Below are 252,378 nucleotides of genomic sequence, written 5' to 3' on the forward strand. Positions count from 1 at the left end.
TCCTTATCTCTCAAATTCTTAGTACTGGTAATATAAGTAGGTCTATATTTTGTTTTGAGCCATGTAAGTTTATTTTTAAATGGAAAATATTCTATGTTAGGAATTATATTTCAAATGGAAAGTTATATCTATGTAAGAATATTTTCAAATGGAAAATATTCATCTATCACAGTTAATGGAGAAGGTATGGGCTTCTTTTATTTTGCTAAATTCTATTGGTTAGTAAAAATGTATATAACAGTATTGGGCATAATGCAAAAGTATAAAGATTGAGGCAAGTTTTATCTCCCCATTTCTGCCTGTATCATCAAACCCACTAAATGTGATAGTTCCTTAAGTGATTTGCTATTCCAACATTCTATGTAAGTATGGAGTTATTTTGCCTTCCAGTTGTTTTTTTTTTTTTTTAACTGATCTAAGTGATTGTGATATATTTATCTGCTTTCTTTTTCTTTTTGTTCATAGGAAAGATTAACTTCTTGTTTCTTTTTTCTTAGTAGGAATTCCATTTTGACTGAAACATAGACTTTCCGAACAAGCTTGAATCTAAAGCTTTCTTAGATTCTTATCTAAAACTTAATTTTCAGATGAGAGCCAAATGGATGAAATGACGTTTCAAAATCTCTTGATGTCCTTCCAATTCCTTTCCCTCTACTGTACTCTGCCATCACAACATGCTGCTTTACCCAGTAACATTTTTTTCACATCCACATCATTAGCTTGAGGACTCAGAATTTTATGATTTCATTGGTCATACATTGTTTTATGATAGTTCTTAGGTATTTTTTCATTTAATCTTATGAAGTAGGAATTTTAAAAGGGAAATGTTCAGTATTTCTGGGGCAACAAAAGAGAGTGGTTGTTCTCACAATGGATTTCCACCATATGCATTTTTAAACTGTGGTTGCTAGGAGTGACATGTGCTCACGCGTGTGCTGATGACACATTTAGATAACATTTGTATTGTTTAAATGATTCTTCATTCACTGATTCCTGTTTTTAAAAAAATGTGCTTAATTACATTGATTAATGCTGACTACCAGGTCAATATAGTAAGTGTGCAATGAATGCCTGAGCCTAATAGGGTTTCCAAGCGGGAATTCTCACCCGTTCTCAGGAATTTTTTTCACTTTCCTGTTCGCGAATCCCGAGAAAAGTTGGTTGGGAAATTGGGAAAATCGGCTCCTTGAACCCAGGTGGTTGGTAATATCAGCCGTCACTTTCTGGAAATGATTCATCGTGGAGAACAGAAAACAGTTTATATCTCGGGATTCTGGAATGGGAAAGCAAAAAAAAAAATCCTGAGAACAGGCGGGAATTCCCACCTGGAAACCCTACTAAATATGAAAGTAAATCCAAAATAATAGGCAGATACAAACCCAACAATCTGAAAAGATGTAGATAAATAACTTTAGAGGAGAAGTTTCATAACAAATTTTAATTTTTTTAGTTCAGTTGCTGTTTTCAAGCTATTGAACGAGGTAACCAGAAACATTGGGGGGAAAAATGAATAACTGAGTAACTTAAGGAATTAAGAAGAGGAAACTGAAACTGCTCTTTTTACTGTTTGGCCAACATGGCACATAGATTTGCTTATTAGACTCCTTTGAGTATTTGGTGCTGCTTTAGCTCTCTAGCTTCTAACCATATTCAAACCATTTCATTTATATGTGTAGTTTAATAATGTTTAGAAAATTGAAGAGAGCTGAGAAATGTGCCATAGTTTTTACCAGCATGAATTTCAGAGAAAATTCTTAGGGACTGGAAATGGTTTGAATTGTTTTCAGTGACTGGGTAATATTTTGCTTGTTTCTTTCTAGACGGGAAAAAAAAAATTCTATTTAGTTGATCGTGGCAGCTTACTTAGAGAAGTTTGAGGGGATTAAATAATATTCATTTTTAATTGAGGCGATATTTAAGAAAAGAGTGACATAGAATTTGTATAATAAATTTATTTTCTTGTACTTATTACATCAGAGATTAATTCAAACTGATTTTGAAAAATTCTTTTAAAGTTGACCTTTTCCTGATTTTCATGTATACGTATTTATTAAACTTTTACTTAGGCACTTAAGAAAATCCTTTTGTTCTGACATTGAGAGAGTGATAAGCCTGAGATCATTGGTGTTGTGATGAAATATTTTGCAACTTTATGAATGACCACAGTCAGTAATCAGAAATGCAAGTCAAACATGATATTTAAATGATTATTCTCATTAGAGGAAAGAGCAATGACAGCAAAATTTCTTAGTAGACTGCCTAAGAAATTTGTTCTCAGGAGGAAATAATGTTTCATTTCTCATAATTCCACCTTTATCTTTAAATGAGAGAATATAATTCTAATGAGAACTTAGACTTCATTATTTCTACTACATAGAATCTCTGAGTCGATTATATCCCATGGTATGCATTTTTCCAATTGTGTCATCAATTATAGATAAGGTTTTTCCTTCAAATACGATGTTACCATCTCTTGGTTGACAGCCAACTGACATCTGTTACATGTATAATAGTGCAATTATTTTTAAAAGGGAAGGGACAAAAGGGGGAAGATACTTTCCTTACTCCATGAGAATCATCAAGAGATACAGACAAGTAGATCTTTAAAAACGTTAATCCCTTATAAATCATGTTTGGACTATTTTTAGACATACTTTTAACTTACATTTTTCTGTTTTTCCAAGCGTTAGATTATTGGAAGTCGGGTGGGGGTAAATTTCATTAATATTTGTTTTTTGAAACACTTGGGTCACTACTACCTATGAAGTGACTCGTTTATTTCTTTAAAATAACTCCAACATTTTCTTGAAAAATGATGTTCACAAAATGGACATAAATGTGAAAGTCAACTTTTATTGAGCCTGAGAAGTGAAACACTTTTTTTAGCCAATGGAACTAAATATTTATGACAACAAACACCAAGATCTCATAGGACGTCCCTCTTACCAGCACACTGTGAGGGACAGGTTAGGGATTCAGCAAACTATTCCACAACATCATTTTTATTGTCACTGAATCTTCTGGGAAGAGTCATCCACACTCACTGTCTTAGATTCCTAATCCTAATCACTGACCAAACCACTGACCCCCAACGTCAGACTCCACGGCCACCCAAACTGCCTTGCTAGCTAATTCCTACTCACTCTTCAAGATTCAGGTCAGTAGCCAATTTGAGGAATCTTTCTTTGTCTCCTCGGCTGAGCTAAGAACTGCTCTCTGAGCTCAAGGCAATTTACGCATACCTCTATCCTTGCACTTAACATAGTAATGAAAAATATCTGTTTACATCTGTCTTTCCTACTAGGTATAAATTTCTAAAGGTGAGAGACTATTTTTATTGTTTTTTATATATCCAACATCTGACAAAGTGCCTTGGACATAAAAGAGATTCAGTAAATCTTGTTGAGCCAACCTGACCGAATATCAATGAATTCACACTTTAGTGGGAGAGTCAAGTTGCCAACAAACAATTGAAATATAATGAGATCAGTGCTATATAAGACGTGTGTGCAAGGGATTATAGGAGGTTCAAGAAGTACCACACCTCATCTTCATGCTGTCAAAAACTTAACTGGGAGGAAGTGGGTCTTAAGGTCTGAGTGATAAGGTCTGGTTCTACACCCAGGAGAGAATAGAATCAAAAAGGGATTTAGAGAAAGTTGAACCTTATACTACACTTATTATTAATGATTTGCAAAACCGTATACCCTGGCTGATCATGTTCTTTGTCTCAAGCAAGATCTTACCAGTTGCCCTGGAAACAGAGATCTCTGATACCCACCACTTCTAGGAGATACTCAGTTTGTTATCTTATATAGTCTATTTGTCCTACTGCCCATTCGCACCAGTGCTCTGTGGGAACCAGTGCTTGGCCTCTTTGAATTGAAAATGACCCTTCTCTTGTTAGGTAGCACAGACCATCTGGTGTCTGATAAGATGAGGGCCCTTTGTCTTCGCAGAGAGCATATCTTCCCTTAGAATCAGTGATTATTGAGAGTCTTTTCTTGTTTAATCCAGATAGTCTGCATCTTAAACCTTTAATGGGCACAAAGATGTTTGCAAAGGAAGAATAAGCAGCTAGGTTAGTAAGGAAGATCTGGTACAAAATACCGTGGCTGACGTCCTACTCCTGAAGGAGCAGTCCTTTGGGGTTAGGAATCAATAATTAGTGCCTACAAAACACCCTGCCATTTTGCTTAAACATATGCCCTGTTCTCGAGGAAGAGAAAGATGTGCACTGGGAGCCAAAAAGACCAAAAATGAGAATGTGAACACAGTCATGGGAAAGTACTGTGAAGATTAGGGGGAAAGAAGAGAGGAAAGCTGGAAGAAGACTAGGAAAACGTCTCTCGCTAGAAGGAATTATATTGCCTTTTGCAAACGTTTGTCCAGTATCTTGTATTCACTATGAGGAATATGCAAATCCTGCATTTAAGAAGTTTACATTCAAACTGGGGAGACAGCTTTGTGCACCAAGGCCTGTCAATATGAGGCAGAATGGGACAAATGGACACCTGAAGAGAAAGAAAAAAGATTTTCCCCTTAGAGATGCTTATCGCTGAAAGACGCTGGGAAGAATGCAAGGGAAACTAAAGATTATCTTTAAAAAAAAAATAAAATTATCTGGGAACTCCAGGGAACTAGGATCCAACTGTTATCTGTGGAACCATGCAGTCACTGAGGGTGGCCCCAATTAAAGGAAGGCTTCAGTGTTTTACATCTTTCATAGGTTTCTTGGGATTCATTAAATACAAATATCAAAAGTAGATTTAATGACATTTAAGAAAAAATTAAAAAGTATCGTGCAAACGTATCCTATTGCCAACAAACATGGCGCCAGGGAAGTCCCTGCAGTCTCTTGACCCAGGGGAAAAGTTGCTCATTAAAGGCGCTTCTAGCCCAGGCGTCAAGGGGAACACATGCATTTGAGCAAATCTGGTGGAAAGCCTGAGACGCCCCCTTCTGAGAAGCTGTGAAGTAAGCAGACAATGAGTTCTGGCCAGTGCTTTTAAACCTAGCGCACGGAAGGACTCCACTGCTCCTCTAAGAAGAGAGGCCACAGCTGCCCTGTGTGCAAGATCTCTAATATCTGCAACTTCCCTTTAGAAAGCATCTTCATTTTGACATCATCCATGCCTACTTTTTTAATATGTATATGTTTAAATAATAAACAGGAGAAACCCATTCCTGTGTCTCAAATAAGGCAAAAATAAGTGAGGAGTGGCTATGGCTATGGACCACCATTTCTGACACAGGCTGATAAATAAAAGGGGTCAGACCACAGCCTCACCATCACCGCCATCCCGCTTTGCTGAAACCATTCCCTGGCTGCCTATGTAGAGGCTGGGCTGTGGAATGCTGGCAAAACTACAGGAGTGTTTGCTCTACTGAGTAATCTATTGACAGCAGAAAGCAGTAAAGGAATATTTGAATGTTGATTGACAATGCCTTTGGGGAGGATAAAGGAGTGAGGGGAACGTTGTAACCAGTTTCCATCTCTTGGTGTCTTGCAGTTTTCATCTTCCTATAGAATCAAACTGTGATGTAACTCAGAGGAAAAGCATTTCTTATTTTGGCTGATCTGCTGTACTGCTTCTGCTTATTCAGATTAAAAACCACTATTTTTGACAAAATATGAAGTGCAGGAGTGAAAACTATTTTAAAGCAAACAATTTTAAGATGGAATACTCATTTAAAAGTATTTTAATTTTATGAATATTATGTTCCAACTCAAAAAAATATTGCACAGTGCTTTTATATCACAACTGTTATTTTTCTCACTGGTGAGATTTTGATGAAGTTGACTTTGGAAATAACACAGAGAATGTCTTAATTTGTTAAATAATTTCAATAACCTGTGATGAACTGAAAGCAGGATATTACATTCATATAAAAGACAAGTACATATCCATAAATTCACTTGGCTGTAGTGAAAAATAAACTTCTCATGTACTTAATAAAACTTAAAGGAGAGAAAAATTGAGAATGCTGTGAAAATAGAATGTAACTCCAAAATTTGTCAATGTACTCTTGTGCTTTTGAAAATCCATTAAATCTGCAAGACTTCTAAGAATATCTGATCACAATTTAAGTCTTTGATATTGGAGAAGCTAACATCTGATATTTTTAAAACAATCTAGATTAAATAAATACAAATTTGCACTGTTAAAAATAACAATTTATGAATGGTAAGGAAAAATTACCCAAATAACATAAACCAAAAAAACCCACCAGAAAAAAAAAATGTATCATGTCATGGCATCTATAAACATTTCTACTCAAATGTATGAATCTGCAGCATTTTCCCTATGTAACAAACACGGTAGTCATCATATCATTATGGAGTAAATGCTGAAAGATTTGGAGTAAATGCTGAAAGAACAAAATATTAGTGGTCACTAAACAAAGTTAATTCCATGAAACTCTCCCAATTCTTGAATTTATTACAATTTTTTTTCATCTTTGCCCTCTAATTAGTATTTTTAGCAGAGACGTAGCACTGGAGATCCAGAGGGGTATATACCCCTCAGGTGCCAGTTGTTTTTTTTAAACTTCCATTATGCATTTTTGTTATTTTTAGAACCATTGCTCATCAAATTCATGAACACACCCTACTTTTGCTCTATTTTTTATTCATTTCCAGGAAAATTCAACCATATCATAAAGACAAAGGACACAAACATAGTACATTGTCTCATGTAACACTCTTGCTCTGCCATTGATTTTTAGAAGCTGTGATTATTTCAGTAGTGTTGGTGTCTCTGTTAATGTTTAATCTAGATATTCCACCCATGATGTTTCTTTTTTATGATTGTCCTAAGATACAATTAATTCTTCACATTTTGTGAACGTTCCAGACATCTAACATCTGGAATGTTTACCCACTATTTTCATCAAACCGTAATATTTTATGAAATACTTGGAAAAAAAAATCTCTGTAGAAGATACCCTCAAAAAACACTATCAAAAAGAAAAGGGTAAAATAATGGATTAGTTTAATGTTGTGCCGTAAACTGGAAACACTGATTATGATTATACTTCAAAAAATATAATTATTCCATTCAAAACTGATTCTCGTTCATATTGATGATTGGAGATTTACTTACAATGAAAGATACAGAAATTATTTGAGCCTAGAATGGTGCCAGGTTTGCATGTGGGGGCAATTTTTTCGATTGGATGTAGATATTGGTATATGACTACTTATGATCTTGTTTGTTTATTCATCAGATAAGGATATAACTCTGGTGTTTCTATTTGCTGTTTTTAATATTCTATTTTATTTGAAAACAATTTTTAATTAATTTTTACTAATTTTACTCATCTATCACTCTGACTCCATTTGGATTTAAACAGAGGACTTTGCATGGGCAGAGAAAAGCTCAGTGTCCAGCTAAATGATTCTGACTGCACCATCATCCTCACTCTGCATTGCAAGTACCAAAGTTCATTATAAATTCAGGAGAAATGAAAACTCGGACCCAAATATATGTAAATTACTTCTAATATTTTAAATTAAAGTCAAGAAGTTTTTAAAGTCTTCTTCTCTAGCCTTTTCACTATTAGTGTAATAAAACTCCCACAAGTTGAACAAAAGTTATTTGCTTCAAATGCTAATCTGTGACATATCAGAATATTTTTGCCATCAGAAGTATAAACACTGGCAAATAGAGAACTTCACTGTGAGTGAAAAAACATAACAACACTAAATAAAACCCTTCTCTAATTGAAAACATCATTACAGTTCAGAAACGTTTGCAGAAAACAAAATCCATAACAATTTTTTTAATCTTCAAACATATACACTCTAGTTTTCTTAATCAGTAATCAAAAGCCCTGCAGGTTATGTGATGCGTTCACAATCATTCAAGCTAGGACAAGCCTACTGTAGCATTTCTTTTACTTACAAAAATCAAAACTAATTTTGCATAAAATATAATTATTTAATTTATAATACCTACTGAATAAGATTTGCTAATTCCATAAGGTATACCTTAAAACCTTATAAAGTTACATAGAGGAGAAATCCAACATAAAGTTTTCTATTCCAGAGACTCAGTGTGGACTCGCCTCTATGGGCTTATAAACCTGGGTACAACCTGTGGAGCTGGAGAAATGGGCCAACAGTATTACTTGTGTGGTTTTTATTATAGTTATCCTCGTGACATTCAGAAACATACTTTCATCTCAGATGAGATACATGATATAAAATTTCTGCGTTCAGAAATCAATGTGTCAAATCTTCATTTATCTTTAAAGAACTTACTGAAAACATGTCCACATTAACAAGGTCTTTTAAAAATACTTATATTATTAGGGTTTCAAGTATACTTTAGATGCACATTTTCACATAAACCTAAATTCAACAGCAGCTCTGACACTGAGCTTTGAGCAATGCATGTGCTTCTTACCTTTGAAGAATATATTCTCCAACCTATATGTGGTTCTGAAAATCTGTCCAAGTCCTATCTATCAAAAAAAAAAGTTATCTGTCTTGAGATTTCTCTTACCATCTTTAAAAAGGATGCTGATACTATTATCTAGTTCAGTTTTTATTTTCAGGCTTTCATTTAGGTAGATTGTGAGAAATAATCTTGATCTCCTGTTGTAAATCCTGTACATATAAGTAAATAATGAAAACAAATATAATTGAAGTGTAAGTTGAAACTGTTCCTATAATTCTTACAAATTAAACTCATACATCTCCTTTTGTTAATTTGTCCCACATGAAATCAATTCACCCAGAGTTCTTGGCACAGAACCAGAAAGAGCAACTTTAGAAACTGGCTTTAAGTATTTACAATTGAACTTTCAATCAGAGCTTTATTTGTTAGTGTTGACCCACGATCAGAACCACAGCATGGTACAAGCAATAATAAAATCTCTTCCAGAATCTCCTGCTTCTGTTCTATATCTTGAATTTACCCCAGGAAATACAGAGAGTGTTGTACTTTCTTTTCTTCAGAAATACCAAATTGATAAAATAATTAGAGGTTACTGCTTTGAATGCACCAATACCAATGTTTTGAAGAACTGACCATGGAGTCTACAGATACATGTGCCATAGACTATGAAAAAGGAAACACTTTAGGAAAAAAGAAATCACATTACAAAGTGTATTATAAAAATAAGTTACATAGCATGTGCCCATGGACCTGAAAGCTTTGCAAAAGGAAATTTCTTTTGACACAAAGATTGAATTGCTCTTGCTACCTATTTTCATATTATCAGCGACTCCATTTTCAGCTTTTACGTTACATCCTCAAAACAATTCCACTGTAAGTAGGAAACTATTTCCAGTAGTGATCAGTAGCATAGAGAACCTTAGTGATGATGGAGGGCTGCAGAAATATTATCCATTCAACAGGGTTCAGAGGAAGTACACACACCCAGTATGTGCTTGGTTTACCATTTCATCTGGAGTTCATACGTAACTGGTGAATGATGATGCTTTCTACAAAGAGAAGAAAGATACAGCATTTTCAATTAAACTGAAACTCAAATCAGTAGTTTATGTGAGGATCAATACCACATAATAGATGTTAAACAACAAAACAAACAAAAACAGGTACATGAGCCCAATAGCTTCTCCTGCAGTTCTCTACTATTCTTGCGTAACTTCTTTATATTAACATATGTGCTTTACCTCCCAAATTCTTAAAACTTTTTAGAAACCATGTCTAATAGTCTAATAATATTAGATTGATTTTACTCGAGGAAAGAACTGAACACAAACACCGTAATTATAATACTATATACAAGCCCCATAGTGGGAAACCAGATTATTTCCTAGAAGTACTGTAACTCTCCCAGTCATACTGTTCTGAACAATATTCACATACTTTTAATGGGTGTGAATTTCAGTTTTAATAAGGAAATATTATCCTTAAGAAGTCAATAGATACAAATGACCCACTTTTGTCTCTGACTGCTTCTTTTTTGCATCATTCTGTATATGATTTTAAATCAAAATTCATTCTTATAAAAATGAATTTATTTATTTATTTACTTTTACTTATAAAAGTAAATAAAAAATAGATTGAGGTTGTATTTAGAACAGTACCAGCCACGTATGGGTGTGTAATATTTATACTTATCAATTAATTTCACTTTTATCTTAATCTTTATGCCGTTATAAACATGTATCACTTTTCTCATTCTGTCAAGGTTTATTTATTGAGGCTCAACCACGTGCCTATCACTGTGCTAGGCATGGAAATACGTCAGTGGGCAAAATGAAACAGTCCTGCCATTGCTGAGATTATAAACGGCAGAGGAAAGAAATAACGAAGCCTCAAATAGTTTTTCTGTCTGGGAAATGTATTACCTCCCTGTCAACATATGGCAATGTTCTAAGTGTAAAAAATAACATCAAGGTTTATCAATAGCATAAGGAAATTTCCACCTATTATTTTCACTTTAACTTAAAGTACTATTTACGCTTCTTTTTACTTAGGTAATTAAAATCTAAATAAATATTAATTAAAGCATATTATGCCATAGACCTATAGATTCGTGCTAATTATGTACATTGAGTGATCGATCCTCTATCAAAAACAAAATGTTTCTTAATTTGGTTTCATTAACTTTACTTTATGCTGACCACTAGGTGGAGATATTTCCATTCCTTCCTTCAACTTTTCAAGTTGAATTTGGGAAAAAACAGGTACGAAAGCAAAGTAAAATGAAATATATAAATGTTTTATACATTTAATAATATTTAGCTATGAAGCTTTTAAGACATACATACGATTTTTTTATCTCTCTTTTTTTTTAATGGGAAAATTGGTCTGGCTTCATATTTTTTCAATGCCTAAAAACACAACAAAATCTTCAGGCAAAAATTAAAAACACGAATTAAAATATTGTGTAGTTAAAAATCATGGTCTAAAATAAAAATGCTATTTCCCACTCAAATTTTTTCTTTTTAAAAATTTCTGTAATTTTCAAAAAGTGAAAACACATAGGTCTCAAATTTAGCTAATAGAATTAAAGCAGCTTCTCTGTTTTCCTCCCTTAAGAAAGCATAGAAAACATAAATTTAAAAGAGTGAAATCCAGAAATGTCCTTATTGTAGATGTAATTCAAAATGCTTGTGCCTTTGTTTCCTCACAACAAAATGAGAGCATTAGAGATCATCTTTAACGTCCCTTGTGGGGCTAATATTTTGTTTTACTACAATACCTTCTCTCACCTTGAGTGTGCAGACCTCTAAATTCCTAGAGTTACCTTCTCTTAATCCTAGCATTTTGTAATCCCCATAATAATAATAGTTTTTCAGAATTATCATTTGGTAAAAATATATATGGCAAAAGGGTCCATACATAGAAGAAACAATGTCTTGGTTGGACCATTACATTTCATTATTATATTTAAATTAGCAAACTGATAATCCACGCGTCGTATACATACTAATGATATTAATCAGATTATGTTATTAAAAAGTGTCTCAAAAATACTTGACAATGTCAAATAGAATTTATTCTACTTTAATAATAAATGATGGTGTTTATTTTATAAACTTTATTTAAAGGAATACAATTGGGTGGGAGATGAGGGTAAGGGGGATCAAATATATGGTGATAGAAGGAGAACTGACTCCGGGTGGTGAACACACAATGTTATTTATAGATGATGTAATACAGAATTGTACACCTGAAATCTATGTAATTTTACTAACAATTGTCACCCCAATAAATTTAAAAAAAAAAAAGAATGTCCCATGCAATATTTGGGACATATTTGTAATAAAAAAATTATTAAAAAAAAAACTTTATTTAAAGGAATACAATTAAGCTCAAGTTATTTTGTTTTATACATGAAGGCATATTTCATCTTGTTTCTAGAGATATTGAGAAAATATCTATATGATAGTGGCCCTATTAATTGAAATTTATTAATCATATTTATTAAATCTGTTTGCTTATTACCTGTTTTCCCCAAATCTATAAACAATACACAAAATTGCGAGAAATGAAAATAAAATGTTGTTTTAAGTCATTAAATTTTGTGATGACTCATTACACAGCAAAACCATCTGATGCATATGGAATCAGCAAAGAAAAATTATTTAGGGATTAATGCCATTATTTGTATTTTTTTTTAAAGGCAGAATTCCCAAGTCTCTCTCTTTTTTTCATGATTTAGTACAATAAAACGTCATAAATTTTATTGAAGTTACAAAGTCAGTGAGCAAATCTTATCCCATCTCCTATTCTGTCTTCACTTCATCTCAGACTAAGACCCAATTATAGGTCAGTTGAGGCCTCTAAAGAGACCTAAGTAAAATGAGGTATAATTCTGTAATAATTTTTCTGATATTAGTAATTTGTACAATAAATATCAGGCAGATTGAGACCAAATGCCATAGTTAAATACCACCTCTATTAGCAAATTCAAAATAGCAAGGCACTTAAACTTGGGGCCTTCTGATGTGCAGACATTTAATAGTATAGTTTCCTTTTTGTCTATTTGGAAGAAGCAAAATTACCTCTAAGCCTGAATCAACATATATTCATGGGGACATTGAATTTTTATATATTTTTAACATTAAAAGTTTACCAAAAGCACTTAATGACATTTTCTTCTATATGTTTCTCTCAAGTGTTATCTTGATGTTTTTTCCTTAAGAAGTTTCAGGTAACCTATTAAATACATTATTTGTTATTATGATATATTACAAAATGATGTGGCTTATCAATTCATTCTTTTGTTACACTAGCTATTAGATAACTTCCATAGATAGGAAGTTTAACATAGTATCTATTCCTAATTACACTTTTACACTTGACTTTGGAACTCACTAACTGTTCACCCTCCTTGGGTGGTATACCAAAACCACTGGCCAGCCAGATGACTTGAGATCCACAAGACAGGATCTGAGGAGAAATTTGCATGAGACTGTCTCCTGAGCGCTAGAGTGGGGCAACCTGGCAACAAATTGGAATTCTGATTCCCCTCAGGAGAGCTCCTTGGCTGTGGAGTAGGAAAGATGTACTGCTTGGAAAGCCAATGCCTTCCTCCCAAGCAATGCATATGTTTATGCTCTGCCAAACTCTCTGCAAGGGAACACTTGAGCTCTGAATTTTAAAAATCTACTCTAGTAAATGAGACCAGATCACTTTAATAGATAGCCTCTACGTTCACACACCAAAGAAAAAACATAGCAGAAGTTCAATGTATAGCAGGACTTTGCACCAGCAAAGGAGGGCTGCTTCATCCACAAGAAACACCAAGTTACAGAAAACATTTCCTCTTGGATTTTGCATGAATTTGGCTGACTTGTGGCCTGCTTCCTATGTCCCATGGCTCTCTACTCTCCAGGGGCTCTGTCTGGAGAGTACGGCACCAGCTTCGGGCTGTGCTGTTCTTCCTGTCGACCAGCTATGAAACCCAGCTTTGAATTTGCTGCCCGTAGAGTAATTTATCCACCTGCAAAAATGTGCTACATTCTATATACCTTTTAGATGTCAGAGCACCTAGATAATGTTTACTTTTGGGGTTCTCATTTTAATAAACTGCTTCAGCATTTAGTCCTGTTATTATCACATTCAGAAGTTAATGAGAGCTCTGATAAAACATCTGTTTTAAATAGGAAGTCCAATAAACTTCCTCTGTTGACTTGGACTTGTATTCCTTCTTTTGGATTTAGTTCAGCTAATTAAAACTACTTCCGCTAATCAGTTCTGTCATTTGTTTCAGGAAACTTTTGAACCAGATGATATAAATTCTCTTGGGATTTCTCAACCACCTAAAAGTTTATTTGCTTCCTTCCAAAACATTTCCCACTCCATCATCAGCCCAAATCATCCCCTTACCTCCCCAGATTGCAGGAGTTAATAACCACAGTTATGACTAGTCATTTCCTTTTCAGGCAAACTAATTCTTTCTCTCACATAGATTACTATTTCCCATATAAAAGCAAGTTGGAACTAGTTCTTTCACGTATAACATTATATATATATATATATATACACATATATACTATATACTATATTTTATGTTATATATATATATATATATACACACACACACACACACACAAACACACTTTATTTTTAAAAAGCTAAATAGTGGAAAAAATAGGTAAGTAATTGAGTCAAGCACGCTCAGGTTCTACTTTTCTGAACACAGATGCTAAATGCCTAGGTTGATCTAAGTCTATGACTGGTCCCAAAATAGCATGGGAAATAACATTATGTGTGAAAATTGAGAAGAACATTGCGCTTTTTAGTAAGAACAGCAATATTCATCAAAGTATTGTTAGAACTTTGACACATAGTTTCTATGTAGATACATCAACATCTCAAAATCCTTTGACAATATTATTTTGGCCCAATGAACATGGGTGTTGTAGTCTATGTATGAATACACACTTTGCTCATTTGAAGTAGTTTCATATGAAATAGTGAATAATGTACTGGGAGAAACTGAAGACCTGGCTTCATCATTAACGAGATGGTTAGACATCTTTAAGCCTTGAGGTTTTTCTTGTTTTGTTTTTGTTTTCATCTTTAATAATAGAGATAATTATCTTCTAAAGTCTGGTTCATCTCTAACCAGTCCTTGACTTTGCAATGCTGTCCATCACACATTAGCACAAACAGAGAGGCCAAAACTACTTTTACCAGAAAAGCTCCTTTTACCATTAGCTCTTAGGAAAAGCACTGTGGCAGAATCCTTTAAGTTGTTTGTAAACAATAGTGAAACATATCATATTATGACATAAGAAGGAATGCCAGAATCATAAAAGATTATATAGAACTAAATGCTAAACCAAACCAAGGTAGGATGATTTGCCAAAGGTTACACAGCCTTACTCAGATCTCCTGGTTTTCAGTCCTATCTCAGGTATCTAGTCCATTGTTCAGCAATCCACCTTGTCTGGATGTTCACCTTGATATCTATTCTAAATCTTAAATTCTGTTTATTGGTGTAGTTGGGCTCTTTAAAATGAAAGTCTCTGTGACCTATTTTAGAGGGTCCTTCATGAACCCGAAGACCAGGACAAATCACCCAAAACTTTCTCTTTCCTGAAGTATCATCCATGCTCCTCGGGGAAAGTCAGAGAGGGTGAGGAAAGAGTCATTCATAATTCATTCAAGTATGTTTATACTTCACAGAAACCTCTCGGGCCCCCTTAGTTCTCCACATGTGTGAGGTCTTCAGAGGTGAAAACTCCTGAGTCCCGGACTCCTGGCTATTTTGCATCCATTACCTGCCATGTTGCCTCTGGAAGGAAGTAGAAGTAATTTACACTATCCAGAATGGCAGTATTTGGATTTCTTCTAATTCCACAATCTCTTTATCTCCATGTTCTCACACATGATTTATCAGTACACTCCACATCATTCTCACAGGCTTGCATTGCAGACAAAGGGAAGAAGCAAGAACACCTCTTTCTTCCCCAACTTCCAGCCATCCTTCAACTGCTGGTACCAAGTTTTTTTTTTTACAGCAATGGACAAGCTTATATTCCAGGATAGGTTCTGAAATAATGGTTTGTGTTCCTAGTGGCAACAATGTTTTTAAAAGAGACTTTGAAGGGAAGGACACAACCATCAGAAGCAAAAGTAGGAGAAAGGGCAATCCAGGGAGAAGGAACAAGTTGATCAAGTCAAGGAAAGGTGGCCTGGTCTGCTATGCAAATTCTTCTGTGCTCCTGGTACAGGGGGTGGGGGGGTGGGGGGGGGTTGTAGGAGTCCAGATGAGGGAAAGGGAAGGATGCTCAGAAAAAAGGAGGGGTAGAGAGCCAGATCACAGAGAGCCTTGAGTGCCATACCAAGGAGTTGGCATTGTACTCTGTAGGTAATGAGGAACCTCTCAAGGGTTTTCAAATAGAAGAGTGGTATGATCAACTTGCACTTTGGAAAACAAAATGAAAAATGAATCAGAGGGTTTTAAGGCTGGACGTTATGAGATCAGTTAGGAGTGTACCAGAGAAATCCAGATGAGAAGTAATTAAAACCTCAACTCAGGCAGTGGTAGAAGAAACAGAGATGTCAGTTCAGCTGCTAAAGGTGTTAGAGGGTTATGAGAATAGTTGAATGCGTCTACTTGACGGGTGAGGGAGAAAGGGGAGCCTAAAATGGCTACCAAATTTCTAGTTCAAGTGGTTTGGGTAGATCAAGACAATCCTGTAAAGGTGGAGAATAATAAAAGAAGAAGCCTTAGAAGAGGGATGGAGAAGGTGCTGAGAATGGCTTTTAGACAAAGTAAGTTGGAGACAGCAGTTTGGTAGTCACCAGCATATGGGTGATAACTAAAACCATGGGAGTGCAAAAAATAACCAGAATGAGCCCGTAGTGTTGAAAAATAGCTTTTGATAGAATGAGGTGATAGAACACTTAAGATGTAGGCATAAAATAAGGAGCCAGCAAGGGAAATAGGCAGAGCTGTCAGAGAAGCCAAAGGAAAACCAAAGGAAATTAGAAGATTTAGTCACAGAGTGAGAAAAGCGCAACCTCACTCTACTTTTACTCTTATCAGAGATTAGATTTGAAGTTCATTTTCTGAAAAAAACTGACCTAAGAAGTTCTGGGACTAAGCACAAGAATGGGCACATAGACTGAATACAGAGGAGTGAAAAGTTGACACGCTGAACTGTAAGATTCTCCATCTCACTCCCCCTGATCTATTCCCGAAATACAGACAGCTTGCGTCAGGGAGGTTACTGAAGGATTTTCCTCTGCAGAACGTACTGGAAGATACACTTCCAGATGATAGATTGATAGATAGATAGATAGATAGATAGATAGATAGATAGATAGATAGATAGATAGATAGATAAAGACAGACTGTTAAGCAAAAGAAGTAGAGATTAAAAAAAACAAATCCAGGAAACCAAGGATTCAACATAGGCAAATAGAGAACAGGATAACAACTGTGCAGCAGGCCTAGAAGACAAGTGGTCCAGACTCAGTAGGGAAGCATAGGGCTGAACTAAGAAGGCCTCTGAGGAAAAACATGAAACTGATGTGTTTTTAAGTATTTGGAAAAATTACTGGTAGGTGTTTGGCAGATCTATTGGAGCATATGGAAAAAATAAAGATAGATACATAGAAAACCAAGCAGATAAAAAATTGAAGCAATTATTCTTTAGAAGGGGAAAAGAGGTAATAAGAAGGCAACAAAATCACAGTACACCACTTTCCTCAGCCGGGAACAATATACATGATAAACATAAATATATAACCATGCAAATGCTGACAGCTGATTTACACACACAAAAATATGTGTGATGTAATCATGTTGGAAGGATGGGGAAAAGGAAAGAGGGGACTTGTGAAAGGACTAAATCCTCAACCATCAAAACAATAATGGGAAGACAAAAAAATCATATCTAAAATTGATAAATAAAAAGTCAGAGTACAAGTACATTATTTAGAAATATGAAGATAAATACCAGAAGAAACAGTTAAAAGTCAGAAATTATTTTCTCCAGGCAGCTAACTTGAGGGAAAAGGGGAGTGAGGTACGGAACAGATGTTTTCGTTGTCTTTTAGCACTGGCTTTTATTTTAACTATGTATACAAATTACTTTAACAAGAACAAAAGGTAGTTAAAGAATAAATGGAAAGTATGGAAGTGGAGGCAGAAAAGTTTGAGTGTTCTGTCAATGGTTTAACTGGACAGGAAGAAGATGGGGCAGTACCTAAAGAGGACTGCACAGTTGAAGGAAGAATTGTACTAAAATGGAAGAGGCCAGAGGATATGTATATCCTGTGTGGAGGTAACAGGTGAAAAGAAGTTGAAAGAGCAGAGGACGAGGAGAAAAGCAATGAGGAGACCTGGGTGAGGAGGTAGGAGGTAAACACTAAACCTCATCTGGGTTGGGAAAATTTTGGAACCATACATTCCCGTTTACTAGGAAACACTCTCTGTGTTCATCTTGTTACCTCTCTCTCTCTCTCTGCCTTGCAACCTCCCATATAAATGTGTTCTTTCTATCTGATATCCCTGGGATTTTCCCAATCAGGAAAGTCTCATTCTTTCCCCAGTATTCTGATTCTATGAGAGAATGAGAAATCCCAAACTCTGTACATTTTACATTCGTGGGCATGTTTTCATTTCCCTGAAATTATACTCTTCCCACAGTACACATCAAAGCTATTTCTTCACTCTCTTCTTGAAGATATTCAAGTAAGACATCTGGTAACACTGTACCCTCAATGAATATACTAAAATCTCTAGAGAGCCAAATTGTCACCCATTAACTTGTCCTCACTAAAAATCTGATAAAAATGCCAGTAGAAACTGAATGACACTGTTTAAGCAGGTGACCTAGACAGGAGGGTCATTTATTTTCAAGAAATGATAAATACCTGTAGGGCCATGTCCCATACAGGATCGTTTCTGGTAACATGCGTGCTGCATGGCCACCATCATAGTGTGCTGAAATGGTAGGCACACGGAAATTATTCTCAAGAGGGGAAGACAAGGGCATCCTCTGCAGTTGTGCAGACTGTGCCCTGCACGTCACATCCCCTGCGAGTGCCATGACATCGAAATTGGTGGAAATGGCAACCCCCTTTGCTCCCCAGGGTGGGATCTGAGCAGCAGGTATACGCAGGAGCTCTGGTAAGACCCTTTTTATTTTACGACACAATACTATGTTTCAAGACAGGGAAAAGACTGATCTTTTAATCCCATTCACTCTTATAAAAGCACATTAAACTGCGTCTTAAAAACATCATACTCACAAATGGAAGCTGGAATTGAGGTGGATTTAATCCCCCCACCTCTTATTCCCAGTGGATTTCATTTCTAATACGTACTTTAGAAAAAAGCTATCCAATAAATGTAGAGTTCGTTCTAAAATTACAAAGAAAAACGGCCATGGTGGTTGCTCTTTATCATTTCTGTAAAGTGAATATGTGTTGTTCTGCCAAGTTTTCTTAGCAGTTGTACTTTGTAGGTGGCTCTGTTCCAAGACAGATGTATAAACATCCTGTACATGTAGTTAAGCCATTCGGAGCACTCTCCCTGCGGATGGTATGGATTTCCAGGCAGAAATGACGTAAGCATGGTGTGAGCAGGTAAAAGTAAAAGCAGCAACAGTGACAATGAGATTATGACAGAAGTCACTGAAAAATGGCAGGTGAAATCAAAAGGAATGCACTGTGTCATACTTTTGACACCCTCATTTACTTAAATCCAGTATGCTATGGTACAGTAACACCCAAATGCCAGAGATTATCCTTGTTTTTGAAAGGGATGGATGTCCACTTTACAAAAGGAGGATAATTTCCTTAAGGAAATAAAAAAATACAAGCCAGTATTAGAAATCACAAGATCTCTCGTTTAAACTTGTTCAAAATCGTATTTCATAAAATCTTTATTCTCAGTCTCTCTCTTATTCTACCTTGAAATCCTATTAGTATGGCATGTCTACCATGCTTGCTCAACATTTTTTAATACATATTCTGAGAACTGATGAGCTGTAGGCAACAGAGATCTGTGAGGCATCTACCCCCATCATGTCCAATTCAAGTCCAAGTTCTCAAGGGATCGGAAATCCAGTGTAGAAAGAAACTAGAAGAGTCTCTTTATCATGAAGCATGCTGAGTCATGGGCTAAAAACTAATCCTACACAGTTTTCTTTAAATCTACTTTTTCCCAAATCTCAAGAGCAGGGACTATACAAATAATTTTGGAACCCTCATAATTCAGAAGTGGAAAAATAACCTGCAATTTTGTAGTTATTTTATTTTTGTAAAGTTCACCAAAACTGATTCAAAAATTTTGACAAAGGTGCTGCCTCCATAAGACCTCATATGCTAAGCTACAGGTTATCAGCCTTGAGCTCATCTGCTGTTATTTGACTATGAAGCAGGGTCCACTTGAACATGGTTAATCTTCACAAAGACACCTGGCATTCTGCACTCACACAGTTTCATGCCGATTAAAACATGCTGAAAATTAATGAAAATGATACAAACACAAGTAAAACTAACAGGAATGATACTCCACATCGCGCGCGCACACACACGCGAAATCATGAACCGGTTTTATATTTGCAAGTAAAGTCGACAGCTAACTGAGGAAAATATTTGAATTCAATTAAACTATGCATGATGTCATTTTCTTTCTTGGCATTAAGGTATCAGAATTTACTTTCTGCTCTTTCCTATCCATTATAACCTCTGTTGAGCTATCAAGAGACATTTGGCAGCTCTATTCAAATTGTTCCACAATTTAAATCAATGGCATATAGAGCATGAGTCTGACATTAATGGTTCTAAAATTATTGTCTATGAAATCCTGGGAATGTTTTGGAAATGGCCAAAACCTCTACAATACACACAGACACACACAAATAAGTAAAACTCTGTTTTTAGGATTCGATATTTCATTTCCATTTTATTTCACATTCACATTATTTCCTGAAATCATCTCAGAGGCTTTTGTTTTTGTAAAACTTTAGAGGTCCAGGCCCGATCATAGGTAGGAGATGTTTCTTCCAGTACATAAAGCAAATTCGGGATTTGAAAGAAGCAAATGACAGTAGTTAAACTATTTCCTATTTCATAATAGAATTTTTGAAAAATCAATTATTGTGGAACAAGGCCTAGTAAATTTGATTTACAATTAGGAAATAGGAGAGCCGGCTTTGGAGAGGATGTGATCCAGCTCTTCTATCTTATTGACAAAGAAACTGAGGTTCAGATGAGTTAACTGATGGGTCCACTTTCTAGAAGCCAAACTGAGACTGGAAGTCGGCTACCTCAAGCCCAGCACCCTCAACCAAGCACACAGCAAAAAGTAGCTTTGCTAGTCAGTTCTGTTCCCCCACATCAAAACAAATTCACAAAATAGGAAAGACACATGGCTATTAGTACATTACTTTATAAACAAGATACTTAAAACTTCAATTAGTACAGGTAAAGAGTTGGCACGAAAAAACGAAGGTTTGTTCTCACTAGAGCAGTAGCATCTGCACAACATACCCCCTCAGCCACTGCCCTTAGCCCTTCCCCCCTCCAAGAGAGGTAGCGCTGCCGGCTGCAGATTTCTTCAGCTCTATTTTCATAGACTGAGTCTCAGCTCGAGGCTCGAGTTTGGTCAGATTTCCTGCTCCTGGGGCTGCCACTACTGGCTTTCCTGCTTTCATACCTTTTGACATAGGAATGCGGGTGGGTGTAGGCCGCTGGGATGACCCATCTTGTCCTGACTGTAAGAGAAAAATACAGAAACACGAGGGAAATGGTGGTGAGTTTCCGCCTGGATATGCCACCGATCTGAGAGTTAAGACTTTTGCCACACAGGAGCAGCCACAGGCGACCCCTCCCCAGATAAAATTACTATTAGAAACTTGAAGTCTTTTTGGTGCTGCTCCATTCTAAATGCTTCCCCTTCTCCTCTCCTGAAACACCTATTCCAAACTGCCCTCTCTTCTCAAGCCCCGAATCTACCTCCTCCTCTACCCTTCCTGAACATGACCTTACCTCCTATTTCACAGACAAAATACAAGCCACCTCGCATAAACTCAGGCACTTGTATTGTACCCCAAATTCTCTCTACTTCCTTTATATGAAGCCGCTCTCCTTCCACATCCTAAGGATGCCAGTCTCTTCTCATTGTTTTCATTGTCACTGATGACCACAGCCTCCTTGAAATGCTCCTCAAACTCTCTTGCTGGGATTTCTTACTTGAGTCTCACCCATTCACATCCCGTCTCTGATGACTCCTTTTCAATCTCTTACCGGCTTCTTGTTCTAGCTTGCTTGCCTTCTAAATGAGGGTAATCCCATATTCCATTCTCAGCCCTCTTTTGATTTTTCTCTTTCACCCTGAGAATCACCTCAGTGATCACCCCATGTGTTGATGAGTCACGGGACCTCAAATCTTCAATGCTCTCCTTAAATATAGATCCTGATTTCCAACTACTTGCTAGACATTTCCAGTGTCCCTCAGGCATCTCAAATATAACATCCCCAAAACATTACTTATCTTCACCCCCAAACAGTAGTCCCCCTATATTTTTCATCCTATCCATCCTTACAGCCAAGCCAGAAACCTGAGAGCCACCCTCCATACTCAATTTGTCATGAAATCTTTGATTCTGTCTTCAGTATACCTCTGCCCTCATTTCCCTACACCATCTCTAGCCTAGAAAAATGCAACAGTATCCCTGTCCTCAGCCTTTGTCGCCTCCAATGTACCCTTTAAACTGTTTTATAGACATATCTTTCTAAAACATAAATAATGTAATGTTTTTTAAATCATTACCCTTTTGATGGCTCCCTTTGGATACTCTGTGAGGTTAAATGTCAATATCACAATAAGACATGTGTCTCTTTTCAATACCTGCCCCCCAGTTTGCCTCTCCATTTTGTCTCCATGCCGAGCTGCTGCAGCACAGAGAGACTGCTTGCCCTTCCCCAAATGTACCAACCTCCTTCACATGGCCATATCTTTGCACATGCTGCTCTCTCTACATACTCCTTCCCCTTTCCTTCTCAAAACTCTCTCATTATCTGGGAAAACCTCCTCCTCTGTGAAGACTTCTCTGGTGGTTCGTCTATACATACCTCTACCACGCAACCACTAAGTAGGTTCCAATCCTGAGTCTCCTACTTAGCTGAGAACTTCTAACTGTCTTCTTTGCAGTCATCACCTAACCCAGTGCCTAAAGAGTAGCTAACACTCAATAAATGTTGAACGAATAAATGCGCAAAATGAACTAGCCTCACTATTCGATCCCAAACTTTTTGTTGCCCTAGATTTTATGGGATTTGATATACGTGATGTAGGTGGGGCATGATTCAGACCTTAAAAATCTTAGCTGTTTTGAAATCCTGTTTGTGTGTGGGGTTTAATCAGTAGTCAAAACTGTTTCGACAGAAGGTAAAGCTATCTTGATCTGACCCTTACAATGGTAATTAGATGTTCCAACAAAAAAAGCCACTCTAAATTACAATGACTTATACCTCCTCTGTCTTTTTATAGAAATTGAAGCTTTTGCTCTCTGTTGCCTAAAAAGCAATATTGAACCATTTGAGAAGGGTGAGCAATGCTGAGTGCTATTTGGCTCTCAGAGAGCCAATAATGAAAAGTTTTACTAGCAAAGCTGTTAGTAATTCACACTTTTTGAGTCTATACTTGTACTCAGAGAAATAAAAGTAAATTATATTGAAGATATGGGAAAATAAGCCATAGGCTCTATACTTATATAATAAGCTTCCTGTCTCTCTTAAGAGATTCCAATATATGCTGCAGAATTTGTTCAGAGTCTAGGAATCATAATTTCTAGTCTATTAGTTAAAATTAATACCTAAATAGTACATGCTTTTCTATAATTTCAATTACTAATCTGTCTTCAATAACTGACGACAATCACTGGAAGTGTTTCGAAAAATAGAATTTATTTTTAAGCTCTGGATTTTATACTTGGGACAGCTTTTTTACAATCATTCATTTAGCCTTCCACCTGGTTACCAAATATTTATCAAGCACCTGCTCTCTGCAAGATACTATTAATAAAAGATAATGTTTAGACATATAAACTACTTTCTTGTTACTTTTAAAACAGTTTTTAATATTAAAATCCTTTAATTTCATTTTTGGAAAAAGTATGGCTATGGCCACACATGATCACATATTGAATATTTTAGGTTATAGAAATATAACCCAGGGACAGTTTTACTTTATATTGCATATTGACCATTTCCCCCCACTCTCCATTTTAAAAAGTATTTTAAACATAAAAATCAAATTTTAAACATTATCACTACATGCTGACATTACAAAGAGGCCATCTTTGCAAGTATTTTTGGGGTCTTCATAACTTACATGACAAAAATTTTCCCTGAAAATTAGTTCAATTTATTAAAACATTAGGCCACTTTTTGTTTTCATTTCTTGGTGTAACTAATCCTCTAAGAAACTTCTGCTAGTGGGTTCACGTAGAGCAAGAGGCATGTGCTTTTTGTTTTATTTTGGGTATTGTGTTATTCTCACTACTCACTTCTTCCTCCCTCTGTCAGCCTGCACTTTGGAACATCTACTCACCACTGACTGGGTTCCTCGAGTAGATGAGGTTGTGACTGGTGTTATGGTGATAGTGCTTGTCACTTTGTTTGCACCAGGCCGTGACGAGAGGTGGTTCCTGGGAGAGCGAAGGACTGTGCCCGTGGAAACCTCCTTTTCAGCTGTCACGTTGACAGGTCGGACAGTAATAACTGGACTTGCTCCTTCAGCTGAAGTCCCAGGGGATCGTTTAAACTGAGAACCTAAGTGAATGTGAATTTTATTGTCTTCTGTGGTTATGATATTGGCATTGGAGTTGTATTTCCGTACTGGAGTTGGAACAGTCTGTTTTTCTGGGGTGACTTTCAGGACAGTCCTTCCCATGGGCATTTCCTGGGACTCGGGAGAGACTGCAATCTCAGCCGGGGCTGCTGATGTAGACACTGTCATTATCTGAATGGGGGACGTGGGCCTGTCTGCAAATGTACCTCTGCCACTTTCTGGGGTCTTCTCTCTGGAATAGGTGGTAATTGTGACTGGGGACATGGCTCGTTCTGTACAGAGAGTACTATCTCCACTTTTTGGTTTTTGAGACATAACGTTTGGTGATGGAATAATGGTTATCCTTGGTTTCTGATTCCCTAATGTAGGAATGACCGTGGTACTGGAAAAAAATTCTTCAGATGTTGGGCTTGTTATCTCCAGAGTCGCAGTACTGTTCTCATGGTCTGGTGTCACTCGAATATGCAGGGGCTGGCCCTGTTTTGGTGAAAGAACCAGCTCTCCTGGGTGCCCTGGACTGGAATTTGTTCGAGGCCCTTTCTCTTGAGTGATTGAGGGCCCATTTTCCCTTTTTCTCATCCATGGAATCCAAGACTTTCTCATAGTGAGCTCATTTGCTGCTGGAGGATACCTGTCTAGAACAGAGGATCGTTCCATAGGCTTTTTCAATCCTACCTGTCGAAGATTACTCATGATATGATTCTCTTCTTGAAAGGATTTCCGTATAAATACTGCTGGTGTTTCTTCCTCTGCTGCCTCATTACTGACAGCATCAGTTTGTACTCCAGTCGACATCACTGGTATATCTACCATTCTTCTTCCATTCATACTGGGTCTTAGAGCTCGGCTATAGCGCTTAGAAAGCTCCAACTCTTTGGTCAGATTGAGGACCTCCTGTCCCATGTTTTTGTTCTTATTTTCTTCTTCCATAAATCTTTGTTGAAGGACAGAATAATCCACTTGGAGCTGAGAGAGCTGATCTTCTTTGTTCATTAATTCATGAATCTTCTCTTTAAGAGCTTGAACTTCAGCTTTTAAGTCTCGACTTTTAGCCTCTTCCAACCGAAATCTGTGTCTCAACTCAGCTTCCTGGCTCACAGCCTCACCTTTCTCTATGGCTTTATTCTTGGCGATTTGGTGCTTTATCTCCTCCAGTTGTTGAGAGAGAAAGTTAGCCTTATCCTGCTCAGTTCTAAATTTCTGCTCCAGTTGGTCATACTCATCCTCTGTCTTCATCAAATCTCCTTCGACCACCTCCAGTTGCTGGAGGCGTTTCTTCAGTCTCTCAATTTCAAGTGTTAGTTCCTTAATCTTGTTATCTTCTGGGCAGGAGAGCTCAGGCCCTTTTCGAGACCTTCCTCTTGTTATTTCTCTTTCCACTTCCTCTATTCCATCAAGTCTCTTCTTTAATAAGTCAACATTGCAACTTAATTCAGACGATTTTTCTTCTTCACTTTTCAATTTGCCTATTAACTCATCTCTCTCTTTTGTCAAATTGTATACTTTTTCCTCCATTTCAGATTTCAGCTTTAAAAGCTTCTTACTTTCTTCGATTAGCTTTTCAGTTACATCCATAACTTTTCCTTGTTCCACCTTAAAATTTTTATTAAGTCCATCCACTTTTCTCTCTTCTTGCTTTATTTTTTCCATCATATTTTTCCTTTCATCAACTAGCATCACAGTAAATGACTTCAACTTTGTAAGATCATCTTTTAGGCTTAATTCAGCCTTTTCCAGTCTATTTTCGGAACATTCCAGTTCTTTAACTCGACTCTTGACCACCTCCAATTCATTTAGCAGATCTTTGGTTAAGTTCTTCTCTCTCTCCAAATTTAAATGTAGCTGGGTGCATTCAGATTTACTTTTGCTAAATGCCTCTTCCAATTTCTCCAGCTCTGACATTCTCTTCTGTAACTTCTCAACTTCAAGTCTGAGCTCCCTGCTATGATGTTCTTCCTCTTGCAACTTCTTCCTCAATTCCCTGCACTGGGATTCTGTTTTCGTGATCTCCTCATCTTTACCCTCCATTTCAAGCACTCGCTTCCGGAGATTTTCGACTTCTGCCATAAGGCTGGAGTTGCCACATTCCCCTTTGGCAATTTTGTCTCTTAATTCCTGAAGTTCTTCCTCTGCCTTTTGGAGATTTTTGTTGGTCTCCTCTAGCTCCTCAATTCTCTGAGTTAAGCCCACCAGCTTGAGTCGAAGTTGCCTGTTGTGAGATTCTTGATTAGCCAACTTAGCGTTCATCTCTTCATGCTCTTGGGAAAACCTCGAAGCTTTGTGTTCAAAATCCACTTCTAACTTGAGCAATTTCTGCCTGTCTTCTTTGGATTTGGCAGTAATGGATTTGAGCTTTTCTTCTTCTTCCCTCAGTTTCTGAGTAAGATCCTGTACTTTCTGGCTTTGCAGGCCAAGTTGCTCAATATGCATTTGTCGTTCATCCACCAGCATGAGTGCAAAGGACTTGAGTTTTACAAGCTCGTCTCTTAGTTTATTGAGCCGCTTAGCATTTTCCTTTTCTTTGCGGGCTTGGTAAGCCTTTTCTTGTTCAAGGAGCTTTTTCAACCTATAAAACCAAATACATTAAAGTATTATATCTTGTTGTCATATTATATGTTATACTATATATATTCTATTTATATGCAATACATTTATTATTATAAATATTAAAAGATTAATCAGCAAGTAGGTTTGTCTTAGATATTAAATCAAAATAAAATGCCATTACAATAAATCCCTTACCAATTGCTGCAATATCAAGTTTGAACAAATAGTCATTAATGAAATTAATCAGAAGTCAGGATGTTGGTCACCCTTAGAGAGGGGTAGTGGCAAGAAGGGGACATGAAGAGGGCTTTTAAGGTACCAGTTTCATGATTTATGTGCAGGTTACACAGGATTGTTCAGCTTATAAAATTTCAGTAAGCTGAATACTTACGATAGTTCTTTTCTGCACATATATTATACTTCAATAACAAGGCCATTGAATAAAACTTAGGTTGTATAAAAATGATGACTATTTATATAGTGCTTTCAGTATTCTAGGCACTAGAAATATCTTATCCTCATGGCAATCCTATGCAAGTGTCATCCCCATGAGGAAAATGAGACACAGAACCTGCTACAGTTCTCACAGTCAGCAAGTGGCAGTGCTTAGATTCAAACTCAGGCCGTCAGGCTAGAGAATCCTCGTCTTCGCCTCTGCCTCATATAACTTCAAAAGAGAAATTGACTTTAAATGAAAGAGAAGGCCCAGAAAAAAAGAACCTTTGGAGTTTTTTATTTCGTATGCAGCTATCACTGGGACAAGGTAAGACGAGCTTTGTGATAGAAAGCTGATCTACATAAACTGATTTTAGTTAACACCAGAACTGGCACAGGATTTTCTCTCAGTTTTCTGATTTAAACATTTTTTTTTAAATAAAGAGCTAGGTTAGGGAGGAAATCTGAATTACTATTAATACAAAATAGTTGCAGCCACAGGAATTACTATGTTTCACATGTGTGAAATGCATTTTCTCTATTATGTTTATATAGAAATATAAGTAAGCAAGAGTAACTATTTACTATCCTTGTGTTGGTCAGTTAATTTGCACCAATTCTTAATAGTTATTTTCAATTACACATAAAAACAAAGTTAAAATAATAACCATATTCACCATATAAGTGTAAAAATATGTTTATAAGAGAAGCAAGTTATAAACAACCACTAACATGTATTTGTTTAATAATCACAGCTAAGACCTGAATGTACTTAATGTACATTAAAAATGTTCTTAAGCATGTATTTTTTTATTTCAATATATTTTGTAGCTTATTTATTCTGAATGATTTATTTCATATTTATGACTAGATCAGCTGTGAGTCAAGTAAATAGAAGTTAATAGTCTCACACTGCATTGTATAAGAAATGACTGGACATATGCATAAAAGCTCTTCATAATCAAATCCAGTGTCCGATTATTACTATAAAAATGGCTCTAATGATGTCATTAAGATTTCTTTTGCGGAATTAATTTTATAAAATATATCCGTGTGTCTAAACATCTATTAACTAAATGCATAACTTCCAAAACCCATTATGATTTTATTCCTAAAATGTTAGAAAAAGACTGTTTTCAAATTCTATAGACTTACATGAGCAGTACTGTAATAGCTTCACTAAATGTGGTTCTTACATATGTAAAAGGGCATTTGTTGATCATGTTCTCTTTTTATTTGGAGTCAAACAACTGAAATAATGTCACAGAACTATAGAATAGGAAAGATGTAAGGGGATTTTTCAAATTCCTTGACCTTAATTAGATTGTCGGAGACAAATTCACTGAAAACACCAACTCTAAGCTTTCCAACTCTAAGCTTAAAGGTGAAAACTTCTCAAGATACTTGTTTAAATATCCTATGCCTCTCTGCTATTAGAGGCAGTGGGTGGGAGTGGCTGAAACATAGGCTTTGGAGTCAGACATGGAGGAACCTGAATTCTGGTCCTGCCATTTTCTAACTGTGTAACCTCTGGCCAGTCACTGAAACTCTGACCTCAGTTTTCTCAGCTGTAAGGGAAGGAGTGAGGTATATACATTAATAGTCTGTCACAAGATGGTTCTGAAGACTGATCTAGCAGAAGTGACTGACACATAGACTGAATACATGGATGTGACAAAGTGCAAAAACAAATATAAGAACTAAAGTATGTTATTCTCTCCATCTGAAAAGTCTGTCTAATGCTTTTTTTGTGTTTAATCCGTAGGTCTTTTTAACTCATTATCATATCTTTGATAGTAAAACCTGGGATCCTGATGTTTCAGCCAGAGAAAACTAAAAGGCTTTCTGATCAGTAGGAAATCCTGTGAGCTAGAGCATGACCATAGAAGGAATTTGGCTTCTAGAAAACCACATTTTTCAAGTCTTAGCTGTGATTATTTCTCTTTTTCTAGCTCCATTAAGCTCTCTCTGTTTTCTTATTCTATCACATTTTAAACCATCCCATCTCTTAGTTACAGCAATACACGGCCCATTGTCTGCTTTCTCCCCACATCCAGTTTCCCAGTTGCTATAGCTGAGGGTTAGAGCTAGGACTATGGTAAATTGGGTGGTAAATAGTGTTCTGAGGAAATAGATCTGTATTCCAATTTCTACAGGCAGGGCATTGAGGATGGGAAGGATGAGATGAATTGTGAAGACTTTGCAAAAGGTAACTTGGCAGGGGTTTTGTGACTGCTCACTCACTGGGAAGAAGAGAAAGAGAGATAGAAAACAATTCTTTCAATGCTTTGGGTCTGAATTATTGAAAGTAATAATACCTCTAACAGGAATATGAAAAATAGGCAAGAAAGAGTATTGGTAGAAAATTGAGGCAACAGCAAGACAGTCAAGTTGAAAAGTGTACCAGGCAATCATTAATAATACTGTATTGTACATTTAAATTTTTGTTAAGAGGATAGGTCTCATGTTAAGTGTTCTTACCATGATAAAATTTTTAAAAAAACAATTTTTTTAAAGTATATCAAGCAGTTAGAAATGTAGTGCTTTGGAGATAAATCTCATAAATTTTACAGCCCATATACCCTAATGCCTCTCCACTGTTATTACTCTAGTGCAAGCCCTTCTCTTTGGCTGATAATTCTGCAACAGCCTCCTGAATGCTCTCCTCACAATGTCAGCACTGCTGCTTGTTACTTGTATGACCTTGCACAAGTTATGTAACCTATCTATATACTTCAATTTCCTCATTGATAAATTGGGCATCAAAATAGCACTTGATTCATAGGGTCTGTGTGAAGTGCATATCAGTTAATATACAGAAAGCACTTACAACAGAGCCAGACCACAATAAACGTAGTTTTAGCTACCTTTTATTATTATTATTATTATTATTATTATTATTATTATTATTTCACCCAAATGCAAATATGATCATGCCACTCCTTGGCTTTCCATGTCTTCCTATCGCTCTAAGAATAGAGGTATGAAATTCATAACATAGCCCAGCATGATTTAACACCTTGGCAGGTTCATCTCAAGTCAATCTCTCCCTTATTATCGAAGCTGCTAACGGTCCATACATATGCTGAGCCTTCTCTTAGTATTTTTTTCCTGCTCCTTTCACTCTGAACATACCTGGTTGATTTTTCAACCTTCAAGTCTCATTTAAATGTCACTTCCTCCAGGAAGCCTTCCCTAACCTACCTGATTAAGTGAGATCTTTTTATAGATTCTCATAATATCCTACAGCCTTCCTTTATAACATTTATCAACTTATAATTTTTTAATGTCTGCCTACCTCTGTTAATGCAAGTCCCATGTGGGTACCTGCTATGGGTCTGTCTTGTTTACCCCCATCACAATGCCTGACACATAAGAGATGCTCAAGAAATATGGACTGAATGGATAAATAAAAGAAAGAATAAATAAACAAGCTTGAGTTATAAATACAGCTCAAGTCACCTATACAGAGACGTGAGAACTGAAGTCCCTTACAATGCTGAGCTGAGTCTAAATTTTTGTTGAACGTATATTATGATTGTCACTAGGCCAGTAATTTGATATTAATAGTGGTTATTAGATGATGAATGTCTCTGATGTAGTAAGCAATGGCCTTTCTTTAAAAAATGTAGTTATTCTAGTCATCGGTCTCCTAGAGAAGAGTTGTAGCTCTGAAGTGGGAAACCTCAAATGAGAGAGGGAGTCCTCTCTATGCGGACTAGGAAGGTATCTCTTACTTTATGTTTTTAGTACTGCAAGATGAACAACCTCTAGATAATCTATAAAATGCTTATGTGAATATTAGAACCCTAAACATTTTGTAGACCAAGCTGAATTAAGGCTTTCTGTGTCTCTCTCATAAATTCTAGTGTTCTTTTTGTATGTTTCCTTTGTTTGTTTTAGTTCTTAAAAAAAAAAAGAAAACAAAGTTCTAACCCCTGCTACAGAGAAACAAGAGAAAGGACTTTATCCACAGTTGGACAAGAACTCTAACGTTGGTGTAGCACACATCTGGAGTCTAGTGGGAGGAAATAGTGGTGACTAAAGTGAGAGAAATCCCAAGAGGAAGGAAAGTCACAGGAGAACTTGGGGCTGTTTTGTCAGCCATCCTCCCCTATGTAGAAACTCTTACAGTGCTAAAAGCTTGGTAATTCTTGAGTTTTTATTTCAATAAGGGAAGTGATATTCCCTCATATACGGAAATAAATGTGATCTCCAAAAGAGAAACTACGGAGAAAGAGAAAAAGGAAAGGATGGAGAAAACAATTTTTTGGAAAGGCCCCAAAATAAGGGATAAAAAGAACGAAGAGGAGCTACTGAAGGCCTGACAAGACATATAAGAGCAGAGGTACAAGGAGAAAACTCACAGAGCAACACAGGAGCTCCAAAGAAAGAGGGTGCTGGTCTCCCTTTATTTATCTCCCCAATCAGTTTAGCATTCTACTTCAGGCAGCTTTTTTCTTCCATTTCTGGAAATCCTCATTAATATTAAACAAGCATTCAGAAGCATTATCATGTAACTGTTCAGAAAACATAATGACTATGGCGTATTATGTCTCTTTTTCAAATAATTTACTAACAGTTACATTTTTTTGTGCTTTAAGCAATTAATTTGCATTACTGGGCCCCATTTCCATGTAATTATGCTATTTAAGGAGCGAAATAAGAGGGCTTTGATGTTGCTTGTGCCAATTGGTCTTACCACGTCCTCTTCACTCTCCTATCTGCCCATATCACCATTCTTCAACCATGCCCTGATTCTAAACATATTAGCATAACAAGGAAACAGACCAGAAGACCAAAACTAAGAAGATAAATTAGTACCATGAGTCTCATCAGCAGTTACAGGCAGAGCCCTAAGTATCCTGAAATCAAATTTATTCTTGGCATTTTCTGCCAACATTTTATCTTATTTAAAGGCCAAAAGGAAGACAAGTAAATGGTATAATAGATTTTTCAGTTTGTCATTTATAAACAGGTTAAGAAACAAATTATTTTCAACTGAAAGACTTTAAAAGTGTAGGCCCAAATGTTCTGATGGTTTATGGCATATACATATGTCAAGATTCATTAAATTGTAAAATTAAAAGTGGTGAATTTCATCATATTTAAGTTCCTCAATAAAAAATATAATGAGAAAAATAATATTAAAAGTCCTAGAAAGTATCCTGAGATGTCAGATAAAGGGGAAAAATTATAAACAAATATTATAAAAGAATGACTTAAAATATTGTAGAAAACATAAAATAGATTATTAATCTTACGGCAGAAAGAAGCAAAAGCAGAAGTTGAAAAGATAAAGAGAAGAAGGCTAACATTTTCAGATAGGATTGGAGAGGCTGACAAGAAAACATGTTCTGGGGAAATAATGTTTCATTCAGGTACTAGAAAACCACTAGTCCTAATGTTATTTCCAGAGGCCCACCCCAAACTCCAATTTTTGCTAATGCCTAATTTTAAAAAGTAAATAAATGATAGAAATAGAGGTCTTTGAAAATAAAACATCGTATTTGCCAGCTACTTATTCCATCCTAGGCAACGTAAGTACTTTATTGTTTCATTTCATTTTCATAACAACCCTTTGAGCAAGGCATTACTATGCCATTTTATAAATAGGGAAGTTATTTGACTTAAGCAAGGGAACAGGACTAAGAAGGGGAAAGTTGAGATTTTGGACCAGATCTGTTTGACCACAATCAACGTGCTTTTAACAACAATGCTATTCCTCAAATAGATGTTGCTTGAACGGTAAAAATTTGCAAGACTTTGCATTTATTTAGGTTTACTTCATCTTGCTTGATTCAGTCTATCCTGGAACTCTGTCTTGTCACCCAACATACATCAACTTAGGTCAAGCATTGTGTCAATGGCAAAATGACCCCTATCATTAAAAAAAAGACAGGTCAGTGCACAGAGCCCTTCAAACACTCTCAAGATATCCCTCTTGCTGAGATCAATCCATTCAGTAGCAAGGACGTTGTCATTCAATTAGCTAGGAACCCACTGGGCTGTATTCCTTATCTCTTCTGAGCTCCTAGTCCTCTCCTAAGAACCTGTTCCAACCACACCTTCCTCATGTCAGTCAACTACAACCAAATTCTTCCAGATGGTTCTGCCCAAAATCTAGAATCCTACTTGAGTCCTCTCTTTCTCTCACATCCCCACATTCAATTCTTCAGCAAATCTTGTCAACTCTATCTTCAAAATATATCCCAAATGTAATTACTTCTCACCTCCTCCACTGCTATCACACCAGACCAAACTACCATCATCTCTTATCTGGATTATTGCAACAGCCACAGAATCTGACTTCAGCTTCCACTCTTGCTCACCCTCAGTCTATTTATTCTCTGCCAGAAGCCAGTAATCCTTAAAAAAGGGTAAATCAGATTATGTCAGTCTTGGGCTCCAAGTCTTCTCTAGCTTCCCATTTGGATCTCGGTGAAGCCAAATCATCACAATGTCCTCAGAGGTCCTACAGTGTCACCTTCCCCTTACCTCTCTGACTTCATCTCTGAAAACTCTTACTCTCACTCTTCAGATATTCTAAGAGATCACGCCCTCATTTCCTTCTGATCTTGGCACAAACGTCACTTTCTCATGAAGGGCTTCTTTGCCCTCCCTATTTTATCTTGTGCACTTCATGGTAAAACTTCCTATTTCCTTCTCCTTAGTACTTACTACCATCAAATACACTATACATTTTATTTATCCTTTTTTTAATTGACCGTCTTTCTTCTCTAAAATGGAACCACCATAAAAGGAGGAATTTTGTGTATTTTGTTCACTGCTGTGGCTCTAGCACCCAAACCATAGTCCATGGTGAGCTATTTACATATTTGTTGAAGACTATCACAAAAGGCCTTCTCAACAGTCTTGTTGAGATTCAAATGCACTTGGATAAATTCCTTTATCCTTTGTGCCTCAGCTTTCTCATCTACAAAATGGAGGAAGTGAAAGTACTCTCAAGGGGCTGTTGTGAAGACTAAATGAAATGACATACATAAAGAGATAAAGATATGCAGAGGATGGATATAGGAAAGACAACTAAGTTTTACCAGGGAAAGGGAGTGAGAGAGGCTTCCAGGAAGAGGTGACTCTTAACCTGAGCCTTAGTGCTCAGTCGTAGCTAGGTAAGTGGAAGAAGGCAAGGAAAGGGCACTCCAGATGCGGGGGTAGCAACCTATTTTCTGTGGGCCAAATCTAGATTAAGGCCAGTATTTGTACAGCCCTCTAGGTAAGAATGATTCTTAACATTTTTAAAGGGTTGTAAAACATAACAAAGACGAATATTTGGCAGACACTATGTGGCCTGCAAAGCCTAAAATAGGAGCCTAATGGAAACAGCACAGAAAAGCACAGAACTGGGAAATAGGACACATTTTCAAGGCACAGCAGGTAGCTCAACTGAAATGAAGGGTACCTATAGGGACAGAGGTGGGGAAATGAGGCTAGAAAGGAAGGACAAGCCTAACAAATCACCCTGTGGGCTAAGAGGATGAATCTGAACTTTCAATTCAGAATATGAGGAAATTCAACAGATGTACTGAGGATGGAAGAGTGTGTCCAGGAAGCCACACATTAGCTAGGAAGCTACAAAAGCAGAAAGTGAGAAATGTAATGGAGTCTGAACTAAAATCATGTCATTGAGAAAGGAGAAGGGGGCATGGGGTGGGGGTGGGGGACATGATGATTTTTATGAGACAGAAGTCATTGGGTTTGGTGACAGACTGAGGGAGGATGGAGGGAGAAAAATTTGGACAGAACCTCCAGCTTCTGGCCAGGAGAAATATTCAGCTATTTCCCAATCATAATACACCGTTCCATGCCTCTAACAAACCTATCTCTCAGCCAAAAGACAGCCTCCCTATTACTAGACCTGACCTGAATAGAATAGTTTGATGTCAGTGCTTATCACATGTAGGGTAATATAAGAGAAATACACTTGGAGGGGGAGATAATGAGGTTTCCAAAAGGCACGTTGACTGGAGGTTCCTGAGAACCTACAAGTAAAATTCCTATTGGTCAGCCTGGGGTTCAGGAGGTACCTAGTGGGAGTCTCCGGGAACCGAGGCAATCTAAAGCCATCGAGAGGAGGAGATAAGTAGGAAGTATGTAGACATAAGAGACGAAAAGGAGAAAGAGCAGAAAAAAAGATATGAGATGAGAAAACATAAAGAACTTAATGAGAGAAACTGAGCAAGGACAGCCTGGGAAATAAGAGGGAATCCAGGCAATGGTGCGTTCCCAGATGCCAAGAGGGCAGAGAGAAGCATAAGAAACAAGCCGTGTCCATGACGCCAAACACTCTGGAGAGATCAAGAGAGAGAACAGAAAAATGTCCGTTGTTTTCACTTAAATTCAAATTTTAAAAACTTTTTCCACTAAACATATCAATATGGATATCATCAGTACTTCATATGAGCAGTTTTAATGGAGTTGGGGAACAAAATACAGATTAGAGCTTAGCTGACAAAAAAAAAAAAAGAGAAAAACACTGGAGACAAATATCTGAGACTAATTATTTGAGATCTTAATTGTAAAAGGGAGGAGAAACAGGGAAGTGGACACAGTAAATAGGTAGGGCAGGATCAACATTTTAACCTTTTATATATTTTTGAGATTATATATTAATACATCGCCAGTCCAAACTTCGTGTGTGTGTGTGTGTGTCTGTGAGATTAGCATGTTCCCATTTAACTTTAAAGCTCTTTGTTTTTCTTTATAGATATAGTACAGTTAATAAATAATTATAGGATGTCATTATTAATAAATAAATACTGAATACACAATTTTGCAGTCCCCAATGAAATAGTACATATAGGCAATATCTCCCCAAAGAGAAACAGCCAGACATTGTATACATAGGTATACCACCCAAGAAATACTCTTACCAAAAAATTGAACATGAATCAGATCAAGTTCCTATAACTAATTACTAGTTTACAAGAAAGATAGGGGCAAGAAACATACTAAATGACATTGTGATGATGCAACCAAAAAACTCAAAATGCAGGGGATGACACAGGATAAAAAAACCTATTTCTTCAATAAATAAACTGTAAGAAGAAAAAAGAGTGGGGGAGGGGAACTATAGAGTAAAAGAAATCTAGAAGACATATGAACCAACTGTAATCTATTTGGATTCTTATCCAAATAACTTTTTAAATGAGACAATTGGACAAATAATATTATTAAATTTTAGGTATAATAAAAGATCTTGGTAGTATTTTTAAAAATAAACCTTACCTTTTAGAAATACATATTGAAATACTTATGAATAAAATGATATGTATGGAATTTATATCAAAATAATCCAGGGGAATGGGGAATGCATTGATTGGTTGTTGAAGCTAAGTGATGGGTATAAGGGTTCGTCATACTATTCTCTCTATTTTTATAAATGTTTTGAAATTTTCCATAATAATGTTTTGGAACTCCCTTGTGTAATCTTCAGCTTCCTCACCCCACCCCCACCCCCAAGTCTCAGCAGCTTTGCTGTCGGGTCATATTTTGACTTTCCTTACAGTGCCATGTGTCTCTCATATTTGTCTGTGATTGTGGGTGGTTCTTTCACTCCTTTCTATGTTTATAATATTAAGCTTGTTAGAGACTTACTTTTTCTTCCTCTTTGGGATCCATTTGATGCTTTGTCAAACTTATGCTAGAAAAAGCGTCCTCACTCTGTTCTGTTTCACAGAAATTTATCTTTCCTTGTAAAGTATATGGACAAAAAGGGGGGCGGGGGTAAGTGAGGGTTTTTTTTAACCTTATCCTGGTTACCACCCTTGAGATAACACTCCCATGGAAAAGCTGTCAATCTGTGCTCCTAAAGACTCAGGGCCACACCTAACTCTCTCCATTCTCATTTCTCTTCCTTGGAAAGTAAATCATGCAAGAGTCACAAGTTCTCTTCCCCAACTTTCTTGACACTCCCACTTCAATAATTTCTCCAAATTTATCATCATTAGCCCCAGAGCAGCAAATTTTTCTTTGCCTCCTTTAGATGTCGTCACTTGTCACCATCTTAGTCCATGAGGCCTCATTTCAAACCTTAATGTCATCTTAAAAGTCACCTAGGTTTGTGTCTCAGCCAGATCATGCTAATTTCTCTTCTCATTATTTCCGTTTCCTTTCACTATATTCTTCCTTAACTCTCCCTGTATGTATGCCTCTCTGTCTTTCAAGAGAAAAGGCAGGTGAAAACTAGCAAGGGCATGATAGTAATTAAAGATGAATGAACCTCAAAAGAGTCAAGCTTGCATGCAGTTAAAAGTATTTAATCACAATGCATTTTTTCCCAACTAGAGCATAGCACAGAGTTAAGTAGCTTGGTAACATGATAGGACATGGTTTTAACAAATGTCTCAGGAAGTGTTACTTTTTCATAAATCACCTCAGTTCCTGAAGAAGTGACTATTACAGTAATTATCCAGAATTAACCTCATGTTCTCAATATACTACACTGGGCTGGGATTAGTGTGCAGTGGGTAAGGCTGGGTCATGCTGCTGCAGGGTCAGATCCCGTCCTCATTTGAAATTTTGACATTTTGTTCATTATGGGTTTTCTGCATTAACTTTTATTTTTGAAAAATGCATTAAATTATTGTGTATCTTGATTACTGAGTTGTTGGCATCCCCTTAAATTTTGTGCCCAAGGTGAAACCTTCATTCGCCTCATCCTAGTCCAGCACTGAGCACTGAATACTGGATAATCATTTTTCATATATAAAGAAAGGGTGGATCCTTCACAATAGGACATAAACTTTTGAGCTTGTTTTTTGTTTTGTGTTTCTTAGTACTGGAGGTGAGTTTATAAAAGTCTTTGTACACTTTTTCCTTTCCCCTATTGTGAAGACCAGCCACATTATCGAGCATCTAATCTCAAACTTTTTGACCCTGGCCCAGTGTAGTGGAACAGAGGCCTCTTCATTTATTCTCACAATAAAAAAGAACTTGGCAGCAAAAAATTGAAAGAAGAGAAAATAAAATCAGGAAACTTTTGCTAGCAGCTTCCATAAACTGCTTTTATATCGTAAGAGAAGACCCTGACCTTACACATGATTTTCTATTATAAAACTACATCTTATAAATTGAAATATAATCTACTAATCTTATTACATTTACTTTGATAGTGTAATCCAAGTAATTCAAATAGTACAAACACACACACACACACACACACACACACACACCCCAGGCAAATGATCACAAATAAATTATTACTCCGCATCAGATTTTGAGGGGATTAGGTATAATTCTGCTTTAGAATAGGCAATTTGATGATGTGCCTTGATGTCCAGTTGTTGAAAATTGTAAACCAAGGATATTCATTATGGACCCTCTGCAGCTTAGTCCAACAACCCATAGCAAACTAAACGGATTATGAAGTTTAACCAATAGTAATTAATCTTTAAAAATCACAGATGGCACCAACTGAAAACCATGAAAAGCTCATGATGAATAACAGATTATTCTTCTTAGAGATTATGTTTACCTACTACCAGGTGAACATATGCTCAGTGTTTGTCAACATTTGGTAGTAGCCAGAATACTCTTTAAAACACCAAGTTAGTCTTTGAGAAAACCTAGTAACATGCTAATTTAAAATTACAAATGCTATATTTAAAAATAAATCACTAAGTATATTACTAGTAAATAGTTCTCAGTCATAGTAGAAATTAAAGTCTAGGGAATTGTTTGTCATTTGTTCACAAAAAACATAGCAACAATTATTAGTTTTTTTTTTTTTTTTTTTTTGCTGATAGCCTGTGCCCATCAGGAGACCCATATTTGAAAATCCCCCTTTGAAAAGGAGCTCTGTGATCACACACTCTAGTATGAAGTCCACTGACTCATAACAGAAATATAGCCATGATACATTAATTCACTCAATAATTCAATAAAAATGGGTTGAATACCCCACCATTGTCAGATTTTATATTAGATGTTCAGAATAAAAAAATAAATTGCAACGTTATGTAAAAAGTACCATTTATGTTTTCAATATAGGCAAGTGAGGGACAAACATGGGGATGTGGCTGGAGGAAGGAGTTGCTCAAAACTTTTGCAATTTTTGTTCCCAGTACTGTTTCCCTACTATCAGGAGTGCAGCCCACCTGGCTCCTTTGGGGAAAGTAGATAAGGGTCCCCCTCCTCTCTAAGGAACCGGTCCCATGCTGGGGTGCCTGGCTTGATATGTTGAATGAGAAATGGATTTCAGCTCCTACTCTCTCGTTGCCCAAGTGCCCCTGCAAGCTACAACGTGCACAACCATACAGAGTCCTATGAGCTCTTCTTTCTCATCCTTCGGGTTTCAGGATCACGTGTCTCCTCCCCAGAGAGGCATTCACTGACCAGCTTATTGAAAACAGTTTCCCTAGCCACTTTCCATCATATTACTCTATTTCTTTCTTTCATGGCACTTTGATTATCCGAAATCATCTGGTTCATTTATTTGTTTACTTAGATATTGTCTGTCTCCTAACCTCCCCATAGAGCAAAATCTCCATAAGAGCAGGGTCTATGGATGAACACCAGCCCCCTAATAAAGTGCCTCACATGCAGTGGGTGCTCAAACAATATTTGTCCAATGAATGAATAAACAAAGGTTATCCAGATAAAGAATAGGGGAAATGCTACACCTTGTAAAGGGAAATGAGCATGCAAACACAAGAAAACAGAACCTCTTTCAAAACAGCACAGTCACTGTCAGAACACAACAGGAGGAAGGAGAATGTCAAGAAATAAGATTCCAGTAGAAGGTGGAGGTCAGCTCATCAAGTGGTTTGATATCATCTTAGGAGTCCGGCTCCATCGGGAGGGTTACACAGAATTCTTGAAGGACTTTAAGAACAGTGATAATATCAAATTTGGATATTAGACTTTTCTGATGACAATGTGATTATATTGGATTACAGAAGGTTGAGACTAGTGGCAGGGAGACCAGTAACGAAAATATTGAAATTTTCCAAGAAAATAAAAAGACTAAACGAAGATCACAATTATAATACAAGGAGATGCTGGGAATAATTAGGATATAGAATTGTCTGGTTTTGGTGACTGATTGAACGTGAAGGTTAAGGTAGAAAGAATGATGCTCACATGAGGTTTTTCCTGCATCTTGACAAGAGCGACTGTGACTGATAGTGCCCTGACTGTACTGGCGCCGTTGGCACCGCGATCTAGCCAATTGATCTCAGTTGACCACGTGGGATCTGAGGGAGGTGGTTATGATATACCAATTGCCCATTTTTTTCTTAAGACTCTACTGACTCGATGAGAAGGCAAAACTGTCTTTTTGAAAAACTTGACTCAGCAGAGTCAGCAAGGGCAAGATAAATATCTAGGTCTTCTCTAGCATTCTGACTTTTTGAAATGTTCTCTTTTAGATCTCAATCTTACTCATCTTTGAAAAATAAGTATGGTTTTCTCTTATAAACTTGTGAGAGGAAGCAAATCACGACTGAACATCTTGGTAGAAAGTGCTTTTGAATAGGGACACCAATTCACTTGATGAAATCATTGTTACATATAGCTGCAGAAAAACATTGTTATTGAAGTCACTACATTACCAACCTGTTCATTTGTATATTATTTACTATCACAAAATTTGATACTTCTGGTCATTATCCTTTGTGTTAATATAATTTCCATCTATCTCTCCAATTACTCTCTCCACCATTCTCAATTCTGCTCTGTGCTCTGGGAGGCTGAACTTTACACATTGTATTAACCAGCTCCTTCTAGCTTCCAGTTTAGCTAGACAGGAGATATTGGAGGATGGGGTATTAATTCCCTCCTGAGCCTTGGATATTTGGCTTCATTCTTCTACTAAGGGCCATAGACGCTGTTAGGCAGCCCTTTCCTATAGATACAGTTTCTGAGGGTTCTGGTAACTACTCCCTTTCTCCAAGTTAACTCGCAGTAAGAAGTACACATGCCTAAGCCCCCACCCCTACACCAATTACTAGGGCTCTATAGAACTGCAATGTCCCATATTAGCTTCTCTCCACTCCACCCACACATCTATAACAATATCAAATTAGCCCATCTGACTCATCTGAGTTTTTGCTGTAACCCTGAACAGATCACACAGTATGTGAATTTCAGGGCTCAGAATCACTTCCCTTCTTTCCATCCAACACAGAACTTTGATATGCATCATGATTTCCCCTAAGCCAGCTTTGGAGATTGGGATAATAGGACAAATCCAAAAAGAGAGGAGACACAGATAGTAGTGGTTGAGAGAGGGTCAATGAAAAGTTGAGGAAAAATGAAGAATGAAAAGTTTATAGCCACATATACAAACTGCTACAGTGGGGAGCAGGAACAAGAACAAATGTGAAACTGGAGAAAGAAGAGAGGGAAGCAGAGTAGTGTTCTTCCTCTTCCTCAGACCAGACAAAGGGGTCTCATCGGTCCCTATCTTCAGGCTAGACAGGACGCAAGATCCTTGCCTTGGATCCCAGGACAACAATCCTGAAGCCTAGCTCCCTACCTTCTTCATTTTGCATTGTAGGTTCTTCAGAGCTAGAAAATTTCTGGTTGATAAAGGAGAAAGACCAATACTGAAAGCTGAGTGGGAATATTCAGGAGAGAAAAAAATGGATGACTACTGATAGAGGACCAAATATGAAATCATATCTAAAACTTGTGTAGAAAACTAATCTCTATGCAACTCAATCATGCCAATAATTTTCATTGGTAGAAAATATATGTATGTTTTTTGACACATGTGTTATTTCAAAGCTATCCCTCAGGGCTCAGTATGGTAGTTCAGAGTAAGTGCTCTAGAGCCAGACTATCTGATTTGACTCCCGTTCTGCCCCACTACTTACTTGGGCAAATTTCTTAATCTCTCTCTTCTTCAGTTTCCTGCTCTGTAAAAAAGGGATAATAATAAAATATCTATTCTCAGGGTCATTGTCAGAATCACATGAATTATTATATGTACAGAGCTAAGTATTCAATAAATGTTAGATACTAATATTAGTAATAATGCCAAATTAGAACTCATTTGCCAATTTGTATCTTTTCCCAACAAGGAGAATAAATTCTTCAGAGAAAATAGGCAGGGAAGTACATCTACTGATGCAATGAAAAATATCATTTCATTCTTAAAACTTGAAAATGTTGTTTATCTTGTGGGCATGGATGAGTAGTTTCTATCCACAATAAAATGTCTTTTCTGTGTTTTCATATTTCCTAAGTTGTTCAAAGTACTTTCCAAATACTCTCAGATTGAGCAGATGAAATATTTTTTAAACAATAGAAAGAAGATATTATTCTTTCTTTTTGACATTGTTTATAAAGAATCAACCAGGTGAATAAATTTACTTAATGATTTTCATGAAAAACAGGAACCAGAGAAATTTGTCACCTAAATGTGTGGCCTTGGGCATTTTCTTCCAAGTGTCCTCCTCACCTTCCCTCATTCTAACCCAAGGAGATCTTTCCTCTCCCATTCCCAACCAGATTCATCACACCTAATTATCAGAAGCTCCATCTAGTTAACACTTGTGTATTATCACAGGAAACTCTCTCCCTCAGAAAAAAAAACTAAATGAAGGGATTTCACTAGGGAAGCCAGAAAGCAGGGAGGATATTTTGAGGCAGGTGGGTTTTGAAGTCCCTGCACCACAGTGTGAGGTGTCCTTCCTCATGCGTAGGTAGGTATGTGGGCTGCATTTGTCACACAGAACACGAAGGGGAGGAGCTGGAAGCATGAATCAGATTTCCTGAGACTATTCAAGCAAGTTGAAGACAACCCACAAAAGTATTAATATGCCTCATTTTACTCAGTAAACATAGAGTGCTAGGCAAAAGTTATATTTTAAGCTTCTATTATATATTGTGGTTTTACGCTTAGACATTATGGGAGCTCACAATATAAAAAACTATGTCCTTTTTAAAAGACTTTTGTTAAGATACTATTAAGCTCATTTGTCCCTTGGGAAAATATGTTTCATAAATAAGATTTGTTTAAAATAATATTGACATGAAATAAGTAGCAAATTAGCTTAAGCACATAAATCGCTTTTATTTACTCAGAAAAATAAACTCTCCCTCTTTAAAATGACAATAGAATTTATTGCCATTGTGTCTAAAGGTCTTTAAAAAGCTTTAAACATAAGCATGCATGAAATTTCACTATATACTTTTACAATTGTTAACATTTATCTAATAATTATTTTATCCACTTTTGGAACAACTTTAAAGCGAATGCAAAAAATAAAAAGTCACAGCAATAAAAAAACGCCAAAACCCCAGACTTAATTTTGTATTGATCCTGACTGTTGTTAATCTAAAGAAAAAGAAATGTGCGCACCCTTCTGTTGTGGAAAGGACATTTGGTTTCACAAGTAAACAAAAGTTCATCCAGTCACATGGAGCTAAAAATCCAGAAAGATCAATATAGTCAACCCAAGATTTTTATCACAGTTGGAATTTAAGATTTTCGTCGTTTTATACAGAGACAAAACATTAACAATGAATGTTACACAAAATTAAATCTACACAGATGAGAACCATACCATCTGCCCTTTTGTTCAAATTTCTATAAAACGGGTCATGTGAATCTGCAATCACACTATAAAAAATTGGTTTTGGCCAAGTTAAGTTCTTTTGTGAAAGACTCACACTACCCTCCAGCCCTACTGAGCGCTAATGCAAGCTATTTATTTTGATACACTCTGCTGAACTCAGACAAGATTTTTAAGGCATTTTGAGAAATTACTAAAGTTAAACTTTTTACACAATTGTTTACCATAGTCCAAACTTTAATCCCATTCCCACTTTGAAATCCAACCTGCTATTTACTTTATTATTCCTGTTATCACTGCCCCCACTGACTGATTCAGAACAAACACAGCTTTCTTTGGATCTCTATGCATTCTAATTCATTGCCAAGGTTTAGAAGCCTTCTCTCTTTCTCAAAGAGTGATCTGCAAAAAATCCACATAACAACAACAAACTTTAAAAATAGTATTTTTTCCTCAAACTAGTTTTTGCTCATGAAGAAATCATAAAATAAAAGACACATTTATAGTACCTGGAAAGGCTGTTCTGTTCAAAACCTTCAAAACACATTACTAGGACTGACAGCAGCAAGATAAGACACTTTTCCGTTCCTATACAAACTCCCCAAGTTTCTGGAGGCTGAGATTCCTTTTCCCCTCCACAGAAAAACAGGAGCACGCCTCCTACCACAACCAGGTGCATCTTGGCCACTTCCAATCAAGGATTCTGAAGTACCAGGAAAGTCACAGTAAGCTGGTCATTTTCAAAGGTTGTCCCCGTCCACACTCAGTAAAACCTGCAGCCGAAAGCTGAAAGATTGTCGAGTTCTTACAGCCCTTGTCAGATTAGTCAAGGCTCTACAAATGTCCAAACCCAGCTTCCAAGATGCTCTTCGCAGTAACACTTAGAAATGAGTTGACTGCCAAGTAAGCCTATTAACAAATGAAATGAGCATGGACTAGAGAAACTAACATTGCTTAAATCAAAACAGATCTTGCCTTCCTTACCTTCATACTAGGAAGCATGGTAGCTTTTGTTTTTGTTTTTGTTTTTTATAAGGGGGTACTGAAGTTTGTTCAATAGCAGCAGGCCCTGCTCAGCCCCTACTCCACAGGGAATTAACCGTCACATCCCAGTCCTGTCATCAGAACAATGAAAGGTGAATGTTGTGCAAAACAGCTTGGGACCACTAACTGATGATGTCATTCCTCCCTTATATGGTTCATTATTGTGCAGATTTACTTTGGTCTGTGAAAAGGGGCGGAGCGGCACAGGGCTGGAAGGGAAGGCAGCTCTTATGCAAAGCAAATGAACAGGAATTATGCTCTATACTGAGGAAAATGCATTGGGGAGGGAGATGAGGGTGGGGAGGGAAAAGATACGCACCAAATGTCAAATGGGCTTCACTCCTGATTTTTCAAACAAGCTAAACTCTTTACAGTTGTATCAGCACACACTGGAATTTAAATAGGGAGCCTACTAGTGCCTATCTGTGATTCAGCCAATAGGAGACGATTCACGTTTCAGCCAAAGAGCTGGTTAATTTACGTGAACTAAATGAAAACACTACATTGTGGGTTAGAGAATGCCAAGTACCCTTTAGTTGAAGGATCATTGTGTCTTTTAAAAAAATGTTTTTACCTAAGTTTGTTTCTTTCCTAAAAGTGTTTTGAAATGACAAAAAAAGTGCCGTTCACGTAAACAAAGCGGGTGAGTACATTCAGCCAAATTTCAAGGAGTGTCTATAGCATCATTCACACAAATGTTCTCAAAAATCTTCTTTCACCTTCAAACTAGTTTTCTCCCTGTTTTTACTTGTTTCCTTCCTCCCTTCTTTTCTGAATGGGTCTGTGAGTGAGTGATAATTCAGTCAAAAAGCCACTAGGTAACTTAAAATTTCCAGTATAATTTTTGCTAACCCATATGCATATTACTTATGTTAAGAAATTCCATTTTAATTACAGAATAAAAGCATAATAAGTTAGTCAAATTAACTTTAAAGTTCACATAATTAAACATTTGGAGAGCATTCTTAAGTCCCCAGATATCTTTCATATTGTATAAATACAAGCCATTATGTTACGGCAGCGAAGAAAATATGAAGGAACAATAAGCTAGAGATAATTGTTTTCCTACATACATCCCTAACGTTCAGTCATGGTTTTTTGCTTTCAGAACATGTCTATCTTCTTAATAGCATGAACTTAGTATAACGATTAGTGCATGTTTCAAGGTTGCAATTCTGAATAAAAGTGTTTTGACTGAGTTATGTTGATAAAAATTACATTTAAGCAACATTCACAGTTAAGGTAAAATTACAGATACTGAACCAATTAGTTGTTGGTTTTGGTTTCTTGGGTTTTTGGGGGTTTTTTTGTCAGCTATTTTCTATGGATGGGAGAACTGAAATTCAAGAAGAAACTGCTGCCACCACGTGATGTGTGCACAGCCGCACTAGTGTGGCGGAAAGGGGCTTCCTGGCCCCCCGATAGACCCAAGGTAAAATCTTGGCTTGGCATCTACTGGGTAGATGACCCAGAGGATATTTTATAATTCCTTTGGCTTCACTTTACTTAGCTATATATGGATTTTAACTTGCACTGTTATGAAAATTAAATAAGATAGTATGAGTTAAGGTCACAAACTCTAACACATACCGTAGTGGGGACACAATAAATAATTATTATGCACAATTCTTTCATTTTGATGATGATAGGCACTTGGCAACAATACACATCTGTGGTCTAATTTTGACAGAGAATATAAACTCATGCTAAAAAAGAGAATGTTGAGGGGCAGTCAGGATTGATTGTATAGTCAGGTGTCATCTTGCATGCAATCTGCTTCTGGTGATTCACACTTCAGTTATAGTCCCACAGAGGCACTGATTATGTTCAAAACCATCTCAAATCAATATTTAAAGACAAATGATAATACCAAGGGGAAATGTTTTATCACCTTTGAAACATCTTTAAAACAAATACCATAAATGTTCATCACAAATGTGTTTTTCCTTCCCTGCGTAAGACCACTAAACAGTTACATTCCAAATGTATTTAAGCCCTACTATTAAGACTCACTTAAAAATAGCTGTAAGCATAATTAATTAAGATTCCTTGGCTAACTGACATTAATTTTTTGGAGACTCTTGAAACCTAGAGAAGATGTTAAAATGAGTGAGAACCCTCCTTAGAGTCACAGTAACTAGAAATGTCCCACTATTAGGCCCTGAAGGGCAGAGACCACATCTTTGTGTCTTTCTGTCTTCAGGAAGTATCTTCTATTCATTCTTTATATTTTTTTAATTTCAGCCTTTCTGAAGTATAATTGACAAATAAAGTTGTAAGACATTTAAAGTGTACACTATGGTGAATTTGATACGCATTGTGAAAGCATTCCCCCCATCTAGTAAATTAACACATCTATCATCTCACGTATTTTTTCAGTGAGAACATTTAAGTTCTACTCCCTCAGTATATTTCAATTATACGATAGTTTTGTCAATTATAGTCACCATGTTTAACATGATATCCTCAGACCTTACTCATCTTATAGCTAAAAGTTTGTATCCTTTTATCAACTGCTCCCTATTTCCCCCACTCCCCAGCCCCTGGCAACAACTTTTCTGCTCTCTGTTTCTAGTAGTTTGACCTTTTTTTTTTTTGATACCATGCAGTATTTGCCTTTTTCTGTCTGGTTTATCTCACTTAGCGTAATGCCCTCAAGGTCCATCCATGCTGTCACAAATTAGAAATTCCCTTCTTTCTCATGGCTGAATAACATCCCATAGTATATATATACCACAACTTTTTTATCCATGAATGGACACTTAGATTGTTTCTATCTCTTGGCTATTGTGAATAATGCTGTAATGAACATGAGAGTGCAGTTCTCTCTTTGATATCCTGTTTTCATTTCCTTGAATATATTCCAAGAAATGGGTTTGATGAATCATATGGTAATACTATTTTTAACTTTTTGAGAGCCTCCATACTGTTTTCCATAGAGGCTGAACCAATTTACATTCCCACCAATAATGCACAAGTGTTCCCTTTACTCCACATCACTGCCAACAATTATTATCTCTTGTCATTTTTTTACTATAACCATTCTAACAGGTGTGAGGTGATATCTCACTGTAGTTTTGATTTGCATTTCCCTGATTATTATTGTATTCACTCATTCTTAACTGGCTCCCACCAAGGACCAGACACTGTATTAGGCCCTGGGGATATGGTGTGAACAAGACAGAAGGACAAGGTCCTTATCCTGGTGGAACTCACATTGTAGTGATAAGTGCCCCGATTAATAGTAAGTAACAAGGATGTTTTTCAAAGAAGATGACTGAGGACAGGGGACCTGTTCTATAAAGGCTTTCCCTAAGGCGATAACATCTGAATGTGAAGGATCAGAGAAATCAACCATGTAAAGAGCAGAGGCAGGGGCAGCAAGTGCAAAGGCCCTGAAACGGGAATATGTTTGGGAGGTTCCATGCACAAAAAAATCAGTGTGACCAAAGCATGGAGAGCAAAAGAAGGAAGGTACAAGGTCCACTGGAATAACTCGTAGGGGTAGTTAGTTCACATTGGACGTGTCCTTATCAGGAGTAGATGCTCTGACAAAATACAAGGACTTCAATGCGTACCAGAAGGTTTTCTAATTAGCGTAAGGAATATTAGAAATCATTTTTTTATTGGTGAAATGAGTGATTCAAGACATGTGGCACCTCTATCCGTGTATAAATGAGATGTAAGAACCTGGTGAGCCCCGCAGCCCGTTGTCCTGAGGAGTGTTGCTCTAGACCCAACCCTCCATTTGGTTCTTTGTCCCCCAAATTTAGCAGAGAATTCTATCACTCAGTTTAACCAGAAAATCAGCTGATCCTGCAGCTAGAATGTTGCCGTGTATGCCTGATTGAACTTTTCATGCTGGGAACTCGTCAACATATCTAAAGGACAGGAGACTGAAACCTCACCAAGCTTACAAGTACTGCTTACTAACAACTATATGTGTGCAAAATTCAGTTGGAGACTTGTTTTCATCATGACATACGATTTGTCATGTGTTCTCAATATCTTCCAATAAGGTCTGGCAATTGGAAGAAAAACAAGTTGACTTGACCCAATTTGCCACACCGTTGTAAAGAGTTGTATTTTATTCTGAAGACTCTGATTACATGATTTAATGTTTAGAGAATATACTTGGGAGCAGGGAGGAGAAGAGTGGAAACAAGCTGACTAAAGAAAGCTTTTATCGTAGCCCGGACAAGCAATGTGATGGTAGCTTGGATAAGACTTTATCTTGGCCTAGGGCAGTGGTAATGGTGCTGGAGAAAAATGGACATACGCCAGACATAATTTGGAAGCAGAATCAATACCACTTATTGGTGGCTACATTTGGAAGGTTGAGAGAAAGAGAAGGATCAAGGATGATTGCTAGCCTTTTAGTTTGAGTAATTAGATGGGAATAATGTCAATTGAGATAAGCACAACTGGAAGGAACAGATTTGCAAGAAGTAACCAAGAGTTCTGTTTTGGAAACACTCATTTGAGAAACCTATGAAACATCCAAACAGTCTAGTCAAGTATGGACTTTTATTCAATTACCACTTACTCAATGAATTAAATAAACATTTTCATTTAAAAGTATCAGTAATTTTCTTTTCTATGAATGACATGCAACCAAATGGAGGCTCTCCTCTCATACTTTTTAGCACATGTTAACTGAAATGTTTACTCCAATGTAACATAATGCACGTGGAAAGTATTATTGTGATGACAGGTCACCAGGCCAAGTCCTAAGTCCATTGTGGGTGGGGATCTTCTAAGACAATCATAACTTCTTACAGCGTTGGATCCTAGAGACAGGCTGTCGTCATCCTAAAAACATCTGGTTGCCACTGAGCCTCATGACCTGAACAAGTGGCTCTTAAAATCAAGTCTTCTCACAACTGCCCCTAATTCAAATTGATCAGGAAAAGAAGAGATAAAGAGGACATGTTTCCTGAACATTTCTGAGAAAGATCTAGTTTAGCATATGGCAAGTGGGAAGTTTCTCAATGTGTGGGCGATCGCTGGTCTTGCCAATTCAATGTGCTTTCATCTCAGGAGACATTTTTTGCAGCAGAGGAGTTTTGTACTCTAACGCTGTGAGAAGTGGATGCACTAGCAGGATTGGGGGGAGTTGGAGAGGGCAGGCAAGAAGAAGAAAGTCATAGAAAATGCTAAAAACATTGCATTTGCGTTTCTTACGTGGGGCAGAAGAATGTTCTTCTAGGATCTTTCCCTGGAGGTTTGGTAATGGTGGATTAAGTCTGGGCAGTAGTTCTTCACACAATTATGCCTCCTTCCTTGGGAGACATAGACTCCAAAACTTCTTCTCAAATGTTACAGATTCCAGAAGTCAGACAAATCTGTAACCATTGGAAAGCTGAGCAAATCAGAAAGTATTGGAGGGAAGGATGGTGGGTGTAGATAAGTGGACAAATTAAGAACAATTCCATGATTAGAATACAAGATTTGGTGACATTTTAATAAATGACAAATAGAGGTAAATGACAAAACACTCCTCTCTTCTAATAGTACACTGGATGTGGAACAGTCATAGCCCACCAGTTTCCAGTTTCCTTCACACTTCAGATCATACACATGTACTTCCTTAAGCATTTAAGAATAAAATAAATAAAAGTAATTCTCAGTAAACTCCTATAGGATATCAGGAGCTACACAAAAAATATAAAGAAAATCCTTAAGGCACAGCATTTCTGAATTTAAGAGGAATGAGTTAAGATTAAATAAAGTTGACCTCTAGTTTGTTTACAGTTGAAGCTCACATTTCAGCCCCTGAATATTATTTGAATAGTTTCTTGGCTAAGAATTCACATCCAAGAGCTGAATATGTTATGCATTGAGCATGAAAGACCCAACCTTTGATTAATCTTTTCTGTTCAAACTTTTCACCACCATGAAGTACTTTCCAAACACAAGCATTCTTGGAAAAAGAGTGCATATTCAGTCAAGGAGCCAGAAAGGAGCAACCTCCAAACACTGAAAACACCACTTTCCCAAGTTCCAACTCCCTCTCTGGAGTCCAGAATTTGTAATGCTAATATGAGTACCTTCTTCCATCCTGAAAAAAAAAAAAAAAAAAAATCAAAGTAATGGAGTTATTCTCTGTGGTGCTCAGAGACACATTTTCCCAGCATTTTCTTTTCTTAACTGTTTCTTGGTTTAGGAATTTGTGCAAAAACAACATTTGCCTGGTATTTATTGTGATGACAAATGGCTGCAAATTTAGGGTAGCATCTCCAAGCTTTTTCATTTCAGAAAAATAATCTCACTTACTAATTTTCAATACCTGATTTTGTTCTTGATGCTGAAACAAAACATCAGCTCAATTAAAAACTTAATTCAACGAGTTGGAATTTGGAAACCAAAAAATCCCAATTATTAATAGTTGTTGGAAATTTTCACTTTTAATCCATTGCCTTTGCAACCTGAACTCAGTTGTTTTCTCCGGAACTTATACATCTCACTAATGCTTCAATTAATTTTTTTAAAAATCTATAGGAGACTTTGGTTTTATATTTTCTGACATACAGAATGCCTGTCAGAATTACCAATTGTCTGGCATTACAATTGCCTGGATCGTGACTGATAGTATCAGTGTATTGATAGATCAGAAAGAATAAAAAAATAATTTGTCCCTATAAAGTACTAGTTATTCACTGTATTCCACTTGGGTAGACACTGAAGCCATTGACTGAAAATTGCCTGTTAAAGTACCATTATAGCTGGACTGTTTGTTATTTCCTAATGATTTTCATTGTGTGTTTCTTAAAACATCCCATCTGTTCTAGTTCCTGAGGGCTGTCTGATTAACAGTAAAACTAAGCATACATTTGTATTTGCTATATATGCTGTATCAATCACAACCAACTTTTTTATCTAAAAAGTATAAGGCAAATCTGCACTAGACTTTCTAAATAAGTGAATTTGTATCTGGAGTCCACTTAATAACACACAATTTCTGTGGAAAAATACATGCATTTAAACCCCTCAGATGATCCTCTGAAGGTCACAACGCATTTGTAAGCACATTATCAGCACTCTGGAACCAGTCGCAAAAACACATTGTGTCTCCTTAGCATACATATGGATTATTTTACCAATGTGTGCAAGAAATACAAATATGTTCCTTTTTCTGTATCTTTTATAATTTCCATTATGGGCTCCCCATTCCACTTTATCTTAGTTAATTCTGAGTAATATCAGCCAAGTCAGGTTATCCTTAGTAAATTTAAAGACTCTTGAGTCAAGAGTGAGTCCCCCAAGTTAATTCTAGGGCTTCAGGACCCCAGTTCTAGAGTTGGGACTAAGTTCTGGGATCACCAGGAAGGTGGATGGGCGTTCACCGAGCCTTCACATCCTTTACACGGTATCCTCTGGGAGGCATGCTGCCATCTCTGGTCTCAGTTGTCAATATGCTCAGGTTACTGGTCCAAGTGGGTCACATTCCTGTCCTCATGTCCAGCCCTGTCTCATTTATTCCCATGGCCTTTCAGAGCCTGGGGTAAAGTCTAAATATCCTTTTAGGGTTGTAGGATACTGAAGTTTTATCAAGCTCTCTCCAAGCAGACATATCAGATACTCATCTTTACTCTATTTCTCCTGAATTATCAAAGGGAGAACCACAAGTTTTGCCATGCCTTTTGCTATGGACTGAATCGTGTCCTCCCCAAATTTATGTCAAAGCCCTAACCCCTAGTGTGATTGTATTTGGAGATACAGGTTTTAGGGGGTAATAAAGGTTAAATGAAGCCTTTATTTAGGAAGCTCCTTCCTTTATTAGGAAGCTCCTAATCCAATAGAGTTAGAGGCCTTATAAGAAGAGGACTTACAAAGTCTCTCTCTCTCTCTCTCTCTCTCTCTCTCTCTCTCTCTTGCACATGCACAGAGGAAAAGCCACGTAAGGACACAGCAAGAAGGTGGCCATCAACAAGCCAGGAAGAGAGGCCTCACCACAACCCAGTCCTGATCTTGGACTTTCAGCTTCCAGAACCTTGAGAAATAGATTGCTGTCCACCTAGTTATTTCTTTACTCTCAAATTCTCCATAGCACTTCTACCTGGGCTTCTATTGCTCTTTACCTTCCCTCTCCCCACCTCCCAACTCCCCAAATAGCTCAAAACAGAGGCTCTTGTTTTGCACTCCCTCCTCTCATGACATAGACCTCTCTTACTTTCTTGCTTCTCTCTCAGTGAAACGTCTAAGCAGGAAAGAAGATGGGTAATTACATATTCTTTCTAAAGCTATACCTAGATCCTTGTTTCTGAAATCCAAAAGACACGATATTGACTTATTTTCTCTCCTTCAGCTGTGACAACTTTTCCTTGAGGCAGTGGTTGCTCTTGGCTGGCTGCTCAAATAAAGATATGTCACAGAGCAAATGAAAATGTCAATATTTAATTATATAAGAATTCAATTACAGTGGAATTACTTAGTCTCTAAGGTGGTAAGGGACAGAGTCACCCAAGTGACCTAAGATAGGAGTGCTTAGAAAGAGTACCCCAGAGTAAATTAATGCGGAAAACTGTATTTCCAGCCACAGAGGCCCAGGGAGAACTGGGGTATTGTGCCTCATTGTATAGCATACACCTGCCGTTCTAGTTACCCAACAGCAATGTTCATAATCCAGTGTTTGTCATCCCCTCAGAAACAGGTGGTCCATTGAAACTCCAGTCTTGTGATGTAGTTATTCTTCACTCTTAGAATTTCTATGTCTCTTCTGGCTTTTTTCTTGGCTTCTGTTTTCTTTACTTCTTTCTATTTCATATGCCCCAAGAGAGTGTCTCTGTGTTAGTCAGTCACCATCGAACAGAGCACAGTGTTTGGCAGGGTCCTTACGCCAGGTTGCCTCACAGGCCTCAGACTAGGCTATCAAAGGTTGCAAACTAGTCACATTAGAGACTAAATAGCCAAGAGATGAGTTTTGTTCACTGCACATTGTTTGGTAAATTTGAGTCAGCATTGAAAAACTGGAAGATTTTACTAAAGTCAGAGTTCTGTCTTTTCCTGAAAAATCAGAATTGGCACCACTGGGCCCACAATCTAAAATTTTGTCCATCAACCTGAGCTGAATTGTGACTTTCGCTGGTAGTCACAGCTTGCTCCCTCTAGCCTAGCAATGTGTGCTAAACACCTGGACAGCTTCATTCATTTACTGTCAGGTTCTGGAAGCATTTGAGTTGAAGACCCCTGTGAACTTTGTCTAGGATAGTTGTCAACTTCTGGTCTAAATGGTTGTGATCAGCATTTACAGACTCATATGACGGAAAGAATGACAATTATGTGAAAGGAACTTTCTCTATTTCTCTCAGAAGATGCCTTTTCAGTGAATCAGATGCTAAGAGTTTTGGGAACTATCTGACAATTTTCTGAAACCTTTCTGAAAGAAAACAACTCAATGACTGGTTCAGATATGGAGAGACTGACAACCTGAGCACCTCCCAGTACTTGGTTCTCACTCTTTACCTCTCATATTTGAATTCCAAACACCATCCTCCATTCTCACCTCTCCTAGGACTTTTCCAGAATAAGTGGAATCAAATACCAAGACTGAAGCATTCTTACATATTAAAATTTTAAACAGTAAAGTATGTTTCTTGCCCATTGTCTCTCAAGCTCTCCTTTTTAATGCTTTTCCTTTCTTGTGGTCAGTTTTCTTTGATTATTACCCTCCACCCCCAATATTAGAGTCCTTCCTGGTTCAAGTTCTGTTGTGGTTGTTGTTGTTGTCCTTAAAGTCCGAATACATTGAATCTAATTAACCAAAACTCTCAGTTAGCCAGCTTAAGTCCTAAGATCTGGAAAACATCTTCACCATCCTTATCCACAATAAAATACAACCATAACTGACATTTAGATGTAAATATAATCTAATAGCCTCTGAGGTTGTACTGGTAGCAGGTAGCAGCACCACAAGATCCTGAATCAGCAAATATGACTTAACTGGATTTTGTGATATATTTAAAAAATTTTTAAGGAAAGTAGAATACATTTGAGGAAGAGTTTCCATAACAGTAAAAGTAAATTAATTCATATCATAACCTTTGATTAATCAGAAATTTTTATTGATCAGATAGCCTGTTGTCCTAGGCATTATCTTTTAAAGTTATATTACTAAGACCCTGAAGAGTCTTAGATCAGAGGCTGTTAATTCAATGACCTTGAGAATGAGGGCACTATGATACTTGGGGAAAAGATCACATCCACCCAAGACTCAGCATTTTTGTACTGGTGAAATGCACCTCAAGGCATTTTTTAATGGGCTCATTCACATTTAATCCACCGAATGACTAGTTAAGGGTGAGTGACATGTTCCTAGTTCTACAGTGATGATAGTAAATATATTAATATCCTGGGTCTTTTAAGAGGATCAATTCTCCTTTGACTCTGAATTTCCAACCCTGGGAAGCTGTCATTGAGCCACTGATTGCCTGATCCCTTTAAGTAAGATGTAACATCACTTTTTACATCAACTCCACCTACCCCCTCCCCCAGCACAAACATCCAAGCTGTGTGATGGGGTAACACCATCAACCCAGCCTCCTGCATTTCAATCACATTTTCCAGAAGGAAGTGGGATCTGTATACTGCAAGGGTGAGAGGATTTGGAAGATATAGGTTGATCCTACCGTTCTTACAGAAAATTAACTATAAAACACATTCCTTCTGTGACTGAATTTCTGAATTCAAATTCTTCTCCTTTCTTAAAAAGTTTATTCCCAGCAATTTTCTTGGTCCGTGAGATATTGATAGTAAGTGGCATATCTCATGACCAAGTTAAGGTCCATGAACTTGAATTCTGAACCTGCAAGAGAACAGATGTGCAGTCCAAGAAGTTGTGCAACTTTGCAAGTCATCCTTTCTTCCTCCATGCATTGGAGAAATGAGGCATTCATATTAATCAGAAGGTAAGAACTTGGAAGTAGAAAAGTTTATCTTTTTACTATGAGAAACTCAGTTCCAACATTGATTCTCTCAATTAACTGTTGGCGAGTGACCTTGATGGAAGGAACGTAACCTGTCCACTTTCTCTCCTCCTAAATAGGGATGGTAATTACGTATTTTATAGTTTTGTAAGTATTAAACAAGACGTCTATGTGTCCAGCATACTGAGGAAGTCAATAAAAGCTAACTGTTATTGAACAGCATCCAGCAGAGCACTAACACATAGAAAGTGCTCCATTGTTTTCTGCTGATATGCCCCACCTATTGATTACTTTCTGCTTGATAAGACTTGATCATTTACACATCAGCAGCAATCTTTCTCTACAAAGTGATTCTCCAACCTACCAGTGAGAAAAGTCAAATTTACTGCCATATTTTAGAGATAAGGCATCCAGATCCAAGAAACTTCAGGAAATTATGCCAGGGAACCAGATGTGAATCTTTTTCTATAAAGGGAGCCAAGAATATCTCTCAAGTTTCAAAAATTTGCTCTGACTCGTTGCTCCCCCACATAGGCACATGTAGTGATGCAGCCTGTCCCACAGGCCTCCAGGCCAATGCCCGATCCCCTCCACGTTGACCTCAATGAACAATACCAAAGTGGGGCTTGAAAGCTTCCCCTCCATTCAAGCTCCTGCTCCTGCATTTTCTGCTTCACAACTTCTGAGATTTCTCTTGAGATGCTGATTTGTACTTTAAAAAGAAAAAAAACTTATACTTGGAAGGCTTGCTGCAATATTATATGATGATGTAATTATTTATGCAATCCCAGCTGAGCCTATAGAATCCAAACGCTTTAAAATCTACATCTACAGTTATAGATTTAGACAGCACTCCCCCATATCATTTACACACACACACACACACACACACACACACACACACACACACCCCTCAAATATTTCCTTAAGTTCCAGACCATTTTCTGCTGTAACTGTGCTCTCTCTATTCTGACATTCTTGAAGCTTCCCTAGTGGAGTTTAAGATTAAAATCACAAGTCATGCAGTTCAGACAAGGAATAAAATATAAACTCTAAAGGTGATCTCATGTGCTTAGAATTATGCCTTTAAAGATCAAGTTGGCTTAAAATATGGACCAAATATGGGCAAAGGGAGTTTCCTTGACCCAATCTTAATACAATGATGGATATTTTCATTTTGATTATTAACAATGCCAGTTAAGCAGACGGCAATTTTTCATGCTATTTCCTCTTATTAATTTTGGGATATGACTATTTGTAAAAATAAATATGCAGTAAGTGATGGTAGTAAATCATGATCACAGTCTGTTGACTTAGAATAAAGGAAGCCCAGAACAACATATTGCCTATTTTAGGTACTTAATTTGTGGAATTTTTATACAAGATGAATTTAACAACTCCTGAAAAGTGAAAAACAATTTCTGTTTCTAGAGTTTTCACATTTGCATGGTCGAGGTCAGTGGCTACCATAAGGAGGTAGCTTGGAGGGGAGTTGTATTTAGCCCTCCCGTAACCATCAGCAGGCTCCCATCATAACCACCCCAAACAGAACGCAACGAAAGTAGAACACTGTAGGCTAGTCAAACTCAACTCCAAAACAAGTCCCCAGGCTGTTTCATCCACGGATGATGTTTTAAAGCTTCTCTTATCTTGACAATCTAGAGTCACTGGTCCTAATATCTCTGTGTTTATATCCTCACAATATCCACCATTATGCCTTTTAAGATTTTGTGTCATAGTTTGGACATAAGAGCATGGAGGTGCGGAGACACAGACACAGACACACACACACACACACACACACACAGAAACACACACAAAGGAAACCGAAAACAAGCCATTTTGCACAAGAGACTTATTTGCATAAAAGTGCTAGACCAGTGGCCTGCATTGTGATCTGAGTTGAGCTACATAATTTTTCTGGCCTCAATTTCTCTAACAGTAGAATGAGGGACTTGATAGAGCTGATCTCAGAAGTCCTTTGCAATGTTCAGAGCCTCAGATTTCTGGTTTCATCAAATATCTGAATCTCTGAATATCTGAATTGCTTATCAACACCTGCTGTTGATCTTGTATACCTGGGTTCTTTTTTGTTATCTTGAGTCATTTTTCTGGAGGAAGTGAGAAGCCCTTATAGAGCAGGCTAATTATAGAGAATAAAGCCTAGATGTTACTGGCTCTGAACCCCTCCCCCCATCATGTCACCACCAGCAGATGAACTGCTGTCTGGTGTGGAGACACCCTGTAGAGTCACACACCCAGTGGGAGAAGCTGAGTGATTATAAGAATCAAATCACTTAGGTTTATCTCAAGTCACTGTCTTCTTCCTTTCCTCAGGCTCACAGTAGAAACAAAGGTAAATGTTTCTGAAAGAAAAGTTCTTGGATCTCTCTCTCTCTCTCTCTCTCTCTCTCTCTCCCCCTCCCTTCCTCCCTCCCTCTCTTTCCTCACATGAGGGACTTTTCTGAAGAAGGGGACAGGAGTGTAAAACAAAGAAGCAAACGAAGGACTTGGTACAGCCTACACGAGATCTCCCACTAGTGCTGGGAAATGCTGGTGTTTTTATTAGCTTCAGCTCAGCGTCTCCTACAGGTGCTGCGGCCATGTGGCACCCAAGCAGGAACCCCTCAGAGCATCTGGGCCCTGGCTGAGCCCTGAAGGACTAGGTGTCAGGCCACAGTCTGAGGTCCTTATGGGGAGGGGCTACCCAGGGACTTGGCCCACAGGAAAGCAAGACTCGGGGTCAGCAAACTGCCACCCTGAGAAGTAGATCTAATTATGACCGCTTACTTCAAAGGGAGGATTTAACCCAAAGCAGATTTAAGAGGGCAGTTTCCAAAGGGCAGCAAGAATCCCAGAGCTGACCCTTGAGGAAATCCTCCAGGGTTCACTGCACCAGGAATGCTGCAGGCCAATCTCAATGGACGCCTCAGATCGCAGAGAAATTCAGAGATGCCAACTTAAGTTACCAAGTCCTAGTGGCAGTGTTTAATTTAGCATAACAAGTGTGTCAGGGTATGCCTTCAGTGGTGTGGGCCGTCAGGGGATTGATCTGGGAAAAAACATTGACAGTAAAATATATAAAGCACTAGAGTATAACCTGTTGAGTCAAAATACTATTTCAAAACCTTAAAGTGGTTTGATATTTAAGTGAGAGTCAAAGGTCTCTTAGTGAATTCTTATCTAAAACATGAAAGTTTGGTAATATATCCCAGTTGTGCTGGTCAAAGTACCAAAAGCATCTTGAGATAATTTTTTATTTGAATTTTACTTTGAGTTAAAAACCTTCTACATAGCACTTCACTTAGGAGATATGGTTGTTGTAGTTGTCTTAGTAAAATTAACTCCAAAAGGGGGCAAGGGATGGGAATTGTAGAGCTGAGCAACATGAAGTTAGTAAATAGATACATCTGGGATGGGCTCACTGAATAATTGATGTAAAGGTACTCTGTGAACTATAAAGCTCTCCATCGTGTGTTATCATTTCAATTACTCTACACAAAAACTAGGAAAACAGCCTGGCTAAGTACAATCTCCTTCCACACACTTCATTTAAACCAACACCTCTGTAAGTGAACTAGTGCCACCTCAGGCATTTAACTCAGGTGCTAAATCACAGAAAAGACAGACATATCTGCTTATACATGAAATAATTTACAGAGTGATCCGAAAACAAACACAGGTGTTCTTTCAAATTATTTGATTTCAGAGATTTTAAAAAGTCAATAATTAAACAGGTTGCTACTCTTTTACCTGACACCTTCCAGCACAGGACACCTAACTGGAGGTCTGTTGTAGAAATACATCATTTATAGTGTCATTAGGACTTTGTTTGCAATAATTGTGCTTGAGGTTGGAAAGTTCCCAGAGGTTGAGGAAGTGGAGTTTATTATCAACGGTTATCAAAAATGTCAAGTTAGACCATCTATTTATTCAAACGTGAAGCTGATAAACCTCAGCTTATAGAAGCAGGGTACACGTATAAAGAAACCATAAATTGAGGGTTTTATACATAACACTCCAGCCATTGTTCTCTTTTCCACTTCTGCTTCCTCAGGGATGTGCCAAGTCATATAAGTAAATGTTACCAAAAATTTTTAAAAATTTAACACAAACTTGTTCTGTTTCATGTTTTTATTTGCTCTCTTATTGTGATAGTCTTTTTCTGGTAAGTGAACTAAACGGTGAAAAGCAGATCTCTTTTTGGTAAATAAATAGATAATAAAGCTGGGATTGGGAAAGCTGTCCCTGAGTGGCTCTTAATGTGCAAGTTCCAAACACAGAAGCAGACATGCTTTGTTACTCAAAGCATCAGGACTCAATGTCATTGGTTTCAAAGACTGTGACATTCACAGACATAACCATTCAGCTGAGGGAAGGGAAAGGAGAGAATAAGCAAAAAAGAGATGCTGGAAAAAACTGCATAGTATAGAAGAGTTAATTACAGAGCTTATCAATTTGGAGTCTCTGCTTCAAACGTGGTGATCATTGGTCTGAGAAAACCGCCTAAAAGGATAGCTAAGCAACGCTCAACACACTGAGGTTTTGTTTTGTTTTGGTTTTGGTTTCTGACACTGAGTCTTAAGAGTTTGCATCCCTTAGAAAGTTAACCAGGTAGTTCTAGTCATTAATATTCAGATTTTAAATATTATTAGTATTAAGATTTTCTATACTAGTATTAAGAATGAATAGGATTCATTTAAAATTGTTAAGCTTAAGAATTTGCTGTCCTGGATTTCAATCCCAAAGAGAACAAGCAGATTATCCGAAATAGAACGCAATTAGTAGAGAGGCTTTTCAAATATAGGTGCTTCATTGATCAAGTTCATATATAAGCTCCCTGGGTTTCTTTCCAGCTTTATAGTTTTATGGCTTTCAACATCCTAGGGAGAATGTGGAGTCCTACTTATATACACCTCCCCAAACGTTCACAGGAATAATTCCAATAAAAGTCTGTCTCACTCTCTATGGTCACACACCATTCAGAAGCTGGAATTAGACTCTGGACACCATCTGTGTATTATTGGAACAAGCCTGACCCCTGATAGGGGGCCAGAGGTGAGGGCTGCTGGCCTCCTGATGTGACGGGTGGCGTGTGTGCACATTACCTCTCCCGTTCCTGCTCCAGCAGGTTGGTGAAGTCGTCACTCTTGTTCATGTAGTCAGTGTGTTTGTGCTTCTCGTTCTCCAACTCGTACACAGTGCGCCTGTGACACTTCTCCGCCAGCAGCAGTTGCTCTAGCATGCGCCGGTAGGTTTCTTTCTGTTTCTCCTCAAGTCTGTCCAGCTGAGTAAGCAAATATGGGAAAGAGCTTAATGTTTTATTTTATTTGCATATGACTCTAAATAATTTGTTTACATTGGTCTATGTGATTTATTCCCTGAAGGGGAGAACATCAAGTGTGGTATTCTATGCCATTTCCCCATTCCATCATTTTCTCTAGGCCACTTTTCTCTAGGCTTTATAAACTAGCCAAGAACAAGGCTACAGTAATGTCTGGCCTTCTGGCCCCTTTTCTGTGAACATAGTATGGCTTCTAAACTTTCAGGAGAACAAACTCTTTCACTGTTTTCATGAGATGACACAAAGCCCTCTACTCAGAAAGAAAGAGGATAACATTCCTCTTCATCTTAGAACAACTGAGAGCTCAGCATGTACGTGCTCCAAACTCCTCCCCTAGGAAGTAATTATCATCATCACAAGTTTTTTTAATGTTTGCAGTTAAATGTATTTCTAGGAAAAGTATACAAAGGACCCATAGTCCTCTTTTTCAAGAGATGCTAAATATAGGGAGAATTTCAAAACTAGTAGAGAGCACATATCTCAGTTTAAAAGAGGTCTCATCAAATTACTGCAGGGCTTTGTGCCTATTTTCTGGCCAGGCTATGTGATCGTGAAGGGGTCATGCCTTAATCATCTTTTTAGTCCCCAGGACCCAGCACAGTGCCTGGATCAAAGTAAATGTTCATTAAACGCTTGTTAAATTGGATCAAATTTCACAATATTAATAGTTCCCTTTCCTACTTTCCTTTTCAAACTCTAGTACAGGGTTTCTCAACTCAGCACTACTGATATTTATGCCAAATAGTTCTTTATTTGGGGGGGGGGGCTGTCCTGTGCACTGGAGGATATTTAGCAGCATCCCTGGCCTCTGCCCCCAGTAGTACCACCACTAGCTGTAGCAAAACAATCCCCAGACATTGACAAAAGTCCACTACTGGGAAAAACTGCTGACCCTCCCCGAGTTGAGAAGCACTGCTCTAAACATGTTGAAACAGGCGTGTTTAAGATCCATTCTCAATCCCACAACCAACTCCCTAAAACCCAATGGAGTAGCGCCACAGGGTATAAGCCTCAGAGCTGCTTCCCCTGGATTTTCCATGTTCGTCTTTCAATCATAAGAAGAATCCAAGATTCCCTCCACAGTTGCATAGTTTCATTGTGAATGGGTCATTTCTGGGGCCCAAAATAAAAGAGGTACTGCCCCCATATTTCTCAGTTCTTCTGCCTGCATTTCCACTTTCTTTGCCTAAGGGCAGGTGACCAGATAGACTGGTGGAGAAGCCCAGGTGGCTGATAATATCTGAGATCATCAGAGACTGGAAATTATACTTTTATGGGTTCTGGTAAATTTCTGTCACCTTAAAAGGACAGTCTACACAAGAGATTTTCTCATTGGTATAGCTACGTATTACAAAATATTCTCCCCCAAGAACTCTCCCATCCTCCTACAAATGTGATTTTCACCATATTTTATAGAATTTGCCAGGCATCACTGAAATGCCATCATCCTCATCATCCTGCTTCTCATGATGAGAAATGTAGAAGGAACAACTCTTTCCCCTTTTTGATCTTTTATGATGAAGGAGTACTCTCCGTCCTTTTCAAAATATTTGGAAGAGCAGCTTCTGCCTGCTTCTTCATAATCTCCCCCATTCCTCCCTAAGAAAAAAGGGTGACTTATTTGAAGGGATAAGGAACTGGCAATAAGCAGTTCAACCTTTTCATTTCTTATTTTTTACTCTGCCTGCCGTAATATGGTACATTGTGCTCTGTAGGCCCAAACCCTCTCTCAAGTGCGTTCTCCAAAGTCTAGGAGGGAAAGTATAGAAAAGCCTGGTGAGGTCATTTATCTACTTATACCAATAATAAAGTTAATATTTTAAGTCATCTGTTAGATTCCTGCAGTATCCCTCAATCCATTCAAAGAACTCTGGAGGGGGAGATGGGAGTATTATTCATTGGATGGTTGACTGAGATATACAGTGAGATAGACACTGCAGGGGCATCTGGAAAAAAAAAAAACAGCATGCATTGACATTAAGTGTTCTGAGGCAGCCTGGGTAGGAAGTAGGCCTTTGCCTTCACACATTCTGTCCATGTGCCTCTGACATTGGTTGTTTACTGCAGCTACACTCCTGGGGCTTGGCTACTTCAGTAGTTGCTGGGGTCTCTGTGGGCAGTGTTCACCTCACCTGCACTAACCACTTGACCCCAGCACTGATTACATAATCAGGAAAACAGTCTTTTGGTCTCTAACCCATAGGAAGGATGCTGAGAACTTGGTGTGTGCACTGCGTTTTTCGCACAGAACAACAGACCCAGACTTTAAACTGCAGAGATAGTAAATTCCTCTTTAGCAGTATAGCATTACTATAGTGTATGAGGATCTAGCTTTGAATTTTAAACTCTGGATGTAAGAACTAACATACGTAGCAATAGATCAGCTGTGCCAGACCCTGTTTCTCATTATTTTGTTTGGAACGGCATTGAACTCCTAGGAGAGAACTAACGTGGACTAACCTCTTGGATCTACGTGGCTTGTCTACAATGAAGACCACCTCTCATAACTATGGGCTGTGTAGATTCTTCAACCACATACGCTATGTCCATGGCTTTTGGTTTTCAGGATATAAAGTGTGGCTCAACCATAGAGGAATAGTAGCTTTGACTAATGAGTAGTGAAAGTGAAATGGGCACTTATTACTTTGGAAATATAGCTCCTACTTGGATGGAGGTGGAAATAAAATTGAATGAGGTCATCATAGTGCCAAAGGCCAAAATTTACTATGAAAAAAGTGTACCTGGAAGTCTTATTCTAGTGAATCAAATTGGTGAAGAAGTTCAAGGACTTTTGGTGGGGAGAAATTTCAGTATGTTTTAGACAAAATGATCATAGTTCAGTAAATGATTTTCACTCTGTTATCAGCAGAAAGCTCGCTGGAGAAGTATGAAGGAATTTAGTAAGAGAGAAATCTGCTTAAAAAGAAACATGAGGTCTTAAAGACCAAACTAGGTTTACACAAAAGGGAAATGTATCTAAGTGCTCTTAAAGACAGAGCTGTAAAAAGAGAGAAAATTTAGTCATTGTTGAATCAAAATGAGGGAACAGACAGGAGGGCACAGAAAACAGAGCAATGCGACTTTCCCCACAAAGAGGGTGTTGGGATCCAGGAAATGTTTGAGGAGCGTGCTTAAAACTGCAGATAGCCCTTCCATGAGATCAATTGAGGCCCTTCTTTTGAAGACTGCAGCAGTATGCAAAGTGGTTACATAACATATAGACAGATTTAAAAATTAAAATGTGAGAAGATTAGGGTAGAATATTTGAAGTATTATTAGGTGCGTTTTCAATGTCAGCTATTTAGATGGGCCCTGAGTAAACATGCTCAAGAAACTTGGAGATGTCAAGTTTAGAGGAAAGATGAGACAAAAGGGGATTCAGTCAGAACAGCAGCAGCTACAGTCCAAACATGGATGTGGTATGATGGGAAAAGACTCCTTAGTAAAGATTATCCAACTCAAGGACATTAAAGGAGGTAAGGTTTGTGTTGAACAAAGGATCCTCTTGGCAGGCTCATAATTCCTTGATTTTGCTTCTCTCGTTGAGGAAGCCCACACAATATAGAATATGGAAGGTAATATAAGGAAAACAAATACCTGGGTCTGAAAGTATAGGAGAAATAGAAGCAAACAAATCAAAAAACTTTACGACCTATAAAATACTGATAAAGAAAGAAGGGAGCACTTCAAGAAACTGGTCAAAATGTTAAAAAAAAGAAATTTCAGCTGTGCCTTCTTACTGAAGAAAAGGTTGTGACAAAAGAAAATACTTTGTTGCTTTGCGTAGGACAAATTACTCAAGTATTAGAAAGCTCAAACATGAGGAAGGCTAAATTCTGAGAACCAGCAGCAATGGGGTAAGGTATGTTCGTCAGTAGGTCCCAAGGCAACAGGCTTCAGAAGGGTTGCCTGGGAGAGGGGTGATTCTCCAGATGAAACAAGGGAACAATAAGGGAAACCACTGGTAAGAAATGGGTTTTCCAGGCCTGGGCATTGGGTCTGAAAAAATAGAAAGATTAAAAAGGTTTTAAATATGCAGTTGGAAAACTAGAGCACCTAACATAAGACCTAGACACAGAGACTGTCACAATCGCAAATCCCAAAACGTCACAAAAAGATCCATGAGTATTTCAAATGCGGCTCACTGAGGACAAGGATTGAACACTCAGCGAGATTCCTCCACAGAACACAGGGTTTGCCATTTCCCATAATTATTAACCTTTTGATGGTAACAGGCTCTGTCTCACGTGGACAATCACCCCAAACTGAATGGAATCCTCTTGTAGCTGAAGATTTTCTCTATCTACCCTCGTTCCTTTAGAGCAGGGGTGTCCAAACTTTTTTCAACGTTTTTCACCAAGGGCGGTAAAATACACAAACAGCCGGGCCACTCACTTGAGGTGAAGTGCGTATTGCCTCACCTGGTTTATTTAAGTAAACTAAATATATTTTTGGAATTTGCTGCGGGCCAATTAACAGTGGATCATGGGCCGCAGTTGGCCTGTGGGCCGCAGTTTGGACACTCCTGCTTTAGAGAGCCCTTAAGTCTCGCTTTGGTTTTGGTAAGATGAGTAACGGGTCTGCACAGAGTCCTAGGTTCAAGGAATATCATTTCACCTGAGAGAAGCTGACCTTGGAGCTCGGAGTTTTCTTTCATTGTTTTAAACTTATAAATGTGAGATTGGTACTATGACAATTGCATGTGTCCTAATAATTCTTTGGATTCTGAAAAGAAAAAAAAAAGTCGACTAGAGGGATTTCAAGATGTGTTAATTCAACTTTGAAAATGTTTAAGAGTCCACAGGCTAAGGCTAAGCAGAGTAAGAATTTAGGAAGGAAAGAAACTGAAACCTTAATTTCTTTGAAATTTTGCATAAGAACTATGAATTTCGATATCCCAGACTTTAATTTACAAGGAAGCTCAGGAGGATTTAAGATTTGCTGCTTAATTTCTCCCCAGATGGCAAGTGAGGCTTCACTTCACTGCTGAATCTCTGGTGAGTTCCTTTAAGTAGCCTCGCTGGGCCTAATTTGGTATGAATATTTGAATGAACAATAATTGTTTTGGCTTAAGGTATAGCATGGCTTCTCGGAACAAGATCTAGACTATCTACTCATGATCCCGGGAGGCCAATGCAACCGTGATGTTTAGGGATTTTTGCCTCATGAAATTGGAAGCAGGACTCCTGATCCTGTATAACATGAACTTCATTGTTAAGCCCAAAGTGTTGAGAGACCAAAAATCTATAGATGGTGGAAAATAAATCTTTTCTCCTTCTAGCATTCTATTTCTTCCACAAAGCAGGACTTCACCAGTTTGGCAGTATTGGGAAAAGCAGCTTCTGTCCTTTTCTCGACCTCCTCACTCACTCCTCCCCAACAGAAGAATAACTCTTCAGATCGTTGAGGGGAGAAAGGTACCAAGAAGGATGCCCCTTAGCCAGTTCCCAAAGGGCAACCCACACGGTGGGTGTTTTCTGTTCTGCTCCTCCGTCCATGAGGCAGGAGCATTTGGTTTAGGTCTACTTTCTGAAGGTAGGTCAGAAACTGCTTTATTTGTGTACTGTCCATATAACTAGGCGGGCTAGAGGCAGAGATTCTGGGTGTGTGTGCTCTGCAGACCAACCTCTCCCTTGAGGGGTCATTCCAAGGTCTAACTTGGGAGAAAACATTAGGAAGCCAAATGATATATCATTTATCTAAGCTGAGTTCTCCAATCCATGTGGTTATAATAATAACATAAAACTGATATTTTGACCTCTATATGTCTTTTACTTTTCAAATCCATCCAAGTTTGGAACTAATTAAGGGGGTAAGCAATTACCAACCTCAGATCCCAGCAGATACCAATAGCTAATATTTGTTAATTAGCGTGTACCAGACACTATGCTAAGAGCTCACAAGCATTGTTTTATTTAATTCTCACAACAATTCTATGAGATTCGCATTGTCATTTCTTCTACCTGACAGATAAGGAAATTGAGGCTAAAAGAGCTGAAGTGACCTGACCAAAGCCACATGCAACTCGTAACCGTGGATCTCAGACAAGTGGATCCAGCCTGTTGAGTGCATCCTATCACATAATCATCTCTGAACATTTTTGGAAAAGATGAGAACAGAGCTCCAGTTTATCCTTGTTGCAGACAATATAAAATTATGGGACCATCAATCTGTTGTGAATATTGTCTAAAGCAGATCTTGTCTGATATCTTTCAAACTAAGCTGTGCAAAATCTTGACTAAGTTAAAAGTTAAATTAAAATAAATTGCTTCAGACTCTTAATTTCTGTGTTCTTTTTTCATTTATGATACTAATTTCACATCTGTGAAATTTTTTACATGAATTATGAAGAGTCAATATGGTTAGATCATTAACTAGTTCCCTAATTCAACATTGAACTTCTACTATTAATACATTGTGACAGTATTTTCAACACATAGCATCAAGGGTAATTAATAACAATAGCCAATAGTTCCTAATACAATCTTATATAAAAATGATTAAAGATAGCCCTATTAGATTTCATCTTAAACAAACTGCCCTAAGCATTTAATTGGGATTTTGCCTCCACCATTGTATTTTAGCTACTTATATGAGACCATTTTAATTATGAGTCTATAAGATACCCAACACCGTAGATTTACAACCATAAAAATCAATAATGAAATCAATGTAATGTTAGGTTACCAGTTCGATAATAATCCTGACAACTCAATACTAAAACTGATGAGCACTTCAAATTTTTACACACATAATCTCTTAGAGAAATGAAAGAATAATAGACTGCAAGAGCATGTAGCTATCATAATCACATGAGAAATATATTTTTGGCTTTAAGTGCATTCAAGAAAATGCTTCTAAAATTTTTAGCATTGAAATGTATCTACTATAATTCATGAATTATTTAATTATACTTTAATTCTATATTAGTATATCATAAAAATGTTGCCTTTGAAAGAAAATGTTAAAGCATGTGAAATGGAAGAATGTGAAGATATCACTCTGAGGCTCCCTTCTGGGGGGATTACTGGTGTTGTATTTTTACCTCTGAAATTGGTTTCTCATAGACATCTTCTCCTATGGATTTCTCCTGGGCTAGGATGGCATCTCGGTGCAAAACCCGCAGCACTTTCTCTGGCTCCGCACACCCGTAATGAGCCTCCAGAACCTCAGGCTTGGTTTTCTCCGTCTTCAGCATGTGGATCACATCTTCTCTGGCCTGTGATAAAAAGGGCAGCAAGGTTAGATGGTCAACAACGTAAATCTCATGCCAGGCTCACAAAATCAGCACGGAGCTTATTGAATACATCCCCCACCTCTTCAGGGCTATCAGCAAATTCACTGGGTCTTCTGTTATTTTTTACCAAAAACAGATTGGCAAGCAGATACTCTGCTTCAGGTTGCTAGGAAGCAGGCAGGCAGAAAAGGATTTGTGCTAATATTAACTACATAAAAATTGCTTTTTCTAAGTAGCGATGATTCTGAGAGGGAGCAAGACTGCTCCTGAGATACTTACTTCCTCTCAGTGCACAATTTAATGTTTTAATGTTAATGACAATGTAACATCTTCTAGTTTTCTATTTATGCTCAGTGTAGTGTTCAAATCTGGTTTCAGATAAAACCCTGCTCTCCCCATTCTAGTTATGGCTCCAAGTGTAATTAACCAAAACAGCCTTTATTGGTAATTTCCTGTTTCCCATCAAGTGATTTATTTTGCATAGAAACACATGGCTGGGAACTCACATGGTGCTCGGCTGGGCTTTTCAATCTGATGTATTCACACTGACAGTGGAAATTTAACCCCTTTAACATATAGACTGCCAGTCAGATGAGTCAGTTTGGCGGGGTCTGAGATGTTCTTTTGGTTTCTTAGCAAAACTTTAGCATCTTGTTGAAGCTCTTGATAAAACCACATAATTATAGGTTTTATATCATATTGACTATGATCCCCACCACATAATGCAAATACATCTGGATGTATTTTCTACTGGTTAGTAATAATTATCTTTTTAGTTATAAGAAGCTGTCATTTGCTAACTGTACTCCCATCTAGTCATGTAACTTGTTTCTCCAGTAATGATGGGGGGTATGAAGTATCCTGACTTCATTCCAACTTGTACTAAAGAATAAACTGGTTGGCAACAGAGTTTCAGTCTGTGACAATGGAATAGAGTTTCCCCCTGTGTTATGCTAACTATGGCTTTGAAATTATAAACCAAGTTCATTATCACAGTATTGTAAACACGAGAGCTAACTAGCTAGCCCTAATTTAGGACCATTATAAAATTTGTTTTTCTTGAAGTTTCTCACTTTTATTGCTTTTTCATAATTAATTCATCTAATTCCAGATGGCTAAAGACTAATTTATTATAGAAACATCAGTGGACCGAAATTTGCAGATTTTGTCATGTTGTTTCTGCTACATATAATATGCTCATTTCAATACAAAAATGGAAAATGTTAATTTTGAAGAACCTTGTGTTTTGGAATTAGCAAGAAAGTTACAATCAGAAAATAGTTTAATGGAAATTCAAGGAGTCTCCATGCAGGCTGAAAGGACATAGACAGAGATGCAATGTCAGACTAGCCTTGTACAAGTTTTTAAAAGGTACCAGGAGATATACCATTGAGTCCGAGTGCAGCTTTCCTAGTGAGCCAAGAGTGCACTGTATTTGCCCACTTTCACCACTTTTATCAACATAGTTCTGGAAGTTCTAGCCACAGCAATCAGACAAAAAAAGAAATAAAAGGCATCCAAATTGGAAAGGAGGAAGTAAAATTGTCATTATATTCAGACATGATACTATATAGAGAAAATCCCAAAGACTCCACCAAAAAAACTATTAGAACTGATAAATGAATTTAGTAAAGTAGCAGGATACAAAATTAATATCCAGAAATCAATTGCATTTGTATACACCAATAACAAACTATCAGAAGGAGAAAATAAGAAAATAATCCCATTTACAATTGCTTCCAAAACAATAAAATACTTAGGAATAAATTTAACCAAAGAAGTAAAAGACCTTTACTCAGAAAATTATAAGACATTGAAGAGAGAAATTAAAGAAGATACAAATAAATGGAAACGTATACAATGCTCATGGATAGGAAGAATTAATTTAGTTAAAATGTCCATACTACCTCAGGCAATATATAGATTCAATGCAATCCCTATCAAATAACCAATGACATTTTTCACAGAACTAAAACATATAATCCTAAAATTTATATGGAACCATAAAAGACCCCAACTAGCCACAGCAATCTTGAGAAATAAGAACAAAGTGGGAGGTATCACGCTACCTGACATCAAATCATACTGCAAAGCCATAGTAATCAAAACAGCATGGTATTGTCATAAAAACAGAAACATAGATCAATGGAACAAAATAGAGAGCCCAGAAATAGATCCATGCCTATGGATTTAATGACCATGCCTATAGTCATTTAATCTATTATGATAATGAAAGCAAGAATTTATGTTGGGTTAAAGACAATCTATTTAATAAATGGTGTTGGGAAAATGAGACAGACACATGTAAGAAAATGAAGTTGGACCACCTTCTTATGCCATATACAAGAATAAATTCAAAATGAATCAAAGACTTAAATGTAAGACCTGAAACCATAAAACTCCTAGAAGAAAATATAGGAAGTAAATTTGCACACGTTACCCTCAGTAATATTTTTACTGATATATACCCTCAGGCAAGGGAAGCAAAAGGAAAAATAAATATGTGGGATTACATCAAACTAAAAAGTTTTTTCACAACAAAGGAAACCATCAACAAAACAAAAAGGCATCCTACTGAATGGGAGAAGATATTTGTCAGCGATACATCTGATAAGGAGTTAATATCCAAAATTTATAAAAACATACAACTCAGCACCGAAAAAACAAACAACCCAATTAAAAAATGGGCAGAGAACATGAAGAGACATTTCTCTAAAGAGGACATACAGATGGCCAACAGACATATGAAAAAATGTGCAACGTCACTAATCATCAGAGAAACGCAAATAAAAACCGCAATGAGATACCACTTCACCCTGGTCAGAATAGCTATCATCAATAAATCAACAAACAACAAGTGCTGGCGAAGATATAAAGAAAAGGGAACTCTTGTGCACTCTCGGTGGGATTGCAGATTGGTGCAGCCACTATGGAAAACTGTATGGAGGTACCTCAAAAAATTGAAAATGGAACTACCTCATGACCTAGCAATTCCACTCCTGGGTATCTATCCAAAGAAATCCAAAACTAATTTGAAAAAAATATATGCACCCCTATATTTATTGCAGCACTATTCACAATAGCCAAGATATGGAAATAATCAAAATGCCCATCGATAGACAATTGGATAAAGAAACTGTGGTATTTATACAGTGCAGTGTTACTCGGCCATAAATAAGAATGAAATCTTACCATTTGCAACAACATGAATGGATCCAGAGAATATTATGCTAAGTGAAATAAGTCAGACGGAAGAAGACAAATACCATATGATCTCACTTACATTCGGAATCTAAAGAACAGAATAAATGAACAAACAAAACAGAAATAGACTCAGAGATATAGGAAAAAAACAACACCTGAGGGTTGCTAGATGGAAGGGTGGTGGAGATGGGGAGAAGGTAAAGGGATTAGAAAGCACAAATTAGTAGTCCCAATATTGTCATGGGGATGTGAAAGACAGCTTGGGGAATGTAATCAATAATGTTATAAAGATTTTGTTGGGTGTCAAATGGGCACTTGTCTTATTAGGGAGACCACTTCATGGACTGTGTAGATGTCTGACCACTGTGCTGTATACCTGAAGCTAGAACTGAATAATATTGTATGTCACCTGTAATTAAATAAATATATTTAATATATATATTTAATACATACATATTTAATATAATATATATAATTTAATATATATATATAGTCATGGGATGTGGAGTACAGCATAGAGAATAGAGTCAATGGAAATGTAACAGCTATACATGATGTCAGAGGGGCAGTAGATTGGGGTAGAGAGGTTATCACTTTGTGAGGGGTGTAAATGTCTAACTATCACATTGTTTCGTACAACTGAAACTAATTTAAAATACAAAAAGACTGGGCTATATTTCAGCTCCTATCAATCCCCTCAGCCAGGCACCCTTGTGGAAGGCACAACTCCATCTCTGTATGCAGTAGCTCTGGACTAAAGGAGCCTAAGGTATGTCGATGATTTTTGGTCTCAGGCAGGAAATGCTCCCTAACTTCATCTCACACAGGTGACTATATAGAGCATCTTCTAAAAAAATGTTTCTCAAACCTGACTGCATCGGAATCACCTCGGGAACTTCCAAAAACCCCGATGCCCAGGCCATCCCAGACCAATTACATTCAAACCTTTAGTACTTTTTAAAGCTCTTCAGGTGGTTTCAGAGTTGAGAATACTGTTCCACACTAAGCAGTTAAGAGACCTAGCAACCATACTAAATACAAATCCTTGGCATTATCCAATCTAAACTTCCCCATTTCAGTGTATTTATCATCTTCAAGTGCATTTCCTTTTACTGTTCATAGACAGGTGTCATCACCTTACTTCTAAATTTAAGTCAACCTCACACCTGAGGTCAACCTTTTGTTTGGGCCAAAACTGAAGGGAAAAAAAGTTGTCTTAAAAGAAGAAATACAGGGATATGAATTTAGTGACTTATGGAACGATAGAAGGAAATATTTAGAATTATATTTGGAAGTGAAAAAAATGGCAAGAATGGAAGACTATCTCAATAACAAACTACTTTTTTTTCCATCCTTAAATCAGGTAAAGTAAAGGCTGTTTTCTAAAGTCACATTTTAACATGTGAAATACAAAGATTTATAGGGCAGACACAGAATGTACTGTATTTTGTATAATAAACTGAGATGCAGATTGATCACAAAATCTAAATATTTCAAATCATCTGCTCCCTTGCTCTCTGAAACAGATTATAGTAGATGTTTAAGAAAGGAATAGAATAAAAGCAGAATTCATAATCTTCAGAAAGAAAATCATTACAGAAGCTTAGAAAATAGACTCGAGCATATAGCACTTGGGTAATTTAGAAAAAAAATTGAAAGAGCAAAAGAAAATGGCTTAGAAGATGCTATTTTTATTCTCTCTGTCTCTTTTGCTTATATATATTTTCTAAATTTTCTACAGTGAACATGCAATTAATTTTATAAAGAGAGACAAAGTTATGCTTTCTAAAGAATGAAGAACTACTTCATCATTCTGATTTCACACAAATGAAACAAAGGCAAATAATATAATAGAAAGCTCTCTTTTTTTCATGTACCCAATGCTGAGAAAGCTGTCTTCATTCTAGTTATAGACAAGCCTATAGATAGTGTCTCTGGAATTTAGAACAAAGGAAGCTATAAAACAAAAATTGCCCAAATGATTATTGTATATTCTGTTTTTTGACATTGTTTTGATTCCTTTTATAATTATTTCAAACTCAGCGGTGAAGCCATAGATACAACAACACTGAGCTGGGTAAGCGTATGGAAAACAAAGCAGTGTAAAATTATAGCTTTTCCCATCTAATATTTATTCTGATTAGTCACATTCTGACTGTTCAGCTGAGCAAATCATAGCAGAACTATTTCCATATGGCATTTCCAGAAATGACACTTCTGAAAAAAATGTTTGTCTCTAATTGTGGATTAAGGTAATCAGAGAGTGGCTCTCAAATGTAAACTAAATCAAATAATCCTGAGTGCATAAATTGCACTGCTAGTTAGCATAAGTTTCCATGATTTGAGCATAAAGGAAATGAAATAAATCTTAAAGCTATCAGGCAAATAAAAATTTGAATTAACATGGAAATAAAATTCACAGCATGGAATAATAAAAGGAGCCCAGCTTTGAAAACACTCAGAATTCATCTCCAATCCCAGGTATGCTGTGTGATTTGTACAAGTTGCTAACATTGCTTTGAGCGAATTTTATTGTCTGTGAAAAAGGATTTTAATAACTTTCTTAAACAATTGTTGTTAGGATGAAATTCGCTATCGGTGTATAAAGCACCTAGTATAGAACTTGGCACACAGTAGGTGCCAGTAACATTTACTTTAGTTTCTATTAGGTCTCCATCATTAAATACCTTTTTGCTACATGGGTAGAAAAGGAATTTTATAAGACATTTTTTGTAACATTTAAGACTGATAAAGTTCAACAGACTAGACAGTGCACAATTTGCCCTTAAGAAGATTTTTTTCAAAAAGGAATTTTTAAATCAGAATAGCCCCTTTCCAAAAGTTATTTAATCTCCCTGACTCAATTTTCTTGTCTGTAAAGTGAGAATACCAACCCCTCTATGTCACAGGAACCTTCAAGGCTCTAACAAGATGATGCAAATAAAAAGCTTTTAAAACTGTACATAGGTAGCAATTTCAATTTAAAAGTTTAAGCTATTCGGTTTAAAATATGTAAATATTGTTGGTATTTTTCTTCTTGACCAAATCTTTCTATTCTCTTAGGAGAAAACAGCTTCTTTCTTTCTAACTAATATGAAACATCTATTTGTTCTTTCCCTAAAAATGTGCTTATGCTCGAACTGTATTAATTGTGATATGCTACATATACCATACATTTCATTCTTAGCTTAATTACCCTAGACACTAGTTACCAAAAATAAAAGAAGCTACGGTTATGTAACACTGTGTATTACAGTATACATTTAGAACTACACTAGAATTTACTTTAGTAACTTCATCATGAACTTACTAAAAGCTTTTTAATTTCTATACTAATAATCAGGGATGAAATATAAATGTTGCCTATAAATTATTGCTAATTAAAATAGTTTAATAGTAAATCAATCTTTAATATTGTGATATCTATTTAATTAATGGGTTAATGAAGATGACTATGTGATCACAACAAATGTTTTCACTACTTTAAACATGATTCAACTTATATAAGTAAGATCTTACGTTTTGAGGATAAAACCACTTTACATCTTCATTTTGAGAACCTTCTTGATTTTGTGTAAGAGAATTAAATTAAAAATGTGAGAAAGTTCCTTGAACACTACTATTTTCACACAGAAGTTTTATTGTAAGTGGTTCAACTTCTGGTTTCCCAGGTTGCTGCTAAGTAGATCACTGCTTGTCGATATATGTAAAAAGACCCAAAGGGAAGAATACTTTGACAATACTCTACAAAAGCGACAGAAGGGGGTGGGAGGTACGAGGAGGAAAAGATTTACTAAAAATGTTCAATTTATTTAGTCCTAATGATGGAGGAGAATAAATACGAGATTGGGGTACAGAAACAGCCACAGAGGGGTCACGTCCTTCTCATCCATTCTATGTGGTTTCTTTTTGTGCCAAGGGCGGGATATGGAGGCCAAGAGCAAGGATTTCCCCGCAGAACTGAAACTGCACCAGGTAGAACAAGGAGTTATCTCAACGGGCTGCATAAGAAGCTGATTCAAAACATGTGGGGGCAGCAAAGAGCTACTCTGCAAAGCCCAGGGGCCAACAGGTGAGTGTGTGGTTCATTTTATAAAATCAAAGGAGGGTATCTGGGCTTTGCTGGGAGATCAGGGATGGGGGAGGGGGAAGGATAGGTAAGACACAGTACACGGGAGCCCAGACAGGTGGCATAGTTGAAAAGAGGGCTAAATCCAATCATTCATTTGAAAAATACTTGTGCACATTTACTTTGTGCAATGCATTGCATTCAGTATTAGAGATACATACTCGTATAATTGCATTCTCAGAGAGTCAAGTCTACAGGAACATAGACAAACAATTGAAAGATATTTACAATACAACATGATAAGCCTTAGGATGGAGGAGATACAATAGGCTAAGAACTTCATTTAGAACAGTTGACTTGAATCCACCTAATGAAGAAAGCTTCCTGGAGGAAGTAACCAAAAATCTCACAAGTACTTGAGTCAAAGAAATAGGAAGGTAGTTAGGATGAGAATGTTCCTGACCAAGAGAAGACTGTAGGCAAAGGCCACACAGATTTAGATGCATGGGCTGGGGCACGATGAGGCTGGAGTGATAACCAATGGGCAACTCATGAAAAGCCTTGTAAAACTGGCAGTGAGTTGGCATTTTATCACAGAACAGCAAGAAGCCTTGGAATTTTTAAGCAGCATCTGTTGGCACACCTCAGGAAATTCAATTTAAAATATCTCTGTAGGTGATTCTAAAGCACAGCTGCACTTAGAAACCATTGCTTTAGGACTAATAGACCAATTCAGCAACAAAAGCACTTAAAATGTTTGCTGTGTTAGCTCAAGGTTCCCAGCAAGGTTGTCTGATTCCCAGGGACTTGCTTGCCCCAGAGGGTTCTCATGTTCTCACTGTTTGATCAGTTCCACTGATCTTTGTTCTGCAAGGAATCATGGTACTTCAGACCAGTAGCCTAAATCAGGAGGGTCCCTGTAAACTGTTGGAAGTGTTTGCCAGTTCTGGACAAACAAGGGTGACCAATTTGTCCAGTTTGCTTGGGACTATGAGCAGGGTCCCACAAAGTGGGACTTTTGAAAATCAGGACAGTCCCAGGCAAACTGGGACACAGTGGTCATCCTCGGGCAAACACAAGTGGACAGAAGACTGGATATTCTAAAATGACTCTGCATCTAGCAGGGCAGCCATAGTGGACTTACGATACTCAGGAACTGAATTTCATTGGCAGCGTTTCCAAAACTTAGCTTTCTTAAAAGGAAAAATGCCATTATTGATAATTATTCCTGGTGACAATTTTAACTGTTTTTTTAAACTTGTGTGATTTTGTAATTTGGGGGAAAAACCTATAATAAGTAGGAAAGACTGTTTAGTTCTTATACCTGTGGATGGAAAAGGGGCCACATATTTAACAAGTTCAGGAGACTGAAAATAACCACATAAAATGGCATGAGCGTAAAAAAATTTTCATAAGTAAATTGGTCATGGCAGGAAGTCACATCTATAGCCAAAAGCTTCCTTCATAAAGTTAATCTGTGTCATTAAGTGGGCCTGTCTATTGTCTTTTTGCACCTAAGATGACATCCTTGGAATGTCAGTAATCCTTTTTCCGGACCAGAGCTGGAAACTACAAAATATCTCATTATTATCATCTGATTACCATGTCTATGTTCTGTAAAAAGCAAACTATTAGCTATCCAGCACCCCACCTATGTAAAAGAAGTACCTGTCTCTCCAATTTACTTTTATCCCATCCCAGAGATTTCCCTGCTTTGCTTTCTCCGACCCCTTTAATCTACCACCAATGGATTTCATGTAACCCCTCCTCTTTTGATTCTATGTATAAAATAAGCTGCAAACCACCATTTTGTGGACCATTCTCTCAACCTGTTGAGATTTTGCTTCCCGGCAATTATCGTCAGTTTGGTTCAAATAAATTCTTATAAGCTTTCTGGATGTGTTTCGTCAACATACCCATGTGGCATAGCTTTTTCTACACTTCTAAAATGGGTATGTGTATAACTCTGGGAGGACAGGGTGGAATCAAATGAGCCTTGGAGCCTTGAGTCCAACAGGGTGCATCTCCTGAAGCACTAAAATTACTTCAAGACTTGGAGTGGGTGGTAAATAATTAAAAAACCTTTCAAAACACTGATAAAATTTTCATATTTACTTGAATGTTTAGGGAAAAACTCTAGACAAAAAACACTTGCTTGAGGTGGATAGCTTGGGATAAATTCTTAGACAATGCCGCCATGATCACCAATATGGTGTTCTACTCACCCAGGTTGAGAGGGAACATATCGAGGTGGGAAGTTTGAGAAGCCTGCTCCTGCTTTCTGTCACTGCACATCTCGAACAAGGCAATTCCCTGCCGATAGCTGCTGACTTTTAAGTGGTGGAAGCATTTTGAGGAAAGAATAAATCTATTTCTCTGCTCATGAAGAACCATAATGTCACAGTTCCTAAATACTATCACTTTTCGTATTATTTAGTTAGCTACCTAAATAAGGTCTTATTGCTACCATGAGGCGCCGTAAAAAAGATGATTCTGGAAGACCAAGGCATACCGATTCCGTGAAAGCTTTCCCATTCTGGGAACTCAACTCAATGTTCTGTATCTATTTAAATAAAGTGATTTATTAGTTTACTTGTCTATTTCTTTATTCGGCTGTGAGCTGCTTTGACGACAGGGACTGTGTCTACAGTCAGCCCACATGACAGGCACTCAGTAAATATTTATTGAAATAAAGAAAAGTAAAATAAGTGATGTGAAGTCAGAGAGACATAAACTGGCACCAAAAATCTCCGAACAACCTTAACTACTTAGCCTTGTTTAAAAAATCTAAACAATTACATTTTGTCAACTTCTACTCTTTCATCTGACAGACTTGTCTACAATTTAGGAGTCTCTTTGTTCTTAAATTTATTCCAAAAGAAAATTATGTAAACTGAATAAGGAAACAGTACATTCCACCAGAATGTTGCAACAGGAAATGGACTATCTTGAACTCTCATACAAATTGAATTATACTATTTACCCAAGTTAGGTAAGTAGGAATATTATAAATGTATTACAAGAAAAAAGCTATGTAATTATGATGGTATTAGCTATTACTGAAGAAATCAAATGCATTTTTTCTCCTGAATTTTAGAAAGCAAAGTTAACATGATTAGTAATACAGCATATAAGGAGAAGATTCAGACATGGTTAGTTTACAGAGCCACTGAAACTAAAAATGCGTCTTTTGGTTTCTCTGGAGAAATCTCTCTCCATAACTATATGGTCAATTGTAGCCTAATAGGCTATAAAGTTATTCATTAAAGATACTCCTTTCTAGTACTTCAGACTGATAATCATCCAAAAGGTATCTTTTATTAAAATATCACAAGCAGATGCTATTTTCATGTTAAAACTTGCTTTAATTATCACCCATAATAGCTTGAATTTTTAAAAGTATAATTCCTCAAAATCACACTGATTTTTTTTTTCATTTTTTGCAGAAATAGAAAAATCCGTCCTAAAATGCATATGGAATTTCAAGGGACCCCAAAGAGCAAAAACAATCGTGAAAAAAGAACAAAGTTAGAAGGTTCACACTTTCTAATATCAAAATTTACTATAAAGCTATAGTAATTAAAACATTGTTGTACTGGCATAAATACAGATGTATAGACCAGTGGAATAGATTAGAGAGCCCACAAATAAACCCTTGCATATATGGTCAAATAATTTTCAATAAAGATACCAAGACCATTTCAACAAATGATGGGAAAACTAGAATCCACATGTAAAAGACTGAAGTCGGACCCTTACATTATACCTTATACACAAATAACTCAAAACGAATCAAAGACCTATGTGGAAGAGCTGAAATTCTTATAAAAAAACATAGGGGAAAAACTCTGAATTTGGCAATGATTTCTTGGATTTGACACGAAAAGCACAGGCAACAAAAGAAAAAATAGATAAACTGAACTACACCAAAATTTGAAACTTCTGTGTATCAAAGAACACAATCAATAGAGTGAAAAGCAAACCACAGAATGGGAGAAAATATTTGCAAATCATTAAGTCTGGTAAGGGATGTATATAGAGACTATATAAAGAACTCCTACAACTCAGCAACAACAAAAGGACCTGATTAAAAAGTAGGGGGAAATAAAAGAAAGTGTATATTAAGCAAAGGGCTTAAATAGACATTTCTGTAAAGATATACAAATGGCCAACAAACACATGAAAAGATGCTCAACATCACTAATCATTAGGAAAATCAAAAAAGTACAGTAAGATACCATTTCAATACTCTGTTTTCTCTTCAGGCTGTATAACTCTTTTTCCTGTTACTAAAGATTTCTGTGGAGAAAAACAACTCTGAGTCTTAACCCAATTAAAAAAAAAAAAAAGGATACAACTTCATATGCATTAGGATGGCTATCATCCATAAAACAGAAAATAAGTATTGGCAAGGATGTGGAGAAATTGGAACACTTTTGCACTGCTGGTGAAAATGTAAAATGGTTTTGTCACTATGGAAAACAGTATGGTAGTTCCGCAAAATATTAAAAATGTATTAATACATTAAAAATGTATTATTGAATACCAAATGAATGAGCAATTCCACTTCTGGGTATAAACCCAAAAGAGTTGAAAGCAGGGACACTCATGTTCATAGTAGCATTATTGACACTAGCCAAAAGGTGGAAACAACCCAAATATCCATTGGCAGACGAATGGATAAACAAAATGTGGCATATACATACAATGCAACATTATTCAGACTTAAAAAGGAAGGAAATTCTGACACGTGCTACAACAGGAATGAACCTTGAAGGTACGATGCTAAATGACATAAGCCAGTCACAAAAGCACAAATACTATACAGCTCCACTTATATGTGGTAATTAGAATAGTTAAATTTATAGAGACAGAAAGAATAGTGGTTGTCAGGGACAACGGGCACAGGCGGGGAGAGTTGTTGTTTGATGCGTACAGAATTCCAGGTCTGGAAAATGAAAAAATGCCTTGAGTTGGATGGGTGGTGATGTTGCACAAACTGAATGCATTTAATGCCAATGAATGGTACACTTAAAAATGGCAAAAATGGTAAATCTTATGTATATTTTACCACAGTTTAAAAAAAATTAAAAGTACCTTGTACATCCCCAAAAAAATTTGAATAAGGAAAGTGAATAAAAATCATCCCCAATCCTTCGTCTAGAGGTTCCCACTTTTAAAAAAGGTAAAATTCCATGTGATACATTATAAACGTGCTATCATATTTTTTTTGATTAGTTAGTTGAATGTTACAGTCATCTCTGGACTTAAACACATTTTCATTACTTATGTGGTTTTCTTCTTTCTTCTTTTTTACACACATCGGGATATTAATAGTGTGACAGCTGCTGTGTCTCGGATTCGAAATTAGATAAGGTCACAGGCTGCCCCTTGCAGTGCTGTGATACTACAGTGTATAATTTCTTGAATTCCAAGACTAGAGCCTTTTTGTTCTGTGCTCATCAAGACCTTGAGCAGATCCCTTAAACTGCTCACCCCTATGTGTAATCAGGTCCAGCAGATAAAGTCCAGCTTTCTGTAAACCAGTTGAGAAGCTAAATTCCTTAAAACAAGAGAGTAGTCATCGCTAAGGCACAACTAGATGATTATTTTCTCGCTGGGGTTGTTTATCCAGCTCTGTAAATTTAATCCCCTCAATGTAAACCAACTAGATAAGATCCAGGACAGATAAAGCATCTGTACCAGATCTGGTACTAGACATCTCTGTAGAGATAACTCTGGTACATACGACTCTGCTTATTAGGTTAAATTTTCTTCACCTCCTTCCTTTTTCCTATTTGTCTCCTTTTCAGATGGTCTCTAGAAGTTATTTTTCAAGCTTGAGCCAAGTCCTTCAGTGTGATCCTGTCTGGAGGATTGACTGGCAGAGTGGCCTTGCCATAGGGCTATTTGCATGAGGAACCAAGGCTCTTCTGGGAAACAACTGATCCCACGGGAGGAAGGGAACCATTTTGGTTGAAGGACAACGGAGCAAGGTCAGAGGGGAAGGGTGAGTTTGAGTGCAGCACAGTGTCTGTCCCTCAGACTCCCCTCCAGCCCAGCCCCCGCCACTCATGCCTGAGTCCCAGTGTGAGGGCCTGCCATAAAAGACCCAAATAATCAGTAGAGGAATTGGTAAATTAGAATTCAAGGCATTGAGCTTCTATAGTAAGGGGGAAGGCAGGAAGGGGCAGCCCTCTGTATCTTGCATCATGCTCTCAGGGTAGACATCAGCCTGAACAGCCTCCAAGTAGACATCAACTGATATAAACAGAAGAGAAAGACTTTGGGGCACAAAGAGCAGCACTGGCTGGGCTTCCAGCAGGCTCTCACAGGGGCGGCTATCATTACCACAGTGGGTTGGAGCAGGAAAAAGGACAAAATGGCAACGGCCAAATGGTAGCCCTGAGGACTGGGTGGAACATTTGGGGGTCATCCTGTGAGGACTTCCATTCCAGCCTTTCCCACAGAGCAGGTGAGCAGAGGTAGAAGGGGGAAAACTGGCTTAGTGGCTTTGGTTTTATCCTGGTGAGGGCTGAAAACTACGGGTAATACTTTTTCAAATGGGAAAAAACTTCAATTAGACACGGTAAGACTACATCATCAAGGTAGAATTTATACATGTGGTTTATTTCAATCACATAACATTGAGTTCCTTTGGATTTATGGCGTTTTTTGATGTATTCATTGCAGCCTCTGACCTAAATAAATTCTACAGTTATGACATATATTTGACCAACTTAGAACAATTAGAGTTTAATTTTTTGAACAAAAATACAAGCAAATCTCAGCCATTAGGAACCTATGGGGAATGTCACACTTACATTTACTTTATAACTAATTGAGAGTGAGTACTTTATATACTAACGCTTTTTCATTTTAAGGGTTTGGGAATATGGACATCCTGTAATCAATTAGAAAGTCCCCCCCCTCTTAAAAATTACAATGTACATAAGTAAATACCTTTTTGAGAACTCATAGTGGTCATCTAAGTATCAATTGTCCTTGTGTGCTCAAGATGTATATTGTTATGTGGTTCCTTGATCCACTGGCTTTTTGTCTTTTTCTTTAACCAAGTTCCTGATGTAAACTTAGAGCTAGTTTTTTTTGTTTGTTTGTTTGCTTTTTGCTTATTTTTATACCTACTCAAGAGAAGCAGTGTGGTAGAAAGCTCATGCCCTTGGGAATCTCGAGTTAGAAACACGCATCAGCACTACTGCAAATGTGACCTTGAATGGGTGAGTTAGCTTAGCTTCTCTAAACTTAGTGTCTTTATCTGTAAAATGGGTATAGCAGTAGCTACCTCACAGGTTTTACATGGGCTAATATATAAAGATACCAAATGTTACCCTTTGGGAGTCAAACAGACAAATAATGGCTCCATGACCTTCAACCAGTTAACTCTGAACTTCAGTTTCCTTACCTGTATGACAATGAAATATATATGAAGTGACTAATAATAACGTCCGGAATGCTGTATATGCCCAATAAAAGGCAATTTCCTCTTTTCTTTTCTCGTAAGAGTGAATTGGCTGATGCAGAACAGCTGGACTACTGGGCAACATAACCAAAAGCCTTTCCACAAACTGAATCAATAAATCAAAGGCTAAGTTTTCTCTCATCCCTGTTGCTCTCAATATCCTGTGACTGCCCAAACCACTCATAACAACATCAGAGATTCCTATGCCACAAACCTAACAGATAACCAGCAACCCCATGGTGGCTTATCCTGTGCTTCTGAGTTTCCTGCACTATTTGTTGATGTGATTTGAAGGAGCACTTCCCTCCCTAATTCGAGAATTTGGATTACACTGTTTGCTCGAGAGTCTCAGTTCGTTCATCACCACTGTCAAAAGATTATATTGCAGCAGAAAGGACTTAACATTTTTTCTAAACTTTTCTGAGTATTCTATTTAAAACCTGGCATTAGTAAGAAACAATGTTAAATAGCACATCTTGTGCTAGCTCTCATGCTGAAAGCAGGCATTGCTTATAAATGAAGGTGCAACACAAGCCAAGGCCTCTGATTTAAGACAATAAAAATAACTACAAATAAACAGAGCTGTTAATTTTTTGAAATTGCATCTTTGATGTTTAATAAAATTCCTATACAGTGTTCCTACTTGGAATGTTGTTTTTGAAAGACATCAGATCTCTGAAAATGCTGCAAAATTTCTATACTATTTGTTATTTGCCAACTGCTTTTCATGGGTAATATTTGGCCTTCAAATATTCAAATCTACCCTTTCAAAGAGAAAATTTAGTTAATTACATTGGCTCCTACAATTATCTTTCTTTTTCACTATATTGGACCAGAGATGGGGCACATGCAAAAAATGTTTAAATAAGAAAAGCTCATGTGTATTGTTATCTAAGTGCTAGTGTTTAGGAGCTACATGATGCTCTGTGATTTGCGAATGGGCATAAAATTTGAAGAACTGACACTTCTGATGCCTGATACTTCCCTAAGGACTATACTCACCAGTTTGTAATTCTCATGGCTCTCTTTTGTGTCCCTAGCCCCTAGCACAGAGATCGCAACAAGTAGGTGCTCAATAAACATTTGTCAAATGTATGAATGATATGTAGGTGTGTGTGTATGATTCTACTTATCCAACAACAATTTCCTGTGTTTCCCCTTTTCTAAGTGTTTACATTTTCTCATTTGAGGACAGAACAGCTTTTTAAAAATCTATCTTTTACCTTTCACGAAAGAAAGCTTAGATTCCAAAAGATATTGGCTTATTACTTTCAATAATGTTCATGAAATTCCTGACAAATCTCCCCATGATTCAGGTTCCTTATTGTATATGAGTAACAAATAGAAATGAAATGCAGTTGATTCTCATTATCTGCAGTAGTTATTTTCTGTAAAGTTACCACAAACATTAATTAGAGAATACTGAATATTGTTCCTGGGGGAAATAGAGTTTAGCTCCCACACTCCTCTCATACAACATTTTCAACTAATTAATACATAATCTCATTTTATGTGTTTTTCTGTTTAAAGACAAATGAATGGATGAATGAATATACATGGGTAGTTATCTGACTTCTGCGTGAGGGAAAGACTACCTGAAATGATGAAGAAAATGATTAGAAATGATTCTACATGTAAAAAAAAAATCATAGTCAATTAAATGGCAAAAAAAAGATAAATGTTTCCAACAATTTTGACAGATAGAGAGTAACTATCCTCAATTATAAAGAGTTTATGTATATCAGTGAGAAAAATCCTAAAGCTCAATAGAAAAATATACAAAAGAAATAGACAAAACACAGATATATAAAATGTTCATTAGGAAATAGTTCAACTTAATTAACAACCAAATAAATGTAAATTAAAGCTATAACGAGATACCATTGCTCACCCTTAAATCAGGACACATTTTAGAACTATAATAGCTATTACAAGTGAGAATTTGATTAATGGGCATTCTCATAATTTGGGGGGAAGTCATCCGGATTCTGGAAAACAATTTGGCAATAGATGCACATAAGAGATGAAAATATTCATACCTTTTAATGGAGAAGTTTAACAAGAAGTTTAACAAGAAGGACAAAGATTGGTGCACAAATATGTTCATTACAATATGCTAATTTATAACAACGAAAAAATGGAAAAATCTAAATACTCAGTAATAAGGATATATTTGAGTAAAATATAATGCTTGCATAAGACAAAATATTTTACAGACTTTAAAAATTCTATTTCAAAAAATGTTGAATGATGTAGGAAATGCTTATGACAAATACATATATCCAATCTTGTATGTGCACTGTGCTTGCAATTGTGTAGAAAAGAAAAATGTGAATAAAATACTCACCAAAATATTCACAATTGTTTTTAAGGCTGGTAGAATTATGCAAGATTGATATTTTTTAGTAACTTTTTTAATATTTCTAAATCAGTGTTTTTTAAACTTTTTTCAATTTCATTCTCCTAAGGAAACTTTTTAGATATTTTTTCCTAATCGCCTTCCTTTTGAAATTTTAATACCCCAGATATACTGTGTATCTGTTTATGCATAGTAGTGTTTTTGAGGGTCACAAACCATTGTGACATCTAAAATTTCTTTACCCCTCTAAGAACCAGTTTTTACCTTATTGGGAAGAATAACACTCTCATTGATAATCCATGTTCTAAATGATCTATATTAAAATTGTTTTACTTTGAAAATCAGAAAAAAATACTTTGTAAAAGAAAGTTCTGAAATGGGTAGTTTCAACTCAGAGTAATAAATCTCTAATAGTAGAATTTCTGGTCCTCTTATACCAGAAATATTGAAATATAGATCTTTGTATCATGCCTAAAATTGCTTGTGTAGGTGTACATCTATTCCAACTAATATGTCCTGCTCTATATGTGCAATATGAAACTAACACACAGAGGGTACCAAAATAATATATATACACTTTAAGAAAGGAAAATTGTATTAAAATTGTAATATTCAATGTATACTGATAACAAAAGATTAATACAAGTCACGTTTGACTTCTGCAATTATGAGAGATGCTCAAAGTGGTTACGAACAGCATAATTTTAATACAGGTTTTTCTTTTCTTAAAATTTGCATACAATTTTTTGGTACCCTCTGTATTTTGCTGAGAAGGACAGAGTTGAATTTAATAACAACCAATACTTACACTGAACCCTAGTGTGAACGAATTTCTTTTCAGGGTATTTAATTTATTTTTCTTAACGTCATTCTACACATGAAAAAAATGAGGCTCAATGAAATTAAATAGCTTTCCCAAGGTCACATGATTCGTAAGAAACAGTGTTATTTGACTTCAAAATATTTATTCTTTCCATTACCACTTGCTGCGGAGGTCAGTAAAAGCTTTCTGTGAAAATATGATAAAAGCACAAAGCAAGGGAAAGCCCTAGAATGAAATTCGCTGGGTAATGTTTCCTGTACTAACATTCACCCACAATGGTACGGCGACCATCTGGTCCAATTTCCCCACACTACATAACCTGATTGGCTTGCCATGATCTTGCCAACATTTTTTGAGCAGTGTCATCTCTTTAGTAACTTCCCTAAAAATGCCATGCTTCTATCTTCAGGCCAGAGAATGTGAGATGGTGAACCCAAACCTGTAAACTTACTTCTCTGACTCTCCAAGACCCCTTGCCAAGCCACTGCTGCTGGAAGACAGCCCTAGAGCATGACTTCTTGCAATGCACTTTGAAGTAGATAAAATATTGCACTCATGGACATCTGTCTGTTATTTCCTGCACTCACAGCTTTGTTCTTCTTTATTGCCAGAGAAGTCTATGGATGATGTCACTTTTCTCTGAAGAGAACAGGCCATCAGAGCTTTTCACTGACATAATTAATTATCTGTAACTTGATTCTCGGCCAGAAAATTCTCAAAGCACAGCCCCCAAAAGAATTAACTCTACTGTGCTTGCTATTCTTAAACTTTTAAAGAGACAGGGTACCATATCTTTTTTTTTTTTCTCAGAACACTGATAATGGTAGTTTTGTTCAGTGATATCAAGTAACAGAAAGTGAACTGGGGCACTATTCTATGATTTCACAAGGAAGACCTCCGCTTCAATGCGCAGCAAACTCTAAAGGTCATTACAGATCAAGTATACAAAGCAAAGCTTTTAGGGCTTAGTCTTAAATGCTACAGGAATGCATCACAATTACTGAATAGGCTCTTTGGAGGATCTTGTGAATCTGCAGCCAGAAAAATGAGATCTCAGCCAAAGCTACCATGTTGAATTATCTACAAGGTGAAAAGCTTTAGTCTACCAGCCACAAAAGGCTAAAACATGACTATTTTTAAACTTAACAAGATATAAGAAATGATCAGAATGGTGATCATAAATTTTGAGAGTTTTTCACCTGTGTCTTTATATAAATCTAAAGCAAATTAGCCAGATCAATTTTTTAATATGTATTTAAATGCCACTGGGCACACTTGAAGGAATCCTGGCATGCTATAAAATTAATGCCCTAAAAAAGTAATTGACATTTCACTGAAATTTGACTGTGTATTCAAACACATTATTTGTCCATTAGCAATAGGAATGTGGTTACTGAGCTCAAAATATTTGATTCAATATTTTTACCTTAATTTTCAGGTTAATGCATATGTAGAGCATTATTTATTATTTATAGCATGATTTTTTTCCCATATGCAGTTCCTACAGTCAACCAGTTTTTTGTTTTGTTTTTTATAGTCTTGAGGGAAATGTGGGAAAAACTTGATTTTGTTATAAGCTTATCAACAACTACTGCCAATAACCAGTCATCATTCAACGTGGGATTCACTCTGGTTAAGCATGTTACAGATCATGGTCCTGTTACTTGCAGACCCTTAAGAATTTTGTTTTTCATGATAGCCTAAGCCTGAGCTTTATCAGAGAGCATGACATCGATTCTGATGTTTAAAAACCTCTGCCTTACTAGCTTGTATAATGTTCCCAACTTTTTCACTATAAATGACTAAGAACCACTGGCCAAGATTCATATTCATAGCTGGGAACTTTCAGGGAAAGAACATTCTTGATTACAATAGAGTCAATAAAATGGCTCATGGTCCCCCCAGTTTACTTCAAACTCCTGCTGTTTATTTGTAGTCACCAAGTTGCCAAATATTTCGGCTTCAGACAATTGATATGTGTCGACCTCTACTGAGTTTTTGTGGTTAGGAACCTTATCTGAGCTGTCATTATCTTGCTTCCATCATCCACAAGCCAATGGTCAGATGAAAGCCTGGGGAAGATGACTAAATAGAAGAGGCAGGTGGATGAGATCAGACAACCAGTGTTGCCAGATTTCTCAATGCTGAACTCACCATTTTATATTCAACAGTGGCCAGTCTTGAATAATATTAGGGGAATATCCCTAGATTTCCTTCCAATTTCTCTATGACCTTCAAGACTAACAAACATGCAGTCTCAATGCCCTCTTTCCGCAGCCACTCTTAACACATGCTTAATCCCAAGAGCTAATTTAGCAAGACGCCATGGAGCTACAGTAATAGGGGCTCACTCTTTCCAACTGAAGTTCTAGTGGCCATCTCACAGATGGTGTCGTATTCATGGGGATCTTTTCTGAAGGCTCACATCCCAGGATGACTTCACCACAGCAAAATATGTGAAGCATCTCTTCCTGACATGTCTGGCATTGCTTTTCTAGCCACAGTTCCTAAGGACTCACCAAAGCCATAAAGAAAGCATACAATTGTGAACTGCTGGGATACTGCAACTGCTAAAGCAGAGGCACTTGGTGCTTTAGGTACCAAAGTAAAAAACCCAGAGAAAGCTTCACCTTCCAGACTCGGACCTGCATTTGGTCCCACCATCATCTTTTCTAATCCCCTATCTCACCCATACCCATCTCCTGAAACTCACTGTGCTCTTTGAAACTCACATTCAAGTGTAAGCCGCTTCTTCTAAGTTCACAAACTCTTCCCTTCTCCTCCTTGCACGAAGGCAGTGATTTTCAAATTTGGCTGCACATTGGAATCATGTGAAACATTAAAAAAAAAATACTGATGCTTGCTTCCTGCTTCCAGAGGTTGTTGTTTAATTGGTCTGTGGTGTGACCAGGCATCTGCAGAAAACTACGAGAAGCACTTCCCTAAGGGAATCCTGATTCTCTCCTGAGAACAGTGTTTCACCAAGAGCCCTCAGAAGTGAATAGTTTCTCTCCCACTTTCCTTATACCAGCGGACCTGGAGGTGGGGTGGATTTCTACCTTGCTCCATATCACTGCTTACAGATCATTCTTTCCCCTTTTGCCTAAAATGTCCTAGCTTTAAAATCTCATGACAATATCAGTTTGTATCCTATCTTTTTGTGTCAGGTGCTATTCACACTCCCGGGTCATTCACTCCCCTTCCTTTCTTGAAGATTTTAACTCCTGGATGGCTATCACTATCTCTAACACTACTTCTGTCAAATTTCTTGGTGATTTCAATATTCCTTTAGATGATTATTCTGATATCCTGACCTCCCAGTTCCCTGAACTTCTTTCTTCTAATAATTCTGTCCTTCATACTACTTTGGCCTCTCAACTTCTATGGTCATACTCTAGTCCTTTTCATACCAAAATTGCAACCAATGAAAATTTCAACTCTCAACCACCATCTCCTATATTTCCAGCTCATTCACTCTAGAACTCCAACTCTAACAACCCCTCGATGGCAGCAGAATCTACAATCCACTGATTTTACCATGTTTTCATTGGCCTTCACCCTCTCTCCTCCCGTGTGCTCATTTTCCTTCTCTTCCAGCTTGTTTCCATTGCATACACCCTCAATTTCATGCCCCTTCTCTCACTTGATTATACTCTCTTGGTCAAATCACAGCCTTGGTTAAATCCAACTCTTGGTTAAATCCCATCTCTACTGCTTGTACCCATAGGTAGAGAAAACACATTATGTCACCTGATCTCACTTTAAATTCATGATCACTAACCTTAATAGGTCTGTAATGCTACCAAGAAATCACACTATATTCCTCTAGTCCACTCCTATTTACTACTATTTTATAACTTCTCTGTTTTTTATAACTTCTCAAATATTTCATACAACTTCCCTCTTGCTACCCAGCTCCCCAAGAAAACTGAAAGAATTATAGAAGAACTTCCACAATCTTCCACCACCTCTACATACCCACTGCATCTTTGTCCATATGTGTAACCTCTTGTGTTACTAGAAGTGAACTATTTGTGCTTCTAATGATCACCAACTTTTCAACACATCCATTAGATCCCATCCTCTCTTTACTACTTAGGACATTTCTTCAGTCTTTTGACTATCATCAATGTTTCCCTCCATACGAGCTCATTCTCAACAGCGTGTAAACATACTGTTATTTCTACCATCATAACAAAACCCTCTCTCGACTCCTAGAGAGTCCACCACTTTTTTTCTCCTTCCCTCTACAACAAAACTCATTGAAAGAGTTGCCTATATTTACTGCCTCTGATATTCTCTCCTCCCAAATGAGTGGGACTCACTTGAGCCCAATCCAATCAGATTTCTGCTCCTATCACTCCACTGAAACCTCTCTTATGAAGGCAAACCATGTCCTCCTCCCTGTTGCTACATCCAATGGTCAATTCTCATTCTTCATTTTCCCAGATCCATCAGCAGCATCTGACACTTTTGCCCTCTCTCTCGACCTTGAAAAGTTCTTCATTTTGACTCCAGAAACCCTACTTTGCTAATTTTACTCCTACCTCTCTAGCTGCTCACTCTCATTCTCCTTTGCTGATTCCTCCTCATCTTCCTGACATCTCAATACTAGAATTCCCCAGGGCTCAGTCCTTGGACGTCTTGTCTATCAAAATTTACTTTCTTCATGATTTCATCCAGTTTCATGGCATTAAATACCAGCTACATACAGGTGACTCCCAAATTGATAACTCCAGCCCACGCCTTTCCCCTGAACTCCACTCATATCCAAATACCTATTGGATATCTCTCTGTAGTTGAATGTCTAACAGCATCTCAAACATAACATATGCAAAACTACATTTCTGGTCTCCACTTTCTACTCTGCTCCACCTGGAATGTTCCCCATCACAGTAAATGGCAATACATGCTTTCCATTACCTAGGTCAAACAACATTGGACCCAGCCTTAGCCAATCTCTGTCTCACATATTCCATATTCAACCTGGCATTAAATACAAGCAGCTCTCCTATACAATTTTTACAGAATCTGGGCACTTTTCACCACCATTGTTAATCCAACCTACCATCATATCTTGTCTGGATTACACAAAGCCTCATAGTTGGGTCCCTGTTTCTGTTGGTTTACATTAACTCAGAAGCAAGGAAATATAAAGAAATGCTGACAAGGAAAAGATCTCTGTACTTTCTCTATATACTCTATCACTGTCAATATATTGAATTAAAACTGGTTGAGGTTCACAGGAATGGAATAAAAAAAGATGTAATGACATTTAAAATTTTTAGGTAGTTATTCTGCAGATATTTTTAAGTACATAATAACTGAGGTTCTGATTACTAGGAACAATGAAACATATCCAAAAGAAAACAAATATGATTTTTTTTAATAAAGGGGGTTCTGATTTCTAAATTACTTTAAAAATCTTTTGAGTCTTAAGTCATCTCTTTTAAAAGTAAACAAGAATAGCTGGGAACTTAAGAAAAAGTGTAATGAGAAAGAACTGGCCTTTTCACATATGGAAACATATTATAGTGCTATAATGATTAAGACAGCGTGCTACTACAGCATGAAACAGAGAAATCTGTGGCGTAAACTATAATTCAGAAATAGATTTAATTCTTATATGATATGATTAAAGTGACATTTCAAATCATAGGGAAATTTTGCTGTTCAATTAATAGTTATTTAATTATTATCTCTCAGTTGTAAAACCATTTATCGTTGTTCTATCCTGGGATACTGAGTCTAGAACTCTGCAAACTGCCCTCTCAGACTTCTGTGCTTGCTGCTTCCTGTTGGGTTCTGCAAGAGCAGTCATTAGAGGGATATTAAAAGTTAGGAAGGGGAGAAAGGGGAGTTCCCTTCTGTTTTGTCCTGTTTCTGACAATGTTTCTCCAACACTAGCAGTGAGCTCCAGCTTCTTCAGACCTTCCAGAATCAGCCTCATCAAGCTCCTTTAGAAGTACCAGCAGAAGCTGGACAGTGAGCCCTCCTCAGAGATGTCGCTCTTCTGAACTCCTGTGTTCTAGTAATTTCACCTCTTCCCTTTGTTTCACCAGCTATAGAGGCAGTAGCTGCTTTTTACAGTTACTATCTCTAGTTACCTCAGCATTCTCTTATCTTTCAGCTTTCTAACATCTGTGTAAACAAATCCCTTTATTAACTCCTTTTGGTTTGAAATATCTGAAGTATTAATAGTTTCTGTCTTCCTAACCAGACCCTGACTGATACAACAGCCATCTACAAAAAAATAAAGTGACTCACCTTAAACAGAGGTGAATTCCAGTTAGGCAAAATATTTAAATGGGAAAACGGGGCGGGGGGGGGAAGTACTAGAAGAAAATTTGAAAGAAAATTTTCATCATATAAGAGTAGGAAGGACTTCTAAGCTTGATTCAAATCAGAAACCATAAAAGAAAAGAAGGATGTCTGGCTAATAATAGTAATAATAAATTCTGCAGAGCAGGAAATGCCAAAAGCAAAGGCAAAATAAAGATAATGAAATGGAGAAACTATTTGATTTATAGCTTATATCACAAAGAACTAATTTCAAAAGACCAACAATCCAATGGAAAAACAGCCAAAGGATAGAAACAGACTAATCACCAAAAGCAAATACAAATACCTCTAAAAACATTTGAAAAGTTGCTCAACCTCACTCATAAGAGAAATGTAAATTAAACTACAAGGAGATGCCCATTGCACCAACTGAATTGGCAAAGTAATTAAAATATCAGGTTGGCAAAACAATTGATATACACCATGTTGGCAAGAGTGTGAAAACAGACCTATGAGGGCAACTTAGCAAAATCTACCACAAGTTTATACACCCTTTGACTAAGCAGTTTTAATGCCCCAGCACGAACTGACCAAGAGAAGTACTCTTACATGGGTGATAAAATGTATGTATCATGTACACATGCAGCATCGATTGTGATCACAAAAGGCTGAGCCAATCAACAGGGGACTGCACCACGGTACACCCAACCATCGTATACTCTGCAGCCACGGTGTCAGAGGGGTACTATTAGGTTGGTGCAAAAGTAATTGCAGGTTTTGCAATTATTGTTAACCTTTTAAACCGCAATTACTTTTGTACTATAATAGATTTATCAGTGTGATCACTTCATAGGTTACATAAATGTCTAGTCACTATGTTGTACACCTGAAATTAATATAATGTTGTATGTCAACTGTAATTGGAAAAAAAACAATTACTTTCTAAAAAAGAATGTAAAAATCTCTGTATAGTATAATAGGGAAAGATATCCAAGTCATATTTGATATCTGCAAAAGGCCAATTTCAGAACAGTGTATCTAATATGCTCCATTTATATAAAAAACAAAAAGAATACATGCACACTTGCATACACTATAACTTTTTCTAGCTTTTCAACCATATGTGTGAATTAGCCATTTAAATTTTTTAATAAAATATTTTTAAATTAACTAGACATTGTGATCATTTCATAATACATACAATTATTGAAGCATTATGTTGTATACCTGAAACTAATATAATGCTATATGTCAATTATACCTTAGTTTAAAAAACATAAAAGATAATGAAACTGTTTTAAATTACAAAAAAAATACCTTTAACATAGAATTTTAAAAATATATAAACTTTACCCCTAGAGTTATATTTGGACTCAGTTTAACTACTCAGCAAAAGCATGGCTCCAACCATACACTTGCCTTATCTTATAATTACAATACGATTCCTGAGCATGTAATTACAATAAGACTCCGCCTTCGAAGAGATACAGGAATGGTACTCTGTCGAAATATAGAAATCTCTGAACATTTGGACAGAACGGAAGTTCTCTCCCAGAAGTCCTTGAACAAACATGTGAGCAAGTTATAACAAATAATGGAAAAAGCTTTTAAGCACTAGCCTAACAGTAAGTGTTTCTATGTAGAATTGCCTTCCCTGCCTATGACCTTCACTGGATGTGGAAACAACACTAAAAATCAAGTAGGAAAAAAACCAACGAATGGAATCAGTGCATTGTTCCTGTCAGCCAACCTTGAACATGTGGAATATTAGTGCCTTTTTCTTTCAAATCATTTGTATAATACACAATGAAAGAAAATAGCTCCCAATAAGAAGAGGCTCTCAACACCATTTAAGACAGGAAATGTTCAAGGCAAGTCATATAACTGGACCACAGATTGCGGGGATAAAATGAAAGATGAGGCTAGCGTGGTGAGCAAGTGCCAGTCCATACAAGCCTCTCAGAGCAACAGCGAGCCTCTGAGTGTTTTAAGCAGAGAAAAGACTTGACCCATTTGTATTTTAAAAAGCTAACTCTTGTTGTGCTGTGGAGAGGTACAGGTGACAAGACAGCAGGAAAGGCATACCTGTTAGGATGCTATTGCAATAAACCATGTGAAAGGTTAGGTAAGGATGCCCGAAGTGAAGCAGTGTCAGTGGAGATCGCGTCTCTCCAGTTATTTGAGGTCAGGGATTCTGGGGCTGTCTAACCCCTTGCATTCAGTCCCACACTATTTAGCTGGCATTCCATAATTGCCTATCAATTATTCCCTTGTCAATTGAATCAACTATCTCATGGTGGTAGATAATCAATAGGGATGACCAGGTTGTTGATCCCCTCTCTGCTATGGGTAGACAGCAGCGTGATGTCTGTGAAGAGCATTGCGATGAGGCAGTGAGACTCAGGGGGAGAAGGGAACTTACAACCACCTGCACCTTGTCTTACTGGTAAACAAGGGGAAGCATAGATCCCTTCCTACTTAAGCAATTACAGCTCTGGAGAGAAAGAAAGGAAGTGAAATGTTCAGAGCTTCCTGTGCTCAACTCTTCAGTGACCATGGAAGTGTCTCTTGCTCAGGATGTGTAAGTTTCTTTTCAGGAGAGGTCTTTACCCAGGTATTTTGCAGTCAGCATACCTGGCACTTCAGGCTGACATGTTACGCCACAACCACCTATAAAACAAGTCTTGTCAGAAATTGCAAAGATACCAGATACACAGGGCTCACACTCTGTATGCAACTACGATCTTATCTTCACTCCAACAATTCTCCTTTGTAAACTGAAAGCCAGGAATTTACATTCCATTAAAAGGGGGGGGGGGGAAGCATGCATATTTCGATTGCTTCAGAACACAGTTCATCTTACACATTGTTTTCAGGTTTAAAAAATGTTTGCTGATTTGAGAAATTTATATGTATATAAGGATGTGTGTGTATATATTTTCATATGTTGTATATACATGCACATACACACATACATACACATATAACATATATAATTTTTTTCACTATTACAAGATGGCAAGGGCTATAATATACCACCTCAGGGCAGACCCATTTATGGTTCAAAAATAGTAACACACTGTTTAAGGGACAAACACTTTCATCAGTACAAGTGTTGCTTTTGAGCCCATGAGACCATTTCCTACATCTGCTTAGGAACATACAAACCCTTGGTTTATCACTGATTTACCTCATGAATTAGCTATTCCCCATGGAAGCATGGACTTGCAAATGCACTTTCATTATTACTACTTTAAAAAGGCAGGGGGAGAGCAGGGTCAGCTAAAATTTGTGCACATTGTTTCTTGTTTCCTTTCAGGCCCTTGATCAGGAAATGTTTAACATGGGACCAGGTATTGCTTGAGATTAATGGCTGCTGTTCAGAAAGGTCTGTAAAAGACCTTTCCTGCCAATACAAACATATACATTGTTGAAGCACAAGATCACATCCATAGATAGGATTACATGTTTGCTAAACAGACCCAAGTGACAATGCTCTTCTTGAATCAAAGTTTATATCCTTTCTTTCGATTATGCACTAATATCACAGCAAAATGATTTCAGCAATTTTCATCAGTGCCCTGCTTTCTCTTTTAAATACAGATGGTTTGAATAAAAATATTTCTCTGTTAACAACCATGTGACATGAGTCTCTGAGCTCTTCAAGTGTTTTGATGCTGGGCTATGACTGGTTGACGTGATGCTCATGAAGTCAGATTTCAAATCCCACCTGGACCAGTTATATTTGCAAAGAAAAATATTCCACACATTGTCTGCACTGTAACCCCATTTAACAAACCCAAGGATGCCACAGGTCACACAAAGTTCAGCATAAAGCCTCCATCACACTGTACCAGGAAAGGTCTCCTGAGGGTCACTGGGGCTGAAATGAGGGAAGCTCAAGAGGAAGGAAGTGCCTAAGAAAGGCCCATTTTTTTATCTACTAAGTCTTTGCCTAGTGACTTGCAGGAGTGTTCTTGAACTGTTCCAAAGAGAGAAGGGAGTAAAAAAGAGGTTAAAGGCTGGCCCAGGAATTTGTAGACAATGTCAAGTTGCTGGTAGTTGTAAGCAGTGCTGGCAGTGATAGTTCATCAATTTGAATACAATCAATTTAGATTCACCATGGTCTAGACATGCAGTTCTGTATTTTACTCTTAGAAACATTTAATAACTCTAAAAACATTTTGTATGAATTAATAGTGTGAACCAGAAAAATGCCCCTCACTTAGGTGAAGCCCAATCTCCCTCTCCTCTTCCTACTAGCTCTTCTATGGTCTTTATCAACAGCTTGTTGGGAGCCTGGAAACTTTCTACATAAAAGGAGCTGGATTGATCAAAGCTCCTGGGGTTCTTTAGACATGGAATTATTGTCATTAAGGCCTGTTCGCCAGGGAATCTGGACACGGAATATTTAGGGCCTTTTTTCCTAATCTTCTCCTGACGACATACGTGACTATTCTTCACCCTCTCTCCCTCCATCCTATTCAGGTATCTATATCCTCACATAGGTAAATTCATCTCTGCCATTTTCTACATTGTTCGACTATGTTTAACAAAATTTCTACTAGTCCATGTCTTTCTTTTTAAGAACTATTTTTAAACTCATAGACATAGACAACAGTTTAGGGTTATCAGAGGGGAGGAAGGAGGGGGATGGTAGAAGAGGGTAAGAAGGGGTCAAATATAAGGTGATGGAAGGAGACCTGACTCTGGGAGGTGAGCACACAATGGGATATATAGGTGATGTATTACAGAAATGCACACTTGAAACCTACATAATTTTACTAACCAGACACCCCAATAAATTTAATAGAGAAAAAACCCCAAACTATTTTCAATTACAAACTCCTAGAAGACAGACCCTGTCTATTAAGCACTCAATAGATGCTTTTTGAAAATTACTTCGTAGTTCCATTTGTTTAATATAAAGCTGTTTTTTAAAAATGTTTTTAAAGTGGATTACCATTTAAATTTTTGTAAAACAATTTTATGTTAAATCCAGAGATTGGCTTGAGCAGAACCTTCAGCATTGTGACCAATCAAGAGGAGTTTCCAAGGAAACATCAGGTGAGGGTAAACATTCCGGCTTCGTTTTCTACCTGTCACAGTACCTTACCCCTTATAACACTTTATGTATTTTCTCATTGGATGTGTTAGGCCAGTATTAGTGGCAGAGCTATCTTTCAACCGGGGACTAGATGATACTCCGCCCTGAAAACACTGTCATCATAATCTCCTTATTGCTGGGTGAAATGATAGCATGTCTGGAATTTCCTTTAAAATTATGTAGCCTCTCCTACACTTACTATTCCCTCAGATCCAGCCTGCTATGTTTCTCTAGCCACAAACTTCTCAAAAGTGAACTTTGGCTAAGCACTTCTGGACACCAGCAGTCAGATATCAACACTCACCATTCCTTTGAAACTGCACCTTTTAAATGTCAGCTCAATAAATGGCCTGTTCTCAGTTTTCATCCTCCAGCTTTGCAGCAGCAGTGAGAGCTGTAAATGTCTTCTTCCTGAAATTCTCTCCTCCCTTGCATCCATCACACATCACCGTTCCTATCTGTCTTCCTTTCTCTATAACTATGTCCTCTCTCTTTGGCTAGTTCTTTTCTCTTTCCCCACACTTCACCATAGGTGTTCTCTAAAGGTCTGTCTTTGGACTTGACTGTTTCATTTTCTTCTCTGTCCTTTGGCTTCAACTAAGATCTCTTCAGATGAGTGTCATGTCTATTTCTCTATATCTGTGCTGTTGATACAGTATTCACTAGCCACATGTGGCTATTTAAATTTAAATTATTTATCATTAAATATATTAAAATTCAGTTCCTCAGCCACATTAGCTATATTGCAAATGCTCACAAGTCACATGAGGTTAATGGCTACCATGCAGAACAGTACAGATATAGAATATTTCCTTCTTCATAGAAAATTTTTGTGGATACCATAGGCTGAGATCTTACGTCTCCACGTCCTTCTGGAATCACAAATGCACTATGCCCCAAATTCTACTCCATTTAATATACATTTCTCATAACAGTTATCTGTACAATCTCTTAATTTTACTTTTGAGTGTCTCCAGGTAACAAGAACACATACCCAAATAACATTTACACAGGTAAGTTGGAAATTTAGATATAGTTAAGTAATAGAGATCATTTCCACTAGAAAAATACAAGCTATAGCCATTTGGGGGGAAATCTCCATCTTTCACATATTACCTATATATAGTATTTTCCCATGTCCTGAATTTTATAAAATAATACACAGATTTATTTTATGGGGCATTTTCTTTATTAATATATGTTTTTACATTTCTCAATAAAACCAAGGTTTTCCCCTATGTTGCCAATGGGTACATTATTCTCACTGCAGAGAAGCCAACTTTCTGATTCTATTAGGAGCACTAAAAATCTTCTCCCTGAACAATGAAAATAAGACACTGAAACGCTTTGCCAAAATACTGACAATACTACTAGACACATGAGATTCTGAAGCATCGTATTCAACAAAGAATCCGATCTGGTCTTGATTTTAATCAAAAAGCAACCTGTCTCTTTGCTGCCTCCTAAACTTAGCAAAGACATACCATTCTCAGCATGCTGACCATTTTGGTGGTGTGAGGTTTCACTGGGCAGCCTCACTCAGGGTGACCTCAGCCCAAGATTCTAAAGATGGAGCACATTAAGTGCAGGTGAGTCATCGATTTAAAAAGCCATACAGAGTAACAAAAAGCTTCATTCTTCAGAGATTCCATGGGAAGCCTACCCATGTGATAAATAGAACTCAGGAAAAGAAAAGTCATTTCTAAAATAAAAGCGATAAATGACACCTCTGTAGTATGAGCCTACTGTGCTTAGTTGCACCAGGTAATTCCATCTGAACTGATTATCACCATCCCCAGTGGAGTTATGACATCGCTTGTTAAAGATGACAGAAAAGCAGAATCATAGTACTGTAATAGGAATGTCATTGTAAGTATTTGGGACCATTATTATTAATTCAATAGCACTATGTGTACTATGAAAATTTTACTTTATAGAGTTCAAAGTCTTCTGCAGACATTAAACAATTAATCTTCTGACTATTCATAGGGTGTATAAATATTAGGACATTCCAAGATTCATCAGCAGTTCCCAATAGACTAATAATGAAATGCCTACCCTTTCTCTAGGTACCATGAGGCATATGGAAGAAGCAGAAGACACAACTCCTTCTCTCAAGTTGTTTCAGGCAACAGACATAAGTAAGTACATAAAACACTTAGGGAATGTGTATTCATGGGATGCTATGGTTTACATTTATACCAAAACAATATAGGATTCCTGGACAAGAGAAAGACAAGTGTTGGGGAGCATATAATTAGAAAAGACTTCACATGGGAGAAGATATTTGCCAATGATCTATCTGATAAGGGGTTCATATCCAAAATTTATAAAAATCTCGTACAACTCATCACCAAAAAAGCAAACAATCCAATTAAGAAATGAACAGAGGACCTGAATAGACAATTTCTCCAAAGAGGACACACAGATGGCCAATAGACATATGGAAAGATGCTCAACGTCACTAATCATCTGAGAGTACAAATAAAAACCACAATGAGATGCCACCTCACTCCTGTCAGAATGGCTATTGTCAATAAGTCAACAAACAAGTGTTGGTGAGGATGTGGAGAAAAGGGAAGCCTCATGCACTGTTGGTAGGACTGCAAATTGGTGCAGCCACTATGGAAAACAGTATGGAGATTCCTCACAACATTATAAATAGAACTACCTTATGACCCAGCAATTCCATTCCTGGGTATTTACCCAGAGAAATCCGAAATACTAATTTGAAAAAAAATATATGCACCCCTCTGTTTATTGCAGCGTTATTCACAAGTGCCAAGATATGGAAATGACCTAAATGCCCATCGATAGACGACTGGATAAAGAAATTGCAGTATATTTATACAATGGAGTATTACTCTGCCACTAAAAAGAATGAAATCTTACCATTTGCAACAACATAGATGGACCTAGAAGATATTATGCTAGATGAAATAAGTCAGACTGAGAAAGACAAATACTATATGATCTCACTTGAATGTGAAATCTAAAGAGCAGAATAAGCAAACAAACAAAAACATAAATAGACTCATAGATACAGAGAACAAACTGATGGTTGCTGGATAGGAGGGGGGTTGGAAGAATGAATGAGAAAGGTGAAGGGATTATGAAGTACAAATGAGTCACAAAATAGTCACAGGGATGTGAAATACGTGGGGAATATAATATGTTGTAAAAATTAAGTATGGTTTCAGATGGGTACTAAACTTATTGAGGGGATTGCTTCATAAATTATATAAATGCCTAACCACAGCACTATACACCTGAAACTAATATAATATATATTAGTTTAATTATAATATATTAGTATAATATATATTACTAATATTATATATTATATAATATATTATATTAGTTTCAGGTGTATGTGCAGTGGTTATATTCAATATAACATAATATTGAATGTCCACTATAATTTTAAAAATATATATAAGCACGGGATGTAAAGTACAGCATAGGGAATATAGTCAATGGTATTATAATAGGTATACACGATGTCAGAGAGAGAGAGACTTGGTGGGGTTATCACTTTGTGAGGGGTATAAATGTCTACTCATTATTTTGTTTTGTACACCTAAAACTAACAATAATAAAAAGAAAGAAAAAGGAAAGACTTCAAAGAGGAGATAAACCTTCAGAGCTCCCTAAAAGAAATATTTTTTAGGGAGGGATAAATAGGCAGAGCACAGATTTTAAGGCAGTGAAAACGCTCTGTATGAGGCTACAATTATGGATACATGTCATTGTACACTTTCCAGATCCATAGAATATACAACACCAAGAGTGAACCCTAACATAAACTATAGACTCTGGATGATAATGAGGTGTCAGTGTAAGCTCCTAAATTGTAACAAATGTGCCACTCAGGTGGGGATGTTGACAACGGGGGACCTGTGCATGTGTGGGGCCAGAGGGTATATAGGAAATCTCTGTACCTTCCTCTCAAGTTTGCTGTGATCCTAAAACTGCTTTTAAAAACAAGTAATCTTTAATTTAAAAAAAAAAGAAAAAGAAAAAAAGAAATATTGACTAGTACATGAGGGGAGTATGACATAGACCAAGAACAAATACATGTCCTGCATTTTGCTAAAAAGCCCCAAAGCGTCTTGTAAGTACCCTCAAGTTGGAAGACACATAAGAAAAATAACACTGGGGTGGTGATAGTATTTGACATTGTGTATATGGGTGCCTGTGTCAGGGTTGGGGAAGAATGTAGAGACTGCCTGATTGGACAGAAATAGTCATGTTAGGGAACGCTAATGATGAGCTTTCATAGCTAATGGGGAGTCTGTCATTAATAAATAGCTTTTTTAGACCAGTCTGAGCAATTTAAATTTCAATCAGATAGAGTCTAGAGACTTCTTTTAAACTCCTCAGAACAGAATGACGTGATGAGAGAAACACTTCAGAAAAAGTAGTCCGGAAGCAGTTGATTGACCTAGTCCCTAACCCTCACATTTATTAAATGATACGGACTTGCTCTCCACTTCAAATCCATCATCCTAGGAGGTTTCAACATTCACGTGGGAGATTTAGCCAATATGCTAACTTTACCAATTTTTGACCTCATTAATTCTAATTGCTTTCCCTTCTACTCCCGGGACCGCACCCAAGAACGTGCATTAGTTAAAACTGTAGCACACAGAAAAGTTAAGTGCAAATAGCCCAACTTCAAGCCTTTCCAGCCCTGTCATGCTCGTCTTCCCACTGACCAACTCATTCCTTCCGATATCTCTTCCTTGTTGGGCACTGTCTCACCAACACTCCACTTTCTTTCATTTCTGTCCTTCCACTGCACCCACTTGGACAACTACAGATTCAGTGCTATACATATATCTCCCTTTGTATCCTCACACTTCTAAACAGACTGGTGCCACTGCAAACACATGGTCTCTCTGCTGGCTGAATCCTAAACTCTACTCATTTATGTTCCTATTTGTCCACAATCACCTTCCTCTAACATTCCCGCCAGCAGCAATACTTCATGTACATAATTATCCTTAAGACCACCTCTTGGCCTTGGGCTCCTCATTTTAAGCAGAACACAATTTTGTCTTTTCCTTGCAGAGAAAGCTGAGGCTTTAGGGAGATCTCCCTCAACTGCCCACCCATCTGCTACAAACGTTATTTTCATCTCCACGCATTCTTTCTCCTTTCCTCTGTCACAGAAGATGGTCTCCCTCCTTTTCAAGAGAAAACCCAAGGACCTTTTCAAGGTCAGCCCCAATACCATACCTTTGATTCCCTCCCTCCTGACTTCCCCAAGACTCTGCTTCATCAAAAATCTTTGCTCTTTTCTGTATCCTTCGTCCGCTCCTTTCTGGTCGTACTCCTCAACCCATTAACCCATAAACACAGTGAAGCATCTTTCATCATTAAAAGCCTCTTTCATGCCTTGACCTGCATTTCCCTCTAGCTACTCTCTTGTTTTTCTCTTCCTTTCTTATCCAACATTCTACAAACAACATCTGCATTGGCTAAGTATAGTAATCACTAAGTATAGTAAACCTATTATTACAGTAGTCCCCTCCTTATTCATAGGGATATGTTCCAAGACCCCCAGTGGATACCTAAAACTGCAGATATTACTGAATCCTATACCCTTTGTTTTTTCCTACACATACAAACCTATGATAAAGTTTAATTTATAAATTAAACTAAGGCTCAAAGTCAACAGTCATAAGGTCAACTACCCAATCTCTTGGGTTCTACACCATTTTCCCATAGAACTTGACATTCAAGACATACTGTTTTAGCCTTTTACTTTTTAAATAATCCCATGTTTCACTTAATGCCCCAAAGTAGAGGAAAGCAACATTGTGATTTCAAAGGAGGAGGTCAACAAATATGTAGTAAGGGCATACTCTGTTCCAGAAAAACACTTTATTACTATGCTAAAGAAAAGGGAACTTAGGGGTGGCCAGATGGCTCAGTTGGTTAGAGCGTGAGTTCTGAGCAACCGGGTTGCCAGTTCGATTCCCACATGGGCCAGTGAGCTGCGCTCTCCACAGCTAGATTGAAGACAATGAGCTGCTGCTGAGCTGTTGGTGGGGTGGCCGGATGGCTCAGTTGCTTAGAGTGCAAGCTCTCAACAACAAGGTTGCTGGTTCAATTCCCCCCTGGGATCGTGGGCTGTGCCCCCTGCAACTAACTAAAGATTGAAAACAGCGACAACTTGGAGCGGAGCTGTGCCCTCCACAACTAGATTGAAGGACAACGACTTGGAGCTGACGGGCCCTGGAGAAACACACTGTTCTCCAATATTCCCCAATAAAAATGTTTTTAAAAGAGAGGGAGGGAATTAGGCTATGTCAAAAACAAAACAAAACAAAAAAACCCAGAAAATCTCAATAACTCTTACAAAAATAAAAAGATGTTCTAAACTCCTGGATTTTGAACAGAACATGTTACTCTATTTCTTTAACTTCCCTTCACTTCTCAAACCACTAAAAATAGGCTTAATCTCACTGAAACTGCTCTCGCAAAGGTTCCCAATGACCTTCAGATTCACAAACCCAAAGAATACCCTTCAGTCATATGCAACTAAAACTTTCTGCTGCTTTGACTGACACAACCTCTCTCTTCTTAACAATCTTGACTCCCTTGACTTCTGGATCACTCCACTTCCCTGAGATGATCACACATTCTAATTGATGGTTTTCAGATGTCTCATTTATAGTCTCCAAGTGGAGGTATAGTTTTCCTTCCACCAAATACTTCTCCACTGAGGCAAGAGTATTCATTGATGAACATGACCCATACTCTCCCACCCACTCTGTGTTTGATTCTGCTCATGGTGGTCCCTACATTAATCTCTACCTGTTCCAAGTCTATCAATTCTTCAAGGTCCAATTCGTCAATGAAGCTTTCACTCATCTCTTGATATTTTCATAATCTTTCCCTCCTTTGTACTCCAATAATTTGTATTAAAATTACCCCACAGAATATTCATTCCTGTACATTCTCATCTACCCTATCAGGTCATAAACTCTTGCTTGCATCATGGCTGCTGTAATACCCAGTGCCCAAAACCATGCTTGGAACATAATAGGAGTTCATCAAATTTTAGCTGTGAGTATTATTATTATTATTATTAATCTTTGTATCCCTCAGACCTCTAGCACTGCAATGTTTCTTAAATATTGTAAGACCAACTTAGAAATAATTAATTAACTGATGCCTTAAGAATGAATGAACTCTTGTTGAGAAAGAAGAGCAGATGGAAAGCTCACATAGAGTAGGTGATGGAGAGGTAAAGAGAAATTATTTGATAATATGAAAAAAATGGCTAGGAAGCCCAGAAGGAGAGACTAGAGGAAACTTCAAACAATCCACAGCCATAATATCTGTTTCATAAATTATCTTTGAAATACAACGACTTCTTCTGCCAGTCATGCAGGATGAAGGTAGATTTCTCACTGTGTGGATGACTGTATCTCTGACTCAGCCTGGCAAAAACCAAAGCCAAATGGAATGGTGGTACATTACCTAGTTATGTTATCCAGTGTTTTTCTGAGTCTCCTTATGCACAGGTAGAAGACAACTAACTATAAGGACAAAGGGAAAAATGATGAAACCTAATTTGAAGTTTTTCTAAAATGTTTTCCAGTGGAATACATCAAAGGAATTTAGTACAAAAAATAGATAATTTTTTTTTTGCACCAAGAAAAAGAAGTATTGAGTATTCAGATTTTTAATAATTTTATAAGAATATCCTTCTGCCAAGCTTTCTGTATAATGACTTTTTGATATGAGTACCATTTCCTTTGAACTCTAGTCATTTTGAGTATAGCCAAATTGAATGACCTCTTTAAAGTGCTATTTTTGGACAAATAGGAGAAATTAATCATGGTGCCCAAATGATTGTCTGGATGTACTAGTCTATTATTTTCAGTTTAGTCTGAGAAACATGTAATCAGTTTTTCACCCAAAAAGGAAAAAAAAAAGTGTTCCAATGTACTAGAAAATACTTGTTATTGGAAGCAGTCATTGACAGAAATGTAATAATGAAAACCATCCCTGCTCCTTCTATGCAGGCAATGTTGGCCAGTCATTGGGCTGAAACGACAGGCTTACATCTGCTAAAGTATGGCTTGAAAAGTCTGGAAGATGTCCTTCTCCAAGACAAGGGTCATGACATCACCAGTTCTAGACAAGACTCCTTAGAATGCAAAGATCCCTGGGAAGGGCAACTCCATTTCTAATACACGTCCAGTAAAGGTGCACTTCAAGAATTCCTGGATATCTGGACTGGCAAACAAAACAGTAAATCTGCAAATTTAGCAAAGAGCCGATGCTAACAATAAAGGCCATGCTCTTTACACTGTTCATTCAACAAATTCCCGTGAATCACACAAGATTCTGAAAGTGGCCGACCACTAGTACCAGGAGATACACAGAACTGTCTCTAATGTCCAAAATCCTGGATGCAGAGTTAGAAAGAATAAGAGATCAACAAGGAGTCTGAGAAAGAGAAAATTAGCATAAAAAGTCTGAGTGAGCTTCCATCTCTTCCTTTCTCCTAAACCATTCCAGGGTACATCTCCTACAGGCCAACCTGATCTTGGGCTTCTCTTGCCTAGATTATAAGGGCTTCTCTTGCCTTTGCTTATAACTGCTCACCCTACTTCTTTTGATGAGCAGTTCCAGTCCCCTCCAGGCTAAGCTGTTGCGCAATTTTAGGGCACAACTCTCACAGAACAGTGACGACAAAGCCCGAGTTGTGTAGTGCGCAGCCCACAGCCCTGTGGCACCGCTGCTTCCCGCTGTTTTCTCACTATCCAAATCACATCACGGCTCACATCATATTCCACTGCCTTGACGTGAAAGATTTCTCTTGCCTCAATTTCTCTTACCTAAAAAAGTTTCGTGTTTCTACAAAATAGCTTTAGCCCCAAAGTTCACAATGTAAATCTCCTTGAGAGAAATTCTGGAGGCGAGGAGTAAATATAAAGGTCCTGGAACCCACCCTTGAACATCCCCAGAGTGTAAATGACATGGTGGGAGGCACATTGGACTGAAAGACAGGCAATGTGGGCCTAGAGCAAATGTAACTACATAGCTGCACAAAGTTGGCAAGTCACATAACTTGTCTGAGTGCCAGTTTCACATGTGCAGTATAAAGGAGGTAAATAAGACACCTCAGAGATGCCTGCCAATCCCAATATTTTACAGAACCTTGGAACACTACCTCCAGAGTAAGAGCATTTGAGTCACATACAACCATTCCACAAAGGGAGAGTAATAGATGACCTTTGAAGGTCTGGGAGACAGTTCACTAAATGCTCATATGTGTGTCTGCCGAATGGCATGTAGGCCTGAGTTGGGGGTAAATTACTTCACGTGGCATATCCCTACCTCTCCTCTCAATACAAGATCTTTAGACAGACTTTTTTTCTTATCTGTAGCCTGGCAAACCTGGCACAATGCTGTCACATTTTCACCAGCCCACTCATGGTTGCTAATGGCAACTGCCTCCCTCTCTTAGCTACAACATACATGCCACCTCATGTGACAATGCTACTGAAGGACAGGAGTCTGGTACAGAACTTACATACCTATATCTACACCTTTAAATGCAGGAACACTCTCACTTTTAACTAACCTAATATTGCAAAATCTACATTTACTAGTGTACGTACACATACACATGTATGTGTATACATGTAAGTATGGGGGATGGATTACTTGCTTGTCAAATGAATTCACCATGGAATTTCTTAAAATACCAGGTTTTTCATCTCTCTTTTTCTTCACTGCCTCCTCTACAAATATCTTACACTTTTTACTTATATATTGCTACTCGGAAATGTATCTATCGTGTGAGGTAAGGTATCCTGTATTTATAAATATTAATGGAAAGCAAAATGTATTTCTTTGTAGTCTCATAGGTAATTTCTTTGATGTCCTGGGTGTATGGGCTTATATTTTGAATGCCTAGGTTCTGGAATCATATCTCGCAATACCATGAGCATAAAAGCCACGTGAATCTTAAATATCTTCCAGAATCCACCATGACATAACAACAGCGTTCTATAGAAATTAGTATCTCAAGAGCCACAGGCTTCACACAGGCCACCATGCCTGGAAAGAAGTGATCGGATACCATTGTTCTGTGAGAATTTCCCAGACAACCACTGTAGCATCCACTTGGGTTAGTACTGTCAGATGGGGGCAACTTAAAAAGTTGGAGTAGTATAGTCTGCCTCCTTACACAATGAATGTCAATAGACAAAACATTAACCACATTTCTGGGAGTGCTGGAGCTATTTTTAGTAATGGTGTCATTCTGGAAAGTTTCTTCTTTTGCTGTGAAATACAAATGTGATTTTTATCCACATGGTGAGCTCAGTCACGTTTGTCTGTTTTTTTAAAATCTGAGTGTTGTTATGTTTTCTATTTCTCTTTACCCCAGGGGTTTCCTTATCTGTGTGCACATACAGATGAGAACAGGAACAGATCAGGCTAGTCCACTCTAGTTTAGGGTAGGTTGCAAATGATCTCTCTGATGATAACCGCACCAAACAAAGGCTTCATCTCACATAATCATTAGTATTCCCCTAAGAGGCTCATGCAAGCTAAGAACCGAATAAAAACAGAGAGGAAAACAGCAATCCACCCTTAACTCATCAACCCCCCAAAAGAAGTTATTGTTTCCCCACTTCCAGAAATATAATTGTATAGAGCTCAGGAACTCAGAAAAATCCCAACTCCCTCTGTTGGCTCCCTAAAAACATACACTGAATGGGGGACCTGACACAGGTAGCTACAGAAGCTTGGTCCAATGGAAAGAGCACTGGACCAAGAATCAGGAGGTCTAAGATGAGATCTGAACAAACCTTTAACTCTTCTGGGCCTCAGTTTCTTCATTATAAAATATAGACAATGATACCAATATCTTTATTGAGATTGAATGAGATAATAGACTTCAAAACGCTTTGTGAAAGTATTAGGTCTTCACAATACAATGCTCTGCTTATTTGTGTGCTTCTCAACTCCTATGAGGTTGTAGAAAATTAAAGCTGAAAGTTATGAAAAATGAGAAAAGTATAAAGCTGGTTTAAACAAAGACTTCTTTCTCTTTCCTTCACTTTCTCCCTCTTTCTTTCCCTCTATCTCTGTATCTCTCTTTTATTCTACCTTCTGGTAAAAAGTAACACTTGATCTTAACTCTACTTTCTAATAATTGTGATTTTTCTACAGTTTTCAACCATAGTGAAAGACTAAAGTAGAACAGCTCATTGATTACATACTACTAAGTACAGGGGCCTATGTTAAATTATTACCAAAATCATATTATGAAGAAACTTTCTGCTTCTAGAGAAGCTTGAAGTTGGAATCAACATCTATTCATTTATTCAACAAATATATATTCAGTGCAAACTGGTGCCAGGCATTAGGGATTTAGAAATGAATAAGAAAAACATAGGCCTTTTCCTCAGGAAGTTCATAACCCCGTGAGGGACATAGGTTCCTAGTCTCTTGTTTTATAGCTTGGGAACTAGAGAAACAATAGTTGAGAAAATTTGACTACCTGCAACTCCCCTTCCATTATGCTGAGTAGTTGGATGAGGTCTTCTTTGGATAACTCCAAGGATTTCTTATTCTTTCGTTCACTTTCTCCAGATGGTTTTAGGTGTCGTTTGACAGTTCCTGAGGCCATGACATCATCCTCCTTTCTGTTTGATTTGTTCTTCTTTTTTGCATCTTCTGAGAGACTTTTATCATCAGCATTGCTGATGATGGAGGATTTGGGGCAGGAGATATGCCCGTTGGATGAAGTTTCACCACCCTGGTTTCGGGATCTCATTCCCACCTACAACACAAGGAAAAAGATTAGATGTTTTTACCACCACTGAAATTATTTTTGTTTAATGATTAAAAACCAATAAAGAAGCTTTACAACACCACCAATAAAGAAAAACCAAAAAGATCAGTCCCAGTTAGCTTCCTGATATCTTCAATAAATATGTCATTAAAAACTTCAGGAAAATGCTTTGATGGTTTCATGAAAGAATGAAAATGTGATTCTAACCTTATAAACATCTCAAGTCAAATGATCAAAGTCCACATCAACAGTGCTAAGTCATGTTGATGGTATGTATCTTTGACAAGATGTGATAAGAATGGCACTTTACCATTGTGGTCCTCCTCTCTAAAATATTTTAAAAAATCAGAAAAATCACAATTTAGAGACACTTTATAAAATTCATGGCCAGTAATCTTTAAAACTATCGAGGTCATTGAAAACAAGGAAAATCTGAAAAACTGTCACAGCCAAGAGGGGCCTAAGGACACATGACAATTAAATATAATATGGCATCATAAATTGGATCCTGGAACAGAAAAAGAGACATTAGGGGAGAATTGAGGAAATATGAATAAAATATGGACTTTAGTCAATAACAAGGTATCAATATTGGTTCATTAATTATAATAACTATACCATACTAATCTAAGATGTTAATTATAGAGGAAACTGTGTATGGGTATTTGGGAAACCCCCAAATTATCTTTGCAACAGTCTGTGAATCTAAAGTTGTTTAAAATAAAAAGTTTATTTTTAAAACAGTGATTCTAAATTAAGTTTATCAGAAAATTCAAAACTCAAATCCTGCCAGGAATCAGATGGAAGTAACAATGTGCAGAAAAATCCATATAGGGTAGAGGGAGGAAAAGGGAAAAGCAAAGGGAAGAGGTTAGTATAGTTTTTAGTGATATGGAATTCTATCTTTCCATAGCCTCTTTTTTCAAAATCGGGTCTTTTTATGTCAGTCATTTACAATAATAACAGCACAAAGAATTGGGAGAAAACAGATCAATTTCAAATTCAAAATTTTTAAAAATATATATTTTGAAGTAAAATAAAGAAAAAAGACAAAGCAGCAGCTAACTTGTCCCATGAGAAGCACCTTGGAGTCATCCCATGATTTATGCTTTACAGATTCTCTGTCAATCTCTGAGCAAAAGAACTTGATCAACAGGTATGTTACAAACCTACCGAACTCGAAAGCTAGGACTCAGAGTGCTCTGAAGAGAGCTCTGATATCCTGGGGGCTATACCACAAAATTTGCCTAAACCCTTAAATATAGCAGCTTAGCACACAGTCCTGTTTAAAACTCACAGCATAAATACCAGTAGTCCTTTCCCTGAACAGCTATGCAGCAAGATTTTCATTACTCATTCCAGATAAAATACAGGGACTTTGTTTCCTGAAAGTAAATTTCCTTAATGAACCCAGCCATACTTAAGAAACTAAGGAAAGCTTTTCAAAACACTAGGTTTATAATAGAAAAATAAATACAGTGTGGTGTTTCCTTTCAGATAGCGAATAGCCAATTCTTCCAACAAATCTTGAAATCTACATTCATGCTCCTTTTTTGATCTGAAGTCTTGTATTGTGTGTGTGTGAACTTTCTACAGCACTCTCACTATGAACAACATAAATAGAAGAGGTGGTCCTTAATATTGGCACCCAGTTTTCTGGTTAACTTAGTCATTTATTCTTGGAATTTTAGAGCATCCTTTGTGCTTCTCTGGTGAACAAAGAATACATGTTTCTTTGTGATGGAAGCCAGAGCACTTCAGAGCAGACCTACTGTATTTCATCACAGTTTGTTTGTGAACAGAGTAGGCTGACTTGATCCTCAAGCCAAAAAAAAAAAGGTGATGAATGATGAATAGAAAGTTTCAAATTTAAATCTTGGCCTGTTACACATCACAACTAAGACACATGGGCTTCCTAAATTGAATTGTGACTCCCTACAACTCCACACCACATGTGAATTCCTTTTATCTGAAATAACTTTCTCTATCGGATCTTAAGGCTCTTTGGAATGGTACATCAAATAATGATTTGACAACCTCAACTTAGATCCTTCATTAATAGAAATTCCAGGCAATGGTTCCCAAAGCACAGAAAGTGAGGGGTGATGTTTTAAATTTAATTATAATCATACACAGCATTTGCATTTGACTATAGCCTATGTTTATATCTTATTTCCCTGGATTTTCTATATCTTTTATAGCATCTACAGCATTAGGATATTCCTAAAATAGGACAAATGCACAATTATCTATGTTACATGTATTTACTCAATTGTATTTGCAAACATCCAGAAAGTGGCATTTACTTAGTACCAACTCACATTATATTTAGTTCTTTCTAAAAATTTCTGATATTATCATTTTTAAATAAACTTTATTATAGCAATAATAGCATTTACACAATTCACAGAATTATATTAATTAATACACATTAATTATAGAATTAATTTATTACAGACTTAATCACTTACAGAAAAAAAACACATTTTATTTATTTATTTTTTATTTTTTTTAATCTATTGGGGTGACAATTGTCAGTAAAATTACATAGATTTCAGGTGTGCAATTCTGTATCACATCATCCATAAATCACACTGTGTGTTCACCACCCAGAGTCAGTTCTCCTTCCATCACCATATATTTGATCCCCCTCACCCTCATCTCCCACCCCCCAACCCCCTTACCCTCTGGTAACCACCAAATTACGTTCCCCAGATTAATTTTCAAACCCGTGGCCATCCTGTGGTCACCAACTGCCAAAAAACACATTTTAAAATTATCTAATTATATCACTTAATCAGGTTGAAAACGTGAGTTCCCTATTCTCTTCCACCTCAACTCACTCTGGCTGATGGAAAATCTCATGTGCTAGACCAATGATGTTAATTCTGTCTTAGTAAATATTTTTCTCTGTGACACTGAAATTTCACATTAAAAATTTTTCTGACACGTGCACATGGGCTTTAGTCCTTTTCCTCTGACATGTGCACATGGGCTTTAGTCCTTTCTTGGTAAGCCATATAGGGTCTACTATCTTTATTTCCACAACAAAGTCAGAAATCAGCACCTGCTCTAAGTCAGGAATGCAAAAGTACTCAAGAGATAACGAACCAGACAAAACATGTTTTAGGAAGGAGTTGGACAACACGTAAGAGGGAGAAAAATATAATTTCTCAATAGCGTAACTAAGTCTGCCATCAATAATGTCCACTTTAAATCATTTTATTCTATTTTGTAAGGAGAAAATGTCCACACAATAATGAATTTCCATTATCACATTTAGTAACATTCATACTCTTCCTTATTATGCTAGCTCTCACTTACTGTTTCTTAAGTGCTACATACACAGTGTGCTAAGTATTTCACATATAACATCTCATTTAAATTAATATTCATATCAAAGCGATGAAGCAGGTGCTAGTATTCTCAGTTTTATAAATGAGGCCACTAAAGTTTAAAGAGATTAAATACATTTTTCTGGATTACACAGACACTCTTAGTGAATAGAAGAACTAGGATTTGAACCCTGGTCTGACTCCAAACACATATTCATTACAGAGCTTTCCTCTAAGTTCTTAAACACAAGCAAATTGGAAGGGGAGAAAACACCCTGTAAATCAGATGATCCAGAAAAATTTACAAATGCCTACTAAGGTAATGTTTTTTTCACTTCATACTCAAAGAGAGAGAAATCCATGTCTTTCTCCCTAAAACACTCTGCAAAATTCACACAGCAATTGAAATTAGGTTGCTAAGTAACAATACTGTTTCTAAAATCATTAACCTGTTGCAGAACTTGTAAAATGATGAATCACTTAAAAATCTTCTTGAAAAGGAATCTGGTCAATTATTAAGGATACAGGTTATAAGAACAGGATGGAAAATCTGAACAGGGACCATCACAGATTTATTGTGTAAAAAGCCGAGGAGCTGAACAATAGTAAACACTTAATCAGAGTTAGCCAAATCCTGTCCATTGTGCTTAGACAAGTAGACAAGCAGATAACAGAAAGGCATCTGGCATTCTATAGGCTTCTTAAAAGTTGATTGCACATCTGATATGTTGGGACACGTAGATAATAAACTTTCTGAAAGAAGCCAGGAATGCCTTTTGCTTCATCCTAGTGTATAGCCTTCAAGAAAGTTCTCAAGAAAAGGAAACGAATAAACTGATGATTCGCATCACACTTGTAATCTTTTTTTTTTAATCAATCAATTTGGGGCACAGATTCTTCTCTTTAATAATCAAATTATCTTAACATAGTTCATAAAATACACTTACTTTTCCTTTTGTAGGAATTAGCAATACTTTGCATGGAATTTGCTGACTAGGGTGTGAAGAAAAGAAAGACCCAATGTTATTCCAAAACCCCCTCTTTCATCTGTAGTCATCTCTCCTCTGTTCCCTGGCACTCCCTGCCCCATATATTGGGCAATAACTAGAGCATACGGTCAGATGAATAATATCCTAGGAATCAGAAAATGTTTATAAAGACATTGAATCATTTATGAATAACAAGCATTTCTAGAGCATTTGAACAAGTGAAAAGAAAAGCATAAAGAAAAAGTCTACAGCAATTCCATAGTTCCCATCTTCGTTAGTTCCAGCCAATCTTGACCTTGCATTTTCCCTAGAACTTGCACTACTGCCCTTGCCTCCTTTCAGATTTGTCTTTTTATGTTATGATTCAACATTGGTCACAATACTCTCCATTCCTACCACCAACAAAAACTTCTTTTCTGCATAAATTAGGTGTGGACAGCTTTCTTATGCTTTTCAAGTATCCAAACCCTGTCTGTTCCTGGTATAAGTTTATCTATATACTTTTCAAGAACATACCTAGTGACTAGGGTAAGATGTCACAATAATTTTCTTCATATAATTTCTATTTTTGAATTACTTTATAAAATTATAAGGGAAAATTATAGTACACAGTAAAAAGAAAACACTAATTACAGAAAAGTCTACTTTTTACAGTGTGGCCTGGCAAAGGAAGGGCCTGCTGCACGTGGGGCTTCCAGAACATTAGCATGGAACTGTCCGGGTTCTTTCTTTTAGACATAAATGACAGGACCCAAAGCACCCAAAACTAAAGGAAAAGGAAAACATCTGTTTTAGTTTTATGTGAATTTTAAGATGCAAGAGACCAATCAAATCTACTGGTTCATTCTCTATCAATGCCAGATTATTCCCTCTGTATATTTTGTTTACTTGGGCAAGTCTAGTTATAAATATCCCAAGTCATGAAATGTTCAAATATTTCTCATGAGATTATTATTCATTCTAACAGCAAAGACTGTTCATAAATGTTACTAGGTTTGCCCTTAAATTTTCTTTATAATTTTTTTTTAACTTTCTTCAGCCTATTTATGGAATAAGCCATGTAAAGTAAATGTTTGATTCTCATTATCTATAATCATAAAATCCTCAAAAATAACCAAGGTTTTTGTTTATTTAAGTCATTTTCAATCTATTTGGACAGATCTATCCAGACCAACTGAAAATTCTAAATAATTTCACGCATGTTAAAATTCAAGAAAGGGGATTCTCTTGGAGTCACTGCAGTGCTGTTGTCATCAAAAGTTCAAGGAAAATATTATAACTGTGGTAAAATAAAAATATAGTATTCTACCCCAGCCTAAAACTATGGTGAAATATTTTATGAAATTCTCTTTTATATCCTTCAACAAAGATAACAGCAGACTTAGAAAAGATTTCCAGAAAAAAAGAGAGAGAGAGAGAAAATACATCAAGGAACTGCCATGAAATAAATCTTTTAAAATTAAGTACCTGAGTCTGAATGAATATACAATTTGAGAGTTTTAAAACTTTGAATGTAAAATAGGGTGACCTCTGTTACCAACATTTTGATAAAAAGGGGAATCAGCTTACCACTTTATACTCATTTTTATAACATGGTTTTGGGGGTGATTTTTTTTTTTCTTTTTTTACTTCCTTCACAGAAATAGAGCTACTGTCAATTGTATAAAAAAGAAAAACATTTAACCATCTAGCAATATAAAGTAATGACATAACATTTTTCCTGGCATTTTCAATGTCAATAACCCATCCTTTAACCCAATATGTTTTAAGTATTTTTATATTTATGTTTATAATACTTTACTATTATAATTCTGATGTCACTATTCTACTAGACACTGTGTATAATCTTCAAGCATTGATTACATAAAAAGAGTAAGGCCCTCAAATTGAAGTTTTCTGATAAATTTTACCTATATTCTTTCTACTTGAATATAGGTTTTATAAGTTTTAAAACTTATAGGTCTATAAGTTTTTCAGACATTTTAATAATGTACCTGTGGCCTTCAAAGTACCTGCGGCCTTTGAAGAATATCATCATGCAATTTAATTTAAATTGTTAAATATTTGTTTTATCATCTGACAAAGAGAACATCTCTGGAAAATTACTAGTTTCCTGGTTAGGCAGGACTAGATTTCCTTCCTGTATTTCATCACTTCTAAAAAGGCCAAGCCCCAGAATTGTATAAGAACCAGTCATTTCCCTTCCACTAACAAAAGAGACCTATCTGTACTAACAGAAAGACAAATATTTTAGACTTTATCTCAGCAGTCTACATTTGATCAATTAGTCTTACATATTACCTTTATTCATAATATTAGCATTTTTGAAATGCTATTAAAGAGCTTATTATGCTCTGAGCACTGGATTAAGTATAAAAATATATAGCATTATCTCATGAAATCCTGATAATAATCCATTAAGCAGATATTATAATTATTCTTCTTATAAAGATAAAGCAATTGAGGCTTAGAGAGAGACATTTGCCCGAAATAATATGCCCGGTACCTGGAAAGCCTGAACTAGAATGTTTGAATTTTCCATGTGCAAGGAGAAATCTGAATGGAGCTTTTATCACCATATCGGAACTACTGCGATACAAATGAATTCACCGCCACCTTTTCATGGGCTAAAATAAGTTTAGTCACAAAGCATCCACCACATTGTCTCAAACAACAAAAATTATATAGAATCCTACTATTCCCATAGATTTTTTTCTCGAACTTCTCCTTGTGTAATACCTTATTCTTCTAAGACTACATTCTCTTCCCCACTTCTCCCCTCACACTGCCTTTCTCCTCAGTACTTGAGGTTTTCAAAGAAGCTGAAAAGTAATTTTGCCTTTGCAGTTCTGACTTCTGACTTTTCTGGAACTGGTAGTCACTAAGACTCCAGCAACATAACAACTGTTATACTACTGGATATAGATTGAACTGATTTTTTAAAATTAGGTGAATTAAGAAAAATTCTAGTTTGCGCAGAAGCTGATTATTCTGGTAAGGCAACTCCACAAACTTTCCTGTTAGAAAAAAATGTTTGTCTTTATATATCAAATATTCTCAAATAATTGTATTGCATTTCCAAGACATGTGAGACAAATCACAATTGCTGGTCAATGTTAACAAGACGGGTTAACCCCCATGAGGAGAAAGACATGCAGTGGTTTGGCTGATATCACTGCTTCATGCTGACAGGGGGAAAAGTGAAATACTGCACATATCTGTGTGCTGACTATGACTTCATGCATTCTAGTTGCCTGTACATATGCCAACTGTATTCAGGTGTCCTTTAAATGCCTTTCTTTTAAATCTCTAGACCATTTCTTAACATAAAAGAATGACTTAAAATTAGTTGTAATGTACGGAGTCATGAGTTGTGTCTGTTTTGAACTCCTGCTGACTTCTGACTCTTCTAACTGTCCCTGAGCATCCCTTGGATTAGATCAGAGTATAGGGAACCTAAATTAAAAACAGAGCATAGCTGCTTTATAACCCAGCAAGGAGAAAAGGAAAAATTACTCCTATTGAAACACATTCTATGAAAGCAACTGAAGCCACATGATCTTTCAGAGTGTTTACCTGATGTGCACAGGTGCTTGTCACTCTGATACTGTATGAAGAGGCTGCGAATTATATTAATATATCAACCAACGCATCTTCACAAACTTAGTTGCTATGAACACAAAGGTTGGCAAGAACAATAAAGAGGAGAACTTTATGATTAGCTAATTGTGGTGCATTAGGAATTTAATTTAGGTAAAATGTCATGCTGCCACAATGCCTAAGTTTTGGATTCAGTGTGTGGGTAGGAATTATGAAAGAAAATGAGTCACCATCTTTTGGAATAATTTTTTCAAACACATAATGGCCACTAGCTACCTCTCTCCTCCACCCTTTTGTTGCCCTACCTCAGCATACCACCCAAGCCACAGAACACCGTAAGGTGGCCCACAATCTCACACATCAAAATGCGTAGCATTGTTTTCCTAACGTGCTGAATCCTCCTGGCACTGTGTGCCGTTCACTCCAAGGAATCAAGAGAGAGCTGTGCCTTCATCCCTCACCCCACACTCACTTATTTTGTAATCCTGGACAAGTTACTTAACCTCTCCAACCCACAGTTTTCTCATTTATAAAATGAAGATAATAATGCCTGTTCTACCCACTATGTGCATGTGAAATCATAAAGCCTGTCCTACTCTCTGGATGAATGTGAAAGTATTGACTAGCAGTAGTAATGCAGGATACATTGATCAGTGGCAGATCAACTATGGGATCATTAAACACCTCTCAAGACCTCAGTATAAGTATCACCAGAGACAAAGACACTTTATTTTCAACTATGATTGTCTAGCACAGGGGTCGGCAAGCTTTTTCTGTAAAGGGATAAATATTAAATATTTTGGGCTTTGCAGGTCATGTGGTCTCTGTTATATCCACTCCACTCTGCTGTTGTGGCATGAAAGCAGCCATAGATAATACAGAAACCAATGGGTGTGGCTAGATTTGACCCCCAGCCCTTAGTTTGCCACACTGATTTAGACTATGTGACAAACATGATTCATGGGTACATTGAAACTGGGAAAGAAGGAAATGATTTCTGTCACTCCCTCCCAAGTTTATAGTAATTAGAAAAATGGCTGAAAATGAGAAGGAAAAAAATGAGAAAAAAGGTAATGTAGTAAAAATGCCATCTGCTCACCTATCCTCGTTTTCTCTTCCAGATGAGTTGAGGGAGGATATAAATATAAATGGTTCCTTCACAAAGTTTGAGGAATCTAAGGTGGAAGAACCTGAAATGCTAGAATTTGAGAGAACTCCCGCCGGCGTTAGTCATGCCATGGGTTATGCAGACATACGACAGAGATTTAGCAGCATGTGTTTGTACAAAGCGGGTGATGGAGACTGATGCCCACTAAGTATATGAAGGAGACATAGGAATGGCCATGTGGCCTTCAGGGTGGAAGGTAGCTAGGAGAGACAACTCGTACATGAGTAAAAGAGTCACCATGGCAGAAGGCTTCAAAGCAGACCACCTAAACTGGGGATGAAATGGTAGGCACAGCTACACTTCAGGGAATCTGCAGTACCTGTGAGAATTATGGTAGGGCTCTAAGACAGCAGGAGAGACAGGGCACTTTCCCAAAAAGAGCTATGGCCATTACTTTCACCAGGAGCCAGGCTGGGAGATGACAACAGAGGAAAGTAGGTACATAAGACCAGCTTCCTAGGCGTTGTGACCTGTGAAGTCACAGAGGGCCTCATGCTTGGTATAATGCTCTGTTGTCATTGTCTTCAAATTCTTAATTATTTCTGACCTAGAAACCCCACATTTCCCTTATGCACGGGGCCCCCTGAATTATGTGGTCAGTCCTGACAGCAGCGGGGCAGTCAATCTGAATCAGGTACTGGAAGTTCTCCCACCCTGTTACTTCCAACAAGCTAGCCATGCTAGCAAACTTCCCTCCCCACTCCCCCACCCACAGATGAAGCACAGTTTTTGTGTGACACCCTTGAAATGAAGAGGATAGCTTGGGAGGAAGGAAAGACTGAAATGGAATTCTGATTTGTTCTAGGCCTGATCTATATGTATTGAATTTAACTGGGGAAAAAAACACAAAAATTGTCAAATAAAATTGAATTTACCAGAAAATATACAGGTTAAGTTCTCTACCACAGGTAGGGGTTGAAGCGAAGTAGTATGGGAGAAGTAACTAAAGCGGAAGTTGAATTCAGTCATAAAGAAATAAAGTATTAGAATTATGTCCTTGAATTTTATGAGATGTTGTAACTGAAATATAACACTGGTTACAATTTTATAAATCATAAAGTACTATGGGACTTTCAGGCAACAGATGTAAAGCAGTTTTCTTCTAAATTGCCCCTGCGCTAGATTTGAAAAAGGAAAGCAAGAAATAAGGCTCATCCCTGGGGCTGGAAACAACCAGAGCTCAGGGACTTTCCAATAATGAAATTATTGCCCGGTACTTCGTAGAGAGGGCTGATGGGAAGCTTTTGAAAAGAGGGAGCGATAAAAGGGAGCCCTGCCCCAAAACTACCCATTGTCTTTGTCTGGCCCTCTTTTAGGCACCTTTCTTGTTTTCCCATCTGCGTTCCTCACCTATGCCTTTCACTGAAATTAGGAAAATGAAACCCCAGTGATCTCATTCTGCTCCAAGGCTTCCCAGCCCAGACTTGCCTAGAGTTTGTTCCAAGACTAAACATGACCCCTCACCCATCTATTGATCTTTCACTCTTCCAGAATGTCAGAATGGTGTGAAGAAATCAACATGGCTAAATCTAAATCGCATAGGTAGTAGCGTCACTACCCTAACCCCGTATTTCTCAGTCTTTATTAACCAGAGTGAGTTTTGGATTAGAATTAAAACAGAACTAGCCATTTTTAAGAGGCTAGGTTTGAAGGTATGGCAAGGACAATATTTCTTTAAATCATACCAGCAGGCTATTCTCCTGTGTAAAATAAGCCATGGCAGAGGGAGGGCAAGAAGGAATCTGGGCCTTTCAGGTCAGGCCCTTGGGAAAGTTGGCTGCGACTCGGGGGGCTGTGGTGGGGGAATGTGGATGGTGACAAGCCGAAACTGAGCAAAAAGTGGTATAATCGATCATTCCAGGGTGTTCTGCCATGTTTATGCAAGCTGCTGTAAGGCCTGTGAGGGGGTCCTTGTGCCAAACCTCCTGGACCCAGTAGGAGCAGAGGAAGCTGCGGCTGTGTCAACTCGCTCCTTTCATAGTGCTTCACAAGGACAAGCTACTTTTTAATAAAAGAAGTAAGCTAAAGCAGCACCTGAAAACTGAGAAGAAGATAGCAGAGAAGGAGCTCAGTGAGAAACAACTAAGTCCGGCCAATGCTGCTGCCACATCACTGGCAATGATGTGGGTGCCAATGAGGAGAGCCTGGACCCAAACCAATATTACAAGGTGGGCAGCCAAGCAGTCCACCAACCAAAGGTCGATTGGGAAGACCCGTATCCTCACAAGTTCCATGTAGACATCTCACTCACTTCATCCAAGAATAGTCACCTGCAGCCTGGGAACCATCTGAGAGGCATCACCTTAAAGGTGACAGGTAGGATTCATGCCGAAAGAGCTTCTGGGGGAGAGCTCATGTTCTATGACCTTTGAAGAAAGGGGGTCAAGTTGCAAGTCATGAGCAATTCCAGGAATCATAAATCAGAAAAAGAATTTATTTGTACCAATAAAAAACTGCATCAGAGAGACATAATTGGAGTTCAGGAGAATCCTGGGAAAACCAAGAAGGGTGAGCTGAGCATCACTGCCTATGAGATCACACTGCTGTCTCCTTGCTTACATATGTTAGTTCATCCGCACTTTGGCCTGAAAAACAAGGAAACGATACCGTCAGAGACACTTGGACTTGATCTGGAATGATTTCATGAGGCAGAAATTTATCATCCTCTCTAAGATCATCACATATATAAGAAGTTTCTTGGATGAGTTGGGATTCCTAGAGATTGAAACTGTAGCAACTGCTGATACATTGGAAAGCACAACTAGAAAATAATAATTACAAGTCACATAACTCAGGCATCTTTGCATTTCTGCAGAAGGTCAAGGACTGCAAGGTAATTCTTAAATGTTGCTATCCATGTGACTCTCACAGTTCAGTCACCAGAAGAGAGAAAAGGAATTACAAATTCCTTTTTTACTCCTTTTACCAAATAAACCATTTGTTGTTTGTGTTTTTTTTAAAGAAGAAGAGGGTGACCGGATGGCTCAGTTGGTTAGAGCGCGAGCTCTGAACAACAGGGTTGCCGGTTCCATTCCCACATGGGCCAGTGAGCTGCGCCCTCCACAACTAGACTGAAGGACAATGACTTGGAGCTGATGAGACCTGGAGAAGCACACTGTCCCACAATATTCCCCAATAAAAAATTTTAAAAAACAAACAAAAAGGGTGTTCCCTTAAAAAAAACAAAGAAGAAGAAAGAGGAGGAGGAGGAGGACGAGGAAGAGTAGGAGGAGGAAGGAGAGGGGCAGGAGGAGGAACAGGAGGAAGAGAAAGAGGAGGAGAAGCAGGGGGAGGAGGAAGAGGAGGAAGGGCAGGAGGAGAAACAGGAGGAAGAAGCGGGAGAGGAGGAGGAGGAAGAGGAGGAATCTGGGAAAATATTTTTTTCTCCTCTCCCCTCTCAAATTGCTTAATTCCCAAATCTCCTTCTTCCCCACTACTAAGTGACGACATCCTCATTTGCGTGGTAATCCAATATTTCTTTTTTGGAGAGCGAATCTGAACTCAGGGTTTACCTAACAGACATATCTTGTTTCCTAAAACCTAGTTTTGAGGGTAGGGAACAGGAAGACCAGTTGTGGGGACAGAGCCCCAAAAAGCAGTTTCCAGGCTCTTGGCCTCACATAGAAAGGTGCTGGCTCAGGTAGTAAATGGCCGTGGACTGTGTTCAAATGGCCATCAGCTCTGGCTAGTTGGCCGTCAGCTGTAACCAGTGAGCCATTGGGCACTAATATAACTGCTGTGGCTAGGCTAGCAGAAAATGGGGGCTAGCAAGGAGATGGTGGCTGAGCCTGCAAGCGGCGCAGTGAGGGTTGAGAATTGTGTGGCTCCTGCTTCCTGTGTCTCCAACCCAGCCTCCAGCGAGAGTATAGTGGTATGACTCCCCTACCTATGGCTCCGTGGGTGTTCCTTTTTGGCCTCACCATGTCCTGCGTTCTTGTGTGGGGAGCGGGACCAGAGACCCCACTCCCGGTACCACCCCGCACGACACCAGTGTTATACCGGCCTGCCAGGGCTCTAGGAATATATTACTGGTAGAGAAGCTCCTCTGAGGACCTAGGGCAGTAGTTCTCAAACTTCAGAGGATATCAGAATCACTTGGAGGGCTTATAAGCACACAGACCATTGGGCCCCACCCCAAGAGTTTCTGATTCTGTGGGCCTGGGGTGGGACCTAAGAGTTTGCATTTCCAACAAGTTCCCAGATGATGCTAATGCTGTTGGTCCCAGGACCACACTTTGAGAACCAACACTGTAAGCAAGGTAGGACTAAGATAGGGCCAGAAAATTGCCGAGAAGCCTCAACGTATTTACCTATTTTAACTAGAAACTCGCTGCTTTTCCCATAACTTAAACTAGAAATACTTTACTTAAAAAAAAGAAATAATATTAATTGTAACTGTTTACATGCCTAATTATCATTCATCCTCCAGCTGGGCTCCTGTTGGAGAGTATAGACTTGTGGGTTACAAAATGATTCCCTACAGGCCAAAACTTCTTTGCAGATATGGGGTGCTTGTGTGCGTGTGTGTGCGTGTGTGTATGTGTGTGTGTGTGTGTGTGTGTGTGTGTGTAGTAGACTTTTTTATCAGAAGATTTCACAAAATAACCTAGAGATTTTTCAGATTTTTATTGGGAACAAAATCAGAAGATCTGGTACTGCTGAGCCCATCTTCCCACGTAGCTGTATTTAGCTTGAGTTGAGTCATGGCTGACCCAGTTAAATGGAGCATTTACTCACTAGTTCACAACTCATTCTTACCACCCTCTATTATCTTCCTGAACACTTGAATCCCAAAGTCAATTGGCATATATTTATTAATGCATTTGAACTACTATGCTTTTCTACCAGTAGAGAAATTCTTCTCTGTACCCGATGAGAAAAACAAAAGCTACACCAAGAGTTTTGTGTTTCAAGGAAAAAAGGAGAGAATTACTTAGTAATGACTACCACTATGTGTTCGACAGGCAAACACTCTGCCAGCTTCACGGCTTATTACTCACGTGTCTTCTAGAACCATTTTAGTTTGGGGCCAGTCTGGACAAGCCTGGCTGGCAGACAGAAATGCATGGGGGAGGGAGTAGAGGCAAGAGTCAGACTCTGTATGCCACGTGGTCAAAGAAACCTCCTAGAAAGGAATTGTCCAAAAGAAAGAAGCTGCAATCTGTCACAAATTTGATCCAAGGACAATGTCACTTTTCAAGGGAGAGGGAATGTTGTGCTTAGCAGGGAATGTGTTCCCGGTGATGCCTCCACAGACATGCAGCCAAAGCCGAGGCTGACAGAGAGCTGCATAAAGGCATAAATGGAAATAAAGCAGTGCACCAGGAAAGGTTCTCTAGGGAGCCTGGGCCTTTCTTTGAGAACTGGCCATGCAGGAGGCCAGGGGAGGATTTTGGGAACTTCTTCATGGTCACTGTTGAAACCAGCAGAGATGGCAGAGGCATCAATAGATCTTCAAGCCAGCTCAGGGGCAGAACAGTGTTTGGAGGGCCTGACCGACTGGGGGCCACCTCTTAAATTAACCTGAGGAAGATGGAGAGGAAGTTCGGTAATTGTTTAGGTGGAAACAAAGATAAGAAAATACCACACTGATCTGTTACTATTAATCCCCTGGCATTCTGAGCTTGAGAACTATGGGTTTTATTTCATTCCACAAACTTTTCTGTGCACCACTATACCAAATAGCAAGCACACAAGAACCATACTGGGTGCAAGGAATCACAAAATAATAATAATAATAAAAACATGTTCTTCTCCCAAAAATGTCATAGTCCAAGAGTAGATGGGATCAAGATAATGGAGTAGACAGATTCTGAACATCCTTCCACAAACACATCAAAATTACAACTAAATATAGAACTACTATTGTTGAGAACCACCTGAAGACTAGCTGAACAGACTTCCTATAACTAAGGATCTAGAGAAGCCATGTGAAGGTAGGTGGAGGGGCAGGACAGGGATGAAGTCTGTCTGGTTAGGGCCCACACCCACAGTGTGGGGACTCATACACAGGAGGGGTATCTGAGCTGCAATGCTCCCCTTTGAGGAGCAAGTGGTCCAAGCCCCACACCTGACTTCCCAGTCCAGGGCACCTGTGCCCAGAAGAATCTTTATAATACCTGGTTTTGTAAACCAGCTGGGGTTACATCCAAGAGAGACAAAGGGCGGTGGGAGACCAAAACACTTTTCATAAAGGGCTCATGCTCAAACTCACTTGTTCCAAACTCCAGTGTGGAAGCAGCAGCTCCAGAAGCACATGGGTCATACCAGGAAGAATTAAATTAACTAACTTTAGGGCGAGGGCCAAAGGGCAGGGAATATTGGGACCTCTCTCTGGGGATGGAAGCACTGGTAGATGCAACTGTTCTTTTGTTTCTTTTGTTGTGTTCTTCTTCGACTTGGCTGGCTTGGCACAGGTGGGTGCCACATCTGTCACTATCCATTAACCTGGCTAACACTGAGATTCCTGCCCTGCCCAACCCACTGGACCCTGCTAGAGCCTCTTCTAAGCAATTCCAGACCCTCCACAAAAGTGGTAGTCCGCCTCGGCTTGCATTACAGTCTTTCCCAAACACCCTCAAGCCCAGTGCAAGTGATGGCTGGCCTCGGCTTGCATCCCAGGTTTTTCCAAATGTTTCCAAGCCCAGCACAGGTGGCAGCTGGCCTCGGCTTGCATCACAACTTTTCAGAAGAATCCCCAAGCACAGCACAAGGGGCAATTGACCTTTCCTCTCTTTGTAACCTCTCCCAAGTAGTCCCAAGCCCAACTAGAGTGGCAAATTGCCTCAGCCTGTACCAGAGCTCCACCCAAGCAGCTCTCCAATCAACACACCCAATGGGCAGCCATGGCAGGCATCAGAACCCGGCAAAGAAGATTCCTGCTCCATGGGTCCAGCCCCCGCATATCACATTACCCATAATAGTCATGGTTGGTCTTCAAAGCCAGTCAGCCTGAGGATCAACCCCACCCGCCAGTGCACCCACAGCAATCATCACCCAACTACAGCAGGAGGACACATGCAACCTACACAGGGGACATCCATGGATGTTCTGGCTCTGGTGACCAGGGGTCATTGGGCCACTGGGTCCCACAGGACATCTACTACATAATGCCACTCTTTCAAGATCAGGAGACATAGCAGATCTACCTAATATATACAAATACAGAGAGACAGTCAAAATGAGGAGACAGAGGAATATGTTCTACATTAAAAAAAAAGGACAAAACCTCAGAAAAAGAACTAAATGAAACAGAGACAAGCAATTAACCACATAAAGAGTTCAAAACAATGGCTATAAAGGTTTACAACAAACTTAGAAGAGGAATAGATTAACTGAATGAGAGCTTCAACAAAGAGAAAGAAAATAAAAAAGAACCAATCAAAACTGAAGAACACAATAACTAAAATGAAAAATATACTAGAGGAAATAAACAGAAGATAAGATGATGCAATCAGCAATCTGGAAGACTACGTAGTGGAAATCACTCAATTGGAAGAGCAAAAAGAAAAAAATGAGTTAAAAAAATTGAGGATAGTTTAAGAGACCCCCTGGGAAGACATTAAGCATACCAACATTTGTATCACAGGAATACCAGAAGGAGAATAAAGAAAGAAAAGGACAGAAGACCTATTTGAAGAAATAAAGATGGAAAATTTTCCTAACCTGGTGAAGGAAACAGACATCCGAGTCCAGGAAGCAGAGAGTCTCAAACAAATGAATGCAAAGAGGCCCAACACCAAAACACATCATAATTAAAATTCCTAAAATTAAGGAGAGAATCTTAAAGGGCAGCAAGAGAAAACCAGCTAGTTACCTACAAGGGGTCTCCCCTATGACTATCAGGTGACTTTTTTAGTAAAAACTTTGCAGGCTAAAAGGGAATGGCATAATATATTCAAAGTAATGAAAGGGGAAAACTTACACTAAGCACGATTGTCATCCAGAATTGAAGGAGAGACAGAGTTTTCCAGACAAGCAAAAGCTAAAGGAGTTCATCACCACTGAACCAGCACTGTAAAAACTGTTAAAGGGACTATTTTAAATGGAAAATAAAAGGCCAAAACTAAAAACAAAACAATATAGAAGAGAAAAATCTCACTGATAAAGGCAAACATTTAATAAAAGTAGTGAATCAACCAATTATAAAGCTAGTATGAAAGTTAAAAGACAAAGGTTGTAAGCTCACCAATAAATTAAGGGATACACACACACGCACACACACACAAGCAAATGTAAAATATGATGTCACTAACATAAAAGTGGAGTGATGAGTAAAAAATGAAGTGCTTTTGGAATCCATTTGAACTTAAGCAACCATCAACTTAAGTAGACTGCTATAAACAAACTTGTTATATATGAATCTCATGGTAATCACAAACCAAACACCTGTAATAAATATACAGAAAACAAAGAGAAAGGAATCCAAACAAATCATGAAAAAAATGTCATCAATGTACAAGAGAAGAGAGCAGGAGAAGAAAAAAGAAACAGAACTACAAAAGCAACCAGAAAACAATTAATAAAATGGTAATAACTACATACCTATCATACCTATCATAATTATCTTAATGTAAATGGACTAAATGCCCCAATCAAAAGACATAGGGAGGCAGCTGCATGGCTCAGTTGGTTAGAGCATGAGCTCTGAACAACAGGGTTGCTGGTTCGATTCCCACAGGGGCCAGTGAGCTGTGCCCTCCACAACTAGATTGAAGACAATGAGCTGCCGCTGAGCTTCCAGAGGGGAGCCTGGAAGGCTCAGTTGGTTAGAGTGCGAGTTCTCAACAACAAGGTTGCCGGTTCAATTCCCACATGGGATGGTGAGCTGCGCCCCCTGCAACTAAAGATTGAAAATGGCAACTGGACTTGGAGCTGAGTTGTGCCCTCCACAACTAGATTGAAGAACTACTTGGAGCTAATGGGCCCTGGAGAAACACACTGTACCCCAATATTCCCCAATAAAATTTATAACACACACACACACACAAAAGAGAGGGTGGTTGAATGGATTAAAATATAAAAAATAAAAAAGCCATGCATATGCTGCTTATATACTCACTACAAACAGAAAGACACAGAGATTGAAAGTGAAGGGGTGGAAAGAGATACTTCATGCAAATGGAAACAAACAAACAAAAAAAGCTGGGGTAGCAATACTTGGACAAAATAGACTACAAAACACACACGTCAACAAGAGACAAAGAAAGGCATTATGTAATGACAAAGGAATCAATCCAAAAAGAGAATATACTTATAAACATCTATGTACCTAACAGAGGAGCACCTAAACACATTTAGTAAATGTTAATGGACATGAAGGGAGAGATCAACAATATTACAATAACAGTTACAGACTTTAACATCCCATTTATATTAATGGTTAGATCATCCAGATAGACTGACTATCCACAAGGAAACAATGGATAACACATTAAATAACACATTAGACCAGATAGACTTAATAGATCTTTACAGAGCATTCCACCCCCAAACAGCAGAATACACATTATTTTAGAGTGCACATGGAACATTTTCCAGGATAGACATGTCACATGTTAGTCCATGAAACAGTCTCAATTATTTTAAAAAGACTGAAATCATATCAGGCATCTTCTCTTATCACAATGGTATGAAGCTAGAAATCAATTATAAGAAGAAAACTGAAAAACACACAAACACATAGAGGCTAAACAATATGCTACTAAACAAGCAATGAACAATGAACAAATCAAGGAGGAAATCAAAAAATATCTAAGACAAAATGAAAATGAAAACACAAAGATCAAAATATCTATGGGACATAGCAAAATCAGCTCTAAAAGAGAAATTCCTAGGGCCGGCCCGATGGCTCAGGCGGTTAGAGCTCCATGCTCCTAACTCCGAAGGCTGCCGGTTCGATTCCCACATGGGCCAGTAGGCTCTCAACCACAAGGTTGCCGGTTCAACTCCTGCAAGGGATGGTGGGCTGTGCCCCCTGCAACTAGCAAAGGCAACTGGACCTGGAGCTGAGCTGCGCCCGACACAACTAAGACTGAAAGGACAACAACTTGAAGCTAAACGGCACCCTCCACAACTAAGATTGAAAGGACAACAACTTGACTTGGAAAACAGGCCTAGAAGTACACACTGTTCCCCAATAAAGTCCTGTTCCCCTTCCCCAATAAAATCTTAAAAAAAAAAAATAAAAAATAAAATAAAAGAGAAATTCCTAGTGACACAAGCCTACCTCAAGAAACAAGAAAAATATTAAATAAACAATCTAACCTTATACCTAAAGGAACTAGAAAACAAAGAACAAACAAAACCAAAAGTAAGTAGAGGGAAGGAAATAATAAACATCAGAGCAGAAATAAATGAAATAGAAACCCCCCGAAACAAACAAACAAACAAACAAACAAACAAAACCAATAGACAAGATCAATGAAATTAAGAGCTGTTCTTAGAAAAGATAAACAACATTGATAAACCTTTAGCTAGACTCATCAAGAAAAAGAGAGAAGGGCCCAAATAAGTATAATTAGAAATGAAAGAGAAGTGATTAATGACACCACAGATATACGAAGAATCATAAGAGAATACTATGAACAATTACATGATAACAAATTGGACAACATAGAAGAAATGGATAAATTACTAGAAACATACAATCTGCCAAGACTGAATCAGGAAGAAATAGAAAATCTGAACAGACTGATTACTAGTACTGTGTTTCCCCGAAAATGAGACTTAGCCGGACAATCAGCACTAATGCATCTTTTGGAATAAAAATATAAGACCTGGACTTATTTTACTATAATATAAGACCAGGTCTTATATAATATAACATAAACATCCGTTTATGATTAAAATCACTCCACAAGTGGGTATAGAAGGAACATACCTCAGCATAACAAAGGCCATGTATGTCAAACCCATAGCTAATATTATACACAACTGTGAAAAGCTGAAAGCTTTTTCTCTAAAATCAGAAACAAAACAAGGACCCCCATTCTCAGCAATCTAATTCAATATAGTATTGTAAGTCCTAGCCACAGCAATCAGACAAGAAAAAGAAATAAAAGGTATCCAAATCAGAAAGGAAGAAGTAAAATTGTCACTATTTGCAGATGACATAATACTGTATGTAGAAAATCCTAAAATTTCCAACAAAAAAACGATTGCTATTAATAAATGAATTCAGTAAAGTAGAAGGATAAAAAGTAAATATTCAGAAATCTGTTGCATTTACACACCAATAACGAACTATCAGAAGGAGAAATTAAGAAAACAATCCCATTTGTGATCACATTAAAAAAAAGAAAGAAGGGCTAGCCCGGTGGCTCAGGTGGTTGGAGCACCATGCTCCTAACACCGAGGTCGTCAGTCACTGGTTCCATTCCCACATGGGTCAGTGAACTGTGCCCTCTACAGCTAAGACTGTGAATAGCAGCTCTCTCTGGAGCTGGGCTGCCATGAGTAGCCTCGGGCTGCTGTGTGCTGCCATGGGCTACCATGTGCTGCAGCGAGTGGCCAGCAGCCAGCGTGAGTGGCCAGCAGCCAGCGAGAGCTGTGAGCTGCTGACTGCTGACTGGCAACCCACTGCCTCAGCAGGGGAGGGGGAGGGGAGGCTCACAATCCCAGCATGGGCCAGGGAGCTGTGTCGTACACAACTAGACTGAGAAACAAGGGCTTGAACCGGAGTGGGGGGGGAGGGGAGGCAGAAGAAAGGAGGAAAAAAGAAAGAAAGAAAACACCTCCAAGGAATAAATTTAACGGAAGAAGTAAAAAAAGAAAAAAAGAAACTTGCACTCTGAAAGCTATAAGATATTGAAGAAAGAAAGTAAAAAGACACAAAACAATGTAAGTATAAACCATGCTTATGGATTGGAAGAATTAAGATTGTTAAAATGTCCATACTATCCAAAGCGATCTACAAATTCAATGCAGTCCCTATCAAAATACCAATGGCATTTTTCACAGTACGTGAATAATCCTAAAATTTACACGGAATCAGAAAACACCCAAATAGCCAAAGCAATTGTGAGTAAAAAGTAAAAAGAGCACAGTCGGAGATACCACGTTACCTGATTTCAAACTAGACTACAAAGCTATAGTAATCAAAACTATCATACTGGCACATAAATAGACATATAGAGCAACAGAAAAGAATAGAGAGCCCAGAAATAAACCCACACTTATATGGTCAGTTAATCTACAACGAAGGAAGCAAGGATATACAATGATGTCGCCACGCAACAGCTTAACCGTTTGTTTCCTTGTACCTGCCCCCAAAGAAAGGAGAGTCTGTAAGACAGATCCTTTCAGGGACTTTGCTAAACCTTTGTGTTTGCACCTTATGCCTCCCTGTTTGGTCCCAGAAAGATGACTGGACAGTCAATGACGAGTAAGATTCCTCACGGAAGGAACAACTCAAGCCAGACGCAGTCACATGGGGATCAACAGGGGAACCCACGGGGTTCACAGAGGTGGGCACAGCCCCCCACTTTCCTCAGGCTAAGGAAAGCCTCAGCCTCTGTGACTGCATTCCTTCCCAAAACCTGCAAGGGAAGTGATTCAATGAGGTGCTCTCCATCTATTCACATGCACATAGGTTTTTGTCCCTTGGGGAAGTTGAGACTTACGGTCCAGCTGCCTGCAGGCAAGGGTGATTGACTTGAATCGGTTTCCTATGATGATGTATAGAATTCACAGATTTTGAGATTGACAAGCTTTATGTCCTTTACTTCCCCACCGAACTAATAAAAGCTGATGCGAGCCCCGATTCCGGGCTTCCAGTCCTTGAGACTGGGCGTCCTTTGGCCTCCGCACTTAAACTCTGTTCATGACTACTGTCTTTTCTTAACCCTGCGCCACCCTCCTTGCTCCCCACAACTCTCAAAGCGTGGGACGCAACACAATGAGTTAAAGACAGTCTATTCATAAAATGGTGTTGGGAAAACTGGACAGATACATGCAAAAAAAATTAAAGTTGACAACTTTATTACACCATATACAAAAATAAACTCAAAATTGATTAGAGTTAAATGTAAGACATAAAACTCCTAGAAGAAAACACAGTCAGTAAACTTTGACATCAGCCCTAGCAATATGCTTTTTAGATATAGCTACTAAAGTAAAGGCAACAAACCTAAAATAAACCAATGAGACTACATCAAACCAAAAAGCATTTGCACCATGAAGATGCAACAACAAAATGAAACAGCAACCTACTGAATGGAAGAAGCTATTTGCAAATGATATATCCAAAACATATAAAGAACTCATACAACTTAACATCAAAAAAATAAACAATTTGATTAAAAACTGGGCAGAGGATCTGAACAGGTGTTTCTTCAACAAAGATATACAGATGGCTAACCGACACATGAAAGATGCTCAACATCACTAATCATCAGGGAAATGCAAATCAAAACCACAATGAGATACTGCTTCACACCTGTCAGAATGGCTATTAACAAAACAAAGGAAATAACAAGTGTTGGTGAGGATGTGGTATAAAGGAACCCTTATGCACTGTTGGTAGGTATATAATCTGGTGCATCCACCATGAAAAACTGTATGAAGATCCCTTAAAAAATTAATAATAAAACTACCATATGACCCAGCAATCCCACTTCTGGGTATTTGTCCAAAGAAATTGAATACACTAATTTGAAATGATATATGTACCCTTATGTTCATTGTAGTATTACTTACAATAGCCAAGATATGGAAGCAACCTAGGTGCCCATCAATACATGGATATATATATATATATGTATATATTCTAATATATATTAGAATATTATTCAGTCCTAAAAAAAGAATAAAATATTGACATTTGTGACAACATGGATGAACCCAGAGGGTATTGTGCTCAGTGAAATAAGTCAGACAGAGACAGACAAATACCATATGATTTCACCTATATGTGGAATCTAAAAGCAACAAACAAATGAAGAAACAAAACAAATCAGAAAAAAACTCATAGATACAGAAAATAAACTGGTGGTTGACAGATGGCAGGAGCATAGGTAATGCAAGGGAAAGGTGAAGGGATTAAGAAATACAAACTGGCAGTTATAGAATAAGTTATGGGGACGTAATATACAGCACAGGGAATAGTCAATAATATGGTAATACTTATGTATGGTGACAGATGGTTACTAGACTTACCATGGTGATAATTTTTTTCTTTTTAGATCTAAAATAAAAGCTTTTCTTTAAATTAAAGTTTACTGGGGTAACAATGGTTAGTAAAGTTATATAGATTTCAAGTGTACCATTCTGTAATATACCATCTATATACCACATTGTGTGTTCACCACCCAGAGTCAGTTCTCCTTCCATCACCATATATTTGATCCCCCTTACCCTCATCTATTATCCCCAATCCCCTTACCCTCTGGTAACCACTAAACTATAAACTATTGTCTGTGTCTATGAGTTTTTGTTTCTTTGTTTGTCTTGTTCCTTTGCTGCTTTAGTTTTACATCCTACATATCAGTGAAATCATATGGTTCTCGACTTTCTGTGTAACTTACTTCGCTTAGCACAATAATCTCAAGATCCATCCATGTTGTTGCAAATGACACTATTTCATCTTTTCTTATGGCAGAATAGTATTCCATTGTATATATATACGTGGTGATCAATTTTTAAGGTATATAAATGTCTAACCACTAAGGTGCTCACATGAAACTAATATAATATTGTATGTCAACAATAATTTTAAAATAATTTTTTTAAGTCATAGTCCAAGATAGCGGTCCCTAAATTTTTTTGGCAGTTCAATCAATAATTTAAAAATTTAATCGCTTAGAGGCATCCGCATGGCTCAGTTGGTTAGAGCGCAAGCTCTGAACAACAGGGTTGCTTGTTCAATTCCCACATGGGATGGTGGGCTGCACCCCCTGCAACTATAGATTGAAAACAGTGACTGGACTTGGAGCTGAGCTGCGCCCTCCACAACTAGATTGAAGGACAATGACTTGGAGTTGATGGGCCCTGGAGTTGATGGGCCCTGGAGAAACAATATTCCCCAATATTTCCCAATAAAAATTTTCTTTAAAAAGTAATCACTTATCCCAACATGTATGTATTTATTTATAAATTATGTGTTATGCTAATCTCCTAATGTATTAGGCAGATTGTAAATTATATTCAAAATAGAAAAAAACTAAATACTATAAACACTATAAATAAATACAATAGAAACTCACACCACAGTGATTTTTCATGTGACAATTGTTCTACAAAAACAGACATTTAAACAGGTTTGAAAAAATAAAAGGAAGCTTGGGAAATGCTTTAATAGTAGTCTTGGATCTGAGGATTAACTGGACCGGATCCTGAATAACTTGTGAGTTCATAAAAATTGGAAATATGCAGACAAATGGTTATAGATTAGGACAGAGTGGTATGCTTTGAGAACGGAGCATTTCTTAGATCATGGCACTCCAGCTGGGCCCTATGGAATGAGTAAGCTCTTTCCAGGCTGAGCAAAGAGTATAAACAAAAGTACATTGCTATTGAGTGATCTGATGTAGACTTAGAAGAAGTTCAAAATGGAGGACAAGTGCAGGAAAATAGTAATTATGTGTGAATCAGAACATAATGGATTAACTCAGGCAAGTTGCATTTTATAAGACTACACTCTTCAGTTGCATGTTCAGTCTTCAGTTTGTCCCTCACTGCTATTCTCTCACATCAGAGGGAAAAAAATTAGCGAAACTTGGTGATCCCCATAGTAACTAAATAGTGGGAGCAAGGGCAGAGGAAGGTCAAGGAATGTTCTATAACTACAAACGAAGAAAGTACAAAATGCAGGTTATTTTTAATTTTGGCTATGTTCCTATAATTTTAATGTCTAAAAGTTGAAATGTACATAAATAGTAAAGTCTGTTTCTCGTGTAGCCATGAGAAAAAATACTTTCCCAGTAATTCAATACTACCTTCTTATTTTGTTGACATTTCATTTTCATCAGCTGCCATTCAAACCACCAAAAATGCCCAAAGTGAGTATTTCCCAAATTTGTAACCAGGAAGGGTGTTCTTTACCCTTCTTCCCCTTGTTTTCTTTCTTGCTCTGTTCTTAGTTTACTAGCATGACTCACCATCCACAGAACACAAATTGAGAATTGCTTTTCTAGGAGCAGTGATGTGTTTGCTTTCAGTCATCCACATTTTCTCATCTGACACTTGTGGCCAAAGATAAAGATTTGCCAGGCAGCTGACAAACCAGAGTGAGGAAGTAGCATAGCTTGTGAACAAAGGGTTTCCCTCCACACCACACCCAGACAGCTGTCCTAGGCAGAGAGTGAGCCTGCATTATTGGGCTCCTGGCTAACTGAGGTAATAGGCCTAAACATCCCTCTGTTCTCTATATACCTCTGCTCTAAGGAAATGTGCCCCACAACCAGTGGGAGCATAAGAAATATAAAACAGGGAAACCAAAAAAAAAAAAAAACTCAGAGGAGAAGAACTTTTTAAAAATCTTTCACAACACGCTATGCAAAAGATATTGACATGTGAATTGTGTTAAAATAGAGTTTCACTTCTAAGGATTATAAGTAGCTGGATTTTGCTCAAACAGAAGTCCTAGCCAGAACCACAGAGTTAGAGGTTTTCTAATTCTCAACAGATTTCATTTAGATTATAAACCAATCATAACCTACATTTGGTAGGTTGTTTAGATTTTACCAGAACACTCCCACTGTTTTCATTAGTTTTGTCACTTATATATTTATAAATGCCATACCCTATATATGAATGTATCATTAAAGAGGAAATTTTAGAATAAACCATTCTTTATCACTTTCAAATTTATTGTTCAACACTAAATTTAAAGATAGAATTCATATAAAATTATTTTCAGGATCCCCTTTAAATTATTTTCACTCAATATATACTTATTAAGTGGTTTCAAAGTGCCAGGCACAGGGTAATTAAAATAATTCCAGGTGGTTTGTGTTATCATGGACTTCATAGTCTAGTAAAATTGTTCCAATTGAATAGATAAGTCATGGAGGAAGCTGGAGAAACTAGTAAGATCTTTTGCCTATGCTAGCCGATTGGCTGAATGAGTTATTTCCAGGTCAATTTTTAAAAATTTATGATAAAAAATTAGTTGATATTATCTCAAAGCCAATTCCGCACAAAAAATTACTGAGCACCTTCCCTATGCAAACTTTTATTCACAATGGCTTAAAGAGAGTGAATATTTAATGTGATCTTTTAAAAAATTGAAAAAGTACTCTGTAGCCTAGCAGTCAAATTTTCAAAGCCTTAAATTATATCATATGTGCAATGGTAACTCAGAAGCCCCTGTTTAGTGACCTGATGTAGACTTAGAAGAAATTCAAAATGGAGGACAGGGCAGCCAGTTGGCTCAGTTGGTTAGAGCATAATGCTCATAATACCAAGGTTGCCGGTTTGATTTCCATATGGGCCAGTGAGCTGTGTCCTCCACAACTAGAGTGAAAACAGCGACTTGACTTGAAGTTGAGCTGTGCCCTCCACAACCAGATTGAAAACGACTTGATTTGGAGCTGATGGATCCTGGAAAAATACACTGTTCACCAATAAAAAAATTTTTTTAAATGGAGGGCAAGTGCAGCAAAATACTAATTATGTGTGTATCAGAACATAATGGATTAACTCAGGCAAGTTACATTTTATAAGACTATGCTCTGTGTTTGCATGTTCAGCCTTCAGTTTGTCCCTCGCTGTTATCCTTTCACATCAGAAAATAAACAAATAAATAAAAATAGTCGCCACAGTAACTAAACAGTGGGAGCAAGGGCAGAGGAAGGTCAAGGTTCAATTTTCTTCAGAGTAGCATGTTAAATCACTGGAGACTTCTTTGACTTTTTTTTTTTTTTTTTGGTCTTGAAATATGAATGAATTGAAAAGTGACTGTTAGTGGCTTATCCAACAGTTAAGTTATATAGGGAAATCATGTCTGACTGAATTCAGATTCCACATTTTTGTGCCTTTGCTGTTTCACAGATTGAGAACTTCAAATCAGGTTCGCTGGAATAACAGTAACTTGGACTGTTGGCCTCTCCAACTCTGTTCCCACCTGTGACTGGGGACCTGCGGGTTCTCCTCAAAGACACTCACTCAGCTATTTCTAGATCCCCAAGAGGCAGGGGTCAATAACTGTGCTCCTCAAAACTGTCCTGAAAGCTACCAAGAGAATTTCTGATGTTTCCTTCTTTCTTGTTCTTGCTGCCAGTGGCCTCTCCTGTCATCATTGAAGCTGCTGAGCTTTCATCAAAGGCAAGAAAGAAGAGATCTCAGGAAGTACAGAAGCCTCCGGTGTTTATACCCCAATGCTCAGATACCACCCAAACTTCACACACAAGTGAAGGCAAGGGCAGAGCCCGAATCCCTGATGCTCTGGAAGTCCTTAGAATGACAAAAGCCACAAGAGTTACAGAAGCCACTGCCACAATTATCCTTCACTATGAACTGTGGATATACCAAAGGTAGAGCAGAAGTGGTTGCTGGGTTTCTACTGGGGAAAGGAGATCTAATAGTCTGGTTGAAAGTGGGAACAAGCAATCATAGATTATCTTGAAGCTGTGTTTGCTTAGAAAGTACACTTGTGTCATATACTGATACATATTTGGCCAAGCTTTAAAGGGTTGTTCATAGAGATTATAAAACAGATACAGCTCTAACTCTAGGCTATCTTTTGATGATGGCACAAGTGAAGAATTCATCTCTTTCTGACTCACTTTGGGTTGTCATCTTGTGCTCACTTTATGTCAGAGGTTTAGTGAAGTTTTCCTGGCCACTGGCAGATACCCTTTGGGTATAGATGAAGGACAAAGGGCAGTGATATACTGGTAAGCCAGCTCTCCAGAAGAAAAAAACATCCCTGACCGGTAGCATTTTCAGATTTCCACGGTGTAAATACCCCCATCATGGCCAATTTCAAGCTACCGACATGATGTCACTGAACGCGGAGTTGAGAAGACATGAGCACCATCAGCTCCCGCAAGCCATTGCCAGTTGGCTCCAGCACGCCACTGAGGAAGCGCCAAGTAACTGCTGCAGCCTCAACTCCCGCTCTTCCTTTTCCATGCAGACAGAATCATACTGGAGAAACTTCGCTATGTTCCTAAGTAAGATATTATGAAGGCATGAGTAGGGAAGACAGGTGTGTCAGATAAACCTAGCATCACTTGCTGCTTCCTACACTTCACCTTTTGCCTGACAAGGAGAAAGCACACTCTGACCAGCCAAGCTTCAGTCTACAGTATTGTGGTGTTTCTAAGAAAAGCAGGTAGAAAGAGGGACAAGTCAGAAGAATTCCTCTTCTTAGAGTATGAGACAATAAGCTAGGGAGAAAATATAAGAGTTTGTATGGACAAACTGAAAGCAAATGGCCTCTGTAAAGAAAACAAGCTGGAGTTTGAACTGAAGTCAATGTTTTGTTCTTGTTTTCTTTTCTTTTATTAGAAATCAAGCTTAGTTCCTAAGGTTATTGACTTTCTCATCTTCCTCACACTCCTCATTTCAGCAGTCCTCTTGGCCAGAGATGCCTCATGGGAGAGCCTGGGTCTGGGATATTTTGGTAACAGTTATACTGATATGTTGATACAGTCAGGGATCTCTCTGTGCTCACTATGAGGTAACTGCCTCGAGCACAGTCCAAAAAGATGATGTCAAAGATATATACAAACAAACAGTGACCTTGAATACTTTTAATGCATCTCTAATGGAACAAGCAAAGCGATGCTCACTGGTCACGAGCTTCATGATTTGCTGAGAACATATTTGAGCTGGGGAAGAACTGTTGTCAAGAATTAGTCATCAGTAATGTTTGTTAAGAGGCTAACTGGACATTCCAAAGAAATTAACTGCTCACTGGACATTTCAAAGAAATTAACTGCTTGCTTTGTGCCTCAGCTTCTCCACCTAAGGCAGGAGACCACTAACTGTTATCTTTTTCATAGAGGTAAACTATGAGGGTTCATGAATAAATTTATTGAAGAGAAAGATTTTTTTTTTAGAGACAAGGCCATTTATATGATGGCTGTCTTAGTCATGTTGCATTGTAACAATTTCTGCTTATCTCTGTTACATTCTATTATTGTGACACAGTGACAGCCCAAAGACAACCAGTTTTACTGTTATGAACTCAAGAATATGCTTCCTCCAGGTGTGCTTATTTGGATGTCTGCCAGTGGATCATTTGGGACAGAAAATATTAGCCAAAGAGGGGTTAATGCTTCATCATAGATTATGTATAAATAGTGAAGGTATAAATGGTATATTATTATAATTTTTGTCACTCATTGAACTATGGGATAAATCTAACATCTGGACTTCATACTCTGAAGCAAGACTATTCAGAGCACATGATGAATATATTCAGTCCAGGGACTTTGCTTTTCTCTTCTTACTTTCCTTTATTCCACAGAGCTTTGATTAGAAAGCTTTAGATAAATTTAGCCCAAGTAAGGGATAAAAATGGAAACAGAAATTATACTTATTTGTGTCTGCATATTACAGCTTTGTTGTATTTACCATTTCCTTCATCCCATAAGATTATAAACTGCTTGAAGGTTAAAACAGCCTAATTTACTTTTATAACCCCTACAGCAATTAGCCAGGGCTTACACATTATATCTTTGTGTAATCAGATTAAACTAAGAAGAAAAAAGGAGGGTGTGAGAAAATGCAATGAACACCAGCATATCATACTGATCTCCTGGAAAAGGTAGCCCATTCTGTCTCAAATAAACAGAAGGATGTGAAACAAACAAACAAAAAAAACGTAGACCAATCTCTCTAAAATCCTCAGAAATCTTAAGGACCCTCTAGAATGTTGCGTCTACTCATGAGCTCTTCATTAAGAAGATGGAGAATTTACATTATTTTCCAAATATTACAGAGAAATCAGGAAAGCCAAAAAGTGACTAAAAGTTTCAGAAACTAGATAAATTTTGAATGACTCTAATAGGAAAGTTCTGCCAAAGACGGGGGTTATAAACAGGCTGCTGACCAACTTGATAGGCCAATATCACATTCTCCCCAAATAACCTCTTATGAAATGCCTCCAGATCTCAGAATTCTCACCCTCAGCATGTTAACACAGAGCTTCTACATCATAGCAACTCCCTCAGCTTGTTGAGAGGAGGAAATCTAAGCTACTAAACCCTCTGAGAAAAGTTTAAAGGGATAGCAAGCCAATATAGTCATGACTGGAGAATGCAATCCCACATTTTCTGTTTCTTGAAGTATAGAACAATAGCAACAATGTGAAACATAATAGAAGTCCTTAACAGGTACAGGAGGGCAGACACAGGACAACAAAAGGTAAGTTACTCTTTTTTTCCTTTTTCTTTTCCAATTACAGTTGACATTCAAAAGTAAACTATTCTTAGTACTGTAGAACAAGTGGAATATTCAGTCCTTGGGATTAGTCAAGCAGCTCAGATTTGAAAAGGCTTTAGGTAAGTAAATGGATGATCAATTTATAATAAGATGCTAAAAGGAATTTAGAAAATATTTATGCATGAGACTAGCCTTTGAATATAATGTCCTAGAAAGTGAGCAACTACCATACTCTTCCAAAAAGGTCGCTGGGGACCTGCAATGAACTGAATGTTTGTGTTCGCCACAAATTCACATGTTGAAATCCTAAGGTCCAATGTGCTGGTATTAGGAGGTTGGGACCTTTGGGAGATGCTTAGATCATCAGGAGTGGAGCCCTCATGAATCGGATTAGTGCTCTTATAAAAGAAACTCAGCAGAGCTCCCTAACCTCTTCCACCAAATGAGGACACAGGGAGAAGTTGCCAGTCTGCAACCCAGAAGAGGGCCTTCCGTAGAACCTGACCATGCTGTCACCCTGATCTTGGACTCCCAGTCTCCAGAACTATGAGAAACGAATTTCTGTTATTTATAAGCTACCCAGTCTATGTTATGGCAGCTCAAACACAGCAAGACGGGACCCCTATCCAAAATAAAACTCTGAGTTAGAGGGAGCATGCATTAAACTAGTGCATGGTAAGTTCTTCCTAACACTGAAATATAAATTAGGCCCTTCTTAAGAGCTAATTCTCAATTAAAGAGGAAGATATGTCAGCAAATCCTTCTTATTAATACAGCATCCACCAAATATTTCTTGACAACCTACTGAATGCAAAGCACTATGGATATTTTATCTCCTGCCGGAGTCAATAAGAAAATATATGCATTTGTATGACCATATATTATTGCTATAATTGTTTGCTTTTCCTGTCAATATAGAAGCCAAGATTTTAGGAGTTTGAACTTGGTTAAAAAAAATAGTAATGCACACACACACACACACACACACACACACACCGGGGGGTGCAAAAATGTACACATTTTAAGAGATGTAATCTATGAATTACTTTTTTTTTTTTTAATTGGGGAAGGAGAACAGGACTTTGTTGGGGAACAGTGTGTACTTTCAGGCCTTTTTTTTTTTCCCAAGTCAAGTTGTTGTCCTTTCAATCTTAGTTGTGGAGGGTGCCGTTCAGCTTCAAGTTGTTGTCTTTACAGTCTTAGTTGTGGAGGGCGCAGCTCAGCTCCAGGTCCAGTTGCCTTTGCTAGTTGCAGGGGGCACAGCCCACCATACCTTGTGGGAGTCGAACTGGCAACCTTGTGGTTGAGAGGATGCACTCCAACCAACTGAGCCATCCGGGAGTTCAGCGGCAGCTCAACTCAAGGTGCCATGTTCAATCTTAGTTGCAGGGGGCGGAGCCCACCATCCCTTGCAGGACTCGAGGAGTTGAGCCGGCAACCTTGTGGTTGAGAGCCCACTGGCCCATGTGGGAATCGAACCGGCAGCCTTCGGAGTTAGGAGCATGGAGCTCTAACTGCCTGAACCACCGAGCCGGCCCCTCTATGAATTACTTTTTGAAGTTGAATTGAATCATGGTAGCAATGTGTAGTATGACATTTTCTCAAAAGATGGCATTAATCAAATGAACGCTAGCATCATTTATTGTATCACAATTTTAATAGTTTTTTTCCTTTTTTAAAATGTGTATACATTTTTTTTGCCATACACACACACACACACACACACACATATAATTGCACTGAGTAGATGACATAAATAAGATAGTAACTTCTGGGTTGTTGTTTTAAAGAAATTCATTTTGAAAATAGAGTGGGGTTCTTTTGACAAAATTTTTGTAAATCTAAAATTATTTCAAAATAAAAGTTAATTTGCTACAAAACAAAAGTTAATTTGCTACATTGTGGCAAATATGAAAATGAGATATGAGCACTATGAGATATAAGCTGATCTTTTAAAATGCCTGACTCCAAATCAATAAAATCCTAAGAACCTGGAAATTCAGAATTCCATCTGCCTTCCCAATCTTCATGGCAAGTCAGCTAGGTTTCCTGCCAGGCCTCTGATAGTATACAAGAAAGGAGAAATTGCAGATGACAAGAATTTTCACTATAGTTGTGCTTAGTGAAGATATTTAACATTTATACTATTAAAAATTATGCAATCAGCAACAGGGAAATGCTGTAATGGCAGGTAAGATCAGCTTCTTATGATCAAGAACCACATGACTCCACGAGACCACACAGGTGAGGGTTCACTGGGAAGCCCCCACAAATTTGTCTCTAGCCTTTGACTTCACTGACTTCTTTTAAGAAACGGGTGAGATAAAAGAGTGAAACTTCCCTTCTCCAACTCCATTTCTCTTACATTCCTTCCCAAAACACTCATCCACATAAATCCATGTTTGGACACACACAATGATATTACCCAATGATATTAGTGGAATAGCCACTCCCTGATTCCTTGACAACACAACTGATGAATAGAAGACCAAGGACATCCCACAAAAGCCATCTTTTTACCATTACAGAGGAAACAAAAAGGGAGAAAATGTTAAAAGTTAAGCTATAGAATGACCCTATAATCATTATAATCCACAATGAAAAGTCTTGAAGTGAAAGTAGAAAGTTTCTTCATTGTTTGAGAAGATGATTCCCTAACTCATTTTTCCAACTTTTAGATCAAACAAAAAATGAAGAATATTAGGAAATTTGTAGTTCGAATTAATTATGTTCCTGAAACATTCATTAAGCAAAAATTTAAAATCAACCCATAGATTTTCTTTTTTTCTTAGAAATTTTATACTCCAAATTATACTGTTTAAAACTCTTTATAAAATCATTAAACAAAAGCAGAGTAAGGAAAAAAACGCAAATATTTATAAATATTTATGCCAAAAGCATTAGCGTTACAAGTATCAATCATCAATAGAATATATCAAGGAAGTAAACAATTTTAAATAACATTTCAAAATTCTGTAGTAAATCTATCCTCAGTCACTCACGAGTTCATTTCCTCAGCCACACATTTCATATATTACACTACTTTATTAATAATGGAACTTACATGGGCCTGTTCCAGTGTATGATTGGCACCAATTTGCCCACACTCTAAAAAGACTCATTTTTAAATTAAATTTGACTTTCACATTCTGTTACTGTATGTGTATATTTGCAGAGAATCAAAATTTGTAAGTGCTAGCCCAATAATATTCTAAGTAAAAATGTTGAAGAAAAATCATATAATTTATACCCCTCTCAGAGTTTATTTTATTGGGATTTTTACCCATAATTGTGTGTTACATCCCCTCAAAACTTGCAACTCGTTAAAGAGAACCAGACAGCCATAGAGGGCATTCCACTGACTTTCAGTCCAGTGTAAGGTTGAAGCTGAGACAGACAGAAATGGGAGTGCCAGAGGGAGACTATGTAGTCTGACTTCTACCCCATATCTGGATCCCCTCTTCCCACCTCTGCAACAACCGCTGTAGCCCAAGTGTCAGCCCCTCCGACTCATATTCTGCAGAGCTCTCAGAAAAATATGTTTAACACAAAAGTGTCTTTGTGTCAATTCTCTGCTCAAAATTCTTAAGTCATTTGCTGTTACCCAAAAGTAAACTCTACAGACCTACGTGACTAGACCCTGTCAAGCTCTCTTACATGCTCTTCCCACTTCCCCTCAAAAAACCACGCCAACTAATCTCTGTTCTCTAAACACATCAACTTTTCTCCAGGTCTCTGGACTTCTCTCATTCTCCTCCCCCCAAGTCGTCTCACCATTCCTTTAAGTGTCAACTTAAGAGTGACTTTCTCTTCCCAGTTTCCTTTAGGAAAACTTAGCTGCTCCTTTCTTTACTCTCCCTGAATGTTGGTCACATATAACTATGGCAACTACCATGTTTATTTGCCTGTGTGTGAGCTTCTTGAAAGCAGGAACCAAGTTTTTAAATATTTTTATTCCTAGGACCTAATACAGTGTCTGGCATATTATAGGCAACGGGATATTTACTAAATACTGAATAAATGGCCCTGTTGAGTTCCCATAGCCTATATATTTGCAGATTCTATTTTGCAAAGTCAAAAGACTGGTTTTGTTACCACTACAACTAATTAACAGCATATTTTTGCACATCTTTCTTTTCAATACATTTTATTTTCTTCATTCTTTCTTTTGGGACAGTCCATCTGTTTGTGCTTAATACCTATTAACGATAAAAAACTATCTGATCCCTTCAATATGGTAAGATCATTAGTTTACTGAATCTTACAAATACTTGTATGAAACTTTCCAAGCATCCATAGTATATCTGTTATGAAATTTAGAGGATGATCATGCCACAGAGTATACATACTTTAAGAACTAATTTCAAAATATACAGTCAGACTGATTAGTTTACAAAGATAAAATTTAAATTAAGAGATTTTTTTACTTGTAATCACCCAGTTTTGAAAAATTACAAAATTTTCATGTTTTAAAGCTATTGTTACAGATTTTCATGAGACTAAGTCTCCACCTTGTTCCATTCACCATTTAAATCTTGCTTTTCACAGCTAATGGCATGTACTCTGCTAACTACTATGAAGAAGTAGTGTTTGCAGCTGCAATCATTTTAAAATGTAACAAACTCTTATACTTAACAAGCCAAAACCCAAAATGTCTACAGTGACATAACTGTTTCTTATTAATTGAATGCTGTGGATGTAACCACTACCTATCTTGGTGTAAATCTCCTTTTGTATATTTAGCCCAAAACTTAAATGAGCTAACCTACGTTTCACAGTCATTCACAGAGAAAAATGTGGTTGTATAGAATGACGTGTTCTCTGTGAATGGGACTATGCACCTCAGTGGTTTCAAATCCACAGTGGCTTCTTTAGTGGTAAACATTTAGTTTACCTGTGTTCACACCCCTTGACTTTCACTTGGAGAAACCTGAAAGCTCCAGCCAACTAGAACTGCCAACTTTTGCATAGTTTTCTACCCACAACCATCAATCTCTCCCTGGCAATAAAAGGAGACTAAACCTTGGTTTGCCCCAGTGTCACCTGGGAAGATGATGAATCTCTCATTGAATTCAAGCCAAGGATGACGTACCCCAGTGAAGTAAACCCGGTGTACAACGTTATACCAGTTCTATAATTTGGGGAGTCAGATTCTCTACACACGGTGTGGCACATTGTTTGGACTAGCTAATTGAGCCAGTTGCTGCTAAAATGCTGGTCCCAAGCATCTGCACAATGAATTAAAACACCTCTTTAGGGATTTTTTAATATTCAAGGTTCATTTCTTTGGGTAACACTGGTGTCATATCAAATGAAGTCATCAAACCTCAGTGAGGAGACAATTTGCCTCCAGAAAAAGTAGCATATTATTCAGAGGAGATGTTTTGCCAAAAGTGAAAAAGAATTGATTGAGGAACAAAGTTAGTATGAGCATAGCTAGTCTGCAAACTTGTGTTATATCTAGAACCTATGTATGTTTTTAGCTAAAACGAGGTTTCATTGCAAGTAGGGAGATAAGAGAGAAAATGACTATAAACATAAAAATAGATTTTTAGATTTCTTTAAAGAATTAGTTTTTCTCTGCAAAACAACATTGGTAATCAACTTAATTCCCTAAAAAAGCATTTGCAATTTATCTTCTTCCTTGGTTTTAATTAGCAGGAAGTATCTTCAATGAAAATTTAACTTCATCGTGCATGTTAGCTTCAGCCAAAAACTGATTTTTCAAATCTCAGAAGAACTTTGGATAAGGTCAGTGTTACCTAAGGGAAACTGTGCAGGGAGCTCTGGGGCTCCACCCACCACTTGAAGAGGAAAGAAAGGAGAGTAGTGCTTTCTATCACTGGGTTTGTAGACGAGATTTCCTCTACCAAGCTGAGATGATTTTAAATACTCATAGGACAGAATAATAGATGGAGGTTAGTTGTCTAAGGAATAATCAAGTATTGAATTTTGGAAGCTAATGATGAGTACTAAAAGGAGCTGAAGTTATTTTTGCTTTGCAGGTGTATGGGTTTCTGATCAAGGAAGCTTTGGAAAGACCTTTATTTTTCAACCATGGCTCGAGATATTTCTAGTGTGCCCTCAGCTAAACATCCAGGTGAGGTCACATGTACTAAATCTTCATCTTAAATGCAAACTCTATGTTATAACGTAGACAGACCCATATTTTGTCACAAATGTGATCAGGTCTATTTTCCTATTCTTTGAAGATTTAGCCCTTAAGGAAACCAAACCAGGTGTCAATACAGAAGGAAATTTCTTCAGGATCCTTCATCAACATTTTTCAAATAGAAAAAAAAAGATGATTGTAATATCAAACTATTTCCACAGAGAGCTTTTCTCTACAAATAGAGTAACACCTTCCAAAACAAATATGGAAAAATGTCTTTGTAATTTTACTTCAAAGATGGCATGCCAGACACTATATAAATTTGAAAATCTGTTTGCATTTGAGTTTTCAAATTAATTAAATTTACTTTAACGTGAGCTGGTAAATACACAGTATGAATTTTGTCACACCTTCCTCCCAGATCACTGATCGGTTATGGCATCCTTTGAACGCTGAGCCTGAGTACATTCTGAGAATCCTCACCACATCACCCAAACCACCTCTACTAATAGATCAGAGTTTCTAGTCACAAGGATATGGGTTTGGCATTTCTGCTCTTAATTGTTTTAAAATGAAATGTGATTAATTCTTATATGCTACTACTATATAAATGAGATAGTGAATAACTCCTTTTAAAAATAGATGCCTAAGTAGCCTGGCTAAACACAAAGCTGATCAAACCTTAACAAGAGTAGAACAGTGGAGAAAATAAATTCTAAAAGTAATGTTTATTGGGCCGGCCCAGTGGCTCAGGCGGTTAGAGCTCCATGCTCTTAACTCCGAAGGCTGCCAGTTTGATTCCCACCTGGGCCAGTGAGCTCTCAACCACAAGGTTGCCGGTTCAACTCCGCAAGAGATGGTGGGCTCCGCCCCCTGCAACTAAGATTGAACACGGGCACCTTGAGCTGAGCTGCCGCTGAGCTCCCGGATGGCTCAGTTGGTTGGAGTGCATCCTCTCAACCACAAGGTTGCCGGTTCGACTCCCGCATGGAATGGTGGGCTGTGCCCCCTGCAACTAGAAAACGGCAACTGGACCTGGAGCTGAGCTGCGCCCTCCACAACTAGCATTGAAAGGATAACAACTTGACTTGGAAAAAAGGCCTGGAAGTACACACTGTTCCCCAATAAAGTCCTGTTCCTTCCCCAATGAAATCTAAAAAACAAAAAAATTTTAAAAAGTAATGTTTATTTGATGCTGTGGCAAAAGTTCTAAGACACTTACTCCCAAAGACACTCCCCAAAATGAGTGGCTATATCTTCAACTCTCAGCTTACAGACTATAAAGTTAAGCATGTTTATGACCTATTCAAAATAATCACTGGAGTCCGAGGTTTGACTCAGCAATATGATAGCCAGTTAGAACCTTATTACTCTGGTTAAAATGCACATAATTCTGAGGCACAAAGTTGATGTATCTGATTATTCTAAAAGAAAATTCATTGGTGGGCTTATTAAACAATCACAAAATATTAATAGAACACCCCTTGAATTCAAGCATTAGTTGATGTAAGTAATGCAATCAATTTATACCACTTTGGAAATAATATAAGTCCAAATGCTAGTAGACTTTTTGTTCCATGTTGGGGCAGCAGGGATACAGTTGGGTGATAGGAAGTGTTCATTGTTTGTTTTTTAATAAGCCATTGACTTGCCGTGATATTTATGTTGGAATATTACTTTGAAATGTTGATATTGTATAAACATTATAACAAAATTCAAAAGCAAACTGCAAAATGAGAACACTATTTGCAAGTACTATGTACAAATATATCATTAATATACTGATTAATCATTAATAATCAAAATATCAATAATTAATGATAATAAAGAGCTCTCATACATTTATACAAAACACTAATATATTAAAAATGACAAAGTACATCAATAGATGATTCACAAAGAAGATAAATGAATTTCCACTCTAATATGAAAATATAAGTAACTTCATACATATACAAAAATACATTTAGAAAATTAGTGAAATATACAACAAAAGAAAAATGTCATTAACAAAGGTCAAGTTAGAAAATTAAATACTGGTGAGATGAGCACTCTTATATACAACTCATGAAAATGTAAATTGATATGAGGTAGTACATAAAACAAATTTTTCCTTTTCTTTCTGCAAAATAATTTGCAAAATTGTATAAAGAAACAAAGATAGTCATTCATTTGGATTCAATAATCCCAATTTCTGGAACTTTACCCTTAAGGTATAATTAGAGATGCAACCCAAAATTTATTGACAAGAATTTTTATCAAAGTTTTAATAATAGCATTAGATTCCAAATTCCAAAACATTAGAAACAACTTAGATGATCAATAGTGTGGAAACTATTAAACAAATTATGGTTTACTTATTTGATGGAAAATACAGATTAAATAAGAATTAGGTATAAAACTGTATCTTCAGTGTAATGTTAATTTTTTGAATATAGTATATAAGTTATTAAAAAAGACAAAACTTAGAAAATTCATCAACCTATTCAGCAATTATTTGTGGGTGGTTAAATTACGTATGATTTTTTCCTTTATACTTATTTTTTTCCAAGTAGTCTACAATGAATATATATTACTTTTGCATTAAAATTTATTTTTAAAAAGCACACTATGACACCATTCAACATGAAAATGTCATATCATTATAAGTGAAAGGGATATAAGAATGAAAGAACAAAGACTGTTGATAACTGAAACTGTAGTCACAGTGGTACCTAGGTATAATTTACTATAAAATGTGTATAGTAATTCCCAGCAAAGCATGTGCAAATGACACAGCAGTCTTTTTACCAGCTCAAGCCAAGACTAGTTCACACAATGGCTGGTCATCTTGGATTACTTTGTGTAGAGTTTGGGGAGGTCTCTCTTTTTCTCCTGTCCTTCCCCTTACGCTTTGTTTCCTTACGTCTTCTTACTTGGCCTACGTCTTCCAAGAAATCTCTCTCCACCTCAACACACTGCAACCTTCATTCCACCAGAAACCTAGAGTATGTATTGTCTATATCTCTCATTTGGCGGTTAAATTAGATTGTCCTGTCTTTTGGATTCTTTTTTACATTGAGATTTTGATGCCCCAACTGGATTTTTAAACTCCACCAGGGAAGGAATAATTAAAATTGTTTTAAAGCCCCATTCAGTCATTCAAGAAATATCTACTGAGCACATATTATGTTCCAGACACTGTTCGAGGTGCTAGGGATATATAGGTGAAATTTTTAAAACAAGAGCGAGAATAAGCCCTGCCCTCAACAACTTACTTACAATCTAGTGGGGGAGGCTGGGACTTGGTGCCATGTCATAAGCAATGACATATCACAACAGATTATGACAATGGTAGTGATAGTAATGAAGACAAGAACAATTTATGTGGTTTCTATTGCTGCCATGACAAATTACCATACATTTCATGGCTTAAAACAACATTCATTTATTAGCTCTCAGTTTCTGTGGGTCAGAAATTTGGGTACAGTGTAGTTCAACTGGGTCTTCTGTTTAGTCTCACATGATAAAATCAAGATGTCAGCAGGACTGCATTCCTTACTGGAGGCTCTAGAAAAGAATCTGCTTCCAAACTCATTCAGTTTGCTGGAAGAAATCAGTTCCTTGAAGTTGTAGGACTAGGGTCTGTCTTTCTTTGCTGAGTGTCAGCTGGAAGGCCCTTATCTCCTAAAAGCTTCTCTTTGATTCTTATACGTGGCTCTCTACATCTCAGTATCAGCAACAGTGTACTGAATCCTTCTCATACTTAGAATCTCCCTAACTTCTTTTGCTGCTTCTTTCTTGCCTTCAGCTTGAGAAAATTCTCTGCTTTTAAAAATACATGGGATTAGGTTAGGTCCACCTGAATGATCCAGGATAATCTCCCCATTTTACGGTCCATCACCTTAATTACATCTGCAGTCTCTTTTGCCATGGAACATAACATATTCATAGGAGCCAGGAATTAAGGTGTAGACATCTTTAGGAGGCCATTCTGTCTACCACAAATAGTAATAACAAACAACTACTGTATGAAATACTCCAGACTAAAATTATGGATTCAACTCAAGAAATTTCATTGGAATCCATAAACCCCAATGTTTTTTCTTATGACGATAATTTCTACCATAATTCTGATCTCCTAATGACCAGATCTAGAACACACTGACAATCTTTTGCTTGTCGATGTTTTAAATTGGCAGAAACCATTTTTAGCCATAGTAGAGGTGTCTCCTAATTACCCCCATTCCATTTTTGTTGGTTCAACTAATTTAGTCTCATCTTTGTCTTAATATCAGTCAGACATTGAGAAACCCAAGGAACAAGAGAAGTTTGTTTTGAGGGTTAGGGGGAGAAAACACTGAGCTGTGAATTACCTCCTGACACTCAATTATGCAGCTTCTCCACAAGACAAGATCAGATCCTGCAGTAAATAGAAAGCGCACCTGGAAGGTGGGGATATTATAAAGAAAGCTGTCTGGCCTCCTTTGGAGTGGAAAGAACAGAGTAGTCAGAAACTAATCCTGTGGTACCACAAACAGACCTTCAAGAGATTGTGGAGGGGACAATGCCAAATTCATATGACAGTCAGCTCTTTTAATGCTTGTACAGTGCCACTTATTCATCTGAGTAGACATAAGGAAATGTTTTCAACCCTGATCCCAGACACAGAGAGAAGCCCAGGTTTAGGCCACTCCCTGTCGAGGACAGAGTACCACTCAACTTCATCTTTGCCCACGAGGTGAACCAGCTGTCCAGGACCGCTGACATCACAACTTAAGGGATGAAGAAAATATATTCAAATGTATATAAATGTATTCAAAGCCCATTTACACTGCAGTGTCCAAACACCAGTGCTAGTTAGAAAGAAAAATAATTAAAGAAAAGAAAATTATGTCGTTAATATTGAATTTGGGGGCAATCAAATTTTAGGCAAAGGTATTTTGTAAATATGAAGCAAAAAGATATTTTTAAGGCTGGTTGCTATTAACTACTCTCAATTCCAACTCCTTTATCCAACTCCTTCAGCAATGGAAAAAGTCACTCCAGAACAGCTTGATTTTTCTCAAGATCATATCATTCCCTTGCTCACAAAATTTTCAAGGGCAGTCCATTTCCCACCGGAAAAGGTTTAAATCACTTAGACTTTTATTTGAGGCCTTTCTGATGTTTATATGGATTACCTTTCAAATGAAATTGCCAACTAATTACTCAACAGCTACTAAGGTTAAGACAGTTTTCAGCACTATGGGTATAGGCAAAGTTACAAAATATGTTCTGTTCTATCTTAAATACATTCTATTTCCCACAGGAATAATAACTACAATGAAACTCATCTGCCTACAGTGCTCCAAGTTTAGCCTCGATGTTTCCACCTTGGCTTCTCCTCCATGTCATCTCCTTTAGTGGAGGCCTCCCCCCACTAACAGGATTCCTACCCAAATGAATAATCATCCAAGAGCTGACAAAAAAACGACAGCATTATCCTCCCAACGCTAATAGCCGTCACCACCCTACTCAACCTATACTTCTATATACGACTAACGTACACTACATCCCTAACAATATTCCCATCCACCAACAACATAAAAATCAAATGACAGTTCGAAAGCACAAAGTGGACATAGCATTCCCAAGTATGAACCACATAAGCTTCTGACTCTTACCCCCCTCCTTCCTACTTCTATTGGCCTCATCTATGGTCGAAGCTGGCGCTGGAACCGGCTGAACTGTCTACCCCCCTCTAGCAGGAAATCTAGTCCACGCAGGAGCTTCTGTAAACCTAGCCATCTTCTCCCTCCACTTAACAGGAGTCTCCTCTATCTTAGGCACAATTAACTTCGTTACTACAATTATCAACATTGTCCTCTCCCCCCTGCTCTTCACCATCATTACCTCTTTCTTTCAAAATCCTACCCATCCTCCCAGGCCCTACTCAAATCTATCTCTTTCAGAAATATCCCCACACTCTACTAGACCAGTGGTTCTCAACTAGGGCGATTTTCCTCCCCAGGAACATTTGGCCATGTCTGGAAATATTTTTGATTGTCACAAAGATGCTGCCAAACATCCTACAATGTATAAGACAGTCCCCCACAACAAAGACTTCTACAGCCCCAAATGTTACTACACTAGAAGAAAGTGGTATCTCCTCCTCTGAGCTCCTATAACATCAGATATGTGAACAATCTTTCGGCATTTAGTATATATTTCCTTTCTGCTATTTTCTTCTCTGTCTGCATGTATTTTTTTTTCCTAAATGATTTGCAAGTTTGTAAAAGAGAGGAACAATTTTACGCTCTTCAGAATCTCCTTCAATGTTTCATTCTATGCCTATAGCAGTCATTGATAAAAATCTCTATTGACAACAGTGATAAAACTTTTTTCCATTCTTCAGTACCAATGAATACTCCAGGCTTACAGTTACCACTGCCACATTTCACCAGTTCTGACACCCTCATGGTTCCCTCATTTCTATGCTGCATCTTCAAACTCCTGCTTTCATAAAGATAGGAAATCCCAATGAAAAAAATGCCAGTGTCCAAAATTGGTCAGATGAGTCTGGTTCAAGTCAAAAAAGCAATGGGTCAAGTTCAGCACAACATAATAACATGCATCTAAATCTCGGTTTCATTTGATCATCCACTTCCCCACGTGCATACTTCATTGCAGTACTCTGTTCTCTATAACTTCTCAAGAGCTTAGAGTAGAAAGGAGAAGGAGTCAGATACCTGTGGCAATCCCTCTACTGTCAGTTATTGCCGACATGGGTTAAAATATCCTAAAAGCAGGACAGGGTTAAAAACTCAGCAGTAAAAAGATTATCCTTCACCCTACTCCAATATGGAATTTAAAATCAGTTCAGCAAAGTTATAACTTCCCACATAGTGTTTACTTCTACACTGGTGCTTTTAAAAAATATCTAATTCTTTCAAACAGAACCTTTCTTTCTCTTTCCTATTTGTCAGTGCCCTCAGCATATGCTTAGTCTTCTCAGAGGAAAATCAGCAGTGGCTAAAAACAAAATAAAACAACAACAACAACAAAATCATTGTCTGACATCCCTATCCTAACAATGTTAAAAAAAAAAATTCTCTTTTAGGACATACATTTCTATGAATGGAAAGTTAACCAAAGAGAAACATTTCCAAAAATCTAATTTAATAGAAGTCTGGCCTATTCCTATAATTAATCCAGAAAACTCCAGGGAGACTAGAACCACATCTTCATTAAAAATTTTACCTACAAGAGTGGTTTTCAGTGGAGTGGAGGAGAAAGTGATTTTGCTTTCCCAGATAGGGGTTGCCAGATTTAGCAAATGAAAATACAGGATATTCAGTCAAATTTTAATTTCAGATAAAGAACAAAGATCTTTCTTTATAAGCACTTCATACAAAATGATTTATTTAATCCCCACAACAACTTTTAAAGATAGGTACGGAAACAGGCTTAGAGAGGTTAAACTAAACTGGGAAGAGATGAATCCCAGTCTAACTCCAGAGCCTAAGGGCTTGAACAGTCTGATATTTACCAAGTCAGAACATACTTTTCAACATGAACAAAATAAATTTTTATATCTCAAAATGTCTCATTTAATATTTGGGGCACACTTATATTTTAAAATTATTCATTCTTCATCTGATATTCAAATTTAACTGAGCATCCTGTATTTTATCTGGCAACCTATCCCCAAGGGGACATTTGGCAATGTCTAGACATTTTTTATATAAAAACTAGGGATGATGCTACTTGCGTGAGTAAAGGCCAGGAATGCTGCTAAACATCCTACAATGCACAGGACAGCCAACCGCAAAAAAGAGTTATCCAGGCCAAATTGTCAATAATGCTGAACTTGAGAAATCCTAATCTAGAATCACCTTTGCGAACATCTAAGATGCCCTCTTTTAATCAGAGAGGAACAGAAAGCCTGGAGGAGTTAAAATAGTATGCTTTCAACCTCACAGCTAATTAGTTTCAAAGTTAGGCAACTTAGAGGCAAACCCAAAAAACAGTTCCCTTTCTGTGTGGCCAGGAAATGTTACCTACTAAAGCACATACACTTAAGCTATTCAAGAGTGTATTCCTTCAGACTTGTCCAATAGAGAACATCAGTCAAGCCCCTGGGTGGCCTCTAGCTGGGAGGAAGAGGAGGTATAGGGCTTGGTACAAAATTTTTGTTCAAATATTTTTTCAAATCTTTTTCCCCAACTTCAATTTTATTTATAGGAAAAAAGGGGAAGTGAAAAGGCTGGGTTGGAATGAGTTCTGATTATGTCTCCTCTCCCCTATTCCCACTTTTTTTGACCTACAAAGATACATTGTTTGTCTTTGGGAGAGCTTAACTTTCTTTATTCAAGGATCTCCCTACTTCTGGATAAGGGGAAATTGCTTAACTAGAAAACAACCCAAAGATGTTTTTAAGCATTACAAAAGAAAATGAAGGCAGCATTGAGGAAACCTACTAGAAATTATTTGGGGGATGGCCAAATGTCAGAGGCCTGTGAAATAACACGAAGTGGTGTACTGAAAATGTATTCATACGTCAATTCTTGCCACATAAGGTTTGCTTGGAGGCCCCAAAGCAAGCAACATGGCTCATCTAAGTAAAGAGCTAGCCAAGATAATCTAATGACCTAAGAATCTAATGACACTATCCACTGTCTCTGATCCTGCTTGGTTTTATTTCAACAGACCAATTTTTATTGCTTCTCTTCTGTGAGTGTCTGCAATGATTCCCTGCCACTGCTTACTGAATTTTTTTCCTAAATTATGAGTTGAGGTTTTCTTAAATGCAGTTTTTAAAATATTCATTCAGTATGTTTTTAATTATTAGTCTGAATTTTTGGCAGGGCTGAACTAAAGAGGAATAATTGCTTTAACTATGTCATCAAACTAAGAAAATACTCATCCTACTAAAGAATTTTACATGAAACATAAAAACGAATTTAGGAAAGGCATATATCTTATTAGAGATTTGAGGAAAGACTTTCTGACTTCCTCAGCCCCATCATTCAATCATTGTAAAACTTTCAACAGATATAAAATTTTGCCATTAACATTGCCCCTTCCAGGCCTGGTACAACTAACTTTTGAACCAACTGCTTTTAAAAATCCTCTTGGAGCCTCATTTCATGTATTGCCTGAGGCTCTTTCGGCAGCTGAGACTTATAAGCAGGTGGCAGCAGGCCTTGGGGTACCTGTGCCTTTTGCTGAATTTCCCCAGGCCTGGTACTGGTGGCAGCCAGCCGCAGTTTGCAGCATGACCTCTCCCACACACTGTCAGGTCCAGCAGAGGCAGCTACCAACCAGGGCTCTCTACATAGTTTCTATCAGGTAGCCCCAAGCCAGTCACAGGCAGCAGCTGACCTCGGCCTGCACCAGAGCACCTCACAAAAGGCCACAAAACCAACAATATGATGGCCAGCTTCAGACCACTGCACAGAACTACCATATTAACCCCACAAGCGGCACACTCAAGCAATGATCTCAGCTGGCACCAGAGCCCACTGGGGCAAGTCCCACTCATTGGGTCAGACCCTGCACAGCAGCTCATATGCTGTGGTCATGGCCAATCCTCACAGCCAGTCAGCCTGAGGGTCAATCCCACCCATTGACATACCAAAAGCAATCAAGGCTCAACTACAACAGGAGGGCACACACAACCCACAATGGACACTCCTGGAGCATCCAGCTCAGGTGATCAGGAAGACTGAGCCACTGGGCCCCAAGACCCCTACTACAAAAAGGCACCCAGCCAAGACTGGGAGATGTAGCAGATCTACCTAATACATAGAAACAAACACAGAGAAGCAGCCAGAATTAGAAGACAAAGGAACATGTCCCAAATAACAGAAGAGGAGAAGACTCCAAAAAAAGAACTAAACAAAATGAAGGCAAGCAAACTACCAGATACAGAATTCAAAGCAATGGTTATAAGGAATTTCAAGGAACTTAGTGAGAACTTCAACAAAGAGATGGCAAGCATTAAAAAGGACATAGAAACAATAATAAAAAAGAAGAACTAGTCAGAAATGAAGAATATAATAACTGAAATAAAGAATACACTAGAAGGAATCAACAGCAGATTGGATGAAGCAGGGGACTGAATAGCAATTTGGAAGACAAGGTAGCAGAAAACACTCAATCAGAACAGCAAAAAGAAAAAAAGATCAAAATTAAATGAGGATAGTATAAGAGACCTCTGGGACAATATCAAGCATAACAACATTCACATTATAGGGGTACCAGGAGAAAAACAGAGAAAACAAGGAATTAAGAACCTATCTGAAGAAATAATGACTAAAAATATCCCTAACCTGGTAAAGGAAGTAGACATACAAGTCTATTTCCAAGGGACACAGAGAGTCCCAAACAAGATGAATCCACAGTGGCCCACACCAAGACACATTATTAAAATGGCAAAGTTTAAAGACAAAGAGAGAATCTTAAAAGCAGCAAGAGAAATGCAGTTGATTACCTATAAGTGAGCTCTGATAAGACTGTCAGCTGATTTCTCAACAGAAACTTTGCAGATCAGAAGGCATTAGCATGAAATATTCAAAGTGATGAAAATCAAGGATCTACAACCAAGATAACTTCACCCAGCAAGGTTGTCATTTAAAATTAAGTGAAAGATAAAAAGTTTCCCAGACCAAAAATATAAATAAATAACTAAAGGAGTTCATCACCACCAAACCAGTATTACAAGCAATGTTAAAGAAACTTCTTTAAGAAGAAAAAGGGGGGAAATCATAAATATAAATAATAAAATGGCAATAACTACATACCTATCAATAGGAAGGAAATAATTATGACTAGAATGGAAACAAATGAAACAGAGTCTAAAGAAACAATACAAAAGATCAATGAAACCAAGAGCTGATTCTTTGAAAAGATAAACAAAATTTATAAACGTTTAATCAGATTCATCAAGAAAAAAGGAGAGAGGACCCAAATAAATAAAATCAGAATTGAAAGAGAAGTGGCATCTGACACTACAGAAATACAAAGGATTATGAGAAAATACTACAAGCAATTATTTGCCAGCAAATTGGACAAGCTAGAAGAAATGCATAAATTCCTAGAAACATAATCCTCCAAGACTGAATTAAAAAAAAAACAAAAACAAAAAAACAGAAAATCTGAACAGACTGATTACTACTAATGAAATCGAATCAGTAATCAAAAAACTCCCTACAAACAAAAGTCCTGGACCAGATGGCTTCACAGGTAAATTACCAAACATTCAAAGAAGAATTAACATCTATCCTTCTTAAACTATTCAAAAATATTCAAGAGGAGGGAAAGCTCCCACGCTCACTTTACAGGGTCAGCATATTCCTGATTCCAAAACCAGACAAAGACATTACAACAAAAGAAAATGATAGGCCAATATCCTTGATGAACATAGATGCAAAAATCTTCAAGAAAATATTAGCAAATCAAATTCAGCAATACATTAAAAAGATCATACACCATAATCAACTGGAATTTATTACTGGAATGTAAGGTTGGTGCACTATCTGCAAATCAATTAACATGATACACCACATACACAAAATGAAGATAAAAATCATACTACCATATTAATAGATGCAGAAAAAGTATTCGAAAAAATCCAGCATCCATTTATGATAAAAACTGTCAGCAAAGTAAGAATCAGGGGAACATATCTCAACATAAAATAGGTCATATATGACAAACCCACACCTAACATCATACTCAAGAGTGAAAAGCTAAAAGTATTTCCCTTAAGATCAGAAATAAAACAAAGATGTCCACTTTTACTACTTTTATTCAATATAGTATTCACAGTCCTAGTCACAGCAATCAGACAAGAAAAACAAATGAAAGACAGCCAAATTGGAAAGGAAGAAGTAAAATTATCATTATTTGTAGATGACATGATATTACATAGAGAACCCCTGAAAGATTCCACCAAAAAGGTATTAGATAACTGATCAAAGAATTCAGTAAAGGAGCAGGATACAAAATTAACATTCAGAAAAAAGTTGTAGGGGCGGACGGGTGGCTCAGTTGGTTAGAGTCTGAGCTCTGGGCAACAGGGCTGCCGGTTCGATTCCCACATGGGCCAATGAGCTGCGCCCTCCACAACTAGGATGAAGTCAATGAGCTGCTGCTCAGCTCCCGGGTAGCCAGATGGCTCAGTTGGTTGGAGCAGGATCTCTCAACAAGGTTTCCAGTTCAACTCCCACAAGGGATGGTGGGTGGGCTGCGGCCCCTGCAACTAACAATGGCAACTGGACCTAGAGCTGAGCTGCGCCCTCCACAACTAAGAATGAAAGGACAACTGCTTGACTTGAAAAAGTCCTGGGAGTACACACTTTTCCCCAATAAAGTCCTGTTCCCCTTCCCCAATAAAATATTTTTTAAAAAAGAAAAAGATATAGGTTGCAGTTTTATACACCAATAAAGAACTATCAGAAAGAAAAAGTAAGAAAACAAACCCATTTATAATTCCATCAACAAATAAAATAAATTACCTAGGAATAAATGTATCCAATGTGTAAAGGACTTGTACTTGGAAAATTATAAGACATTGAAGAAAGAAACTGAAGATACAAATAAACGGAAGCATATACCATGCTCATGGATAGAAAGTATTAACATTGTTAAAATTTCCATACTACCCAAAGCAATCCATAGATTCAATGCAATCCCTATCAAAATACCAATGGCATTTTTTACAGAACTAGAACAAATAATCCTAAAATATATACAGAACCACAAAAGATCCCAAATAGCTGCAGTAATCTTGAGAAAGAAGAAGAAAGTTGAAGGTATCATGCTACCTGATATCAAACTATATACAAGTTATAGTCATCAAAACAGCATGGTACTGGTATAAAAACAGACACATAGATCAATGGAACAGAATAGAAAGCCAAGAAATAAACCCACACCTATATAGTCAATTAATCTATGACAAAGGAGACAAGAATATACAATGGGGTAAAGTCAGTTGATTCATTAAATGGTGCTGGGAAAACTGGACAGATACATGCAAAAAATGAAATTAGACCACCTTTTTACATCATATACAGAATAAACTCAAAATGGATTAAAGCCTTAAATGTACAACCGTAATATAAAACTCCTAGAAGAAAACATAGGCAGTAAACTCCCTGACGCTGTTCTTACTAATATTTTTCTCTGATATATCTCTTTGGGCGAGAGAAACAAAAGAAAAATTAAACATATGGGACTACATCAAACTAAAAGGTTTTTGCACAACAAAAGAGTATCAACAAAATGAAAAGACAAATTACTGAGAAGAAGATATTCACCAATGGTACATCTGATAAAGGGTTAATATCCAAAATTAATAAAGAAATCATATAACTTAACAACAACAGTAAAAAACAATCCAATTAAAAAATGGGTAGAAGAACCGAATAGACATTTCTCCAAAAAGGACACATACATGCCCAATCGACATATGTTCAACATCAGTAATCATCAGAGAAATGCAAATTAAAACTACAATGAGATATCACCTAACACCTGTCAGAATGTATATCATCAATAAATCAACAAACAACAAGTGTTGGTAAGGATGTGGAGAAAAGGGAACTCTCATACACTGCTGGTGGGATTACAAATTGGTGCAGCCACTATGGAAAACAGTATGGAAGCTCCTTAAAAAATTAAAAATAGAACTAACATGACTCAGCAAGTCCACTCCTGGGTATTTATCTGAAGAACTCCAAAACACTAATTTGAAAAGATATATGCACCCCTGTATTCATTGCAGCATTATTTACAATAGCCAAGATATGAAAACAACCTAAGTACCTATCAGTAGAAAATTGGATAAAGAAGTGGTATATATATATATATATATATATATATATATATATATATATATACAATAGAATATTACTCAGCCATAAAAAAAGATAAAAATCTTATCATTTGTGACACCATGGATGGACTTAGAGGGTATTATGCTAAGTGAAATAAGTCAGAAAAAACAAATATTATATGACTGTACTTACATGTGGAATCTAAAGAACAAAATAAACAAACAAACAAAACAGAAACAGACTCATAGATACAGAAAACAAACTGATGTCTGCCAGACAGGAGGAGGGTTGAGGGGCTGGGTAAAAAAGGTGAAGGGGTTAAGAAGTACAAATTGGTAGTTACAAAATAGTCATGTAAAGTATGGCGCAGGGAATATAGTCAATGATATTGTAATAACTATGTGTGGTGCTAGGTGTGTGCTGGACTTGTCAGGGGGAATCACTTTGTTGATTGTGTAGGTGTCTGACCACTGTGCTGTACCCCTGAAATTAATATAAAATAATGTTGAATGTCAACTGCAATTGAGAAATTAAAAACATGTTTTTAAAAAAATTTAAATAAAAAAAATCCTCTTGGAACATCCACTCTGTCATTGTTATTTATATTAATATCCACATTCCCATATGCACACATAATTTCCAGTTGCTTTTTTTGATCCACTGACTTAATAGGGACGTGTTTCAATTGCAGCCTTCCAATTGTTAAATAGTTTCTGTCTCTAATATTTAGGTTATGCACACACTTTACATTCCCAAGAGAATTAGAAGATATTTTTCAGAATCCTCAAGGCACTTATGTGTTTCCTGGAAGGCAACTTTCCCAAATATTTACATTAATCACTTCAAGTAAGTCAAGTAATTACAAGTAATTCCAATCAAATGTTACTTTGAAAAAGGAAATGCTACTGACTCCTGGCTACGATTTTCATCTTGTTTGGGAAAGCGTCTTGTTTGGGAAAGCATACTCCCTGAAACAGCAAGTAGAGATGGCAGTTATCCTATGACAAGGAGCCTCCAGAATTCCTTCGGCCATTGGCTCTTGCTCTAAAACACAATAGAAAATCTTCCCAGCCCAGTAAGTTAGAGCATGTCTAAGGAGTCTTTGGTTGGAACTACAAGTATCTGTTGCAGTGTCCACAACTACGTCTTCTTCAGGAAGTGTACGGCATCATCAAGCTAACACCATCAATGGGTCTTTGCTAAATTTCGGCAAATACATAAAGATTTTAAAAGGATTAAGACACTCTCGCCAGAATTTAGCACCCTTTGGAGAAAGTCGCCGCTCTGCCATTTTAAAGCTTTCAGCAATTATGCACTTCTTTGATGACTTAATATCATTTTATGTACATTTATATACTTTAAAAAAGAAACAATATTGCTTTGAGGAAAATCTAATACTGCCCTTAAAACAAACAGCTGAATTTTGTCTAGGAGTAATGTTAGATATTAAATCATTTTTGTAGTTGAGAATTCGTTATCAATAAATTATTTTACAAAGTAAATACCTTGGAATTTCAGCTACGTTAAAGAGAAATAATTATCAGAATTATTAATAATGATTTTCATTTTCCACTAAGGCTTGATTTAATACCCCGGTGAAAAGTTCCCCTTTTGGAAATGGGAAGTCATTCCCCTTTTGGAAATGGGAAGTTCCCCTTTTGGAAATGGGAAGTCATTCCCTATGAGACTCCATTGTGAGCCCCATAAAATAATTACATGCTTTTTTACACATCACCTCAGAAGATAACCAAGACAATATGGCCGATGGAGACTATAAAAGACTGAGCTTTTCTGGGTGTTACCAAAAAAAGTCTGTTGAATTAGCATGTTTGATAGCTTTCTTCTTTTCAGCTTTGATGGACATGATTTGTTTATAAGAGGGAGAAGACATGCTGATAAAAATAGAACTGACCCAAACAAGCTGCTTTATGAAGAAACATGTAGCACTTTCAAATTTTTCTGTGGCCAAGACGTTGGGTACATAAGTCATGTAGGCTTTACGTAATAATCCCCCACGGATTTCCCTTCCTATCTGATTTTTCACTTTTTTGCAGTCATCTCATCAAATCTAATTCCAAGAAATCAGATCTCTCTTACTCTTTAAATCTGGGCTGTAGAGAACCACAGCCCACAAAAGTTATAATAATAGCTAACACATACAGCCCTACTATGTGCTAGGCACTGTTCTAATCTAAATCATCTTGCATAATCATCAGCATTACCTTAAGAAGAGATACCACTATCTTCCCATTATACAGATGAGGAATCTGAGGCACAGAGACCTGAAGTAGCTTGTGTAATATTGCTCTCCTAGGATTTCAGCTCAAGGCAGTTGGAGTCCACAATCCATTTTTTTTTACAGCCTTCCTTGACACCCTAGATGAGTATTTACTAACTTAGGCATTGAATTTTTCATTTGCTTAAAATTATATTTACATATATATATTTAAATGAAATTATATGGGTTTTTTTACTCAATATAATATTATGAATATTTTTCCACGCCTTCATAGAGCAAAGAGAAAAACTAAGTCTATTGTTTTCACAGCACAGAAACAGTTGAGAAGTTTGTCCTGATTGATATAATTTCCCTCAGGAAACTTGCAGCTTGAAACATACAGTTCAGTAGCCAAATCATCCCTGGACAGCCCTAAAATTTGATCATAGATCCAAAGGACATCAACAATTATTTAACTTTTCTGGACCCCTTTCATTCTCTGATTTTCAAAATAAGGGTGTTAAATTAGGCAATCTCCAAATTCTATGCACTAAGGTGCCTGGATACCCACACTGGAAAACACTTAAGAATTCTGACTGAGTACCATGTTACCAAGTGTCCAGTGTGTGCGTGTGACGTACATGTTCAGTGGAAGAGAGGACAAGGTGTGAGTGAGGAGGTGGGGCAACAAGAACTTTCAAGAGAGATCCAGGCTTGTGCAAAGGCATAGCCAGCCCCAGAGTCAGTCGGGATCGGGGAGACAGATCATTGGCAGTACCCTTTCCCAGCAGCACCTCTTACCTCTCTACCTACACCCTTCAGTCTCCATGCCCCATACTTGGTACAATGCTTCTATCACTTCTCTTTGTCCCCCTACCATGTGAAGCCCACGTGGACCTGCCCTTTCTGAGTATCTCATCTCTCCAGGGCCTGGCTCCAGATATGTTACAATCAGAGGTGATATTTTAAATATTTAACAACCAATCCACCGGATGCCAGCTGAAAAGCTGAAGTGAGATTTTGAGGCCCCCTGCAGTGCTAAACTTGAACCCTTTCATTTCTGGATTGCAGGGAGGCCCACAGAATCCCAGGGGAGATGTCACACAGCTGCAATGGCAGGATCACCAGCCAAATGGAAGCACACTGGCTTAGTAAGAATAGATAAGAGCTGTAAACAATCAGTTTGCCCATCTTGGCATACGCCAACTTAATATAAATCCTTCCAATGACAAAAATAATTGAAAATAAGAATGAATCTTTATTGATTAAATCATATATAGAGAGTATATACAACTATATATATATTGCCTCAAAAAAATCTTTCCTCCCTCACTCTAAACTCTAAAAAATTCTCTCTAAAACTCCAGCTAAGCCTACTACCCACACTCTGTGGGGTGTAGAAGTGGGTCATCATTTCCATACAAGCTGCCACCTTCCCTTTACTCTTTCAACCTTTCTAGGTACCTTTCTAGCATCTTGTTTTCTCCACCACTTCCATCAGGACCACGGTGGCCCAAGAGCCATTTAGGTGGAAGTGGGAGGGTTCTGGAGGGAAGATGGTGGGGCTTAAAGAAGGTGACTACCAGACATTTATTTATTTTTCATTGTCACATAACTTCATCTGAACATGAGATCTTCACAGTAGAAACAGAATAAAAAATGAGCTTATGTGAGAAATGTCAAGTCGAAACATTTGGCTCTTGGTAGAGAGTAAACAAATGAGATGGATGAGAAATAGACATACCTCTGAGCAGAGGACCTTAACACGGAAGTGTCTGTGTGTAACACCATGTCCTACGGCCTGTGCATATTTTAGAATTGCTGCTCTCAGTGCACAAGTCAAGCTCACTATTGTACCCTCTACATGTCTCATACCTCCTTTCCCTAAACTATAATCTCATGGAAAGAGGAATTTAATTTATTCACCATAACCACTTCTTGGCATTTAGCATCCAATATGCAGAATAAGCAACTAATCACTGAATTATCTTGTTCTATTATAACCTAATTGGTTACAGTATGTGTCTGCGTGGAGGGGGGATGGCTAGGGGTGAGCCTTAAGAGAAAGAAAAATAACTAGCTAATTATGCACAAGTATAAACAGCTAAATATCTTTTTTTAAACATAAATACCCAGTTTCACATTACTCAACTAAGAAAGCAAATGAGCTGAAAATAAACAGACTGCATGGGAGTTGTCTATATTAACTCAAATGATATTTCTGAAACTTCCAAAACTTAAACAGTGTTCTGGATATCATAAAACAAGTATCCTTGTGCATAACATGGACCACTACAACATATTTGACCTAGAAAACAGCCAAACAGTCTTAACAAAAGAGAAATATTATTAAGAGCATTATGGAAACAACATAGTTAAACACAGAATAAGCTATCTAATGTTTCTTATCTTAGTTTATTCATATTAATTCCTTTAGATTTCATGACCCTAAGTCAGAGTTGGTGAATTTTTTCCTTATCACTTTATTTCTCCATCCAGAGAAGTTTGTAAATGGTCATATTTCTGAAGGAAGGTGTTAATTGAGTTGCTCACATTAGAACCAATGAGTGTTCATTTAAAAGGGGTTAAAAGCAAGGTAGAGAACAGAGGGGATAGCTGAAAAAAATTGCTATGCTTCTGTGGCTTTTTTTAAATCCATGTTTTATGAATTAAAACCATGGAAAACTATCATGATGTCTAAATATTTAAAAGGAAATACTATGCTTCACAGAGGTCATTCTGGCATGGATGTTGGACTGTTTCATGTCTGCCCTTAAGAATCTAAGACTTCAAACCCGTGATGTCGTCCTTTTAAGACTATAAAGCTCCACAATTTTGATTAAACTTGTTTTTATAGGACTCAGGCCTGATACTCAAATACTCATGTTTAATTATTTCATTCCTTTAAGTTAACAGCAAAATATTCTTTCCGTTGACTTAAAAAGAAATTATTTATGTTTCAGTGATAAATAAAATATATTTAAAGTACAGTAACTTGGGTTTAACTGCTAAAAATACTATGAGGCTTGGAGGTAAAAAAAAAAAAGAAGAAGAATACCAGCATATGCCCTAACATGGCATTGATATTAACAAAAAATGCTAGAGTGCTTTCTGCAAAGATGACAGAAAACCCTGCACACTAAACACTCATGCCTGCAGGGAAACGTTTCTTTTTTTAAAGCCAAAATTATGTCTGAACATTTTGTGAAGGTTTGCAAAGCAAAATTTATGGACAGGTCTTCTCCTAACTCATGTTAAGAACAAAATGATGACATTTTTATCCCACCTCACAGCCAGCCAATTCACATCTTCTGATGTACAAAAACTTGCACTTCATTAACAGAGATTGTATTTGTTTACCTATCAATAACTCTATTTCCTTCCCAGATTGTTCTCCCAAATCTGTACTTGCATATCCGGCAGCCTACTCAACTTCTTTAACTGACATCCTAAATTCAACGTGTCCAAAACTCAATTCCTGGTCTTTCCCTTAAACTGCTCCTCTTCAGCTCCATACTTCCAGTTGCTAGATGAAAACTTTGGAGTCATACCTGACTATTCCCTTTCTCCAATGTTCACATCAAATCTATCCAGAAATCTTACAGTTCTACTTACCAACTATGTCAGGATCTGACCATTTCTCACCACTACCATTGCTACCACCCTAGACCTAGCGACCATCATCTTCCACCTGGATATTCCAACAGCCTCCAACTGCTCTTCTTGCTTCTGTCTTCTGTCCACTACAAGTCAATGTCTTCTTTTTTTTTTCTTTTTTTTTAAGTATGTTTTTCCAGGAGCCATCAGCTCCAAGTCAAGCAGCTGTTTCAATCTAGTTGTGGAGGACACAGCTCACAGTGGCCCATGTGGGGATCGAACCGGCAACCTTGTTAAGAGCACCGCACTCTACCAATTGAGCTAACCGGCCACCCCTCAATGTCTTCTTAACACAGAAGCTAGACTGAGCCTTTCAAAACTTCAGTCAGATTGTGAACATTCTCTGCTCCAGAATCTCTCAGAGTAAACATCAAAATGACCTACAAGACCTTACTTGATAGTTCAGTCTGTTACCACTCTGATCTCTTCTTCAACTATCCTCCTCGTTCACACTGTTCAGCCACACATCTTTCTCTCCTTCGAACATGACACTCATGCCCCAGACTGAGGACTGTGCCCTGGCTGTTTTCTCTGCCTGGAATGTTCTTTGCCCACGTATTCACATTGCCTACTCCCCACCTCTTTCAAGTCTTTACCCAAATGTCACCTCAATGAGGCATACTGTGACCACCCTATTTAAAATTACAGCCCTCATTTCTATTAGGCTGGTGCAAAATAATTGCAGTTTAAAAGGTTGAAAATAATTGCAAAAACCGTAATTATGTTTGCACCGACCTAATATATCTACACCCAGTACTCCTGATCCTCTTACTTTGCTTTATATTTTATTTTTCATAATCTTTATTACCCTAAAACTCGAGATACGAGTTACTTATTTGTTGTGGTTATTTGTAATATCCCCCCACCTCTGGCATGTAAGTTCCCTAAGGGAAGTGATCTTTGTTTACTCATATCCCAAGCACCTGAAGCAGTACCCAGCACATAATAGGCACTTAATAAATCCTTGTTGAATTAATGAATGGATGAATGAATACAGTACTTTATCAAATAGTGGGAATTTGCTGCTAGCCCTCATACATGTATCCATTCATCTATCCATTCACCAACAGTATCATCAATTACCTGTTCTGCACTCAATGCTTCCACACCCCATTTTCCCATTAGACAATCTGACAATTAAATTCTAGGCTCACATTTGATGTACTAATCTACAGAGTTAAAGCTATTGGGATGTAAACGACCTAAATTAAGAGATTCAATACTGTCCAATAGAACTTTCTGCAGTGAAGGAAACGGTCTGTATTTGTGCTGTCTGGGTCAGTAGCCACTCGTCACATGGACTATTGAGCACTTGAAATGGAACTAGTATGATTAAAGTGGTGAATTTTGATTTTATATTGATTTAAATTTAAATCACCACCTGTGGCTATACTATACTATACTGAACACTAGACTAGACAGCACAGCTCTAGCCTGTCCCTCTGCCTAAGATATCCAAGGCAGGTTATTACTACACTACCGTTTTTCTCACAGAAGACCATTAACAGCCCGTTACCGTCTCTTGCTAACTGTCTTTTCTGTGGTTCATGAATGTGCCTTCTTTAACAATTATTGTTATTTTATCAGCTAAGGTAAAACTTTTATATTATCCTGATGACTTATAAAATATGAAGTCTTTGTGATTTATAGATGATGTAATACAGAATTGTACACCTGAAATCTATGTAACTTTACTAACAATTGTCACCCCAATAAACTTTAATTTTTTAAAAAAAAGTTTGCAGCATGGCCAAACAATGAGCAAAGCCAAGGTTGCCATGATGCTGAGACTTCATTTCTTTTGCTAAAATAAAAACTCACATAATTTTAAAAAGATATATATATATATATATATATATGAAACCTTCAGAATGTATCCTCTGAATCTAATAGCACATTTTACCTACTCCACTACTTGCATAATGTAATTTCTTTTACATTTTAACTTTATTTTGCAGCTTTAGTGAAGTCTAATTGAAGTACAATAAACTGTTCATATTTCAAGTGAATAATTTGATGAGTGTTGACATAAGTATACACCCATGGAACCATCACCATACATGATGTAATTTAAAGCTCAAATGATCAGAGTCACTGCTGACCCACAGGATGTCATTATGTCCCTCCCAGCAGCAGTTTTCCTTGGCCGGGATACACAGTCTAGTGAAAAACAGTGAGCTCAATTTCAGCTCTCACTACATCCTCACCGGTGTCTTCGTGCAGTGAACAGCATACACAACCATAAATGGCAGTGCTGAACACTGGTCTGTTAAACTCATTTTTAAAACATCCCCGAGGATTCTGAAGCATACTCTCTGGTTTCCATTTCAAGGTGGTAGAGTGGAAATCTATTTTAGCCTCCTCTTCCGACTGCAAACTCTTAAAATTTTAGAAAGGAGTTTTTTAATCCATATAACTGGAAAATAATATCAATCTCTGGAGGACCATACACTTTGAGAGAATACTGAAAGACAGGAAGCACATGGGATTAGAATGAAGATTTAAAACTACAGTTCAAAAGAAATATAGGAGAGTGCTGCCAAAAATGTTAAGAATGGATACCAAGGACAAAAGGTAGTCTGGAGATGACAGACAGTGTGATTGTTAGAGGACAACAGCAGGAACAGCCAAGAGGTTGAACTCTGTACATCCCTTCTATGAACGTAGGCCACATTTTGAGTCAAAGTACAGCAACAGGAGTTGATGCTTCCAGCTGGAAGCAATGGGTATGGGAGCCTAGGTCAAAGAAACAAAGCAGCATTCTGGATGCCCTGGGTGGCTGGATTTACCCAAGAGGAAAAAGACATCACCTTACCCACCAGAAGCTAACTTCTGAGGCACCCTACCCAGTGGCAGCCCTATCCCTTCCACATGTTCTTGAAAACAGACTGAAATACAAGCACCAGCAGCAAATCCTGCCCCTGTCTCCAAGCAGCTATAGGAATGTCTAGAACAAATAGTCTAGCAAGGAGTCTCAGCTACAAGAGAAAACACTCAGGAATCACTAAGCATTGAAGGAAGGCCAATACCATTAAAAAGAGATAAGACAAAAAAAGAGAGAGATAAGACAGTTCTTTGTTTTTTTAAAAAAACGTAGAACTGATACCGAAGAACCAAAATTAATAAAGAAGCCAGAATAAGTATAATTCATATCCACAAAGATATTTGAGAAGATATTAAAACCATAGAAAATGAGCAGTTAGAAAATACAACTTTTAAAATTTTGATCATTGAAATATAATACTCAGTAAGTAGGTCAAATAACAGAATGGACATAGTCAAACAACAAATTGCTGAACTGGAATATTAAGCCAAAAAATTCTTCCACAAGCAATAAAAAGTGATGAAGGGATGTAAAATATAAAATAAAAATTAGGAATCATGTAAAATAGACCTGAACATTCAATCACCCACATAATTGGAATACTGAAAGAGTTATTAGGGGTGATGAAGGAAGGTAATACATACATCAGTCACGACTTAAGGACTAACCAAGAGCTGAATAAAATAAAAATTTTAAACCCACACCTAGACATTATATAAACATGTCAGAAGACCAAGAATAAAGGAAACATATCCTAACATTTTTAAGACAGAAAAAAAAGGTTTACAGAGATCCTCCTTGACAATGCATGAATTAAACAAAAAGAGCAAGGAAAAAAATATTAAAACTGTAATTTAATCCCCAATTAACTATTATTGAAGTATGAAGATGAAACCTGAAGGACCAGTAAATTAGCCATCTACAATAACTCTTAAAAATAATTATAGCATTCAAAATAAAACTAAAAATAGTAATAAGGAAGCTCTGAGAATCAATGATGAACAAAGAAATCTATTAAATTACATTACAAATCCTAGTTAAGTGCTGATTTTTAAAAACAATAATGATAATTTTTAAAATAACAATGTAGTACTAAAAGTCCAAATACATGGGAGAGTATGGTAATGAAAGGGAATGCTTTAAGTAAAATTGAAATATACAGAGATTTTGTTTGGTTCAATGAATGTAGAGACATTGACTAACTGAATATTAATAGAAAATATATGTAGTTGCATGTGCTAACAATTGAATAGTTAATTACTAGAAAAACACAAATACAATTTATAATTTCTATACAATCAAAAGTAGAAGAAAATTAAATCGATCCCACAAAGGCAGAAAAAACTTGAAACAGTATTCAAATAAATAACCCCCTCTCCAAAATTACCAGTCCCACAAAATTTTGTAGGCAACTCTTACCCACCTTTTAAAAAAATAAAAATTCATATTTTAAACAAACAAAATGGAAAAAGATGAGGCACTACCAAGCTATTTAAATAAGTTTTCTAAAAATTCAAAACAACACTGCATAAGGAAAGAAAACTATAAGCCAATCTCACAAACATGGATGCAAAAATGCTAAATAAAATATTAGAAATGCAAATTCAGCAATCTATTAAAAATAATGTATTATAATCAGGCAAGGTTTATTCCAGAAATGCAAGGATAGATTTTTCAAATAGTGAACAACCAATGTAATTCACTAAGTCATATTATTTAAAAAAGAAATAATTTCAATGATGCACCAAAGGATCAGTTGTGGAAAGATAGATAGATAGATAGATAGATAGATAGATAGATAGATAGATAGATAGATGATAGATAGAGTTGTGTGTGTGTTTGTGTGTGAAAGCTAAGAACAACAACAAAAAAAAACTTCCTTAATTTTATAAAAGCTATCTACCTCCCAAATACAGCAAACATGATACTTTATTAGAAAAACTGTCTTTTAGGTCAGGAAAAATACAAGAATGCCACTACTCTTCAACATCAGACTGGTGTCCTCGCCAATAGAATTAAATAAGTAAAACAATATTAAGTGGTATAAATATTGGAAATTAAGCAACAAAACTACTATTAATTACAGAGGATAAAATTATCTACCTAGAAAATAACAGATAATCAAATGAAAAACTACTATAACTAGGAAGGGTGTTCAATAAGATGGCAAGATGTAAAATCAACATAAAAAGGCCACAAATTTTCTATATGTTGACATTTTAAAAATGTAATTGAAGGGAAAATATCAAATTCCCAATAGCAACAGAAATTAAATTATAAACTCCTTAGGAAAAAAAGTAATAGAAGTAAATAAAGCCTGTATGGAAAAAAATTACAAAACAACTGAAAAAAACATTAAATGTTCTGAATAAAGGAAGAAATATACTACATTTATACATGAAAACCTAAATATTTTTAAAACACAAATTCTTTTTCAAATTAATGTATAATTTCAATGCAATCCTATTCAAATAAAATACAAATAGAAATTTTATGATATTCTAAATTTCATATAGAAGATTGCATAAACCATATTAGCTAATGTATTTTTAAGAAACACAAAGAGAAGGAACTTGTCCTGATAGATATTAAACATGTTATAAATCTATAGTTATTAGGACTATGAGATATTAAATCATAAATTCACAAATAATCGAAAGAAACAAAATAGAGTCCAGAAACAGACCCATATACAAATCAGAATTTCATAGAGTGTAGACATTATAATCACAGACTCTAAATCTAGACTCCTGGGTTTCATTTCTTGTTCCACTACTAACTGACGATGTCATTGGACAATTTACTTGATATTTCTGCTCCTCAGTTTCCTTGTCTACAAAATATGGAAAAATCATACAATCAACCTAATACTTTTGTTAAAAGGATAAATATGCATATATGTATGTGTATATATATATATCACACACATATATGAAACATGATAAAAGTGCAATTTCAAATCATTGAGAAACAAATGGAATAGTATTTAAATCAATAAGAACTAGCAAATCATTTGAAAAAAAAAATGTTAGATCTGTATCTTATACCACTCAAAAATTATAATCAAGACTTAATTTTTTTAAATGGTAAAAAATTATTAGAAGAAAATGTAGGCAAATATATATACAACCTTGGAATCAGGAAAGACATCTGAAATAATACACAACAAAGCAAAAGTCATAAAAGAAAATATTACAAATTTGACTACATAAAATTTAAAACATATGAATCACCAAAGCACTTTAAAAGTTAAAGGATAAGCAGCATAAACAACAAAGGATAGGAATTAACAAATCATTTAAGTAAAAGAAAAAAAAAATTTGATTAAGCCAAGGATATAAACGGGCAATTCATAGAAGAAATAACAAAAAATGGTCAAGATTTATACATGGTCAAGATTTATATAATCTGGCACTCAACCTCACTTTAACAGAGGAAATTCAAAATCAATGAGTATATTTATACACAGCTAGAGGAAATATAGGTACAAGTACAGCCACTTAAGAGGTCACCCCAAAGTTCTACCATTAATATCTACCCCAGAGAGACACTTAAACCATGTGCCCAAGGAGCAGGTTCAAGGATCTTCATTGCAATGTTATTTGTAACAGTGAAAAATTCAAAGCAACTTAAATATTTATAAAACCAGGAATGTCTAAATAAATAATTGTGTACCCTTTCTACGGAAGAACATGTTGCAATTTTCTAAAATGAAGTTGACCTATATGTACTGACATGAAAAATTGTCTAAGCCATATTGTGAAGTAAAATAAATACATATGTTAAAATATATAAATACATAAATATCTTTTCTATCCCCATGGAGAAAAATCTGGAAGCACATACATTACATTGTTAATAGTAACTCTTTCTAGAGAGAAGACTAAGATAGGAGGCATTGGAGAGGGGATTAATAAAGGGTACTTTAGCATTTCATTTATCTTACATATAGCATTTGACAAATACAGACTAACACATACCTATATTCAGATATAAAAAAAATAAATAAAAATAAAAATCACTTACTAATTCTGAAAAAAAATGTTTTCAGGTTTAGACAAACTTATTAAAAGATTATTTTAAAAATCACTCATATTTCAAATAATTTTTTAAAAGAAAAATAATTCATCTAATTATGATTTTCTTCCCTAAAAAGACTCACCTAAAAAAGGGGAGGTACTTTAGTTTGATCCATTAAGTTTTAATTTTTTCATAAAAAGAATCAATTACTAAGGTAATTTTAAATTATTTTTAATGTACAAATATATATCATAAAAGTGGAATATAAGTGATGAAGTTACAATAAAGTACTGGAAGCAAAGTGGTTTTAAACTGGTAAAATCAATAAAATAACAGACAATAAATCTAGGCTATTTCTTCCTTTATATAAGCTACTTCTACCTTTCATTCATAGAGCTAGAGAATCCAAAGAAACTGCATGTCACACCATATCCTTTACCCTCTGGTCTTTAAAAAAAAAAAAAGAAAAAAAAGAAAGGTAATCTTGGGTGGAGCTTTATTTTTTGTGGCTGTTTTTGGATGAAGTTTGAATTACCCACCCAGGATGCTATAAGTGCTCTTTAATTTCTAATGTAATTACTCTGGAAACAAGAGTCACTCTTATAGCGCAATTATAACATTTGAATGTTAATTTAACAGAACAGTCTTTCTGAAATATTAGTTCAATATGTATTGGGAGAAAATTTTTATAATTTAAGAATTATCCTTTTTTTAGAATTTTGATTCCCACATTGACTGTTTTGTGATAGGGTGTTCAAGGAAAAATTGAATTTGCCTTTTAGTGTGAAACGTAAAACTGTGAAGACCAAACATATAAACATTTATTTCTTGATAGCCACAAATGGCCTATGATTAAGACAGAACCTGATAATTTAAGGAAAATTAACTTGTCTAAAGTGAGAACAGAAAATAATTCATGAATGTACTAATTTTTCTTTCTCCTTCCCCATTAGTCTTCAGCTATGACACATATAAACCAGTGGGAAAACATTAACTATGGTTAATGGACTGAATGGATTTATTAAAAAGAAATATTTAAAGAACTAAAAGCATCAAATTATCTCCACAACACATATGTTGGTCACAGAGACATAATATGTATGTCATAAATCTTACTTCCAAAAACCCCATCTTGAGCCCCATAGTTTTGAAAGAAACAACACATTTCCAAATCCCAAAGTGTCTTAGCCATATTTTTACCTTTCTTTTGTCATCACCTATTTCAATATTTTCCTACCTTTTTAATTAAGGTCTATATTCTAGAGGGACGATTGTGGGCACAGTAGAGCGTTGGCCTTTTTGAGTCAGTAGAGTTTGGATATGAAATCAGGTCTAGCTGCTTTCAAACTGACAAAACTTGAGATCATGCATTGTTTTTTTTAACTTTATAGAAGATCCCTGTGGAGGATTATTTCTGATTTGCTTTGCTAAACCCAAAGTGCCTATTTATAATAGAATAACATTTTAGGTCATTAAAATATGTGTCAAATAAATAAATAATGAAAGCAAAATCCAAGTGAAAATCACTAGTAAAATGTCACCTTAAGTCAAGCAAGTCTCAAGTCTCAAGGGCCCACTGGAAACGTAAGCTAGAATTAGGCATATTTACTACTTAAGGAAAATAACATTGTTAGAATGTTGTTATTAGAGTTGTTAGAATACTTTGAATATATTTAAAGGAAGATGGAAGTCAACTGAAAGAAAAGAAATTGCCTAAACTATTCTATTTCTGTTTCCTGAGTAGTATTTGAATACCAATAGAGTTCAGACCAGCAAAAGAAATGAGCTGCACCAGGATTCTCAGCCAGGGGCAATTTCCGCCCTCAGAGTGTATTTGGCAATGTCTAAAGACATTCTGGATAGTCACAGCTTGGAGTGGGAGGTACTACTGGTATCTCGTGGGTAGAGGACACTGGTACATAAGGATAAATATCCTACAGGGCACAAGACAGGCCCCCACAACAAAGAATTATCCAGCACAAAATGTCAATTGTGTTAAGGTTGCAAAACCCTGAGCTAGACCACAAGGGCAGTCAATGGTGAGACTTCCATCATAATTCATGCTGCGAAACAGGCTGGATTAAGGTAAAAAATGATGTTAAGTTTACAAAGGATGAAGTCATATGGAAATCCAAGTTTAGATTACAGTCTTCTTGTGTCAATCAAGTTATAATTCTGGTATCAAAAGGGACATTTTCGGGCATTAATTTGTTTTGGGTTTTTTTGTTGTTGTGGCTGCTGCTGTTGTTTAGCCTCTAAACTTTTTTTTTTAATAGCAAATCCTTAGCCAAAGGTGCATAAAATAAATCTAATTGTGAGGAAACATCAAATGGACCCCAACTGAGGTCACATTCTACAAAACGTATGGCCTATATTCTTTAGAAGTGTCAAGGAAGGACTAGGGAAATGTTCCAAACTTAAATAAACTAAAAAGACACAACTAAATGCAGTGTGTAATTGCTTTTGCTGGAGAAGATATTGCTGGGACAATTGGGAAACTTGAATTGATTCTGAGAATTACATGGTAGTCATGTTTCAATGTTAATTTCCTAATCCTGATGCTTATCACAGTTATGTTGAAGAACATCCTGGTTTGTAGGTAATGCACAATAATAAGGAACTGAGATGATGGGACTTCCGATTTGACACCCTCCAATGGTTAGCGCAGGGGAGCTTCTGTATTGTACTTCCTATTTTTCTGTAGGTTTGTGATTGTTTCAATTTTCTTTTTTTAATAAGCAAAACAAATGCATTTTTGGGGAAACAAAAAGTCCATGCATATGCTAGCCAATAAATGTTTTATTTAAAAATAGAGACATTATATTTTATTTGGGAGAGTATATACACAATCCCTACTAAATCTATGTGATAACCTTTTATATCTTTTATGGAAGAAGGTAGGCTATAAATATACAAATACATATACAATTTTGTACACATACAATTTTGGCATTCTGACCTCCAGAGAACATCTTATTAAATTTTGAGTTTAAATGGAACAATATTCCTTATTTATTTGGCCATGTGAATCCATTAAGTCCTTTTAGAATAACTTCAACTCTTTTTCTTATTCAGTATGATGTATACTTATTGTAGAAATCACATTTGGGGCGGCTGGTTAGCACGGTGCTCTTAACAACAATGTTGCCGGTTCGATCCCGACATGGGCCACTGTGAGCTGTGACCTCCACAACTAGATTGAAACAACTACTTGACTTGGAGCTGATGGGTCCTGTAAAAACACACTTAAAATAAATAAAAGTTTAAAAATAATAATAATAAAATAAAATCATACGTTTAACTTTCTAAAGAGATAACCATTGTTAATGTTTTGGAATATAGTCTTCTAAATTTTCCAGTGGAATCGTAGATATTTTTTGTAATGAATGTTTGTTTCCAGTTTTTCACTACAACAAACTGATGCACTCATATAGCTGTGATTCGTTAAATGTCTTCAGTTAAACACCCATGCTGTATTAATGCCACCTCCCACTACCCCAGGTGGTTATTATATGGTAACTAGTCATATGTCAAACCCAACAATCTCATACCTTTCAGAATAGTCAGTGTAGGGCAGCCAGTTTGCTAAGTGGTTAGAGCACAGTGCTCATAACACCAAGGTTGCCAGTTCGATTCCCACATGGGCCAGTGAGCTGCACCCTCCACAACTAGATTGAAAACGACTCTGACATAGAGCTGATGGGTTCTGAAAAACACATTGTTCCCCAATACTCCCCAATAAAAATAAAAAAAAAAAAAAAAGAATAGTTAGTGTATGTAAACAAAGGGACAGAAAGTAAGATTTCTCCCCTATAACTTGTGGGTCACACTGAAATGTGAGTTCTTTTTTCTTCCAGGCAGTGTGTCCTCAGGAGGTCTGCAGCTGACATGGGAGTCATGGATGAGCTGTTCATTAATTTCCCCAGAGAAGGCACAGGGCTTCCTCCTTCCGTGAGAATATTACATTCATTAGTTATTTAAAGAAGATAATATCAGACAAAAGTTTAATTGATCTCTTTTTAAATGAGTATAATTTAAAACTTCCCATAAAAATGTATCAAGTATAAATCAATGTTATATGAATTATAAATCACACATGGTCTGGGCTAGTCAATGCAAGTATTTCTAGAGAAGTGGGTGAAGATTTGATGTCACTAAGAGTGGTTAGCTTTCCACAAGAAAAATTTTATTTTATAACATGAACTAATCACAAGGGAAACATGGTATAAAACAATGGATGGTTCAGAGCTAACCCAACTCCTCTCTGAAATCAGCTTACAGTCCTTGTATTTATGGTGGAGGGGTATCATCCATCAACTCACTATTCCCTACAAAGGACAAACCAGCACATGTTAATAAAATAACATTGTTATATATCACATACAGTACATACAATATATAATATTAATATATTATTAAAATAATAAAAATATTTTCTGAGTTTTAACAAGTTAAAATGAACATGGCTTACTTTTTTTGACTCTGATATTACATGTGTGGGTAAATTTTTTTTTTATTTCATAGTGAATTCTTTATACAAGTCAAAACTATCAACTATTAAAAAAAACTATTAAAAAAAACTTATTTAATGAGCTTGCACCTTGTTTTCTAAAACCTAAATATCTGAGTTTCAAATAAACCCAAATTTTAGATGACAAGTAGACATACCATGTCTTAAGGAAAAATTCAAAAATAGCATGATTATATCAAAATTCAAAAATAGCATGATTATTATTAAAATAATAATAATAACAATTGTTATACCATGCTTATAAAGCATTTAGTATAGTTTCTGATATGTTGGAAACAATAAAAGTAACTATGATTATTATTATTCTGTCATTTATTTTCTTTCTATAGCAAGTAACTACAATAGTTATATTAAAATTAACATTAATGCATTAATGATTGTCAACATTCACAAGTTTATAGATCAGATCATATTGGTGTCATTATTCATAATTTGTCATTCAGTTTAATCGGGCTGTAAGTAGAAAATACATAGACAATTGCTTCTGTAGTTAGGTCCAGATCATAAACAGCATAGGAGATTACATATAACCTTCAGTTTGGTGTGAAAAAAATTAAATAAATCAACCACTATTAGTCAGAAAACTAAGTTGGGTAATAGAAAATAATTACATACCATCATTATATAGACTCGTTTCAAGAATATTTTAGAAAACGTGTCCAATCCATTCCACATGCATATCTTAAATCCACATTTTATAACTCTCCTTTTAAATAAAGCACTTATGAAAAATTTCTGGAATTTAGCTGAGGATTTTATGTGGCCAAGATTGTGACCTTTTCTTAGTATATTAAACACCATTTACAATCATTGTACTCACACTAAATTCTTCCAATCTCTTAGTAGACACTATTCCCCCTTAAGGCACTAAATTCCAGAATAGAAAAACAAATATTAAAGACTGAGAAGAGAGTAAGTCAGACCATCTTCCTATTCCCAAGCATCTGGTTTGACCCCCACACTGGTTGGTCATTTGTATTTCAAATTCTGTTCTGTTTTACAACAATCTAGAAGAAATGGCAGGTCCTTCCTCCCAGGTGGCTATTTCTCAGAGAATGATTGGGGTTAACAGCCTAGATTGGAAATTGATAATAAATCTTGATGTTGAAGGTATATTATTGATAACAAATTATCCCTTGTGAATAACAACTTTCTCTGCAACAGTAATAAAAGCATCTTGATTTGTGTAGCTTTCATGTACATTAATGTTGAAGGATGCTCTCAGACTGGCTGAAGGAGAAGAAATAACAGAAAGAGGTTTCTGAAAAGAATAAATTAGAAAAGAATGAGGAGTAAGCCCAGGAAAGCATGGAAAGTTAATTAGAAAGACTGATGGAAAAAGCCCCCATGTGAAGGAGGGGACAAAATCTATGTATATCAAGTCCTGAACCCAGATACTGTGTTTCCCCCAAAATAAGACCTAACCAGAAAATAAACCCTAGTATGATGTTTCAGGATGACATCCCTTGAACATAAGCCCTAATGTGCCTTTTGGAGCAAAACTTAATATAAGACCTGGTTTTATTTTCAGGAAAACATGGTAGTAAGAGAAGAAGGGGAAACAGAATAATCGCAATCACACTGTGACTATGTAAGGACATGAGAATATATTGACTTGGCTGTTTGTAAAACAGAGAGCTAGGAATTTCCAGTCAAGATGGTGGAGTAGATAAATGCTGTGCTTACCTCCTCTTGGACCACATCAATTACAACTAAACTACAGAACAACCACCACTGAGAATCGCTTGAAGTCTAGCTGAACTGAAGCCCTACAACTAGAAACATCCAGAAAAAGCCACCTCGAGATAGAAAAGAGGATCAGAGAAATGGAACACACTGATCCCACAACCGCATGTGATCATTAAAAACTGGGAGGGATATCTTGGCTGCAGAGGCGTCCCCTCCCTGGAGGAGCGAGGCCTCCCAGCTTACACCAGGGTCCCCTGCCTAGGGTTCCAATAACAGGGAGAGAAGTCCCCATAATTTCTGGCTATGAAAACCAGCCAAGACTGTGGCTGAGTGAGCTAGAGGGCAACTGCAGTCCTAGGTGCACTCCTCTTAAAGAGCCCGTGTATGGACTTACTTGCTGGTGACCTCACTCATTCTGAGCTCCAGAGCAGGAGCAGCAGCTCAAAAACTAGAAACCACCAGGGCTATTTAGGGAGGAAATGAATTGTCTGGCTTCAGTGCAAAAGCTGGAGGGGCACCTTTCTCCCAGATGGAGGAGCTGGAGGAAGTCATTGTGTTTTGTGGAGCCCTCCCCCTCCCTGCATGCAGACACAGGCAGACACCATATCTGAGTCTCCATCAAACAATCACTTTTCATCTGCCCCACCCTATTGATTCCCTGAGACCCCTACCCCACCCGACTTTCAGATACACCCAAGCCATTTCCAGTGGCTTTTCCATACACCCTATCTTAGCTCATTCTGCGGACTTTCATAAAATTTCTCAGAGGTTCACAAAACTCAAAGAAGCAGCCTCTGGCTTTGGTGTGTCCCATACCTCTGGCTAAGCCCACACTAGTGGCAGCTGGCCTCGGTTCATGGCTTGGTCTTTTAAGGCACCTCCAAGTCCAGTGCAAGTGGCAGCGATCTGTAGACTGTTTTGTGGCTCATACCAGGTGGCCTCAGGCAGGGTACAAGCTGTGACTAAATTTGGCCTGTAGTGGGTTCCCTCCCAGGAGGCCCCAGGACTGGTATGCCCTTTGGCCAGCTTTGGATAAAGCCTGAGCATCACCCAGCAGCCTCCAAGGATGACATACCCAAAGGGCAGACTGGGCAGGCACCAAAGCCCTGCAAAGCGAACCCTGCTCTGTAGTGTCAGCCCCTGCACCACAGCTCCTCCACTGTAGTCATGGTGAACCCTCACAACCAATCAGCTTTTGAGTCAATCACTTCCACTGATGTGCAAACAGCAATCATGGCTCAACTACAATGAGCGGGCACACACAACCCATAAAAGGGACACACCTGGAGCACCTGGCTCTGGTGATCAGGGAGACTGCACCACTGGGTCCCACGGGATACCTACTATATAAGGCCATTCTACTAAGACCAGAGCATAGCAGTCCTACCTAATACATAAAAAAAAAAAAAACAGGGATGCAGCCAAAATGAGGAGACAACTAACATGTCCCAAATAAAAGAACAAAACTCCAGAAAAAGAAGTAGACAAGCAATCTACCAGACACAGAGTTTCAAACACTGGTTATAAGAATGCTCAGTGATCTCAGGGAGAACTTCAGCAAAGAGATAAAAAACATAAAAATGGAGATACAAAACATAAAAAAGAACCAGTCAGAAATAAAGAATACAATAACTGAAGTGAATATATTAAAGAGAATCAACAGTAGATTAGATGAAGCAGAGATCAAATCAGTGATTTAGAAGATAAGGTAGCAGAAAACACCCAATCACAACAACAAAAAGGAAAAAAAAGTCCAAAAAAAAAAAAATGAGGATAGTTTAAGGGGTCTCTGGAACAACATCAAGCATACCAACATTCACATTATGGGGTACCAGAAGGAGAAGAGAGAGCAAGAAATTGAAAACCTATTTGAAGAAATAATGAATGAAAACTTCCCTAACTTGGTGATGGAAATAGATACACAAGCCCAGAAAGCACAGAGAGCCCCAAACAAGATGAACCCAAACAGGCCCACACCAAGAAACGTCATAATTAAAATGCCAAAGTTTAAAGACAAAGAGAGAATCTTAAAAGCAGCAAGAGAAAAGCAGTTAACTGCAAGGGAGCTCCCATAAGACTGTCAACTGATTTCTCAACAGAAGCTTTGCCAGCCAGGAGGGGTTGGCAGGAAATATTCAATGTGATAAAAAGCAAGGACCTACAACTAAGATTACTCTACTCAGCAGAGCTATTATTTAGAATCAAAGGACAGGTAAAGTGCTTCCCAGACAAGAAAAAACTAAAGGAGTTCATCACCACCAAACCAGTATTACAAGGAATTTTAGAGGAACTTCTTTAAGATGAAAAAAAAAAAAAAGAAAAAAGAAAAAGATCAAAAATATGAATAATAAAATGATAATCAATAGTTACATATCTATCAACAATTACTTTCAATGTAAATGGATTAAATGCTCCAATCAAAAGGTATAAGGTGGCTGAATGGATAAGAAAACAAGAACCTTACATATGCCCTTACGGGAGACTCACTTCAGATTGAAAGGCACACACAGACTGAAAAATAAACAGACAGGAAAAAGATAATCCATGAAAATGGAAATAAAATGAAACAAAAAAGCTAAGTTAGCAATACTTATCCCAGACAAAATAGACTTTAGAACAAAGGCTATACCGAGAGAAAAGAAGGACCCAGTAATCCCACTTCTGGGTATTTATCCAAAGAAACCAAAAATGCTAATTTGAGGGGACATGTGGACCCATATGTTCATTGCAGCATTATTTACAATGGCCAAGATGTGGAGGCAGCCTGGTTGTCCATTGATAGATGAATAAATAAAGAGTACATGGTACATGTATATAATGGAATATTGCTTGGTCATGTATTGGAATGGATTCTTGACATCTGTGGTGGCATGGATGGATCTGGAGTGCTGATTGCAGTATGTCAGACAGAGAAAGACAGATTTAATGTGATTTCACTTTAAGTGGAATGTAAAGAACAAAATAAACAAACAAAACAAAACAAACTCATAGATACAGAGAACATTTTGATAGCTGCCAGATGGGATGGGGATTGGGGATAAGTAAAAAAGGTGAAGGGGTTAAGAAGTACAAATTGATAGTTACAAAATGGTCTTGGGGATGTAAAGTAAACCATAGAGAATATAGTCAACAACATGGCAATAACTATGCATAGTGCCAGGTGGGTACCAGACTAGTCAAAGGGATCACTTGTTAAATTATATAAATGTCTAAGCATTATGCTATACACCTGAAATTAATATAAAATAATATTGAATGTCAAAATACATAAATAAAGCATTAAAAAAAAGAATTGAGAGCTATACAAATGGACAATGTGATGACCTTGTTAAATAAAACATTGTTAGTTAAATTACTCAGCCTCGCAGTCACCAAATAGAAGTTGGAAATAAAACACAGTTGTTGCTATTATTCATACTTACATTCTAATTAACAGAATTATATATAATGTTTGGGCTCACCCCTCTTTTTCTGTGGGTATGAGAGAAGTAAAGGGAACTCATTTGCTTGTGCCCAGTGTATGGAAAAAAACACTTGGAAGAACAACCAAAGTGATAAAGTACTGCTACTCATCTCAGCACATTCTTTGTGGGACCGAGATCTAGAAGGCAAGCTTAGTTTAAAATGCTTAGTGCCTACCTTCACTCTGGGTAACGTTTCAAGAATGTCTTCTTCCAAAAGGGGGCTTCCCCAAAGAAAGTACAAGAATGTTAATGCACAATATCTTGGATGATATTTCACTCACATCACTGCTCCCTACCCATTCACAAAATGTCCCTGCTCTCAGACCAGTGAGAAGCTCCTGGGCATCATACACACCATGTACCACCCCCCTCACAAGATCCCTCATAAGACCCATGCACACTACACACTATTCTATAAGTAATCTCCCTCCATCCCCTGGAATAAGAGACAGAATTGATGAGTAGTGAGCTGCTGGTGTTCTGAAAATCCCAACATCTGGAAGTGCCAAAGGTATGATGAAAGAGAAATCATGAGCTTTTATACAACAGGTATCTTGGGAAATAACCCAAAACAGGTAATGTTCTGGATTTTAGGGAGCTATGCAGCACAACGCTGTGGCTTGTCTGTGAATTCATATGTCTGGATTAATAAGCTACAAGACCTTGAGAAAGTCAACCTTCCTAGGTTTCAGCTTCCTCATCTCTCATTAAAAAGAGTCGGAGTCAATCATCTCTCAGCATCCATCAGTATCTAAAATTGTTATGTTTAAACAATTTTCTTTCATAGTAATTCATGAATGTAGCATATTGCCCAAACTCTGAACTTTAGTCCCCCTTTCCTGAATTAGTTTAACCCTAAAAGCCTAATGATCCTGAGCAGTTGTATGAAGTAGTAATCAAACGCAAGGAATTCCTTGCAGTGGATCAATTGAATCCACCTTCCCTGTGGTCTCCCAACCTCATGATCCAGTCGTAAACATAAGGGGTGCCAAAAAAAATGTGTACACATTTTAAAAAAGGAAAAAAACTGTATTAAAATTATCAATATTTATCAATAACAAAAGATGAATACAAGAAGTCACGTTTGAATTCTGCAATCACAAGAGGTTCACAAAGTGGTTACCATCAGCGTGATTCTAATACAGACTTTTCCTTTCTTAAAACGTGTACACATTTTTTGGCACCCTCTGTATATCCATTTTGGTTACGAGATTATGTTTTGATAATAACATTACTCAGGAAATACATTGCCATTGAGACTTATTTGGCATTTCAATGATTAGGCAGAATAGACTACACAGCCTTATTTCAACAATTCTAATCAAGCAAGACCCCCCCTAGGAAATCCTATCCAGCTACTGAGGAAGAAGCATGTGAACTTTTTCTTTTCTTAATTAGAGCCACTGGGTCTGCCAAACTTTTAAAAGTCAATGGACAATATTTGAGAACAATAGGAGGAAGAGAAAACAATGCATTCTCAAAAGCACCATCAGTGTTTTGACTTTTCTATTTTTCTATATGGAAGTGGACTTATTTTTTTTCTCTGATCATAAAGATTTTTACCATATACTGTCGAATTGGTTTTCAGGAAGCTTGCCCTAGTTGATTTTCCCACCGGCAGTACATAGTGTGTATTTCCTCACACCTTCACCACACTGGGTATTGAGTTCTTTTGAGTCCTTGTCAATATGTTGGTTGAAATAATACTATCTTCTTTTAATTTGAACTTTTAATTATCAGTGAGGTTAGTTTTTCATTTGCTTATTACAAATTATTTACATCATTTGTCCATTTTTCTGTTGTTCTTTTTGCTTTATAAATTTAAAAGACCTCTTTATATTAAGGATAGTGGTCCTTGATTGTTTTTGTTACAAATATCTTTGTCTAGATTGTTGTTTGCATTTTAACTTTGTTCATGAAAATTTTTTTTCTGTGTAAAAGTTTCATTCAGTTTTTATAAAGTTACTATTTTATGGCGTCAAATATTTTAATCTTTTCTTTTACTGCTTTTTTGTCTTGCTTACGAAGTTTTTTCAAACGTACCATATATATATTTTTGCAAACATTTCACTTTCATTTTTCTTACACTTAAATTTCTGGTGCATGTAGTTTGTATTTCAGTGTAAGGTGTTATGTAGAAATTTAATTTCATTTTTTTCCAGTTATTTCAACCCCATTAATTGAAAAATCCATATTTTCTCTTCTGATTTGAAACGTCTCTTCTTTCTAACACTAAATTCTAATATGTAAGTGTTTATTTTTCTGGAGTTTCTACTATTTTTCTTTGAGCTCCTCATCTGATATGAACTGACTCTGACACCACTATCAAAGTGTTTCAATGAGTGTGGTTTCAAAATTTCTTTTAATATGTGGTCAGGCAATGCTCCCAACTTATACTTCAAAAATTTCCTGGCTATTTGCACAGGTTTCTTGCTCCAGCAGCAGTTAGGCAGTTGAAGTGTTGAACACGTTCTCGTATATAAGTATTTTTTAAAGTGCACAAACTTGTAAAAATCCTAAAGCAAATAATTTTATAGAAAGTATCTATCACCCTCTTTTAGACGTATTAAGAATGGTTACTGTTTGGAAGAATACTCAGAGTGTGGGTAGTGGTGAGAGTCAGGAATTTTCTAGCCCACAAGATGCATATTTGGCTGGCTCCTTATAGCCACTACTGATTTAAGTATGAATGAAAATATATGTATATAGTGCATTCTCTTCATCACATTATTTTTAAAAACATTAAAATTATCATGTAAGTGGAAAGAATGCAACTTACAAGTTCCCTACCATTTTTAAAGCTATTTGGACTTGTTGCAACAACTCAGATATTTGAATGTTTCAATCACATTCATTTCTGCTACATTCCCTTAGACTTTGTTTGTCAGGTTCTATCTCAGTTTCAGTTTCTACAGTCCCCCTTTCCCACAGCAAGAGTCACTTCATCCCATCAAGTGAGTCCTCCTACAATACCATTCAGTCACTAGTTATATGGCATTGAAATTGCCATTGTTTTTACCTGTAGTCTCTGTTAGAGAGCAGAGATAATGTAATATTCACCATTGTATCCCAATCCCTAGCTCAGTGCCTGACACATATGAATCTCAATAAATATCTAATGAATGGGCGAATGCCACTTTCTAAAGGTGAAGCAGCAGGGACGCGAAGAGCCCAGTAGTCTCTAATTTAGTAGCAACTTAGTTGTTCTGACAATGCACTACAATTTGGGCATCTCATCTAGAGTCTCTAGGACTGCTCCTCCTCTTGAACTAGCCTGTCTCTGAATCCTACCTCCCTGCTCTCCTCCCTCACCCTGTTAACGGGCTTGCCCAAACGCTGATTCCTTGCCTGTCTCAAAACACAGCCATCCTCCACTTGCCTGGCAAGACTCCCCAGAACCTCATGTTAGACCCTCAAATGCCAGCTGCTAACTTGGACCACTCTTTGTCGTCTAGTGCCATACCATTTTGATCCTGTGTTCTACCTGCTCCCAGTTCAGCACCAGTCTAGTCCTTCTTCCAGCTACATGAATGAATGGGCCATACCTGGCTGAGCCCAGGACATGTTCTTCAAGATGAACAGACTAAGCAGATCTCACTCTATAAGCAGTTACTTTTACACAACCCAAATCCTTGTAACTTCTCACACAATAGTAATTGAAGTTCAACTTCTATGAAAGTGTCGGAGAACAGAAAATGAAATAGTAATCAATATATAAATCAAATTGCAGGATTTTAACCATACTTTCACACTACATGGAAAAACTAGAGCTCTGTTTTTTCTCTAATCTCTCTCTCTCAAAGGAACTTCATTTCTCAAAAAAGGACTTCTTTCTCAAAACTCTCCAGTTTCTGAGAAACCACAAGTCCCTTTCATCTGGTTTTCCCCCTTGTCCTCTCCTTTATTTGAGCTCAATATTTCACGTGTTCTTTTTGGTGAGATTCCATCACAATACATCACCAGGAACACATGTGTTCCCCTGAGACTTTATTCCCTGGAAGATGTGAATAGTGATGTAAATAACAGCATCATTGGAATTTGGAGGATGTGATACAGGAAAGAAAGTGAAATAAGGCAAAATCAAGCAACTATCATCAATATTTCCCTTTGGGGTAATGTGGGTGGTATAGATGCTGATAGGGAACTTCAATGGTATCCATCAGCTGTAGCTGTCAGCAGAAACATTAATTAAATGGCAGCTGTTGCTTTACCACTTGTAGGGGGAGTGGAGCAATCCTAACTCCAAAATAGATTTCTGAGGACAAGAACATTTCCAACTAATAAACTACAATAAGAGCTTGGATGTGTTTTTGGTTTTTTTTTTTCATGAGTTTTGGGGCTCATGAGTGAAAAGAGGAGGGGTGAATATCTTACAATTAGACTTGTGTCAATAGTTATGTTTTATACTACTATATTTCAAGCAAGAGTTCTAGTCTGCTCTTGGAAATATATATATATCATGCCAATCATAGCTATAGAGTCCAGCTTCCATTCACTTTTTAATACATTGGTTATTCTCTGATACTCCAATGAACATTTAAAATGTTTGTTGATTTTTAATTTGTATTGTTATAAAAGCAATATGTGACCATTAAAGGTTTAAAGAATAGTGAAAGCAGAGATATAATCTCCCACGGTCACTGATTGTTAGTCTCATGTTTATGTTATATATATATGTGTGTGTGTGTTTATTGGTTTTTTTCAGTCAAATTAGTGGAAACTGGTCAATGTTTACTTTCTCATTCGCAGGATATTTAATGGATTCAATTTAACAAACATTTATTGAGCACTTATTTTGTGCAATGTGATTTTTAAAATAGTCCCAAATAATTCCTGAATCTATTTATCATGTTAATTATTTTAATTTACCCATAAATATTTACTACTGAATAATTATAATAATCTCTCACTTTTTGTTTAGTTTCTATTGCTTTGAAAAATATGTGCTACATTATTTGCCATTGGTGATTTTCATCTTGGTAAAGTTCATTGAACCAGACAATGCATATAGATTTTCCCCTAGGTCTGAAAAAGCCTGCTCTGTAGAATTTGAGACTTACAGGATTAATCAGGAAATTAATTCCATAATGCGACGTTAAAATACAGACTTTAAAAGGTCTTCAGTGTACATTGACCTCACCGGCCAGTCAGTTCCATAGGACAGGCCAGCTTGTTTCCAAGCACCTGCTACTATAAGAAAAGCAAAGTCGTTTCTTCCTGTTGTGCTAATATCATGAGAAGTAAGGGGTTGGTATGAAAGTCCCGACAGGGAAATCCCAGGGAAAATAGTGAACCCAGCCAGATTCACAGGATAAGGGAAAAGTCAAGGGTCTGAGCAGGAGAGTAGAGTTTGTAGTTAGAATTTCCTTGGAAAGGTGTAAATAATATGTGCCCCAAAGTAAGGTAGAAAGTATTATATTGGTCCACAAGGGAAAGGACAGACAGAACATCAGAAACAAAGGCACTGGGGGAAATGAAGCACCTTGTAACAGTCTCTAAGAGAATGAATTGCCTCCAATTGGCCCACTTATTCAGAAAATAGAGAAGGCAAGGATCTCTAGGCAAGCTGATAACCCAGTTAGCGGGAACCCAGAGCTCAATGGCCAGCTGCCACAAGACTGACACTGAAACAGGGAAGCAGCTGCCATTCAACACCTTATATTCTCAGAATTGGCTCCAGAACAGCAAATGGGGTTAAGCACAAATTGAGAGTCCAATTGCCTGGACTCAAATCCCAGATCTGCCACCTGCTTGCTGAGGGCCGTGGACATTTCCCTCAGCCTCCTCACCTGTAAAATGTAAAGTATATGAATATCTGCCTCATGGGGTTGCTAATACCTAATACATAGAAAGCAATGATTAAATATTAGCTACTTTGTTGTTTATTATGATCACGTGATAGAAAAGGTAATAGCTTAAGACTCAGGGGACTTTATAACTTCTGCCAAGCGACTTCTCTTGCCTCTTCCTTATACCTTCCTCTTTAAAATGATGAGATTGTACTAGATAACTGATTCCCAACCCTGGATGCACATTAAAATCACATAAAACCTTCTAAAATAGACCAATACTTGGGCACCTACTCAGGCCAACTTGAATCAGAACCTCTGGGTCACAGCCTGGGCATCTGCATTTTTAAAGCATCCCAGGGAACTGTTGAGAACCACACAACACTAGATGATCTGAGAACCCCACATGAGCTCCGAGTCTAGAGGTTTCCACCCTCTCAGTTTCCCACTGGGTACGGGTGGCTCCAGGACCAAAGCTGTACGTAGGGTCATCAATAATGTGAGACTCAGAGCCTCCATTCGCCTTAAAATCAGCCCAGGTGCAGAGGTTTAGATTTAGGAGCTCTTGCAGAATGTCTTAGAAAAACCTTAAATTAATGTGATAAGCTATTAATATCTTCCATTTAAGAGGCATTAGCAAAAGATTAATGTGGAAATTTTCAGTTTTGTTGCCAAAAGAAATTTAAAATAATTGAATGAGGAAAAAAAAAAATACTGCCTGGAGCCAACCAGTCAAGCCCTTTGTCTCCAAAGGATATAACACTAATTCTTTCCTTTCTTTGTACTGTTACACCTTTTTGCATAAAGACAGGAAAGGGCAGAGGGAAATTCTGAGTTGATTTGTTGTAAGAAAATCAGGAGTGATCATGTGAATGACACAGAGGGGCTTGATGAAATATAATACATCAACACCTTTATTTTGGATTAAAGAGGTCCGTACCACAGAGCAAACAGCATTTGCTTCAGGAACATGTTTAGCCTGTCAGGTACGTAGTAGTATAAGCTCTGTGCATTGACCAGTAATGAGTGTGTAAAAGTGTATTAGGAAGGGCTGGGGTATGTGAGTATATTTGTGACAATATACTGTTTTCAATTCATAGCATAGTTTCTCAGAGGGTAGAGATTCATTCTGTTATGTGTTCACTTCACATAAAACATTCACCTTCCTGGGATATTCAATACCACCACCTGAGATATTTGATACACTGGAAAAGAGGAGTATTTATTGCCACTGGCATTAAGAAAAAGCGTTATCTGCTCCATCAAAATTTTATTAGAACTGCTCTCCTTTTCCTTAAGACAATTGCTAAAATTAAATGTTATACACGTAAATAGAAACTCAAAAATTCCAATTATAACCACATAGACAGCATCATTACAGGTAACTCTTGGTTAATAAAGATAAAATAATTAAATAAAATATCCAATAGAACATCTCATGCCATTACTCCACAGTAGCAAATCACTGGCTGAAAAATATCAGGTAATTTTCCTTAAACTATAGCGAGCTCTCCGTTTTTTGTTTGTTTGTTTGTTTGTTTTGAAGGAGCAACATGGCCAGATTGACCACTCGATACCTAAACAACGTCATTGGAAGCCAATAAGAGCTCTTACATGAATGAGACCATCTGTCTGCTTCCTCACTGCCTCTTCCAACCAATATACACACACCACCAAAGACTACTTTAAGGACTATTGCTACCAACAGCTGGAATAAGTTTTTTGTAGAACTCCCTCTTGAACCTACTAAACAAACTGAATGCTTATGACCCAGGCAGAGATCTGCAGAGTATTTCAAATGTCACAATAGAAGGTGGGGTTCTCAGTTGTCAACAGGAGCTACAACAGACCAAAACCCTGATGGTATCAAAGGATATGGCTACAGCAGTAGCCCTAACAGCACGTAAATTTGAATATTCCATGGCATCCTCTCCCAGGGAATCAACTCATTAATGCAGAAACCAGGAACCACATTGCTCTATCAATAACTGGGGGAAGAATGGCTTCTGCGATCCGGTGCCCCAGGCCTAGCTCTTCCTGAGGTGCCCAACTCCACTGGCCACTGAAACTTCTGGTTCCACTTCGGAACCCTGGACAAGAGCCCCAGTTGGCCTTGAATCTCTCTGTTCTTTGCTCTTACTGAATCTTTTCAAACTGCAGGGGCAGCTGACCTCCTGCAGTGTCACATTCGACACCTTTCATTAAAACATCACAGTCATCGAGGTGGCGGTCTTCCTCGAACAACTGCCTCCACTACAAGAAAGTGGTTGAAAATATGGGCTAAATAAGGTCAGGTTGCCTGGATCTAAATTTCAAATCTACCCCTGGGCAAGTTACTTACCATGGATAAGACCCATCTTTTTAATCCATAAAACAGAGATTTTAAAAAGTGCCTCATAAGATTGCTATGAGAAGTAAATAAAATCATCCATGTAAAATGCTTGGCACAATGCCTGGCACAGAATAATCTCTAATATGCTAGCTATTATGATAATTTATATATACTAAATAATTATATATAACTATATAATACACATATTATGTAGATAATATATGTAGCTATTATTATCATTATATTATTATATCATTACATAATAATTGGGATTCAGATATCTCGGTCATTAGTAGGAACATGTGGTATACAGGGCGGTGGTCTATGGAATAAACAGAATATAGAAGGCAGGATACATTACCCAAAGTAGAGGAGCTCCTGAGGAGTGAATTCTACCAAAGCAGCTGGCTTCCTTAATTAAGGACCAAAGAAACAACAGGCTGTGATCAAAGCAGTTGGTTTGCTGGTGGCCAAACCAGATGATATCAAGACAGCATGTGAAAATCAAGCTCATGTGTAAGGCCCCTCCCTCATCCAAATACCAGGCTTCTCTTCAAGCATGTGTCACTTACTAAACAGTTAATGAAACACAAAGAGCCTTGCATACCTCCAGTGTCACATTTCAAGACTTATAGAATAATTAGGAAAAATCTGAGCTGGCTCTTCCTAGCTCTCCCTGTCAAGCAGACCATCTTTGTTTTCCATTAGTGTGTGTTGTCGTCACAGTAACTGCAAGGCTCCAAACACAGGCCAGGGGTGTCATTTCCTCATGTACTTAGGCTGCCACACTGAAATAGCATTATGAACTCAGCAATTGCCTCTTCCTTTCCTGTTGTGCTGTCGTACCTCAGTCAAAGAAGCAGGGATGGGTTACTTAAGACATAAGTATTTTAAAGAGATAAAAGGAAAAATAAAGTCCACTTATCCCTATTACTCTGCGTGTGTGTGTGTGTGTGTGTGTGTGAGAGAGAGAGAGAGAGAGAGAGAGAGAGAGAGAGAGAGAGAGAAAGAGAGAGAGAGAGAGAGACCTTATTTTTACAAAGCTCTTTTAGATAAACAAGGCAAGTTGGCAATAACTTGATTATCTTGGTGATGTCAGCAGTCTACTGTTTTCAATCAAATTGTCTCTGGCTTTAAATCTTTAGCAAATCACTTTTTCAAGAATGCATTTGGCTAACTGTGATGTGTCCATTTTATGACTTTTTTACACCTTTTCCTTACAAAGATCCATAGCAGATAATTTTTTCAAAATAACTTGGGAAGATTGTAGTTATAATTATTGCAGGAGGAAAAAAACTGTTTTCAAGTGTAGACATATAAGGTCCTTGGCTAATGAAGCAACAATCATAATTTTTATCTATGTGTTGGTAAAGGAGGGAGGTGACAGCATTTAACCAAGAAAGCAAAAACAGAAAATCCCTGAACCTTCAGGATTCAATTAAAGTCAGATCACTTGAGATAAATTCTGCATTAGCTTTAAAAGTTCTTTCTAGTCTGCCTTTCATAGACCTGAGAAACACATAAATCACCCAATATTATGCACATTGACACTGTTTCCCAAAAAGGAAAAGCAACGCCACCCTTCTTTGACTTTTCAGTGCTGCTGTGGCTTAAATAAAGCTCTCGGGGACTGTGGTGCTGGTTAACGTCATGTTTCTTCATTTCTCTGCTGGGACTTTCTCAAGTTCTGCAATCAGCTGGTTAACAGCCAGCTAGAGCTGCTCAACTCATGTCTGACTGTCCCCATTCTAAGTTCTTGCACCGCTCACTGCATGGTCTTTGAAATTAAACTGCCTCAGCTTCTGCCACAGGGAAAGTTGTATTCTGCCTGCAACCTTTTCCCTTCTCTGAGTAGCTAAAGAATAGGACTATTTAAGGAGAAAGAAGAACATAATGCAATATATTTTCCTAAGGGTCTTATATTTTTGCCTAGAACCTTTATAATGTATTTTGTAAGCCAGAAAAAAAATCATTTCTTATTTTCTTTCTTTCCTTTCCTTTCTTCTTTCCTTCCTTTCCCTTCCTTCCTTTCCCTTCCTTTCTTCCTTCCTTCTTTCCTGCATTCCTTCTATCTTTCTTTCTAGAAGGTTTTCATTAAGGAATGATAATCATAAAACTCATTTGCCTTATCTTTTAGAAACTCATTCTTTCAATTGAGAAAAATAAAGCAAAATGGAGAGGTCTAAATCATAACTATCCTGCATAAGATTCACTAGCACTAAAGCTTCTAAGAAAATTCCCTGCTTATAAGTGTTTCATATAGTTTTGTTAAATTAAATATACAAAACAGTATTCACCCCATAACATACACACACATATTTATGAGATAACACTTTCTTTTTTGTCTTAGAATATACTTTCTTGTTATGTTTAAGAAGCATGAATAGGATTAAGGGCAACGAAGAGCAAGAATTCATTTCCATTTCGTAAGGGTAAAGCCAGCATGAGATGACCTTTTTTGGTCTTTTCATTTTTATCTGATACTAGGTTAGTAAAACAAAAGAAAACATCTAAGGGAAGAAATAAAGAATGATAAATTTAATAATATATCCTTCCATGACCCAGTGTAGTCAGCTATAAAAGAGACACCCAAGCACAATGTATAAACATACTTTATCTCCAACTACGAATATAGAAACCATAGAGTAGTCTATGCTGTGGGTGATTTCTTAGCCTTTTTAGTAATGATTCTATAAGACAGCAGACTGCTGAGTGATAAGGGAGGGTTTGAAACGTAAATTCAATACTAAATTATTGACGGGCATTCCAACTATGTCTGCCTAGAGTACCCAGCAGCAAAGTATGCCCCAAACAGGATTCCAAGTTTAAACAATACATTCTTCTGCATTTTCTATGATCTACGAATTTGAGTTCGCAGACTATCTGTATCTAAGAATTTTATGTGCAAAAAAGATTAAAATAAACAATAACTACATTTAAGGTATGGCAATAAAGCAATAATAAGTTAAATTTATTGAAAAGTCTACCAGACAACTGTAAGTTTTACTAACTCGTTTAATCTTCAAAACGACTCTATGAGGAACATAGTATTATTATCCTCTTACTATTTTCTAGATGAGGAAACTGAGGCACCGAGAGTAATTTGTCCGGGATCACGTTAAGCTGAAATGTGAATCCAGGCTCTCTGGCTTGCCTATGCTATTAGCCTTCTGCCTCCTCCTTCATATCAATGAACAAGTCCTTAAATCTTCAACTCAGATTTAGGAAACAAAATATATTTTATTAGTATATGTTTTATGCTATTGCTATATATATTAAAAATAATTAATGTACAAACAAACTTATGTTTCAGACTTTTAATGTCATTTTTCTAACAAGTTGTTACCAATCTTTTTTCTCTTAAACCTTTCTGCTGAAATAGACCTCAATCTAAGCTTGATGCTGCCCATGATGCTGCTTTACTAAAACCCACATGTTTAGAGAAATAAGATGAGACAATCAGTGAAAATGTGGATGAAATAAACTCTGTAAAATCCTATTTCTTAGTGTACCTGTTTTATGAAGAAATGCTGGTCTTCCGGGGGGGAAAAAAACAATTAACTTTAGTTTGGAATGTGTATTTTACCACAAAGTTTTGCTTCTAAAGAATAAGTGAAAATTATAACCACAGGGAAACCACTGCTAAGTGAATATATTAAACATTTCATAAATTTCATTTGGAAAATCCCATAGTGATTCTTGCTGAATATCCATTTAGAAGAATAATTTTAACTTCCTTGGCCATCTTAAAATATAAAGAGAAGGCTTTTCTTCTGGTGGACACTGAAAAATTTTGCTTCAAAATCATGATTTATATTTTATTTTACACAGTAAAGGTATAAGTTTCATGAGTGACATTTACTGAGAAATGTCTCTTTTTCAAATATCTAGGGAAAAATTTAAAAAGGATCATAACATCATGTTTAAACATTTTAATGTTCAAGGTCAGATTCTAATCCATGATGACTAACAAATAGAAGGAGCCATAATTTAAATGAGTAGTACCAAAGGTAATTATAAATAGAATTTGCTACCAAAAGATGATAAAAGTATATGCATCATAGTATTTAAAGGTCTAGGTGCATACACAAGTAATGCATGTATACTTTATATATCCCCTTTCTATTTTATTCTCAAGAGGTACATCATCTCTATAATCAGATACATAAGCATAGTTACAATGACATGTAATTTTTCTGTATATGGGAAAACTACGAAGAGTTTTCTTAAGAATTTTTTGAAGTAAAAAGCTATTAACCATACTTACAGTTGCTTTTCTTGATTTTTATGCTTATCTATACTTTCTTACATACTCATCGTCAGAAATCTGGAGCCAAAAATTTAATGGAACATCCAAAATTTGCATGGGGCTGAAAAGCTCCAAAGCCAAGTGATCCTTAGGACAATGCTTTGTACCTAATCATCTTCATAAAATTGTTCTGAATTTAAAGAGGCAAACCTTGTTCCAAAGTACCCTAATTCTGACAGAGCACCAAACTGTCTAAACTAAGAAGGAATCACTTCTAATAGGAATGGTCTGGGAAATCATTGTGAAAATAGATGACACTGATCTGAGTTTTAAAAATTGAACAAGGTCTCTACAGAAAAGGAGATAAAAGGTGTTCCAGACATAGGGAACAAAAGGGGCAGAGGTGGAACATTGAAATGTGGACTGACTCTGGGTGGTGAACACACAATGTGATATATAGATGATGTATTACAGAATTGTACTCCTGAAACCTATGTAACTTTACTCACCATTGTCACCCCAATAAACTTTATTTAAAAAAAAAAAGAAGGAAAAAAATGTGTGCTGTGTATGTGTTTGGAGAATGGCCCAAAATATGAAATAATCTGAAGCAAAGGGATGAACACTTGTTGTTGAATAGTGGGAGCTGAGACTGGAAAAAGTTAAGTACGTGCCAGATGATGGAAGATTTTCAAAATACCCAGCCTAGGTGTTTGGCAGCAACTACAAGTCCCAGAAGATAACTGGAGTAGAGAGACAAACATAGCAATGCTTTAGGAAAATTAACCCCATGGTCATGGGCAAAACGGTTTGGATGGCATGAGGGGTAGGAGGGGAGCAGCACTGTTACAAATCCAGACTGAGGGTGAAGGGAATAGCCTTAGTGCAGTGGAAGACATGGCAATAGAATCTAACCACTCTTTTGGCGAAGGGAGAAAGGAGGATTCCAAAATAACAGAAATGTGAACTTGAGTGAACAGGAGAGCAGAACCTGTACGGTTTGTGGAGATTTGGATTGTTCATATACTGGAGGAAAGCACATGGTCTAACCTGAGCTATTTTTGATTCTCAAGGGTAAACTGACAGCCGTAAAGACATTGATACTCAAAAGTTCAATTCATCAGGAAACATAGCTTTCACTCAGGGCCAAATGCTGCACTCGGTTATCTACACACTGCTCCACTAACTCCAAAAGAAATTACATGCCTAGAACTAATGGTCGATTTTGGCCTTACGCATAGATATGTAAGCCAACAATGTGACCCTTCCTAAGATAAAAACAAGAAAAATGTAAAGCATTTAGTTCTGACTATTCAAAACTCGAGAAGATATTTCATCACCGCTAAAGCACCAGGAGTTTCATTCTCTGATACCCAAGGTTACCCGAGTGCATTTTATACTATTACTTGTATACATTCATTATATATAATTAGCTAATCATATAATCAGAATTACGACACATAATACATACTGAAATGTATATACTAGTTCATTTTCCTGAACATATGATACATAAGCTTTAATTAGTTTTTCTTAAAACAGGAATATTTACTGAAAGGGCTGATACATTCTTATTTGTCAACACACAATTTGTTCAAAACTGATTTTGGGTAAATTCTTCCTTTAAGTTGATAAAGTCAAATAATTCCTTTTAAAATCTTCAACTGTATCTTCCTTGATGTTATCCTGAGAGTAGAGTACTCATTCAAATTATCACGTTGATTTCAAGGAACAAACTTTTTATACAAATCCAACCCAACTACAGACACCAGGTGTCAACACTAACTACATCACCAATGTAGTCATAACTTTTGTCAGATTCAATGTGAACTTGATAACTCTAAGCAATTCTGAGAAAAGTACATGGCAATTCATGGAAGGAGAGACAATATAGTAACAGATGAAAGCAGGATTTTCTTCATACTATAGTAAACACACTCATACACACATATATGCAACGTGAGAAAGGATTTTTTCCTAATAAATTCAATGCTAGTTTTAAAAATCAGAATCTGTTTTATCTATATGCAAGCAATTAATTAATTTTTTTTAAAGCGCACAAAACAACCCTCCCCTGAATAGTTTGTATTCAACAACTGCAACGTAGTGATTTACTACCAGGCATACTTTGTGCCTAGTCGGAAGCGTTTGGGGTGACTGTAATGTAACGAGGTCAGAACCAGCACACGGTGTACCAGCGTAATCAGAGAATCAGGCAAAGGGAAAAGCAGATAGCAGCAAGTCAAAAGTACAGCAGTACAAACACCATGCAGGACTTTCCTCCCATTTACCACACAAGCTACTCAGCTAGTTTCAATAAATGGGTTATTTTGCTTCTAGGGAAAATATCCATCCCTTCCATTGGTTAGCCATCCTAACTGTGAAAGGAGCTGTGAAATTGTCCTTTGTCTTATTTGTTACCTGCCAAAGAACTAACTTGGCAGGAATATTTTGATACCTATTAAAATATCATAACAATCTTCGTGTTTAAAACAGAATTGGTATAATTCTGAGAAAGACATGATGTTTCTTTAAAAATAATTCACAATGATTATCATAATTCCTAAGTGTGTTATCACATAATGGAACAGTAAGAATCAAAGGAAACAGACAACACAGAATCCGAGAGAACTCTCTTCTTGTGGAAGCAGAAATTTCTTAAACGAGTAAGTAGGTATGCATTTTAGTCTTACCTGAGGCAGCTCCTTTAACCAAGGTTATGTCCTTTATGGAGGTAGCTTATCCTTTGAAGAACCCAGTGGCTTGTCCCACAGCCCAAGAGAGACTGGAGTCCTGGAAAACTATCCAGCCCAAAAGAATACAGAGGAAAAAGCTTTTCCCACTTTCTTTCCCAGGACTAGCCAATAGCTGAAGTCATGCAGGAAACCGAGTGGAGAGAAGGGGAAAGCAGCTTCTTCTCCCTGAAATCCCGATCAGCAGAAATTGGAGGCTGTTGTGTATCTCCCACCCAGACTTTTGTTTAAAAGTTTTTTCAACTGTTGCTAGGTGTTGTTGGGTTCTGAGATTAGGTTTCTCGTCTTCTGCTCCCTTCACAACACCGTCAGAGCAGTGACTTTGTTGAGGAGCTGGCTTGCGCGTGCTATATTTAACCAGTGTTCTCAGCAAGTCAAGCCTGTCAACAGCTGAGAAGTTTGGAGCCGGCTTTACTCAGTTCCTCGGCAGCTGGGTTATCAGTGAATACAGCTCTGCTCACCCTGGAAAGGACTGCGGGAAAACAGCAGTCCCTTTTAAGGACTTCTGCTCGTTACACAGAGGTAATTATTATTTGAAGGTCTTAAATACGGATTGTAATTTCGGATTCAGGTTTTAAAATCTGAAAAGAAACGGCAGTACCTTGAGCAAAGCATTTTACCACTGCAATATTGTTCTCAATTAGGCTTTCTCAGATAAGTGTTCTTAAATAAAAAGATTTTTAAAAGTGTATCACAACCGTTGAGAAAATGCACACCTAGAGATCATTCCCAGATTTTTATATTGGTGTGTTATATTCATAGCTAGATGCCTTCCTCAGTCATATCACACTTGACCAGCTTATATATCTGAATGTCCTGAAAGTAAGGTTACCATAAAGGAATATCTGTAATACTGTTTTTGAAAGGAGTAAAGTGAAGAAGGAAGATCTTAGCATTCTCGCTCCGGTCATTCATTCAGAGTAAGAAATGGAATCTGCTCCAGGAAAACCAGGACTTGAGACACCTCTGGTTATTGACAGCCTTGCCTCATCATTAACCCTCTAGTCTCCAGAAGCAGAGAAGAGTCATGTCTACCCTAAACTCCAACATGAAGAATGTCTCAATATATTTTATTAGCTTTATTCTAGGTAATAAAATAGTAGGAACCTGGCAAGATTAAGACTCATGAAAAAAATGTGTGTTTAAGTAACTCGTTCTTAGAACTGTCTTACTAATTTTTTATTGAAATTAGCAGTAAGGGAAACTGAGAGAGATCCTTTTAGCCACAGGTAAAGTAGGAAGGAAGACACACACACACACACACACACACACACACACATCAATATTAAAATCCTAGAATATTGACCTAACAAAAATCTCCTCGATGCCATTATAAAGTGATCCCCCTCCCTGAAGTTAATTTATCAGTTTAAAGGTAACTCTTTTTGACATGCAAACTGAAGTCAGACCAAGAAGACATTTAAGGGCATGGATTTAATATTTTAAGTGTTGAATACTTACCATAAGTGGTTTATGTGCTGGATAACCCTAATGTCTCTGGGCAAGACTACTACTTTTCACAAGGTGTGTACGTGTGCACACATGTGAGCATACGTGTCCTTTTGAAAGAAATGACCCTCACCTACAAGGTTAGCTGACCCCACACACCTCAACACGTCAGAAAATATCTCAGTTCTTCCTATCCCAGCCACCACAATAACATTCACTTCCCCCTTTAATTTACTTGCTACTGTTCACATTTATAAAATTGCATTTGTTCAGATTCCTAGAATTTCTGGATCTGGGCCAACACTGATTAAAAAAAAAAAGACTTGCATTATGATGAAAGCCTTCTTATGTGAAATTAACTGACTCTTCTAGAACACTAATGGATCTTTTAGAAACAATCTATTCACAGTTCCTAAAAGGTGGGTTCTGATAGGAGGTGGAAGTGTATGACTAGACTATGAGATAGTTCAGAATCACCAGGAGAACTTTTTTAAAAAATTATAAAGGTGTGGCGTCCAGAGAAATTATTGTTTGAAAAATGCTCACACCTCACACACATATCCCACATGCAGCAACAGTCCCAGGTTGAAAACCACTATACTAAAAAGGACTCCAGGAATGCATCACTTCACCCCTACTCAGAGTTCACTTTATAGATGTCTCCAATCCGAAATGAAGTTGAGCACCTTGTCACCGAAGTCAGGATAACTGAGGGGAAATATCCCGCTTTGCCTAAATAAGTCAATCGAGAGGGTGACAGTTATTTTTTCCCTGACTATCCAGACAATTAAGAGTTTTCAGTGTTTTTTTTTTCTCTTTAATGAAAACCTAGTCATTCCCCACCCCCTTCCCATTGTTTTCTTTTATCCTTGGATTAGCTCTCCATTGTTACTATTAGTTTACTTCAAACAATGTGGTGACAAACAATAGCATACAGGATACTTCGTATAATTTAGTCTATTGCTACCTTCAGATTATGTTCTTTAATTATACTAGCCATATGTGCATGTCTGACTCAGTAGCACACAATACTCTGTCTTTTTTCATGCTCTCCATCTCTTCCTGCCTCGTCCCCTACACACACACACACACACACACACACACACACACATGCATTCCCTATCTCTCTCTGTAAAGTGAATTTATTCTGAAGGCTTTCCCCACAGGAATGATTATTCAGACAAAAGCATTTCCTACGTAATCCACAGAGGAAGTAGTACCATTAAGAACTTCTAGAAATTTCTGTTTTGTATACAGTCAACAGGAATTGCTTTTTTAACACATATTGTTAATATATTACTGTTCAGCTGCATCTTTTTCCCACAGTCTTAAGTGTAAGCATTCTGAGAACCTCTGGTAACCTTACAGCTAAAGCTGAATTTCCCAACTTCAAGAATTAGTCATGATGAAACTTTTTAATAAGTAGATTAATGTTATGTCAGTGAGAACAAAGCAAATGAATTAAATGAGAGTTGGCACATTATCTCTACATCCATTTCTGAAGCCAAATTTTACCACGTTGTTTATTTAAAGAGGTATGGAGATTTTGAAAGTAAAAAATTAATAAGTTATTTAATACACCAATGAAGAGAAAAATAGACATTTGCTTCAAAATGATGTTCAGAGGAGGGGAGATCATGAGAGGAGTTTCCAAATAAAAATGCCCTCTTATTGCTTATTGCCTGACTCTGAGACTTAAATATAAGCTCCCGAGTAGCAGAGAATGTTTCCTATTTGTTCCTTCCTGATTATTCAAGTACCGTAGTAAGTGTTCAATAAATAGGAAGGATTGAATAAGCAAATGAACATGTAAAAGATTAAAGAAAAGATGAAGAAAACTTTAGAGTATATTATCTATAAACTTACAGAAAATGCATTTAGGCTCTCTAGACAGAGTTGGGTCATTATTGGCTGCGTACTAAAAGTCGTAGAAGGAAACTCGTAGATTGTGAATTAATTTGAATTTTGTTAAAATTTCTAAGGAAAGTAATAGATTTCAGGATAATAATAAAAACACCTACCAACACTAACTATACGTCCAACAGAGTTCTAAGGGCTTAATACATACTAATCCACTTAATTTTCACCATAACCCAGTCAGGTAGGTATTATTATTATTTCCCATTTTACAGGTAAGAAAACTGAGGCATAGAGATATTAAGTAACTTGACCAAGGTCATATGCTAGTAAGTAGCAGAACCAGACTTTGAACTAAGGAGTCTGGTTCCAAAATTTTATGTTCTTAACCACTTAACTGCCTCTTACATGTAATAGTCACAGTAGCCTGTTCTTAACAATCACTGAGAATCAAAACAGCGACTTTGCTATATCTGAAAATATATGCTTCTAACCAAAAAATAAATTAAGAATCCACAACTTCGAGGCAAATAGGAAAAAAAAGTGGTATAATTTCTTGATCAGCATAGTAAAATAAAAGTTCATTGGAACTGAAGTCTTGTTGAATACCAGAGAAGAGAAAATTGGACAAAAAAGAACATAATTGCTTTGAGAAAAAAAGTCTCTTTTTAAAGGATATGAGCTATTCAGTATTCTCTCTAAAACAAACAATGCACGGTGATTTATGACGAATGAGTTCACTGCTTAGTGATATTCTAAAATTACATTCTAAAAATATAATTTTGGTCCATGATTTGATAAGCAATTTTAAAATGTTTATGAGCTGTGCATTCACAATCAAAATTTGTCAAAGATGTAACCAACAACAGAGAAAAACACAAAACAATGGGGGTGGCGAGAATCAATATACATTAACTAATTCTTTGGTGTCAAATAATATTGTGCTACCCTTACCATGTTCAGCCTTTACAATTTGAAAATACTTGCATTTTCTATTAATCTAGCTATGCATCTAATTATATTTTTAAATTTTATTTTTCAATTACAGTTGACATACAATATTAGTTTCAGATGTACAACACAGTGATTAAACATCTACAGAACCCACAAAGTGATCACCCCAATAAATCCAGTACCCCTTGGCCACCACACATTGTCATCACAATATTATTGACTATACTGCCTATCCTATACCCACATTCCCATGACTGTTTTGTAACAAGCAATTTGTACTTCTTAATCCCATCCCCTTTTTCACCCATTCCCAATCTTTCTTGTTACTACTATTCAGAATTTCAATGAATTTGCCTCAAGATAATGAAATAATTAAACAAACACAGCTGAATTTTGTCTGGCGTGGGTCTGGCATTCAGTTTCGTTAATTGAATTCCTCTTAATATTTGCTCACAAGAAAAACAAAAAGGTCATCTTTGCATTATTCTTCAAAATGAACTATAGTTGTTTTACTTTGCATGCTTTTTCTACTCTTTTATCCTTATAAATGTCTTAATTCTCCACAACATTACATCATTGCATTTGCTTCTGTAACTTTCTCCTGTGACATTTTCCCTCTGAGCCATAGATTGTATTTGGGTTCTGCCTAGAAATGTTGCATGGTGCCAGGAAGAAATATTTTCACCATTAGGGTTTACCTGAAGAAATGTTCCAGCCATTGTGCTGCTGTTGACTTTAAGCTACAGGGAAGAGAAATACACTTTTTGCATTTCCTTAGCTATATCTGGAATGTTACATCACTATCCGAAAATGTCTTATGGTAGAAAGAGCCCTTTGCTCTGACCTCAACTAGTGAGATTTTTTTTTTTTTATGATTTAATCCTTCTGAGACTATTTCCTCAATTGTAAACTGGAGATAAAGGGTACACCACTCTGTACCCTCCAACACCACCTCTATCATAACCACCACCATCACCACTACCACCTCTACCACCGCCACCGCCACCACCACCACCACCACCACCTCCACTACCACCACCACCTCCACTACCACCACCTTCACCATCACCTCCACCACTGCCACCATCACCACTGCCACCACAGTTGTTAGTCACAGTACATAAGATGATGGGGAGCCAGTGCCCTAAGAATGTGAGTGGAGTGTGAAAAGGAAGAGAAGGCAATTGCACTATTGGGGCTCACTACCATCAATTTTCATTATTTCAAATAATTTTCACTGCCTAAAATTATTTTTGTTACCTAAAATGTGTTAGTTGTTGTAAGCTTTGTTTCTAACAAAACATAATTTATTATTTAGATTGTTATACATAATTCTAAGCTGTTGAAAATACTGTAAAATATGTAAAAATAGGAAAGCAGGAATGTTTCTTTTCAACATTAATTAAATTAGTTTGTAACCTTGCTAAAGGAAAAACAAATGTTACAGTTTCAAGGCCAAATTTTGCTCATTTATGCCAACAAATAATATTCTAATCTTCTGTGTCTGCGTGTGCTTCGAAAATATGTCATCTGTAAAGCAAGTGCATTAGAATGTAAATTTGACCAACAGTATTTGTCAGAAAATGAACACATGCATTATGGAAGCAGTGTACTTAAGCTACACACCAAAACTATAAACGTCCAGATGTTTTCAGATTATAAATAAGTAGATGAGAATGAGAGGACAGGCTTTGAGGAGGGAGTTGACAATGAGTGGTGACAGGAGTAACAAACAAGAGGATGATCCAACACCAGACCAGTTTCCTCAAGAAAACATGAATTCTATGTTTGCTTTTGTAGGAGTCAATCAAAATTTGCTATAGAATTTATGTAATAAACAAATGGGGAGTCTTTGTGTAAGGCACTCTAAAGCGGTGGTTTTCAACTGAGAGCATTTTTGTCCCCCATGGGACATTTAACATTGTCTGGAGACATTTTTGTCACAACCAAGGATTGTTACAGGCATCCAATGGGTAGAGGCCAGGGATGCTATTAAATATCCTATAATGCACAGAACAACTGCTCAAAACAAAGAACATCCGGCCAAAATGTCAATAGTGCCAAAGTTGAAAAACCCTTATGCACTAGAGCAGGGGTGTCCAAACTGCGGCCCACGGGCCAACTGCGGCCCCTGATCCACTGTTAATTGGCCCGCAGCAAATTCCAAAAATAAGTTTAGTTTACCTAAATAAACCAGGTGAGGCAATACGTACTTCACCTCGAGTGAGTGGCCCGGCTGTTTGTGTATTTTACCGCATATGGCCCTTGGTGAAAACCGTTGAAAACAAGTTTGGACACTCCTGCACTAGAGGATTAAAAGACGGTAATACACATAAGAACAACCCTCAAGAGTATAGAGTCTGGCAATGAAGATGAGGCAGATACACAACAAAATGGGCAAAGCAAGAAGAGCTATAAGAAATATATGGAGGAAAATTTACTTATAACTTTGGGGATCAGGGAAAACTTTGAAAAATAAAATTGTAAATATCCGTCTTAGCTAAAATTTAAAGGCCCCATTTAATTTGCTATATAAAGATAAATTAACAACCAAATATTTATGGAAAACACCCTCTGTAGTCCTGAAACTCTATTAAATTTCGTGGGAAGACAAAGCTGAGTAAAACAGAGTCACTGTTCTCTGGAACTCAGAGCAAAGTTACATTTCCAATTCCACATTAACATTATCAAGATTCACTTCTTCAAAGGTCATGAGTGCCAATTATATACCAAACGCTCTGTGCGTCACAAGACTTAAATAGGCAAGGTTCTTGCCATTGTAGAACACACTGTCTCTTGGGGGAGAGACAAAAATCAAACCAACAAACACATGATTTTAATGTGATTTCTGTTTCCAAAAATATTGGACTATAGTCCCAAAAGCCTGAAAATCTTCTCACAACAAAACACCTAGAAATGCTAGCTAAAACATCACCAACATTCTTTTTGAAACCTATCTGAGCATGAAAGAAACTATGAAACCTCTAAGGGCCATAAACTAAAAACCAGAACAGTGAGTGTAAACTGACAATGAGGTCCTTAGGGTTGGGGTGTGTGTGTGTGTATTAGTCTCAGAAATCAATAGATTTTAATGGCTAAGTAGGAATAGGATAGATGTGAAGCCTCAGTTCCCAGAGATTATGATCTAGAACTGAGATTCTTGAACAAAGCTAGGATACTTGGATTTAAAAATATATATATATAAAAAATACAGGCATAGGAAAATAAGAAGAAAGCTTATCCACCTTAGCCTGGCTCTGGATGAGGAAAAAACAATAGCCTATGCTGAAAATTCATTACCACAAACCAGGTTTTAGTAGGTTTGATGTGGAAATGTACACCACTTATGTTTTCTGTGACTCCCCCATCCAAGATGTTAATATAAAAATCCCCATGTTGGTAATCCTCACAGAATACCTAACAGAAGCAAATGTTTATCCATACATTCCGTCCCTTCAGACCAGCTGTGTCTCTTCATGGCTCGTCATGAAGCAGTGGGCAGCATTGTGATGTTTCACTTTGCACTGATTCCCATCCTTCCTCCTCTCTCTTTTCTCATAGTCTCACTTCCCTGAATTTTACCTAGCAAGTAAAGCTTAGCACATGATCCTTGTCTCAGGTTCTTCTTTCTAGGTAATGTGAGCTGAGTAGGGACTCTTATAAGAGAAGGCCTGTGTGACGAGCTACCATTCTAAACTGAGAACTGAAGGATAAGAAGGCTATGCAAGACACAGAAAATTGTTTGGTGGTTACCAGAGGGTAAGGGGGGTGAGGGTTGGGAGATGAGGGTAAGGGGGATCAAATATATAATGATGGAAGGAGAACTAACTCCGGGTGATGAACACACAATGGGATTTATAGATGATGTAATACAGAATTGTACACCTGAAACCTATGTAATTTTACTAACAATTGTCACCCCCAATAAATTTTAAAAAATAAAAATAAAAAATAAATAAATAAATAAATAATATATATATGTATATGTGTGTGTGTGTGTGTGTGTGTGTGTGTGTGTATATATATATATATATATATATATATATATATATATATATATATAAAGAAGGCTATGCAAACTATAGAGGGGAAGAGTAATCCAAGCAGAAGGAATAGCATGTCCAGAGGCTCCAGTGTGGAACAGCACAGAACCTTCCAGAAACATAAAGAAGGTAACGGCAGAGCATGGGCGAGCAGTGTGGAAAGCAATGTAAGAGCCCAATCATGCAGAACAGAGGTTTCAGGCCTGGATTTGGTCCACAGCTGTGTGTGTTTTTTTAATTAGTTACCAAATTGAAAGCAAAATCACATAATGATTTCTGGATTTTCAAAAAATTCAAAAGATGTGTCAGCAGTGGGCCTTCATTCTTACATGGAAACTATCAGCTGGTTCCACCCCCTTGAGACAAAGCCTATGACCTCATGTTCACCACTGTCCCCACCCAGCCTTTTTCATTTGTTTATGTTGCCAATTTGGCCTCTGTCTATGGGAGTTTGAATTTATAGATCCAAATTTAGGACTTTATAGGTTATGGTTAAAAAAAAAGTTGGGTTTTATTCTAAGACAAGGATAGCCCTTGAAGTATTTTAAGCAAGAGAGTGATGTGATCTGATTTATATATACTGCATTTGCTATTTAAAAAAAAAAAAACAGATTGGCGAGGACCAAGAATGGAAAAGAGAATACAAATGAGGAGGCTATTGCAGGAATCTGGGTGAAAGATTACAGTAGCTTGAAATAAAAAGGTAGTTATGGGAATGGAGAGAAGTAAACGGATTTAAAGTATGTTTTGGAAGCAGAAAATACAATATTTGTTGATAGATGGGATACTGAAGGTGAAAGAGAAAATCAAAAATGACTTGTGCTATATCATGAAGAGCTTGAGCCTTCTGTGGTCAACAGCTGAAGGGATACTTATTGATAATCTTTAGTACATGGAGAACTTAACATGTCCCGTACAAATAAAAGAAACTCTAATGTCTTTAAGAAGCTCGAATCCTATTGGTAGAGATAGGATTGATGTAAATATACATACTTATAAATTATACAATTTATAAGCTAGAGAACAGTGCCTATCAGAATAGTAGTAACTATCACTAAGATTCATTGAAGGTATATTATATACCTGGTACATACGTCTCATTTAATACCCACAGTACCACCAGAGTTAGGTATTATTATCATCATCCCCATTTTCTACATGAAAAAATAAAATCTTAGGGAAGTTAGGTAAGTAGTACAAAATCATGTATCTTATAATTGGCAGAACTGGGATTTGGGCCCAAGCAGACTGACTCCACTGGCTATTTGTTTCATCAGTACACTAAACTGCTTTTATATACATTTAGTGGGGTCACAAATTTACCTCCATACTACAATTTAGATATGCAAAGAAAAATGTAACTCTTTAATTTGACTGAAACTGCTCTGAGTTTCCTTATAAGCCTCTATCTGCTGGTTAGAGGGGAGGGAATTCAACTTTCCTCAAGACTGTTTAAAATTTAGCTCCATTCAGTAATTGAAACAGTCCCTTTAAGTAGTGTTCTGACCTGTCTAGGAAACAAATGCAGATTTCTCAGCTTTCCACCACATTCACATGTACCAGCATATATGCACATATATATGCATCTCTGCTCTTCAAGATGGTATCTGGACGTAGAGGGGGAAGGCTGTATTTTATGCATGGACAGAGAACCACTGAAGTTTCCCAGTTTTAGGCTTGATGTCCAGGCCCACCTGGTTGCTGCTTGCCTTGCTGGCAATTATGCCTAAACTCCTTTGCAGGAATCATCCCTGATATGGTTTCTTAGCTCACTAAAAACTTGGCAGCATTCCCTGGTTCATGGAGCCCCATCTCAGCTCTCAGCAGTGCCATAGAGCTCCCCACATTTGTGACATTTCCTACAACCAACCAACCATCTGCCGCAACAGTCCACCTCCTGCCTCTGCTTCAGAACCACTCCCATTTCAGTAGACTCCATGGCTAGGTTGACAATAAAATTTATCATGCAAATTAAGACACTTGTGAGTGACAGGAAGGTATGTTATAGTTACACAGGAACAACTGAGGTAAACCAGGACAGTCTCAATCTGGGACATAGGGCAGGTCCACTAACTCTAAGCTGCTTTGCAAGCTCCTCTTTGGAAGCTTCAGTAACTCCTGGGTCCTATCTATGCTAGGTGGGACTGGAGAGAAGTCCAAGAAAGCTAAACTGTGAGGGCTCCCCCAGCCACATTGTACAGCCAAGTTCAATCTGTTGGGGTTGAGTTCCATGTTAGTCTACAATAGCCCAAAAGTCAATCTCTTTGAGATCCTAAATGGACACAGCCTCCCACACAACTATTTAACACACCTCCTCCTCTCCCAGGAAAGCCCAGAGAGGGAAATGTCTCAGATGCCATGAGGAAAGAGGTATTTTCTCTTCACTGTGGGAAAACTGTGACCCAAGTTTTCCAGACTTTCCCATTATTAAGTTAAAGCAAAGCTACAAGGCGGGGTGGGAGGTGGGTAGGGACTCTCACTCCACAAAGCCTTGCTTTTCACCCTCGTGTCTTGTTGAAGAAGTCCAAAGCATGCCCTTTTAGCCTGGACATCTAATGTTCAAGACTCAGCTTTAGAAGTAGAAGACTATGAATGAAAATTTATTTAAGCAAGGAGGTAGAGATAAAATGCATTGGTTTAATATCTGCAAAATAAACTAACTAACATGGAAGGCTGTTCCTTCTCAGTCACATGCTGCTTATAGTGAGAAGTATTTAATGTCATTCAAAATTAAGATTCTTAACACAGACTTGATAAGCCAAATGAATGGAATGCCTTTGTAAGTACTCTGTCAGAATCTTTAGATCTTCAGAGACGAAGGTTCAGCGGATTTTAGAGCTAAGATCCTGTTCTCAATATTCTATGGTTCTGTGATTTCATTTTTGAAAAGCCAGAAAGTATTATATATCAGATTTCCACTTAGGACTTTACTTACTCATTTAAGTGTCTCAAACCTACACTGCAAGTCTTAATGTTTTAGAGTGGCATTAAACGGCTTTCTAATATTGAACAGGGACTATTGAGAGCTCCCCAAAGCTTGTGATGTTTCACAGGGGCGTTCTAATGGGTTCCTTTTTCTATTGATTCTATTTCGTGCCAGGCAGTGGCAACAATTGCATCTCACATATACTGTTTCTTTAGTTGATTTTGGATAACCCTAACTAAAAAAAAGTTCTCTCTACCAATGTGCAAGTTTCCAAACAGAAGTGGAAAAGTACACAAATGCTGAGTATTTGGGGTTATGGAAGGACCAAACAAGAAGAGGTCAGGTGGGGTTTTTCTGGGAAGGTTTCATAATGCCTTTATAATTAACAAACCTAAGGAAAACATCTAAAGCTCCTCTGAAATGTTAAGAATGAACTATTGGAGAACAACTGTGATTCAAATAGTAGCAAAGTATGTGAGGCAGTATTTAACCGGGGGAAAAAGGAATCCTATACTGCCAATAAGTTACTTAGAAAGAAGTAAAAGGTTGAGCTCGACAAGTTTAGAAGAGTTTCTATATACATTTCTATTAACTCATCAAGTCAAGCTCTCCCTCCAAATCCTAAATCCCCGGATTTCCAAGGTAACTTCTTAGGAATTTGTGTTGCACAGCTGAATATTCCTAGAAATGCACCTCCATATTGCATATCCAGATTAGATGGGATGTCACAAAAGGAAACTGCATGGAAATCTGAGTAGTTCTGTAAAATATCTTCAGATGCTTCATATGAATCAAAAGGGGCTTAAGAAGCCAGGTAAAGGAGGAGCCATTCTGCTTAGTAAATTATAATAGTATCAACACACACTTGTTGAGTATCAACAGTGAGCAAAGCTTTTCTTAGGAACAAAAAGCTATGTTTGTCCCTCCTTCCAACCTATTTCATCTAGTTGATGTGATAGATATATAATTAGAATACACACAATTATAATTAGAATAACCACCAAATAGAATTAGGACAAAGAATCATAAATATTCTTCTCTAATGTAAGAGCTTGTGAGGGAGAGAAACTCATTTTGGGAGAGTCTGGGAAGGTAAATCAGAGATGCAGATAGATGAATATTAGACAAAGAGTACACTGCATACATAAAGTGGAATTAGCCAATCCTCAAACATTCCTGACTATAAGGACAGAAATTGTACATGTAGGTAATTGAATGCATCTATAAGATCCTGAGGTTTTACACAAATTTCAAAAATCCCACACTTTCATATGTCGTGCATCAATTCTCCTAAACCACAGGGCTTAAATCAGTTTTATCAATCAGTTGACTGAAAATTATTTTAAGCTGTCACAAGATGATAAGCTATCACTATGAGCAAGCAGTGAGTGCTGGGAGAAAGGGCCTGGTCAACATTAGAATGGCAAGTCGGGAGTCTCTCACTGGCCCATGTTTATGGGAAAAGATTCAGGACTTCAGAGGCATTCTCCAGCATTCCCCCACTTCTCATGCCTACTAAAAAGTCAAAGATGTCCTTGTTAGCAAGGGTAACATCCCATACCCTTTCTGCTCCTCCCCTGAGCTCCTACCCAGAGACCAAGGGTCAAGAATCTGCACTTTCTGGTGGCGCCCCTAAGCCAATCTCCCCTTTCACCCCCAAGTCCCACCTCCTCTTCCTTCTCCACCCTTAAAGGAGCAGCAAATAGTAAATGGAGAGCACCACACAGCACTATGGTGTTTGAACGGCAAAAGACCTCTTCCCCCTCCCTGCTCTAGGACTTATGGAGACCTGACACTGGGATTTAAATCATACTGACTACACAACCACCTACCCAGGTAGCTACAGAAAAGCAGCAGACTCACCGGAAAGTGGACCATACCTACTGCAAGGACCAGGCAGCAGAGGCCTCTGGCCCCAGGCCCCAGAACCTGTGAAGATCCTTACCTACCATCTGGGTTACCTAGACTCAAGAAAAGCAGCATTTTCTTAAAATAGAGTTAGACATTGTATACTATTTTTGTATAACTCTGAAAACAGAATCCCTCATTTACTATATAAGCATACTGTGGACTTTCAGTCATTTTACTTTCTAAAATTATTTTCATGAAGTTATTGTGTATGGAATTGTGGAACTACCTGTGGTGACTTTCATTCGTTCTCATTTCACTTCTCTTTCTATAATCAATGAAGCAGTAGAAGTTATTCAGAAGGAGGTAGAAGAGAGGCAAAAAAAAAAAAAAAAAAGGCAAGACTCAATTCAAATATATATTACTGAAAAAATCAAGACACTGAAGTATACAAATGTGCAAACATATAAGGGAGAACAGAAAGAGTTCTAAGTGAGTATAAGGTTGGATAAATGAACGATGTGGTGAAATCCAAGTCCTTGACATTAGTATGTAAATAGCTCTGTGACTCAGTTTCAGTGAAAGATACCAGATAGATTGACAGGTTTATATCCTGTCCTCTTTCTGTGATTAGGGAGATTTATAAGAAGCTGAATCAAGCCTAAAATCGATACTATGCTACCAAGGTGTGACTGAGAGTGCTGGTTGTCCACAAAAACCGATTCTCTCTTTTCCCGTAATAATTGAATACTGGTACCCAGCTCCCAGTTTTTCCCAAACACCCTTGCACTTAGATATGGCCTCGTGACTAAGTTCTCTCCACGTGAGGAGGAATGCTACATGCCACTTCTCAGTCTGGGCCTAAGACAGTGGACATACATTCCTCCCCACTCTTTTCCTCTTCCCACTGGCTACAACCTAAACATGGCACAATCTAGTTTGACCACATAAACAAGGACATTACCCTCATAGATCAACGAACAATCAGGCAGAAGGAACCTGAATCTGAGTCATGAAGTGCTGTCCCATTGAATTCTTAACTATTATGTGACAAAGAAACTTATTTTTCTTAAACCACTGTATTTTGGGGATTCTTTTTTATAGCAGCTTAGCCTTACCCTGACTAATTCAGAAGAGTAAGTACATTATGAAGGAAAAGATATAGTATTCAACAACAATATCTTCTAATAAGAGGTGAATTTAAGTTTTTATTTTCATGGCGCGAACACTGTGCTAGTATGGAAGCCACATTAGTGCCCATCCCACATCCTACGGACTTTTCAGTGTGCGCTGATAAAATTCCAACTGCCGGTATCCCATGCCTCAGAGCTCTTCTAGCTCTGTGCAGATGCAGGCTAATATGCTAAGGAATTAATATCCCAAGGAGTAGCACTCAACCAATGACCTATCAGGAGGTAGCGTATTAATATCCCAGCTCTCTTAGGTGGAATAATTCTAAGGTGTGTGTATGCTTTGTGCCATTTTTCCAGAGTTTCCCTACAGAATTAAGCTCCAGGTATCCTTTGTGGAGGCTGTCTCACCCAGGCACTCTTTACTGGTTGCCTCCCTATCACTCACCCACTTCCTCCACTTTCCAAACATAATTCTCTGAACTTCCCAAATAAACGAATTTCACTCGATCCTTGCCTTGGGCTCTGCTTCTGGGAGAACCCAAATTAAGACAACCAGCTACTTCATATTTGCATCTCAGCTAAAACAATTCTCCAGTTTAGGCATTGTTATTAGATAGTATTATGCTGTTTTTATGCATGAAGAAATCAAATTTCTGAGAAGTAAGTAACTTGACCAAGGTCAGTGTCAGAAATAGAATTAGAACCCAGGACTCTGACTCAGAAGTTTTTGCACCTTCCAATATACTAGACTTCACCAGAAGTGAAAGTTTTCCAATTATCTATTGATGCAACTTTTAGGAGATTGTAAGATTGGAAGTTTTATGTGAGAGGGAATATTTCAGGGAAATTAGACAAAATAGATTCTACTTTAGCCTATAATATTTTGTGTTAAATAAAACACTTTTGATAACACTTTTTGTTAAACAGACATTTTTTTATCTTGAAGAGGAAAAAGGCAGTTTTCCACTACTTGCTAACACAAATTTACTTCATACTTCTTAAATTAGTCAAATTCTGACTAGAGCTAATTCTGTTGAATAAATTTGCTTCTTAAGATGGTCTGCATACATTCTTTCTGATAGCAAACTAGCTCCACTTACTTCCCTTTCAAGGCTTCCATAGAGAAAAGGATAGTAGGTGAATACACATCAAGGTGTAAATAATTCATAAGGCTTAGGGCTCAGGAACTGTTGCATTTGAAAAAAGAATTCAATCTATCTACCTATGGAATCAATAGAATTTTGGTTTCAGAATTTCAGAAGTTAGTCAACAAATAAAATTTAGAGCTATTTGATGAGTTGTCTTTCCTATGCTTTTCCTAATGCAAGTGCTCATAAAACTAATTCTGTATAAAGCAAGCATACAGAGGGGATAGTCAAAATCAAAGGAAATAAGTTTATCCTTTCATTGTATTAGCAATTTTATCTGTGCTTTCTTTTAGATTTTAAGTTAATAGTCTGCCAGGAAAAACCCTGCAAATTGTCACACACAATACACTGGGTTAATATAATATTGTAAATAGCATGGAACTGTTACAAGATCTTAGAGAAAAAAAGCTGTCGTTTTACTCTTCACTGCCACTAGATATAATCTAAACATTACATTCCTGAAAGGATATGCAATATCACTTACATTCAGTTTAGGCAATTTCATTCCTCTCCTGGTCTTAGCTGAACTCTGCGGCATGATCTTAAGCTTTGGTTATTTGAGGTAAACGAACCCTGTGGTCACGCCTGCTTCCACTGAAGCTAATGTCAATATGGACAGGCATAGAGTAGAATACTAAAAGCCTAAAAACACTGATTATCTTCAGAAAATGTAATGAGTCAGTCCCTACTCTTATTGATGTCAGATTTTTATAGGGAACATTACATCACATAAAGTCTGAAAAAGAATGGAAGCCAGAATAAACAGAACTATGTGTCAAAATGTCTTAAGTCTCACAGCAGATCCATTTTAGCTAATGTAGTCATATTCATATAATTTTTATCCAGACTATGGTAATAAAACAGAAATATGCACATTGGAACATACTTATCTAACTTATTAAAGTGTAAAAATTTTTACATACACATATAAACAAAAGGACTTTGCCTTTCTCCAGGAATGTACATGCTTTTCACTTTTCCAATGACTCACACATAAGATTTTATAAAGCTGAATTAAATAATAAAATGTGTAACATATATACATATTCTAAATGTATTTCATCTTAAAAATGTTTCTGCTTATTTAAAAAAATCTCAGTATGTATTCAACATTCTACAACATGTCTTCATTTTAAGCTCTCAAGACTTAAATATTATTTCATCGAGGATGTCATACTGCCTGGTTGAGCTTTAAAATAAATGTATAGATCAACACCTCTAGTAATGGGGAAAAGAGATCCAAGATGGCAGAGTAGATGAACACTGTGCCTGCCTCCTTCCATGAACACATTAAAATTACAACCAAATTATAGAACGATCAACCTGGTGAACCATTTGAAATCTAGCTGAAGAGAAGTTTCATAACTTAGGATATAAAGCAGGGGTGTCCAAACTTTTTTCAACATTTTTCACCAAGGGCCATATGCGGTAAAATACACAAACAGCCGGGCCACTCACTCACGTAGAAGTATGTATTGCCTCACCTGGTTTATTTAAGTAAACTAAATATATTTTTGGAATTTGCTGCGGGCCAATTAACAATGGATTGCGGGCTGTAGTTGGCCCATGGGCTGCAGTTTGGACACCCCTGATATAAAGAAAAAGCCAGACAACACTGGTAGGAGGGGCAGAGACATGAAATGGGCTGGCCCCAAATCTCCATGTGGTGGTTGAGAATCAGGAGAGATATCTCCATCAAAGAGGTTCCCTCCGAAGGAGCCAAGGACCCCAGCCACATACCAGGCTCCCCAACCTGGGTACTGATGCAGGGAAGAGGAACCCCCACAACATCTGGCTGTGAAAAACTGGGAATTCCAACCATCCGAGTGGGATTTCACTTATATGTGGAATCTGAAGAACAAAATAAATAAACAAAACAGAAATAAACTCATAGATACAGAAAACATTATGATGGTTCCCAGATGAGAGCAGTGTTGGGGTGTGGGTGAAAAAAGGGAAAGGAATTAAGAGTACAAATCAGTTGTTAAAAAGTAGTTATGGGGATGTAGGGTATAGCACAAGAAATACAGTCAATAATATTATGATAAGTATGAATGGAGTCAGATGGGAACTAGATTTGTTGGGGTGATAGGTGGGAGGTGGTTGGGGGGCAGGGTGAAAAAGGTGACGGGATTAAGAAATACAAATTGGTCGTTACAAAATTGTCATGGGAATATAAATTAAAGCATGGGGAATATAGTCAATGACAAGGTAATGATTACATATAGTGCCAGGTGGCTACTAGACTTATCAGGGGGATCACTTCTTAAATGATATAAATGTCTAACCATATGCTATATACCTGAAATTAATATAAAATAATATTGAACAAAACGAATTCTAGTAATGGGATAGTGATATTGTGATTATGTGGTGGGTTTTTTCCCTAAGTTCTCATTTCTTGGTGATACAAACAAGTATTTACAGGTGAAATGATATGATTTATTGGGTTTACTTTTAAAATTCTTCTATACTATACTTCAGAAAATAAAGTTTGGAGGATATAGATGAAACAATAATGCAGAATGTTGATAATTACTGAAGTTGGATGATGAGTGTACAAAGACTCGTATTATTCTCTCTTTTTTTATACGTGTTTAAAATTTCCATAATAAAAGCATAAAATAGCAAAGATATTATAACAATGAAAATGATAGTCTCAATTTAAAAGAGAAAGTTAGGAATAGTAACAGTGAGATACATCAATACATATTAATAGGAATTATATAATTTTGATTTTTTTTTGCTTTAAAACAGGTACTTTCTGTGACAGTATTAATTTAGCATGGATCTAAAAGGTTTCAATTATATAGACAAACTGCAAATTTTTCCTCAATATGTTCAAACACTATCTTAAATATTATCTCAAATGCTAAGTTAAAAAGTTAATTCTGGGAATTAAAATATAATCTTTTTAAGAAAGTAGTTTATAATACTCTCATGTTCATCATTTTCCACATTGTTGGAGGGAGCTTAGAAAGTTGGACAGCCTATGGGGTGAAGAAGAAGAAGGCCTCTCCAGAGAAATCTCAGATAGAGGTTCATCTTGACAGCTCAGTAACCCTACCTGCAGTTCCTCTTTGCACAGGAGAAGTTTTGGATATTTTTTCTAACAGAATATTTTTAGGCACTATTTATTGATATATATTTTCAAGTATATAGTCAATAATAGATAACCTAATTACTAAATCATACCTTTGTTTTATAGTATGAGTGAGAAATGAAACTATGTATTCATTGCAGATAAGAATAAAATTTTATCTTAGTTTAGATGGATTTTAATAATGGGGTTTGTGGTTCTATATTAGAGTTCATCCATATATGAGGAAAAAATTTCTTAAGATTAAGTACATTTGTTCAACAAAATCAGTTGTTTCGCTATTATACACTGCCCTGAACACAAAGGCTTGTTCTTACACTGACTAACGGGACTTAAGCGCCACCTGGTGGCTCTCCACCTCCAAACAGCATGATCTTCCTCTGACCCTCTGGCCCGAGGAAACTCTTGGCACCAGCCTGGCACTCCAAATACCAAATTAGAGGAAGACGTTATTTGCCAGACAGACAGAGGATCTACTCAAGGACTGTAGAATTCTGGACCTCAAAACACAATAAGATCCATATTTTGAAATACACAAATGTCTCTGTTCTATTATGGTCAAATACTCTCTAATACAAAATGAAAAGGCCAAAAAAAAAACAAAGTAGTATTTGTTATTTTTAAACCATCTATCATGTTTTAATATCATAATTTAGTAACATGAGTCATTAAGGAATCATGAGATTTGGGACCCAAAAACCAGGTATCACATATTTAATGTGTTCTTTGGGCACATGAATGAGATCGTCCCTGTTTGCAATGGAAGAAGATAATTTTTAAATAGTCAATCTTTTTTTCTCTACACTTTCTTGCATTCCCCCCCCCCCCCCGTCAGTAATAAAGTTGTTAAGTCAAGAGAATAAGAAGGAAAAAGTAAATATTTAGTGAGGTTTGGGTTTGTTTAATAACTTACAAAATAGGTTTTCAGAGAGCAGCACATAAATTTCACACCATATCAATCCATTGGAAAAATAGTGGAAGGAACCAAACAAGGAACCTTCCTTTTCCCAGGAAAAAGAAGAATATGAGGGTCACGAGGACTATAAGGGGGTGAGCAAGAGCTTGGGGAAGAGGGGGGCCTGGAGAAGCACGGCTCAAGTTTAGCAGACCACATGGAGAGGAGCAAAGTCAGAATCCAGGGCTGGTTAACACTACCGGTGCTCAAAATTGTATGGTTTGCAGAATTCCTTCTATTGAATATTAGTCTTCTTTGTCATTTGTAGATCAGAAAATTGAATGGGGAGATTAGGACACATCATCTTGTTAGATCATTACTTTCTATTTCTGAAACTCTGAACAAGTTTTCTGATGCCCATTTCCTTCCCTGACTCATCATCTGATCAAAATTCTCTATCTTTCTGATTATTCCACAATAGACCACAAGCACCTTCTATCTTCATTGTTCATCATATACTCCTTCCCGTGCATCAGTCACAACTCCATTTCTCTTGCCCACTTTTATATCTCCCTCTTCTCAATGTCATCTGCATCCTCTTAGTACTAATTCAAATCCTATATGTTCCTTAAGCCCAAATAGTCCCACCCTCAGAGACTCTTTTCATCACCTACATACTCTTCACACTTTTTGACATCTACCTTCTTAATTTCATCTACCTTCTTATGATCATATCTGCCTCTACGTCAGTAGTTCTCAACCTTGACTGCAATTAGAATCACACTGAGAGTTTTTAAATAAGGGGATCCAATCCCCAGAGAATCTGACTTAATAGATCTGCAATAGGGCAACATGGATCAGTAAATTTTAAAAGTTCTCCAGGTGATTCTAATTCAACCCAGGTTGCAAACGTTGGGACAGATTGCCAATTTCTGAAAGGTGAGGACTATGTCTTCTCCACCGCTGAGAAAGGACGTTGTGTTGGACATACTAAGAGCTCGATGTATGTGGCAAAAATAAAGCAACTCTAGAATCTACATGTTTGTTATAAAATAAGGAAAGAACTCGTCCCATGAGAGCATCTTATAAATAGAGTCACAGGCTCTGCTAAGAGTATGCTAGTGCCCCATTCCCCAGAAGACTAACTAGGGGTACAAACAGCTCCTTTCCTACACAGTTCAATGCAACTCAGTAAAAGAATTCAACATACAGGTATTTTTTAAATAAAGAACTACATGTTGATATATATATCAACATATGTAAAGTCGTGAATTACAGGATTATTTATAATGGGAAAATATTGGAAATAAGCCAATGCTTACTTATCTACTATGCAAACATAGAAAATAAAAAACAATAAAAAACACAAGAGATCTCTATGAACTGATATGGAGTGATTTCCAGGATATGCTATTGTTGTGTAAAAAACAAACGAAATATATGTTTGTTTGTTTTGGCAAAAAGAGGAAAGAAGTGTAACAACAAAAAAATGAAAATGTTTATCTATGAGGATGGGCGGGAATGGAAGAGAAAAAATAAGGATGGTGTGACACTTCTGTGAGCATACTGTCTTACATAGTTTCAACCTTTGAATCATGTAAATGTTCTTACATAATCAAAAATTAAATAAGATGGTAAAAACAAATCATTAAATTGAGCACAAACATATAGAACCATAAAAGAGCCTGAATAGCCACCGCAATCCTGAGAAAGCAGAACAAAGTGGGAGGTATCATGCTAGCTGATACCAAATTATACTAAAAGGCTACAGCAATCAAAACAGCATGGCATTGGCATAAAAACAGACACATAGATCAATAAAACAGACTAGAGAGCCCAGAAATAAATTCATGACTATATGGTCATTTAATCTATGATAAAGAAAGCAAGAATTTACACTGGGGTAAAGACAGTCTATTTAATAAATGGTGGTGGGGAAATTGGACAGATACATGCAAAAAAATGAAACTAGACCACCTTCTTACATCATATGCAATAATAAACTCAAAACGGATTAAAGATTTAAATGTAAGACCCGAAATCATAAAACACTTAGAAGAAAATATAAGAAGTAAACTCACAGACATTACCCTTAGTAATACTTTTACTGATATAGCCCCTCGAGCAAGGGAAGCAAAAGAAAAAAATAAACAAATGGGACTACATCAAACTAAAAAGTTTTTTCACAATAAAGGAAACCATCATTAAAATAAAAAGGTATCCTACTGAATGGAAAATATTTGTCAATGATATATCTAATAAGGGGTTAATATCCAACATTTATAAAAAACTCATACAACTCAACACCAAAAAAACAAACAGCCAAATTAAAAACTGGGCAGAGGACATGAAGAAACATTTCTCTAAAGAGAATACACAGACGGCCAACAAACATATGAAAAAATGCTCAACGTCACTAATCATTAGAGAAATACAAATAAAAACCACAATGAGATACCACCTCACTCCTGTCAGAATGGCTATTGTCAATAAATCAACAAATGAATGTTGGTGAAGATGTGGAGAAAAGGGAACCCTTATGCACTGCTGGTGGGATTGCAAATTGGTGCAGCTGCTAAGGAAAACAGTATGGAGGTTCCTCAAAAAATAAAAAATAGGACTACCTTATAACTCAGCAATTCCACTCCTGGGTATTTATCCAAAGAAATCCAAAATCACTAGTTCTAAAAAATATATCCACCCCTAAGTTTATTGCAGCACTATTCACAATAGCCAAGATATGGAAACAACTGAAATGCCCATCAATAGACAGCTGGATAAAGAAATTGTGGTACATTTATACAATAGAGTATTACTCTGCCATAAAAAAGAATGAAATCTTACCACTTACAACAACATGGATGGACCCAGGGAATATTATGCTAAGTGAAATAAGTCAGGCTGAGAAAGACAAATACTATATAATCTCACTTACATGTGGAATCTAAAGAACAGAATAAACAAGCAAACAAAACAGAAATACAAGTAAACAAGGAAAAGGATTCTTCCCTAGAGCCTCCAGAAAGTTTTGCAAGCCCTGCTGACACCTTGATTTTAGTCCATTGAGACCCATACTGGCTTTCTGACTGACACAACTTGTGTTGTTTTTTTAAAAAAAAGAAATTGATTGGGCAAACACAGGAGCCAGAGATTTATTAGCTCACATAATTGGGAAGACCAGGGGTGGAGACAGGAGACAGGTATCAGGCACCACTGGAATAAAACTCCAATTATGTTTACTATTTCTCTTCATATTTTGGCTCTGCCTCCCTATGAGGGCCTCAGTGTTTCTATTTAGAGACAGATTTCCTTCATGTCACAAAGGATGGATATAGCCACAGAAAACTCCAGAACTATATCTTTTCAGTCCAACAATCTGAAAAAAAAAAAAAGAGAACTTCTCTCCCTGAGTTCATATATAACATCTCGTGGAAGATTACTGATTGTCCCAGATTGGGTCATGTAAAAAAAAAAAAAAATCCCTGACCTGAGGAATTGAGCACTATACTCGGCCAGATCTGAGTCACATGTAGCTCCACTATTAAGCTGACATATACATGACAGCCCTACCACCGTTCCTCCCCACCACATAGAGTGAGAGATGGTCAGATTCCCTGAAATGAAGGGGGAAAAGGAATCCTGGGAGAACGAAAACAATAGGTGTTCACTCCAATGAGTGAACAACAGAAACAAATTTGAAAGGTCAAAGTGCACCTGCCTTGATCAGGGAATGGCAAAAGGTCAATTCTAGTAGGGTTCCAGGAAATAGTCAGACAAAAGGTACTTGGGGCTATGTTGCAAAAGTTAGTGAATTAATAAAATGACAGGCTGAAGAAAGTGGTGCTTAATTAGGTAGAAAGTGGAGAGCCACTGGCAAAAAAAAATAAATAAACAACAGCATAATTTAATCTGGGGTATGGGAATATTTATGTGTGTATAAACAATGTTTCTTGAAATGTAGTCCTTGGCCCATCAACACCAGAAATCACCTGGGTACTCTGTTAAAAACACAAAATCTTAGTTCCCACCACACTTACCAAATGAGAATTTCTGAAGGTGGTTCATGGGTATCTGCATTTTAAATAAGCGCTGCAGGTATTATTTCTACATTCTAAAAACTGAGAACAAATAGAGTAGGATTTTAATAGGAAAAGAACCTGTTTAACAGTAAAACTACACAATTCATTCTCCAGTTAGTTGGAAATTTCCCACTTAATCCTCACACATTTTGTTCATCACTAACTAGCTGTGTGATTAGGCAATAATTTAGCTGCTCTGAGCCACAGTTACCCAGGCTGTAGAAAGTAAAAATGGGACTAGTTAATCTCCCAAGCCTTTTAAACATTATGATATTGTGATTTTTAAATCCTGCTTTTTGAAATATTTCTAAACCAGTGTGCTGTAAAGGGTTAATTTGGCAGGCATAGATTGCTCAAATCCCGCACATTCCAAAGAAAGGACTGGCCTTGGATGGCCTCGGGCCATCCTGCATCAGTTTGGTCTTTAGGGTGTTGGAGACTGAGTAGCTAAGGTCTGTCCTATGGGTACCACATACCTATGCGATTGATCCCCAATAGATATCCTGGATACCAACGTTCAAGAGAGCTTCCCTAATTCAGTACTTCACATGTCACAAATCATTGCTGGAGAATTAAGGGCATCCCCATACAACTCCACTGGGAGGCAACATCTGGAAGCTTATGCCTGCTTTCTCCTAGACTTCAACCATGTGCATTTTCTCCATTCTGATCTGCATCCTTTCACTATAATAAACCATAACCATGAGTATAACAGCGTTTTGGAGTTCTGTGAGTCCTAGCAAATCATCCCTGACACAACCAACATTTCAACAGTGTAATACTTTCAATGTGATTCTCAATTAAATTTAAAAGATTGTTTAAATGGGACATTTTGTGTTAATTTTTCTTTTTGCTTCCCTTTGACCCAATATCTATTAGAAATCTATCCTAAAGAAATCATTAAAAAGGAAAGTACTATATGAATTAAAATGCTTATTACAGTGAAGTAGAAAATTGAAAGCAACCTAAATTTTAAATAATATAGGTATGGTTTAATGAATGATAATATGTTCACTTAGTGGAATACTTAATAAAATTGTTTTTACTATAAGAAAAAATTTAAAAGCCAAATTGTAAATTTTATTCCCTGGTTCATGGTATTAATTCAATAATTTTAATATGAACTTCTGAAAATCACAATCTGATGTATAGGCCATTTAGCACCTAAAAATAGATATTCTAGGTTCTATGTGGAATCTAGGTCCCATTCACACAAAATTAGGAAATATGAGTAGGAGCAATGTGGAGATGTTATGTCATAAAATATTTGACTTTAGGGTCAAAACCATGTAGGTGACCACCAGCTTTACTTGCTACCAGCTGTGGGGTTTTGAGCAGTTTCCTTCACATTTCAGAGCCTGAGTTTCCTCATTTGGGAAATAGGAATAATTGTAACAACTGCTTTATAGAGTTACTGCCACAGTAAGTGAATAAAGTACTTAATGCAATGCCTGGCATGAGGAAAAGCTAAATAAATGTTCAGTCTCTTCTCTTTCCCTCAATTCCATGGTCAAAGGTTGCAGATATTAATATATATATTTAAAGTGCTGTGATACCTAATTTTAATATCATATTAATTGTCAAATAATATAGTCTCATGGCATAAATAATGATGGCCTAATAGATCTGAAAAGAAACCTTAATTTTTAGGTGATTGGTTTAAATGTTGATAAATACATAATTACATTTTTTTTCACTTAGCTGAGTCATAAATCTATTATAATTTCGAAAATCAAATAATCTCATTCAAACCTCTGTTACTAATTTTCTTTTTTTAATAATTTTTTATTTTTCAATTGCAGTTGACACACAATATTATATTAGTTTCAGGTGTACCGAATAGTGATTAGACATTTATATAACTTATGAAGTTATAGTACCCATCTGGTACCATACATAGTTATTACCATACATAGTAATAAATCTAGTACCCATCTTGTACCATACATAGTTATTACAATATTATTGACTATATTCTCTATGCTGCACTGTATATCCCCATGACTATTTTCTAACTACCAGTCTGTACTTCTTAATCCCTTCCTCTTTTACACCCAACCTCCCAACACCCCTCCCATCTGGCAACCACCAAAATGTTCTCTGTATCTATGAATTTGTTTCTATTTTGTTTGTTCATTTATTTTGTTCTTTAGATTCTACATATGAGTGAAATCATATGGAATTTGTCTTTCTCTGTTTGACTTACTCCACTCAGCACAATACCCTCTAGGTCCATCCATGTTGTTGTAGATGGAAAGATTTCATTTTTTTAAGGCTGATCTCTGTTAGTAATTTTCAAATCCAACATACAGCAACATTAGGATAACAAATGTTTATCATAAGTCATTAATGAACCAAAAACAACAACAAATAGGCAAATAATGGATTAAAATAATAGGTGAAAACTCTTACCACAGCCACGGTCACTGCTTTCCAAAAGCTTCTGGGCATTCTATGTTGCTAAGGAATTCAAAGATGGAAAATTTTAGAAATTGTTTCTTTATTTTTAAGTGCACAACAAAAAATTGTGTTCAAATTGTCTTTCCTTGGTTAATTCAAAACAAAATAAAATGACAGTGCACAGATATTTTAATCAAGTTTGCCACGTGTCATTGTACATCCAGCCTGATATGTTACTTTAATTATGTTTTTGTGTAGGAAGTATTGTCTCCTACAAAAGCATAGTCTTTATTTGGTCAGACAGGAGATTCAGAGAAAAACAAGTACGATAATTTTCATTTTCTTGCTAGTGGGAGTCAAGTCTGCATTGAAGAAATACTTTTCATACTCGCCACATTTTTGTCATATACTTGTGTCACAGAGCCAGTGTACAACTTTGAAGAAAGAAGAATGGCTGCTGTGTATAATGCTGGAGAAATACTCTCTGCCACCCTTCAGGATAGTCAGGCTAATCTTTCTAAAATATAACTTTTCAATTCTGAATCTTGCTCAAAATTTCCTAAGATCTGCCTTTTCCCTCTTGCCTGAAATCCAGTCTCTCCAGCCTGTGCTCCGTGATACCCCTCAAAAAACACCCCAATAATAGGGCCAAACTAGTTCACCTCTGTACATTTGCTTATCCTGCTATAACTGCTTAGAATGACTTTTATCCAAATTTTAATCGTCTCTCAAGACCCAGCCCCAGCCCTTTCTCATCCGTAAGAACTTCCCCAATCCTTGTGACTCACACATTGTTAACTCTCTCTCTGAATGTCCACACCAGCTCTTGTCTGAACTTTTCTTTTTCTTTTGTCATTTAGTAAAATATTCCCTTTCACCCTTGCCTTTTTTATGATCAACCTTCTACTCCCATTGTTGGAAAATAGTAACTGTATACCATGAAAGCAAAAATGACTACTATACTATGGTAGACTGCATTACTGTTTATAATTATTCACTCCTTTCTTCTTTGTGAATAAAATGTCTCCCTATGCCCACTGGCTTTGGGCTTGACATCTGACTTGCTTTGGCCAATGGAATATTTGCTATATATCACTTCCAAACAGAAGCTTTCCGTGGAATTGCAAGATTCCAAATGTTTCCTAGCTCTATGTCCTCTGCCATCAGAAAAGCATGTTATACATAAGGATTTCCTTTAATTTAGGTTCCAAAGTAAGGAGATAAGTGGAGGAGATTCAGCCTGCAGTCTGGAGGAGAGTTACAACATCCAACCAGTAGCTGACAAGACAAACTTGATCAAGAAATAAATATTTGTCATTGTAAATTGCTGAGAATTTGAGATTGTCATATAGTGAAAGCTGACTGATATATCTAATATTTTGCAGGCACTATATTCTGTATCCACAATATCTCGTTTAACTGACACAACAATCCTATGTGTTAACATACATTATTATCCCCATTTTACATGCAAACACAAGGATAAGGGAAGCAACTAATCCAAAACACACAGTGCTATAGAATCGGACCCATCTAGTTTTGAAGTTAGATTCTGCCACTTATCAAATATATAGTATCATAGGCATGATACAATGTCACTAAAACTCAGTACTATGTAAAATAGAGATAATAACTTAAGTTCTCCTCACTGTGTGCTTCTAAGGGCTATTGGGATGATTGAATTAAGTAATGTCTGTGAATGACCAAATGATTGAATATATGACTGGTTCTTAATTTATGTCACCCCTAAATTAGGCCCTAAAATAAAGATTTGGTGTGGGTAGTTTATGAAGCGCGTGTGGGAAATAGGGAAAATGAGATTAAAAATGAGATAAGTCAATAAAATAGTCAGGTTATGATTTGGGAAAATAGGCTCAATCCCACTAAGATACCATGTGAAATATATCTCAGATGGTCAGGTAAGATACTGTCAGGCCTAACCATCACAAATAACAGCTACAAAATCCAGACAGAAAAATAAATAAACAAGCAAAAAAACTGGAAATTGAAGTCACTGAAAAGTGAAGAAAAAATGTGAAAAGCAAAACTTGGAAGAAGGATCAGAAGAGGATGCGTTTCCCATCATTACAGATTTTACCCTAAGGATAGGCTGAAGTTAGTCCTCCACAGTATGCCTAAAACTCTAATAGAAAACAGCCCTCCTGGCCTGAATAATCAGAGAATGGAATTTAGAATAACCACAGATCCTGGAAAGTTCAGAGGGTGGAATTTGAGGAAAAAGTGAGCCAGAAAGGGAAAGCTCCAAATTCTGTGTATAAACTCTGCCCAAGTCTCTGAACCATACATGAGTAGGGCATACTCCAATACCTCAGCTAAGGACAAAGGGAATGAAGAGATTTGAGCTGCTGCCTAGGAAAAAATGTTTACAGTTCAAGTTTGGCCAACTTAACCTCCCAATGAAAAAAAGTAATAACACTCTTTGGAAAAATATAGTCTTAACTACGTAACATTTTATAATGTCCAACATACAATGCAAAATTGCTTAACTTAAAGAACCAGGGAAATGTGATTCATTTTCAAATGACAAAACCAATCCCAAAATGATCTAGATGTTAAGATTAGCAGACAGATTTTAAAGCAGATTTCATAAGTCTGTTCGTAGAAATAGAAGAAAATATGCTTAGATTAATGAAAACATAAGGAATCTCAGCAGGAGAAAAAAACACAAACTTTTTAAAAAGGGACCAAAAGGAAATTCTTGTGCTAATAAAAATGCAACTTTGAACATGAAAGTATCATGGAATGAGTTTAACAGCAAGTTGAATATGATAGGGAAAGAATCAGTGAACTTGAAATAAATCAAAAGAAATTATCTAATCTGTAGGACACAAATTACTGATTTTTTTTTCTCGAGAAAAAAAAACCTGTGGAACAATAAGAGAAGTCTAACATACCTGTATCATAGTCCCAAAAAGAAAGCATAGAGAAAGGGGGAGAAGAAAATATCTGAACTATATAATGACTAAAACCTTCCAAATTTGGTTTAAGACAAAAATGTACAGATTTAAGATGCTCAGAAGGAGAAATACAAAGAAAACCACACCTGGACACATCATAGTCAAACTGCTTAAAAAAAGCAACAATAAACAGAAGACCTTGAAAGCAGACAGAAAAATCATACATTGCAATTAGGGGGACAACTATTCGACTATACACTGACTTCTTGTTAGAAACTATCTAGATCAGTAGACAGTGAAACAATACCTTTAAAGTGCTCAAAGAACAAAAACAAACTGTAAATTCAGAATTCTATATCCAATGAAAATGTGTTTCAAGTATTAAAGCAAAATAAAGACATTTTCATGCAATAGAAAACTAAAAGAACTACACTACAAGGAGTACTTCTTGAAAATCACCTCTCCTGCTTCTTAAAATTACTTCCCAAATAGGCCACTAACACCTAACTTCTAATCTCAGACTCTGCTTAAGGGGAATCCAAATTAATAAGCTATATGGACTAGAAGTGGTTTCTCTGAGAAAAACTAGGACATGGTTACCAGATGGTGAATGTGTCTTAGTAGCACAAAACAATAGATGTCTATTACAAACCTCCAGTCCCTCAACCTTCTCCTATCTGGGGACAGATCAAGCCTTCCCATCTGCTCTGGAGATATTCCCAAGAGTTTTGTGCGCTCTCTGGCTAGGGTGCTAAAAGGCGACAAAACTTGGATAGAGATTCAATTCCTCTTTACTTTTCTTCCTTTTTTTTTTTTCAGAAGTAATACAAATCCATCAATTCTTTTCTGAGGATCCTTTCCACAAATAATATCAATCTCTTTTCAGTTTCGACCTCCCTTCAGCTACTTGTATACTACATGCTGGTTCCAAAACTTCCTGTCCTTCTCTTCTCTCTGGTAGAAAAAATCAGCTTTGAGAACGCAGGCTCTGCTCAGTTTACCTTGATTTTACTACTGTTTAATTAATATATTCAACCAAAAGTCTCAAAAGGGTCCAAAATTATCTTCCCTTCCCTTTTGAACCTTAGACTTGATGTTGTATAGGATCCAGAGAATGACCAGTACAGGAATTTGCAATGTTTCCTTAACCGGTAGCTAACTTCAATCCTTTCAAGAATTTCCCCTATTCCCTACCCTACCCCCCCAAAAAATAATTCATACTCCTTTTGTTTAGTTAAAATCCCTCTGTAAGGAAGCATTCCTGCTTGAAAAGTGCTAATCTCCCTTTTTAACCAGAATAATATAAACAATATCCTGCCACACATTTTCTTGCATCTTACACCCATTTTCTGGATCCATCAAATGTATGTACGTAAGATTGATTAGAATGATGTGTCTGTCCTTGCAGTTACCAGGTCAATTCAACGTCCCAAAGAAGTTCCCAGTGAAAATATTCTATCTGCTACCTTAACAGGCAAACTGTACCAAACTGCACCTCATTCCAAATTAATATCAGCCTAGTTATATCTTATGTCTCAAAAGTTACCTTGCTCCCAGGTCTTGGTGTGTATTGTCACAGGCACAGGTGACATTTCCCTCCTGCAGCACTGTCAGATAATTCCCACTAAAGTCATTCCTTGGGGTGAACTTCTACCAGCACAGAGCACTCAATTCCCAAATTAGGGTTTCCAAAAGAAGCTATTACTTAAGAGAAATGTTTTCAGATTAATTGTCCCAGTATATTGTGACAAAGATAAAAGCATGACTCTCATACAAATATACAATAAATATGTGTCAAATACTTCATTTAACATATTATTAATGAGAGAATGATTAAGATGTTATAATCAGTTCAAAGAAGAAGCCAAAAGGCAGACACATATATAAGCAATCAAGAAGGTTGAACTGAGGCTCGGCTGGTTAGCTCAGTTGGTTAGAGCACAGTGCTCTTAACAACAAGGTTGCTGGTTCGATCCCCACGTGGGCCACTGTGAGCTGCACCCTCCAAAACTGGATTAAAACAACTACTTGACCTGGAGCTGATGGGTCCTGGCAAAACACACTTAAATAAATAAAAAGGTTAAAAAAAAAAAAAAGAATGTTGAAATGAATTTATTAATAGATGCACAACTGGCCTCCACCAGACAAAACTCATTTGAATTACAGTAGTCCCCCCTTATCAGTGGTTTTGCTTTCTGCAGTTTCAGTTACCATGGTCAACTAAAGTCTGAAAATGCCTATGTCACTCACCTCACTATATCTCATCACATAAGCACTGGATCATCCCACATCATCTCAAGAAGGGTGAATAAAGTACAATAAAATATTTTGAGAGAGAGACCATATTCACATAACTTTTATTACAGTATATTGTTATAGTTGTTCTATTTCAGTATTAGTTATTGTTGTTAATCTCTTATAGTGATTAATTTATAAATTAAACTTTATCATCGGAAAAAACAGTATGTATAGGGTTTGGTAGTGTCCACAGTTTCAGGCATCTACTGGAGGTGTTTGAAAGTATCCCCTGTGGATAAGGGGGGCTTACTATACTGTTTCTACAACTGTACAGTTGTAAAATAGCTCAGTTAAAGAAAATGATAGGTAAAAAACCCTGTAGAAAAAGATAACTTGGAAAAGTACACTAGACAATACCTAGTGTTCACTGGAAATAAACCTAGTAATTTTTTTTTTTTTTTGCCCATTTCAAAGCTTTTCTGTAACAATCTCCCTTGTCCCTCCTGTGATCATAATAATCTCAAAAATTATTTCTGCTCACATAAACAAGGACTAGTCTCAGTAGGTTTGGCCTAATTATTTACATATATGAAGCAAGTGTTAATTAACCACGCAAGCCTCCTTCAGATTGCTTTGCCAAGCTACCAGTAATTCGGTATTGAACAAGTACTAAGGCCACCATATTAACCTCTGTCTGGAAGTTTTTTTCATAAGGAATCTTGATCTGAATTTCTAAAAGCCTGTCTTATGCTACCTTGAGAGTATGAAACAATGCCCAGAAAATTCTCTTCACCATATTATATCTGCAATATCTACAAATTTGGGTAAATTTCTTTCTTTTTTTTTTTTAATATTTTTTTTTTTGACAGGGGGATTATTGGGGAACAGCATGTTTCTCCAGGACCCATCAGCTCCAAGTCGTTGTCCCTCAAGTTAGTTGTGGAGGGCGCAGCTCAGCTCCAAGTCCAGTTGCCGTTTTCAATCTTTAGTTGCAGGAGGCGCAGCCCACCATCCCATGTGGGAATTGAACTGGCAACCCAGCTGTTCAGAACCTTTGCTCTAACCAACTGAGCCATCCGACCACCCCTAAACTTCTTTTTTGAGGTCCCTAAAATTCTCTTAGGTTCCTGGCCTAAGTAAACTTCCTTACCACCTTGAAGCCGGGATCCTAAAAACTAGGCACGCAGTCATGTTTTCTTGGAAGGTTTTGTAGGTATTTCTTCCATAGGCAAAGTCAATTTCTTTTTCTTAAAGTGGCTTATCATACTTGATTAAATCAACATCATTCTCAAATATGATGCTAGGGCCTTAATTGCATAATCAATTTGTCTAATTATATTCAGGTAAAGAAGAGAACAGATTCTTTATTGAACACATGCAAATATTATTTTGCCATGAAGAGTTAGGAGACTCAGTGAAGTTTTCATTGCATTTTTAAACACTTTCTTTGAGATACAATTCACATACCATAAAAGTCACCTTTTTAAAGTATACAATTAAGCAGCTTTGGTCATTCACAAAGTTGTGCGACCATCACCACTAATGCCAGAACACTTTCATCACTCCAAAAAGGAACCCCAAACAAAAACAAAGCACAAAATTAGCAGAGAAGAAAAGACTAGAAAAATAGAGAAACTAAAGTCCTACTCTCACTTGTGATTATTCTAGGATCCAAGAAAAGCGATACCTGGGTTTCAGTAACCCATGAGGTACACTTTTTTAGCAATGCAGTTTACCTGGCTCTGTAATTCTGTAATTGGGCATCTCAGTGAATGGTTACCAAAAATGTTAAAGATTATTTTTCAAAAGGTAAAATTATACACAAACATAAAATTAACACATACCAAAGACTTAACTCATTGATTAATGAAGGAACCAGTAAGAGTTACAAATAGTTTAAAGAAGAATCTGAAGACCTTTGATTATATATATATTCATATATATGTACATATATATGAACATACGAATATATATATGAATATATATATGAATATATGTATGAATATATACATATCAAAAAATATACATATATCAAAAATGCTATAAATTTGTTAATAGATATAAAAATGGGTTTCTTTGGGGGTGGAATGGAGAGGGAAATCAGCTGCCTCTCCACCAGACAAAATTCATTTTTATTAGTTTCAGTTTTCTCCAACTTACAGTATTCAACATATCTTTGCTAAAGACAATGAAAGGTATAGACACCTATAGAATTATATGACCTGGAAGGGTTTACTAAAGTATGCTTAATATTCCATTGAAAAGACAGCCAGTAATGTTTTTATTTCTTTTTTCCCCCTCATTTCAAAGTATTTTACAATTCTGACTGATAATCCATGAAATACTATTAAGATACAAGAAAGAATAAAAGAAAAACTTTATGTAAGGATATAGATAGATCTCAACTATTATTAAGTGATTTTTAAAAAGTAAGGAGCAGACGTCCCATAAGTGTGAAAAATATCTGGGGATAGAGAATATATAGATTTTAGTGTATATATATGAAGAAAATGTCTCTGGCAAGATTTTTAAAATACTAACATTATTGGTTGTTTCTGACAAGGGAGCAGGGTGACGGGAATCAGTGACGAAAAGAAGCTTTCCAATACATATACAATATACCCCTTTATGGTTTTTAATTTTGAAACTTGAGATTATATTTCCTAGTCAATAAAGTAATATTTAAAAGACAAAATAACCTAGAGCCAATACTTTGACTTTTCAAGTAATCATCAAAATCTTTCTTTTCTTTTTACAGTCTCTTTTCTTTATCTACTTCTTAATTCTTCATATCTGTTTTTGGATACATGAAGCAAAATATAATTAACTAATCATATTCTTATAACTCCACTTTCATTAACATTTCACAGCAAAATCCTCGATCCTAATAGGCAAATTCTTAAGAATACTTTGATGGTTAAAATGGCAAATTTTATGTTATGCATATTTTACTGCAAGTTTAAAAAGAAAAGAAAGAATACCTTGAGTTTTGTGGGAACCAAGATGATTCTTTCTCCTGCAGTATGTTCGGATTTAGTCTCTCCATAAGAGATATTTTCTCCATATGTTTGTCAAACCCAGGATGTGTGAGGAATGCTGGCACTGATAGAAGCCCAGGGTGGGCTGGAAAGAGAAATAAGCTGATATCAGGGAAATCTTCCCAAACCAGGGCCTCGCACATTATAACAGATTAACAAATATTTGGTAAATGAATCAATGAATTACTTCTGATCATCATTTAGCACTGTTTTCATATTTGAAATGCTTGATCCTTTCATCCAGTATTTATCCTGCTTCTCTGATCCATCAGTCAGAGATCAATCTGTCATAAGCCTAGAGAGGTAAATTTTCTTCGATTCCATTTGGAAGGAAAAGTATTCAACTAGTTCCTGTACAGAGGATTAATCTGAGAGAGAGACTGACTTACTCCCATCTCCTGCAAAGATTAGAAAACGTTGTTTGAGCCTCCAGGAATTCTCTCATAAATTCTTTGTGTACTTCTCATGGCGGTAACCTCCCCTTCCACTCTGGCAGCAAATGCAGTTAACCTAAAAATAGCACAGGAAGACAAATCTCTCCTCAGTGACTCCACAAAGAACACAGTTATGTTCTAAGAAATGCTTAAAACAGAGAAAAGCTTAAAACTCACAAATAAACCCCCAAAGATTTTCCAAATGCACTAATATATTCAAATAGTACAATTCTGACACCAAGTGGTAAAAAAAGGTATAAGTTCCTTGACTAAAAAATACTATCGCTTGTATCGTGACGGGGTATTTGATAGACTAAAACATTCATGTTGTCATTGTTGTCACTGTCTGACTCACTGCCAATACCATCTTCCCTCTACTCGGTTTTTTTAAATGAACGTTAGCATTGCTCCCCATGTAGGGTTGCTGTGAGAATTAAATAAGTCAATAAAAGAAAGAGAAAATGTTAATACTTGGCATACAATAAGTGCTACATAATTGTTTACTCCTGTTATTGCCTAATGTCATGTCTGCTAAGTGATAGGGACATTAAGCAAGCTGTCCTTATCCTAACGAAGCAGGAGTGAAGACAGGAAACAAAAGGAAAAGAAACAAATGAAACAGTGTTAACAGGTGCTATGACAGACATGTTTAGGGAAGGCACAGAAAACAAAGAGATCAATTCCTTCTCTAAAAACTGCTCCTTCCTCAGACAGAGATCTTTCGCAACTATATTAGTAATCTGTGACCCTACTCACAGGCCATGCATGATTGACGGGGGTTGGACATCTGTCTCAGGATGAGCCCATCAAATCATTTCCTCTAGAAATTTGGATTTGAAATTTTTCATACATTCAGTAGTCTGAGATGGCCAGTTGAGCCAAGGATGTAACGTATTGTGTGGGAAGGCAGCCAGTGCACAAAGAAATAGGAAAAGTCTCTCTACAGAGAAAAACAAAATAGAAATACAGAGAGAGAAAGAGATGAGAGAGGTGTCTCTAAAGAAACTGAAACATCTTTTGAGGAACAAGCGGTCTGGAGTCCAAATGGTTTTCCAACACTTGGTTCAAGATCAAACAATGGCCTGAATTGCATCCTGCCCTTGAGTTTTTAGACGTACCCCTATATCTTTATAATCAATGTGCCTTTTTTACTAAATCTTGCCTTAGGGAGTTTGTTGTTTTCTGCTAAAATAATCTTATCTTAGACACTAGAGAAGCTGAAATATTAACTTCCCATAGAATATGTTCCTGAATAATTCAAATTTTGTTCTTTTAAATATTTGGCTACCACTGTCACACAATATAATTTTATACTATGGGTCAGATTTTAAATGAAGTGACTGCATTTTTGTAGGATGTAAAAGTCTATCAGTCTTAATTCCTTGTGATCTATGTAAATCTATAAAGAAAAAAGCTCATTTGCATTTAAAAATTTTTAAATATTGTATAATCATTTTGTAACATTGTATATGTGTACCAACTCATCACTACTAAGTACGCCTTAAACTTACACAATGCTATATGTCAATTTTACCTTTTTTCTTTTAAAAAGTGTATTTAAAAACTTTTTCAATTACATTTGATGTTCAATATTATATTAGTTTCGGGTATACACCAAAGTGGTTAGACATTTACATAACTTACGAGGTGATCCCCCTGACAAGTCTACTATCCACCTTATGTCAATTTTATCTTAATAAAGCTGGAAAAAACTTCATGAAAAAAAAGTAAAAAATAACTAAATATAGATAAATAAAATTTTATAACTCTTTAAATTGGGTATGTTTCTTAGTTGATTAACAAATGAGCAAAATATGCAGGTATGTCTCACAAGCATAAATATATTAAGGTGAAATTGACAGGAAAGAAAAAGAAAAAAACTCATCTGATGTGAAGATCAAGTAAGAAAGAATGTTACATTCCTGGCAACCAGCTCCCCACAGGTAATACATGTGTACTATAGTCATTATATGTAAAAAAAAATAAATAAATAAACCATCAAATTTTGTAAGTAATCTTTAAATTTAGAATAAACATAAAGTTTAACAAAGAAATCATCTAAAGCATCATCACCAAAAAATATTTCCTTTGACTATTTTTCTGCTTAAACATAATTCTTACACAGATCATAATAAACACACAAATTTTTGTCCTGCTTTTTTTTCTAATAATTTGTGAATTTTCCTCATTATTAAGCAATCTCCAAAAAATATCACTTTTGATGATTAAAAGATGAGGGGTGGTAGAAAAAAGAGAGAAGTTGCCCATGTAATCTGAGCCTTGTTCAGCTTCCCCAAGTACCCTATTGATAATACCCTAAGTGATAATAATATAATAATAATGTACCTTTTTCCAATAGACTTTGCATGACTATGATTACCTATTTTGAGCCTGATTCTTAAAACAATGTAAGCATAGTAGTAGTATAAAAGATGTCACTATGTGTAATTAGTAGCCTAAATGTATTTTTTCTTTTAAAGATACCAAATTCTGGTGGGAGAGTACAATGGTACAGTATAATCCTGTTAAGAAATAAGTTGGCAATAAGTTTCAATAACTGTAAAAATATTTATTGAACCCACATAACTTAGTAAATTCCTTTCCGGGAATCTACTCAGGGTAGGGGGAACACTGAAATGCAAAGAAGATATATTTATAAAGACGTTCATTGCCTTGTTGTATATTGAGAAACAAAAATATCTACACCCACATCATTTTACTATTCAGCTATCTTCACTAACATGACTTTATTATCACTGTCTTCCTTAACATGACTTTACTATTCTAGAAATTCTGGGAAGATAAAATTGGAAATGTCATTATTGCTCTGAAGGGTTCCAGAACAGGCCTCCCCAAGATGGCATGAAGATTATTTTAAGCTAAAGATAATCAAGACCCCACAGGCTCAAGAGAAACTTTTGCCTCTCCCTGAAAATACTTAAATTGTAGGCCTTGCCCATAATAAGGGTTATCACAGAAATAAATTTTTTATGACTTATCTGTATTGCAGGGAAAACATCTAACTACTGAACATCTGCTCTTCTTATTGTCCTATGAATTACTCTCCCTCCTGTGAAGTCCAGACCCCCATCCCATTGCTTGGCTCAAGATGTCATATGACTATATACCTCATTTTTCCTTTCCGTCTTCAAACCTCTCGTGTATGTGGGATTCCCATGCATATAAAATTAAATTTGATTTTCTCTTGTCAATTTGATTATTAGACCAGCAAAGAACCTTCGCAGGGTAGAGGAAAATTTTCCTCCCCAAAAATTCATTTTGGAGACATCCTACAAGTACATTTGGAGAAACATCAGACTGCTCAACTTTTTTTTTCTTTCTTTTTTTTTTTAATTAAAGTTTATTGGGGTGACAATTGTTAGTAAAGTTACATACATTTCAGGTGTACAATTCTGTATTACATCATCTATAAATCCCATTGTGTGTTCACCACCCACAGTCAGTTCTCCTTCCACCACCATACATTTGTCAACTTTTCAATAAATAACACCAAACAACAGTTTTCTCATCCAGTCTCCAAATACTTAGCTTCAAAACCTTTACCCTGCCTGTTCTCCAACCAATCCTAAACAATTATGATATCTTATCTTGTATTAGTCAAGCTCTCTTATTGTAAGACCCACCTTAAATCAGACCCCCCCACACAAAGCTTTAATAAATATTCCACCTTAGTCTTCATCCTTCTGAGAGATGCTACTAAGATTCTTTCAAGACAGTGGTCTCCTTTACGGAGGCAAGCAGTAAATTCAACTTTGTCTTGTCACCAGGTTATGTTGATGATATTTTGGGGGAATTGGCATTTGATGATATGAAAGCAAAAGCCTAGAAATAATATTCGTACTAAATGTCTAATTGAAGGAAAGGTACTAAATAAAATGTAGTATATAATTTCAAAGAAATAGAGAAATATGAAGTAGAAAATGCTTAGGTTATAAGCTGAGTTAAATATGACAGAATTGTATTTATAAAATGATTCCAACTATGGGTTCTATAAGGTCATGTTAAGAAAGGCGGGGGGCAGTTAGCTCAGTTGGTTAGAGCATGGTGCTGATAACACCAAGGCTGCCAGTTCGATCCCTGTATGGGCCACTGAGAGCCGCGCCCTCCTTAAAAAAAAAAGAAAGGAAGGAAGGAAGGAAGGAAGGCTGAGAGAAAATGAGAAAGGAAAAGAGAGAGAGAGCAAGAAAACAGCTCAGTGTCTGCCTTTGAGTGTTGAAATATAAATGTTTTTTTTCTGCTTTCTCATTTTCAAATTTTCATTAATGAAAAAATAATAATAAAAAGGATTTTGAAAAATTAGAAAATAATGTTTAAACAATATTAACTAAAAATATAAATAGGGTGTAATGATCATTCCCAGCTTTGTATGCAAAGGATACAATGACTATGATGGTATGTGAATGGTGGTGAAATAATTCATGCAATGTTCTCTCCTCAGGCTATTGAAGCACTCAAAGACCCTCAACAATCAAAATTAAAAGATAGTGGTCAGAGGACTACTGGTGAGGAGAGACCCCTAACTGGTAAGTGAGGAAAATGACCGACTACTCAGGTCAGGCAGGTACACTTCTTTGAACACAAATAATCATCACATTACATATTCTAAGATCAAGGTGGTTTCCATAATCCCCATAAATAATGGTGGCTTTTTTATTCTCTTGTATTTGTGACAAGATTAAAATTATTGACATAGGGGATAAACAGTTTATTGCTTTTCCTTCCCCTCAATGGCTTCCACAAAGCTTTCAGGTAATGCCCACTTTTCTTCTTTCTTCCCTTAGGATAAAAAGGACTCAAAAGAACTACAGTTCTCAGAGGACTACATGGTTCTGAGAACACATGGTTTGGCTCTAGAAGCTGGAAGGAGAGTGGCAATCAAAAGACTGAAAACATTCTTTTAGGGTAGGGAGTGAGAGGTTCCTGGGAATTTTGGAGTACTGGAGATAGGAGTGGACAGGGGATTTTAATAAAGAGTTTCCATGAGCTAAGTAATTGCCCCCCCTTAAATGTCTGAGAGAAACATGAATAAAGATTGGAATTTCTTTTGCAAGTGTGCTTTAAATGTAACACTACTCCCATGCTGAACCACATAGGTCTCCTTTTGCTTCATTATTGCAAACATACGTTAAAATGAATTAGTAAAGGAGTGTTTTCTAAGTATGTACATTGAAAATAAAAAATGGAATTTATAAAGCAAGATTGGATTTTTATTTAGAATTTATACAAAAGAAAGAAAAATGCTTAAAAGAGAGATTTTGCCACCCCAGAATATGTCTCTGGCATGGGGATTATTTTTGAGCTAAAGGCAATCAAAACAGAGTAGCTTCAGGAAAAGTTCTTTGTCTCCTCCTCAACTGCCTAAATATATATTGGAAAAGGGGACTGTACCAGGAGCAGAGCTGTTACCAGAGATATCTTTTTACCTAAGAAATTTATTTGCATAAGAGTTTTCCAAACATCTCCTCTTGCTTTCTTGTGAATGCCCTTCCTCCCCTTTGTATCCCCAGACCCTTACCCCTTTCCTTAGCTCAGGATGTTTTATAAGCTCAATTACCTGGCTGCCTTTTGAGTTTAATATCTTTATGGGGCTCCCGTACATACAAAATTGTTTGTTTTTCTCTTGTTCATCTGTCTTACAGTAATTTAATTTTTAAGCCAGTCAAAGAACTTAGAAGGAAAGAAGGAAAACTTTTCCACCTCTACATTTTATACATGGTAGATAAGAAGAGTACAGTGGCTGGAAAGGTGTGTTTGATAGTGAAGAGAGTCTACTTTACCTGGATCTACCACAGCATGGATGAAAAATCTCTTCAACCACCAAACCAACAAACTCCCTTTACTCTGCTTGTTTACCTAACAATATTATTTGGTTTCTTCAAATAATATTTCTTTTGGGTTACTTCAGTACCAGCAAATGGGTGCTAGATAACAGACACAAGTAATCAAACTGATGGAAATATTGATCTTTTAAAAATTAATTGACCTTCCAGAAAACGCGCACACACACACACATACACACACACACAAACACACACACACACACACACACACACACACACACACACACAGGCCTATTACATGCTTGGCTAATGTAAACCAGTTATTTTGAGAGCTGTGATTATTAAAGTTCCAGAACTTTGGAGGAGAGAGACCACATCCTGGCCTGTGGTAATTTACCAGAATTTAGAGCTGGTCACTGTGGGCGAAACATTGCTACAGATATATTAAAACAAAGTATAACAAAAAGAAAAGAACCTCTGATGATTTTTATGATCATTAAGAAACGACTGAATATCAATTTAAAATTCACAGTGTTGCTGTGGAATATTAGTCAATAATAATAAATTAAAAATCTCATTAACATGTTAGCAAACAGCAAGATTATTTCTTTGAAGAAATTTCATGTTGGGTGAGGTAATGCTGGTGTCTGCCAACCAAATCACATTCTTTATACACTGAAGGCTGATCATCTATTCATTTAATCAGCCATGAATACTTGGGAGAATAATCACATTAATTCTTCTGACTTTGATCACATTAATCACATTAGTAATAAAAAAATCACATCAGTATTAGTAATAATAATCCCAACAGCCATGAGACTGAAGAGTACATGGTGTCCATTTATAATGTACATGTGTATTCTGAATCATCCTATCACAAGACACATTAGAGCATGGACTCACCCATAAAAGACTCTAACTTCAAAACATCTAAATGGATTTGTTTTTCAAAATACCAAATACTAATACTCTGGTACGGATATAGGAAAGTTTCACAAAGGATTCCAACATTTTTGTGTATTTAAAACACTTGGGTAACACACACTGAATAAGAAGTACGGCTGAATTTTTTTTAAGGCAAAGATTGAATTACAATAAATATCAATATAACATATAAATACAAATGTACATACAAGAAAGTAAGTAAGAAACCTGGTTAGTACTTGAAATCAGTATGGTATTGCATCATGATTTAGAATTCTTCTGAGTTTGTTTCATGGACACACCCCACAGCACTTAAAATAATTTTTTGGATAGAATTTAATTTGGGTAACTAAAGGTTAAAATAACATAACAAAAAATGTTAGAAATATATGAAAAATATAAGAGAACTTATTGAGTTTTGGTCATGCTGAGTGGCAGAGGAAACTTGATCTCAGAAGCTGCGTATTAAGCATGACAATGCCATCTTTATTAACAGCATGATCACCTAAAAATAAAGTGTGTATCTAGATGTTTCTAGTGTTTCAATGCTAGAATTTTTGGTTCATTAAGTCAGATGAACATCTATTAAATATCTTCTGTGTTCAAGATACTGTACTGTGGAAGACATAAAGAAATCTTTAAAGATATTTTCTGTTAAGGAACTTACAATTTAGTTAATTCCAAATTGTAGCTATTTGATGTCAGTCAGTCATGTGTCCATTGTTTTTGCTATCCTTTTAGAATAAAAGCTGGATTTTTCAAATAAAATGTAATGGAAGCAACAAAGGAACAAGACAAACAAAGAAACAAAAACTCATAGACACAGACAACAGTTCAGTGGTTACCAAAGGGTAAGAAGGGAGGCGGGTGGTAGAAGAGGGTAAATAGGGTCAAATATATGGTGATAGAAGAACTGATTCTGGGTGGTGAGCACACAATGTGATATGTAGATGGTGTATTCTAGAAATGTACACTTGAAACCTATGTAATTTTACTAACCATTGTCACTCCAATAAATTTATTAAAAAAAATAAAGTAAAATCAATTTCATCATTTCAGAATCAACTGTGTTTTTAGTCAATAGTTGAGATGGTGACATTCAAAATATGTTAAAGATAAGTATTCTTGGAGAGTTTACTCTAAACATTGTAGGACTGCACATAAGAGTTTTTTTAAAATAGAGGCACAAGTGTAATTTTGAATCTGAGAATTCATGATGGTTTGGCTTGGTGTTAGCTACCAGAAAAAAAGGTAATGTACATGAATTATTACAAACATTACTACAGACTGACAACTGAAATAAATAAAAATCTAGGGTGGTAGCTGGATGGCTCAGTTGGTTAGAGTGTGAGCTCTGTACCACAATTTTGCCGGTTCAATTCCCACATGGGCCAGTGAGCTGCACCTTCCACAACTAGATTGAACATAATGAGCTGCCGCTGAGCTGCCAGAGGGGCAGCTGGATGGCTCAGTCGGTTAGACCGTGAGCTCTTAATAAGGTTGCTGGTTTAATTCCCACATGGGATGTTGGGCTGTGCCCCATGCAACAAAGATTGAAAAAAACAGAGACTGGACCTGGAGCTGAGCTGCGCCCTCCACAACTAGATGGAAGGACAATGACTTGACTTGGAGCAAATGGATCCTGGAGAAACACACTGTTCCCCAATATTCCCCAATAAAAAATTAAATAAAAAAAAATCTAGGGGCAATGGTTCAGTAACATTATTGTAATGAATGCAGTGCATCAGCTAAGAAGGAGGTGAGAGCTACAGGAGTGTCCAGAGATCTTTTCAGACGACTATAACACCATCAATTCAAAATTACTTTTTATTAGATAACATGTATATACAAGATACAAATATCAAAAAGTAGAAAAGGCTGTATAGTAAAAAGTATATCTGCCATCTTGGTTCCCTTCTCAGAAGAAAAGGACTGCCACCAGTTTCTTATAACTACAGCAATCTTCTTTTACATGACTTTTCTTCTCCAAAACTTTTTCCATACTTTCCATACTTTCATTTTAGTTGCCTCCAACCTTAATTCATACGTTTATTCTACATGTACTCATAAAGAGGACAATGCTACAAAGTTCACACTGTGAAGCAGGTAAATGTAATTGATAATGGAAAAAATAAAATGGAGTAAGCATTGCTAAGAAAGTCACTTAAAATGAAGTTAGGAGGCCATTGAGAAAGTGAGGCCAATGCACATCTCATGTCTCATTTCTTGGAACTATTGTTAAGTTGCTAATCTGTTGCTGAACTCAACTCAACGACAAACAAGAAATATCCCCGATTAATAATTACTACACGGACATACGTGTACATGAACTTTACTTCCTCCTCATCATGGACCAAACTATGTGCATTCATCACCTTGAAAACAACCAAATTATTTCGACAACCAGCATCCTCCAGTTACATAATGGACCTAACCAATTCCAACTGACCTAACCAACGTCCTTCACTTACATGGAGGACCTTAATGAGAACAACTCTTACAATTTTGCTCTTTATAAACCTTGCCTTTCTTTTTTCCCTTCTGAATATAATTTAGGTTGCTACGTGTAACTGTGTCCCAGATTTTAATCACTCCTTCACTAAAATAATTGCTTCTTATTCTTTATTACAGCCTAAATTTTGTTTTTTGCTAACATAATAAATATAAAACTGCTAAAATTAGCCAACTTGTCAAGATGATGCTAACAATCTTTGAATACTTTTCTTCAATATCAAAGAGAACTTCTCACTTTCATCAAGCTGTATTTTCAGGACTATACTCATTTATCCAAAGCAATCACGATAGGAGAGTGAGATTCACCTGATTGAGTTATATAATCAGGAACAGCTTGGAACTAAGGTCAGCGCCAAAGCCATGGTGACTAAGTATTGGGACAAGATAGAAATGGGCCTTGTTGATTCATCCTCATGGTCTAGGACACCTAAAGTCTATTTGTGACATTGACACAAATTTGAAGAAGACACAACTTACTTGATTCTTAATTTAAAACAACAAAACAAAATATATGACCTACTTAAGATTATGAGGATAAAGTAAGTATATTTATCTATACAGGATAGGCAAAGTTCTTCTTTGGACTTAATAAGAAAGTATTTAGTTGACATAAAATTATGCTAAATTACAATCTAATGTTTTGAAATTTATTATTAAGTTTAAAAAAAATCTCTTGAAGAAGCAAGTTTTCAGAAGAATACTAGTTTGTGTGTGTGAGTACAAAGCCACTTAGGTTGAAGTCTGCCGAGATTGATGATTTGGACTTGATTAAGGTTGATTTATTCAAGATCATGCCAGTCATTGGAAAAATGACCCATTTATTTGGTTTGATTTCTCTGCCAGTCATTTATGGGAAAGTAAGGCTTCCTATGAAGTTTTATTTAAATGGATCAACTATCTCAATAATACCAGAGAACTTGTTTTATCAAGTAGCACTCTGAACTGTGGGCCAGGAAACTTTTTCTCTTATTATCTTATTATTGCAGAAGATTTTACATTATTACAGCAATTTTAAAAAACGCATTCTTAGTGATATGAGCCCACATACCCCTAGTTCATTTATAAACACACATATTCCAGACAGCTTCTAAATCTATTAAAGATATCAAAGGCAGCCTAACTTATTCATGTGATTTAAAAGAAACAAATCAGGTACCTAAATTTTTTTTTTCAATTACGTTGATTTAGTGACAATAGCAGGTAAGAAGGAAATAACATCAACATCCTAATTCCCCTATTGTTTCATGCTTGGCTTCAGGGTAGACGGCTCTCCCAGTCCAGTCTCATTTTCAGGGAAGATACAACTGGCTGCTGACATGGCTTTAATGACTCCTCCAGGATCAGGGCTTGTCCATAAATCACCCACAAAGCCTCTCTGGGGAAAGGGGCTAGAGAGGCATCGCAGTGTGTTAGCACTAGTTTTTGTAGCGATAATTAAGATTTTACATAATGCTCCCTAGCTTGTTCCTGTCAGAAGCAGACATTGTCCTTCTCTGCCAAGTTTGTTGCACAAGAGGCAAGGAAGGGCCTTTGCAGAATGAAGACCCATTCACAGAACCCAATACCTAAATGCTCTCCCTTGCTTAGGATGATGAAGTTCAGCAATACGTAGAAAATACTTTCATGGGCATGAGGTGCTGACCAGTACAAATGTTCTCTAATTCACTATATAATACATTCCAATCTAAAACAAACTAAATTATGACTTTTTCTCAAGAAGAGATAATCATAAACATTTTTAAAGTAATTCCTCATTAAAGGGCTGACACATCTTCCCTTTTATCTCCTCAAATGAGATGATTTCATGAGAACCTAAATCTCCAATTTGCTACATTATGGATAATTGCTGGTATCCTTCATATTATAATGTTTGCTTTTATAATACAATGAAACCAAACTTGTAGTACATGCCTATATTATAGGCTTAATAGTCACCATGTAAGACCTTTAAGACCTTTAATAAACCAAGTTTCCCATATTATGTCTTCTTGAACATATAATAAAGGAAATCTATATTTTCCACAATTATTTTCTATGTAAAGATATCATATGACTTAATTAAAGACAGCTATTTTTTTTTTTTAATTGGGGAAGGGGAACAGGACTTTATTGGGGAATGTGTACTTCCAGGACTTTTTTCCAAGTCAAGTTGTTGTCCTTTCAGTCTTAGTTGTGGAGGGCGCAGCTCAGCTCCAGGTCCAGTTGCCGTTGCTAGTTGCAGGGGGCCCAGCCCACCATCCCCTGCGGAAGTCGAACGGGCAACCCTGTGGTCGAGAGGACGCACTCCAACCAACTGAGCCATCTGGGAGCTCAGGGGCAGCTCCGCTCAAGGTGCCATGTTCAATCTTTAGTTGCAGGGGGCACTGCCCACCATCCCTCGTGGGACTCGAGGAGTTGAACTGGCAGCCTTGTGGTTGAGAGCCCACTGGCCCATGTGGGAATCAAACCGGCAGCCCTCGGAATTAGGAGCACGGAGCTCCCACCGCCTCTGCCACCGGGCCGGCCCCAAAGATAGCTATTATTAGGTAAAACCATTTGAAATAGCAACATCTGACCATTTTTCACCCACAAAAACAGCAGTTTGATTTGATTCCACCTAATTCCATGGTGGTTTCAAGAATAATGTATACAAACCTAATAAAAACAGTAATAATAGAGAAATAGAAAATAGAGGAATCAACTGCAATTCTGATTGCAGACCTCAATTGATAGACCTCAATTCTGATTGACATAGAAAATGGTTTTCCCACATCCAAAATTATAGAACTTGTATGGTTTTCATACCTAAAATTTTAAACCCTTATGGATGAGCAAGGCCTAACAAGTAAGAAAAAATACACAAATTGGGAAAGTCCACAATGACTGCATTTTTGTTTCAAGAAAAAATGTATTTTTAAATTTAAAAAAATGGTAAAATAATACTGTTCAACATTGGAGTGAAACTCCAATGTTATCTTAAAATTATTCAAAAATACTGAAAAACACTAGGAAGAAAGGCAGCTTATCCATAATCCAAAAGTGATTTAAGATTCCATAAAAAGAAGACAAAGACCCTCTAATCCCTTTCCTCTGGAATACCATGTTATGCAGATTAGTTTATAATCTTATTATAAATTTATTTTTATAATAAACTAATAATTAATCATGGATGTTTTCCAGATCAGTACATAGATCTCCTTAACTGCTTTAAATAGCTGCAAAGCAGGTCATTAAATGGGTGCTCCATAATGTATTTGATCATTTATCTACCCTTGTAATATTTCTTTCATTACATATTTTATTATGTCTGTGTGGTTGATGAAAACACTGTGGCCCTTTACACTATTATAGATTGTGGACAAAGGTTTGGTAAACATTAAGGTCATCAAGCATTTGCTTCAAAAATACAACTTAGAAAGTAGTCTACATTTGTATTAGGCTATGTTCTTGAGGAATAAAAGAATCAGAAAAAGACAAGCAAGAAGAAACACACACACGCACACACATACAGATGGGGAAAGAAAAGGTGATTATCTGATGTGTTTATATTTATAATGAGACAATATTAAGAAGAATGGATACGGAAACTAGTTATAAAATGAGACTTTTTAACCATATAAGGTGAAGGTGTTTAAAGTCCAAAACTCTGAATGCAAGTTGACCCTTACATTTCTTGTGCTTTGAGGATTTAAGTTTGTTGACTGTAGAAGAGACAAAACAGTTCAAATTGTAACGTGATGTTAATGAAAAATGCAACATCATAATCAGCTTTAGCTGGGAATCAGCATTATAGAACAGCTCTTCCAGAAAATTATGTTGTAAGCCATTACTACATTCCTTTAGCTGTTATTAACTGGAAACAAAAACTGAGGAATAAAGAGCCAGAAAGAAGGCCAATCAGGAAACTCCAACAAACAGGGCCAAATACAACAATGATGATCTAAGAATTTACATTTCTTTACCATTTCTATACATTATTTCATGCTTAAAAATTTGCTTCTAAGCCCACTGATTATATTCTACTTTTGAGATCATTACTGCAAAGTGAGGATAATAAGAGTGTGAACCTTGGCATCTAGATGGAGCTGAGCTCTGTAGGGGAGCAGGATTTGCCACTCCAAAATATGTATCTCTGGTATAAGGATTATTTTAGGCTGGTTATTTTTAAGAAACAGCAAACAGGAAAAACTCTGAAAACCAAATAAAAGTTACCCTTTGTAAGAGACATTTACATGTATGAGGGAACTCTCTATTTGTAAGGGTCTCTCCCTGGCTGCACTAGGAAGAGGATGATGATTCAATTTCTAGAAACTCCCATCAATGGAGAAGGCAGCATCTTAAATCTGCATGACAACCTTACCCTTGTTTACTATGCTTTTCCTGTAACCTCCCATTACTGACTCTCCCCACCCCCAACACCTTCTTTTGTCTTTAGCTGAGGATGGTATTTAAGGTGATGATTTTGGCCATTTGGGGGAAATTACTCAGTTTTTCTGGGTCTCTCCCACATATCCATGTTTTTCTCCTGTTAATCTGCGTTATGTCGGTTTCATTATTAGACCAGCTAAGAACCTAGAAGGGAAGAAGGGAAATTTTTTTTTTCCCCAACAGCTCAAATCCTAGCTCTACACTTTTCTAGCTGAGTCACTTTGGAAAAGTTATTTTACCTTTTGGGTCTCAGTATCTATCTATCTATCTATCTATCTATCTATCTATCTATCTATCTATATAAAATAAAATTAACAGTATATGTTCAGTAAGTATTGATTAGGAGATCTTTATAATATACCTAGCAAATCATACCAGGAACACAGCCTCTGCATAAATGAAACACTTAGATACATTACTCCAAGCACTAGCTCTCAAAGTGTGGTTCTCAGATCCGTATCATGGTTCTAAGGAAAGTAACCTCACAGGATGACCTGCTCATAAATTCCTAACTTGGCAGGTACTGGTGGGTAGTCTCACCCCAGGCATATAACCTTTTAGTAAAAGGTTTATCTTTGTTTTAAATAAGCCCTGTCCATTGTTTTTGTGTATCTAGGTGTGGGAAGGAACAAGCTTTCCTCTTGCCTCAAGATTCTTTTGGTGGGTATAATAATCAAATAGACATGAGACAGATTAGTCAGAGAAAAATAACCAAATTTAATACACACATATGTATAGAACCCCATATACATGAGAGAGTCAGAGACCCCACATGCACAAGAGGTTCAAAGTCAGAAAGGGGAACATGAGTATATAAGACATCCTGAACTAAGGATGATGTCAGCTGTTTTGGGAGCTTCAAAGCGGTCATTGCAGAATGATAAAAGCAGATGTTTAATAAATAAAGTTTGTCAGGCCCTACAGAGAGGTTCTCTCTGATAATCTCTTATAGGCAAGGCCCCTACTTCAGGTTCTTCCAGGTAGTTAAGGGAGGGGCAGAAGTTTCTGAGCCAGAAGCTTAAGTTGCCCTTACCACAAAACAATTCACATACCACAGAAGTACATCTTGGTGTGACTAGCTCTGAAACCCCACGTGGGTGAACACACCTTTGAAATAACCACCCTCAAGAGAGCTCATACTCTTGTTAACTGTCCTGTAATCTAATCCTTACCTTGCTTTCACCCACTTTCGTGTATTCTTCCTTATGGTTCCCTCCTCAATTTCAAATGTGGGAAAGAAACTGCAAGACTGTCCTTCTCCAGAGCATTTGAGATCCTGCTTCCTGGCAACTGTCAGTTTGGCTCAAACTCTTACAAAAATTCTTTATATGTTTGGATGTTCTTACATTGACAGTAGCATTTGACGTAGTCTTTGAGCTTATAAGAAGATCAAATTAATGGGCCTTATCCAAACCTACTGAATTAGATGGTATGAGATGAGGCCCAGGAATCTTGTTTTACAAGCTCTCCAGCTGATTCTTACGCATGTTAAAGTTTGAGTACCACTGTCTTAGTTCAGCTAGACATGATTTTCATATGATTATTTCTATTAATGAACATGAAAAGATCCAGCTGTCATCTACAGGGCTAACATATCTGATACGGGCCAAATGAAAGGGCTTCTCACTACAGAAATTCTAAGTTTTCTTTCTTTAGTGTTTTAACTGCATTAGCTTCTTAATCGTAAATAATAGATTGTTTTTAACCTGAATCATAGAAATCTCCTACCCTTGCTTTAGATAATTACCCTAAAACTTGTGATTCATACTTGTTCATTGTAATCCTTGAAGCCTAGTGTTCTCTCCTACCTGTTCCTGGTCTAACTCCTGGACAATTAACAACACCTGAATGACTGGTTGAATGGATTAATTAAAATCTATTTTTCCTTATTCAGGGGCCTTGGGGATGTGGAGGATGCCCCAGCAAGGTCACAACCAAAGAAGCCAAAACGGTCTTCCAGGCGGATCCTAGACTGCTTCCTCTCATCTGAGATCAGATAGGGTGAGAGTTCCGTGAATCCCCCAATAGGTAGGGACAGCTCTATGCCCCTGCCCAGCAGGAAACCAATACAGAAGAAAAGGCCTTCTCTCCTTCAACATCCCATAGAGATTTTATGGGGATCACATCTCTCAAGGAGAAAACAAGGCAGGCAGTTAGATACAGGTATTGGGGTCTCTGTATTCCTGCACATCCAACACAACCCACTGAATATGACCACCCAAAAGACCTCCCTTCTCCACTCCAAACTTCCCCTTTTCATTGTAATTATCTACCCCTGTGAGGAACAAATGGGTACAAAATATCCAACTAGATTAAACCCGGCACTCACACCTGCACAGTAAAGGCCACAACGACCTTCATTTCACCTGGGTCTCATTATACCATCATTATAATACCATATATATGCCCGGAAGTTCATTAATATCATTATAACAAATTGAATTCTGGAAAGGAACATGCGCAGTCTAAAAAGATGAGGTAATTACTTCTTGTCAATCACAGGTGTCAATCAAGTGGTCCCATGCCCCGAAAGGAACAGCCTATCCTAGAGAAAAACAGGATAAAAACTCCAAGTCCTCACCAGTCTGAGCCTTTTGAGCTTTTCGAACCTTGCTTTTGCTTAGGGGCCCCCTGCAAACCCTTTGGAATGTACTTTTTCTTTTAATAATGAGCTTTTGAGCCATTCTCTGCTGCTCGGGTATGCTCCTATTTCTTTAGAGTGTACTATCTCTTCTAATAAACAATTCTTTCACCACTTTGTGTGTCTCTTTCAATTCTTTGCTCGAGACGCCAAGAACCTGGACACCACACCAAGAAGAGCCCGCACTCTCCGGTAACACATCCATTAGGAATAGGACGCACGGTGCCTGGGCCCATGATACTTTTAAAGTTTTATGAAAAAAATATTTTAATGTTATTTATTTTAAAATCAGAAGAAAAATTTAACATAGTGATAATAATAAATATATGTATAATAATGAATCCAGCCTGGATTGTATCTTTATACCAAAGCAGTTCTAAAATTAACTTAAAAATTATAGTTTTATGTACTCATATAGCACTCTAACTCTGGCTAAAATAAAATGTTCAATATTTTTCTTGTGGAGAAAGGGTGCCATGAATGCAAAAGTGCGTAGGGAACAGAAAAATCATAATTCGGCCCTGATCACCTGAAAACTTGACTATTAATTTATAAATTGACACTGAAGGTGCCTGGTAGGAACTGACTATTATAAGAAATGTGTGCTACTTTGAGGATATATTCATTTACAATCCAAAACATATTAGTTTGAATTTCACTTAAAAGTTTAAAATGTTCAACATTAAAGTTTTAGTTACTAAACTGCCTGCTTAAATCCTAGGGGAAAAAATGACATGGACGAGGGACAGAAAGCACTGACTAAAAGAACTGAAAATAAAAAAGGAGCACGAAGCATGATAGGATTAAACAAGAGTAAAAATAAGGTAGCCAACAAGTTGAAAGTGAATTGAAATATTATAATGTAGAAATTATGTTAAAACAAGCTTATATACTTATAATAGAAACTTACACATTATTCTCATATAACACCTGTTAAAAAAAATTCAACCTAGCAAATTTCAAGATCTAATTGATTTTATTGAAGAATTCATGAATCGGGTAATATCCCATCTAATAAAATAGAAAGATGCTCTGAGCAGCTTTTATAGGTAGGCTTTTATAGGTAGAAATGGGCAGGAAAAGAAAGTTAAGAGGGAGGATTATTTCAGGCAATTTACCTTCCTTTAAAGGAAGGCAGTGGGTCTTGTCAGGCAGATTACCTCACTGGGCTGACCAGGAAATTCCAGACTGATTGGTTTAAAACTATAATCCTGGGAGAGGCTGAAACTGAATTTAGGTTAAGTATTAAGTTTTGGTGGAACTTACTACCACAAGTGATTCCATTTGGCATCTGTTGTTTCTAACACTCAGCGTTCATTTCACCAGACACAACTGCATTTAGTCCAAAAACCATCAACCAGACATCTGTTGTTTCCTGAAACTTGTATTTAGTCATGGCCTAACTACACGCTGTTTCAAAGTATAGTGTTTAAAAAAACGTGATTGAAAATTGTGTTTTCAAAGAAGTGTGTGTGTCATGCAGGGTGTTATGCAGGGTCTCAACTCCCACTCCCCACATAAGAACACAGGATATGGTGAGGCCAAAAAGGAACACCCACGGAGCCATAGATAGGGGAGTCATACCATTATATTCTCTCTGGCGTGTGGGTTGGAGACACAGGAAGCAGGAGCCACACGATCTGCAACGTTTTGGACACTTCTCTCTGCCAACCAACCTCACTTGCTAGCTGCAATCCACCGTGCTAACTGCAATCTGCGTGCTAACTGCAATCAGCTCTTGCTAGCTCAGCCACCATCTTCTTGCTAGCCCCCATGTGCTGCTAGCATAGCCATGGCAGTTATATTAGTGGCCAATGGCTCACTGTTACAGCTGACGCCAACTAGCCACAGCTGATGTCCATCCAATCACAGTTGATGGCCATTTACTACCTGAGCCAGCATCTTTCCATGTGAGGCTCTCGCGAGAGCCTGGAATCTGGAATCCTGGTTCTGTCCCCACAGTGTGTATTAAAACTAGGTTACTTTTTTTTATTAGTAACTATTAAACTCTACCAGAATAAAATGAGTCTGCTTGTTCAAGTAGTTTTATATACAGCATTTTAAACCTGGCTACAATAGAGGAAACACCAGCTGTGATACAAAATAAGAATTTGTAGCCATGTAGAGAGGAAGCTTTGTTATTATGTATCTATTACCAACTCAAGTCTTCCTTTGGCCTCCTCAAAACCGCTCAAGTTGTTTCAACATTGTAATCTTAAAATCCAAGCCCTAGGTTCACCCCTGGATTGCCCATCCTTTTTAAGGTCTTTCCTAGATTTCTACCACAATGTTGCCTGAGGCAGAGACATTTTGTGGACCTCTCAGAAGATTGCATTAGATAGTCTCTAAGGAGTCTGGGGTCAGGGTTCTAGAATTCTATGATTCTAAATTTTCAATGGGAAAGATAATTTTAAATATGTTGTATTTAACTTGTTTAGTCAGTAAGCAGATAAGTATTAACCTACTGGTAACAAGATAATTAAACAAAAAGTGCTTTGCAGATGGAGGGTAAAATGCATCTGTTCAAAAGCTCTAACTTAGAAAAGAGGAAGCATTTGAGGAACTAAAAGACAAAAGCAGTACAAAGTGGTTGGAGCTTAATTAAGGTGAAATGTTGCATGATTAAGCTAGTGAAGTAGATAGGGAAGGCCTACTAAATGAATTAAGGATTTACGATTTTTTTCCTAATAGCAGCAGGAAACCTTTGGTTTTAAACAGTAAGTGCTTTGATCTGATCTGTTTTTGTTTATTTGTTTATTTGTTTGTTTGAAAGATTATTGTGGCTTTTGTGTGAGAAATGGATTGGAGGAGGGGTAGAGAGAATAAGGAATGACCTGTTTATAGCTGTTATTAGTATGGCTGAGAGGTGACAGTGGCTAAGACTCGGTTGGGGTCATTGGAATTGGAAAAAATATGGATAGGTTCAAAATATATTCAGGAAGTAGATTTAATTTTAAAACAGAATCAAAAGTGCTCCCTAGGTTTCTGGTTTGTGAAACTAGGTGGATGGCAGCACTATTCAACTGAACGGAGTCCCAGGAGAGAAGTAGTTTGGGCAAGGGTCTCATGCTCTTAGACCCTTGCAATGGATCCTACAGATCTGTCTCATTCCTATTTTCCTTTGAATTCTGCTTGCATGAGATGACTGTGTATCCTTGAGAATGTTGGTCCTTTGGTCATCACCATTGATTATTCTTTCTTATGGGACTCAGATTGCACAGAAAACTGAGGGGATTCTTGATATGGGGACTTCTAAGTACGGGTTTTTGATCCAATTTAAATAGGCTCCAGCTATGCTGGTGAACTGCCTGCAAAGCTCTCAAATGTATGGTGTGGCGAAAACATCCTAAAAATTGTGAAGAGTAAGCTCAACACTTTGTGCTGCAAAGAAGACAAATTCTAATGGATTAAGGAGAGTGGGGATCTTAAGAAGGCACTAGATATGGAACTCAGGATACATGAGAGGATTGAGTTAAAGAAGGAGGGACGCTGACTATTGTAATAGTAGGGAATAAAAAATAGAATGGGTGGGTACAGATGCGGATAGGTTGGGTAAACAAAGGAAATGCTTATCTTGTGGCTTGTATTTCTCTTTGTAGTAGGAAGCAAGGAATTCTGTTGAAGAGTGATGGGGGAAGGTTTGAAGAAGTTTGATATAGTTGTGGACACATGAAGAGTATGTTGATTGGAGAACCTAGTAGAAAAGTTGGTTGTCCTGTGAGGCAGACCTGCGGGTTCTCAGCTCCCGCTCCCCACATAAGAACTCAGGCTATGGCTAGGCCAAAAAGGAACACCCACAGAGCCATAGATAGGGGAGTCATACCACTATAGTCTCACTGGAGGCTGGATTCACACAACCTGCAACCTGCTGTCTGCTTCTCTGCCTGCCAACCAACCGACTAACCAACTAATGCAGCCGTGGCAGTTATATCAGTGGCTAATTGGCTAACTGGTTACAGCTGATGGTCAATTAGCCACAGCTGATGGCGATCTACTACCCGAGCCAGCACCTTTCCATGTGAAGCCGAGAGCCTGGAAACTGCTCTCTGGGACTCTGTCTCCACAGTGGTAATATAGAAATTCCCTGTGAGGTGGCAGTCATGTTATAGTGGGACCAAATGTCTCTCTTGGGAGACTTCCTTCAGGGATGCTCACTTTTCCTATGTCTCAGCAGGGAAGGTGGGTAACCCGGTTTACTCAAGTTGAAGGTTTTAAGACAGAGAGGAACAAGAAGAGGGTGTAAAGACAAGGAAGCTGAACATATAATCAAGAAAG

At 37.0% G+C, this 252,378-nt stretch overlaps 1 protein-coding gene, 1 long non-coding RNA gene and 1 pseudogene across 8 annotated transcripts; 2 read left to right on the forward strand and 1 right to left on the reverse strand.

Moving 5' to 3' along the window:
* Positions 1-5,733: 5,733 nt before the first annotated feature.
* FILIP1 (filamin A interacting protein 1) lies at positions 5,734-223,375 on the reverse strand. Of its 7 annotated transcripts, none has more exons than XM_033103049.1 (7): positions 223,198-223,375; positions 109,192-109,473; positions 68,137-68,310; positions 60,856-61,034; positions 24,013-26,818; positions 21,115-21,172; positions 5,734-9,454 (listed from the first exon to the last, which is right to left on the reverse strand). In XM_033103049.1, exons 1-7 carry the CDS (start codon positions 223,234-223,236, stop codon positions 9,414-9,416), a joined length of 3,579 nt encoding a protein of 1,192 aa, XP_032958940.1. In that variant the 5' UTR covers positions 223,237-223,375; the 3' UTR covers positions 5,734-9,413. The 7 variants fall into 7 exon arrangements, with proteins under 7 accessions (XP_032958940.1, XP_032958936.1, XP_032958941.1 ...); XM_033103045.1 differs by having other exon boundaries at positions 20,949-21,172; XM_033103050.1 differs by lacking the exon at positions 223,198-223,375 and adding an exon at positions 197,294-197,675 and having other exon boundaries at positions 5,735-9,454.
* On the forward strand, positions 79,847-79,937 carry LOC117020939 (uncharacterized; annotated as a pseudogene).
* Positions 197,781-236,719, forward strand: LOC117020510 (uncharacterized). Its single transcript, XR_004422714.1, has 3 exons — positions 197,781-197,875; positions 236,273-236,357; positions 236,616-236,719. It is a non-coding gene; the product is annotated as an uncharacterized LOC117020510 (long non-coding RNA).
* The last annotated feature ends 15,659 nt before the right edge of the window (positions 236,720-252,378 follow it).

This window comes from Rhinolophus ferrumequinum, chromosome 3 (assembly GCF_004115265.2).
Source record: "Rhinolophus ferrumequinum isolate MPI-CBG mRhiFer1 chromosome 3, mRhiFer1_v1.p, whole genome shotgun sequence".
Lineage (NCBI taxonomy): Eukaryota > Metazoa > Chordata > Mammalia > Chiroptera > Rhinolophidae > Rhinolophus > Rhinolophus ferrumequinum.

Bases quoted from the DNA above. Each gene is read 5' to 3' on its own strand.
- FILIP1 (XM_033103045.1), bottom strand. From the start codon at position 223,236: ATGCCCAGAAGCTTTTGGAAAGCAGTGACCGTGGCTGTG. The intron at 61,035-68,136 runs GTAAAAATACAA...TTGCTTACTCAG, and splicing joins ATGAGAAACCAATTTCAGAG to CTGGACAGACTTGAGGAGAA. The intron at 26,819-60,855 runs GTAATGTGCACA...TTGGTTTTATAG, and splicing joins CTGGAGCAGGAACGGGAGAG to GTTGAAAAAGCTCCTTGAAC.